This window comes from Camponotus vicinus, unplaced genomic scaffold, assembly GCF_025532165.1.
Source record: "Camponotus vicinus isolate PSW18456_S1 unplaced genomic scaffold, iyCamVici1.0 SCAF_6, whole genome shotgun sequence".
Taxonomy (NCBI): domain Eukaryota; kingdom Metazoa; phylum Arthropoda; class Insecta; order Hymenoptera; family Formicidae; genus Camponotus; species Camponotus vicinus.
Window position 1 is genome coordinate 12,962,696 of NW_028141978.1, and position 288,358 is coordinate 13,251,053.

Genomic DNA, 288,358 nt, shown 5'->3' on the forward strand with positions numbered 1-288,358 from the left:
TACCTGCGTCTTGTATTTCCATATTGCCTATCATTAGGGATAAAAATTGAAAATTGGATCACTGGATCAATACAAAAAATTAAAAGATGAAAGAATAAACTAATGAAAGTTAATAAAAGAAACTTGTTCACAAAGACAAAAGAAAAAGACAAAAATACAAATGAAAAACAAAAAATGTTATCTCCGTATATTTACCTATTCCCTCTTTTGTTAAATATTTTATTTCCTTCGCTTTTTACTCAACAAATTCGAACACGGCAGGTTCTTTTTACTAACCGAAAAGTTAAAACTGATTGCAGCGCCACGTGTACCACAGATGGTACACGATGTGATAACTACTCTATACAAGCTAATTACTTATGGATTGATGATGTAATGAAATATTGTGTGATAATATATCAATCTTTAGTCAAAACATCAAATGGCCTGAATGAAAAGTCGAGCAAAAACGGCTCGGCACGGAACGTGTTAAAAAAACGATAAGAGCAATTATTGAAATTGAAATAAAATTCAAAAATAGCAACTAGCGTCGTTCGTTAGCTTTGCTAAAGATAATTCGAGGTGATAAATTTCTAAATGATTTATCATCTAAAGCACGCCTATTTAAAAATTCATTTACTTAATTGAAAGTGTTAGGAAGATTGATGTGAAAATTTGTAAAAAAATAAAATTTTTTTCCTTATTTTTATTATCGATATTGATATCTTGATTTTGAAAACGATACATTTTAAACAGAAACAATCGCTATTTCTAATCAATGCTGGTAATCTTAAATCTAATTTTCAAATGGTTTTATAATCATTTTTTTATGTTCTCAGATAAAGATAAATAAAAATGTCATTTGTCATTAATTGAAATGAAATTATTCAATTGCCTGCTTCTTAAGAATTCTAATTAATATGCGCTTGAGTGGAAGAGCAGTATAAATACACGCTTCAGATTTTTATTATCAGTTTATACAGCTTTGTTAAACTTATGCATCTGTTTAACGAGATTTACAATTCTATCTTAATCATTTGAGTTATGTGTTTCCATTGATCGTTGTACCACATAAAATCTCTATCCGGTAATCTTTATAAAATTTGTATAAAATCAAATTTTATAATATTTTATTACAAAATCCTAATATTTAATATCACAATTAGTATAAAACGATATGTGATTTTAACACAAATTTTTTGAAATATCATGAGTTGTTAATTTTATTTGATTGCTATAATTTTATTAAATTATTATAATATGTTGCAATATATACTTTATGTTATTATGTTATAAAATGTACATTATATTAGTTTTGCGAAAATGTTTGACATAATTATTATTAGATATCATAATCGATGTACTATAATTAGATAAACAAAATGAACAAATAAAATAAATAAATAAGCTTTTAAGCAATAATTATATAGTTTATATAATTATATTATTTATTTTTCTTATCAAGATAATTACGAATTTTGTCGAAAATCGAATATCTATTTTTATATGTATTAAAAATTATTTATTTTATGACACATGCGAAGAATAAAAAACAATAAACGGACGCAGCTTAATCGAATAATCAAGAAACATCAGGACGGTTAAGAAACAATGTTCATTACTATATTGGTATTATCTATGTTTATTTTATTGATATATAATTATTATGTGTATCATAAAAAATACGGGCGACTTAATCTTATACCGGGACCATCGGGTTTTCCGATTATTGGCAATATGCTCCAATGCTATGTGTCAGCAGGTAAGTACAAAATTTCTAATTTATTTATATTAATTGACAAACGAAATCTGTGTCACGTATACAAGCAAAAATTCATAAATCATTTATTCTGAAACATATATTTATCAAGTTTATTACATGTAGATTACTTCTCTTTGCAATAACAATTTGCAATTCATTTCCTTTATTATTGTTTATCTATTTTCAACGTATTTGGATAGAAGTGCACATTAATATTGAAAATAAAATTAATCAAATCATTTGTGTGTATTGATATTTATAATATAATTTTCAGAGAAACAATGGAAGCTCTTCTGTAAATTATTTGATGAATATTATCCCATTTTTAAATTCGGAGGTGTTTTTATTTATGGAGTGGGTATCCGTCATCCAGACGATTTAGAGGTAATAAAAGAAATTTCATACTCTGTACACATTACGATTGAATTAGATTGAAGAATCTTACGATTCACAGAAAGATTTTTACTAATAAAAAATGTTTCTTAAAAACAATGAAAAGACAAATTGATACTCCATCGAGATTAGAATAAAATACAGAGATACAATTAATAAATTATTTGTGTATTTAAGATTAGTGATATAATAAGTGAATAATATATATTTCTTTCTGTTTTCGATGATTTCAGACGATATTAAGCAGCACTAAGCACATCGAAAAAAGTCGTGTGTATAACGTGTTCCATACTTGGTTAAATACAGGTCTCTTTACTAGCACAGGTAATAATATAATAATGTTAACGTATGTATAAGTATACATACTTTTCCATTACAATTTGTTGTCGATCTGTCCCCCTCACAGAAAATAAAATAAAATGTTAAAATTAGACTTGAATATTATCTTAAATGGTGAATGTATACAACCTCTTTGTTAAAAACTAATAATTTTAAAAGAAATTTGTAGATGAGATATTGAGAGATAATTTCGCCGTGATGCATGTTCATATTGTCATAAATAGAAGTAAGAGAGATAATTTAGTTAAATCAAAGATCACATCACTAATAGATTGTACTATCAGTAATAGATTTTTAATTAATATTAATTTGTATATTATATATTATACATTTTTATATATTATATATTTATATTATTATTATATATTATATATTTTTATTAATTTATTTCTATTTACTAATTTATAAAAAGTTAATTACAAAATAATAATTACATCTACTTAATAGTTGCAATTCCTCTTTTATAGCACAATGTTGCATTATTTTGTTTTTGTTTTAGCGATTAAGTGGAAGTCGCGGCGAAAGATGTTAACATCTGCATTCTGTTTCAATATATTGAATAAATTTGTTGATATCTTGATCAAGGATGGCGATTGCATGACAAAATCGTTGAAAGATGTCGGAGGGACAGTTGTAAAGGATTTATTACCATTTATTAGTGAACATACATTAAACGCGATATGCGGTAAGGAGTTCTTATTTTACATTATGTACAGGAATTTTATTCTAAGTGATATAGCTTAAAATAAAAATAGAATAATGTTTCTATACGAAGTATCAATAATCAACAAGGAAAGATAGATAATATTCAATATTTAAAAAAAAAACAATCCACAAAATATTTATCTGTAAATAATCTTCGACTGTTTTAATTAAATGCATTTGTAGAAACTGCCATGGGCGTCTCTTTGCAAGATCTTGGCGAGTTGCAACAAAAGTATCGAAATGCGATTCACGATATAACCGAATTAATTATTTATAGGTAATTTATATATAATATAATGATCTCTTAACTTATAATCCACATCTTTTAACTTATAATCTTATCTTCTTACTTTTAATCTATCTATGATCTTTTAATTGTGATACATTACATTATACATTTTGAAAAATAGATTAATTAATGAATAATTATGTAAAAGTGGACTTAGTGAAAATATCACTTCGTTTACAAGTCGACACTTTTCAATCAAACTCTATTGTATGTATATCATTAAATGTTTCATTACATAATTGTTTGTAATCTTTAAAATGGAAATTCAAGAACTGGAAATATCAGAACAATTAAGGGGAAAATAAATTGTGTCCAAAATTTATAAAGAAATTATCTTTGATCAGAAATCTACAGCTAACATAAAATAAAAATTTTTTAGAAAATTTTACTTTTTTGTAATATGTATATAGATTTAAATTTTTTATATATTCTTTACAACCTTTAATTATTAAAGATTAAACTGATTTCATGATGGCTTTAATTAAGGCTTTTATAAAATAACATTATTGGAATTATATCATCATTTGAAATTATGTAGTTGTATTGAATTTCGGTTTAGAGCATTAAAGCCTTGGTTGTATAATGATTTATTATTCTCATTGTCACCACAAGGAAGAAAGCAAAAGAAAGTCTTGAAAATATTGCACGGATTTACGGAAAAAGTACGTTATCACATTATTTTAAATCTTACAATACTTTTATGTGTAAAATAACAATAAATCTCGTAATCTTTGTAGGATTACATTATTTATTTTAAATATTAATATTATGTTATAAATATCTATGATATAATACAATACCATTGCTGTTTAATACAGAAAAATCTTGTCAAAAATTAAATATTATACTTGTATAGATCATCGCGGAAAGAAAGCTTTATCACGAACGTACCAATGGCCGATACTTAAAAAACCTTGAAAGTAACAAAGAGACAGAAAATGTCGACATATTTGGAAGTAAGAGATCTGAGCTTCTAATTTAAGTTTGGCTGTGCAATCTAATATTATAAATTATTCTTGCACTATTTATATTAAACACATAATCACACGTAATGATACAACATATGTTTGCTGTAAAATTAAATCATTATTATTTGTAATAGAGTTTGAATTTTAAACAAGAACTGTTATATAATTAAAGCGCGGCATGCAAAAGTGAAATCGTTACTAATATGCTTTTTCTTAGATAAAAAAAATGGGCTAGCCATGTTGGATCTTTTAATAGCGGCATCTCGAGAAAATTTTCTAACTGATTTGGATATCAGAGAAGAAGTCGACACTTTTATATTCGGAGTATGTATTTGTCACCTTTTCTTATTTTTTTGTACATGATATCTAAATATGTATAACAATATGATGATATGCATATGATGATGATTATAGGGTCATGATACTACAGCGACGAGTTTAATGTTTACTTTACTACTCCTAGCTGAACATAAAGATATCCAGGTATTATTTCTCATAATATATTGTGATATATTATTTAAATTTTTAAAGATTTTGTTCAAAGTAATAAAGATATCTTGAAAAGGTCTTGTTGCGATCTTGAGATATATTTTTCTTAGATATATTAGTATATACAGGGTGTCCTAGACCACCTGTACACTCCTTTTCTTTCAAAAACTAAGCATTTTAGAGAAAAACGTTTTCGACAAAAATTGTATGGTTTTGGGGGGAACATAAGATGGTGTCATTGGTTTGACCTTGGATGGCATCGTTAAGGTGAGGTCAAGGACACCTTTAATTTCTTAAATGGAACCACCTATTTTTTATTGCATATTCTTATAGCTTATGTCGAGAGCTTTCCAAAACACTATAATAAAGTATTTTTTCATCAAGTACTTTTCGAGTTATAAGGCTTGAAATAATTTCTTAATTTTACATAAACCATAAAATATCTAGTAAAATATTCATTTTTCGATTATCTTACCTTAATACTTTTATGTACAAAAAAATGAGAGGAATCGATTGGTGTAAAGAAAACACATAATTGTTTCGAAAAAAAAAATGTAATTGTTAATTGCAAATTACATTTTTTTTTTCGAAACAATTTTGTGTTTTCTTTACACCAATTGATTCCTCTCATTATTTTGTACATAAAAGTATTAAGGTAAGATAATCGAAAAATGAATATTTTACTAGATATTTTATGGTTTATGTAAAATTAAGAAATTATTTCAAGCCTTATAACTCGAAAAGTACTTAATGAAAAAATACTTTATTATAGTGTTTTGGAAAGCTCTCGACATGAGCTATAAGAATATGCAATAAAAAATAGGTGGTTCCATTTAAGAAATTAAAGGTGTCCTTGACCTCACCTTAACGATGCCATCCAAGGTCAAACCAATGACACCATCTTATGTTCCCCTCAAAACCATACAATTTTTGTCGAAAACGTTTTTCTCTAAAATGCTTAGTTTTTGAAAGAAAAGGGGTGTACGGGTGGTCTAGGACATCCTGTATATATATATACAGGGTGTCAGTGAAATTTTCGCCCTCACAAACTAAGGAGGTAGAGTGGCTCAAATTAAGAAGGAAGAATTTCTACTGTTTTGTGATATTCGCAATAATTAACGAAAAATTAAATAAAGAATATCGGCCAATCTGCGTAAGTAGAAGCGCGCGGCGACGAGAGTCGTCCCACTGTAATCTTATACTAGGCGCTCGGCGAAGCGGTGGGCGAATATACGGATATGATTGTGGCATACGGGCTAGTGGGAGAAAATACTTATCACGCGGCCGTAATTTACGTGGAATGATTTTCCGGGCGTGCAAGAAAACCAAGTGGACGTACAGTTTTACGTGTTGTGCAATAATTATGTGAAACTGGGTATCGTGCATAATATCGGGATAACCGATCCAGCAGTGCGTCTTCGTGTACGAGATGAAGAAAGGATTCTTGAAGCATTCTATGAAAATCCTAGAACTAGCGTGCGTCGTGTGGCACATGAATTTGGTTTTTCGCGATACGCGGTACATCACGCTTCACGTGTAACGGATTACGCCCGTATCATTACCAACGTGTGCAACACATTTTATCGAGGGATTTTTAACCTCAGATCAATTTTTGTGAAGGTACTGTCATCATCAATTTTTTACATTTACAATACATTCAGCGTACAGTAATTAACGGCATTTTGAACAATTTTCGCATTAAATTGAGAGTGGAATAGGTCTATGGGGGAAACCACTATAAAAAAAGCGCACCATGCTATCTACTGCAAGGTGGTATGGAAATTATAGCGCATCATTTTCTCGCCACTAAAAGGACGGATCATTTTTCGGCGCGGTATTGCGATATATCGCACGCCACCATCATGTCTCGGAGAGCGATCCGCCCACCGCTTCGCCGCGCGCCTAGTATAAGATTACAGTGGGACGACTTTCGTCGCCGCGCGCTTCTACTCACGCAGATTGGCCGATATTCTTTATTTAATTTTTCGTTAATTTATTGCGAATATCACAAAACAGTAGAAGTCCTTCCTTCTTAATTTGAGCCAATCTATCTCCTTACTTCGTAAAAGCAAAAATTTCACTGACACCCTGTATATATATATATATATATTCGGAAAAGAAAATCTATTTAAAATAAATGGAAATATGTTGATTTATTAAGAATTTATTTTTATCTGTGCACATAAAAATCGGAACTAAGAAATACACTTTCATTATATTATTGATAACACAGGAGCGTTTAAGAGCTGAAGTCGATACTGTGATGCAAGAGAATGGAGGAAAACTTAACATGAGATTATTACAAAATTTATCATATTTAGACAGATGTTTAAAGGAAGCGCTACGTTTGTATCCCAGCGCGATTTTTATATCACGCAAGGCTGGGAATGATGTAAAATTACGTAATTAGTCACTTTTTGCTGAATATATTTTTGAATATGTTACATAATATGAAGTATATATTAGTCACTGTAAAATAAGATTAATTAGTATTTTAAGAATACAATATTGTTATATAATATTTCTCTCAAAAAAGCTCTTATTTTCGTAAATTTTAATATTCTTCAATTTTATAATAATTTTCAGAATCATATATCGTACCCGCTGGAACGATCTTACTTCTTAATATCTATGGAGTTCACAGAGATCCTAATTTTTGGCCAAATCCAGAAGTATTTGATCCAGACAGATTCTTACCCGAAAAGATACAGAATCGTCATCCTTATTCATATATACCATTCAGCGCAGGACCGAGAAATTGCATAGGTAAATTGATTGCGATTTTCGTTTCTCTTCGTATCGATAATTTATCATAAACTTCGAATTGTAGGTCAACGTCTCGGTCAGCTGATGATGAAAGCTATGATAGCTCCTTTGATACATAATTTTTACTTGGAACCTGTTGAGTATTTAAAAAATATCCGATTACAATTAGATATAATAATACGGCCTGCTCATCCGGTTCATATAAGATTCATCCCGATCAAACGCAAACAGCCGGTTGAAACTAACGCAGATACTGCAAGAGTATAACAAATTGATGCATATTATATGTTCAACATTATGAAGGAAATATTATGTATGTAAACATTATATTTAATCATGAAAATATCTATATAGAATATCTTATACATTAGAACCCAATATACACTAAATTTAATGTATGTAAGGACTATGTGCAATCGCAATAAAAACGTTAATCCATAAAATATATGCATACAAAGCTAAAACAATTTTTTTTTGCGTCTTATTTATAGAATTAAAAGAAAATTCCGTCGGACTCCTTCCTATATATATATACAGGGTGTTCTAAAAAGGTATGTCAAAAATTTAAGAAGATATTCCTCACACCTGAAGGAAAAAAAATGTTATATGGACATAGGTGCGAAAATGGTTATTTCAGGAGTTATGTTAAAAATACTGTTAGCTGTATTACTTACACAAGGAAAAATTTAGGATTAATTATTGTAGACGACAGTCGTTTAATTAGGCTTATTTACATTTGGTTTTAATGTGACTTTGAGTCACACCCTGTATGTGTATATATATATATATATATATATATATATATATATATATATATATATATATATATATATACAGGGTGTTCTAAAAAGGTATGTCAAAAATTTAAGAAGATATTCCTCACACCTGAAGGAAAAAAAATGTTATATGGACATAGGTGCGAAAATGGTTATTTCAGGAGTTATGTTAAAAATACTGTTAGCTGTATTACTTACACAAGGAAAAATTTAGGATTAATTATTGTAGACGACAGTCGTTTAATTAGGCTTATTTACATTTGGTTTTCATGTGACTTTGAGTCACACCCTGTATGTATACATATATATATACATATATATATATATATATATATATATATATATATATATATATATACAGGGTGTTCTAAAAAGGTATGTCAAAAATTTAAGAAGATATTCCTCACACCTGAAGGAAAAAAAATATTATATGGACATAGGTGCGAAAATGGTTATTTCAGGAGTTATGTTAAAAATACTGTTAGCTGTATTACTTATACAAGGAAAAATTTAGGATTAATTATTGTAGACGACAGTCGTTTAATTAGGCTTATTTACATTTGGTTTTAATGTGACTTTGAGTCACACCCTGTACGTATATATATATATATATATATATATATATATATATATACAGGGTGTTCTAAAAAGGTATGTCAAAAATTTAAGAAGATATTCCTCACACCTGAAGGATAAAAAAATGTTATATGGACATAGGTGCGAAAATGGTTATTTCAGGAGTTATGTCTCATATATATATATATATATGTATCATATATATATATATATATATATATATATATATATATATATATACAGATTGGCCCATTTTAATCCATCCAGTCGAATATCTCGAAAACCAAGCCCGGGAGAGAAAAATGTTTCAGACAAAAGTTGTTTGGTTTCGAGGAGGCCATAAGATGGTACCATTGGTTTGACCTAAAAGAGTTATTTGAATGTCACATGAAGGTCACCTTCAATTTCTTAAATGGAACCTACTATTTGTCATTGTATATTCTTGTAGCTTATCTCGAGAGCTTTCCAAAACACTATAATTAAGTACCTTTTCGTTAAGTACTTTTTGAGTTATGAGGCTTGAAATAATTTCTTAATTTTACATAAACCGTAAAATATCTTGTAAAATATTCATTTTTCGATTATCCTACCTTAATACTTTTACGTACAAAATAATAAGAGGAATCAATTAGTGTAAAGAAAACACATAGTTGTTTTGAAGAAAAAATATGTAATTTGCAATTAACAATTCCATATTTTTTTTTAAAAACAACTATGTGTTTTCTTTACACCAATTGATTCCTCTCATTATTTTGTACATAAAAGTATTAAGGTAAGATAATCGAAAAATGAATATTTTACAAGATATTTTACGGTTTATGTAAAATTAAGAAATTATTTTAAGCTTCATAACTCAAAAAGTACTTAACGTAAAGGTACTTAATTATAGTGTTTTGGAAAGCTCTCGAGATGAGCTACAAGAATGTGCAAAAATATATAGGGTGTTCCGTTTAAAAAAATTGAAGTAACCTTTACGTGACCTTCAAATGACTCTTCAAGGTCAATCCAATGGTACCATCTTATGGCCCTCTCGAAACCAAACAACTTTTGTCTGAAACATTTTTCTCTCCCGGGCTTGGTTTTCGAGATATTCGACTGGATGGATTAAAATGAGCCACCCTGTATATATGAGATTGAGAACCTTCTTCTCTATTACGATTTACGACTCATTCTGTAGGTTCGAAATAACATATCATAATGAAATTTATTATTATTTTAACTTTGTGTGTGTGTTCTCAAAAAACGAGACGTACCACTCAAGCAATAAAAGCTTTAATTCTTTTCTTTAGTATTTTTTATTTTACTTTATGTATCATTCAAACTTATGGTTGGAATTACTCGCCTCCTAATAGGTCGGAATCAGAGGATAGAAACTGATTGGTACTGATTGTGGATCGTCTTTGATTGGTGACTCACAGATCATTGCATGTGATTAAATTTCATCGGGAATACGTACGCTAAGCTTTAACTCGAACAGAACACTCGCCAAGTTCTCTTACAACAAAATAACTAGCCGTGGAATTTCGAGCATATTCAATCGCGAGTTCGGAATTGAAATTTCGAATAAACTAATTTAAATTCTTAAAACATTGATTTCTTTTATTTCTGTTTTCACATCGGTGATCAAATAAATATCTTTAGTGTAGCTGTGATATCTTGAAGACGTGCCAACATTAAATGGTTCTTCTGGATTAAAAAGATATAGGTTACGCACAAGTATATCTTGTGTGTGATGTATGTGAATTTATGAAAATATGCCATGTGAGATTAAGATCAATATGTAATATATATATATATTTCAATTGTTGTAAAAGACAAAAAGACGTACAATATTGTTCATGACGAAAACAATTCGTAATCGTAGAACGATATCTCATCGAGTAGAACGACATTTGCCTGCGATCATGGCTTCCTGGTATTATGATCTGCAAGACGTTCTCATGCAATCTACTACAAAAGATTCGACAGAGAAAATACAACCTGAAATGACTCATCATTCTGCTGAGATCGAACACGTTTGGCGTGATGTGGTACGCGATATTTCTTTGCAACTAGCTTACATTTCGCTGATAAAGTTTTTCGGTAATTTTACGGAACGGACTTTCACAGAATATTCGAACTCGTGCCTCCAAGATTTTGAATATACTGTATAAAAATGTAATTAGATTTCTCGAAAATATCATATATTTTGAAATTCTCTTTCTCCTATAAAATTTGAAAATTTAAAAATTTGTCTTATAGCAAAACTTACTTAACATCAAATTAAAGAAAATATATATATATGTATATAATAAAATTATATTTCCAAAAACGCATTTTTCAAACTTAATAACTTTATTTTAACTAAGAGTCAAGTAATCAATCAAATTTGATTAATTATAATTTTTATAGTAATATACAGGGTGGACCATTTTAACCTTTAATGGAGAATAACTCGAAAACCAAGCCCGGGAGAGAAAAATGTTTCAGACAAAAGTTGTTTGGTTTCGAGGGGGCCATAAGATGGTATCATTGGTTTGACCTTGAAGAGTTATTTGAAGGTCACATGAAGGTCACCTTTAATTTCTTAAATGGAACCTACTATTTGTCATTGCACATTCTTGTAGCTTATCTCGAGAGCTTTCCAAAACACTATAATTAAGTACTTTTTTGTTAAGTACTTTTTGAGTTATGAGGATTGAAATAATTTCTTAATTTTACATAAACCGTAAAATATCTTGTAAAATATTCATTTTTCGATTATCTTACCTTAATACTTTTATGTACAAAATAATGAGAGGAATCAATTGGTGTAAAGAAAACACATAGTTGTTTTTAAGAAAAAATATGTAATTTGCAATTAACAATTCCATATTTTTTCTTAAAAACAACTATGTGTTTTCTTTACACCAATTGATTCCTCTCATTATTTTGTACATAAAAGTATTAAGGTAAGATAATCGAAAAATGAATATTTTACAAGATATTTTACGGTTTATGTAAAATTAAGAAATTATTTCAAGCCTCATAACTCAAAAAGTACTTAACAAAAAAGTACTTAATTATAGTGTTTTGGAAAGCTCTCGAGATAAGCTACAAGAATATGCAATGACAAATAGTAGGTTCCATTTAAGAAATTAAAGGTGACCTTCATGTGACCTTCAAATAACTCTTCAAGGTCAAACCAATGATACCATCTTATGGCCCCCTCGAAACCATAAAACTTTTGTCTGAATCATTTTTCCGTATCTGTCTTAGGTACAAAGAAATTTGGGTGCATAGATTAAAATGGCCCACCCTGTATATTATAAAAAAAATAAAGAAAGAAAAATACATCTTAGCAGTTGTAGGTATGCGTGAGTATGTATGTGTGTGTATGTATATATTCTCGCGGGTGTTACAATCATTCGGAGGTCATCAGTCAGAATATACAGGGAAGAATTTACGTTAAGAATTAAATTCTGACTGGTTAATACAATATACATATAATTAATATAATATAAGAAATGAAACAAAATAAAAAGTGAATGTGTAATAAATAAAAATATGAATAACGCTTACTCATTAAGGGAAGTATAGAATTCGTCGCTTGCGCATATGTGTTATAGTTAGAATTAAAATTTTCTAAATTCGCTGAAACACAGGTCTAAATTAAAATACAATAATAAAATTAAGATAAGAGATTCGCCAAGTCTAAGTTCGAAAATTATTCATCTATTTCAACGGTTTCTCCCAAAAGTAATGATAATTCAAAAGATAATAATAAAAATAATAATATAAGGATGGGAAATTAAAAGAAAACGAAAGGGAGTAAAGAAAAAGTAGAAATGAAAAGATATATATAAAGAAGGGCTGAAACGAGATATAAAGATAGAAAACAATATAAATTCTCGGTAAATAAATCAGAAAGAGCTAATAAAGAGAAATAAGGAAATGTTCGCGAATCGCCTTGCGGAGATTCCAGGCGAACGGGGAATCGTTCGTGAATCGCCTTGTGGAGATTCTAGACGAACGAGAAATCGTTCGTGAATCGCCTTGAGGAGATTCTAGATGAACAAGGAATCGTTCATGAATCGCCTTGTGGAGATTCTAGACGAACGAGAAATCGTTCGTGAATCGCCTTGAGGAGATTCTAGATGAACAAGGAATCGTTCATGAATCGCCTTGTGGAGATTCTAGACGAACGAGAAATCGCTCGTGAATCGCCTTGAGGAGATTCTAGATGAACAGGGAATCGTTCGTGAATCGCCTTGTGGAGATTCTAGACGAACGAGAAATCGTTCGTGAATCGCCTTGAGGAGATTCTAGATGAACAGGGAATCGTTCGTGAATCGCCTTGTGGAGATTCTAGACGAACGAGAAATCGTTCATGAATCGCCTTGAGGAGATTCTAGACGAACAGGGAATGATGAGGAAGATGATTAGGAAGAAGTGAGACAAGGATTGATTGATTGATAGTAAGTAGAAAAAAAAAATTTAATGGTTATTAAACCGTTTGAAATTATTTGTCAGACATAGGTTTTAAAATATGAGATAGTAAGATATGGGAAAGGGAGAAAATAAAAATTACTCAATTTTACTCACAACTCGTTGGGATCACAAAAATGAGTGCGTTGATAAAATTGCAATAGCTGAGGTCTGAGGCTTATAACATGAAGAGTTGGGTAATGGAGATGTTCATAAAAAAATTCACACGATGCACAATTAAATGTTAACAAAATCATTTTCACTGTGATAAGACAGATTAATAACTCAATTGCATAATGCAAGAAAAGAGGATCCCCGAGGCTATATAATTTTAAAATTGAATGACTGAATCTTGACTGGAACTGTGAACTGAACTGTCAATTGCACTGCTGCTCGTTGGAAGAATTAGCGTACTGAACTATCAAGTGGAGTGTTAATAGCGCGCGTCGCGCCTTGCGCTTGCATTTTTAAGTTATTACTGCTCCTCTTTTCTGGATATTGGGAATCCTTTTTGGGCGAATGAGATAATTTCGGTTGCCCCCTTCTTAAGAACAAGGAGGCTGATTTTGGAGGGAAAGGCGGTTCTAAGATTGTAATAGGCTGTCCCTTTGGTTCCAATGTTTGGCTCTACCCAGCAGAGAGTGGGAGCTTAGCGGACAGATTTTATGACTTGCGAGAGTCTTTTCGCGTTTCGGCTAGCGCTTAAGGGTAGCCAGGCGAATTGTTTAGTTTCCCCTTTCTTTTTGATTGCCCGCTTAAGATTCTGCAGCCCTGAAGAGTTTCTGTTTTCATAGCTCCACGTGTGGAGCGCTATAAAATTTTTATTGCGGCTCTGGTTCCGATTTTGTTTAAAATTTCTAAGTTCCAACGACTGACCATCCTTAGCTCTAGCTTTTCTTGTTTATTTTTTGCTTCGAGTCTCTCGGTCTCAGATATCCGCTGCAAGGGTTAGATATACATATGTTTATAGTTGATGCGATTCTTAAGAAGGATCGCTTTGTTACTAGAGTTCCAATGGTTCTAACGGACGTCCCAACTGTAAACATATGCGAGTTCAATTTTATTACAGTTCTTTATTTTAGTGGAATTTTTCTATTTATAATGACATGCTATCCGCGTAGTCTAAGCTCATTTATTATTTTTCGTTTCCTTGATTTGGATATCGCCGAGAATTACCCGCGCACATGGTTATCGTATAGTTTTTGTATAACTTCAAAGAAAGAAAAGAATCACTACGTCCATCGGACGTAACACCCCCCGCCTTAGACAAATGTTGGGGGTACACAACATTTGCAAATAATAGAAATATTCGATTCTTTTCTTTCTGAGAAAGAAGAATTACTATACGCATTGTTATATACTAGTAGATATGGGCCATTATGGTGCGTCAAAACAAACCCCCACCACTCGGCCCCTGGCGCCGTGGGCGTGGCCGGGTGAAGTGGAGGGAGGCGTTCTGATTGGTGGAAACAATACCCCACCTCCCGAAGTCTCGATTTTGATTGGCTTGCACCATAGTGGCCCAGCGTTTGATTGGCTTGCACCATAGTGACCCAGCGTTTGATTGGCTTGCACCATAGTGGTCCAGAGCTGTGATTGGTCGGCGCCACCTATGTCGGGGATTTATCAAATTTTTATTTCCCTACCTCCACGGTACTAGACTCGAAGAAGCAATCCTCCTCCCATTCCATCTCAGGTCCACCTGTATAGGGACCCTCCAACAACTCAAATTCCCGTTACCTAGCCCTTAGTCTCGCTACGTCTTGGCAGAACGAACCCCCCACCTACCGACTTACGGGGTAACCGGTATATATGTCTCGAGCAAACAATCCTTACCTCCCCACTCTGTCTCGGGGCCCACTATGGAATATCGAAATAAGCCTCTCCGCTCGAACGGTACATGACGCGCTTTATCGAAAAAGACAAAGTCTCAGCACGGGACAATAATTATAATTAGACTACATTGCACTACAGAGGATTCTGATAATGGAAAATTAAAAAGATGAACATGCGGATGATTGAACGCGAGGGGAGCTGTTATAAAGGAAGAAGGGAAAAGCTAAAAGTATTAAACATGAATTAAGATAAAAAATTTTCACATTTATTAATATTTTTTTCAAAACCAGACATTTTTTATAAAATATTTTGCTTATTATTATTATACAAAAATATATACAAAGAAGAATTATATTTATATTGTTATAAATTTTACATTTTTCTTATGCTACTTACAATATTTATAATTCTATTTTTCAAAATAAAATCAGAAAATGCACGACTTTTTAAAAAAAAAAAAGAAAAAGACACACAAGAAATAAGAATACTGTTATACCCTCGCATATCCATATGGTAGCGAATATTTGTTATTGATAAATCTACGCTTTACTAATACCGGCACGCATATTTTTGTTTCACTTCGCGTAACAATTTCGTGAAACGCCGTACGTCGAATTGCATTAAAGCGTAGATTTATCGAAGTTTCACTATTTTCTTCTTCGTTTTCTTGTGTTTCTTTTTCTCTCGCTAATAGTAACTTTTTTATAGCATTAAAATTAATTCGCCGCGAGTCCTCGTAATTGAGAGTAATACCCTTAACTTTACAAGTTTCGTGAGTATTACCCTCCGGTGTTCGCACGATGTATGCGTAAAATTTCGGGCCCCCGGACACGAATGCCTCTATATAGCTACCACGCCCGTAGCTTTCGAGTTCGTCCGTCATGTCGCCTAGAAAATTTCCCGTGGGCGGCACGTATTCATTCAAATCACCTGTGCTTATAAAAATACACGAATCTGTATCATAATATAGTACACGACGATCTAAACGTTCTAGGTACTCATACAATTTTAAACGCGCTAGAGCTGTCGTATACGCAGCTATCACGACGTTTGTTATCGGCGAGGGAACGAGAGCCTCTTGTCGCAGTCGCCACGAAACATACATCACCTCGTCATTCACGGGTAATATATCGGTTATCTCGTATTCGACGCTTGCTAATAATGTCGCGAAACGCTGTTGCGTTTTTACGATTTCCGTAGTCGGCAAATTGGATCGTTGGCCGAATTTTCCCCAGAATGAATTTAAGCACAGTTTCGCAACCGAGCGTAAACCAGGATTCCGCGCGATGTTTCGCTTATCAAGAACGATACCCTCAGTTTTTTCATATTCCCTCAAGTATCGCTCTTTTGCCTCATCGTCGTTTTCCCCGCATTCGCCCGGCCAACCACTGGCTTCCTGTTTAAGCTGTAAAAATGTATTAATATATTCGGCGAACAATCCACCTTGGCGCGACGTACGATCGTATAGGCTAACTTTATATTGCCAAATTTCGCTTACCGACGTTACGAGATAACCTTTTTCGACGGCTTTGCGTAATTCGCAGGTTACCCAGGTATCCTCGAATTCACGCTCGCTATCATTATGTGTGCACGGTGTCTGAGAAAATGTTTCGCAAACTACGACATAACGCGAAGAGTAATTTTCTTCGTACGCGATGCGGAAGTACGGGGTGAAATAAATCACGAGGAGGGAGTACTCTACAGCGTATGAGGCCTTCGAGCGAGTCGAAATTATAATTCGGTGACCTTCCGACTAACGCGCTACATTCATCGCCGACGTAAATTTCCGGATGACCGATCGGAAAAGCGCCCGTCTTCAATACAAACGGGTATAAAGAGCATACGTCGACGTAGCGTATTTTCTCCGTACCTGTGACTTCGTATTGAGTTGCGATATTTCCCGTACGCCCACCGAAAAACGCGTCGCGAGGATCGAGCGGTGGTGTTTCTCCCATCGGATGGTTCGCGAGAAAATAATACATTACGCGATTGTCGCGCATTTCTTGGTCGAAGGCGCACTCCCACTTTTCCGACACTATGTATCCCCGTTGACGAAGGCGCCATGAAACTGCGAGAGTTCGTTCATATCGCGAATTTAATGTATCTCCGCGATCCTCCCCCGACGAAAGCGCTTTATCGCGATTTACAGGGAAACAAGTTGGACATCCGTGCCAAAAGCAACCGTGAAATTGCAACACGTGACGCTGCGTCCTTCCCGCAACAGACGTTTCGAAATAAGCATCGACGAGCGTACCCTCGATCGTGCGATATTCCCGCGCACGCCCCGCGTGATTTATACGACGGTCGAGTTCGCGCTCCATTCATATCAGCCATTGTAAGGCTTTACGCGAATGATTGCTCGCGCATCTGTATCCCCCCGTAGGAATAATGCCTATTGTATCGGCTTGCAAAAAGTTTGCCCGGAAAACCGTCATGCAGGTCGAAGCAATAGTTGCACATTCCTCGAACGGGCATACATTTCCGCGATCTAGGAAAATTTTTCTAAACGCTACGCACGCTCGTCGAAGAATATCAACATCGTTACGACAATAGCGCACTATCTCGCGTTGGAAGTCGAACACGGTATCTTTTTCCCTCATTTCGGTATGCCATGTGAGAAAGCGTTCGCGCTCTTGCGATTTCATGTTATCCGGAGAATAATATTGTACATCGGGTAACGGTCCGACGTACGTTTGATTTCGTTTAATAGTATTAAATAAATGCGGAAAAATGCCCTTATCCTCAGTATCCTTTAGCCCGAAAGCCTTAGGTAATTCGGATAAGCGCATCGGCATATAATTAACGCTGTCGATGAATTTTGTATGTCCCGCGGTTAAAAGAATAATTTTCGTGCCGTTTAAAATTACTTTCGGTTCAATATCCCTACAATTTTCCACGATATATTTCAAAATAAATTGCGCGTCGAACGCTTTCGCATTATGCGCTATACAAATTATGTGTTTAAAATATTTTACCGGACGCGTAACGAAATCTACAAACTGTTTAACCGGATCGCGTTGAAATACGAACTCTCGCACTCCGCACCAACGACACCACACGGACATGTTATTTTCCCCCACGCATGCTTCACAAATCTGTTGCGCGATGCATAGCGTCGGAATATGTTTTTTTATATTTCCCGTTCCTTCGACCGTCTCGTTCTGCCGCGTTTCGAAATCGTAAAATACGAAAGCCACACGTCCCTTTCCGCGTTCATATGCACGTTCGTTCTTTTCCGCGTTATCACATATGTTCCGTGCTTCTTCTTCTCTCGTGCTAGATATATCTACCTCATCCGGTACCATCGCCGATGAAGATGGCCCGGCAGAGGAAATATCGACACGTTGTCGAAGAGGTTGCATATAACACATATGATTGCGCGGTTGTTGTGAACGGCATAATTTGCAATAAGAAACGCCGCATTCGTGTTTTAAATTCGATTTAACGATACGACCGCAACTGTCGCAAAATCGCACGGTGCTACAAACATTAACGCATGTTCTACCGTCGTACGATTTGTCGCTACGATGACGCTCGAAACACCCTACACCGTAAAATAACCGATTGCACGCGTCGCATTTTATTTCGGCGTAAGTGGAATCGCACGGCGGTACGGATAAACATCGCGGGCATTTATTTAAACACCGGTGACTATTAGGCCTATCATTTCGAAAGCCTACATTACACGCTACACAATAATCGCGAGTACCAGCGGCGGCTTTTAAATTTAAAATAGGATTATAATGTTGCGAATCCTCGCAATACGCGATATTTAATCGCCGTGAGGACTCGCGTCCGAGAGAAGTGAGTATTTCGGTTCCGTCATACAACGGTTTTTCGCCACGACCGAAAGTATTAAAATTATACACAACAATCGCGATATTGTCTGCGGCGAAATAACGTTGGAAACGTTCGATTTCGCGAATTCCACAACCCTCTTCCGGTATTACGACACCGGCATTTTTCGTTAATTGCAATGCACATTCGCGTTGTAACGAAGAATGCGGATATCTTATCGCGTTCCATTTCTCATGCAGCTCGCCTGTACGGATATTACCGCGCTCGCTATAAGTTTGAGCTACTACGAGGGCTCAAGGGAAGCACAGGTTATCCGAATTATTAATTTCGACTATCGAACGTTTCGCGACATCCCCGCGTGTTAACGCGACGCGACCGCGACCTGAAGGCATCGAGACATTATAAACCCGTATGTTAAATTGGTCGGCGATATCGAGACCACCGGCGCTCTGTGCTAACGAACTCACAAGTCTCCAAATATCCTCATAACTCAAATCGCGAGCCGGACGAAAAGATATCCCCGCAGGACCACGCGATAAATTCGGCGAATCAAACGATAATCCTACGTAATCGCCCGGTTCGCATGAATTTAACGCATACGCGTGAATTTCGCGAAACGCGTTTTCTAACGAGTGATATATATCGACGCCTTCAGTCAATGGTCGTATCGTAAAACTCGCTTCTCTGCCGATTACCCGGAATCTTCTAAATTGGCGCGCATTTTCCGATATTAAATATACAAAATTAAAATTATTATTTCCGTACTGATGGTGAAGTTGTTGCTGCTGTTGTTGCTGTTGTTGATGTTGTTGTTGCTGCTGGTACTCATGCTCCTCCTCCTCCGCGTCCTCTTCACCCTCCTCAGTCTCGGATGAAATATTTTCCGAGCGGGGTAACTCGGCTACCTCGCCCTCAGTCTCCTCCTCCACCGCTTCTTCTTCTTCTTCCTCATTGCTGCGGGAGAGCGCTGAATTTTGTTCGCCGTCAACACCACCTCCGTATTGCACTGTTAAAAATAAAAAACCGTATAAATTATAAAATACTATTTTTATTATTTTTACTATTTTAATATTTTTATACTCGAATGTAATCCGTACTATAAATATTATAATACAACGAAATAATCTCACCTTTTTAGCAATATTTGTTGTTTTTTATTCCGCTACTAATATTCTGGGGAATAGCTAATCCCCCAGCGACGAGTTTCTAAAGAAAAATTAAGAATTTGGATTAAATTCGAGCATAAAAATATATCGAGAAATAAATTATTAAAGTTACCTTCTCTGGAGGGAGCGTATATATTTTCCTCTTCTTCCTCTCTCGCAGTCTCTTCTTCTTCTTCTTCTTCTTCTTCCAGCACTATCACTTCTTCCTCTTCCTGCACTTCTTCTTCTTCTTCCCCACTCTCTTCTGGCTCTTCTTCGTTAATCTCCACTCTCTCGCGCTCCTCCATCTCTCGCGGAAATTCTAATAATATTTTAAGATTCGAATATTTAATATTATAGAAACAAAATTTAAAACAGTTCTAAAATTATTTTTATATTTGAATTTTCGTTTTAGCCTATTTTTTACATAATCATCATCTTTACTCGGCGAGAACACTTCGCTATCAGGGCTACTGATTGCATATGTGATGTCGTCAGCGTTCATGTTTTCCTCGTCGTCGTCGTCGTCAAGAACGACAACGGGAATCGCGGGATTTTCCTCGAGTAATCGCGGTCTTCCTGAAATGTAGAATATTTTTTATTAGTATTGATTATTTTTATTACTACCGAACATTCTATCCGAGAAAAATTAGCACTCGTTTTCATTACGTGCAAAACTTACGCGAAGGACCTGCCTCGGGTTCTTCCTCTGCGCGGCGTCTACGTGAAGGTCGCACTATCGCTATTCTCACGAGATTATTGTTTCCTGTGATTAATTAGTAATTAAATATTTAACTTTATAATCGCGATTTTTCGTATTTTTTCTTTGAAAGCAAAAATAAATAAAATAAGTAAAATAATTACCCGTCAACTGGATCCTACTGTAGTTTTGAAGTAGGTAGGTTATATGTCCACCTACATCTTCCTCTTCTTCATATTTTTCATCTTCGCTCAAGGCTCTTCGTGCACTAATTATTTCGCCGGCAATATTTAGTAATTTCGCGTCGCCGCCGAAATGCCCCAATTTATATAAAATTGCAAGCAATGTATTGGAGCAGGCACACGCGAAATTCGAAAATACGCTGTAATTATGTTCACTTGTTTCCGTTAATTTGGAAATGTAGCTCGCGGAATTTATCTTTGGAGATAAACTCGCAGCCAACTTTGCACAACTCGATATCAAATTTTTATTACACGCCATTTTTTTTCTTAAAGGAATAACACGCGAGTGAAAATCGTACAAGTTTCCTCGGGCAAAGAAAATCTCGAAAATGCTTATATTCGGTTAAGCGTTGTCCATTTTATATATTTTCCTCCCCACTCAAAAAGGAAAATCAAACAAACCTTTATCAGCGCACGGAGAAGTCCATAAAAAATGTAAAAGTTTGAAATTTCTTGTAGTCGTATATACCGTATTGTAATTATATTTTTTACCGTAGCGCGAATAATCTATTTCATTTCTTATTTTATTTTTCGAGAAAGCAACTGACGCTAAACATTTTGCTAATTACCTTAATTAAGTAATGGTTTACGCATATGATTTCTTAAAAACTAGGCGTAATAAAAAAAATTTGTAATTATTTTATTTGTCAAAGATTTTTATTTTGCGTCGACCATAGCTATTGCTCGAATATAATAAATTTTTAAAATTATTTGTTTCTTTATAAGAAAAAATACACGTTTAATGCTAATAATAATAATAATACACGACGTGTTGCTGCGTGTTCGCAGTAAAGGACAGAAGGAGATATCGGGAAATATGTTGAAAACGTAGTAAAAAGTACTCTGTGAATTTTTTTTTTAAGAAAAACTTGTTATGTTATTTATTATATTTTATCGATGTACATTTATTTATTGGTTTTCATAAAATTTTCGTTTTTGTAAAATCGCACGAGAAATTTCATTAAATTTAAGCGAAAGTATCTCTACAAATATAATGCTGAAATATACATCTAAAAATGTTAAATTATTAATTTGAGTTCGAACACTTTGTTCGATTTGTTCATAATTTCCTTTAATTGTGAGTTTTATAATTTCGCAATCTATGTACGATGAGGGAAGTTTTAATTCTATTTCGTTTATTATATAGTTAGCACATGTATTGACAGTATCAACGATATTAATTAATTGCGACAAATGCGTATCTATGCATTTTATAATATTTTCCAAGCCGAGGAAAGTAACTTTCTGCATCACGATAGCGGTGTTATAAGTTTTTCGTTTCTTCGACGGAGGTTGTTCTTCCTTCTCGACATTACTCGCGGAATATTCGTTGGTTTCCTTGTATGCCACTAGAATAGCCCTCGAGCCATAAGCGCTGGTAAAGTTGATGGTGATATTGTTAATAATAATCGGATTTATTCCTCCCGTTCTTTTTTGATCGTCGTTCAAATACTGTCTCATATGTTCCATGCAGGATTGAAATTGCTGCCACGTGTCGGAGTCGAGACAAATCCCATCGGCATTATTGCTCGTTAATTTAACAATTGGAACAAAACAGTCTTCCTTCGTCGATTGCAATCCCACTTGTATCTTCTTAGTGAAGGATGAATTAAGTCCGTATGTTGTTGATAGCAACAAATGTCGGTTTCTTCCACCGTTGCCGATTTTATTGTCTCCATTTCCCGGCTCCTTAATATCGCAAACATGCGAGGATTTCACAAAACTGGCTATTTCGGTCGTTCCAGCCATTACTATTAACCACTCGAAACAAACTCGAAAAATGTACTGTGCAAAAAATAATCACAACAACAACGTTAGCGTATTTGCGTAGAATTTTTCTTCTTCGCTCGAGACTTAACTTCTGTTAACGACGAAATTCGAATGAATACACGGTTTGTCCTCGCGCTTATATTACTGCTTCTCCCCTAAAAAAAAAATCTAAGCAAAAAGAGTGGGGGGAAATAATATGGGCAGAAGTGAGCATAAATGCGTATTCAAACAAAATATTTTACAATAATCAAAGAAAAATACCGAGAAACTTCTATAAACGTTTCTAGAAACTTCTAAAAATTTTCTCTAAGCTATATCTCTAGTGATTCACCACGGGAAAAATATTTAGGGGATGTTTTATTAAGGAAGATTCGAATGATAAATTTATAGATATTACGGGCGGGGGTATATCTGAATGTTTAATTTAAAAAAAAATGTGAAATCTTATCAGATTTCTTAGTCGATACGGTATATATGCTGTTTCAGCATGAGAATAAAATAGGTTGAGGATTTAGGATGAGGGTTTCGCTAGGGTAGATTCAAGGTGAGAAAGATTTTCCATATCTTCCTAAATTATTTGGAAACAGAATTGTTTTCTTAATCACTATTGCAAATATAGCGGGGTTATTTTAAAATGAAAACTATTGACGGTTATCTTAAGATGAGATTATTTTATTGAATGTCTCTAGTTTTTTAACGTGTGTTTAGGGTTTTAAGAATCTCTAGATATTATTATTATATCACGGGGGGATAGTGTTTGTCTGAGTCAGCTATCGGTTGATTCATAAAATACGAGTATGTACAGGTATTTTGTAATTTAGGCGATACATCGATTTAAAATATATTTTCCAGAATTTAAGCATTTTATTTTTACTATAAGCGTATATGGAGAATCAATTATAAGCTCATTAGCGTTGGTGCTCGCGAAAGTCGCCGATGCGAGCCTACCCTCGCGCGAATACGCTTACTCGCGGTCGCGCGTCGTGTATCATCTAATCAGCGGTGCTTTCCGCTCGCACGCGTAACAGAACGCTAGCGCGAGCACGTGGCCGGCGCGGATGGGGCCCCACGCGAATAAGCTTATTTTCTTCTTACATTCCTGCAAATAATATTCGAGGAGCATGCGCATTTTTTTCTTTCTTAGATTATTGTTGTTAAATATCGTCGTTTACTTTTTTATTTATGAGATTGTTCCTAAACGCGAAATCGATTATTTTGTGTAATGGACGTGCGCTGGAAACATCCTTGGACGTCGATCGTCTGCGGCCCTACGGGATGCGGGAAAACAATTTTCGTGAAAACATTTCTTCGACATTTATCCCGCATGTCCGATGTCCGATTCGAGAGAATTTTATTTTATTACGCCGAGTGGCAAGATGCGTATCAGTGCTTACATTGCGACACGGGAGAGAGAGAAGAAGAGAAAAGCGAGAGCAAATATAGCGATAATGCTTTAATAAAATCGAGGAAAAATATAATCGAATTTCGCGAAGGGTTACCGCGTCCGGAGGATTATTCTAACGATGCGCTTTCTCCGAAATTGGTGATAATCGACGATCTTATGAGGGAATCGTCTTCGTGCGACGCTATCGTGGATCTATTTACGAAAGGAAGTCATCATAAGAATCTCAGCGTTATACTCATTTCGCAAAATCTTTTCCATCAGGGACGTGGACAGCGCGACATATCTCTCAACGCGAATTATATAGTAGTTTTCAAAAATCCGTGCGATCGTGCGCAAATTCGTCATTTAGCGCGTCAGGTATATCCCGACGATCCAAAATTTATGGAAGAAGCGTACTACGACGCTACCTCGAAGCCGCATGGATATTTATTGCTCGATTTGAAACAATCGACTCCAGACGAATACCGATTTCGCACGTGTATCTTTCCGGAGGATACTCTACATTACGTCTACATACCACGTAAATCTGTCATTAGAGCCGGAAGCGTATAAAAGAAAGGTATTCGCAGCCGCGAGTTGTAGTTGTGCGATTACGACGCAATGGTGAAAAAAGCAGACCCTAACAAAACATCATCGACAGCGACAGCGAGGAATTTACCGAATAGCGCAATAAAGACTGCAAAACGTTGCATCGGAGAGAGGAACCTGTGTCTCTTAAAAACTCTATGCTATTTGAAAAAAAATCAAAGAGCGGCGTTCTTACGCGATGCCGACAATAAATTTGTAAAGTGTATTCAGGAGTGTATTTTCAATACGCTCGAAGGTAACGTACCGCTCGAATCTAGCGAAAAAAAGCGCTTGTCCAAGCATAAAACGACTTTACGGCGCATCGCGGCAAAGCGGGGTAATTTGAAGACTAAAAGAAAACTATTGGTACAACGCGGAGGATTTTTACCCTATATTATCGGTCCTATACTCGGAGCTTTATTATCACGGATTATCGGCGAGTGAAAAGAAATACAATTCTTTATATTCTTTGTGAGGAAAAATAATAATATTTGGAAAAGTATTAAAAATGGAAAAGGCTAAAAAAATGGTTTTAATTTCTACGGAAAATCTCGAAAAAATGCAACGAATGCAGCAGCAGCAGCAGCAAAATCAACAGTCGGAAAATGTTAATAATACGGAAAATGATAATAATAAATCTGTACGGACACCGGGAACCCCTTTATCGCGACTCGATGCGGAGATGTGTCGTATTCTCAATCTCTCGACTCCCGCCGACGAGGGTGAAAGATGGAAAATGTATAAAGAAGTACTTCAACGTTATCTTTACTTTGTTCGGGATGCAAAAAAGCGTTTTCGCAAAGATTCGCGTGGGGCTTTAAACGGCGACGCCGATGATAAAACTGAGCAAGACGAGGACATGTACTTGGAAGATGACGATACCGAAGAATTTACGCGTACTTTAATTAGTAGCGTTGAAGATGGAGGAGGAGGTGACGCTAATAGTTTCGGAAAAAAACGCGATCAATCGGCGGAAATGATTAAAAATATAATCGAAAGTGTGCCGAAAACTTATCGCTACAAAGCTCACACGCTATTGAAATATTTACTCGATGCTCCGTCGTCAAAGATCGGTTGGGATAGACAAGGACTCGTGACTATAAACGGTGCGGTTGTAACGGGTTCGAATATTAGCGATCTCATAAATGACGCGATACGCGAGAGAAAAACAGTAAAAGCAATCGGAAGAGTTCAATTTGCGCGATTACTGCAGGACATAAACACACCTTCCAGTCTCATAGGAAATCGTAGTTTTTTACACGTAGGCAAAATAGCTCGTCGTATTAAAAGCAGCGAATTAGCAGCTGTTACTTCCACTCCGAAAACTCGTCGTTCACGCAGCAGGTTAAACGAGACAGTTGTATCCGAAGGAGATACGGTATTTATATCTGCCGATGAGGATGAGGATGAGGCCGATAAAACATTAGCAAGTAAAGACGAGAATTCCCCGACGAAGAAAGCAAGAGGTTTATTCGGTTGGAGCAAATTCTAATAAGATGGAACTCGAAAAATTATATTACGATCCTTCGCACTACGCGGATTATTCAGCGACGGTCAATTTATCACGAGCGGCTAAGCCGAATTTCTCGCGTAACGAGGTTGTCGACTGGCTTAAATCGCAAGACGCGTACACGCTGCATCGTCCAGTACGACGAAAATTTCCGCGTTTACATTATAACGTGACAAATATCGATGATTTATGGGAGGCTGATTTAATCGATCTTCGTAATCTTAAGAGTTATAACGACGGATATTCCTATCTACTGGTGGTTATCGATGTACTTAGCAAATTTGCTTGGGTAGAACCTTTGCGCGATAAAACTTCGGCGTGCGTGATAAAGGCCTTTCAGAACATATTCTCGAGAAACAAAAAACGTTTACCCGTTTACCTACAAACCGACAAAGGTAAAGAATTTATCGCGAGCGCTGTACAAAAATTCTTAAAAGAAAAAAACATCCGATTTCGTGTAGCGCGAAATCCCGATATCAAAGCAGCTATAGTCAAACGTTTCAATAGAACACTTAAGGAGAGAATGTGGCGCTATTTTACACATAAAAATACTCGCCGTTATATCGATATTTTGCAGGATATTGTTCACGCTTACAATCATACTCGTCATTCTAGCATTAAAATGCAACCAGCGATCGTTACGTTGGAAAATGCGCGTATCGCGCGAGAAAATATGAATCGACGTTGGAATATCAATGCCGAAGATGCTGAAGGAAGAAAAAATCGCGGGCGCAAACAAAAGTGTAAATACAGAGCGGGCGAGCTCGTACGCATTAGTAGAGCAAAAGCAGCGTTTGAGAAAGGATACGAGGCGGGATGGAGTGAAGAAATATTTCGAATTCATCGCGTTCTCGAATGGAGAAGACCTCCTGTATACGAACTAAGCGATTTACAGGGCGAGGTTATAGACGGGATTTTTTACGAGCAAGAATTAACGCAAGTTATTAAAGACTTACGAGAGGCAGAATTTATCGTAGACCACGTGATAAAAACCAAGGGACGGGGCGACAATAAACAATTACTAGTTAGTTGGCGGGGATATCCTTCTAAATTCGATTCTTGGATATCAGCCTCGAGTTTAATATCAAAATGAGAGGGGAAGAATTTCACATAATCCTCCCGAGTAATAGTAGCATGCGCTACTTTCCGGAAAATAAAACAACGTGTTTCACCACCGAATTACCTCAACGTATAGACTTAAGCGGTCGTTGGGAAGTAGCGCTCACGGAGATCCAGTTTCCGTGTAGCTTTTTACATATACGCCCTGGAGAAGGAACAATAAAATTTATCGATATTAATAAGAGCATCGATGCGTTTTCTCATGCGGATGTCGAAGTATCACCAGGCGTTTATTCGAGCGTACGCGATATTATAGAGACAATGAATGACGCGTGCAAACCCGTAAAAGCCCATGTCGTTTGGGAATTAAAAGCTGGTGGTAAAGTTGTTATGAGACTTTCCTGCAAAGAGAGGAAATGCGATATGGAACATCATGTGCATTTTTCCGACAAGCTTTGTCGTATGCTCGGTTTTGATTCACGCTGTGGAAGTTCGAACGATCTACTACCGATCTACTACAATCCTGACATTCCTCCTTCTTCGAGCATTGCTTTTCCAAAATTTCCTTTTGTACTCACGGGTGACGACTATATAATAGCCGACATACCAGCTAGTTTGTTGCGAGGTATTCCAGACAAACTTTTCGTCTACTGCGACATTTGCGAACCTTATATTACGGGCGATGTACAATCGCCTCTTCTTCGAATAGTCGCGCACGATGCACGAAACGATTATCCGTTTGCATCCACTCAGATAAAGCATTTTTCGCCCGCGCAATACATCGCGCTGCGGCGAACGAGTTTCCGTACGATCGAAATAGATATAAGAGATCAGCTGGGGAAGAGCATACCGAATTCGGAACGTTGACGGTAACTTTGCATTTTAGGTGTATCGATTAGATATTATAAAATACACGGAATCCGCGAAAGAGAAAAACGCATTTGACCGTTCATTATTATTATTATTATTAATGGACTATTACTCGGTATATCGCGACGAATTACAGAACGGAGGCGGTCGCGGCGGCGGAATCCCGCGAGTTTTCGTCGGATCGCCCTATCAGCGCGGTCACGGAATCGGCAGTTTTCTCGGGGGATTATTCAGACGCGTACTACCATATTTAGGTAAAGCCACGCGAGCTGTGGGAAAAGAAGCTTTACGGGCTGGCGTTAATGTAATCGAAGACGTCGAAAACAATACGCCATTTAAGGTAGCGGCCAAACACCGTTTTGAAGAATCGCGAGACAAACTCAAGAGAAAAGCCAAAGAAAAAATAAGTAGTCTAATGAAGGGTTCGGGATATAAGTCTGATGCGAAAATGCATGTAGCTCAGTTCCCTTTTGTCGGGCTTGATAATCACATCGCACGATCCGCAATAACATCGGCTCGCAAGCGACGACGGACGAGTAAGAAAATCAAAGCGGTTGGGAAAAAAAGAACGAGTACAAAAGCGCAGAGAAATAAAAAGAAGAAGAAAAGTCGTACGGTTGTGAAAAAAAGACTTAAGACGTCTGCGAAACGACGTAAAATCGGTAAAAAAAGTACCGTATCCGATATATTTTCTTAAGCGGTTATATTCGGAGCATTCTAATTTAACGACGGTGGCGAGCGACGGACGACAGCGAGCAATTTGCGATAAAGAAATATGTCTTTTCTTCACACGCATTCGAGCGAGTGTTTAAAGAGCGAACTAGATCTCTTCTCTCTACCACCTACGCAAACTAGCATCGAAAATTCGCAATGGATTCATTACAAACCCGTGACCTCTCTCTCGGACGACTCGCCGATAGAATTCGTCATCCCCGGACACGGAGAAGAATATTTAGATCTCACGCACACCATGCTGAGTCTTCGTCTACGTGTAGAAACAAACGCCGATTCCGCGAGACAGGCTTCAGGAACAAGCGCCGAAAGAATAGCCGTAGGCCCTGTAAATCATTTGCTTCATTCTATCTTCAATCAAATCGACGTGTATTTCAATCAAAAGCTCGTGTCGCCTCCAAACAACGCTTACGCGTACCGAGCGTACATAGAGGCGTTGTTAAATTATTCTTCACCCGCAAAAACTTCCCATCTAACTTCCTGTCTATGGGACATGGATGCACCCGGACACATGGACGATCTGTTGGAAACAAATCCCGGCAATCCCGCTCTCGCGAGACGCGCTCGTTACATTTCCGGAGGAAAGGCGTTAGATCTCGTAGGACATCTCTATTGCGACGTTTTCAATCAAGACAAATTTTTAATTAACGGTGTAGAAGTACGGTTGAGATTCGTTCGTTCGAAAGATTCGTTCTGTCTCATGGAAAGTAGCGGAACATCGAAAATTCACGTTCTCGACGCTACCTTGCTCGTTAGAAGGGCGAAAATAAGCTCGGGTTTGTTACTCGCGCATGCTAGAATGATGAGTAAAGTTACAGCCAAGTATCCGCTCACGAGAGTCGAGGTTAAAACATTCACGATTCATAGCGGCGTTATGGGTGAATCGTTAGATAATGTAATACTCGGTCAATTACCGAAGCGAGTAATAGTCGGTTTCGTTAGTAATAAAGCTTAACGGTGACAGAAAATTAAATCCGTTTAATTTCAAGAACTACGGAATAAATTTCTTCTCGCTGTACGTCGATGGCACGCAAATCCCCAGTAGGCCTTTGCAACCAGCTTTCTCCGAGGAGGAACCGCTTTACATCGAAGCTTATCAAACGCTTTTCTCGGGAACAGGTATTCATTTTTTGAACGAGGGAAATTCTATAAGCAGAGACGACTATTTCAAAGGGTATACTTTATTCGCTTTTGATCTTACTCCCGATCTATCCGCTAATTGCGCTGGACATTGGAATCTCGTCAAACATGGTAGTTTACGATTAGAAGTGCGATTCGTAAGAGCACTTTCCGAGACGATTAATTGTATTATCTATGCCGAATTCGATAATGTCATAGAAATCGACTCGTCTCGTCAGGTCATCGTCGATTTTTCGGGGTAAATTTTTTATAGACGCTTAAAATTGTTCCCCCTCTACTTCGCTCAAAACTCCGACATCAGTGCGCAACGTTTCGAAAAATATTCAGTTTCGTTGGAGACACGCTCGGCGTCGTTGTTTTACATAGAGCCTCGCGTCGAATCACATAAGTTTTTTTCGTAAGATGGATATAGTCGTCGATATTCAGGGTTTCCGCGATGCGAAGAAAAAGTTTATCCCTAAGGAGGTTGCTGTTGTAGCGATTAACGCTCCAATCGTCGATCATTGGATTATGATACCGACGCATTCGTTTGCCGAATTACCTGAAAAAATAAGACAAGAAAACAACTGGCTCACGCGAAATCATCACGGCATTGAATGGTTCGATGGCGAAACTAATCCGAAATATTTTACATCGCAACTGCGGCAAATTACAAGATGCGTGCGTCACATTTATGTTAGAGGAAACGAGAAAGCGAGTTATTTGAGGAATCTACTTTCTAGAAATATATATAATTTGGAAGGCATCTCACCGGCATTCAAAAATCTGACGGTAGAAGAAGAGTGCGGACATCACGGATTTCGAAAATTCGGAATTTTTCATTGTGCATTACGCAACGCTTACAAATTAAAAAGCTGGATTGTTGCGCAAAATAATTTCAACAACGACGGAGACAGCATTACTCAAACGACTTGCAGTTCTCCCGAAATTTTGATAGTAAGCGACGACGACGACGACGATGAAAATGAAAATATTAAAGCACAATCAAATAATAAAATAGAGAAGAAAAATCTGCAAAAAATCGAACGTGCGGCTATTAACCGCCCCGCGCAAACAGAAAATCCGTTAGCTGTACAACCCGAAAACAAGCCACCAAAAGAAATTATTCAAATAATACCGCTTGTTCGCTCGTCTTCGCTGCAAACAAATGGACTCTCGCGAAATTCTGCAAGCATTGCGTCAGCTAGATGTCAAACATGTGGGAGTCTATCCTGCCGACAGATTGCCGATGGCGTGGACGAGGTCGACGGCCATCGTCGCTAATACGGACAATCATAATCGCCCTGGAGAACACTGGATCGCTTTCTTCCTCGACGAAGACGGTACAGGGACATACTTCGATAGCTACGGAATACCGCCCTTGTATCCAGGTTTTTTCCTACGTCTCCGGCGAAATTCCAACATTTATCGATGGAATACCGAACAACTACAAGGGCTTTTCTCTCAAACCTGCGGACTCTACAGTTGTGTATTTTTATATTATATGTGCAGCGGTTACAATCTCGATGGATTTCTTAGTCTTTTTTCCGAAAATTGCAAATATAACGATCATTTAATCGTAGAATTATTTCATAAAATTTTTCTTCGCGAAAAAAAACATGAAAAATATAATGTTAATTAATAGCGAGTTTAATTGTAAGAAGATATAAAAAAAATTTTTGCGAAGTACTACGAATTGTATGCGGGTATATTAATAAATGTGAAAATTTTTTATCTTAATTCGTGTTTAATACTTTTAACTTTTCCCTTCTTCCTTTATAACACCCCCGCCTCGCGTTCAATCATCCGCATGTTCATCTTTTTACCTCTGTAGTGCAATGTAGTCTAATTATAATAATTATAATAATTATAATAATTATTGTCTCCTACTGAGATGCTTTGTCTCTTTTTCCGATAAAGTGCGTCATGAACCGTTCGAGCGGAGGGGGCTTGTTTCGATATTCCATAGCGGGCCCCGAGACGGAGTGGGGAGGTAAGGATTGTTTCCTCGAGACATATACCGCCGGCTACCCTCCGAAAATCGGTAGGTGGGGGGAGTTCGTTCTGCCAAGACGTAGCGAGAGCGACTAAGGGCTAGGTAACGGGAATTTGACTCGGAACCCTATACAGGTGGGCCAGGGCTGGAGTGGGAGGAGGATTGCTTCTTCGAGTCTAGTACCGCGGAGGTAGGGAAATAAAAATTTGATAAATCGGCGACACAGCCGGCGTCGACCAATCGCAGCTCTGGGCCACTATGGTGCGAGCCAATCAAACTCTGGGCCACTATGGTGCAAGCCAATCAAAATCGAGACTTCGGGAGGTGGGGCATTGTTTCCACCAATCAGAACGCCTCCCTCCACTTCACCTGGCCACGCCCACGGCGCCAGGGGCCGAGTGGTGGGGGTTTGTTTTGACGCACCATAGTGGCCCATATCTACTTAAAATCTTTTGTGACGAATTCGATTTCTATAATACTCGCGATATTCTTCACACGGCATTGCTCTATACATATTTATTTGTCGTATTCTCGGATTCGCGTATTGCTGTTGATTATTGTTTTTATATCCGTGCTCCTTTTCTCTTCAAATACTATCAAGATTGGCTAAAGTTTGATTAATTAAATTAGAATCAGCATAATTAATCGTCGCTAACGTTTCCTTAACCCAAGTAGGATATTGTTGAAAAATTTTATAATTTATTTTATAGTCCGACAATTTTGGGATAAAATATCTCGATTCTTTGATTTGCATATAATAATATGTTTGTAAAGAATCTTTATACAAATTATATCGTTTTTCCATCCAAGAATTTTTAAATTGTACGCGAGTTGGCACCGAATAAAATTCTTCGAGAAATCGTTCTTTAAATTCTTCATAGTTTTGAATATTATTTTGTAATTCAAACCACAAACTCGCCCTTCCTTCTAACGAATGCTCAACTATCAATATTTTTCTATCTTCCTTAACATTTTTTATTTTAAAATATTTTTCTAATTCCTCTAAAAATTCCATGGGATTCGAAGTTAAATCATCTTTCATTTTTGGCATCTTAATATCTAAGTTAAAATTTTGAACATTACTTATCATCGTCGCAACCTCCTCGATATTTACGTCGTTCTGCTCTTGTCCATTATCATGAACATTTCGATGAAGGACATTCTGATGTTGTTGTTGCTGTTGAATGTTTCCTATATGCATAGCTTCAAGGTCTCGCCGCATTTATTCCAATTCTTCGCGTAGTTTGTTTAGGTTCTCTCTCTCTTCCTTTCTCACGGGCACACTCGCTCCTTGTGTGTCGATCTCACGATCTTCCGGAATGATCGGCATTTTTCTTCTTTTTTTATTTTCTGTTAAATTGTAACTAATAAATTTTTGTCTCGCTTTTCTGCCAGATTTTGTCGTATAAATATTTTTTCTATTATCATCCATACACAATTAACATTCGCACTTCACATTCATACTCTAAAAACAAGAACCATCGGCTGGATCAGGCACCGATCTTGCCTTTATCGGCTGGATCAGCCACCGATCTTGCCATGGTTGGCTAGCTCATCTTCCAATCTGGGAATCGAATTTGTGTTTGGATCTCTTGCCTTCGTGGGCGAGACATCTTATGAAAAGCTCGATAACTTCGAAACGGTTTACTTAAAGTTGGTAAAATTAGTGCTTTGAAAAGGTCTCGAGAAGGGCTACAAGAATATGCAATAAAAAGGAGGGTTCCATTTCAAAAATTCAAGGTGGCCTTGTCGTGACCTTGGCGACGCCATCCAAGGTCAAACACATGGCGCCAGTAAATAGACCTTTTTACACCCTACAACTTTTGTTTTAAACAATTTTTTGTAAAACTTCTATTTTTTGTGATATTTCGAGGTCCCGACTCTTTCGAACACTCCGTATGCCGTAGCGATGTAATGACACGTTTCCGACCCCAGGTTCATTTGCAAAAAATGATTTTTATGGTGCCCCCAATAATCTCTGAAAATTTGTCGATTGAATTTCCGAACACCCTGTATATGATTGTGTATTTTATATGTTACATATACATATATATATATTCTGATAATTAAATCTTTTATCATCTTTATAATATCTGTTTCTCATATTGTATTAGTTTCGGATTTATACCTTCTTTGTATAACAGCTTTAATATTTCAAAAATATATTAAATCGAAAGAATATAATTCAGCAGTAGTAGTATTCGTATCTGTCTTTATTCTTAATAAAAGCAATTTTCAAAAGTAATAACATTATTTTTTGTCAAAAAATAAGACAAAAATACAAACTTAAGCAATAAAATACATTTCAACAATATTCTCTTGCGCAACAATTTTTTTTCAATTCCTTCGTGATCGTGAATTTTGTTTTATCATGTTGCTCTTTAAATGTTAATCGTTTTTAATGTCACAAAATAGTCGATTCATTAAATTAATGATATTTAATGATATTTAAATGCAAAATTTGTATTCAGCGAATTAAAATTTTTGAATGCACTTCTTTGAGATTCTCGTTTATATAATTTTTTTTTGTATTATAATTAAATGTGTTATAACATCGACATTTGACTCGTATTGCCATTAAAACCATTTTGTTTAATTTTATATTTCGAGTCTTATACTTTTTATTATTTGTAATTTTTTTTACATCTCATGTATAATATTATTTTATTGCAAATGTAAGATAAATATTATAGAGACTTATTCTAACTGAAATGGAGGTACGGAACGAGAATTTCATTCTGTTGATTAAAAGCTATATAAATCGAAATTTTATTATTTTCCTATATTATTTTCATATTATATCAAACTTTCATGTGCTTTAATAAGTAAAATACAATTTTTTAAAGAAATAGGGGGAGAGAAAAAGATGAGTTTTCCAAAAAAATTTACAAAAAACTGGCACAAATATTTTTTTTCGATTTTGATTAACTTTAGATATATAGATTAAGAGACACATATGTGTATTTTTTTTATTTATTCTCTTACATTGAAAAATTATTCACTTACATTGAAATACCCCATTAAAAAATTGACTTTTACAATATTAGGTCTCATCAAAATCAATGACTATCATACTTTTGTCATTTTGTTTTTTATAAATAAAATCTCTCTCGAAATATAATATGCGATTAACACGTTCCGTGCCACGTGTACCACCGATGGTACACGTTAAACTTTCCATTCAAGCCGCGTGTACCACTGGTGGTACACGCTGACATATTTATTTAATGCTCTAAAAACATATATTTTATAACAAGTTTAAGACTGTAGAATATATTTCCACCAAAAGAATGAGGCATTATAAAAAATGCAGTATAGAACAAAGCACATAAGTTTGTTTAATTGTTATATATACAATAATTAATAATTACATATAATGATTCACTTTGTTAAAGCAAGGAATGCATAAAAAGGGCTTGTTCGGACAATCGCTGCAAAACGTCACTACTCTTATAGTTTTTTGTCTTGCTACTTCAGTATCAAATTTTTTTACATTTTGTTTATAGCAAGAAGTGCAACGTTTTCTAACTATCGACGCTTTGCCCTCTTGCTTTTTAATTTCATGACGTTTTCTAGAGTTTGTCGTAATTTCAAGAGATAAGTTGTTGTTTTCATTCTGACAGTGACATAAATAAGCAACTAATCGTTTTCTGAATTCTACTATTGATATAGATCTATGTTGCTAAGTATTATATAATATCTAAGCATTTACAACTGATGTATTTAGTAAAAGTTCAAATCCTACTTTTTTATACCATTTTAAAGTTTTGCGTAATGGATTACTGTATGCTGCCATTTGGTCAGAAACATCAACGGAACTCTTGGCTTCATTATAATCAATAACAAGTTTCGGTTTAACAATATCATATCCTTTTTTTCTAACAACAGCCGTCTCTGCAGAATGTTTGGTAGACAATAGTAAAACATCTCGTTTATCCTTCCATTTCATCAATGTTATTCCAGCTTTATTTTCTTTTGCAAATATTTCTCCTCGTTGTAATTTTTTTTGTACCACTTCTTTGGAAATTCTACGACGATTTGATCGAATCGTTCCTATTACGTGTGTGTTTCTAGCAATAAATTCTTCTGCTAAATCTATGCTAGTATACCAATTATCAATACATAAAGTATGTCCCTTATCAAAAATATTTTTACAAAGTGAAGTAGCAACACCTTTAGGAGTAGTTTTCTCCTTGCCAAATTGTTTACCGCAGTATATTTCAAAGTTATAGGTATATCCTGGTTTGAAGCATAACTTGAATAGCTTTACACCATATTTGTGCCGTTTTTGTTTTATATATTGTCTAAAAACGACACGGCCGCGAAATGGTATTACAGATTCGTCAATACATACTACTTCCGGTGGATCATAATATTTTGCATAATTTTCCTTTAGTTTATTAATAATTGGTTTGATTTTATAGAGGCGGTTTTCAAAATTTGCATTTTCATTGTTCACGAAATGCAGCATTCGTAACAATATCTCAAGGCGATTTCTTGGCATTACTGATCGAGGAAAGCTTTGAGCGAATGTTGGATCTTTGGACCAGTATAAGTGTATTTCGGATAATTTTACTAATCCCATCCAGATGAGAAGGCCGAAAAGTTTTTTTATTTCACATTTGTTGGTGGGAATCCATTTGTTCAGACGACATGATCGTTTCTGAGCCAATGTTTGCATCGCGTATATGTTAGTCTGTTCTACTATGTCTTGAAACATTTCTTCGGTAACAAATAGTAGGTAAAAATCTTCTTCTTTATACAAATAATCTAATAATGTTATTCCAGGTGTACCTATGAATGGTATGAGTGAAGGTTGATTTCCACTTGGATTTATCCATTGGTCTGGTAAATTATCAGTAACATTTCGTGTTTCACCTTCACTTTCGGTGCTATATACAATTGGGCGGCATTTCGATATACAGCGCGCGCTAACCTCAATTGACGTATCTCTTGTCTCATCGGAAGATGATAATATAAATTTACGCGAGCGTTTCATCCTAAATGGAATTTCTATTTCGCTAGAAATACTACTAGAACTACCTGCGTCTTGTATTTCCACATTGCCTATCATTAGGGATAAAAATTGAAAATTGGATCACTGGATCAATACAAAAAATTAAAAGATGAAAGAATAAACTAATGAAAGTTAATAAAAGAAACTTGTTTTCCAACAAAGACAAAAGAAAAAGACAAAAATACAAATGAAAAACAAAAAATGTTATCTCCGTATATTTACCTATTCCCTCTTTTGTTAAATATTTTATTTCCCTCGCTTTTTACTCAACAAATTCGAACACGGCAGGTTCTTTTTACTAACCGAAAAGTTAAAACTGATTGCAGCGCCACGTGTACACGATGTGATAACTACTCTATACAAGCTAATTACTTATGGATTGATGATGTAATGAAATATTGTGTGATAATATATCAAGCTTTAGTCAAAACATCAAATAGCCTGAATGAAAAGTCGAGCAGAAACGGCTCGGCACGGAACGTGTTAAAAAAACGATAAGAGCAATTATTGAAATTGAAATAAAATTCAAAAATAGCAACTAGCGTCGTTCGTTAGCTTTGCTAAAGATAATTCGAGGTGATAAATTTCTAAATGATTTATCATCTAAAGCACGCCTATTTAAAAATTCATTTACTTAATTGAAAGTGTTGGGAAGATTGATGTGAAAATTTGTAAAAAAATAAAATTTTTTTCCTTATTTTTATTATCGATATTGATATCTTGATTTTGAAAACGATACATTTTAAACAGAAACAATCGCTATTTCTAATCAATGCTGGTAATCTTAAATCTAATTTTCAAATGGTTTTATAATCATTTTTTTATGTTCTCAGATAAAGATAAATAAAAATGTCATTTGTCATTAATTGAAATGAAATTATTTAATTGCCTGCTTCTTAAGAATTCTAATTAATATGCGCTTGAGTGGAAGAACAGTATAAATACACGCTTCAGATTTTTATTATCAGTTTATACAGCTTTGTTAAACTTATGCATCTGTTTAACGAGATTTACAATTCTATCTTAATCATTTGAGTTATGTGTTTCCATTGATCGTTGTACCACATAAAATCTCTATCCGGTAATCTTTATAAAATTTGTATAAAATCAAATTTTATAATATTTTATTACAAAATCCTAATATTTAATATCACAATTAGTATAAAACGATATGTGATTTTAACACAAATTTTTTGAAATATCATGAGTTGTTAATTTTATTTGATTGCTATAATTTTATTAAATTATTATAATATGTTGCAATATATACTTTATGTTATTATGTTATAAAATGTACATTATATTAGTTTTGCGAAAATGTTTGACATAATTATTATTAGATATCATAATCGATGTACTATAATTAGATAAACAAAATGAACAAATAAAATAAATAAATAAGCTTTTAAGCAATAATTATATAGTTTATATAATTATATTATTTATTTTTCTTATCAAGATAATTACGAATTTTGTCGAAAATCGAATATCTATTTTTATATGTATTAAAAATTATTTATTTTATGACACATGCGAAGAATAAAAAACAATAAACGGACGCAGCTTAATCGAATAATCAAGAAACATCAGGACGGTTAAGAAACAATGTTCATTACTATATTGGTATTATCTATGTTTATTTTATTGATATATAATTATTATGTGTATCATAAAAAATACGGGCGACTTAATCTTATACCGGGACCATCGGGTTTTCCGATTATTGGCAATATGCTCCAATGCTATGTGTCAGCAGGTAAGTACAAAATTTCTAATTTATTTATATTAATTGACAAACGAAATCTGTGTCACGTATACAAGCAAAAATTCATAAATCATTTATTCTGAAACATATATTTATCAAGTTTATTACATGTAGATTACTTCTCTTTGCAATAACAATTTGCAATTCATTTCCTTTATTATTGTTTATCTATTTTCAACGTATTTGGATAGAAGTGCACATTAATATTGAAAATAAAATTAATCAAATCATTTGTGTGTATTGATATTTATAATATAATTTTCAGAGAAACAATGGAAGCTCTTCTGTAAATTATTTGATGAATATTATCCCATTTTTAAATTCGGAGGTGTTTTTATTTATGGAGTGGGTATCCGTCATCCAGACGATTTAGAGGTAATAAAAGAAATTTCATACTCTGTACACATTACGATTGAATTAGATTGAAGAATCTTACGATTCACAGAAAGATTTTTACTAATAAAAAATGTTTCTTAAAAACAATGAAAAGACAAATTGATACTCCATCGAGATTAGAATAAAATACAGAGATACAATTAATAAATTATTTGTGTATTTAAGATTAGTGATATAATAAGTGAATAATATATATTTCTTTCTGTTTTCGATGATTTCAGACGATATTAAGCAGCACTAAGCACATCGAAAAAAGTCGTGTGTATAACGTGTTCCATACTTGGTTAAATACAGGTCTCTTTACTAGCACAGGTAATAATATAATAATGTTAACGTATGTATAAGTATACATACTTTTCCATTACAATTTGTTGTCGATCTGTCCCCCTCACAGAAAATAAAATAAAATGTTAAAATTAGACTTGAATATTATCTTAAATGGTGAATGTATACAACCTCTTTGTTAAAAACTAATAATTTTAAAAGAAATTTGTAGATGAGATATTGAGAGATAATTTCGCCGTGATGCATGTTCATATTGTCATAAATAGAAGTAAGAGAGATAATTTAGTTAAATCAAAGATCACATCACTAATAGATTGTACTATCAGTAATAGATTTTTAATTAATATTAATTTGTATATTATATATTATACATTTTTATATATTATATATTTATATTATTATTATATATTATATATTTTTATTAATTTATTTCTATTTACTAATTTATAAAAAGTTAATTACAAAATAATAATTACATCTACTTAATAGTTGCAATTCCTCTTTTATAGCACAATGTTGCATTATTTTGTTTTTGTTTTAGCGATTAAGTGGAAGTCGCGGCGAAAGATGTTAACATCTGCATTCTGTTTCAATATATTGAATAAATTTGTTGATATCTTGATCAAGGATGGCGATTGCATGACAAAATCGTTGAAAGATGTCGGAGGGACAGTTGTAAAGGATTTATTACCATTTATTAGTGAACATACATTAAACGCGATATGCGGTAAGGAGTTCTTATTTTACATTATGTACAGGAATTTTATTCTAAGTGATATAGCTTAAAATAAAAATAGAATAATGTTTCTATACGAAGTATCAATAATCAACAAGGAAAGATAGATAATATTCAATATTTAAAAAAAAAACAATCCACAAAATATTTATCTGTAAATAATCTTCGACTGTTTTAATTAAATGCATTTGTAGAAACTGCCATGGGCGTCTCTTTGCAAGATCTTGGCGAGTTGCAACAAAAGTATCGAAATGCGATTCACGATATAACCGAATTAATTATTTATAGGTAATTTATATATAATATAATGATCTCTTAACTTATAATCCACATCTTTTAACTTATAATCTTATCTTCTTACTTTTAATCTATCTATGATCTTTTAATTGTGATACATTACATTATACATTTTGAAAAATAGATTAATTAATGAATAATTATGTAAAAGTGGACTTAGTGAAAATATCACTTCGTTTACAAGTCGACACTTTTCAATCAAACTCTATTGTATGTATATCATTAAATGTTTCATTACATAATTGTTTGTAATCTTTAAAATGGAAATTCAAGAACTGGAAATATCAGAACAATTAAGGGGAAAATAAATTGTGTCCAAAATTTATAAAGAAATTATCTTTGATCAGAAATCTACAGCTAACATAAAATAAAAATTTTTTAGAAAATTTTACTTTTTTGTAATATGTATATAGATTTAAATTTTTTATATATTCTTTACAACCTTTAATTATTAAAGATTAAACTGATTTCATGATGGCTTTAATTAAGGCTTTTATAAAATAACATTATTGGAATTATATCATCATTTGAAATTATGTAGTTGTATTGAATTTCGGTTTAGAGCATTAAAGCCTTGGTTGTATAATGATTTATTATTCTCATTGTCACCACAAGGAAGAAAGCAAAAGAAAGTCTTGAAAATATTGCACGGATTTACGGAAAAAGTACGTTATCACATTATTTTAAATCTTACAATACTTTTATGTGTAAAATAACAATAAATCTCGTAATCTTTGTAGGATTACATTATTTATTTTAAATATTAATATTATGTTATAAATATCTATGATATAATACAATACCATTGCTGTTTAATACAGAAAAATCTTGTCAAAAATTAAATATTATACTTGTATAGATCATCGCGGAAAGAAAGCTTTATCACGAACGTACCAATGGCCGATACTTAAAAAACCTTGAAAGTAACAAAGAGACAGAAAATGTCGACATATTTGGAAGTAAGAGATCTGAGCTTCTAATTTAAGTTTGGCTGTGCAATCTAATATTATAAATTATTCTTGCACTATTTATATTAAACACATAATCACACGTAATGATACAACATATGTTTGCTGTAAAATTAAATCATTATTATTTGTAATAGAGTTTGAATTTTAAACAAGAACTGTTATATAATTAAAGCGCGGCATGCAAAAGTGAAATCGTTACTAATATGCTTTTTCTTAGATAAAAAAAATGGGCTAGCCATGTTGGATCTTTTAATAGCGGCATCTCGAGAAAATTTTCTAACTGATTTGGATATCAGAGAAGAAGTCGACACTTTTATATTCGGAGTATGTATTTGTCACCTTTTCTTATTTTTTTGTACATGATATCTAAATATGTATAACAATATGATGATATGCATATGATGATGATTATAGGGTCATGATACTACAGCGACGAGTTTAATGTTTACTTTACTACTCCTAGCTGAACATAAAGATATCCAGGTATTATTTCTCATAATATATTGTGATATATTATTTAAATTTTTAAAGATTTTGTTCAAAGTAATAAAGATATCTTGAAAAGGTCTTGTTGCGATCTTGAGATATATTTTTCTTAGATATATTAGTATATACAGGGTGTCCTAGACCACCTGTACACTCCTTTTCTTTCAAAAACTAAGCATTTTAGAGAAAAACGTTTTCGACAAAAATTGTATGGTTTTGGGGGGAACATAAGATGGTGTCATTGGTTTGACCTTGGATGGCATCGTTAAGGTGAGGTCAAGGACACCTTTAATTTCTTAAATGGAACCACCTATTTTTTATTGCATATTCTTATAGCTTATGTCGAGAGCTTTCCAAAACACTATAATAAAGTATTTTTTCATCAAGTACTTTTCGAGTTATAAGGCTTGAAATAATTTCTTAATTTTACATAAACCATAAAATATCTAGTAAAATATTCATTTTTCGATTATCTTACCTTAATACTTTTATGTACAAAAAAATGAGAGGAATCGATTGGTGTAAAGAAAACACATAATTGTTTCGAAAAAAAAAATGTAATTGTTAATTGCAAATTACATTTTTTTTTTCGAAACAATTTTGTGTTTTCTTTACACCAATTGATTCCTCTCATTATTTTGTACATAAAAGTATTAAGGTAAGATAATCGAAAAATGAATATTTTACTAGATATTTTATGGTTTATGTAAAATTAAGAAATTATTTCAAGCCTTATAACTCGAAAAGTACTTAATGAAAAAATACTTTATTATAGTGTTTTGGAAAGCTCTCGACATGAGCTATAAGAATATGCAATAAAAAATAGGTGGTTCCATTTAAGAAATTAAAGGTGTCCTTGACCTCACCTTAACGATGCCATCCAAGGTCAAACCAATGACACCATCTTATGTTCCCCTCAAAACCATACAATTTTTGTCGAAAACGTTTTTCTCTAAAATGCTTAGTTTTTGAAAGAAAAGGGGTGTACGGGTGGTCTAGGACATCCTGTATATATATATACAGGGTGTCAGTGAAATTTTCGCCCTCACAAACTAAGGAGGTAGAGTGGCTCAAATTAAGAAGGAAGAATTTCTACTGTTTTGTGATATTCGCAATAATTAACGAAAAATTAAATAAAGAATATCGGCCAATCTGCGTAAGTAGAAGCGCGCGGCGACGAGAGTCGTCCCACTGTAATCTTATACTAGGCGCTCGGCAAAGCGGTGGGCGAATATACGGATATGATTGTGGCATACGGGCTAGTGGGAGAAAATACTTATCACGCGGCCGTAATTTACGTGGAATGATTTTCCGGGCGTGCAAGAAAACCAAGTGGACGTACAGTTTTACGTGTTGTGCAATAATTATGTGAAACTGGGTATCGTGCATAATATCGGGATAACCGATCCAGCAGTGCGTCTTCGTGTACGAGATGAAGAAAGGATTCTTGAAGCATTCTATGAAAATCCTAGAACTAGCGTGCGTCGTGTGGCACATGAATTTGGTTTTTCGCGATACGCGGTACATCACGCTTCACGTGTAACGGATTACGCCCGTATCATTACCAACGTGTGCAACACATTTTATCGAGGGATTTTTAACCTCAGATCAATTTTTGTGAAGGTACTGTCATCATCAATTTTTTACATTTACAATACATTCAGCGTACAGTAATTAACGGCATTTTGAACAATTTTCGCATTAAATTGAGAGTGGAATAGGTCTATGGGGGAAACCACTATAAAAAAAGCGCACCATGCTATCTACTGCAAGGTGGTATGGAAATTATAGCGCATCATTTTCTCGCCACTAAAAGGACGGATCATTTTTCGGCGCGGTATTGCGATATATCGCACGCCACCATCATGTCTCGGAGAGCGATCCGCCCACCGCTTCGCCGCGCGCCTAGTATAAGATTACAGTGGGACGACTTTCGTCGCCGCGCGCTTCTACTCACGCAGATTGGCCGATATTCTTTATTTAATTTTTCGTTAATTTATTGCGAATATCACAAAACAGTAGAAGTCCTTCCTTCTTAATTTGAGCCAATCTATCTCCTTACTTCGTAAAAGCAAAAATTTCACTGACACCCTGTATATATATATATATATATATTCGGAAAAGAAAATCTATTTAAAATAAATGGAAATATGTTGATTTATTAAGAATTTATTTTTATCTGTGCACATAAAAATCGGAACTAAGAAATACACTTTCATTATATTATTGATAACACAGGAGCGTTTAAGAGCTGAAGTCGATACTGTGATGCAAGAGAATGGAGGAAAACTTAACATGAGATTATTACAAAATTTATCATATTTAGACAGATGTTTAAAGGAAGCGCTACGTTTGTATCCCAGCGCGATTTTTATATCACGCAAGGCTGGGAATGATGTAAAATTACGTAATTAGTCACTTTTTGCTGAATATATTTTTGAATATGTTACATAATATGAAGTATATATTAGTCACTGTAAAATAAGATTAATTAGTATTTTAAGAATACAATATTGTTATATAATATTTCTCTCAAAAAAGCTCTTATTTTCGTAAATTTTAATATTCTTCAATTTTATAATAATTTTCAGAATCATATATCGTACCCGCTGGAACGATCTTACTTCTTAATATCTATGGAGTTCACAGAGATCCTAATTTTTGGCCAAATCCAGAAGTATTTGATCCAGACAGATTCTTACCCGAAAAGATACAGAATCGTCATCCTTATTCATATATACCATTCAGCGCAGGACCGAGAAATTGCATAGGTAAATTGATTGCGATTTTCGTTTCTCTTCGTATCGATAATTTATCATAAACTTCGAATTGTAGGTCAACGTCTCGGTCAGCTGATGATGAAAGCTATGATAGCTCCTTTGATACATCATTTTTACTTGGAACCTGTTGAGTATTTAAAAAATATCCGATTACAATTAGATATAATAATACGGCCTGCTCATCCGGTTCATATAAGATTCATCCCGATCAAACGCAAACAGCCGGTTGAAACTAACGCAGATACTGCAAGAGTATAACAAATTGATGCATATTATATGTTCAACATTATGAAGGAAATATTATGTATGTAAACATTATATTTAATCATGAAAATATCTATATAGAATATCTTATACATTAGAACCCAATATACACTAAATTTAATGTATGTAAGGACTATGTGCAATCGCAATAAAAACGTTAATCCATAAAATATATGCATACAAAGCTAAAACAATTTTTTTTTGCGTCTTATTTATAGAATTAAAAGAAAATTCCGTCGGACTCCTTCCTATATATATATACAGGGTGTTCTAAAAAGGTATGTCAAAAATTTAAGAAGATATTCCTCACACCTGAAGGAAAAAAAATGTTATATGGACATAGGTGCGAAAATGGTTATTTCAGGAGTTATGTTAAAAATACTGTTAGCTGTATTACTTACACAAGGAAAAATTTAGGATTAATTATTGTAGATGACAGTCGTTTAATTAGGCTTATTTACATTTGGTTTTAATGTGACTTTGAGTCACACCCTGTATGTATATATATATATATATATATATATATATATATATATATATACAGGGTGTTCTAAAAAGGTATGTCAAAAATTTAAGAAGATATTCCTCACACCTGAAGGAAAAAAAATGTTATATGGACATAGGTGCGAAAATGGTTATTTCAGGAGTTATGTTAAAAATACTGTTAGCTGTATTACTTACACAAGGAAAAATTTAGGATTAATTATTGTAGACGACAGTCGTTTAATTAGGCTTATTTACATTTGGTTTTCATGTGACTTTGAGTCACACCCTGTATGTATACATATATATATACATATATATATATATATATATATATATATATATATATATACAGGGTGTTCTAAAAAGGTATGTCAAAAATTTAAGAAGATATTCCTCACACCTGAAGGAAAAAAAATATTATATGGACATAGGTGCGAAAATGGTTATTTCAGGAGTTATGTTAAAAATACTGTTAGCTGTATTACTTACACAAGGAAAAATTTAGGATTAATTATTGTAGACGACAGTCGTTTAATTAGGCTTATTTACATTTGGTTTTAATGTGACTTTGAGTCACACCCTGTATGTATATATATATATATATATATATATATATATATATATATATATATATACAGGGTGTTCTAAAAAGGTATGTCAAAAATTTAAGAAGATATTCCTCACACCTGAAGGATAAAAAAATGTTATATGGACATAGGTGCGAAAATGGTTATTTCAGGAGTTATGTCTCATATATATATATATATATGTATCATATATATATATATATATATATATATATATATATATATATATATACAGATTGGCCCATTTTAATCCATCCAGTCGAATATCTCGAAAACCAAGCCCGGGAGAGAAAAATGTTTCAGACAAAAGTTGTTTGGTTTCGAGGAGGCCATAAGATGGTACCATTGGTTTGACCTAAAAGAGTTATTTGAATGTCACATGAAGGTCACCTTCAATTTCTTAAATGGAACCTACTATTTGTCATTGTATATTCTTGTAGCTTATCTCGAGAGCTTTCCAAAACACTATAATTAAGTACCTTTTCGTTAAGTACTTTTTGAGTTATGAGGCTTGAAATAATTTCTTAATTTTACATAAACCGTAAAATATCTTGTAAAATATTCATTTTTCGATTATCCTACCTTAATACTTTTACGTACAAAATAATAAGAGGAATCAATTAGTGTAAAGAAAACACATAGTTGTTTTGAAGAAAAAATATGTAATTTGCAATTAACAATTCCATATTTTTTTTTAAAAACAACTATGTGTTTTCTTTACACCAATTGATTCCTCTCATTATTTTGTACATAAAAGTATTAAGGTAAGATAATCGAAAAATGAATATTTTACAAGATATTTTACGGTTTATGTAAAATTAAGAAATTATTTTAAGCTTCATAACTCAAAAAGTACTTAACGAAAAGGTACTTAATTATAGTGTTTTGGAAAGCTCTCGAGATGAGCTACAAGAATGTGCAAAAATATATAGGGTGTTCCGTTTAAAAAAATTGAAGTAACCTTTACGTGACCTTCAAATGACTCTTCAAGGTCAATCCAATGGTACCATCTTATGGCCCTCTCGAAACCAAACAACTTTTGTCTGAAACATTTTTCTCTCCCGGGCTTGGTTTTCGAGATATTCGACTGGATGGATTAAAATGAGCCACCCTGTATATATGAGATTGAGAACCTTCTTCTCTATTACGATTTACGACTCATTCTGTAGGTTCGAAATAACATATCATAATGAAATTTATTATTATTTTAACTTTGTGTGTGTGTTCTCAAAAAACGAGACGTACCACTCAAGCAATAAAAGCTTTAATTCTTTTCTTTAGTATTTTTTATTTTACTTTATGTATCATTCAAACTTATGGTTGGAATTACTCGCCTCCTAATAGGTCGGAATCAGAGGATAGAAACTGATTGGTACTGATTGTGGATCGTCTTTGATTGGTGACTCACAGATCATTGCATGTGATTAAATTTCATCGGGAATACGTACGCTAAGCTTTAACTCGAACAGAACACTCGCCAAGTTCTCTTACAACAAAATAACTAGCCGTGGAATTTCGAGCATATTCAATCGCGAGTTCGGAATTGAAATTTCGAATAAACTAATTTAAATTCTTAAAACATTGATTTCTTTTATTTCTGTTTTCACATCGGTGATCAAATAAATATCTTTAGTGTAGCTGTGATATCTTGAAGACGTGCCAACATTAAATGGTTCTTCTGGATTAAAAAGATATAGGTTACGCACAAGTATATCTTGTGTGTGATGTATGTGAATTTATGAAAATATGCCATGTGAGATTAAGATCAATATGTAATATATATATATATTTCAATTGTTGTAAAAGACAAAAAGACGTACAATATTGTTCATGACGAAAACAATTCGTAATCGTAGAACGATATCTCATCGAGTAGAACGACATTTGCCTGCGATCATGGCTTCCTGGTATTATGATCTGCAAGACGTTCTCATGCAATCTACTACAAAAGATTCGACAGAGAAAATACAACCTGAAATGACTCATCATTCTGCTGAGATCGAACACGTTTGGCGTGATGTGGTACGCGATATTTCTTTGCAACTAGCTTACATTTCGCTGATAAAGTTTTTCGGTAATTTTACGGAACGGACTTTCACAGAATATTCGAACTCGTGCCTCCAAGATTTTGAATATACTGTATAAAAATGTAATTAGATTTCTCGAAAATATCATATATTTTGAAATTCTCTTTCTCCTATAAAATTTGAAAATTTAAAAATTTGTCTTATAGCAAAACTTACTTAACATCAAATTAAAGAAAATATATATATATGTATATAATAAAATTATATTTCCAAAAACGCATTTTTCAAACTTAATAACTTTATTTTAACTAAGAGTCAAGTAATCAATCAAATTTGATTAATTATAATTTTTATAGTAATATACAGGGTGGACCATTTTAACCTTTAATGGAGAATAACTCGAAAACCAAGCCCGGGAGAGAAAAATGTTTCAGACAAAAGTTGTTTGGTTTCGAGGGGGCCATAAGATGGTATCATTGGTTTGACCTTGAAGAGTTATTTGAAGGTCACATGAAGGTCACCTTTAATTTCTTAAATGGAACCTACTATTTGTCATTGTATATTCTTGTAGCTTATCTCGAGAGCTTTCCAAAACACTATAATTAAGTACCTTTTCGTTAAGTACTTTTTGAGTTATGAGGATTGAAATAATTTCTTAATTTTACATAAACCGTAAAATATCTTGTAAAATATTCATTTTTCGATTATCTTACCTTAATACTTTTATGTACAAAATAATGAGAGGAATCAATTGGTGTAAAGAAAACACATAGTTGTTTTTAAGAAAAAATATGTAATTTGCAATTAACAATTCCATATTTTTTCTTAAAAACAACTATGTGTTTTCTTTACACCAATTGATTCCTCTCATTATTTTGTACATAAAAGTATTAAGGTAAGATAATCGAAAAATGAATATTTTACAAGATATTTTACGGTTTATGTAAAATTAAGAAATTATTTCAAGCCTCATAACTCAAAAAGTACTTAACAAAAAAGTACTTAATTATAGTGTTTTGGAAAGCTCTCGAGATAAGCTACAAGAATATGCAATGACAAATAGTAGGTTCCATTTAAGAAATTAAAGGTGACCTTCATGTGACCTTCAAATAACTCTTCAAGGTCAAACCAATGATACCATCTTATGGCCCCCTCGAAACCATAAAACTTTTGTCTGAATCATTTTTCCGTATCTGTCTTAGGTACAAAGAAATTTGGGTGCATAGATTAAAATGGCCCACCCTGTATATTATAAAAAAAATAAAGAAAGAAAAATACATCTTAGCAGTTGTAGGTATGCGTGAGTATGTATGTGTGTGTATGTATATATTCTCGCGGGTGTTACAATCATTCGGAGGTCATCAGTCAGAATATACAGGGAAGAATTTACGTTAAGAATTAAATTCTGACTGGTTAATACAATATACATATAATTAATATAATATAAGAAATGAAACAAAATAAAAAGTGAATGTGTAATAAATAAAAATATGAATAACGCTTACTCATTAAGGGAAGTATAGAATTCGTCGCTTGCGCATATGTGTTATAGTTAGAATTAAAATTTTCTAAATTCGCTGAAACACAGGTCTAAATTAAAATACAATAATAAAATTAAGATAAGTGATTCGCCAAGTCTAAGTTCGAAAATTATTCATCTATTTCAACGGTTTCTCCCAAAAGTAATGATAATTCAAAAGATAATAATAAAAATAATAATATAAGGATGGGAAATTAAAAGAAAACGAAAGGGAGTAAAGAAAAAGTAGAAATGAAAAGATATATATAAAGAAGGGCTGAAACGAGATATAAAGATAGAAAACAATATAAATTCTCGGTAAATAAATCAGAAAGAGCTAATAAAGAGAAATAAGGAAATGTTCGCGAATCGCCTTGCGGAGATTCCAGGCGAACGGGGAATCGTTCGTGAATCGCCTTGTGGAGATTCTAGACGAACGAGAAATCGTTCGTGAATCGCCTTGAGGAGATTCTAGATGAACAAGGAATCGTTCATGAATCGCCTTGTGGAGATTCTAGACGAACGAGAAATCGTTCGTGAATCGCCTTGAGGAGATTCTAGATGAACAGGGAATCGTTCGTGAATCGCCTTGTGGAGACTCTAGACGAACGAGAAATCGTTCGTGAATCGCCTTGAGGAGATTCTAGATGAACAGGGAATCGTTCGTGAATCGCCTTGTGGAGATTCTAGACGAACGAGAAATCGTTCGTGAATCGCCTTGAGGAGATTCTAGACGAACAGGGAATGATGAGGAAGATGATTAGGAAGAAGTGAGACAAGGATTGATTGATTGATAGTAAGTAGAAAAAAAAAATTTAATGGTTATTAAACCGTTTGAAATTATTTGTCAGACATAGGTTTTAAAATATGAGATAGTAAGATATGGGAAAGGGAGAAAATAAAAATTACTCAATTTTACTCACAACTCGTTGGGATCACAAAAATGAGTGTGTTGATAAAATTGCAATAGCTGAGGTCTGAGGCTTATAACATGAAGAGTTGGGTAATGGAAATGTTCATAAAAAAATTCACACGATGCACAATTAAATGTTAACAAAATCATTTTCACTGTGATAAGACAGATTAATAACTCAATTGCATAATGCAAGAAAAGAGGATCCCCGAGGCTATATAATTTTAAAATTGAATGACTGAATCTTGACTGGAACTGTGAACTGAACTGTCAATTGCACTGCTGCTCGTTGGAAGAATTAGCGTACTGAACTATCAAGTGGAGTGTTAATAGCGCGCGTCGCGCCTTGCGCTTGCATTTTTAAGTTATTACTGCTCCTCTTTTCTGGATATTGGGAATCCTTTTTGGGCGAATGAGATAATTTCGGTTGCCCCCTTCTTAAGAACAAGGAGGCTGATTTTGGAGGGAAAGGCGGTTCTAAGATTGTAATAGGCTGGCCCTTTGGTTCCAATGTTTGGCTCTACCCAGCAGAGAGTGGGAGCTTAGCGGACAGATTTTATGACTTGCGAGAGTCTTTTCGCGTTTCGGCTAGCGCTTAAGGGTGGCCAGGCGAATTGTTTAGTTTCCCCTTTCTTTTTGATTGCCCGCTTAAGATTCTGCAGCCCTGAAGAGTTTCTGTTTTCATAGCTCCACGTGTGGAGCGCTATAAAATTTTTATTGCGGCTCTGGTTCCGATTTTGTTTAAAATTTCTAAGTTCCAACGACTGACCATCCTTAGTTCTAGCTTTTCTTGTTTATTTTTTGCTTCGAGTTTCTCGGTCTCAGATATCCGCTGCAAGGGTTAGATATACATATGTTTATAGTTGATGCGATTCTTAAGAAGGATCGCTTTGTTACTAGAGTTCCAATGGTTCTAACGGACGTCCCAACTGTAAACATATGCGAGTTCAATTTTATTACAGTTCTTTATTTTAGTGGAATTTTTCTATTTATAATGACATGCTATCCGCGTAGTCTAAGCTCATTTATTATTTTTCGTTTCCTTGATTTGGATATCGCCGAGAATTACCCGCGCACATGGTTATCGTATAGTTTTTGTATAACTTCAAAGAAAGAAAAGAATCACTACGTCTATCGGACGTAACACCCCCCGCCTTAGACAAATGTTGGGGGTACACAACATTTGCAAATAATAGAAATATTCGATTCTTTTCTTTCTGAGAAAGAAGAATTACTATACGCATTGTTATATACTAGTAGATATGGGCCATTATGGTGCGTCAAAACAAACCCCCACCACTCGGCCCCTGGCGCCGTGGGCGTGGCCGGGTGAAGTGGAGGGAGGCGTTCTGATTGGTGGAAACAATACCCCACCTCCCGAAGTCTCGATTTTGATTGGCTTGCACCATAGTGGCCCAGCGTTTGATTGGCTTGCACCATAGTGACCCAGCGTTTGATTGGCTTGCACCATAGTGGTCCAGAGCTGTGATTGGTCGGCGCCACCTATGTCGGGGATTTATCAAATTTTTATTTCCCTACCTCCACGGTACTAGACTCGAAGAAGCAATCCTCCTCCCATTCCATCTCAGGTCCACCTGTATAGGGACCCTCCAACAACTCAAATTCCCGTTACCTAGCCCTTAGTCTCGCTACGTCTTGGCAGAACGAACCCCCCACCTACCGACTTACGGGGTAACCGGTATATATGTCTCGAGCAAACAATCCTTACCTCCCCACTCTGTCTCGGGGCCCACTATGGAATATCGAAATAAGCCTCTCCGCTCGAACGGTACATGACGCGCTTTATCGAAAAAGACAAAGTCTCAGCACGGGACAATAATTATAATTAGACTACATTGCACTACAGAGGATTCTGATAATGGAAAATTAAAAAGATGAACATGCGGATGATTGAACGCGAGGGGAGCTGTTATAAAGGAAGAAGGGAAAAGCTAAAAGTATTAAACATGAATTAAGATAAAAAATTTTCACATTTATTAATATTTTTTTCAAAACCAGACATTTTTTATAAAATATTTTGCTTATTATTATTATACAAAAATATATACAAAGAAGAATTATATTTATATTGTTATAAATTTTACATTTTTCTTATGCTACTTACAATATTTATAATTCTATTTTTCAAAATAAAATCAGAAAATGCACGACTTTTTAAAAAAAAAAAAAGAAAAAGACACACAAGAAATAAGAATACTGTTATACCCTCGCATATCCATATGGTAGCGAATATTTGTTATTGATAAATCTACGCTTTACTAATACCGGCACGCATATTTTTGTTTCATTTCGCGTAACAATTTCGTGAAACGCCGTACGTCGAATTGCATTAAAGCGTAGATTTATCGAAGTTTCACTATTTTCTTCTTCGTTTTCTTGTGTTTCTTTTTCTCTCGCTAATAGTAACTTTTTTATAGCATTAAAATTAATTCGCCGCGAGTTCTCGTAATTGAGAGTAATACCCTTAACTTTACAAGTTTCGTGAGTATTACCCTCCGGTGTTCGCACGATGTATGCGTAAAATTTCGGGCCCCCGGACACGAACGCCTCTATATAGCTACCACGCCCGTAGCTTTCGAGTTCGTCCGTCATGTCGCCTAGAAAATTTCCCGTGGGCGGCACGTATTCATTCAAATCACCTGTGCTTATAAAAATACACGAATCTGTATCATAATATAGTACACGACGATCTAAACGTTCTAGGTACTCATACAATTTTAAACGCGCTAGAGCTGTCGTATACGCAGCTATCACGACGTTTGTTATCGGCGAGGGAACGAGAGCCTCTTGTCGCAGTCGCCACGAAACATACATCACCTCGTCATTCACGGGTAATATATCGGTTATCTCGTATTCGACGCTTGCTAATAATGTCGCGAAACGCTGTTGCGTTTTTACGATTTCCGTAGTCGGCAAATTGGATCGTTGGCCGAATTTTCCCCAGAATGAATTTAAGCACAGTTTCGCAACCGAGCGTAAACCAGGATTCCGCGCGATGTTTCGCTTATCAAGAACGATACCCTCAGTTTTTTCATATTCCCTCAAGTATCGCTCTTTTGCCTCATCGTCGTTTTCCCCGCATTCGCCCGGCCAACCACTGGCTTCCTGTTTAAGCTGTAAAAATGTATTAATATATTCGGCGAACAATCCACCTTGGCGCGACGTACGATCGTATAGGCTAACTTTATATTGCCAAATTTCGCTTACCGACGTTACGAGATAACCTTTTTCGACGACTTTGCGTAATTCGCAGGTTACCCAGGTACCCTCGAATTCACGCTCGCTATCATTATGTGTGCACGGTGTCTGAGAAAATGTTTCGCAAACTACGACATAACGCGAAGAGTAATTTTCTTCGTACGCGATGCGGAAGTACGGGGTGAAATAAATCACGAGGAGGAAGTACTCTACAGCGTATGAGGCCTTCGAGCGAGTCGAAATTATAATTCGGTGACCTTCCGACTAACGCGCTACATTCATCGCCGACGTAAATTTCCGGATGACCGATCGGAAAAGCGCCCGTCTTCAATACAAACGGGTATAAAGAGCATACGTCGACGTAGCGTATTTTCTCCGTACCTGTGACTTCGTATTGAGTTGCGATATTTCCCGTACGCCCACCGAAAAACGCGTCGCGAGGATCGAGCGGTGGTGTTTCTCCCATCGGATGGTTCGCGAGAAAATAATACATTACGCGATTGTCGCGCATTTCTTGGTCGAAGGCGCACTCCCACTTTTCCGACACTATGTATCCCCGTTGACGAAGGCGCCATGAAACTGCGAGAGTTCGTTCATATCGCGAATTTAATGTATCTCCGCGATCCTCCCCCGACGAAAGCGCTTTATCGCGATTTACAGGGAAACAAGTTGGACATCCGTGCCAAAAGCAACCGTGAAATTGCAACACGTGACGCTGCGTCCTTCCCGCAACAGACGTTTCGAAATAAGCATCGACGAGCGTACCCTCGATCGTGCGATATTCCCGCGCACGCCCCGCGTGATTTATACGACGGTCGAGTTCGCGCTCCATCCATATCAGCCATTGTAAGGCTTTACGCGAATGATTGCTCGCGCATCTGTATCCCCCCGTAGGAATAATGCCTATTGTATCGGCTTGCAAAAAGTTTTCCTGGAAAACCGTCATGCAGGTCGAAGCAATAGTTGTACATTCCTCGAACGGGCATACATTTCCGCGATCTAGGAAAATTTTTCTAAACGCTACGCACGCTCGTCGAAGAATATCAACATCGTTACGACAATAGCGCACTATCTCGCGTTGGAAGTCGAACACGGTATCTTTTTCCCTCATTTCGGTATGCCATGTGAGAAAGCGTTCGCGCTCTTGCGATTTCATGTTATCCGGAGAATAATATTGTACATCGGGTAACGGTCCGACGTACGTTTGATTTTCGATAGTATTAAATAAATGCGGAAAAATGCCCTTATCCTCAGTATCCTTTAGCCCGAAAGCCTTAGGTAATTCGGATAAGCGCATCGGCATATAATTAACGCTATCGATGAATTTTGTATGTCCCGCGGTTAAAAGAATAATTTTTGTGCCGTTTAAAATTACTTTCGGTTCAATATCCCTACAATTTTCCACGATATATTTCAAAATAAATTGCGCGTCGAACGCTTTCGCATTATGCGCTATACAAATTATGTGTTTAAAATATTTTACCGGACGCGTAACGAAATCTACAAACTGTTTAACCGGATCGCGTTGAAATACGAACTCTCGCACTCCGCACCAACGACACCACACGGACATGTTATTTTCCCCCACGCATGCTTCACAAATCTGTTGCGCGATGCATAGCGTCGGAATATGTTTTTTTATATTTCCCGTTCCTTCGACCGTCTCGTTCTGCCGCGTTTCGAAATCGTAAAATACGAAAGCCACACGTCCCTTTCCGTGTTCATATGCACGTTCGTTCTTTTCCGCGTTATCACATATGTTCCGTGCTTCTTCTTCTCTCGTGCTAGATATATTTACCTTATCCGGTACCATCGCCGATGAAGATGGCCCGGCAGAGGAAATATCGACACGTTGTCGAAGAGGTTGCATATAACACATATGATTGCGCGGTTGTTGTGAACGGCATAATTTGCAATAAGAAACGCCGCATTCGTGTTTTAAATTCGATTTAACGATACGACCGCAACTGTCGCAAAATCGCACGGTGCTACAAACATTAACGCATGTTCTACCGTCGTACGATTTGTCGCTACGATGACGCTCGAAACACCCTACACCGTAAAATAACCGATTGCACGCGTCGCATTTTATTTCGGCGTAAGTGGAATCGCACGGCGGTACGGATAAACATCGCGGGCATTTATTTAAACACCGGTGACTATTAGGCCTATCATTTCGAAAGCCTACATTACACGCTACACAATAATCGCGAGTACCAGCGGCGGCTTTTAAATTTAAAATAGGATTATAATGTTGCGAATCCTCGCAATACGCGATATTTAATCGCCGTGAGGACTCGCGTCCGAGAGAAGTGAGTATTTCGGTTCCGTCATACAACGGTTTTTCGCCACGACCGAAAGTATTAAAATTATACACAACAATCGCGATATTGTCTGCGGCGAAATAACGTTGGAAACGTTCGATTTCGCGAATTCCACAACCCTCTTCCGGTATTACGACACCGGCATTTTTCGTTAATTGCAATGCACATTCGCGTTGTAACGAAGAATGCGGATATCTTATCGCGTTCCATTTCTCATGCAGCTCGCCTGTACGGATATTACCGCGCTCGCTATAAGTTTGAGCTACTACGAGGGCTCAAGGGAAGCACAGGTTATCCGAATTATTAATTTCGACTATCGAACGTTTCGCGACATCCCCGCGTGTTAACGCGACGCGACCGCGACCTGAAGGCATCGAGACATTATAAACCCGTATGTTAAATTGGTCGGCGATATCGAGACCACCGGCGCTCTGTGCTAACGAACTCACAAGTCTCCAAATATCCTCATAACTCAAATCGCGAGCCGGACGAAAAGATATCCCCGCAGGACCACGCGATAAATTCGGCGAATCAAACGATAATCCTACGTAATCGCCCGGTTCGCATGAATTTAACGCATACGCGTGAATTTCGCGAAACGCGTTTTCTAACGAGTGATATATATCGACGCCTTCAGTCAATGGTCGTATCGTAAAACTCGCTTCTCTGCCGATTACCCGGAATCTTCTAAATTGGCGCGCATTTTCCGATATTAAATATACAAAATTAAAATTATTATTTCCGTACTGATGGTGAAGTTGTTGCTGCTGTTGTTGCTGTTGTTGATGTTGTTGTTGCTGCTGGTACTCATGCTCCTCCTCCTCCGCGTCCTCTTCACCCTCCTCAGTCTCGGATGAAATATTTTCCGAGCGGGGTAACTCGGCTACCTCGCCCTCAGTCTCCTCCTCCACCGCTTCTTCTTCTTCTTCCTCATTGCTGCGGGAGAGCGCTGAATTTTGTTCGCCGTCAACACCACCTCCGTATTGCACTGTTAAAAATAAAAAACCGTATAAATTATAAAATACTATTTTTATTATTTTTACTATTTTAATATTTTTATACTTGAATGTAATCCGTACTATGAATGTTAATACAACGAAATAACTTACCTTTTTAGCACTATTCGTTGTTTTTTATTCCGTTACTAATATTCCGGGGAATAGCTAATCCCCCTGCGACGAGTTTCTAAAGAAAAATTAAGAATTTGTTAGATTAAATTCGAGCATAAAAATATACCGAGAAATAAATTAATAAAGTTACCTTCTCTGGAGGGAGCGTATACATTTTCCTCTTCTTCTTCATACCCCTTTTCTTCCTCTCTCTCTGTCTCTTCTTCTTCTTCTTCTCCTTCTTCTTCTACCATTATCACTTCTTCCTCTTCCTGCACTTCTTCTTCTTCTTCCCCGCTTTCCTCTGGCTCTTCTTCATTAATCTCCACTCTCTCGCGCTCCTCCATCTCTCGCAGAAATTCTAATAATATTTTAAGATTTGAATATTTAATATTATAGAAACAAAATTTAAAAAGTTTTAAAAATACTTTTAAATTCGGATTTTCGTTTTAGTATATATTTTACATCATTATCTTACGTGGCGAGAACACTTCGCTATCGGGGCTGCTGACTGCGTATGTGATGTCGGCAGCGTCATCGTCCATGTTTTCCTCGCTATCGTCGTCGTCGTCATCGTCGTCAAGAACGACAACGGGAATCGCCGGATTTTCCTCGAGTAATCGCGGTCTTCCTGAAATGTAGAATATTTTTTATTTGTATTAATTATTATTTTTATTACTACCGAACAATCTATCTGAGAAAAATTAGCACGTGTTTTTATTACGTGCAAACTTACATGAAGGACCTGCCTCGGGTTCTTCCTCAGCGCGGCGTCTACGCGAAGGTCGCACCATCGCTGTTCTCGTGGGATTATTGTTTCCTGTGATTAATTAGTAATTAAATATTTAACTTTATAATCGCGATTTTTCGTATTTTTTTGATCGAAAGTAAAAATAAATAAAATATGTAAAATAATTACCCGTCGACTGGATCCTGCTGTAGTTTTGGAGTAGGTAGGTTACATGTCCACCTACATCTTCCTCTTCTTCATATTTCTCATTTTCTCTCAAGGCTCTTCGTGCACTAATTATTTCGCCGGCGAGATTTAACAATTTCGCGTCGGCGCCGAAATGCCCCAATTTATACAAAACTCCAAGCATTGTATCGGAGCAGGCACACACGAAACTTGAAAATACACTATAATTATGTTCATTCGTTTCCGTTAATTTGGAAATGTAGCTCACGGAATTTATCTTTGGAGATAAATTCGCTACCAACTTTATATATCTCGATATCAAATTCTTATTACACGCCATTTTTCCTCAAAGGAATAACACGCGACCGAAATCGTACAAGTTTCTTCGGGCGAAGAAAATCTCGAAAATGCTTATATTCGGTTAAAGGTTGTCCATTTTATATATTTTGCTCCCCACTCGAAAAAGGAAAACCAAACAAACCTTTATCGCCGCTCGGAGAAGTTCGAAAAAAATGTAGAAGTTTGAAATTTCTTGTAGTCATACCGTATTGTAATTATATTTTTCATCGTAGCGCGAATAATCTATTAGATTTCTTATTTTGTTTTTCGAGAAAGCAACTGACGCCAAGCATTTTTCTAATTACCTTAATTAACTATTGATATACGCATATGATTTCTTAAAAATTAAGCGTAATAAAAAAATTTGTAATTATTTCATTTGTCAAAGATTTTTATTTTGCGTCGACTGTAGCTATTACACAAGTAGAATAAATTTTTAAAATTATTTGTTTCTTTATGAGAAAAAAATACTCATTTAATGCTAATAATAATACATGACGTGTTGCTGCATGCTCGCAGTAAAGGACAGAAGGAGATATTGGGAAATATATTGAAAACGTAGTAAAAAGTACTCTGTGAATTTCTTTAAGAAAAACTTGATATTTATTATTACATTTTATCGATGTACATTTATTTATTGGTTTTCATAAAATTTTCGTTTCTGTAAAATCGTACGAGAAATTTCATTAAATTTAAGCGAAAGTATCTCTACAAATACAATGCTGAAATATACATCTAAAAATGTTAAATTATTAATTTGAGTTCGGACACTTTTCGATTTCTTCATAATTTCCTTTAATTGTGAGTTTTATAATTTCACAATCTATATACGATGAGGGAAGTTTTAATTCTATTTCGTTTATTATATAGTTAGCACATGTATTGACAGTATCAACGATATTAAATAATTGCGACAAATGCGTATCTACGCATTTTATAATATTTTCCAAGCCGAGGAAAGTAACTTTCTGCATCACGATAGCGGTGTTATAAGTTTTTCGTTTCTTCAACGGAGGTTGTTCTTCCTTCTCGACATTAGTCGCGGAATATTCGGTGATTTTCTTGTATGCCACTAGAATAGCCCTCGCGCCATAAGCGCTGGTAAAGTTGATGGTAATATTGTTAATAATAATCGGATTTAATCCGGTTCTTTTTTTTCCTCGTTCAAATACTGCCTCATATGATCCATGCAGGCTTGAAATTGCTGCCACGTATCGGAGTCGAGACAAATCCCATCAGCATTATTGCTCGTTAATTTAACAATTGGAACGAAGCAGTCTTCCTTCGTCGATTGCAATCCCACTTGTATCTTCTTAGTGAAGAATGAATTAAGTCCATATGTTGTTGATAGCAACAAATATCGGTTTCTTCCATCGTTGCCGATTTTACTGTCTCCATTTCCCGGCTCCTTAAGGGGGGAAGACCCTCCAGACAACAGGTTTTTCAATAATTTTTTACAAAAAACTGAGAGTATTTATTACATTGAATGAAATTACATATTGACATTGATGTTCAAATACACACAAATTTTTTTATAAGAAAAAAAAACAAAATGGCGACGCTACAGCTGCTCAAACTTGGCTCCTTCAATTTGCGCTGTGGAATGCCCAGCCCCTTGTAGTCAACTGAAATCAACCAATCAAAAGTTTTTCATTAAAATAAGTTATTTCGCTTTGTATGTACCTATTTTTAACGAAAAAAAAAAAATGAAAATTTGAACACAAAAAGAAAAAAATTAAATTGTTAAAAACAATATTTTTAGTAATAATTATTACTAAAAATATTGTTTTTAACAATTTGTTTATAAAAAAAAAGTGTAATTTTTTTCTTTTTGTGTTCAAATTTTAATTTTTTTTTTTCGTTAAAAATAGGTACATACAAAGCGAAATAACTTATTTTAATGAAAAACTTTTGATTGATTGATTTCAGTTGACTACAAGGGGCTGGGCATTCCACAGCGCAAATTGAAGGAGCCAAGTTTGAGCAGCTGTAGCGCCGCCATTTTGTTTTTTTTTCTTATAAAAAAATTTGTGTGTATACATTTGAACATCAATGTCAATATGTAATTTCATTCAATGTAATAAATACTCTCAGTTTTTTGTAAAAAATTATTGAAAAACCTGTTGTCTGGAGGGTCTTCCCCCCTTAATATCGCAAACGTGTGCGGATTTCACAAAACTAGCTATTTCCGTCGTTCCAGCCATTACTATTAACTTTCGAGTATACTATGTAAAAAATAAAGTCACAACAACGATAGCGTATTTGCGTAGAATTTTTCTTCTTCGCTCGAGGCTTAACTTCTGTTAACGACGGAATTCGAATGAATACGCAGTTTGTCCTCGCGCTTATATTACTGCTTCTCCCCCCTAAAAAAATCTAAAAAAGAGGGGGGGAAATAATATGCACAGAAGTGAGCATAAATGCGTGTTCAAACAAAATATTTTACAATAATCAAAGAAAAAATACCGAGAAACTTCTATAAACGTTTCTAGAAACTTCTAAAAATTTTCTCTAAGCTATATCTCGGTGATTATTAGGGAAGATTTTTTCATCATGAAAATATTTTTCTTAGTCTTCTAAAATAATTAGAAAGAGACTTGTAAATCTAAATGATAAAGGCCGTAGCCGGGTAAGCACGGCCAATCTGCCCCTGCAGGTATAGGGCTGAAATTTGTTCTGTAAGTTACTATCGATGAAACTTACAATTCCCTAAAATATTAGCCTCGAAACTGCACGTGCTTAAGAGTAAAAAATAATTTTTTTTGTTTGAAATTAATTTTTTTCTCCTAAACGATTCAATGAATCGTTTTGAAAAAAATATGTAATTTGGGGATAATTGCGCCGCATTAAAAAAAAAATTGGGGTCTAAATTCGAGAATAACAACATTGGAAAAAAAAATATTTCAACTTTCAAAATTTTTTTTCGACATCATAGGCGCTTGGTACACTTACCATTTTACTTTTGTAATATTTTTGAGCATTAATCTACATCATATATTTTCTATAAATCGATCAAAGGGGTAGACGATAGTTAAATAAATTAAATAAATTTTTAATATTTTTTTTCTCATAAAGATTTGATGGATCATTATAAAAAAAAATATGTTTTAGATACTATTAAGTCACATTCATGAAAAAATTGAGATGAATGTTGAATAATAATTACATTGAAAAAAAAAATATTTTAGATTTTCACAATTTTTTTTCGATATCATAGACTGCTGTAACACCTATTCGATTTTTTTTAAATATCTTTAGATAGCAATGTACAACATAGATTTTTTTATAAATTGATCTAAGGGGTAGATGGTTGTTAAAAAAATAAAGCAAGATATACAGGGGAGCGTAAAAGTTCCGGAACGGCTAAATATCTCAGAAAATATTATTTTTTTGAAAAAATGGTTCAAACAAAAAAATTGCTTAAAAAAATCTATTAGCTAATGGTATTTATTTGATCTTGGGATGACCTTGAAAAGCGCGGTCAAAGTCACCATAAAAATCTTAAATGGCAACCCCTACTTTTTATTACATATATATTATTTCTTATAGCTGAAGTCGAGAGTTTTCCAAAACACTATAATTAAGTTAGTTTTTATTAAGTATTTTTCGAGTTATGAGGCTTGAAATCATTTCTTAATACATAAACCATAAAATTTCTTGTAAAATATTCATTTTTCGATTATCTTACCTTAATACTTTTTTGTACAAAATAATGAGAGGAATTAATTGGTGTAAAGAAAACACATAGTTGTTTCGAAAAAAAAATATGTAATTGTTAATTGCAAATTACGTGCAGTTTCGAGGCTAATATTTTAGGGAATTGTAAGTTCCATCGATAGTAACTTACAGAAAAAATTTCAGCCCTATACCTGCGGGGGCAGATTGGCCGTGCTTACCCGGCTACAAGGCTACCAGATTGCATGCGCTGCGTCCAGCGGCGGCACGATTTGTATCCCCACCACTTTCGCGCACTAAGGCATGAGCTCTCATCCGTGTACGCTCGACGTTCGGTTATCTTCGGTTTACAGAGGAAGACGGATAGATTAGCTTCTGTCCCCTTCTCTCCTGAGAGGTCTATTGTATCTTACCTATCTCTCTGAATACAATAGCTATGTGATCCTCGAAATCTCGAGCTGGCGAGTTGGCGATGCAAGTTGCATCGTTGCAAGTATCGCAGCGATACTTATTATCACACATAATATTTTCCTATTGATTTTTTTTTTATAAAAGTTTATATGTTGTTTAAAAAAGAGAATATAACATATACAAAAACAAATTTTACATATTTTTATCTAAATTTTTATCTAACATATTTTTATCTCAATTTTTATCTAAATTTTTCCACTCTTGGCCAATATGTACGCTTTTTTATTAAAAAAAATTTCTTTAAAAAAATAATTGTAATAAAATAATATTTAAATTTATTTTAATAGAATTGTATTTTGTTATTATTATTTTGTGTAATAATAACAAAATACAATTAATGTATGACGTACATCTTGTTGCTCAACGGAAACCGCGAGAAGGTGGTGGTCTCTTCCGTTAAAAAGGAAATGTAAAAAATTTAATAAATGAATAATAATAAAAATAAAATAAAAATAAAATAATAAAATAATGATAAATAATAAATAAAAATAAAAAATAAAATTATAATAAAATAATAAAATATAATCAATTTTTCTAATTGATAAAAGGTAAAAATATTATTTACACATTTCCTTACATACATATATATATATATATATATATATATATATATATATATATATATATATCTTTACACACTTATTTTTTAAGTGATGTATATAAAAATTTATTTTAAAATTATTTATCGCAGGAAGGGCCTGCTATACGTCAGCATCCGCATGGACTTTTAAATTGTTTTTATTAGCGGCATATAATTTATCTGCCGACACAAGAGATAAATGCTCTTCATTAATGAGCATATTTAAAGCTGTTTCTCCTGTAGTTTTTAATGCGGACTTAAACACACAAATGGCATTAACAGAAACCGTTGAAAAGCTATTACGTGTTTTCGTTTTTAAATTGTTCAAAAGAGAAAACATTCTCTCAGGATCGGCATTAGAATTCGGAAGCGTTCAAATAGTATTTATAATATTCGTTAAATTGGAATATTTAGGAACATTATTCGTGTGCCGACGTAAAATTGCTTTCCACATATTGTCAAAATTTAATTTAGAAAAATTTTGTTTTTCTTCCACTGTTAGGTCTGATGCTAATGCAATCCATTCTTTTTTTAAAGCATCTTCATCAAAACCGCCGAAAGTTTTAGCTACGAGAGAAACATCATCAAATGATGTTTGTCTATTATTATCGAATAAACTTACAGGTGGTTGAAAAACTTGTAACTTTAATAAAAATTCATTATTTATAGGTAACCTTATACAAATTTCTTCTGCAGGAGTCACATAAAATGTTAAACAGTTCTCTCGAACAATTTTAACTATGTTTATGTGATCTTTCAACGTTAATTCGTTCAGATATTCCTCACATTCTGATCCCAAAATAATTTCATTATTAGGTTTTTGATTTTCTTTTAATGAGAATATAATATTTGAAGAAAATGGTTTTTAATATTCTTCTTTTATAACAGTGCTGGGATTTACTTGCAACTTTCGGCCAGATTTCTTAGTTTACGCCTACTGTTCCCCTCTTACCGCTCGCGCCACTCGTAACTAAGGAGCGCTCAGGAACGTGCGCGTCACAAATGTAATGTGGCAATCTATCTATCTAAGTTCTCTTTATTGTAATTACGTTTCAAAACACAAATATTTTAAATTGTTACAGAACATATACGTAATTAATAATAGAATAATTATTTTTATTATTAATAAACAATAAAGAGAACTTAGATAGATTGCCACATTACATTTGTGACGCGCACGTTCCTGAGCGCTCCTTAGTTACGAGCGTTCGGTGGCGCGGTCGCTAAGGCGCGAGCGGTAAGAGGGGAACAGTAGGCGTAAGCTAAGAAATCTGGCCGAAAGTTGCAAGTAAATCCCAGCACTGTTTTATAAAATTTCGACAGATTTGGAAAAGAAAGTTTTTAGATTTTGGCTGCAATAAATGGATTCTCGTTTCTGACGCTTGAAAGAATGCATTAAATGCGTTAAAAAAAATTTAAAACATATTTTAAAAAAAGAAAATACGTTTCAGAAAAAACGTTGGATACAAAAGTTTTTTATTTTTTTATGTACAATTCGAATCTGTAATAAAAAGTACCATGTTCCTTTAAAAAAATTCAACTTCCGAATAGAAGAATAGATAACCAAAATGTGTAATCAATTAACTAAAAAACGTAAGCGAAATTTTTTAGAAGCTTGGCTTAGTGATGATCGATATAAATCTTGGATACGCAAAGTACCATCTGACGATAGTCTTTATTATTGTAGTATATGCAATAATAATTATTCGTGCAATTCAACACTATCAAGACATGCGGATTCTGCGTGTCACAAAAATAATATTAAGATAAATATGCTAACTGATAATAATAATAATGTTGATTCGCCAATAAAAAAAAATATATATATAAAATATATTAAAAGGTATTCTCTCTGGAAAAAAACCATAAATTTAAAAAGAATATTTATAATATTAATATTTTTCTTTTTTACAATTGCTATTAATTTATTACCTTAAAAAGATACATTTTAATATAATTCAAAAAATAAAAAGTTTTATATATATATATAAGTAAAAATACTTTCGATGTTTTAAAAATTATTCTTAAATTTACAAAAAATGTAATATTTTTTAAATGAAACATTACACAAAAAAACTGCTAACGTGCATGGATTCGAACTTGAGTCTATAGGATGATAGACTGAACATCTTGCACCTCACCATTATACGTGTTACTCACTTGCGATTTTATATTACTAATATTTTTATGTACCAGTATATATGTTTATATATCGATATAATTGAAAAAATATCATTATTGATTTATAAAACTATGGTTACGGTTGCTAAAAAATAATATCAAATAAAGATTGACATCACGCTACCTCTTTATACCATTAGCATGATGTACGAAGTATCGATAATATGAGAAAGCAATGAATTGCGAAGTCTAGACACCCGTATCTTACATATTATATATTTGTTCACCCTATTATCTATAATTCTACTGTTATTATTCATCAACATATAATATCTAATCGCATATATAATTTTAACTATAATTTAAACATATATATACACATATGTATATATGCAAATATAAAATTTACAAAAAGTGGGCGCCCGTTAGTCTTGTTACATTACTGCTTTCTGCCACGAAAGGCCAGAAAGCATTTTCAGGCCATATCTCGACTGTAAAACGATATGTTAGAGGAACAAGGATAGCATGATTGTTGATCCTTTTCTCTCTTTCTTCTCTGCGGTGCGTCCGCGCGAGCAATGCAATGGTGTTTGTACGTATACGGACATACACCTCTACATAGAGAACGAGAATTTATTTCTCAGATTGGTAACCCTGAAACCAGTTTCGCTTTGTCACCGCGTGAGGTCTCCAATATCAATTCGGAGTTTGCCCGTCACTTCAGCCGACCCTTAAATGACATGAATAAATAAATTATTTTCAGAATGGCTGATGCCTATCTTGCCACACGAAGAGCCGCACATCACCCTAGTTTGGGTTCCTTCCCATGTGGGGATTCTTGGTAATGAAACGGCGGATTTCCTGGCGGGGGAGGCTGCTCAAAACGGTGAAACGATTGATTATCTCCCTCCCCACACTGACTTTTACTCTATTGCTCGGGAAAAATATCACACTACGGTTGAGAGATACTTGCGTGCACAATCAGAACTTCGCGGCGCGCAGTATTTTAGCCTTTACCCGGCCTTCGCGAAGCGTCCTTGGTTCGATAGACTTAATCTTACTCGCATTGAAATAGTAACTGTCTGTAGAATCCGATCTAACCATTATAATTCGAATTACAGCCTTCATAGGTGTGGCATTGTCAGACGACCGGACTGTCCTTGTGACTATCCCAGACAAGATATTCAGCACATATTGTGGTCCTGTCCACTGTTGAGGAATCACCGGACGCAACTGACGAGCTCGCTCGGGAAAGCCCTGGGCGCGCCTCCCCCTTATGACATTTTTGAAATCCTAAAAGATCCTATTGTCAAGATCATAAATCCTCTTTTATCCTTCCTTCACAAGACTGAAGTGCATATATAATTGGACCACTCAAACGCTGGTTGAACAAATTTAATTTCGAAAATAACGAAGATATCTGGCAGCATGGACGAAAAATAATATTGCCTAGTGCCACAACGGAGAAAGAAAAAGGAGAGCCGCACGAGCGGAGAGCAGATTGACAGATATTACGAGAAATAGAAGAACCATTCGATTTAACCGATGTTGGATTCAAGGAATTATATCATTTAACTCCAGAATTGACATTTGATCTCATTGATGTACTTGCACCTCATTTGATGCATACAAGGATTACTGGGCTGTCTGTAGAGAAACAAGTAATGTCCTTCTTAATATTAACATTAAGTCATGTTCATGTGATTGGATTGTTTATTTCTAATATATGTATCACATAGGTATTGTCTACAATAAGTGATGCCCATGATTCCGGAAGTTAGACAGTTAACAAGAGAGCAATTTCGGAATGCTCGTCAATGATTGGTAATAAATTTCCCCAATACTTGTATTACTTTCTCCATTAATCGTATTCTAAACGCATCGTTTACAGCCTGCATTATTCGCCAATTTTTTAACAGCCTTGCTCACTTCTGTCATGGCATGGGAATTCATTGTAGCTGCTTCTGCATAAGCTTTCGAGGCCTCAGCAAGTATCTGCATAATATTTGAGAAGGTTACAACATAGTCATGTTGTAAGTCTTACAATTAGTAAAATTATACCGACTCCAATTCTAGGTTTTCCAGATTTTTCTCTTACCATCATAGCATCAGCTTGCTTTTGAGTAATATATTCAAACTGCTCCCTCGATGAATAAAGCTGCTCAGCTGATCTTCTTACACAATTTGCTACAATTTTGTAAAAAAATATTATTATAAACATAAATAATAAAAGTACTATAAAAAAACGTTTTATAATGTCATTGTACGAAAATTTAAAAAAATTCTGTCTTCAATTTTCGTACATAATAAAAATATTTACTTCTATCTCCATTTGAAGTTTGCGGGTCGTCTTGCAAATTTTGTTGTAGAAGAGTGTTGCAAGCATTTAGTACTCGTGGAGTGTCCGTCAATATTAACGAATTTCCACGAATTAGTTCATTTTGTAAAGACTATAAACATGAAAACAGGCATGTATTATGTATTAGACATTAGACAATTATACTTCATTCTATAGATAGATAGATAGATACATATTATAGTAGCTCATTATACAACATTCGTTATTGCCAAATTAAATGTTTAAATTGTTTTAATTAATTATAAATACTCCATATATAATAATTCTACAATGAACAATTATAAAACAAATATATATGTATATATATTTGCGTGTATAAATATATATACACACACATATATATGTTTTGTAAATGTCCATTGTAAATTATTATATATGGAGTATTTATAATTAATTAAAACAATTAAAACAATCAGTTTGACAATAACAAATATACAATAATGTATATACCTCTTTCGAAATATTTTCAGCACAATCTTCAATAAATTCTGCGCCGACTATCCCAATAACCCACAATTCTATTTCGGATAATTCTGCAGATTGCTTAATTATTTTATTATTTCCCATCGCTTTAGCTTTTCTCAAGTTACGTGCTTTCACTAAAGTGCGACTTTTCAAATCTCTCCAAACCTATTAGCACATAAAATTACTTTTTATTTTTTTTCCTGTTCGTAAAAAAATATATATTCAAATCCAAATTGAAATTAAATGCACAACTTTTAATATATATTATACACGCATATAACATGTACGTATATTATTCGCGCCAAGCATGTATATAATATGTATACGTACTACTCGCCATTGTTCTGCAGTTTTTGTCGGTCCTTCAATATTATTTAATTCTAAAGCTAGCTCTGCCCACTTTTTTTGAGTCTTTTTTTTTCCATGTAAGACATTAAATTTTCCTTCAGCCAGACCCTTGTTCAAGTAAAAAAAATCCAACATTTTTGTATATTGTAGTAAAGTTGTACGAGCACTTCTTGTTTTTTCGCTATAAAAGTATAAAATAATTATTTGGTTCTTCTTGTGGAAAAATACTATTGGATTAGTGAAAAAACTATTGGAATGAATAATGTACAATATTAGATTAGAATGGTTTTCCAATTATTTCTTTGTAAATCTAATAGTATTTTTTCATAAGGTATATGTCGTTTTCATTTTCTGTATAAAACATCTTGAATAAATACTTACATTGCATTTTGCGCCATGTTGTTTCTTTTTTTCAACATCTCTCTTGAAACAGAGTTCCGAGTGCGATTTTGGTTATGTTCTCTTGCGTTCATAAATTCTGCTGAAAGTTACTAGATTTTTACTAGCGAAAAACTGCAACGTTGTCAGATTTACCAAATCGTTATCGAATTTTGTAGATACGCTGATAACGAATCTTGCATCGACAGATATCGTTAAGGCTAAGTTACAAAATCACGCCGCGTTGACATCGTCGATCGCGCAAGCGATAAACATCGACAACTAGCGATAGCGACAATCATCGTTAAGACGTTAAAGAATCCCGCTACAGCAGAGATTTAACAAAGGTGGGGCAAAATTATAATACTACGGAAAAAGAATTATTAGCAATTGGGTCGTTAAACACTTTAGACCATATGTATATGGAACGAAATTTAAAATTGTAACTGACTACAAACCTCTATAATATGATTATTTAACGTAAATGATTCCGGATCCGGAAGATTAATTCAATAGAGATTAAAATTAAAAGAATACAACTATAAAATAGTACATAAAGCTGGACAGGTACGAACAAACGCGAATGCCGACGCATTAAGTCACAACGTGATACCAGGACCCTCAAGCGAAATAAATAACAAAGAAGTCCTAATAATAGAAGAAAAAAAAGAAGACGAAGAAGAAGAAAAAGAAGACAAAACAAGCAGCGAACATGCAAAAACATATACAGAGGAGAAGAGAAAACAAATACTTTCCGAATATTATGATGCACCTACAGGAGGGCATCAAGGAATTGAACGGACAATAAAACGAATCCGACTTCAACACAATTAGAAAGGTTTAACCAAAGACGTCGAACGATATATTGCAAAATGCGAATCTTGTTAAAAAAATAAATTATCGCGAAAAAATAAAGTATCATTAATAAGTACAGATACGCCTAGTAAACCGTTTGAAAAATGCGCGTTAGATATTATCGGACCGCTAACGATTACCACTATATATATATAACGGAAATAAATATTTACTAACTTTCCAAGATAATTTAACTTAGCATTAGCAATTAAATTTAGCAAAGCAATACCGATATCGAATCAGGAAGCAAATACAGTTAGTAAAAAGTTTGCCACAAAAATAATACTCGAACATGGAATACCGGAAAAAATTCTAACTGATCAAGGAACTAATTTTCTGAGCGAGATCTTTAAAAATACTGCAAATTATTAAAAATAAATAAAATACAAACAACCGCACAGTGAACGAAATCCGGAAAAAGTGTCCAGAAATCGATAACTCATTCAATTATGAAAGAAATCGTTTGAAACTTGGTATCTACAGATTATTTGAGTCAGTGATTTTGAATCTGAATATAGTCACACACACACACACACACACAAATATATTTTTTTATGTAAATGCAATATGATGTTTATGTTTTTGGAGTCACTGAAGTTTTTATATTTTTCTTATTTTGTTTTTGTTAATTAATTTATATAGTTTTTAAATGTATAAAAGCATTAATTTAGCAAAAAAAGTCATTTTTATTATTTTTTTTTATTTTTTATTATTTTTTTTTATTATTTATATGGAGCAACATAAAGAACAAAAATAAATGGTTAGAACTAATTGAACTAATCGAACAAGAAAAATTATAAAACTAATTGAAGAAGTAAAATTATCTACAGATCTATTAAACTTTCATCACTGTCTAATTCTATTGAGCAATTATTTTCGTTTATTTCCATATTTTGAATGTTATAATGTTGGTCATCCACTAACAAATTGTTTGCTTCCATTGTTAAATCTTGTACTTTTTTATTTTTCGAAACTCTTAATTTACTAATTACTAGGTCGGATGATATTAAAAGATAATGCATAATATCTTCGTTATTAGCTTTGCGTGAACATTTCCTACTGTTATGGGTTCCCGCAGCTTTGAATATTTCATTTCCAGCCTCTTGTGCCTCTTCAGAAAGCCATCCCACAGGAAAAATCATTTTTTTCATAATTGCGCCACCATGAATTAATATTTTATGTACGGAGGGAGGCATGTTATACCAAGAATACAAATGAACAAATAGTTCTACGGCTTCATCAAGCATATCTTTCAAATTTATCACAGTCAATTTTAGAACCACTTGCCATCACATGTAAAATATTGGCAAACCTTTCTATTAATTTCTTATCGACTTCAATTATATTTGAAACAGGATGAGCAAAAAATGGCCTAGCTGTATTGCCATCATTTGTCATTCCATAACCTTGTTTGACAATATCAACCATTATGATCAGTTGCGATTTCAAATCATCTTGAACTTGTTTTTTTTTACTCTGCTTAAAAATTTTATTTTTCCCCCCAGCAAAACTCTCCTTAAAATCGATATTATACGAAATATGTAAAATGCACTCCATGAAACGAATCCAGCAGTGCAGAGTAGACAAACCAAATTTATTTGTCTTCATCCCAGGTAGCACACGGTCGTTTTATATATGTTTCTTAAACGTATCCAATATTTTTTAACCGTAAAGCATTAATAAGAAACGTTCCTAGAAACGCTTTTAAAACCATAGTTAAGGAAATGTATTTTTCACGTTTTCACGCAATGACGTTCGCTATCGTCAGAAATGGAAAGACGAGCCGGGATGTAACGTCGTAAACATCGGATAATTATAATCCCCTTATAAAGCGATCCTAACAGCGATGCTGGGAAAGAGTCCAATTGAGGAGCAGCCGCAGAGCAGAGTCCCGTAATTGACAGTATGACAGCACATGAACAGTAGGCTAATGAAACGTCAGTATGCGCACACAATACCAACCTGGTTAGAAACCGATGCTCGTTATATCTCTGTTGCTAAGAACAGACTGACTCCACGTGAGTGGGTGGTGACGAATGTTGCGGGCGCTGCATCGGACAGATCGTTGCCTTTTGCCATGACTACGAGGGCAGTCTGGAAGAAACAAAAGATGTTTCCCCTTCCTTCATCTCCTTTGTCCGGTGCGCGTTGCCTCATGTCGCTTGGATATGAAAAGCACTTGCATATGAAAAGCATACGGACATTGTTTCGTCCACGTGATTCTTTCATCCCGAGAAGTAGTTTCATTCGCTCGACGGAATGCCTGTGCTCTCGCGGTTTGCTACGATGTGGCTTCGTACAATTATAGCTTCGCTAAAACTCAGAATCCACGATGATATTAATGGTATATAACAGCATATTTTACCGTCAATATCGGAATTGCTAGATTCTGGTCCGATAGCGATGGAAATAGACTAACGTGGTAACCATCGTATAATGAAGAAAATTCTCATTATTGTGCAAGCCATCATCAATTATTGATGCTGACGCATGTCTCCCTTCCCTGCCACCTCCATTTAGTTTCCACAAATCATTTCTTGATCCTAAATATTAATCGCGTACTAATAATTTTAGAGAGATGAAACGCTTTGTACGTGAATAACAAAAAATAATCTCGTCAATTATATTTTTCGAGTAATCAAATGTTTCTTTTTCTTTGAATTTAAAAACCGTCAAACTTACCAAACGTTGAATGATTCGTTTCGCAACAAACATTCTTTTTCCGAAATCACTGCAATGGAATTTGAAGAATGATCGATCGCGCAAAGCAGTGAGATTTCCGGAATTATTATTATTATTATCATATATATTGGTTTTACGCCGAGTATAGCCGTGCATGGCGCTAACGCATTTGATTTAGCGTTAATAAATATTAACTATTATTGTATCGAGAGAACACGGTAATCCACCGCGGTCTCGCATAGTGATAGTACCGGGAACGGTGGAGGCGGTCCGGTTCCCTAGGGAGAAAAAATAGAATCGACGACAAAGTTTCTATTATTGCGCCCAATAAAGCGACGGGGGAGAGCTGCATGAAAATGTGCGCACTTACGCGCGGATAGAGTTGATTGCGCCACCCATATTAAGCTACCCCACCCCCCACCAACGCCAAATAAAATCGCATCTATTAATTTAGTGCTAATTATGTGCTAATTGCCGTAGTCCGAATTTTGTTTTGCTCAAACCGTTTAGTATAAAATTACGTTTGAAGTGGGAGCGGAGCAGCTTGACATTAAACTAACCCCCCTCATAATGAAAAAATATATAAAATGCTCCTATTAAAAAATTAATTAGAATTTGTTGCTTCAAAATCATGTGAAAACATTTTGAAAACATTATATTATTTAATTAAAACCATTATACTATAAGTATCGCTAAGTGATGCTATTCATTTATACAGGGAAAAGTAACTAAAAGAATTTGTTACTCGTATGTTTTTGGTATTAAAATAATCTGTAGACAATGCTATCGAAATATAAAAGAGACTGAATTTGTTGCTCGTTTTAAACTATTAAAAATCGATTCTTTCTCGCCGCGGATCCTAACGGCGCGCATTTTGGCGTACCGTTTACATTACAAAGAAATATATCGCCAATAAAATGTAAAATATTAAACATTATGTAATTAAATGTTTAGTCTGTGTTTGATTACGAGTCGGGCATATTCAGTTTTGATAACTTATTTCAATTTGAAAACTGTGCGATTTAAAACTTGCGTAAAACTTTTTTTCTTTATTTGTATACATTATATAAAAAATGTTTTAGGAATTATAATTCTTATTCAGTGACGATTCTAAATATTTTAGAAATTAAGTTTCTTTGAATAAAAATAAAATGTTTTAATTTCTTAGGGTAAACCTATGTATATAATTTCTACGATATGAGATTGATTTTATGGCAAATATTATTTCAAATTTACAAATTGCTCACAAATTGTTTCTTGTACTTGGATAGTTGTAATTATTGATTTTATATTTAGTTTTGATGTCTTATTTTATGTCTTATTTTTTTAGAAAAATTATTTTTTGCGTTTTTTTTAAAAAAATTATTTTTTAAGGAAAAATTTTTGTAAATTATTTGTAGAAATATTTTTTGATGAAACGTTTTGTTGCATACAAGGTGGAATATTTTTTATGTACAATGTTTGGCGTATTTTTTTCTTACTTTTGTAAGTTTTTTTAGAAGATATTTCTTTCTTTAACTTATATTTATTAGATCAATTTCTATTCATATTCTATTAAATCGTGTTAGCTAATTTTTATAAATTAGACTTTTAATAATTAATGATTATTTTATATATGTATCTGTGTGTGAAATAAACATATCTGTTTCCTTTGATTCTCTAATTATTTCCCTCATTAAATAATAGTTAAAATAATATTTGAAAAAATATAGAAAATAGAATGTATAAATGTGTTTAAAAACTTAAATATTATTTCAATTAAGAGAATTTTTTTTAAATTATTATTTTTCAATTAATAAATTCAACTATATTGCATTTTAAATAAATGTTTTCTATGTATCTTTATCTTTATTAAATCTCATTGAAAAATTTAAGAAAATCTTCGAACAATAATTTATTTAAAGAAAACAGTATATTTTACTATATTTTATTTGTGATATTTCTCAAGATTCTTTTTTTCTCTAAAAACTAAAAATCTTAGGAATTTAAATTTTTATTCTGTCCTAAATCGACATCTATTTCGTCAAGAGATGACCAATTCGTTCTATTATCCAGAGATTGAATCTAAATTTTTAATTTTCTCCCATACATCCTTGCGAGACAAAGAGGACTTGGAGACTCGGAAGAGCGGCGCTTGCATACTAATTAAGCAACCGTGCATAACTCCACCATGGTCCATTATTTATCGCTCGTCATCTCGAGCGATTAGCAACCGAGACCGCCACGAGGATCTCGGAGCTCGGAGCTCGTTAATTAGGTGATCCGAAGAATATTCAGCGTTCTCATGGCCGGCGCGCTCAAGATGGACATCTTGAAATACACTATATGCGTTTGGTCTCTACGGATCGCAAACTTCCGACGAGCAATTTTTAATATAAAAAGCCTATATGTCTCTTATTAAAAGTTCGAGCACGATTTTTATTTACTAATCATAGGTGTAGAAATATTTACGCTTTCTGTTACGTGATCACTGTGTGAATAATTGTTACAATTTTCCCTGCAAATTATTACATTTTCAATGTCATTTACCTAGATCGTTTTAGAGATATAAAGGCAAGATCTCGATAATTGCGTGTCGCGACAAATTCGCTTTATCCAACGGTAGAACGATATTCATTCAAGTATTCAGATTTATGTGATAAGATATACAATCTTGCGGAATCTAACGAGCACGTTTTGCTTGACACTCTCCGAAAAGCTGATACCATTAAGGGAACGATCGCTCGATGCTGGGAGGCGTACCGGAAGTTTCTGGGAAGGTTGGTCGCGTCAAAGGCAACGAGTTGGTCTCACTGTAATCCTCGCCGGAGTTACAACGTCGTCGGAAAGAACGACGGAATCACAAGCCAAGATTGAATTTTACGTTGACGAAACTGCCAAGATCCCACATCTTTTCAAGTTGCGCTATCAATCAACGAGTTTCGAGTGCTTTAAACTTTGACGTCAAGCTAAATTTAGAAGGAATTTTGTAACTCTTAGTTGTGTCTCGGTATTGCTCGGTATAAGTTTTATTCAAATCTTATCTTGCGGAATTTTAATGCGAAAACTAATTTAATAAAGAATAATTAATAAGTAATATATTTTATAAAGAATAAAGAACGAAAGATCGTTTTCTTCGATAAAAATATTGCGATTCATTTCTGCAAGATTTTGCTTCATCGAGTTCCAAATTTATTTGAATAAAATTTGTTAATATTGAAATATTTATAGAATTTCTTATGTGTAAAAAATATGAAATACCAAATGTTAAGTAAAATAACGTTATAATTCTAGAGAAATAACCATAAATGTGAACGATATTTATATAACTGCAGCTATTAATTTATCTGATAACATTTAACGCGTTATATTCGAATTCGAAAGGAAGAAGGCGAGAGAAAGAGAATAAGAGAAAAGTGTGTGATAAATAGTGGGAGTTTGCGTGTGCATGTATGTGCAGTTCTCGTCGCACGTGCCACCTGCAATTGCGACCGACGGCCCCAGACGCTGCCGAGGATCCACTGTCCGCCCACGCGAACCCGACGAAGGAGGAGACGGATCCGAGACCGTCGACCAGCGCCGAGCAGCACCTGTGAACAAAAGCAAAGAACACTGTGTAAATATGTAGATAGGAAATAATTAGGTATAGAAAAATCCACGTAGCTTGTAGAGGACTACACAATAGGATATAGCGGACGCGTCCACGAGCGAGTCGGCGAAAGGATCGACTCGACGGTTCGCGACAACCGGCGAGTACCGTCGTACGCGGATTTTATACAACGGAGTATATCCCGACCGCGGATGCGCAGGATAACGATCCGCATACCGATGGGACTTGAGCGCGAAAACGCCGAGAGTCAGAACATCAACGTCACGAAATGATAAGCTTAAAAACGATGAGTCGCGACGCGCGCGGAATCCGCGCACACGATACCGACCCACATTGTATAATTCCGTTATACTCGTGCGAGACGAACTCGGGAGAACCGAGGCGAACAAAGTTGGATTAGTTTATGTTAACGTACCGTTGTTATCCACCGATAATTTATTTTACATTTATGCATTTATAGATACCTCGGTAAGACATTTGATGATGAGAATTTTCTTCATTATCGTTGATTATACGATGGTTACCACGTTAGTCTATTTCCATCGCTATCGGACCAGAATCTAGCAATTCCGATATTGGCGGTAAAATATGCTGTTATATACCATTAATATCATCGTGGATTCTGAGTTTTAGCGAAGCTATAATTGTACGAAGCCACATCGTAGAGCCAAACCGCGAGAGCACAGGCATTCCATCGAGCGAATGAAACTACTTCTCGGGATGAAAGAATCACGTGGACGAAACAATGTCCGTATGCTTTTCATATGCAAGTGCTTTTCATATCCAAGCGACATGAGGCAACGCGCACCGGACAAAGGAGATGAAGGAAGGGGAAACATCTTTTGTTTCTTCCAGACTGCCCTCGTAGTCATGGCAAAAGGCAACGATCTGTCCGATGCAGCGCCCGCAACATTCGTCACCACCCACTCACGTGGAGTCAGTCTGTTCTTAGCAACAGAGATATAACGAGCATCGGTTTCTAACCAGGTTGGTATTGTGTGCGCATACTGACGTTTCATTAGCCTACTGTTCATGTGCTGTCATACTGTCAATTACGGGGCTCTGCTCTGCGGCTGCTCCTCAATTGGACTCTTTCCCAGCATCGCTGTTAGGATCGCTTTATAAGGGGATTATAATTATCCGATGTTTACGACGTTACATCCCGGCTCGTCTTTTCATTCCTGACGACAGCGAACGTCATTGCGTGAAAACGTGAAAAATACATTTCCTTAACTATGGTTTTAAAAGCGTTTCTAGGAACGTTTCTTATTAATGCTTTACGGTTAAAAAATATTGGATACGTTTAAGAAACATATATAAAACGACCGTGTGCTACCTGGGATGAAGACAAATAAATTTGGTTTGTCTACTCTGCACTGCTGGATTCGTTTCATGGAGTGCATTTTACATATTTCGTATAATATCGATTTTAAGGAGAGTTTTGCTGGGGGGAAAAATAAAATTTTTAAGCAGAGTAAAAAAAAACAAGTTCAAGATGATTTGAAATCGCAACTGATCATAATGGTTGATATTGTCAAACAAGGTTATGGAATGACAAATGATGGCAATACAGCTAGGCCATTTTTTGCTCATCCTGTTTCAAATATAATTGAAGTCGATAAGAAATTAATAGAAAGGTTTGCCAATATTTTACATGTGATGGCAAGTGGTTCTAAAATTGACTGTGATAAATTTTAAAGATATGCTTGATGAAACCGTAGAACTATTTGTTCATTTGTATTCTTGGTATAACATGCCTCCCTCCGTACATAAAATATTAATTCATGGTGGCGCAATTATGAAAAAAATGATTTTTCCTGTCGGATGGCTTTCTGAAGAGGCACAAGAGGCTGGAAATGAAATATTCAAAGCTGCGGGAACCCATAACAGTAGGAAATGTTCACGCAAAGCTAATAACGAAGATATTATGCATTATCTTTTAATATCATCCGACCTAGTAATTAGTAAATTAAGAGTTTCGAAAAATAAAAAAGTACAAGATTTAACAATGGAAGCAAACAATTTGTTAGTGGATGACCAACATTATAACATTCAAAATATGGAAATAAACGAAAATAATTGCTCAATAGAATTAGACAGTGATGAAAGTTTAATAGATCTGTAGATAATTTTACTTCTTCAATTAGTTTTATAATTTTTCTTGTTCGATTAGTTCAATTAGTTCTAACCATTTATTTTTGTTCTTTATGTTGCTCCATATAAATAATAAAAAAAAAATAATAAAAAATAAAAAAAATAATAAAAATGACTTTTTTTGCTAAATTAATGCTTTTATACATTTAAAAACTATATAAATTAATTAACAAAAACAAAATAAGAAAAATATAAAAACTTCAGTGACTCCAAAAACATAAACATCATATTGCATTTACATAAAAAAATATATTTGTGTGTGTGTGTGTGTGTGTCTATATTCAGATTCAAAATCACCGATCATCAAATAATCTGTAGATACCAAGTTTCAAACGATTTCTTTCATAATTGAATGAGTTATCGATTTCTGGACACTTTTTCCGGATTTCGTTCACTGTGCGGTTGTTTGTATTTTATTTATTTTTAATAATTTGCAGTATTTTTAAAGATCTCGCTCAGAAAATTAGTTCCTTGATCAGTTAGAATTTTTTCCGGTATTCCGTGTTCGAGTATTATTTTTGTGGCAAACTTTTTACTAACTGTATTTGCTTCCTGATTCGATATCGGTATTGCTTTGCTAAATTTAATTGCTAATGCTAAGTTAAATTATCTTGGAAAGTTAGTAAATATTTATTTCCGTTATATATATATAGTGGTAATCGTTAGCGGTCCGATAATATCTAACGCGCATTTTTCAAACGGTTTACTAGGCGTATCTGTACTTATTAATGATACTTTATTTTTTCGCGATAATTTATTTTTTTAACAAGATTCGCATTTTGCAATATATCGTTCGACGTCTTTGGTTAAACCTTTCTAATTGTGTTGAAGTCGGATTCGTTTTATTGTCCGTTCAATTCCTTGATGCCCTCCTGTAGGTGCATCATAATATTCGGAAAGTATTTGTTTTCTCTCCTCCTCTGTATATGTTTTTGCATGTTCGCTGCTTGTTTTGTCTTCTTTTTCTTCTTCTTCGTCTTCTTTTTTTTCTTCTATTATTAGGACTTCTTTGTTATTTATTTCGCTTGAGGGTCCTGGTATCACGTTGTGACTTAATGCGTCGGCATTCGCGTTTGTTCGTACCTGTCCAGCTTTATGTATTATTTTATAGTTGTATTCTTTTAATTTTAATCTCTATTGAATTAATCTTCCGGATCCGGAATCATTTACGTTAAATAACCATATTATAGAGGTTTGTAGTCAGTTACAATTTTAAATTTCGTTCCATATACATATGGTCTAAAGTGTTTAACGACCCAATTGCTAATAATTCTTTTTCCGTAGTATTATAATTTTGCCCCACCTTTGTTAAATCTCTGCTGTAGCGGGATTCTTTAACGTCTTAACGATGATTGTCGCTATCGCTAGTTGTCGATGTTTATCGCTTGCGCGATCGACGATGTCAACGCGGCGTGATTTTGTAACTTAGCCTTAACGATATCTGTCGATGCAAGATTCGTTATCAGCGTATCTACAAAATTCGATAACGATTTGGTAAATCTGACAACGTTGCAGTTTTTCGCTAGTAAAAATCTAGTAACTTTCAGCAGAATTTATGAACGCAAGAGAACATAACCAAAATCGCACTCGGAACTCTGTTTCAAGAGAGATGTTGAAAAAAAGAAACAGCATGGCGCAAAATGCAATGTAAGTATTTATTCAAGATGTTTTATACAGAAAATGAAAACGACATATACTTTATGAAAAAATACTATTAGATTTACAAAGAAATAATTGGAAAACCATTCTAATCTAATATTGTACACTATTCATTCCAATAGTTTTTTCACTAATCCAATAGTATTTTTCCACAAGAGAAACAAAATAATTATTTTATACTTTTATAGCAAGAAAGCACGAAGTTCCCGGACAACTTTATTACAATATACGAAAATGTTGGATTTCTTTTACTTAAACAAGGGTCTTGCTGAAGGAAAATTTAATGTGTTACATGGAAAAGAAATGACACAAAGAAAGTCGACAGAGTTAGCTGTAGAATTAAATAATATTGAAGGACCGACAAAAACTGCAGAACAATGGCGAGTAGTACGTATACATATAATATACATGCTTGGCGCGAATAATATACGTACATGTTATATGCGTGTATAATATATATTAAAAGTTGTGCATTAACTTCAATTTGGATTTGAATATATATTTTTTTACGAACAGGAAAAAAAATAAAAAGTAATTTTATGTGCTAATAGGTATGGAGAGACCTGAAAAGTCGCACTTTAGTGAAAGCACGTAATTTGAGAAAAGCTAAGGCGATGGGAAATAATAAAATAATTAAGCAATCTGCAGAATTATCCGAAATAGAATTGTGGGTTATTGGGATAGTCGGCGCAGAATTTATTGAAGATTGTGCTGAAAATATTTCGAAAGAGGTATATACATTATTGTATATTTGTTATTGTCAAACTGATTGTTTTAATTGTTTTAATTAATTATAAATACTCCATATATAATAATTTACAATGGACATTTACAAAACATATATATTTGTGTGTATATATATTTATACACGCAAATATATATACATATATATTTGTTTTATAATTGTTCATTGTAGAATTATTATATATAGAGTATTTATAATTAATTAAAACAATTTAAACATTTAATTTGGCAATAACGAATGTTGTATAATGAGCTACTGTAATATGTATCTATCTATCTATCTATACAATGAAGTATAATTGTCTAATGTCTAATACATAATACATGCCTGTTTTCATGTTTATAGTCTTTACAAAATGAACTAATTCGTGGAAATTCGTTAGTATTGACGGACACTCCACGAATACTAAATGTTTGCAACACTCTTCTACAACAAAATTTGCAAGACGACCCGCAAACTTCAAATGGAGATTGAAGTAAACATTTTTATTATTATAATTAATGTTAAAATAAAAATGAATATATCGAACAAAATTTTCATAAAATTATTTTTTTTTATTTAAAAGTAATTATCGATTATATACAAGTTAAGGAAATTTTCGAAGACTTAACAACAAGTAAGTTAGGTATTTCGATGGACATGTATATCATAGAAAAAGTGAATTGTTTTAATAAATAATTAATGACATTACTTATTTACATTAATTCTAATATATTTTTTATTCACAGTTATTTTTTATTCACAGTTATTTTTTATTCACAGTATTTTTTATTCACAGTTACTTTCTTGGATACTGACATCGATATCGACATCGCTACGATTAACAATGTTGTAAATGATGAAAATGCATCTAACAACATTCCCGCGCAAAAAAATTTTAATAATGTCAATGATAGACAGATGAAGAGAAAGATTTTAAGTATACTTTCTGCTGAGAAGCCATCGAAAGTATCAAATACTAATCGCAACATCAGTTCATCGGTCTTTTCAAGAAAATGTAATAAGGGCATAATATTCTATAATGTTATTGTACGAAAATTGAAAACAGAATTTTTTCAAATTTTCGTACAATGACATTATAAAATGTTTTTTTATAGTACTTTTATTATTTATGTTTATAATAATATTTTTTTACAAAATTGTAGCAAATTGTGAAAGAAGATCAGCTGAGCAGCTTCATTCATCGAGAGAGCAGTCTGAATATATTGCTCAAAAGCAAGGTGATGCTATGATGGTAAGAGAAAAATCTGGGAAACCTAGAATTGGAGTCGGTATAATTTTACTAATTGTAAGATTTACAACATGACTATATTGTAACCTTCTCAAATATTGCAGATACTTGCTGAGGCCTCGAAAGCTCATGCAGAAGTAGCTACAATGAATTCCTATGCCATGACAGAAGTGGCCAAGGCTGTTACAAAATTGGCGAATAATGCAGAAGTACAGGCTGTAAACGATGCGGATAGAATACGATTAATGGAGAAAGTAATACAAGTATTGGGGAAATTTATTACCAATCATTGATGAGCACTCCGAAATTACTCTCTTGCTAACTGTCTAGCTTCCGGAATCATGGGCATCACTTATTGTAGACAATACCTATATGATACATATATTAGAAATAAACAATCCAATTACATGAACATGACTTAATGTTAATATTAAGAAGGACATTACCTGTTTCTCTACAGACAGCCCAGTAATCCTTGTATGCATCAAATGAGGTGCAAGTACATCAATGAGATCAAATGTCAATTCTGGAGTTAAATGATATAATTCCTTGAATCCAACATCGGTTAAATCGAATGGTTCTTGTATTTCTCGTAATATCTGTCGATCTGCTCTCCGCTCGTGCGGCTCTCCGTGTTGCAAGATAGGCAGCCAGGCCCGAATTCATAGTCGTTTCTCAAATCTTAGATCTCGTTTCCAATCTCAAATTTTAGCTTTCAGGTTTCGAATCTTCGACATAAAATTTCAGTGCTAGTAGCTAATCATCCAATTTGGTTCTTCATGACTAAACGAGAGACAGGAGACAGGAGACTGAAATAAATAATAGTGAAAAAAATCAAAAAGCTTTAAAAGTGTAATTTGTGATAAATAACTTTTAATTATTTTGACTGCCGATTGGTATAAATTTATATTTTATATTACATATAATTTACGAACTATAATAATATTAATCTTTCAATATTGAAAAAGTAATTGCAAATTATTCTTTTTAAATTTATTATTTTGATTAAAACTAGTTCTTAATCAAAAATTTTATGCATATTATATGCATATATAAATATATTTTTAAAGATAATTAAAAACAAATTTAACAATTGTAGTAACAATAATGACTGCATACGAAAATTATTTAATAAGAACTTTAATTACTAAATTTTTTATTTTCATATTAGATTAATATGGAAGATTTAGATGACTTTTTGGAATTTATGAATATAGCAGAAGCTGCACATATAAAAATACCTAAACGTTACATCCGAGATCACTCAAATCCTTTTGAATTTTTCTATGAAGAAGCTTTCAAAAAACGTTTCAAATTTACTAAAGAAACAATTATGTATTATATATTGCCAATTATTGAAGACAACTTAGCAAAGACTAGTAACAGAGGTTTACCAGTACCACCTGTGTTGCAACTTCTTATGGCTCTTCGATTTTATGCCACTGGCAACTATCAAGTTAATAAAATAATTACTAAAATAAGCACTAATTAAATTGTAATTAAAATGATGTTTAATGAAATTATAAATATCAGGCTGTTACAGGTGACTTAAGAGGTTTCTCGCAACCAACTGTATGCAGATGTATTGCAGCAGTGTCGATAGCATTTGCAGAAAAACTTCATGAATATGTACAATTTCCTAAAACTCTAAAGGATCGACAAAAGAATATCAGAAAATTTTATGAAATAGCTAAATTCCCAAATGTTGCTGCTTGCATTGACGGAACTCTGATCAAAATTATCAATCCTGACAAAAAAATTGGAGAAATTTTCCTCAGTAGAAAAGGCTCATTTTCTTTAAATATTTTGGTAATTTTATATAACTACTTAAATTGTAACAAAAAATATTATTATGTACTGTACATATATGTATTTTTTTTATATATTTAGGCTGCTACAGGACCAAGAGGAGAAATTTTATATATAGATGTTCGACACCCGGGAATATATTGATTAAACTTTCATCCGATATAGATAAAATTTCATCCGAGATGGGTAAAATCCGAGATAGATATGATCAAAGATAAACTCGACGATATAGAAGACAAGGTCGAATTATCGAATATTCTTATTAGTACAGTCATATAACTTTGAGAATCTTCCGGATTAATGCAAGAGTATAGATGATGCATTCTACCGTTAGCCAGTTTGCAATCGCTTTGATAATATATCCGATGATTATCGTTTTGTATCTGCAAAATTTTCTAATCTTGTATGTCAGTACGTAATCATCAGCATAATCTTTTTTCTTAAGAAAAAACGTCTGACTATACTTTCAATTTATCGATTACCTAATTCTTTTCTCTCTAAATTATACGCTATTAAGCTTTGTTTACATAATATTACACAGTTACGATTGGCTTTATTATATGTATGTTTGGGGGATTAAAATAAACATATGAAACACAATAATGTGGACATATTTGTCGTTGTATTCGTAATATTATATTATTTACCCTTCTTGCGTAGATAATTAACACGCCAACTTACATTAGTAGTAACAGCGAATCTCTTATTGATCTTGTTCTATTATCATTAAATTTGATGTATACAACGCTATTGATATTAATGAATTGTACCATCTGCGCATGCTCAAACATAGTGGGATTGTGTCATCGAGCAAATTTATCTCTCACACGAAATCTTAAATTTAATGCAATACCTGACATCTTTTCGTAGAAAATTAGCCAGATAAACTGTCTACAAATATAAAATCTCTAATCTCGATGGCAAGGTCTCTCTTTTCGTTTCATCTTGATATTTAATAGACTTGCTCCGTTCGTTTAAAAATATGTCAATAAACCATCTTCGTCTTAATAACTGTCGTACGCGAATTTACTTACTTGTCACAAAAATTACGCCTTAAATATAAGAATTTTTCGCTTTTTATATCCGGTTGATAAAAAAATTTACAGAATCCATTATAAAAATTTACAGAATATGATTACCATTGCAATTCGGCGCGAGAAGCCATCAATTAATCAATTTTTCTTCACATTTTTTTTGATAATTTTCGAAGAACACGTCTTTTTTGGTGGCCTGCTTGTGCTCCATTTTTTTATTCCTCCATTTTTTCAACATATATATATATATATATATATATATATATATATAATTTTGTCTTGTATAATAACTTCGTATTTTTTTCTTTGTATTTATTTTTTCCTTTTAATTATCATTCTTGTTGTTACGTCCAGGGGACTTCACGATTCTATTCTTTTCCATGACCGGCGCACACGTGCACGACTCTCAAAAAATTGTTAATGTCAATCAAATTGGAATAGGATTCTCAGTAAGTGCTCCAGAAACGACAGCCAGGTATTAGCGGGCTATAAAATCATAAGAATTTGCATCCGGTCACAGTCAAGGCGCCAGCCAGTCAGCCGAAATTGATATTCTCCTATCACTTAGAACCTCGTAAAATCTCAAGAGGCTATAAAAAATAAAAGAAGCTATTCATGAAAACGCGAGTGACCGGATGTCGCGACGTGACACATGAATCTATCTTAATTTCAAGAGGACAGTAAGAGTCATCCCTTGCCTTTAGCAGATACACTCTGCACTTAGAAAGACATAAATTACTATCACCTCCGATACTGAGAATCCTAGGCCTTCCCGTTTTGGAAGACGCTCTCCTATTCGCGAACGAATGTAATAAAATTCTGATTTGTTACATTTGTTCTAACCGCCCATAAGAAGGGGAAGAGACGATGGAAATGTAACGTGAGTTTCTATTCGTTAACTTCTCCAGCTCCTCACCCTAGAAGAGGGTAATCCAAAAACGATATATAAGCACGCACTTCGAACGAATTAGGATCGATCAATCAATCAGTCAGTCAGTATTTTTTCGGAAATTTCACAGTCACTATTTTTCTGAAACAATCAGCATTATCAGAAGACCTTTAGAATCAGTGACTCAATAAGTCAACATAGTCAGTCAGTCGGTAAAATCAGTAAGTCAATATAGAGATATACAGTGATCATTACGCGTTTCCGTGATGCGAGCATACACTTTCGATCATCATCTAACCGCCACAAGTATCCTGTCATCCTCAACGCCAAAGATCAGGAGCTCAGTGAGAATCGCAACTCAATCGCCACTAACGTTTTTTCTTTATGGAAAATTGTAACTTAATCTGATCTTTAAATTATTCTTTTCCTCTTCTTGTTGACAACTTTTTATATTTTAAGTCTTGCATTGACTCTTAATGGAAATTGCGTCTCCTCTTTCCGACTCCATACTCACCCCACAATAAGTACACATTACAATTTATTTTTATTTTTTTTTACTACTTATTACTCTAAGATTAATGTAACTACCGGCCGAGCATAAAAAATAACGTTAGATTCAGCCCGCTTTGCCTCGACCGATGACCTCCGCACTTATGTAACACCCGCGAGATTAAGTTCCTTTACCAAAAAGGGGACCGTCGAGCGATTATGGACCGAGAATAGAGTAAGATCGACCCTTCTGGTCGTTGACTTATTTTCGGCCCTCCCGCAGGCTCGCTCGACCCGAGACATCTGCCCTTAAGGCACCTGCTCTCGGGATACAAGTGTTACGTCCTTCCTTCGGCCCACCCTTCCTCGGGCCCAGACGTAACACTTGTCATTAATCATGTAATTATCCACTTGTTATACCAAAGAGATTTTCCTCATTTTTAATAAATAAATAAATAATAAATATCCGTGTATGCGCCCCTACTCGACAGATTTTTAAATACATTTTTCTCGATAAATGAGAGAGCTTCAATCAAATAAGAAAAGTTATTGAATCATTTCGGTTTATTATGAGATGGAGAACCTTCTTCTCAATTTTCTACGATTTATGGCTCATTCTTTAGATTCGAAATAACGTATCATAATGAAATTTATTATTATTTTAACTTTGTGTGTGTGTGTTTTCAAAAACGAGACGTTCCATTCAAGTAATAAAAGCTTTAATTTTTTTCCTCAGTACTTTTTATTTTACTTTATGTATCAGTCAAACTCATGGTTGAAATTACTCGGCTAATAGGTCGGAATCAGAGGATAGAAACTTTGATTGGTACTGATTAGGGATCGTCTTTGATTGGTGAGATCATTGCATGTGATTAAATTTCATCGGGAATATATACGCGAAGTTTTGACTTGAGCAGAACACTCGCCAAGTTCTCTCAAAATAGCTAGCTGTGAAATTTCGGATATACTCGAGCAGATATTGCGAGTTCGGAATTTAAATTTCGAATAAATTAATTTAAATTCTTAAAACATTGATTTCTTTTATTTCTGTATTCACATCGGTGGTCTAATAAATATCTTTAGTGTAGCTGTGATATCTCGAAGACGTGCCAACATTAAATGGATTCTTCTGGATTAAAAAGATACAAGTTTACGCACAAGTATATCTTGTGTGTGATGTATGTGAATTTATGAAAATATACCATGTGAGATTGAGATCGATATATAATATATATATTTCAATTTTTGTGAAAGAGAAAAGAGCCGTACAATATTGTTCGCGACAAAAACAATTCATAATCGTAGAACGATATCGCATCGAATAGAACGACACTTGCCTGCAATTATGGCTTCCTGGCATCATGATTTGCAAAACGTTCTCATGCAATCTACTACAGAAGATTCGACAGAGGAAATACAACCTGAAGTGATTAATCATCTTGCTGACATCAGTGAACACTTTCGACGTGAATATTATATGGTATTCGATATTTCTTTACAATTAACTTACATCTCGCTGACAAAGTTTTTCGGTAATTTCACGGAATGGACTTTCGCAGAATATTTGAACTTATGCCTCCAAGATTTTGAATATACTTTATAACAATGTAATTAGATTTCTCGAAAATATCATATATTTTGAAATTCTCTTTCTCCTATAAATTTTGAAAATTTAAAAATTTGTCGTATAGAAAACTTATTTAACATCAAATTAAAGAAAAAAAAAAGAATATATATATATATATATATATTAAAATTATATTTCCAAAAACGCATTTTTCAAATTTAATAACTTTATTTTAACTAAGAGCCAAGTAATCAATCAAATTTGATTAATTAAAATTTTTATAGTAATATATAATTTATGATAAAATAAAATTAATGTAGTATTTATCATTTATTATTATAATGTTATTTATATTCATATTGTCACAAAAAAATCAGATAATTTATTTCATTCATCATTAATATAATAAACAGATTAATGATACAATTTTATAAATTTTGAAAAAATTCTACTAATAATTGTTTATTCTACTAATAATTCTATAAAAAATTATGAAAATAGAAACTTCTACAAGATTACAGTTTTTCCAAAAATGTTTTCTAATCTTTCTGTTCAAATTATATAAATAAAGAATCAAATTACGTGATTAATTACTTAATTCATATCGCATTTGAAATGAACAAAAGAAAAAGAAAAATATTAGAAGTAATATAAATGATGAAGAATAATTTATGTAAATTACTAATCGTATATATCTCATTGAATCGTACATATTTGTTTGTTGCACAAATTTCTCTCTCGCTCTCTCTATGATATTCCTCGTGGCACTTGCACTCACTCGAATTTCTCTCTCTTTTTAAAAGAGAGAGAGAGAGAAAGACAGAGATGGAGACATTACAGTCTTGACAGAAAATTTCCTAATTATTCTTTATAAATACAAATGCCAACAACAAATAAAGTGCACTATGCAATGTATATCAAATAATATTTTTACAGATCTATTTTATATAACGTAAAGTGTCTAAAATAATTAATTTTGAAAAACTAATTACGTGCAACCGATATTTGATCTGTTCTTTAAACAGATGTGTATTTAATATTATAAACTACATAATTGAAAAAGTTTCTTCTTGGATTTAAACTTTTTAAATTTTTTGAATTTTTCGAAAAATATAATTAATATAAAGAATCTAATCCTTATACATAAAATATCTCAACAATTATATTATTATGAACAATTTTAGATGTCAAAGAAAATCAAGATGTTAAATATTTATATATATATATATATATATATATATATATATATATATATATATGGTGGGGCATTTATAGTGACACAAGCAATTTCTATAATATATTTTATTTATTCTATTTATTCTATTGATATATATATATATATATATATATATATATATATATAATTATATTCTATTTATTCTCTTTCCTTTTTTACGTAAACATTTAAAGAATAATATCAAAGATTATTATTTATAATGATATAATCTATCGATAGGAATTGCCGGTTGTACTACGTTCGCAAGATAGAATTGAGTACCGGAAAAAGATTTATAAGAAAGTTGTGCGAGATCTCATTCACGACGAACTGCATTACATTCGTGATCTGCACATGATTATCAAAGTAATATATTAAATATACTTCATTATTTTGAAAAAGTTAATTAATTTACGATAATTAAATTAATTTACATTTTAGGTATTTCGTGAAGAAATTATGAAGGTGGCGCAAGATAATAATGAACTTGAGACGCTCTTTAGTAATATTACACATATTTATAAAATTACTATGACATTACTCGGCAATTTAAAAGACAATGGAAAATTAATGGAAATTGCAGAAAAGGAACAAATGTATATAATTGGTTCATGCTTTGAAATATTAGCAGAAACGGTAGAATTCGATGTTTATATAAAGTATGTTCCGCATATATTACACGATATACTTCATGTGTATAAATTTTTTATTAATTATATTTTGTTAGATACGCAAGAGATATTAATAGCCCAGCTAATCGGGAACTTTTAACAAATATAATATCAAGACTAAAAGCAAATGTAGTCTTCCGAACAGGCTATAGTATTAGAGAAGCTGTTAAATGTTATTTGCCAGACCTTTTATTGCAGCCTATATGGCATTGCTTCCTATATTTCAATTACATAAAGGTATTATTTATTATATTTCACTCATGGCATATATATGTATAAAAGGTATATCGCATATATGTATACAAAATTGTTTATACTTATTTCGAAATAATTTTTTACTTTCCATTTTTTTTAATAAATCCTAGGTTTTATGTACGCTTACCCCTAATATGGAGGAGCGCGAAGCTCTGAGAGAAGTACACGATTTCCTAAGACCGTTTCAAATGGAACTGACGAAATCTGTGACGATTCTTCCGAAAAAAGATACAAGATTGTTAATACAGTGTAGAGCGAGAAGACAAACGGCATTAAAAAAGATTAGCGAAATACAAGAAATTGTAGACGGCTGGGATCAAAAAGATATTGGGCAGTGCTGTTACGGCGAATTTATTAGAGGTAATGAAAAATAAAACATATTATCTTCAGTCTTGTTAACGTTTATATATCAATTACGTTTATTAATAACGTTTATTTATCAATAATTTTTGTTTACAGAGGATACATTGAAGAAAGTGGCTAATAATGGACAAGGATTAACCGACAGAAAAGTCTTATTATTCGATGAGTTATTAATATTGTGTAAACCAAATACAAGAGATAATGTTGCAACGGATATTGTTGCATTTGATGAACATCCTACTCACCAACGTGAATTCCGATTGAAAGAGAAATTTTTTATTAGAAAAGTTGATGTTATTGATAGAAAAGATACCGAAGGTAAAAAAATGTTTATTTAAATTTTACTGCCATATCGTGTTAAATTTTCGTGCAATGCAAATACATAATATGTATTTACAGAGTTGAAAAATGCTTTTGAGATTGCATCGAGAGAACATCCTAGTGTTATTCTTATTGCTAAATCTGTTGAGGATAAAAACAATTGGATGGCGGATTTAATGATGTTAAATACAAGAAGTATGTTAGAAAGGACTTTGGATAGTATTCTTTTAGAAGAAGAAAAGAAATATCCATTAAGGCTGCCTCCTGCTCACTTGTATAAATTTGTTGAACAAGATAGCGAGGAGAACATTATTCTAAAGACCAGAGAAAATGGTGTTCCATTGATTAAGGGTGCAACTTTGATAAAATTAGTAGAGAGATTGACTTACCATGTATATAGTGATCCAACTTTTATAAAAACATTCCTTACTACTTATAGGTAAGTAACAGCATTGCATATTGTAATAATTCTTTATAAATACACACACACACATATATATATATATATATATATATATATATATATATATATATATTTATATATATAAAACAAATTTTTAACAATTTATTTTATAGAAGTTTTTGCTCACCTCAAGAATTATTGACATTATTGATAGAAAGATTTAACATACCAGATCCTTCGTTGTTTTATGGTAAGAAAGAAATATCTGTATGTAAAACGACGGAGAGAGAAGATTGGAAAAGATACAAAATAGAGTTCTGTCATCCGGTGCAGTGTAGAGTTTTAAATGTTTTAAGATATTGGGTTAGTAATGCATATATATTTTTTCCACTTTCCATGAATTCTACGCAATTTCTAAAACATTTTTTTTTCTAAAATTCTTACTGTTTTTCATTAGGTGAATCATCATTTTTACGATTTTGAACGTGACGGAAATCTTTCAGAAACATTGCAATCGTTTTTAGAAATGATTAATGGCACATCTGTACAGAATTGGGTTAATTTAGTATTAAAAATTGTAGAAAGAAAGCGCGAATCATCAAAACCTATCCCATTATATTTTAAAGAATGTCCTCCACCGATTGAATCGCATCTTGAAATTCCAGAAAATTATGAAGACTATGGAATACTTACGGTATATAATATTTTTTAACGTTGTGATTTCTTTAAGGAAACATTAGTCACCAAATCATTCACTGAAAAATAAATTGTCGATTACAGATACATCCTATTGAATTAGCAAGACAATTAACATTATTGGAGTTTGAATTGTACAGTGCAGTAAAGTCTTCTGAGTTAGTTGGATGTGTATGGACAAAGGAAGACAGATACGAAAAGTCACCGAATTTAATGAAAATGATAAGACACACGACAAATGTAAGCTTTTGTGTTTCAAATCATCACGAAAGTATACCAAATATTGCAATAACTGGGACTTTTATACTGCGTTTTGATAGTTTACAAGATGGCTGGAGAAAATAATAGTGGAGGCTCAAAATTTTGAAGAGAGAGTAGCCATTGTATCACGTGCAATTGAAATAATGTTGGCGCTACAAGATCTCAATAATTTTAATGGCGTTCTGGCGATTGTCGGAGCTATGGATTCGGCTTCAGTTTTTAGGCTAAAATTTACGTTTCAAGTATGTATAATAGGCAAAAAAAGTTTCACAAATTTTGCGAAATTTGCAAAATTTGAGAAACACTTAAGAATCAAGTATGTATAATTCATATATATGTATATTCACGCTTATATATTTTTCAAAATTTTTTTACGTCAAACCATTCTCCCTTTAACATGTGTTCATTTTCATAGCAATTATCAATAGAATTACTAAATTCTTTAAAAGAAGCGCGACAGCTTAATAGCATTTACGTTCGGAAATATAAAGAAATGTTACAATTTATCAATCCACCTTGTGTACCATTCTTAGGTAAGTATTCTTAGGTAAGTGACAATGATATTTTATGATTATGAAAAGATTTAAATTTTTTTTTCATGCATTCTCAGGTATATATTTGACTAATATTCTGCATATTGAAGAAGGAAATCCAGATTATTTACCAGAAAACCCGAACCTTATCAATTTTAATAAATGGCGAAAAGTGGTAGAAATAATTGGTGAAATACAGCTGTACCAAAATGATCCTTATTGTCTTTCTGTGGAGTCTAAAATAAGACAATATATTGAAAATATATTGTCTTATCCTTTTGATCCTAATATGTCAGATGAAAATATAGACATTTATCTATATAACGAAAGTTTAAAGATAGAGCCAAGGGGATGTGAACCACCTATACAATTCGTAAATGTTCTATATATTAAATTCGTTATAAGTAATTATTCTCTTTTAATTCTTTTTTCAAATAATATTGTTCCAACAGCCGCGGAAATGGCCTGAGATAAACTTAACATCACCGTATCTTCGTACTAGATCTCATAATTTGTTGCCTTGTGCAGCATTGAGCTCAGATTATAGTGAAAATTCGTATTCTCCTCTGGAAGCATCTCCAGCTTTCAAATTATTGGAAACATCGCCACAAACATCGCAATTCGCAAATATTCCAAACATTAGCTACCACAACATATCCAGTTTGTTAAGTATGCATCAATGCTTACTGCGATTTAACAATTATTACGACTGTAAACCTTTTCTCACGCATTGTAGAATCTTCTGAGATTGTATCTCCAAGATCATCTAGTCCGTCTAGTATGTCGAGACATTCGAAGAGTAAACTTCGAAGATTTTTCATGCAGAAAAGTTATGGTTATCCCTTTGTTCAAATGGATGATGATTTTAATACACCGTTGTCATATGAAAGTTCCAGTAAAATGCCAACGCCGCCAGTTAACATACTTCCTACACAACTTTCAACATCTCCATCATCAAGAAAAGGAAAAAGAGCACGTTCATTGGATGAATCATTGCAACAAGTAAGATTCCAAGATTAACTAAAATTTTCTCATTTAATCGAATGAGTTTCCGCATTAATATCTATCATTAATTCAATATTGAAGTATCTTTATAATGCACATTTAAACTTTTTTTCTATAATAACATATTTTTAACTATAAACATATTTTTAAACATAATCAAGTTATTATTTTTATTTAGCATTTGTCAAACATGATTTGATTAATATCATTTTACAATATATATTACATGGTAATGTATTACATAGTATTAAAGTCTTTGATAAATATATATATTAACTCTGCATCCAATTTATCAAAGATATTTTGATATTGTATTAAAGATAGATATTTCTGCATCGATATATGTATTAAAGGTAATCATTATACATACGTACAATAGAGAAAATCTAAGAAATGTATTTTCAAATATATAGGCAAGACAAACATACGCAATTCTTTCACCGAGAGATGATACATCATTCTTTCAAAATACTCAGGACGAGTATTTACACTTACAACAGGACGATGTTGCCAGCTCAATACAATCTGTCTCCACTGACTCATCTGATATCAAGGAGTTATTGATTAAAATTTCATCCGATATGGGTAAAATTTTATCCGAGATGGATAAAATGTCATCCGAGATAGATATGATCAAGAATAAAATCGACGATATAGAAGACAAGGTCGAATTATCGAATATACTTATTAGTACAGTCATATGACTTTGAGAATCTTCCGGATTAATGCAAGAGTATAGATGATGCATTCTACCGTTAGCCAGTTTGCAATCGCTTTGATAATATATCCGATGATTATCGTTTTGTATCTGCAAAATTTTCTAATCTTGAATGCCAGTACGTAATCATCAGCATAATCTTTTATCTTAGGAAAAACGTCTGACTATACTTTCAATTTATCGATTACCTAATTCTTTTCTCTCTAAATTATACGCTATTAAGCTTTGTTTACATAATATTACATACTTAGGGTTGGTTTTATTATATGTATGTTTCAGAGATTAAAATAAACATGTGAAACAGAATAATGTGGACATATTCGTCGTTATATTAGTAATATCATATCATTCATCCTTCTTGCGCAGATAATTAACACGCTAACTCACATTAGTAACAGCGGATCTCTTATTGATTTTCTATTATCATTAAATATTTACATCATTAAATTTGAAATATACAACGCTATTGATATTAATGAATTGTACCATCTACGCATACTTAACATAGTGAGATCGTGTCATCGAGCACACAAATTTATCTCTCAAACGAAATCTTAAAATTGATGCAATACCCGACATCTTTTCGTAGAAAATTAGCCAGATGAACTATCTATAAATATAGAATCCCTAATCTCGATGGCAAGGTCGCTTCGTTTCATTTTGATATTTCATAGACTTGCTCCGTTCGTTTATAAACGTGTCAATAAACCACCTCCGTCTTAATAACTGACGTACGCGAATTTACTTACTTGTCATAAAAATTGCGCCTTAAATATAAGAATTTTTAAATATAAGAATTTTTCGCTTTTTATTCGATTGATATAAAAATTTATAGGATCGGTGATAAAAATTTGCAGAATATGATCACTATTATTGCAGAACGGCGCGAGAAGCGATCAATTAATCAATTTTTCTTCACATTTTTTTGATAATTTTCGGAGAACACGTTTTTTTTTGGCGGCCTGCTTTTTGCGGTGTACTCCACTTTCTTATTCCTCCATTTTTTCAGTATATATATGTATATATATATATATATATATATATTACATGCATACATATTTATTCATATAACATTATAAATATATTCTCTATATAATAACAATTGTAATGATTTCTAAAATAGTATACGGTAATTTTTTCTAAAATAAAAAAATATATTGTGTAAAATATTTTGTGATAATCTTATTCTTACGTGTGGAGAAATGCGCGCCGCAATAACTAAAAAGTAGAATGTTGGAAACATGTCAGTTTATTATATGGAATTTGAATTATAAACTATTTGGGAATAAGAGGAATATAGCACATTTGGCTTTATTTTTTTCCTTTCTATTTTCACACATAATCGAGCATTATGAAAATGGAATGTATATTATATACAGTCAACGCTCCTCTCCTCTTTTCCTGATTATCACTAAGGGACTTCCCATACCGTAGAGCTATCGCTGCGCTTGCTATGCCTAACATCACCGTGAACATCTAAAACGTCGCTCAGTTTGCTGAATCGTCTGGCCCAGCTTCCTCTACCGATGCTACCGGCTTCTCTCAAAACCGAAATCAAATCATCCTCGTCCTCCTTTCCCTTTATCTCTTTCTCGTATTTTTCTTCCTGCGCGATCAACCGTTCGCGTTGTAACTGAGTCGACAAAGAATGCGGTACAGCCGGAATAACGTAGCTCATAATACCAGTGAGTGCGAAAACCTGTAAAATAATAATTTTTGCATCGCTTCGTCATCGAAAGAAATATCTATCGCGTACTTACAACGTGCTCGAAGACAACGACGAAGGCCAAGCGTGCGGCGAAGACGTGCCAATATTGCGGACTGAGACCGTAAGGTTCGTTGGGATCATCCGGGCCGTTTCTGTAACCTCTGTATTGACATGTCTCCGGATGTTCGTCCTCCACGTCGCTCTTCATATCCTCGCGATAATCGGAAGTATTGAATTCTGATAGAGAACTATCGATGTAACCCACTAGATCTTCAGTGGGCGAGTAAACGAACGCGTACACACTTCGTGGAATAAAATCGGAGGTATACGCGATTACAAAGGCCTAAAAATATATTTATATACATTCGTTACATATAATTAATAAATTATTATGTGTTATGTAGATTATATATATCCCAGCAAACACTAAGTAACATTTATATAACTGTTAGTTGTAATTTCCCACTCAATAATATAACTGTTACATGTTATGTAACTGTTACAATAACATGTAACAGTTATATTGTTATATTAAGTGGAATATTATAACTAATAGTTATATCTGTTATTTGGTGTTTGCTGGGATATATATATTTAAATATGGAAGGTTTTTCAAAGTTGAAACGTTTTAACTTATAATATAAATTCGAATCTTTAAAATGAAAAAAAACCACATATTTGAAGAGATTTTAAATATATGTAAAGAATGTACTATGAAATAATTATCATGTTACGGTAAATAAATTAATAGCGTTTCTTTATTTCTTATATTTTATTATTAAAATATGTGAAAATTCAAACAAAATTATAAATTATAAATTGAAAATGATTGCAAATAAATATAATTAATGAATAAAATAACAGATAAGTGGATGAAATAATTATAAATTTTATTCGAAATAATGGCAAATGGATATAAATAATGGATGAATAAATAATAGAAAATGATTATAAATTTTGTACAAAATTTCGTTCAAATTGCAGGCAATTAAAGACAAGTGATGAGTTTGTCTGTGTGTGTATATATTTTGCAATTTTGGAAACTTGATAAATTTGAAAGCTCTCTTTTGCATGATTTATATACAATTCCAGGAATTTTTCTACGTACATTCGATACGACTGCTACATAAGTAACACCTCTGAGGATGCCGAACCAGGCGCCGATATGCTCTACTCGTTCGGCCAACGGTCGTCGAGCCTCCTTTACCATTTTGTATGCATCCAGTCTTATCTCGGCGATATTATTTAATAAAGCGAATAGTGGTGCCAACGGAAATGCTGCCACGAATAACGTTACAAAGCCATATTGTAAAACTATAAATAGAAAGCAGGACGAAATATTTAGAAAAAAATTTTTCTCCGTAAAATATACGTGTATAGAATATTTCAAAACAATCAGATTTTCTTTTAATTGCACAGACGGATTTTTTGATCAAAGTTTAAAGAGTTAGTTTTTTCTCAGTGAAAAAGCAAATCATTTTTTTATTTTTTTTTAATTTTCAATTTTTTCCATCATAATTAAGCTACAAATTAGAGATTCTACTTGAAATCAACTAAAAAATGTAGTTTTGTATACTTTTTGATTTCGTAAAATTTAATTTATGAATAATTTTTTTTTCGCGATCAACTTATTTTGAAATTATTAATGACACTTGTCATCTTCAAATAGAAGAAAAGTCTGTGTCCCAGAGAAAACTGTTATTAAAAGAACATTTAGTAGTTTTAGGACATCTTGTAGCATGTGTGAGTAGTAAGACTATGAGGTTTCTAACGCAGGGGCTCCGAGGGGGGGTGAGGGGCGAGGGGGAACCGCGGGGGGGGGGTGACGTCACGGGGGGGGTGACGTCACGCGGGGTGACGTCACGCGGGGGGGGGTGACGTCACGTGCGGGGGATGATGACGTCACGCGGGGGGGGGGTGACGTCACGTGCGGGGGATGATGACGTCACGCGGGGGATGATGACGTCACGTGCGGGGGATGATGATGTCACGCGGAGATGATGACGTCACGCGGGGGATGATGACGTCACGCGGAGATGATGACGTCACGCGGGGGATGATGACATCACGCGGGGGATGATGACGTCACGCGATGGATGAGGGGGTCCGCGCGGGTAGGGGGGATCCGCGGCGCGAGCGATGGACGAGGGGGTCCGCGCGGGTAGGGGGGATCCGCGGCGCGAGCGATGGACGAGGGGGTCCGCGCGGGTAGGGGGGATCCGCGGCGCGAGCGATGGACGAGGGGGTCCGCGCGGGTAGGGGGGATCCGCGGCGCGAGCGATGGACGAGGGGGTCCGCGCGGGTAGGGGGGATCCGCGGCGCGAGCGATGGACGAGGGGGTCCGCGCGGGTGGGGGGGACGGGTGTGAGAAGAATAGCGCTACGTGTGGGAAAAGGATAGCGTAAAGTGTGTGAAGAGGACAGTGCGACAAGGATGACACGTGACATCATCAACATGTGACAAGGATGGCGTCAACGTGGGACAAGGACGACGCATTATAAGATGCCACATAGGTGGGAGCAGGACGACGCAAAGGTAAGTGAGTGATAGCGACGAGCTTGTGAATGAGAGAGAACGATAATAGCGCGAAGAGAACGCATACGAAAGAGAACTATAATATCGCGAGAACAACGTGTGCGAGAGAGAACGATAATAGCTAAGATAACGCGTGCGAGCGAGAACGAAGATATCGCGAGACTTACAACTAACGCGAGACTTATTGTTAGAACGATAGCGCGTACGAAAGAGAGAGAGAGAGAACGATATTGCTATACTTACAACTAGCGCAAGAGAGACGCAAGGGATGGGAACGCAAGGAGAGGCGCGTAAATAAATACATTTCTTTTCAATACTAAATATAACATTTATTTTAAAATGTGTGCGTGTATTATACAATTTGTGTGTGTGTGTGTGTGTGTGTGTGTGTGTGTGTGTGTGTGTGTGTGTGTGTGTGTCTAATAAAATAATAATATAATAATATAAAATTTAAAATTTAAAAAAAAATAATAATAATATAATAATAAAATAATAAGAATAATATATTTGGGGGGAGTGCGCCGGGCTAAGGAGGAGGCCGCTCCTAGAATGCTAAGGGGTCGATGTGCCGGGCTGAGTGGAGCCGCTCCTGGAACAGAAAAAGACATTTGAATAGTTTTTAATAATTTATTTTAGAACTTTTGATATATTATAAATTGAAAGTTACTTACAAATTATGTTTCTTGAAAGAAGAGTTCGTTACGCGTCGCCGAATTTTCGCTCTGAGTAGGCAGCATGTAATAAGGTTCCAGCAACTCCTCTCGTTGCTCTTCTATACTAGGAGGTTCAGATGGTAAAAAATGTATCTTCCATATTTCCATTCGGTCAGTATTATATACTATGATGGACATATTATCTACATCATATCCTTGTCTCTTGAGGGTACGGAACGTATGACAATATTCCTGGTAACAATCCTTGCAGTCTAGGACAGATCTTATCACCGTTACCTCCGTGCCGCAGTGACAGCACCTAAACGGTGTAAACGGTCCCTCGAAGAACCCGTGGAAATAATTATGTTTTAATGCATAATTTCGATAAAATCCGTACCGACAATCCTTGCAGTAGTGTCGGTTTCGACGTTGGTAGGATTCGGTCCAGAAACATTTTGCAATGTGTATTCTCGGGAGATCAGAGTAAAAGCGAGGATCGGACCTCGGTTTGTATGGTTTAGGAATACACATAATTTTGTTCACTTTTCTTCCTCACACACTCTCCACAACTTTGTGACAAGCACAGAACAACGAAAGAAATAATATTCTAATGTCGCAGGCTCCTCTTCATTATATATCTTTTAATATCTTTTGTCTCATTCCAACTAGAGCATCACGTCTCATCTACCTCAGCATTTCTCTACATCTTTAGCGGAGCGTGTTGAGAAAAGTATAACTATTCTTATTCGTATGGAAGGAAAGAATTAAAATCATAGATGGAATAAAAATAATTATTTATTGCACGCATCGTAAAGAATATCATTTACAGCACATGTTAATAATTCGCAATCGATTAATGATTCGCTGTTAAAGACGTCACTATCACGTATCGTTTTTACAGCATCGCATACAGTAGTAATATTGTTACGTCGTAAAACAGTTTCAAATTGTTTAAATTTTTCATTTACGAGATACGTATTCTCGCATAACCAATTATGCATATGATCGATACAATTTTCAAAATTAAATAAATGTAATAATGTCGGTGGTTTCATGTACAAAGAATTGTCACATAATGTGAGTTTTACAATTTTCGATTGATACATTTCGATCGATAAATCTCCAATCCTTAATGCGAGAGCAGTCGATTGTAGAAATTGTTCAATGTCTGCTTGCTTCTGCATCAACAAATTCCACGTTGAAAAAGGCAACACTATTTGATTGCCTCGATTATCACCGAGAATCAGTTCCACGTACGACACAGCTCCAACGCTTATTCCAATGTCCAAATACTTGTACGACGTTGGGGTTAGAGCGTATCTTCTTCCAAGTATGCGAGTCGCACGACGAGGCTGAATGCTATAAAAATATATAAATTAGATCAATATTTAAAAAAATTAAATAATTAAATATTTAAAGATCGAAACTTACGTGTCACATTTTTGCTTCTTACACGGTGGAGTTTCACCGTTTCGAATCGGAACGTAAAAATTCATGTTGATTTCTTCAGTGAACCTTTCACACGCGCGATTGATGCAATACTGATCGTATTAGAATTAATATCAATTCAAATAGTATCGCAAATTGCAATGTAGAGGGGATTATTGCTGACACGACATTTTAATTTCCTCTAAAATTTTGTCGCGCCGATATACGGCTGCGATGACATCATCATCCCTAGAACAAAGATTTAGCTGAATTCGCTAAAATCGAGCGCCGGTGTACGGCTGCTCCCGACGCAACCACGTTAGATTTTTCAAATGTATGTGACAAAACGCGAAATTATCAAGGTTAAATTGCAAACGTTACTCCGGGAATTTTTTAAGATGAAATCATTCTAGAATGTTCGATGATATGCATGAGACAGTATATAAATCATGCCGTCAAGGTTAAAACACACATCACCCCTAGACAAAGATTTAGCTGAATGTGCTAAAATCGTGCGCCGATGTACGGCTGCTCCCGACGCAACCACGTCAGATTTTTTCAAATGTACGTGACAAAACGTAAAATTTTCAAGGTTAAATTGCGCATCAGAACAAAGATTTAGCTGAATGCGCTAAAATCGAGCGTCGATGTACGGCTGCTCCTGATGCAATCACGTCAGATTTTTCAAATGTACGTGACAAAACGCGAAATTTTCAAGGTTAAGATGTGCATCGGAACAAAGATTAACCGCCAAGGTTAAAACGCACATCACCCCTAGACAAAGATTTAGCTAAATGTGCTAAAATCAAGCGCCGTTTTACGGCTGCTCCCGATGCAACCACATCAGATTTTTCAAATGTACGTGACAAAACATGAAATTATCAAGGTTAAATTGCACACGCTATTCCGGGGAATTTTTTAAGATGAAATCATTCTAGAATGTTCGATGATATGCACGAGACAGTATATAAATCATGATCAAGAGGCACGCCCCGCCAGTAATTTTGCTAAAGTACATCCGGAACTATCATTGGGAAGCGCATTTCGCAAGTGTGTTACAATATGGAGGAACAAAATTTGCGAGAGCAATCCACATTGATTGATTCGCTGGAAGATTACATTGTGTGGGAACAACGATGCGACCAATACATCGAGTCGTTGGAAGAGCAAAGTCGCATCAAGCGACCGCGATTATCGATCGGAAATCGACAATCGCTGATTGCTCGGATCGCGCGCCTCGAAGGGTTGAAAAATTCGGTACGTGGACGTTTCGTACACGCGGGTGCCGGATGTAGCGCGCGTCAAAATAGACTTGTGTGGCGCGAGATTGATACGGCGTTCGAGAGTCGCGTATCGACTGGTGCGGTGATAAACTATAATCACATTGAACCTCGCCAATTTCTCGATGACGCCAAAGACATAGTGATAGAACATGTGCAGGACGTTATGAAAAAACACTGTAATGTGAAAGTGAACACTATATTTAACGGTGAATTCGTGGCTGGGGATAAACACGCCAACAAAAGTATCAATACGCGAAACTATGAACTCTTTCGCACATCCGATTTACGCGAGTGGTACGAACGGCGTGTTATCGAACCCACCCTAGCGTCTCTGGAAGAGTTTCAGGAACGCGATAGCGGGTGGGCTTTGTCGCGAATACTAAATTTAACTGTAAATATAAATAAGTATAATCCTATGCGTGCGGGGTGTCACATCAAATTATCGCGGGAGATTATGTTGAAAAGAGCGGTGATTAATGTACAATCTAAAGACAATGCGTGTTTCGCGTGGACAGTGGTCGCCGCCCTATACCCCGCCGAAAGAGACACGAATCGGGAATCATCGTACCCGCATTACACGACAGTGCTGAATCTCCAGAACATTGAGTTTCCAGTGACTGTGAACCAAATAAAAAATTTTGAACTTGCCAATGACATTTCTATAAATGTGTACAGCATCGAAGACAAGAACAGCATTGTCCCGATGCGTCTTACGGAGCAGAAGCGGGATAAGCATATCAACTTGCTGTACATTGAAGACGACAACAGCGTCGGACATTTCACTTGGATTAAGAATTTATCCCGGCTCGTGAGCTCACAATTGAGCAAACACAAGAATCCAAAATATATCTGCGATCGGTAAGTTTAATTTGAATAATTATAAGTTATGTAGCAAATTGTATATAAATCTAAAAAAAATTTTTCTTTTACAGATGCCTGCATTATTTTAATTCGGACACCAAGTTGCAGTCGCATACGGTCGACTGTGGAAAGATGAATGATTGCGCTGTCCGATTGCCGAGCGATAAGGACAAGTGGTTATCGTTCAACAACTTTAATCGGAAGGAGCGGCTTCCATTTGTGGTCTACGCCGACCTGGAATGCGTTCTGGCCAAGACGGAAGAAGAGAAAAACGCATATCAACATCACCAAGTATTTAGTTTAGCTTATTATGTACATTGTTCATACGACGAATCTTTATCGGCATATCATTCGCGTCGTAGCGCCGATTGTATAGCATGGTTCGCCGCAGACCTCAAAAATTTAGCGTTACGTGTAAAAAATATTTTAAAAACAAATGTCCCCATGGTAAATTTGACGTCCGAAGAGTGGGAGAAATTCCATAGCGCCACTCAATGTCATATATGCGAAAAACCGTTCGTGCAAGACGATACACGCGTTCGCGATCATTGCCATCTGACCGGGCGGTACAGAGGTCCAGCACACTCAAATTGCAATTTAAATTATAAAGAATCTTTTTGTATTCCCATAGTTTTTCACAATTTATCCGGTTATGATTCACATTTCATTATCGAGGAAATAGCCACATCGTTCGAAGGGAAAATCGAGTTACTTCCGATAACAAAAGAGAAATATATTTCGTTTACAAAAGATGTTTGTATGGATGAAGAATCAAAAAATCATGTAAAATTACGTTTCATCGATTCATTCAAATTTCTCGCATCGAGTCTCGACAAATTGGCATCGTTTTTGGACAAAGATAAACTCAAAATTTTAAAATCAGAATTTCAAAATTTATCAACAGAAAATTTCAATTTGTTAACGCGAAAAGGTGTATTTCCGTACGAATACATCGACTCTGTAGAGAGGTTGCAAGATACGTGTTTACCACCGCGCGAATCGTTTTACAGTTCCTTGACCGGTGACACTGTATCCGAGAGCGATTACGCGCACGCCGAGAACATCTGGACGCGATTCTCCATTCGAACGCTAGGAGAATATAGCGATTTATATCTTAAAATTGATGTCTTGTTATTAGCCGACATTTTCGAAAACTTTCGAGATAAATGTATCGAAAGTTACGGACTCGACCCCGCGTATTACTATACTCTCCCCGGATACACGTGGGACGCCATGTTGAAACATACCAAGATCACGTTCGAGCTGCTTACTGACATCGACATGGTTATGTTCATCGAACGTGGTATACGCGGCGGTCTGAGTCAATGTTCGGGTAGATACGCTCGCGCTAATAACAAGTACATGGAGTCGTACGATCCATCGAAACCATCATCGTACTTGATGTACTTTGATGTAAATAATTTGTACGGATGGGCAATGTGTCAACCGTTGCCTTACGCCAATTTTCAATGGGTCGACGATGTGACCAATTTTGATGTATCATCCATCACGCTAGATTCGCCTACAGGCTATGTCCTCGAAGTGGACCTCGAGTACCCGCAACATCTTCACGATGCGCACACTGACCTGCCGTTTTGCCCGACACGCGACAAACCACCTGGCAAGCGGGAATTTAAACTGCTTGCAACGCTATACGATAAGAAGCGTTACGTGATACACTATCGCAACCTGCAGCAGTGTACGCGTCACGGTCTTCGCGTAACAAAAATACATCGAATTTTACAGTTTTCACAATCTCCGTGGCTTCGAAATTACATAGAATTAAATACACATTTTAGAACATTGGCTAAAAATGATTTCGAAAAAAATTTATATAAATTAATGAACAATGCAGTGTTTGGTAAAACGATGGAAAATGTGCGCAATCGTGTCGATGTTAAATTGTTAACAAAGTGGGATGGTCGGTATGGCGCAGAGGCAATGATCGCGAAACCAAATTTCCACAGCAGAAGCGTTTTTTCAGAAAACTTAATCGCTGTGGAATTGCGCAAACTCGAGGTGAAATTCTACAAACCGATTTACGTGGGTATGTGCATACTCGACATATCCAAGACATGTTTGTACGAGTTTCATCACGAGTATATGACGCCAATGTATCGCGACAAATGCCAGGTAATGTACACCGATACGGATAGTCTCATATATCACATTGAGTGCGCGGATGTGTATGAGAATATGAAGCGCGATATCATCAGATTCGACACGAGCGATTATGCAGTGGATAATGCGTATGGTATACCGCTTGTAAATAAAAAGGTACCGGGCCTGATGAAGGACGAAAACAACGGTACCATAATGACCGAATTCGTCGGGCTCAGAGCAAAGATGTACGCGTTACGAGTGAATGGAAAAAAGGACACGAAGAAAGTTAAAGGTGTCAAGAGTAACGTTGTTGCGAGAACGATAACGTTTGACGACTACATGCGGTGTTTGAAAGAAGAAATTGAAATGACGCGTCAGCAGTCGTGTATACGATCTAAACTGCACCAAGTATACACGATCTGCGAGACGAAAATTGCTCTGAGTCCGTACGACGATAAGCGGTATATCGTACCCGAAACCACCGATACGTTACCGTGGGGACATTATAGAATACCATTGTAAATAAATGTATATTTTATTTATTATTAATTGTATATTTTGTACATAACCATGTATATATTTTTATATTTAATACACTTTATATATTTTTATATTATTAAATATTTATATATTAAATTATTTATATAGTTTATATGTATATTATTTTAATAAATATTTATAATACACTATTTTTATGTATCCAAGAGTTGTATGATTTATCCATTCCCAACCATTTCACGTATACGTCATCACCCTTTTCCCGCAAAATTTTTTCCACGAGATATACGTCGGGATTAGCGACGCGTTGTAATTCGTATTCGTAGAATCCTCCAGCGACGGGATCTCCACGCGAATCTTGGAGTATGAATGTCGCGGGATTAGTTTTCTGCACCTCGACAATCTTAAAAACTTCGGTCGTCCAATTAGGTGTGAAACCTTTTTCAAAGATGGTCTTGTATTTGCTTACGCGTACCGAATCGCCTACTTTAAATTTTGTCGGAGCCGCAATTTTTACGTTGCTATACACCGTATTTAAAAGTTTTTCGGCGATCGCTGGAGTGACGTCGGCAGGTCTCATACCGATGGTGCGATGTTTTCGCGTATTGTACTCTGCAACGAGTCGAGATAGCTCGTCGATCCATTTGTAATTTCCGTTGAGCGTAAACATTTTCCACATATTGTTTTTCAAAGTACGATTGAATCGTTCCACGACCGAGGCTTTCATAATGGAATACGTCGAGTAATGATTAATGTTGTGTTTCTTCATGAGTTTCTGCACACTCGCGTTGTAAAATTCTTTTCCTCTGTCGGTTTGAAAATTTTTCGGACACCTTTTATCGTCTCTAATAATCTTTGCGATCGTTTCGGACATTTCGTTTCCGCTCTTGCTCTTGAGCGGTACGGCCCACGCATACTTGCTCAACACATCGATAACTGTGAGTATGTATTTATGACCCTTGTTGAGTCGAGAATACGAACGCATGTCGACCACGTCCGCCTGCCACAGATCGTCGTATCCGCATACAATGACGCGTCTTCGTGGAAAATTTCTTCTCGCCGGAGCATGTAGTTCCTCGACAAGTTGTCGCTTTTCGGAGGTGTTTATCTTCTTTCGCACGTTTGATCGAGGCATAATTAATATTGCGATATTAGTATGTCTCGTTTACTGTGTCGAGTCAGATGTTGCATATCTCAGCACATTCTTTATCTCATCCATCATTATTCGTAGCGCCTGCACGTGTGTTTCAAGCGTGATAATTTTTTGCTCAATTTCTCCCTGTCGATCTCTCAAAAGTTTATCCACATATCGTTTGTTGACGGCGTCAGTATCAGTTTCCGGTTGCGCTACACGTTGAATCTTGCGCGACCTTGCGTCAAAGCCGGTAGTAGTCTGGCAGAGAGCATTATCGCGAACGTAATTTCTCAATAATCCATTCCATTGATAGTACAAATTATTCGACGTTCCGAGCGATAATCCAAATTTATTAATCGACATTTCGGTACCGAGAACTTTGACGGAATGACATGTATCGTTGACGCATAGTTTAATTTATAATAATGCCAGCCTCGCGAAGTTCTTCGATAATTGACAAGATTTCATTGTCGTGAGCATTGTTGCCGGCTCGACGCGAGGCGTCCAGCAATCGCAAACGATCTACCAATTCGTTGGGATCGTTCCAATGCACGTAATCGATCATGTTGTCGCTTAGCGTCATGGTGTGCGGCGCGTCTATACCTCTTCCCACCTTTCTATCGGGGAATAATGGTGCAATTATATATTTGTACTTGTATCCTTTGTTACTTTTAATAGGATTATTAACTTTGTTGTCACGTTTATGCGCATTTGTTGCTTTTAATATACTTTGATATTTATACAAATCGTCTTGAGTGTATTTTTTATGATTGGGAAATTTTCTAAAAATCAAATCGTAGATACCTTCGGATCCCGTATATTTTATTCCATCGATAATTATATTATCTTCCATGTCCACATCGAAACGTTTATCACCGAGCATCATTCCTTCGCTGGTAAATTTAACACCGTAGACGTAATCCATACTCTTATTTTTATCAACACTCATGATAGCTCCTATATATTTTTGCGCTAGTGGACCAAAATGATCTCGGAACGTTTTCTGACCTTCGGACGTTTCTAATTCATGTCGGACCGATGTTACAAACGAATCGGGCGTGGTCTCATAAATTTCTTCGACGGACGGGGATGGTATTGTTTGACGCGGTTGTACTTTTATCGGAGTAGAAACAGTAGCCATATTAGAAAATTGTTTCCTTCGTTTCGATCGATTCGGTGTCGAATATATCGGCGAATCGTTTATCGGCATATTTATCCGTGCTCGCTTTATTCCTTGCTTCGACTCTTTTATTTTTTCCTCGTGCTTCTCTCCAAACGTTAAACTCAATGGTTCAATTTTCGGCGCATCAGATTCCACAGTATTTTCGATAAGCTGTTTTAAAGGTTCGGTAATTGGCTTAAATTGTCTTTCCAATGCAACGTCTTCCTCCATTTTACCAGTTTTCAAAGCGCGATATTTTTTGCGAATTGATTCGCTCATTTTTGCAATCTCTATCGCAATCTTTTCACGATCGTCGTTCATGATGCTTGATCAATGTGTCGATGACGACTGATCGCTTTACGGTATCGCGAAATCATTAAATCCTCTTCTATATCGTCCATTGATCAACGTGCTGTCTTTATCAATGACTACGAAGCCATATTTGCGTTGCCAACATTTCTGACACAATGCGCGGAAATCGTCGTAAGACATGTCGGTATTTACATGATCGTTGTATACATGTTTCAAGTTTGTGCCGTCTTGTTTAAATAAAATCAAAAGATTCGCATTATCGCGTATAAGATGCTTAGGTATCTTGGCATACGTTTGACAAAGATAGAAACAGTCGACGCTCGAGTGTCGACCCATTGCAAAGTATTCTCTTATCGTATCTTGCTTGTCACATGCCACGTCATCAAAGATAAAGATGGAATTCGGAAGCGCCTCGCTCGGTGGAATGACATCGCTGTTATTAGAGAATGTGAAATAGCCAATTTCGTCTATAGGTGCTAATAAATTTTCCAAGTATCTATATTTCGGTTGTTGAAGCGATTTCGAGTATACGTACGCGTTCTCGAAACGTACACCGTACGGACTTTCTATCAAACTAATCAACACGTTTGTCTTACCGCAGTTTGAAGGGCCGCAAACGATACCGCGTATAGTAGTCGGTAGCATGTTTCCATGCTTGCGTACTTTTTTCTCCGATATTAGTCTATCGTCGAAATTTGATACTTTGATTATCCGCGCTTGTCGCACGAACCGCATGTTTTCTCTTTCGAATCAATTTTGCGAATGATCACGAGGGGGGAGACCTATTTATAGAGGTGTCTCAACTCGAAACCGTTCAGTATCAAAATGTTTCTCCTTCTGTCGGATGAAAGAGACATTTTCCGGCTTACCGCCGAACAACTGCAGTATATCCCAAAGATTGTTTTACTACAAAATTTTGGTGATTACGTGGAACGATTGTGGGACAAGCTTCCAGAATATATAAAGGCTGATTCGGAGGTTCGACAATATCGTTCGTGCATGCGACATTACAATCAGCCGTGGATGCGAACACACATCGACGGTCCGCCACCATTAATAAAAAATTGCTACGAATGTCAGCGAGAATCGTAAGAGGTAGCGGTCTCTTAAATCGTGCGATAAACGCTCTTCCCATCGAATTACATATTCCCGGTTATCAGTTTTGCGGCCCGGGAACTCGATTAGAGAAACGATTGGCTAGAGGCGATCGAGGCATCAATCCATTGGACACCGCTTGTCGCGAGCACGACATTGCTTACTCGCGAAGCAACGACCTCGGTCAACGACACGTCGCGGATCGCATACTAGCTGCAAGAGCGCGAGAACGCATTACCGCGAGGGATTCGACTCTTGGTGAAAGAGCAGCCGCTACGACTGTTTGGGCGACAATGAAGGCAAAGACAAAACTCGGCATGGGGATGAAAAAGTCATCGACGACAAAGAGGAGGAAAAAACGAATACTTCCAGTAGCGAAACGCGGTGGTATTTTACCACTTTTACCGTTGTTGGGAGTTGTCGGTTCTTTGGCCGGCGGTGCGGCGGGAATCGCAAAGGCGGTAAACGATAGCAAGGCGGCGCAACGTCAGCTGGAAGAGTTGCAGCGTCACAATCGCGCTATGGAAGGTCGCGGACTTTATCTTGCTCCGTACAAGCGTGGACAGGGATTCTCAACAAAGTCTAAGAGAAAAAAAAAAACGTCGAAAAAACATTAAAAATGCCTACGGGTGCGACAACTAACGTGCAATTGGAACAATTGGCGAAACGTATGCACATACCGTTCTTTAGAGGTGTTTTCATGCGCAATAATTTACCAATAAGCAGTGTACGACGAAACGAGAGCGGTATCGTCAATTTGGATGACGTTGATGGTCCCGGTACTCATTGGGTAGCGTACGCAAAGAGGGGAGATCGTATCGTATATTTCGACAGTTTTGGAAACCTTCGACCACCCAAGGAACTTGTGCGATATTTCGGACGAGTGAAAATTGAATACAATTATGCATCTTATCAAAGTTACAATCAGAGCATCTGTGGACAGTTGTGTTTAAAATTTCTTCAAACAGTCGACGATCAATTTAAAGCCTGACAATCCATCGTCATGACTCAGTATTCGTTCGACATGTCACTGACACTTACGTTGACTGGCAGAAGCAGCGTTCTCGCTGTAAGCTATTTTCCCGCTATAGATTTGACTGATGCCGATTACGAGCTTGGATTAACGGATTTTGAAACTTATCATACGATTCCAAACGTAAATTTTTTGAATAATAAATTTTACTTTGGCAACGACGACAAGGAAATTACGATTCCCGAAGGATCGTACGAATTGCACGCTATAAATGACTATCTCAAACGTGCAATTTTGCAAGATGAACACCTTTCCAGAGATGTTGAAAACGATTATGATGAGGAATATCCAATAGCGCTCCGCGCCAATCATAGCACGCTAAAGAGCGAAATCAAATGTGCCTACAGAATAAACTTTACCAAACCCAACAATGTAGGATCCTTGCTTGGATTCTCATCGAATCGTATATTGCAACCTCGCGAGTGGTACGAATCGGACGAACCAGTTAATATTATAAACGTAAATATTATTCGTATAGAATGTAACATGACTACTGGTGCGTACAGCAATGGCATGCGCGTACACACAATACATGAATTTTCACCGAGCGTACCACCAGGATATAAGATATCGGAAACGCCGGCACAGATCATTTACCTGCCGATCATCGTACGGAGCATTACGGATTTAACAATACGTATTGTGGATCAAAGAGGTCGATTGCTCGATTTTCGAGGAGAGGAAATTACCGTAAGATTGCATATACGGCGGCGACAAACATAGTATGCTCGTGCTGAACGAAACGGAGCACGCGAGAGACAATACTTTTACGAGGGACAATACTATTGCGGTATCGGGTGACAATAATAAGATAGCCATTAAGAAGAAGCTGAGCGCGTTGAATCGTGAATTTTTAAAATCATTGGGATTCATCGTACGAAAAGAATGATTGATATTTTGAATATCGGAGGTGAACCAGTCTTTGACGATCGCATCGTCAAGATTGAGACTCATACATACAATCCGTACGCCAATACGATGCTTGGATACAGCGACGAGATACGAATACCTATACAACATCAGGATTTGTACACGTTACCGTGCGAAAGCTTTCTTTACATCGAGGGAAGGTTTAATGTGCGTAAAGCGAATGACGAAATGAAGGTTGTATTGGGAAACAATTGCGTCGCATTCATGTTTGATGAGCTTCGATACGAACTCGACGGAGTAGAGATTGATCGCAACAGAAATGTTGGAATAACTTCGACGCTCAAAAATTATGTCTCTCTAACGCACCAGAAAAGTATAAACTTGAAGAACGCTGCGTGGGATTTGACGTACAATGGTGACAAAAATTATTTCAACTATTGTGTACCGCTCAACATGCTGCTGGGATTTTGCGAAGATTATAAACGCGTTGTGATTAACGCTCGTCACGAATTGATTTTGATACGTTCGCGCAACGATAATAATTGTCTATTCGGACACCCATCGTCGGAGGCAGAGATTGAATTACTCAAGATACAGTGGCGTATGCCTCATGTAATATTGAACGAGATTAATAAATTGTCGATGTTGCGAATGTTGGAAAGCGGACGATACTTGAATATGAGTTTCAGATCTTGGGATCTATACGAATTTCCTCTGCTGCATAGCACGACTAAGCATTCATGGACCGTGAAAGCCGCCTCCCAGCTAGAGAAACCACGATACGTGATCTTTGCATTGCAAACTGGTAAAAAGAATTCAGTGTCACAAGATGTTACATTATTCGATGACTGCAAATTAACCAACGTTAAACTCTATTTAAACTCGGAATTTTATCCCTATGATGATTTAAATTTAGATTTTGAAAAAAATAGATTCGCCGTTCTATTCAACATGTACTCTCGTTTTCGCAAATCTTATTATGGATGCGATGATAATGCAACGCTATTAACCATTTCAAAGTTTCTACATTGCGGTCCTCTCGCGGTCATTGATTGCTCGCGACAAAACGAGTCTGTCAAAACTGCTACCGTGGACGTGAGAATAGAGTTTGAATGCAGGGAAAATATACCGGCGAATACTACCGCCTACTGCCTCATCTTGCACGATCGGGTTGTCGAATATAATCCATTGACCAATGTAGTCCGCAAAATTACATAAGTCAGCAAATATCCCCTCCATTGCATATGAAAAAATATAAAAGATTGAGATGTTTGACGATCGACATCAGTCTGCGATCGGATCTTGTCATCATGGCTGTGCCAACGTTTGTGGATCTACAAGGATTTATCGTTGGGAAAAATTTTGTCGTGAAGGAAGCTGCTGTTCTGAGAAAGGGATCCGTACTTTCTCATTATATTTTTACATGTCCCGAACCATGGCACATGCTCACAAAATCTGAGAGATGTCAGGTTTTATGGTTGATGAAAAATCACCATGGATTATCGTGGAATGATGGACACGTTTCATATTGGAAATCGAAACGTTTAATTACGACAGCGGTGATGGGTGCAACGGGGGAGGATGATGATGCGTCACCTCTCGTGTACGTTAAAGGGCATGAAAAACGGCAATGGCTAGCCGATATACTGGACAATGATGCAAGAAACGATGTGATTATCGAAACTTTGGATGCAGATTATGAGGATGTAGCTTCTTTAAATAAGTTAGATGTTAAGAATACTGTACGTTGTGAAAATCATGTAAAAAATTGTGCTTTAGAAAATGTATTTAAGATTTATAATTGGTGGTTGAAACATCATGATTCATCGAATCCATATTTATAATAAATTGATGATGCAATATATTTTTATCGTCTTTCTTATTCTCTCCTTTCTTTCCTCATCTCTATCTATGTACGTGTGCAGTATCGTGTTTCCGTACGCGACACAGCTGCCACAGATATTGTATTTCGATACTACATTGTGGTACATGATAAAACATTTAAATATTTGATAATTGAATATAGTTTTACGTTCGATGACCGTTCGACGAGCGTTCATTCCCGTTCAACGAGCGTTTGTTTCCGTTCGACGGGCGTTCGTTTCCGTTCGATTACCGTTCAATTACCGTTCGACGAGCGTTTGTTTCCGTTCGATTACTGTTCAATTACCGTTCGATGACCGTTCAACGGGTGTTCGTTTCCGTTCGATTACCGTTCAACGGGCATTCGTTTCCGTTCGACGGGCGTTCAATTACCGTTCAATTCCGTTCGATTACCGTTCGTTTCCGTTCGATTACCGTTCGACGGGCGTTCGTTTCCGTTCGACGGGTGTTCAATTACCGTTCAATTCCGTTCGATGACTGTTCATTTCCGTTCGATGATCGTTCAATTACCGTTCAACGAGCGTTCGTTTCCGTTCGATGACCGTTCGACGAGCGTTCGTTTGCGTTCGATGACCGTTCGAGCAGGGTTGACACATTATAATGTTATATTATATCATGCATACTTTTGTCTTACGACGCGTTTTTGGTAAAGCGATAATGATATGTCCCTATTCTAAAGTTTCGTGTCGAGACCTCGTTGTCTCCTCACAAAGTAGCGATATGATAATATTAATATTATATTATATACCACGCTGAGAGTTGCATGGGACCGCGTATACTTTTGTCTTACGACGCGTTTTTGATATGGTGATAATGTCGCATCTCTGCTATAAAATCTCGTGCCGAGACCTCGTTCTCTCATCAGAAAGAGTTTAGAAGTGCGCGAGTAAGAAGTGTGTAAAAGTTTAAAAAACAATGGATCATCTTGCATCATTGTACAAGGACTGGAAGACGAAATTGATGGACATATTATGTATCGTAGCACTCAACATGACTTTCACGTGGAACGTAAGTAGTGTTTTGTGATTATTTTGTGAAAAAGTGTAAAAAATTTTGTATTTATATTAATTATACTTTTTATGTAGTTCCAGGATGAAGTCCGCATACCGGGCTTCATGAACATAGAGCACCGCCAGTGGGTGCGGGCGGTGCGCCGGGCCGAGAGGGAGAATTTTGGAGACGTGTGGGGCGACACCCCGGAGGGCCTAGATGGAGATATATTTGATCTGCGGCGGCTCTTCGGGGAAGAGCCCTACGAAGAAATAGAAGAAGAGATATGGGTCCAAGAAGAGGAAGATTGGGAAGAAGAGGAGGAGTGGGAGGACTTAGTAGCCCCAGGGGGCTAAGGTATATCTATTTTTTATAATTTTTATTATTAATTATTAAAATAAAGCTAATGAAATGTCTCTTTTTCTGTTGCAGGAGCGGCCTCCCCATGTATTTTATATTTTTATATTTTTATTTTATTATTATATTACTATTCTTATTATTATTATATTTTTTAAATTTTAAATTTTATATTATTATATTACTATTCTTATTATTATTATATTTTTTAAATTTTAAATTTTATATTATTATATTATTATTTTATTAGACACACACACACACACACACACACACACACACACACACACACACACACACACACACACACACACACACAAATTGTATAATACACACACACACATTTTAAAATAAATGTTATATTTAGTATTGAAAAGAAATGTATTTATTTACGCGCCTCTCCTTGCGTTCCCATCCCTTGCGTCTCTCTTGCGCTAGTTGTAAGTATAGCAATATCGTTCTCTCTCTCTCTCTTTCGTACGCGCTATCGTTCTAACAATAAGTCTCGCGTTAGTTGTAAGTCTCGCGATATCTTCGTTCTCGCTCGCACGCGTTATCTTAGCTATTATCGTTCTCTCTCGCACACGTTGTTCTCGCGATATTATAGTTCTCTTTCGTATGCGTTCTCTTCGCGCTATTATCGTTCTCTCTCATTCACAAGCTCGTCGCTATCACTCACTTACCTTTGCGTCGTCCTGCTCCCACCTATGTGGCATCTTATAATGCGTCGTCCTTGTCCCACGTTGACGCCATCCTTGTCACATGTTGATGATGTCACGTGTCATCCTTGTCGCACTGTCCTCTTCACACACTTTACGCTATCCTTTTCCCACACGTAGCGCTATTCTTCTCACACCCGTCCCCCCCACCCGCGCGGACCCCCTCGTCCATCGCTCGCGCCGCGGATCCCCCCTACCCGCGCGGACCCCCTCGTCCATCGCTCGCGCCGCGGATCCCCCCTACCCGCGCGGACCCCCTCGTCCATCGCTCGCGCCGCGGATCCCCCCTACCCGCGCGGACCCCCTCGTCCATCGCTCGCGCCGCGGATCCCCCCTACCCGCGCGGACCCCCTCGTCCATCGCTCGCGCCGCGGATCCCCCCTACCCGCGCGGACCCCCTCATCCATCGCGTGACGTCATCATCCCCCGCGTGATGTCATCATCCCCCGCGTGACGTCATCATCTCCGCGTGACGTCATCATCCCCCGCGTGACGTCATCATCTCCGCGTGACGTCATCATCCCCCGCACGTGACGTCATCATCCCCCGCGTGACGTCATCATCCCCCGCACGTGACGTCACCCCCCCCCCCCCCGCGTGACGTCATCATCCCCCGCACGTGACGTCACCCCCCCCCCGCGTGACGTCACCCCGCGTGACGTCACCCCCCCCGTGACGTCACCCCCCCCCGCGGTTCCCCCTCGCCCCTCACCCCCCCTCGGAGCCCCTGCGTTAGAAACCTCATAGTCTTACTACTTGTGTGCGCGCAAGAATAATTATACTTACTCATTTCTAAATATTCCTCGAACAAGGCTAACCTTCCCGGATCTTGAAGCTGATAATCCTTCTCCCAACAAGTGTATCTTCTGTCGTGATTCTTTGTCGCCGCCACTTGTGTCCTTTTGCGCCACCAGTTCCATAATTTCGGTGACAGGATCTCGACAAAATTATTGAAGCACTGCTTGCCGACCATTATAATCGCAAGTTGGATACAGACCTCCGAGAGGCAACCAGCGGGATCGCATACGTCTGTCTTGATGCGATAAAATTCCGAGGATCTCGCGTCCGCGTCGCCAGGATGAACGAAAAATCTTCCCTGAAAATTGAGATCAATGGATATAAATTTTGAGAAGTGTTCAGCGCATGTATCAACATTATTGTATTTATATATATTTTACTTTGAAAAAAGCGATGTAAATCAGGGAGGAATAAAAATTGACGAATTCGAATAAAAAGATTTTGAACGTATAGCTGGCTTCGTATTCCGTCTGCGTTCTCGGATTCTCCATATTGACCATCCACCGTGCCAATCGATGATATATTCGCGTGAGTATCATTATTATCACCAGATTAATAAGCGCGGCAGTCATGGAGGTGAATATTTTTGCGTGTCTCTTTAGGAAAGAACCACCGCCGCCGTAAAAGACGGCGACCAGCGAAATGCGGTATACGATTGTCCCTAAGACCGCTCCAAGAACTACGCATATCTGTAATAAAGGCAAAGGAAGGATAGTGTACAATCCTTCAATTATTTAATAATACAGCGAGGAAAACGCGCTGAAATACATGTAATATAATTACCATGAAGAATACTATCGAGCCTGTGGCCAAAAATCGTACGGCTTTAGACCAAGCAGGTAAATATGGTTCTCTTTCCTTCGTCACGGGATTTATTCGGAACGTTTTAACGGACGCCTCGAATTCGGGTCTGGGCTCTTCATCGTAATCGGCGTTCTGAAGATCCCATTCCCAAACAATCACAGCTTGTCGTCGTTTCCAAAGCTCGAGAAACGTAGTAGCTGCGTTGTGTCAAGAAAAGATATATATATATATAGGGTGTCCCAGATTTAACGAATCAGCCGTTAATGGTAGATTCCTGAGATCATTTGGAAACGAAAATCTTAATACCAAAATGTTGAGAAAGATGTAGTTTCGGCGCTACAAAAGATTAAAGATTACCAATCGGCGCGTTTCGTTCTCCTATGCTCAGGAACATAGTGCAACGGACCCGCGTACAACGCAATAATATCGATATCAATAGAGGGACATAAAATATCAATATAAAATAAAAAATAGGATTCTGCAGTGAGCGCGGTTGTGTCTTCAATGCGACAGTAGTCAGTAGTTTGAATATTTTTATGAAGTCTTCCTCAACATTTTGGTATTAGAATTTTCGTCTCCAAATGATCTCAGGAATCTATTATTAACGGCTGATTCATTAAGTCTGGGACACCCTGTATATATATATTCTCTAAGGATGTACTTTTCTTTAAAAATGAAAAAAGGCCCAACGTAGGAATAATATATTCTTGCGCTATTATAATATTATTTTTATCATTTTTTTTTGGCAAACTATGGACAAAACGTATAAAAAAGAAGATTATATTTAATTGAGACATTTTTACATAAGGCCCGAAAAAAGTACCTTTTTCAATATTTTTACAAAATCTAATCTAAGAGTTAAAAGTAATTAAAATATTTCAATTAATAAAAAATTGATAGAATTATTAATTGTTTAATAAATTAGTAAATATTTGTAAATTTCTTAATTAAATAAAATCTAATAAAATCTGTTCATCATAGGTATATTTGATATTGATTTAAGCTGGTTTCACCTTATATTAAAACATTAATAAAACACACAGATACATATGTTAGAATAGAGAAGAGAAAATGTTTTCTCCTCTTTCTCGAATCTTACCCCAAAAGGACATAAAAATGGCGAAGAAGACAGTGGCAGGATTATCGAATAAATAAGTCAGCTTCGAAAATATACAGGAATCGCCGAGCTTCTGATAGGTACACGCTTTATCACAAAGAGGACATAGAGTGATATTTCCTGAAAAATTGCGATTGCATAAAATTACAAGTATTGTTTAAGATGTTAAAATATCATGATGAAATGTGATTTTTTTTTCTATCATTCTATTGCGAGACTCGAGGCAAATAATGTACATGAAGAAATTTACCAGCTAAATTAGAGTCGCATATCTCCTTGCTGGGTACATTGTCCTCGCCTTCCATGCTCCCAAGGCCATAAAAGAAACACAAAAGTCCCACCACTGCCGGCGGATATAAGCATTTCGTGTAAAATCCTAACCACGCGAAGTAAAGAGCAACTTTCTCGCCGAAATACCGCCTTATCAACCATAACGGTTGTTTCTTATACCTGGGATTATATTAAAAATAAACATAATTAATTTCAATGCTATGTCGAATACTCGAAGTAATATAATCATGTATATAAATTACCATGTGTGTGTATAATATTACCATTGCGAGGGTCTTGCCCATATTAAATACAACAGATATCTATCGAGAATTTCTCCATTGCACGTAGGTTTATTGTAAGGGCCCTCGTGCAATGAGAAGCAATCGAGATACGTTCCATCCGCTAGAAGCCTACGAATACCAGATTTCTCGTGGTTCTCGTCATATCTCGTTCGCAACAATATTTGCATCACTATCAATGATCTCTGAGCAGGCGTATAAGCATTGTCTCTCTCCTTTACGATAAATCTTCAAAATTATATTAAATTCAAAAATTATATTAAAAAATTATATTAAATTTAAAAATTTAATAACAATAATATTTTTAATAATATTTTTTATTTCGCGCAATATTTATACAGGATGTTCCAAAATCGGATGTCATTTTAATAACAGATTCTTTGGTCAATTTGAAGACGATTTTTTTTTCAGCCAAAATGTCGAAGACAAAATCATTTTTTGTAATTTTATTTTTTACCAATAATAAAATTTAATCAACTTAATTAATTAATTAAATTAATTTTAATTAATTAATTAAATTAATTAATTAAACTTTAATTATAATTTAATTAATTTTAAATAACTCCATTTTTACCATCATATATATTTGTAACTAATTGTAAGCTTTTAAATTAAAATTCTATTAAAATAAATTAAAGAGCAAAAATTAAAGAAAGAAGAAAAATTGTTCTCAAATTGGCCAAAGATTCTGTTATTGAAAGGACATTCGATAATTTTAGAACACCTTATATATGTATATTACCTTTCCTCGAGATCGCCGGAATCTATATAATCGTAAAAGTTCGGTTCCTCGGGATACTTTGAGGTGTCCCAAGTATGTATTTTACGTGCCCACTGAACGCATCGCCTCCATCTCTCCACAAATTTTGATGTTTCTTTGGCACCGTCTGTATCCTATTTTCAAAAAATTCGGGCATCACATTTATAATACGAAATATAATACAGATGCCTAGCTTTAAAAGAGACGTACCCAAGTTTTCACAGGGATGGTTTTAAATCTCTTTGTGGGTAGTTTCAAGCTCATTACTTCCGCATATTGCACCTTTATTTTCCAAGGTATGTGTAATTTTAGAAAATATGTTTTTCCATCAAACGAATTCTCCTTCGGCTCCAGCTCCAGTTGCAGACCCTCCTTCAAAAGATTCTGTTGAAATACTCGTCTGTGTTCTCGACGACGAGCTTCTATTTCGGTCATGACTCCTTCATTTTCTTCCTGGTAGACCAATACCATATCGATTCTTCGATGACCATCGCTAAAATTATCATATTGAGTTCGATCAGCAAATAATGCCGACATACTCAATGAGAAACATGGTAAAAATATATAGAAAAGTACACTACAATAAATTTTTTAATTATACAAGGTTCTTGAATTTGTAGAACAAAGTTGTTTATTTTTTCATTTATAAAAATAAAATAATTTTAAAAGAGACATTCTCTTTATTTTTCAATGTTTACATTTTTAATGCGAGATATTTTCGTGCACGTGCGTACAGGATATTTTCATTAAAAAAAAAAGGTAAACTGTGAAAAAAACCAGTATTCATAATATATAAAATTTATTTAAAAATCTCTACAAACGCATTTAGAATAAATTATTACAAAAGCTATTTATCGCTATTTATAGATTATGTAATTTGTCAAAAAAATACAGAAAAAAGATTTTGCAAAACTGCAAGGATCTCAAATTATTACAAAAACTATTTATCGCTATTTATAGATTATGTAAATTGTCAAAAAAATACAGAAAAAAGATTTTGCAAAACTGCAAGAATCTTTATGGAAGTCGATTTAATACATAAGTAACAAATGAATGAATAGATTTCTGATGAGTAAACTAAATAAACACAGATAAATTCTGATATTTAATTGTTGAAAAATACAGATATAACGTTTTAGAGGAAGAAAAAGAAAGGAAATCTTATTAATAAAATAATAATAAATATTATTAAATTAATAATATTAATAAATTAATAATTAATAATATTAATAAATTAATAATAAATATTAATTTATATTAACCTTGATACCCCTCTTTCCTCTAAGAAATCGTTTCGAAAAATGACTCAATCTAATAATAACTCTTTTTCGCGTCCGCGTATGCTTTTAAATTAAGGACACCTAAAAATAAAAGAGACTCAGAAATAAATGACTTTCCACATTCTCTACGCTTGTGTTATTCGCTTATATGTTCGCACAACGATAGAAGAATGATAAGACAATGGCTGATGTTCCTCCGGAGAATCGTATTAGCTTGTTATAATGGAAAAAGATGCCTATATGTCCGTCTCTATATGTATTTATACGATGTTATATGTTTTTATTCGAGAGCTTTACAAAGAAAATCTAAAATAACTCGTGACATTTGTGATCACGAAAGATAATTACTTACCGAAAATAAAGTGTTTCGGAATCGATTCCCGCGTCCGTTTCTTTCGGCAATGAATTCCCGATGGCCTCGGCGAAATCCGGCGAAACTGGCGTATCCGGTAACGAGGGGTTGATTTCCGGAGTAGCAGGTGCCGTGAGTTTAGGACCTTGTCCAATTTAAACAGAATTATCATAATCTTGTGCACAATTCTTTTTAAATTAATTTAATTATTATCATCTTCTTTATTACGCTAATAAAAATGTAACAAATTAACTGACTAATAACTTAACAAATTAATTAAATGTAAAAATTTAATAAATTATTACAAAGAGGTATTCGTGTAGCCTCTTAATCGTCCATTTCGTATGTTTCGTATTTTTTAAAATAGAAGTTACAAGATTCTTTTTACTTTTAATTTTATTTCTATTTCTAATTTCTCTACTTTCATTATGCCAAATTTATTGTTCCTCAATAAAGTTTATATCAATTGAAAAAGCTTAACACAATTCAATATACATTTTTGTTTTACGTAATGTGTGTATGTGTGACAAAAGATTTCAATAATAATTTTTTCTAAAATAGTATCAATATTTAAAATCAACAAATTTGAAAAAAATATAAATTCGTAAAAATATGAATTTTTGAAAAAAATATAAATTTAAATCTAAAATTCGAAAGAAATATAAATTCGACAAAATATAAATTTTATTCATATATAATTGCGGAATTACAAGAAATATAAATTTCTTGTAATTCCGCAATTATATATGAATAAAAATGTTATAATTTTATTTATTGACAACAATCGATATTTATCATTATTAAATACGGATTAGAACCTGTTGTATTAATCGTAAATTTTTTTATAAATTTTTCATGTTATTTCTCGTATTATATCTAAAAAAAAAATATGAATAAAATTATTTGTCAGAGACAATTAAAAGGTATATATGGAAGAATTAGGTTATTCTTCGATAATTAAAGGTCTTTCTCACTAATATATAATATTGTAAAAACCTTTTCTTTAAAGCTTTTCATTTTGAAATTGTTAGTATTTGCAAATACGGAGTGTATTTTTCAAAAGTGGAAAAAAATTAAAAGCACGAAGTTAAAGTGCTTACATAGGACGCTTTCCTATAATACCACGAGCCAAGTCTTAAACGTTGCATTATTAATATCCGATATTCGTGACACGCTGACATTCGTACGCATATTGATCGTGGTTTACTGACATAGCTTTATTGCTGTTATGGACATTAGTTGCGCGTTTCTACGAGTATTTCATTTTTTTTATTCTTTTTATATATTCGGAGATCGTATCGCGCTACATTTAGCAAATTCTATAGCTATTAAAGCGCGAAACAAATGGATACCGGGGCTAAAATTAGTTTGCATTACCGTATGGATTTTTAAAGGACGCGTGGAAACTGGAAAATGTCATGATAACCGATATGTGTGTGCTAAACCGAGTATAGACATGTGTTGACCTTACATAAAGGACCTTGATATAAGGTTTTACACAGAGTGGTTCTTAAATACGTTCCAAAAATTAAAGAAGTCATTTCGTAGATGATTTTATGAAGAAAATTTATTCTTTTGTCAGAAATTTTTCTAGTCAAAAATCAGTCAAATCTGTCAATAATCAACTTGTATATCACTAACAGAAATCAGAATATGCCAGAATTTTTTATCCTTAAAAGTTAGCACATTACTAACACACAATAAATTACAAGAAAATAATTGAAATCTTTGATATTTAAAAAAAATGTATTTTTTTTGTCGAACATCCTGTATCTCCGGAAGTCGTTTATGAAAAAAATGTACATAAGCTTTTCTTTATAATCAATTTTTCTTTCTTAATCATCTAAGGACTTACTTCTTTAATTTTCGGAACCATTTACGATCCTCTATAATTAATAAAATCACTGTAATCAATTTAATATTAATATATATTTATATAATAATTATAAAAAAATTATTCAATTAAAATATGTAGATCCTCTAATAAATGTTAAATTTAATAAAAATATTTAATAAATTATCTGAAATAAATCTATGATAAAATATTTATAATAAATTATAGATAAATTTATAATATATTCTCTTTGTAAAAATTTATAATGTATTCTTTTTGTAAAAATTAAATCTTCTAATTTTCATTTGTTTTGAGTTTCAGTTTATCGTTGAATTCAATTCTCACCGAAAGCATCCTGCGCAATCAGAGTCGTTCCAGACGGATGAACCACGCTGGCTCTCGACAATTTTCTCTTGATACTTGCCGGCGTCTCTCCGCATGGCAGACCGTTTTTATCGAGCTCGTAAATGATTTCCCTATTCGAGGTGGAGCAGTTATATTCCAGCGATTTTGACTCGTTCTTGATCGATGATGATTTCGCCGAAGACGCACGAGAGGTATTTCCCGAACCGCTTGATTTTTCGTCGTTGAACTGATATTCGACGGGGCTATTGTCGTCCGGATGAAGAAAGGCGCCCCAGCTACTGGGCCTTCGGCTGTGGTTATGCTGAAATTATTCAGACGTTTATGATTTCTCGCGGTGATCACGTTATCCTGTTCATATTCTCGTTTGTAATCGAAAAGGACAATAAATCATTGTCAGAGAATCCTATAATAAACGATAGTAAAAGATAAAAATGAGTTTGCAATAAACAAAATGGTCGGACGATCGATAGCTTTATCATCTTCAAAGATCAAAATTCAATATACATTCTCGTTAGCGTTACGTGGCGAAAAAAGGACGCTATTATAATGAATAATTGTAGCTTAGATGATATATATAAAAATTTGGAATAAGGAGCATTTTCATTCTGAGAGATATCGCGATAAATACGTTATTTAGATATATTAATAAAATGTGTTTTTTGCATTTTTAAAAATTTTTATTTTATGTATATGTACATTTATTTTAATATTTATTTATTTTATGGTTTATTTTATGATATTTATTTTAATGCTTCGCTTTATTTTAGAGACACACTCACACTGCGATTAAAAAACTAACTAAAAGAAAAAAACAAAATCTCTTGATTCCATGCAAATTCCGTACAATAAGTAATTATAATAAAATTTTTTGTTAAAAAAATAAATATAAAATAATAATAAAATAATAAAAAATTAAAATTAAGATTACTTTGAAAGTTTCTAAAATAGATTTGATATGATTTTCTTTCTATAGTATTTTATTTGTGTATGCGTGTGTGTACAAAATACATATATGGATATGTGAAACATTAAACTCACTATGAGAAATATTCTCACATGCGCGGGATGCAAAACCGATTTTTCGAACGGTGTTAAGTATACCTGGCTGTCATCGTCTACTTGCAGCTTGTTATCATCCATGTCGGCCTCTTCGAGTCCCTTTTAAAATACGCAAGGCCAGATCGGAGGACTTTCGGCTGATAGGGTTTGAAGTTTCGCCATATCGGATAACATTTTTGCTTTTTTTATCGGGAACAATGACTTTTCGAGGCGATTATTCGAATGATTACTTAATTTGCACGCGACACTGTCGAGAGGAGTATTTTGTAAACTTCAAGTAAACCATCTTGGAATGTGATCCGATACTTTTGCGAAGTCTCCCTCGGAATATTCGTCCACCCGCCACCAGAACACACTTTAAGCTTTCTCGATCTGATAGTTGATCACGTAAAAATGAACATTGATCGAGTGTCGATAGCTCGGGACTAGTTACGGTGATGGCCTCGCGTCGGTTAATCGTTTAATTATGAATGAATCACGACCTCACTCGAAGAAATACGATCGGTGGTCAGGGTCACGTAGTCCGAGGATGAAGAAAGGCGTTAATCAGCTACTGGATTATGGGGGTACGAGAGAAGTACCGAAGATTTCGAAGGAGCCCTGCCAATTTAATCGCCATGAGTATGCTTTCACGCAGCGGAGCATGGTGTTAGATCTCTGACGCCCTTTAATTCCACATTTAAATTTTCCTGACCACCTGGATTCACGTTTAGATTGACCAATTACACACGATTGATTCACTTGCTGTCATTTCTTCAATTTGGATTTATTTAGTGTCTCTGAATGATATTTTTGGATATATCTTTTCCAAAACTTTTCTCAATTCATAATTCAATAAATTGTTACAAATTGATAGGCACAGAAGGATCCTGGATCTTAGTAAAGCGATCAAGTGGTACGCCCAAGTAGCTCCTTATAGCCTTTATTAGACTGCGTCTAAGAACACGTTTGTATAGACGAATCCTCGATCGAACTAATACCGTTCTTCTGCGACGATAGTGAAACATATACTGGCTAATGGATAGTGGAGCAATACTTATATATTACACACATGTATCGTCCCATCAGTGTCCTTTATTTATGTGCTTGTACACATTTCGCGAAGCTATATATGTGTGTGTGCACATTCCCCTTTTGCCGGAAGGGGGAGGAAGATTTCACCCCCCTCGCACGAGGGTGGAAGCAGCCGAACGGAATGTCGAGGCTTTCGAAATTGCTATGGTTACCCGATGGACACAACATGTGTTACATACGTCACGTCGAACGCATTACTGGTACTTCTTTTAAGTTTGAACTTGAAGAACGTGTCGGCGGTATATAAGCACGCATGATCTATATAAGTTTTTTCATCACGCGTTAAACCGTTGATAAACTAAGCTAGAGCTGAAAACGTCTTATTATAGGAGATTATTTCTTTTTATCGAAATAATTACTGCACTTTGATGAAACGATTGCAGTATTGGTTTCGGCATCGAGTTTATTTGAACAAACTTGTACGTTGTTGCTTCCACGTCGTGATTATCATATAGTATTTTTTAGTGATATTGAATATTATAATAAATATAAATAGAGAAGGATTTTATTAAATCCCTTATGTGTGTGTATATATAATTTTACTGAAAGTGCATTCGATGAGCAAATACGACACATTGAGAGAGTTTAAATAAAATATGTTGTGTATATATATGTATGTGTGTGTGTGTGTGTTAACTATTATAAAAATATAGCATATACATATTTTATATTTGATCATCCTTCTTATCATTTGATATATTATAATTTCTGGAAGGAAAAATAATTATACATATTGTGAAATATTGAATTATGTTATTATTATGTTTCAATATATATTAAAAATATATTTTATTAAATAAAATACTTGAATATGAAATGTAAATCATACTGCACTTTATATACATAAACATATATAATATATTTTGATGAGAAATTTCCTGTGACGTTATATATCAAGAAACACAATACAATTAAAATAATTAAAAGTAATAAAATGCAAAAGCTAGGCGTTTCTACAAGAATCATTTTAATTGATTTTTATAAAGAATAATTAAAGAATTATGAATTAAAATATTTTAATTATTAATTATAATATTTTTATTATTCTAAAATTAGTCTAAAATATTAAAATACAAGTACAATGTCTTCTGTTATTGTTTAAAATATTAACATACAAATGAGTAAAAATAATTCCACATAGTAATACTAAGTTTTTTAGAATAATTTAAAATAATTAAATCTTTATTATACTTGAAGTAACTATATGCTACATACAATAAAAATGTAATGTGCAATAATATCATAAATTGAGTAACTTTATTCTTTTATATTCTTTTTTATATTAGTTCAGTATTGCTAAATCATATGCTAAAATAAAAGATTTAATTTCTATAATATATGAAAAAAAAGAAATATATATATATATATATATATATATATATATATAATTTTTTATATAACAATATTATCTCTTTATTATGATTATGCTCTCTCTTACCGTGCTTCTACAATTCAAATTATTACAATTTTATCATCGTGTAGAATATATGACTGTAAAATAAGATACTGAGGTCTTCACTAGCTAGAATAAAAACTACCTTATATTTATGATTTATGCTGAATTAGATATATTTGATTTTCTTTTCTCTCATACCGTAGCAAAGCACTCTATAGATGCAACGAACAGTCCACCGACGCTTAAAGTAAAATTTTTCGAGTTTCTTTGTAACAGAAATAATATTATTCTCTGTATATGCAATGGAGCTATATACCACTGAACGTTATACCTAGAAAATGAATTATAAGAGATAAATTTTTCAATAAAATCTCTGAAACACATCGGGAATGATTTTTTATCGGTAAATTTCATCATTGTGCTTGTGCTTTGTGGCAGAATTATTAATTTCTATATTGTAACAGTATAAATTAACATGCGTACTGTTTTACAGGTACGTTTCTTACGCAGTAGTAAATACATGGTGATTATGGTTCGTTATAATTTGACCAATATAATTGGCTAAAAACATATATAAAATGGCGATAACTGTATATAAAAAAGGTAATATCAATCCCTCTTCAAGTGATGCAATCTAAAAGATCTAAAATTAATCGGACGTTTCACGCTGATAATACAATTTAAAAAAATAACTCCTAAACACAAAAAGAAAGAATAATAAACTTTTAACGTTTTGAACGCTAAATATATTTTTGGTCCTCAAATTACATCACGTCACAACTTAAAGAAATTTGCGGTTGAAATTGCAAAAGAAGCATGTTATTGATTTTTATTTCTTTTTATTTTTAAGTTTAATGTATTTTACAGCGTTATAACTATCCTATTTAATGTTATAAAATTTTATATTTTAATTAATTAAATATGTTAGACTAAAATTATTAATCTTTACAAAAAATTATTTGATTATAATTATGATTATAATTATTAATTGATTATAAATCAATATTTTATTATATTGAACATAAATAAATTAGGATTTGAAAATATATCAAATATCTTTTTCCTTTTTTTTCATATAAAAGTTTTCTAGATTGCTAAAAACGAATCTCATATCAAAATTAATAAATTCAAGATAGCGAAATAAAAAAGTTAGGATATTTTATTTTAAAATTCCCTGCATTGATAAAGAGTATTATTATGTAATAATGAAATTTATAATAGAAATAATAATTTAACAATGAAACAAAGAAAACTTACTCGAAACAGATTGAGGCTCACCGAGCCTACTCCAAATGCTATTAAATAGAACATCATTGTTTCGCAACTGTATTGTAAGTGTTTAGACAATCTTTAAAAATAAAAATTTGTTAATATTTTTGCATAATGCACGCATATTATCTGGTTTATACAAACTTTATAGCTTGTCGATGAATATTCACAGCGTAAATTAAACTCTTCAATATCAAAATATCTTTTTGATTTCGTAGCATGTCAACGTTCATTGCTTGTTTGATACGGTAGCTATAAATAATGTTTGTGTTTTAGTTGCAAGAATTATTTTTATCAAATACATAGATTTTGCAGATAAGTTTAAAAACTATTTTGTTTAGTTTGCAAATAATAAATTTTCCAAATCTTTATAACGCTTATAACAATACCTGGCAATTTTAAACATCCCACAAACGTATTGAAGATACGTAAAAAACATTGTTCCTATCGCTAATGATGCGGTTAGTCCGATGCAAAATGATATACTGTTATACAGCAGTAACAAATAAAAATACTTCTCTTGATTGATTAAATGCTTCGTTATGATCAAGTTATATGATCTTGATGTGTTTGTCGTTAAAAAAACGTTCAAAATATCCGACCAAAATGACACAACGATAAAAGTCGATATAGTGAAAACGACAAGTACTAGAAAAGTTTTAGAAAATTGTCATTTATATTTTTACCACACATAAGATTTCTAAATTAGTTTACACATTATGTTACATTGATGCGTGTATACATATCCGGGAAAAAATCCGTGTATAAATGAAATACGAACATATATATATAATTACAAACATATAAAATTACATTTAACATATGTCCACATGTTTTCTTCTTGTATCATTTTTGTCCGTATGCATAAAAAAATAAGAAAAATAATAAGAAGAAAATAATTGAAAAGTAATTAGAATATTTTTCGAATTATTTGTTTTAGAAAAATCAAAATTTGAAGAAATAAGTAGAAATTGCTTACATATAATCATATATAAATTTATATATAATTACGTATGAATATCATTTCACTTCTTTAAATTGCATTACTTCTAAGATTTCAAAAATTATTTGTCCAATTATTTTTTAATTACTCTTTTTATTATTTGTATATATGGGCAGAGGTTATGCAAAAGAGAAAATTTTATATACAGGGTGTCGGGACATTTTTCGCAATCCCGAAGTGTGAAGGTAGATTGGCTCAAATTAAAAAGAAAGGTCCTATACTATTTTGCGATATTCGCAATAATTAATGAAAAGTTAATTAAAAAAGATCGGTCAATGCGCGTGGCTAAAAGTGCGTGGTGGTGAAGGCGGTCTCACTGTAACATAACGGCGGCGCGCGACAAAGCGGTGATTGGGGAGGGGAGAAGCGATGAGTGCGTAGGCGCGCAGCGAAGGCTCTTCCTCTCCCCAATCACCGCTTCGCCATTATGTTACAGTGAGACCGCCTTCACCGCCACGCACTTTCTAGCCACGCGCATTGGCCGATCTTCTTTAATTAATTTTTCATTAATTATTGCGAAAATCCTAAGATAGTATAGGACCATCCTTTTAAATTTGAGCCAATCTACCTTCACACTTTGGGACTGCGAAAAATTTCCTGACACCCCATATAAATATATGTATTTATATTTAATTGTACTAATATTTTATTTCAAGTAATCATTTAAAATTTAATTTTTTTAGTTAATGTATTTTTAATAGACTTTTATGGTGCAATTAATTGCTACGTTGCTTTTCTATCATTTGAGATTTAAAAACATTTGTCATTGATTATCATTTACGTAGATTACACGAGACGTTGTTAGAAGGTAAAGAGGAGAGTGGTGAAGAAAGAAAGAGAGAGTGCAAAAAAGAAAATGAAAGATGAATGATATATTTAATAAAAATTGTAAACGGAGAACAACTGTAATTACAACTTACAATTTCGAAATCAATTTTTCGTTTTTCCGAAAGTAATATCTTAAAAGCTCTTGCGTGTCAAGAAGAAAACGTAACATGCAAATCTAAATTATTATCTTACTTGTAATTGCAATAGTATAACGTTTGCCATTACATCCATATGCGTCTATAATAGCAATTTCTCTTTCATCTTTTAATTCATTACACACATGCAGTAGTTGTTCCAGTAAATCCTTCGCCTATTGTTTTAATAACCATATATCAATTCTTATAACTTTTCTATAAATCAATTCTACATAATAATGTCAGAAAACATAGTGTACTTATTCGTCAAGAATATTTGTCTCGTCAACAAGTAAATTATCAATTTATAAAGTTTCGGCTGTACGAACTTTCAACTTTCCAAGTTAACTTACAGCTTTAACAGAGAACATGTTGTATTTTATCATAAAGAGAGTAAACATAAATATGGAAGCTAGATCTTTGGTGAAGTTTGGAGTCCATCTTTGTAAGAGAAATATTATATACTGTAAATAGTAATTTTATATTTACATACAAGTTTGCATTGTAAAATTATTCCTCTAAAGTCACTCGCGCACATACATACGCAGACATATGGACAAATAAATTGTGAATTCTATAATATTAAATCTTTTCTAAAAAAATTGATAATATTTATAACAAATAATATATTAATATAATATAACAATATTTGAGGAAATATAGAATATATATATATATATATATATATATATATATACAAAATTATACAAGTGTATAAGTGCGTGCGTTTAATATTTATTCTGTATGTATTCGTGTTTTAATTCTCATATATATGTTTATATTCATATGTGTATATATGTACGAATTATAATATTGACATAATATAATTTCATGTTGACTTAATTGATTTTTAAATTTTATATGGGAAAAGTTTATTTAGCAATAATTCATCATATAAAAATATTATTATATTATTTATTTTTAAAATTTATTAAATTTATTTTAAAATTTACCTGAAATATAACATTTGTCGTCAGAATACCAGATAGAAGAATAAATTGAAATCGTGCGAAATTTGATTGTTGATAGGGCCACAAACCAATAACGAGCAAAAGAATCTTATTTAGACTGAAATAATTACCTTTAATGTTGTTCATTTCTTTGCGAAGTCTGAAATGTATATGACGAAATGCCGACAAGAATTACTCTTATCCCCACCATTTTCCACCGATCGATCAACTATTATTTACTTCTCTCCTCTAGTATAAATTTTAGCACAAATTACTTAATTTTACATAATGATGATATAAGATACTACCTTGAGATCAGAATATTCGTATTTTTTAACAGTGTCTTTCATATAGTCTCTAATTTTGCGATCAATTTGGTAAGGGTGGAAATTGAGCGAGTGTCTTTTTTTCCATAGGATAAGAAGGAAAAATATTTATTGAGGAAATTATTTATGCGAAAGTCGCGCACGCGTAATGATCATTTTTTTGTTGCTACAATTTCATATTCTTCAGTTTAGTACACGCATTCATAACATATGCTTGCTCCTCGAGAAGCATTTAGTTTTAAGTTTTGTAGTATCGGGTTTATTTGTATACTAAAGCTCGTATTATTTTTAAAGATGAATTAATCAAAACTGCATACATTTTTAAATCTTAAATTAGCGCAATTAACATTTTGATATTCTAGAAGTTAATGGTAACCATATCTATCATGAGAAAATACATTTATATACAACCGTAATTATGTATACAAATTAAATAATTTTTATTATTATTTAAAATTATTAACTTATTTTTCTCGAAACTTACTAAAATCTTAATTATCATCTATGAAAATGAAAAAATTGATAAATAAATTAATATTTTTAAAAGTTTAAATTTTTTTCTTAAGGAAGTGTCAATTACGGAAATGTCATTTTGACTTCACTGGCAAATGAATTTTTAATAGTGGATAACATGATGAAAGACTAAGGTAAGTTATAAATAGATTTTTCTATGGATACCAAATTTGTGTAACATTTTTTGTATTCTTTTTATATTATAATATTCGAACGCACCAATAAGGGAAAAATAAAAATAAAACATAAATATTTATACGACCTGAAGAAAAATATTAAAATATTAAAAGAAATAATTACTTATAAATATACAACTTAAAATTGAATTAAATCAAAAATATAATAATTAAATTAGAAATGTAATAACAAAGTTATTAATTATTTAGGACATTTAAAATGAAATTAAATCAAATCAAATATCACACGCAACTCAATAAATTTCTTCGTGAAATATGCACGATTAAGCGATCGATATAACGCTTAAAATATTATTCCGTAAATGTTCTTTCCCCCTTTTCATTTTAATGGAAACACGCATAGATGCACTCCTGTATAGTCTTTGAAAAAAATATTCTCCTCACTTCGAACATTTTGAAACCGAATATAATCGGTAAAGTACAAAGTTATTTTCGAATTAGTCGAGCATGCAATATAATTTAGCAAGATTTCGAATTAAAAAAATAAAAATAGACGAACGGCACAGTAAAATTTCCGTTGCTGCTATACTAATATTATTTTTTATTAAATATAGGTTTTACGTAATTATATTTTTGGTAATTATGCACTTTACGGATGATCTCACCGATTTCAATGATCTTGACATATGTTGTCAAGCTCACTCTCCTGAGTAAGTATTAAAAGGTTTTAAGTGTCGCTCACTATTTATTAAAAAGTTATTAACGATAAAATTTTAATCAATATAATATGATTTTGCGACAGCATGTACGTTTAAGAAGATACATTTGATGGAATATATGTTTAATATATAGCGAATGTCATCATTAAATGTAAAGTAAACTTTGTTTTGTGTTGCAAAGTACATGCTTGGAGACAATGGGCTCCGCCTCCCCTTCGGAAGATATAACCTAACCCAAACATATTTCTGATTTAAAACTAAAATTCGGTTTGAGATGAACCTTGCTTCGCGTGAAAAGTTGCAAACCCATGTGAACTTCGTTTTATCTTGCAAAGTATATGCTTGGAGACAGTAGGTTCCGCCCCCTCTACGGGGGCTCCACTTTCGAAAGATATAACCTAACCCAAACCTATTTCTGATTTAAAATTAAAATTTGGTTTAAATCAGAATAGGTTTGGGTTAGATTATATCTTCCGGAAGTGGAGCCCCCCCTATAGGGGGTTGTAGCCACGCATGTACTTTGCAAGATAAAACGAAGTTCACATGGGTTTCCAACTTTTCACGCAAAGCAAGGTTCATCTCAAACCAAATTTTAGTTTTAAATCAGAAATAGGTTTAGATTAGGTTATATCTTCCGAAAGTGGAGCCCCCCCGTAGGAGGGAGCGGAACATACTGTATCCACGCATGTATATTTCACCTTGACTCTTAAAACATACATAATGTCTAAAAATTGCACATAATTCGTAAAACTTTTTTGTTAATAACTTTTTAATAAATGACGAGCAACACTTAAAACCTTTTGATACTTACTCAGGAGAGTGAGCTTGACAACATATGTCAAGATAGTTGAAATCGGTCGTCCGTAAAGTGCATAATTATCATATGTTTTTTAAATTCAATATACATACATGTTATATGAAAACTTTAAACTCAAATAATTTACGAGTACTATTTATTTAAAAATGTGTCATATTAAATAAAAATAAAAATATTATGCATGTTTATGATATCACAATTAGAGGTAATATTAAATAATTAAATATTAAGTTTATTATACGTTATAGTACTTGATGTACATACACGTTATATACAATTCTAATTCGTTGCATACGCGCAATGAATATCTTGAAATTTTGTTCCCATACATTATGTTCCTAAACAAGGGAAATCTTCCAGCTCTAAACTATACGTTATAAGTAGATGTTTTTATTTTTCTAGTATATATAACAATTATACGAAAATAATGTTGTTTCTTTATTCTAACTATACTTTTTCTCTTACCGTGTTTTTATATAATTCGAACTATTACAATCTCGTTATCGTGTAGTGTAATGTATAACTGTAAAATAAGATACTGAGGTCTTCACTCTCTAAAATAAAAAATATCTTATATATTTATGATTATTATATACATTAAATATATTAGATATATTTTGTTATATTTAGATAAATTTAGATATATTTATAAATATATTTTAAATATCATATTGGATATATTTTATTATATCTTCTCTCTCATACCGTAGCGAAGCACTAAAATATTAAAATACAAGTACAATGTCTTCTGTTATTGTTTAAGATATTAACACACAAAATGAGTGTAAATAATTCCACATAGTAATAATAAGTTTTTTAAAACAATTTAAAATAATTAAATATTTATTATACTTCAAATAACTATATGCTACGTGCAATAAAAATGAAGTGTGCAATAATATTATGAATTGAGTAATTTTATTCTTCTATATTCTTCTTTATATTAGTTCAGTATTTCTAAACCATATGTTAAAATAAAAGTTTTAATTTCTATAATATATGAAAAAAAAATATATATATATATATATAATTTTTTATATAACAATATTATCTCTTTATTATGATTATGCTCTCTCTTACCGTGCTTTTACAATTCAAATTATTACAATTTTATCATCGTGTAGAATATATGACTGTAAAATATGATACTGAGGTCTTCACTAGCTAGAATAAAAACTACCTTATATTTATGATTTATGCTGAATTAGATATATTTGATTTTCTTTTCTGTCATACCGTAGCAAAGCACTCTATAGATGCAACGAACAGTCCACCGACGCTCAAAGTAAAATTTTTCGAGTTTCTTTGTAACAGAAATAATATTATTCTCTGTATATGCAATGGAGCTATATACCACTGAACGTTATACCTAGAAAATGAATTATAAGAAACAAATTTTTCAATAAAATCTCTGAAACGCATCGGGAATAATTTTTATCAGTAAATTTCATCATTGTGCTTGTTTTACAGAATTATTAATTTCTATATTTGATGTAACAGTATGAGTTATCATGCGTACTGTTTTACAGGTACATTTCTTACGCAGTAGTAAATACGTGGTGATTATGATTCGTTATAATTTGACCAATATAATTGGCTAAAAACATATATAAAATGGCGATAACTGTATATAAAAAAGGCAATATCAATCCCTCTTCAAGTGATGCAATCTAAAAGATCTAAGATTAATCGGACGTTTCACGCTGATAATACAATTAAAAAAAAACAATTCCTAAACACAAAAAGAAAGACTAATAAACTTTTAATGTTTTGAACGCTAAATATATTTTCGGCCCTCAAATTACATCACGTCACAACTTCGAGAAATTTACGGTTAAAATTGCAAAAGAAGCATGTTATTGATTTTTATTTCTTCTTATTTTTAAGTTTAATGTATTTTACAGCGTTATAACTATCCTATTTGATGTTATAAAATTTTATATTCTAATTAATTAAATATGTTAGATTAAAACGTTCAATCTTTACAAAAAATTACTTGATTATAATTATTAATTATAATTATGATTATAATTATTAATTGATTATAATTTCATATTTTATTATATTAGGAGTATAACTATTAACTAAGTTCCCGCCGCTCATAATTGAATGGCTCCAGCTGCAAATGTAGTGAAGTTAGGCATTTGTCAATAAAATTGAGTGCGCAAAGATTCATTTTTTGTGAAAGAGATATTTTTTGTATCGATTTAAAATTAAATGTAATAAGTTGTTTGTTCGACATGTACTTCTTCACTACTTTGATTTAAATAAAACTGCAGTTGAAGCTCATCGATTGATTTCTGAAACAGTCACTGCTGACCACTACCAACAACAATTATACCGATTGAATGATGAATTGATGCGAAAAAGGCCAGTGATCGACGTAAAGTGATTCTTTTGCATGACAACGCGCGACCTCATGTTGCAAGAATTGTAAAAGAACTATTGGAGCTCGAATGCGAAGTTCTCCCGCACCAGCCCCTATTCTCCAGACTTGGCCCCATCGGATTACTACCTTTTCCGGTCAATGTAACACGCGCTCGCCGATACACACTTCTCCAATTACGAAGAAGTCCAAGAATGCATCGATCAATGGATTGCTTCAAAAAACAAGTCGTTCTATCGTTGCAAAATCCAACTTTTGCAAAAAAGATTGGAAAAAGTCATAGAAAACAATGGATTATATTTTGATTAACATATTAATTCATTTTCTTATTAAAATAAATGCATTTTTCAAGTAAAAAAACGGCGGGAACTTAGTTATACATCTAATATTAAACATAAAGTAAATAAATTAGGATTTGAGAATATGTAAAATATTTTTTTCTTTTTTTTTCATAAAAGTTTTCTAGATCGCTAAAAACGAATCTCATATCAAAATCTTTAATTCAAGATAACGAAATAAAAAAGTTAGGATTTTTTATTTTAAACTTCCCTACATTGATTTTTTTTTGCTATTTTGAGTTCAATTTTGATACATCAAACTCGTGTGCAGCAATCTGGGATGTATTCAAATTTGATTAAATTGAAAATATTTGATAGAGCCTCAATGATCTAATTCATAATTTTATTTAATAGACCCTATATTACTCATAAATATCTCTTTAATCAATATAATAAATTTCTCTTATAAAATAATTTTTATTTAATGGTTCCAACAATATAATTATTGATTGCAGCAAAATTTCTACAATATATATATATATATATATATATATATATATATATATATATCGAAGTTATTACATGATAACATTTAAAATATATATACATTTAGAATATATAACAACAATCTTTTTTGAAAATTTAATCGCAAATTCTTCAAAATAATGACATGATAACAAATTATAAACTGGAATCAGTATCAAAAGTAATTATGGAAAATGATTAATGTTTTTCTTATATTTTTTTTTTATTTCGTTGAATCGTTGAAAGCGGCTCTTGCCGTATTTAATAAAGAGTATTATTATGTAATAATGAAAATTATAATAGAAATAATAATTTAACAATGAAACAAAAAAAACTTACTCGAAACAGATTGAGGCTCACCGAGCCTACTCCAAATGCTATTAAATAGAACATCATTGTTTCGCAACTGTATTGTAAGTGTTTAGACAATCTTTAAAAATAAAAATTTGTTAATATTCTTGCATAACGTACGCATATTATATGATTTATACAAACTTTATAGCTTGTCGATGAATATTCACAGCGCAAATTAAACCCTTCAATATCAATATGTCCTTTTGATTTCGTAGCATGTCAACATTCATTGCTTGTTTGATACGGTAGCTGTAAATGATGTTTGTGTTTTAGTTGCAAGAATTATTGGTAAATGTTTACTTTAGGTTACACAGCTCAAAAAAATTTTTATTTTCACATATGTTGTAGAGGATACATTCCTAAGTAATACACCGTTTGAATTTTGCGGCGGTCTCTTTTCGTTTCTGAGATATGCACTTTTGAAGTTTCATATATTTATGTCATCTTTTCGTTATATCCTATTTATGTGTTTACATTTTTTGTTTACATTTGCTCATCACAGTTTCATATTATATTTTACTTGTGTGTTTATATTTTTTTGTTTACGTTTGCTCGTTGTTCCTTCCATGTCGCTAAGCTATAGAATTATTGTTTAGTTTCGCTAAATAAAAATTGTACTTTTTATTTTACCTAAACTTTTAATAAGTGTTTGTATATAACTTCCTTCATTTTGCAAAGTACATGCGTGGACACCGCATGTTCCGCCCCCCCTACGGGGGGGGCTCCACTTTCGGAAAATATAACCTAACCCAACCCGTGTCTGAATTGTGGAATATATCTGGCTTCGCATAGAAAGTTGCAAACTTATATAAACTCATGAACCATATGAATTATGTGAAGCGAAATGTCATATATCAAGGTATTTCCTACACTTCAGACACAGGTTGGGTTAGGTTATATCTTCCGAAAGTGGAGCCCCCCCGTAGGGGGGCGGAACATGCAGTGTCCACGCATGTACTTTGCAAGACAAAGAAAAGTTTATAAATACATATATTCTATTAAATATGTATATTTCTTCTTGAATATACATGATGTGGTAAAATTATATTTTATTCATGAAACTTTTTTTGTTAATAACTATTTAATAAATAACAATAAGCGGCTAAAACCATCTGAAAGTTATTCAGAAAGATGACCTCGGGAAATGTAAACAGAAAAATATAAGCATATTTAGAACGAAAAGATGATACAAGTAAGTATAAAATTTCAAAATTGCATATCTCAGGAACGAAGAGAGAGCGCCACAAAATTCAAACGGTGTATTACTTAGAAATATATCCTCTACAACATATGTGAAAATAAAAATTTTTCGAGCTGTGTAACTTAAAGTAAACATTTACCGAATTATTTTTATCAAATACATAAATTTTGCAGTTAAGTTTAAACTATTTTGTTTAGTTTGCAAATAATAAATTCTCCGAATCTTTATAACGTTCATAACAATACCTGGAAATTTTAAACATCCCGCAAACGTATTGAAGATACGTAAAAAACATTGTTCCTATCGCTAATAATGCGGTTAGTCCGATGCAAAATGATATAATGTTATGCAGCAGTATTAAATAAAAATACTGTTCTTGATCGATTAAATGCTTCGTTATGATCAAGTTATATGATCTTGATGTGTTTGTCGATAAAAAAACGTTCAAAATATCCGACCAAAATGACACAACGATAAAAGTCGATATGGTGAAAACGACAAGTACTAGAAAAGTATTAAAAAGTTGTTATTTAAATTTTTGCCACACATAAGGTTTCTAAATTAGTTTACACATTATCTTACATTGATACATATCCGGGGAAAAATCCGTGTATAAATGAAATACAAACATATATAATTACAAAAATATAAAATTACATTTAAAGTATGTCCACATGTTTTTCTTTTTCTTGTATCATTTTTTTCTTGTATGCATAAAAAAATAAGAAAAATAATAAGAAGAAAATAATTGAAAAGTAATTAGAACATTTCTCGAATTATTTGTTTTAGAAAAATCAAAATTTGAAAAAATAAGTAGAAAATGCTTACATATAATTATATATAAATTTATATATAGTTATGTATGAATATTTATTTCACTTCTTTAATTGCATTGCTTCTAAGATTTCAAAAATTATTTGTCTAATTATTTTTTAATTACTCTTTTTATTATTTTTGTATATGGGCAGAAGTTATGCAAAAAAGAAAATTTTATATATAAATATATGTATTTATATTTAATTGTATTAATATTTTATCTCAAGTAATCATTTAAAATTTAATTTTTTTAGTTAATGTATTTTTAATAGATTTTTATGGTGCAATTAATTGCTACGTTGCTTTTCTATCATTTGAGATTTGAAAACATTTGTCATTGATTATCATTTACGTAGATTACACGAGACGATGTTAGAAGGTAAAGAAAAGAGTGGTGAAGAAAGAAAAAGAGAGTGCAAAAAAGAAAATGAAAGATGCATGATATATTGAATAAAAATTGTAAACGGAGAACAACTGTAATTACAACTTACAATTTCGAAATCAATTTTTCGTTTTTCCGAAAGTAATATCTTAAAAACTCTTGAGTGTGTTAAGAAGAAAACGTAACATGCAAATCTAAATTATTATCTTACCTGTAAGTGCAATAGTATAACGTTTGCCATTACATCCATATGCGTCTATAATAGCAATTTCTCTTTCATCTTTTAATTCATTACACACATGCAGTAGTTGTTCCAGTAAATCCTTCGCCTATTGTTTTAGTAACCATATATCAATTCTTATAACTTTTCTATATATCAATTCTACATAATAATGTCAGAAAACATAGTGTACTTATTCGTCAAGAATATTTGTCTCGTCAACAAGTAAATTATCAATTTATAAAGTTTCAGCTGTATAAACTTTCAACTTTCCAAGTTAACTTACAGCCTTAACAGAGAACATGTTGTATTTTATCGTAAAGAGAATAAAGACAAATATGGAAGCTAAATCTTTGGTGAAGTCCGGAGTCCATCTTTGTGAGAGAAATATTATACACTGTAAATAATAATTTCATATTTATATATAAGTTTGCGATGGAAAATTATTCCTCTAAAGTCATTCGCGCACATACACACGCAGCCATATGGACAAATAAATGGTGAATTCCATAATATTAAATCTTTTCTAAAAAAATTGATAATATTTGTAACGAATCTATTAATATCATAACAATATTTGAGGAAATATAGAATATATATATATATATATACAAAATTATACAAGTGTATAAGTGCGTGCGTTTAATATTTATTCTGTATGTATTTGTGTTTTAACTCTCATATATATGTTTATATTCATATGTGTATATATGTATGAATTATAATATTGACATAATATAATTTCATATTGACTTAATTGATTGAGTTTTAAATTTTATATGGGAAAAGTTTATTTAGCAATAATTCATCATATAAAAATATTATTGTATGATTTATTTTTAAAATTTATTAAATTTATTTTAAAATTTACCTGAAATATAACATTTGTCGTTAGAATACTAGATAGAAGAATAAATTGAAATCGAGTGAAATTTGATTGTTGATAAGGCCACAAACCAATAACGAGCAAAAGAATCTTATTTAGACTGAAATAATCACCTTTGATGTTGTTCATTTCTTTGCGAAGTCTGAGATGTATGTGACGAAGTGCCGACAAGAATTACTCTTATCCCCACTATTTTCCACCGATCGATCAACTATTATTTACTACTCTCCTCTAGTATAAATTTTACCACAAATTACTTAATTTTATATAATGATGATATAAGATACTACCTTGAGATCAGAATATTCGCATTTTTTAACAGTGTTTTTCATATAGCCTCCAATTTCGCGATCAATTTGGTAAGGGTGGAAATTGAGCGAGTGCCTTTTTTCCATAGGGTAAGAAGAAAAAATATTTATTGAGGAAATTATTTATGCGAAAGTCGCGCACGCGTAATGATCATTTTTTTTTTCGCCACAATTTCATACTCTTCAGTTTAGTGCACGCATTCATAACATATGCTTGCTCCTCGAGAAGCATTTAGTTTTAAGTTTTCTAGTATCGAGTTTATTTGTATACTAAAGCTCGTATTATTTTTTAAGATAAATTAATCAAAACTGCATACGACATTTTTTAATCTTAAATTAGCGCAATTAACGTTTTGATATTCGAGAAGCTAAAAACAACCAAATCTATTATGAGAGATTAACATTTATATACAACCGTAATTATATATACAAATTAACTAATTTTTATCATCTAAAATTATTAATCTATTTTTTTCTAAACTTACTAAAATCTTGATTATCATTTATGAAAATAAAAAATAAATTGATAAATAAATTAATATTTCTAAAAGTTTAAATTTTTTTCTTAAGGAAGTGTCAATTACGGAAATATCATTTTGACTTCACTGGCAAATAAATTTTTAATAATGGATAACATGATGAAAGACTAAGTTAAGATATAAATAGATTCTTCTATGGATACCAAATTTGTGTAACATTTTTTGTATTCTTTTTATATTATAATATTCGAACGCACCAATAAGGGAAAAATAAAAATAAAACATAAATATTTATACGACTTGAAGAAAAATATTAAAATATTAAAAGAAATAATTACTTATAAATATACAACTTAAAATTGAATTAAATCAAAAATATAATAATTAAATTAGAAATATAATAATAAAATTATTAATTATTTAGGACATTTAAAATGAAATTCACACGCAACTCAATAAATTTTTTCGTGAAATGTGTACGATTAAACGATCGATATAACGCTAAAAATATTATTCCGTAAATGTTCTTTCCCCCTTTTCATTCTAATGGAAACACGCATGGATGCACTCCTGTATAGTCATCGAAAAAAATATTCTCCTCACTTCGAACATTTTGAAACCAAATATAATCGGTAAAGTACAAAGTTATTTTCGAATTAGTCGAGCATGCAATATAAATTAACAAGATTTCGAATTAAAAAAAATAAAAATAGACGAACGGCACAGTAAAATTTCCGTTGCCGCTATACTAATATTATTTCTTATTAAATATAATTTTTACGTAATTATATTTCTTTTAAATTTAATATACATACATGTTATTGAAAACTTTAAACTCAAATAATTTACGAGTACTATTTATTTAAAAATGTATCATATTAAATAAGAATTAATAAGAAATATTATGATATCACAATTGGAAGTAATATTAAATAATGAAATATTAAATTTATTATACGTTATTGTACTTGATGTACCCGTTATATTTAATTCCAATTCGTTGCATACGTGCAATGAATATCTTGAAATTTTGTTCCCATATATTATGTTCCTATACATGGGAAAACTTCCCGCTCTAAACTATACGTTATAAGTAAATGTTTTTATTTTTGTACTATATATAACAATTATACGAAAATAATGTTTCTTTATTCTAACTATACTCTTTCTTATCGTGCTTTTATATATTATAATTCAAACTATTACAATCTCATTATCGTGTAGAATATATAACTGTAAAATAAGATACTGAAGTTTTCACTAGCTGAAATAAAAAATATCTTATATATTTATGATTATCATTTACATTAAATATATTACATATATTTTGCTATGTTTAGATATATTTAGATATATTCATAAATATATTTTAAATATCATATTGGATATATTTTATTATATCTTGTCTCTCATACCGTAGCGAAGCACTCTATAGACGCGTCAAACAGTCCACCAATATTCAAAGTAAAGTTTCGAGAATTTCTTTGTAACAAAAATAGGATCATTCTTTGTATATACAAGGGAGCTACGTACCATCGAACATTATACCTAGAAAATGAATTGTAAAATCGATGATAAAATATCTGAAATATACCGCAAAATGATTTTTGATTAGTAAACTTCAGCATCATGCTTGATATGCACATGTATTGATTTCTTCATCTAATGTAACGGTTTGTGTCTTCATGCATACTGTTTTGCAGATACATTTCTTACGCAGTAACAAATACTTGTTGATTGTGATTCGTTATAGTTTGTCCGACATAGTTGGCTAGAAACATATACAAGATAGAGACACTTGCAGATAGAAAGGGGATTATCAATTCCTTCACATTCTCTGTAGATGATGCAATCTGAAAAATCTAAGACGAATTTATTGATGTTTTATGTTATTTATATAATTTCACAAAAAAAAGAATTTATTTAAACATAAGAAAGAGGATAATACTAATTCTTAATATTTGTAACGCTGAAGGCGTTTTTCAAATTGTTGTATCACTTCATAATTTTGAAAAATTTACTATTAGATTAGGAAAGAAAGATTTTTATTTATCTATATTTTTCGTTATCTATTTTTAATTTTATCTATCTTACTCTATTACTTACTGAAGTTTTTTCAACTTTTAAAAGTAATTATGCGTGCTGATTATAATTAACATGATATTTATGATTAAATTATGGAAAAATTATTATGGAAAAATTGTAAGTTTGGATTTGAAAATATATGTATGTAAAAATGTGTGTGTGTGTGTGTGTCAAATAATTTTCGACATTTTTATTCAAACTTAAGGATTTTCTTTTGGTCATTAAAAGTAAATCTCATAACAAAATCAATAAATAAAATAGACAAAATTGGATTTTTTTAATTTTGAAAACTATTGCATTGATTCTGCTAGGTGAATTTACTAATTATAATGTTGATCTCATTTAGCAATTTTGAAAATCTTGAAATTCGAATATACATTGAAAAATATTTGGTAGATCCTCATTTGAAAATTATATTAAAATTATATTAAAATAATATCAATTAAATAGACGATTTTGATAACCGTACTTAATAAATATTGTATAACGTTATAACGAAATCACTTAATATAAATGAAACACGATATATTTTCATATGAAAGTATAGAGCACTTACTTAAAGAATAGATTTTGAAAAATAGAAAACTTACTCGAAACAAATTAAGGCTCACCGAGGCTACCCCAGCTACTATTAAACAAAACATCATTGCTTCAATCCTGGATAGGAAGTATTTGGACAATCTTTAAAAATAATAATTTGTTACTCTCTCTCTCTCTCTCTCCCTCTCCCTCCCTTTCTCTCTCTCTCTCTCTCTCTCGCTCTCTCTCTACACACACACACCCGCCCACACTATATATATATATATATATATATATATATATATATATATATATATGTATATATCAACCTCATAGCTTGTCGGTGAATATCCACAGCACAAATTAAACCCTTGAATATCAAAATATCTTTTTGATTAATATTTTGTAACATATCAATGTTCATTGCACGTTCGATACGGTAACTATAAATAATATTTTAATTATATATATGAAAATTTACCAAATAGAAGCATTTTTTCAGTTAAGTCTAAGTTAATTTTGATTATATATTGGTTTGAAAATAATAAATTATATGAATTATTGTAGCATATTTATGTTTATACCTTGCAATTTTAAACATTCCACTAGTGTGTTGAAAATACATAATAAGCATTGTTCCTGTCGCTAACATTGCAATTAGCCCGATGCAAAATGATGCAATATTATGCAACAGAATAAAATAAAAATATTTTTTTTGATCGATAAAATATTCTGTCATAATCAACAAGTGATGTGATCTTGATGTATTTGTCGATGAAATAATGTTCAAAATATTCGACCAAAATGACACAATGATGAAAGCCATTACGCTGATAATGGCAATTACTAAAAAAATTAGAGAGAAACAGAATTATTATTTAATTTCTTCTCATATATATATATATATATATATATATATATATATATATATATATAAATTCTTTAAATTGACTTATATATTATGTCATACTCATGTATATAACATATATACATGAGTACAATAGTAACAATAATTGAAACATTAATATTTTTAGTTAATCAATCTGTGATCGATTTTTATCTCGCATTTAATTGTTTCTTTTCTATTATTTCCGAGATTTAAAAACATGTGCCTTGGATTATTATGTGCACAGGGAAATTCTTGTAATTTCTCGAAATTTTTCAAAAGTGAAATCTTAATAATTTTTGCGTATTAAGAAAAAAGTATAACAAGTAAATTTTAAAAGATTTTCTTACCTGTAAGTGCCATTGTATAACATTTGCTACTACATCCATATTCGTTTATAATAGCAATTTCATTTTCGTCTTTTAATTTATTACATGCATACAATAGCTGTTCTAATAAATTCTTTACCTATTTTGGTAATTTCATATTATTTTTTGCATAATATGTAATGTCAAAAAACATTGCGGAAGAATTTATTCACCAACTTCATTCAGTAATTATAAAGTTATCAACTGTATAAAACTTTTCAATTCTGTAAGTTATTAACTTACAGTTCTAATATTAATATAGAACATGTTGTACTTTATTATAAAGACGGTAAAGAAAAATACGGAAGCTAAAACTTTGATGATGAGATCCGAAGTACATTTTTGTGACAGAAATATTGTACACTGCAAATAGTAATTTTACTTACAAATTTGCATTAAAAAAGTTATTAATGCCATGTGAGCACACATACTTATACATGCATATGGATATACAAATTTTATATGACTGCTTTTGTTGTAAGAAGTTGTTACTATCATGACAAAATTCCATTTATAATGGAAATATTTAGAATTAGAATGTACTTGTATACATAATTATATATACATATGTATGTTTTAATTATATTAATTGTTCATTCTTTATTTTTTTGTTCATGTGTATACGTTTTAATTTTTTCTCAAATATATATATATATATATATATATAATTTCATGTTAATCTAAATTGATTTTTAAGTTTCATAGGAAATTATTTAGCAATAATTTATTATTGCAATAATATTTAGCAATAATTTATTATTGCTAAATAATTTGAAAATATTATTATAAAATTATTGTGTAAAATTTACCTGAAATATAACGTTAGTCGTCAGAATATTAGACAGAAGAATAAATTGAAATCGGGTGAAGTTTGATTGTTGATAAGGCCACAGGCCAATAGCAAGTAGAAGAATTTTATTCAGATTAAAGTACTCAGCTTTGATGTTGTTCATTTCTTTGCGTAGTCTGATATGTATGTGACGAAGTGCCGACAAGAATTACTCTTACCCCTTCCTTTTTCCATCGATCGATCAACTATTATTTACTTCTCTCCTCTAGTATAAATTTTAGCACAAATTATGTAATTTTATATAATACAAGACGGCATAAGATATTACCCTTAGATTAGAATATTCGCATTTTCTTAACAGTGTTTCTGGGAATAAAGACTCTAATTGTGCAATCGATTTAAGAAGGGAGAAAATTAAGCAAATGTCTCTTTCTCATAAAATAAGAATAAAAATATTTATTGAGGAAATTATTTATGCGAAAGTCGCGCACGCGTAATGATTATTTTTTTTGTCGCCACAATTTCATACTCTTCAGTTTAGTGCACGCATTCATAACATATGCTTGCTCCTCGAGAAGCATTTAGTTTTAAGTTTTCTAGTATCGGGTTTATTTGTATACTAAAGTTCGTATTATTTTTTAAGATGAATTAATCAAAACTGCATACGACATTTTTAAATCTTAAATTAGCGCAATTAACGTTTTGATATTCGAAAAGCTAAAGGCAACCAAACCTATGAGAGATTAACATTTATATACAACCGTAATTACATATACAAATTTAACTAATTTTTATCATCTAAAATTAATAATCTATTTTTTTCTAAACTTACTAAAATCTTGATTATCATTTATGAAAATAAAAAATAAATTGATAAATAAATTAATATTTCTAAATGTTTAAATTTTTTTCTTAAGGATGTGTCAATTACGGAAATATCATTTCGACTTCACTGGCAAATAAATTTTTAATAATGGATAACATGATGAAAGACTAAGTTAAGTTATAAATAGATTTTTCTATGGATACCAAATTTGTGTAACCAAATTTCTTGTATTCTTTTTATATTATAATATTCGAACGCACCAATAAGGGACAAATAAAAATAAAACATAAATATTTATACGACTTGAAGAAAAATATTAAAATATTAAAAGAAATAATTACTTATAAATATACAACTTAAAATTGAATTAAATCAAAAATATAATAATTAAATTAGAAATATAATAATAAAATTATTAATTATTTAGGACATTTAAAATGAAATTAAATAACATCAAATATCACACGCAACTCAATAAATTTATTCGTGAAATGTGTACGATTAAACGATCGATATAACGCTAAAAATATTATTCCGTAAATGTTCTTTCCCCCTTTTCATTCTAATGGAAACACGCATGGATGCACTCTTGTATAGTCTTCGAAAAGAATATTCTTCTCACTTCGAACATTTTGAAACCGAATATAATCGGTAAAGTACAAAGTTATTTTCGAATTAGTCGAGCATGCAATATAAATTAACAAGATTTCGAATTAAAAAAATAAAAATAGACGAACGGCACAGTAAAATTTCCGTTGCCGCTATACTAATATTATTTCTTATTAAATATAATTTTTACGTAATTATATTTTTTTTTAATTTTATATACATACATGTTATTGAAAACTTTAAACTCAAATAATTTACGAGTACTATTTATTTAAAAATGTATCATATTAAATAAAAATAGAGGTATTATGATATCACAATTGGAAGTAATATTAAATAATGAAATATTAAATTTATTATACGTTATTGTACTTGATGTACTCGTTATATTTAATTCCAATTCGTTGCATACGTGCAATGAATATCTTGAAATTTTGTTCCCATATATTATGTTCCTATACATGGGAAAACTTCCCGCTCTAAACTATACGTTATAAGTAAATGTTTTTATTTTTCTAGTATATATAACAATTATACGAAAATAATGTTTCTTTATTCTAACTATACTCTTTCTTATCGTGCTTTTATATAATTCAAACTATTACAATCTCATTATCGTGTAGAATATATAACTGTAAAATAAGATACTGAAGTTTTCACTAGCTGAAATAAAAAATATCTTATATATTTATGATTATCATTTACATTAAATATATTACATATATTTTGCTATGTTTAGATATATTTAGATATATTCATAAATATATTTTAAATATCATATTGTATATATTTTATTATATCTTGTCTCTCATACCGTAGCGAAGCACTCTATAGACGCGTCAAACAGTCCACCAATATTCAAAGTAAAGTTTCGAGAATTTCTTTGTAACAAAAATAGGATCATTCTTTGTATATACAAGGGAGCTACGTACCATCGAACATTATACCTAGAAAATGAATTGTAAAATCGATGATAAAATATACTGCAAAATGATTTTTTATTAGTAAACTTCAGCATCATGCTTGATATGCACATGTATTGATTTCTACATTTAATGTAACGGTTTGAGTCTTCATGCATGTTTTGCAGATACATTTCTTACGCAGTAACAAATACTTGTTGATTGTGATTCGTTATAGTTTGTCCGACATAATTGGCTAGAAACATATACAAGATAGTGACACTTGCAGATAGAAAGGGGATTATCAATTCCTTCACATTCTCTGTAGATGATGCAACCTGAAAAATCTAAGACGAATTTATTGATGTTTTATGTTATTTATATAATTTCACAAAGAAAAGACTTTATTTAAACATACTCTCTAAAAGTGAATCAGTGTATTATCACTGTAATCAGTGCTCTAAAAGTGAATCAGTGTATTATCAATGTAATCAGTGCTGTACTTATAACTGCTTGTAATCAGTGAGTATTTACTGTTTTTCAGTGATAATACACTGATTCACGCTAGTGAAAGTAGTATATATACTACTTTCACTAGACTGAATCAGTGTATTATCACTGAAAAACAGTAAATACTCACTGATTACAAGCAGTTATAAGTACAGCACTGATTACATTGATAATACACTGATTCACTTTTAGAGAGTAAGAAAGAGGATAATACTAATTCTTAATATTTGTAACGCTGAAGGCGTTTTTCAAATTGTTATATCATTTCATAATTTTGAAAAATTTACTATTAGATTAGGAAAGAAAGATTTTTATTTATCTATATTTTTCGTTATCTATTTTTAATTTTATCTATCTTACTCTATTACTTACTAAAGTTTTTTCAACTTTTAAAAGTAATTATGCGTGCTGATTATAATTAACATGATATTTATGATTAAATTATGGAAAAATTATTATGGAAAAATTGTAAGTTTGGATTTGAAAATATATGTATGTAAAAATGTGTGTGTGTGTGTGTGTCAAATAATTTTCGACATTTTTATTCAAACTTAAGGATTTTCTTTTGGTCATTAAAAGTAAATCTCATAACAAAATCAATAAATAAAATAGACAAAATTGGATTTTTTTAATTTTGAAAACTATTGCATTGATTCTGCTAGGTGAATTTACTAATTTTAATGTTGATCTCATTTAGCAATTTTGAAAATCTTGAAATTCGAATATACATTGAAAAATATTTGGTAGATCCTCATTTGAAAATTATATTAAAATTATATTAAAATAATATCAATTAAATAGACGATTTTGATAACCGTACTTAATAAATATTGTATAACGTTATAACGAAATCACTTAATATAAATGAAACACGATATATTTTCATATGAAAGTATAGAGCACTTACTTAAAGAATAGATTTTGAAAAATAGAAAACTTACTCGAAACAAATTAAGGCTCACCGAGGCTACTCCAGCTACTATTAAACAAAACATCATTGCTTCAATCCTGGATAGGAAGTATTTGGACAATCTTTAAAAATAATAATTTGTTACTCTCTCTCTCTCTCTCTCCCTCTCCCTCCCTTTCTCTCTCTCTCTCTCTCTCTCGCTCTCGCTCTCTCTCTCTACACATATACCCGCCCACACTATATATATATATATATATATGGGGCATTCCATACCAAATCGGCTATTTTTTTAGGTTACCCCTTTCGATTTTTTTCAAAATTTTATGTTTTTGAGACCGATGAAAAACGCGTTTATGAATTTTTTTCAAATTTTTTTGACCATCCGTTTTTGAAATATGATTTTTTTTCACAATTTGAGGTTTTTTTTTTCAAATGCTCATAACTTTGCGAAAAATGCACCAATCGGATCGTTCTTTTTTTGAAAATTTTCGTTTTTGAATGCTCTTTCAAGAAAAAAATATTATTCTAATCTAAATTATTGCCTTCATCGTTTATTTTTAGTTTAATGCAAAAAAAGTTTTTTTTCGAGATGTAAGCCCCCTTCGATTTTTTTGAAAAAATTCTCAAAAGAACTTAGATGGATGTAAGTATTTTTAAAATTAGTCCGATCGTGGCTAAACGTTTAGTTCTATTTTTTTTCTTAATTCGAAAATTTTTATTTTTTTAAATTGTATGTTCTGACTTAATTTAACCATTAATTATTCTTAAATTTATCTATTTAATAATCTTGAAAATTTTTGAACACTTTGCCATTTGGGTTATTCTATTTTTCTACGATTTTTTTCAATATAGTAATTGAATTTAAAAAAAAAAGTAAGAACTACCTATAACTTAACTGTAAAACTAAAAGAAGGATAATAATTAAAGTTTTTACGTATTCAAACAATAAAGTAATGGAAAATATTTATTTTCTTTGACGCTTGAACAATTTATGGATTTTAAAGTCGATTGAATTTGAATAATGTTTTAAAATTAAACTACCGTTATCATTAGGTATTATACAATGAAGTTTCTGAGTTCCTTTTATAGTTGTCGTTCTATTAAATCGATCATTCAATGCTTCAGTAGCATCATTATAATCTTTTAACGATGAAAATTTCGCTGTAATATTTGGAAGAGTATTTGGTTGTGATGCCCATTGATATAATTCGTATGATGTGGTTATTTGTTGATCCACTGGTAACTGTAAACTAGCCCTTGCAGCCATCCTTTTCACTGTTCCACCAATGCCATCGCAAGGTCTTTTGCCATGTGCGGTAGCAAAGAAATGCCATTCTGCTCTAATTCCAAAATCATCTTTATGGTAATAAAGATTGACGAAATTTTTAAAGTTTTTGAACTGCTGCGGTGCACCGTCAGAAAAATAATAAATATTATCAGGATTGTCATTAATACTTTTTATAAAATCAGTTATAATTTTGGAAAAAACATACACGGCAACGGAATCGTGATTATTACAATCTGATATTATGACTAGACTTCTATGGACTAATTCGTTGTTCTCTTTGAAGTATATTACCACTGGATAAATAGTAGATGTATTGTTATTCCAATGAAAGCCTGAAGCAGCATTTTGCACGACAAATGCATAATTCTCCGCGAAATCACAGACAACGAGAAATTCTCTGTCTTTTAATGACATCTTTAAGGACTTCATAAAACTCGCTTGTTCTTTAGCAATAAATGCATGCGGTAGAAGTGTCAACAAATCTTCACTAAATTTTTCAATGAAATCATCAGAGGAACTGCTCATTGTTTCAAGACTTGTACGTGGTTTTGATATCCTATATTTGTAAATTATGGTGTCGATTTCATTTTGATCAAAAATGTCACGCAGAATATCAGTTAGTGCATTTACTCCCGGACAAGCCTTGCATGTTCCAAGATAACATTCTGATGATTGATTATCACACATAACTGAATTAAAACAATCAGTGTAGTGATTTAACGGCCTTTTGAGATGAGAAGTTAACGAACTTAAATTTGAACCTTTAGGACGAAAAAACAATTCATCATTTGACATATAACAATTAAAATGTGAATAAAATCAATTTATAATTACCAAGCATTAATAGTTTCATATTTTGGTGCATTATGCAAACACAAACTGTGTGCGTCCCATTGCTTCCTGCTAAAACACAATTTTTTGGACGTAACGAAGCGAATTTAGAAAATCCAATTTTATCTTCAGGATAATTTTCGCGATACTTTTGATATAATTCTTTCAAATTCGAAAGAATCAAACGTTTTTGTAAATGTTCCCGTTTACCATCATCATTGCGAACTGAAATATAATCTTTTATACCGGGCATATTAACGCTGACTTCGTCATCAATATAGAAGTTAAAAATTTTCGACTTTAATTCATCTGAGAGTAGACGGCCTATTGAAAAAAAAAATTTTAGATAAATAAAAAGAAAATTATACAAGAAACCTGAAATAATCTGAAAAAACTACCTAATCTAGATTCAGGTTTCGAAAGCAAACCTTTGGTTTCAACCAGATTTTTTGCTACATTTACCATATGCCTTGACGCATTCATAAATTCAGAGACTTTCCTCACACTCCATTCTGTAGGAAACAATGTCAAAATTTGTATTTTCTCTGATCTTGTTGTGTCATCGTGGTCAAATTTACATTTCAATCGCTCTAGTAAGTTCAAAAAATCTCTTTCACAGTCCTCTAAATTTGTCGGTGCATTACTCTCGAGGTGAAATGTATTTTTAAGATTTTGACAGATTTGATTAACTTTATAATATAAATAACGTTCATTATTTAATTTTCGGGGAGCTATTGGAGATTCATTAAGTAATTGTAATGCTTTGTTAATCAGAGGTAGCTGGATTTCAGCGCTAACCTCTGAAGCAGAAGCAGTTGATTGTGACGGTGTTGGTTCACTATGAAATGATAAACTTCCTAAACGAAATAAAAAAATTAATTAATAATTAAAAGGAACGAATTTTATTCTGTAACTGAGAAAAAATAAAAACTGTATTTTTACCTAACGATTTTTCAAGTTCGTAACGATCATTATTATCAGCTATAGTATTATTTGAATCTTTACTGTTGTCATGCTCACTATCGTTAGAATCATTATTATGATTACCATTATCAATACTAATATTATCATTATTATTATCACTATCATCACTAGAATCATTGTTATTATCAGTACCACTACGATTTTGAGAACTATTTTCGCTTGACTCTTTGATCTCTTTTAAAATTCTATACCGACAATTAATGCACAGGTAATGAAAACGACTCAACCCGAATTTGGTCTGAATATCTTCAGAGGCTAATCGTAGACTTTTTTTAATTTTATGTCTATCTAAATTGAACGGGTTACAGCAACGATCGAAATGTACAGTCTTTTCCATCTTGGTAAGATGAAAGATACACAAGACGGATGATAAATTATTAATACTAAGGCAAGAGCCTACACATTATAAAATGAGTAACCTCGAAGTTACTTGACACTTTGAATTATCAACAGTCAATTAAAAAAAAAAAGGTTATAGATAAATTTAACCATAGAATAAATAAATTAACTTTCTGTGACAATTTTGTATAAAAAAGTCTATAATCACTAAAACTTCAATTTAAAAACGCTTAAAAAAGAATTTTACAATGTAAACAACAGGTAGTTAAAATAGCATAACATTTACTGGTTATCAAAATAGTACTACGAAGATGGCGATGACGATACCAACATAAAAACATATAACCAAATAATATGGCTGAATGAAAATTAAATTTAGTTCATCATGTGATCAAAAGATGGCTGTTTAGATGTTTATGATAAAACAGAAATGGCGCGATTATTGAAAAAAAAACGAATAAATTCCAACTCGATTAAATTATAAAATAATAAATTAATAAGTACATAATAAATTAATGAGAATATTGATTTAACAATTTTTCTTATGGAAAAGAATAATTATCCAAGTATACGCTTAAGAAAAATTGAGTCAGAACATACAATTTAAAAAAATAAAAATTTTCGAATTAAGAAAAAAAATAGAACTAAACGTTTAGCCACGATCGGACTAATTTTAAAAATACTTATATCCATCTAAGTTTTTTTGAGAATTTTTTCAAAAAAATCGAAGGGGGCATACATCCCGAAAAAAAACTTTTTTTGCATTAAACTAAAAATAAACGATGAAGGCAATAATTTAGATTAGAATAATATTTTTTTCATGAAAGAGCATTCAAAAACGAAAATTTTCAAAAAAAGAATGATCCGATTGGTGCATTTTTCGCAAAGTTATGAGCATTTGAAAAAAAAACCTCAAATTGTGAAAAAAAATCATATTTCAAAAACGGATGGTCAAAAAAATTTGAAAAATTCATAAACGCGTTTTTCATCGGTCTCAAAAACATATGAAATTTTGAAAAAAATCGAAAGGGGTAACCTAAAAAAGTGGCCGATTTGGTATGGAATGCCCCATATATACAGGGTGTTCAAAAAGTCCCGGACCGGTTGAATATTTCATAAATTATGCACTTTAGAAAGAAATGTTTCAGACAAAAGTTGTATGGCTTGAAGGGGACCATAAGATGGCGTCATTGGTTTGACCTTGAAAAGTCGTTTGAAGGTCACGTGAAGGTCACCTTCAATTTCTTAAATGGAACTCCCTATTTTTTGTTACTTATTCTTGTAGCTTATCTCGAGAGCTTTCCAAAACACTATAATAAAGTATTTCTTCATTGAGTACTTTTCGAGTTATGAGGCTTGAAATAATTTCGTAATTTTACATAAACCATAAAATATCTAGTAAAATATTCATTTTTCGATTATCTTACCTTAATACTTTTATGTACAAAATAATGAGAGGAATCAATTGGTGTAAAGAAAAAACATAGTTGTTTCGAAGAAAAAATATGTAATTTGCAATTAACAATTACATATTTTTTCTTAAAAATAACTATGTATTTTCTTTACACCAATTGATTCCTCTCATTATTTTGTACATAAAAGTATTAAGGTAAGATAATCGAAAAATGAATATTTTACTAGATATTTTATGGTTTATGTAAAATTATGAAATTATTTCAAGCCTCATAACTCGAAAAGTACAATGAAGAAATACTTTATTATAGTGTTTTGGAAAGCTCTCGAGATAAGCTACAAGAATAAGTAACAAAAAATAGAGAGTTCCATTTAAGAAATTGAAGGTGACCTTCACGTGACCTTCAAACGACTTTTTAAGGTCAAACCAATGACGCCATCTTATGGCCCCCTTCAAGCCATACAACTTTTGTCTGAAATATTTCTTTCTAAAGTGCATAGTTTATGAAATATTCAACCGGTCCGAGACTTTTTGAACACCCTGTATATATATATATATATATATATATATATATATATATATGTATATATCAACCTCATAGCTTGTCGGTGAATATCCACAGCACAAATTAAACCCTTGAATATCAAAATATCTTTTTGATTAATATTTTGTAACATATCAATGTTCATTGCACGTTCGATACGGTAACTATAAATAATATTTTAATTACATATATGAAAATTTACCAAATGGAAGCATTTCTTCAGTTAAGTCTAAGTTAATTTTGATTATATATTGGTTTGAAAATAATAAATTATATGAATTATTGTAGCATATTTATGTTTATACCTTGCAATTTTAAACATTCCACTAGTGTGTTGAAAATACATAATAAGCATTGTTCCTGTCGCTAACATTGCAATTAGCCCGATGCAAAATGATGCAATATTATGCAACAAAATAAAATAAAAATACTTTTTTTGATCGATAAAATATTCTGTCATAATCAACAAGTGATGTGATCTTGATGTATTTGTCGATAAAATAATGTTCAAAATATTCGACCAAAATGACACAATGATAAAAGCCTTTACGCTGATAATGGCAATTACTAAAAAAATGAGAGAGAAACAGAATTATTATTTAATTTTTTCTTATATATATATAAATTCTTTAAATTGACTTATATATTATGTCATTCTCATGTATATAACATATATACATTAGTACAATAGTAACAATAATTGAAACATTAATATTTTCAGTTAATCAATCTGTGATCAATTTTTATCTCGCATTTAATTGTTAACTTTTCTATTATTTCCGAGATTTAAAAACATGTGCCTTGGATTATTATGTGCACAGAGAAACTATTGTAATGTGTCGAAATTTTTCAAAGTGAAATCTTAATAATTTTTGCGTATTAAGAAAAAAGTATAACAAGTAAATTTTAAAAGATTTTCTTACCTGTAAGTGCCATTGTATAACATTTGCCACTACATCCATATTCATTTATAATAGCAATTTCATTTTCGTCTTTTAATTTATTACATGCATACAATAGTTGTTCTAATAAATTCTTTACCTATTTTAGTAATTTTATATTATTTTTTGCATAATATATAATGTCAAAAGCATTGCGGAAAAACTTATTCACCAACTTTATTCAGTAATTATAAAGTTATCAACTGTATAAAACTTTTCAATTCTGTAAGTTATTAACTTACAGTTCTAATATTAATATAGAACATGTTGTACTTTACTATAAAGAGGGTAAAGAAAAATACGGAAGCTAAAACTTTGATGATGACATCCGGAGTACATTTTTGTGACAGAAATATTGTACACTGCAAATAGTAATTTTACTTACAAATTTGCATTAAAAAAGTTATTAATGTGAGCACACATACTTATACATGCATATGGATATACAAATTTTATATGACTGCTTTTGTAAGAAGTTGTTACTATCATGACAAAATTCCATTTATAATGGAAATATTTAGAATTAGAATGTACTTGTATACATAATTATATATACATATGTATGTTTTAATATTAATTGTTTATGTGTGTACGTTTTAATTTTTTCTCAAATATACATATATATATAATTTCATGTTAATCTAAATTGATTTTTAAGTTTCATAGGAAATTATTTAGCAATAATTTATTATTGCAAAAATATTTAGCAATAATTTATTATTGCTAAATAATTTGAAAATATTATTATAACTTATTGTGTAAAATTTACCTGAAATATAACGTTTGTCGTCAGAATATTAGACAGAAGAATAAATTGAAACCGGGTGAAGTTTGATTGGTGATAAGGCCACAGGCCAATAGCAAGCAGAAGAATTTTATTCAGACTAAAGTACTCAGCTTTGATGTTGTTCATTTCTTTGTGAAGCCTGAGATGTATGTGACGAAGTGCCAACAAGAATTACTCTTACCCCTTCCTTTTTCCATCGATCAATCAACTATTATTTACTTCTCTCCTCTGGTATAAATTTTAGCACAAATTACGTAATTTTATATAATACAAGACGGCATAAGATATTACCCTTAGATTAGAATATTCGCATTTTCTTAACAGTGTTTCTGGGAATAAAGACTCTAATTGTGCAATCGATTTAATAAGGAAGAAAATTAAGCAAATGTCTTTTTCTCATAAAATAAGAATAAAAAATATTTGTTGAGATGATTATTTATGCGAAAGTCGCGCACGCGTAATCGTCATTTTTTTTATAGTCCATAATTTCATATGTTTCAGTTTATATTGCTCACTCATAACATACGCTTACGTTTGGAGAGGAATGTTCAATTTTGAGCTTTTCGAATCTCTTTATTAAAGCTCGTGTTATTTTTTAAAACGAATAAATAATAGATTTTTCTACGGAATTTTAATTCTAAGTTGATAATTGGCACGAATAAAATATTGATAAGATTCTGATTAAGATATTCCAGAAACTAAATATATCAATCTCGTAAAGTGGTCATTTGCAATATCATTTTGCAGATGTACTCTTGCTTTTTTATAAACTTCCTAATTTTACAACATAAATGTTAATATATGTCAAAGTTCTTTTTAATATATTTTGTTTCAAATTAAAAATTATTTTAATGAGTGTTCGTCTGTACATTTTATTAAAGTGATAAGAGCCACGATGAAATATTATAAAATATTATATTATACTTATTTTAATGAGATATCATGATTGAAGGTAATATAAACTAATTAAATATTTATTATACTATATTGTACTTGATATACACGTTATATTCAATTTCAATTTGTTGTATATAATGCACAATGATATCTGGAATTAAATAATTTTATTGCTTTATTTGCTATGCATGAGAAAACCTTCCATTCTACACTTCATGTTAAAAATAGAAGTTTGTATCTTTTTAATACTTGATATATGAACTATATAATTTCTTTATTACAATTGCATTCCCTCTTACCGATTGCATTTAATTCAAATCATTATAGTTTCGTCATCGTGTAGAATATATAACTGTAAAATAAGATACTGAGGTCTTCGCTAGCTAGAATCAAATATATAAGTATCAGTTTTATAACCATTTACTATTTAATGTATTTATCATTTTTATCATATATGTAAACTTTAAATATATTTTATTATCTTCTTTCTCATACCGTAGCAAAACACTCTATAGATGCAACAAACAGTCCACCGACGCTCAAAGTAAAGTTTTTCGAGTCTCTTTGTAACAGGAATAATATGATTTTCTGTATATGCAATGGAGCTATATACCATTGAACATTATACCTAGAAAATGAATTATAAGTGACAAGGCTCTCGATAAAATCTCTCAAATGTATCGCGAAATGGGTTTTTATTAATAAATTTCAGCATTATGCGTGTTGTTCAGAGTAGGTAAGTACATTTCTTACGCAGTAACAAATACGTGATGATTGTGATTCGTTATAAGTTGACCAATATAATTGGCTAAAAACATGTACATGATAGAAAGAGTTGTATATAGGAAGGGCAATATAAGTTCCTCTTCAGATGAAGCAATCTGAAAAGTTTACAATTAATTTCACGTTTCACACTGAAAACAGATTAAAAATTAATTTTTATAAACAAAAGACAGAGGATTTTTCAATTTTTAACGTTTTTAACATTAACTACGCTTATGGTTTTGTGCTGTATCACGTTATAATTTCGAAAAATTTGAACAAAAAGTTGCAAAAGAGATGTGATTATTTACATAATAAAGAAAAGGTAATATACTGGAGTTATTCAGTATCAAAAATAATTGAGGAAAATTAAGGATGACTGTTATTTTCGTGTCTTTTTTATTTCGTCGATTCTTGCCGTATTTAATGAGGAATATTGAATTAAATACTAATAAAATTATGTAATATAGTGAAATAACCATTTCGTACATTTTATGTATCGAGAGAGAGAGAGAGAGAGAGAGAGAGAGAGAGAGAGAGAGAGAGCTCGTTCAAATAGTACATTTAACAATAAAATAAAAAACTTACTCGAAACAGATTGAGGCTCACCGAGATTACTCCAAATGCTATTAAACAGCTCATCATTTTTTCACAACTATATTGCACGTGTTTTGATAATCTTCAAAATGAAAATTTAATATAATATGCCTATATAATACACACACGTGTATTATCAAGTTTATACAAACTTCATAGCTTGTCGATGAATATCCACAGCACAAATTAAACCCTTGGATATTAAAATGTGTTTTCTAAGATTAATATTTTGTAACATGTTGATGCTCATTGCACGTTCGATACGATAACTATAAATAATGTTTCTGTACTAATACTGTTATTATACCCAAGCATTTATAAAACTGAACATCATTTCCGGCTAAATTTAAATTGCTTTGTTTGAAAATAACAAATTACCCGAATCTTTATTGTCAAAATAAAATATAAAATTAAAGGCTCTCAGAAATGACAAATTAAACTAGAAAATCTGGTAAGAAGGCTATAAAGAGCCAACGCAGTTGTAAGGCGTGAAATTTTTTTGAGGACGTTCACTTCAAATCAACAATCCATTCTTCTTCAGTATAAATGATCTTAGCGTCTTTATTATCAAACGTTTACTCAATTCGAGTCTTCTTCAGTGATTCTAATAACAAAAATTATAACAGGAATCAAATGCAATAATACTAAAAACGCAATAATAGTGACAAATGCGAAAAGAGAAGTTACATAGTCACATACATACAAAGTCGCGGAGAGTTCCACAAGCTCATCAAGGCTGGTCCAACACAAAAGAGTCCAATGCAAGCAACACTCTGAGCGGTGCAAATCGTAAAGAGCGATGCACTACCAAAATAATGCAAAATGTAATTATAAGGCAAAGTAATAAGTTCAGCAAGTCAGAGGCAACTTACTCAGCAGTGAAAAGACCAACAAAGATGACACGGACACTCAACAAGCACATGATCGACTGTGCCCGAACATTCAAACACTAACGACAAAAAGGCATCGGAACGTATTCGATAAAAACAAACCAATAAAAGCAGAGGGCAAAAACAAATTAGATCTCAGATAGGTTTTCAATTATCGACAAGCACGATGTGTTCAATTTTAATGTGTCGAACTGGAGGTTCAATCCATTCTTTTGGCGTTTAATATAGATCATCTCTGATATTAATCTTTTCCCTAAAAATGTTTCTTCATCCAAAACCTCCACACCCTCAAAATCAAAAGTATGGTTCAACGCTCTATGTTCCGTAATGACGGACGTAAGATTTCTTTTATGTTCTTTAATCCTTGTTCTTAATAAGCGTCCCGTTTGTCCCACGTAAGACGCATCGCAATCTTTACAGTTGATCTTATAAATTATATTGTTACGTGAATCTTTCCGTAAACAATCCTTACCGACTTTAATAAACCGGCGCAAATTGTTTATTCCAGTGTAGGAAAGCTTAACATCAAGATCTCTGACGCAAGGCCGAAAGCGCTCAGATATGTTCTTAACATACGGAACATTGATAATAAAGACGCTAAGATCATTTATACTGAAGAAGAATGGATTGTTGATTTGAAGTGAACGTCCTCAAAAAAATTTCACGCCTTACAACTGCGTTGGCTCTTTATAGCCTTCTTACCAGATTTTCTAGTTTAATTTGTCTTTATTGTCATTTTTGCATTTATACCAATACCTGGCAATTTTAAACATTCCACAAACGTGTTGAAGATACGTAAACAACATTGTTCCTATCGCTAATGTAGCAATTCCTCCGATGCAAACTGATACAATGGCGTGCAGTAGTATCAAATAAAAGTACTTTTCTTGGTCGATCAAATACTCTGTCTTGATAAGCAAGTGATGTGCTCTTGATGTGTTTGTCGGTAAAATAATGTTTAAAATATCCGACCAAAATGATGCAACGATAAAAGCCATTGTACTGATAGCGGCAAGTACTAAGAAAGTATTCAAAAGAGAATTGTTATTTAAATTTCTACGACAGTTTCTGTAATTCCAAGGAGAATCAGTAATAAATTCATAAATGTAGTAAAAAAATTGGAATTTTGAAATCAATTGGTATGTCGAAATCAATTTTCCGATATTTTGAAATATTAACGGTTCTTGTTAAGGAGAAAATGTAAAATATTTGCAAATAAAAAAGGATAATCTTACCTGTAAGTGCAATGGTAAAACGTTTGCCATTATATCCATATTCGTGTATAATAGCAATTTCATTTTCATCTTTTAATTCATTATATACATGCAGTAGTTGCTCCAATAGATCCTTCATCTGTTGTTTTAATAACTTTATATATTGGTTCTTGTACATAACAACGCCACAGAAAACAGCGTAAAAATTTATTCGATAAGAATGTTTATCGGAGGAATAAATTATCAATTTATGAAGTTACCAAATGCATAAGTCTCCAACTCTGTAAGTTATCAACTTACAGCTTTAACACGAAACATGTTGTATTTTATCACAAAAATCGCAAAGACGAATACGGAAGCTAGAACTTTTATGATGAAATCCGGAGTACATCTTTGTGAAAGAAATATCGTACACTGCAAACAATAATTTTATTTACAAGTTTACATTAAAAAATTATTTCTCTAAATCTCTTATTTTTCTAAATGCGTGCATGTATATACAGACACGTAGGTGATGTCACAAATGCATGATGTATTTTATATTATAAAATCTTTCTTAAAAAATTGATAATATAATATGTAATAGAATTCTATTAATAAGAATTCTATTATAATAAAAATATTTGAGGAAATGAATTTAAACTATAAGCAAAAAGTTATAATTTATATACAATTATAATATAATTACATAATATAACAATTCCATGCTAATTTAAATTGTCATATTGAAATTTTATAAATATGAGAAAAAATATATTGTTTTGTAATAATTCATCATGTGATAAAATTATTATGATTTATTATTAGAACTTACCTGAAATATAACATTTGTCGTCAAAATACTAGACAGGAAAATAAATTGAAGTCGAGTGAGGTTCGATTGTTTATAAGGCCACAAACCAATAGCGAGCAGAAGAATTTTATGCAGATTAAAATACTCAGTCTCCAAGTTGATCATTTCTTTGCGAGGACTAAGACGTATATGACTGATAAAGTAACTGAGGAGAGTTACGCTTATCCCTTCTTCTTCCCATTGATCGATCAACTATTATTTATTTTTCTCCTCTAGTGTAAATTTTAGAACAAATTACTTAATTTCGTATAATACAAGACAATGGCATAAGATACTACCTTGAGATCAGAATAGTCGCATTTTCTGAACAGTGTTTTTCATATAGTCTTTAATTACGCGATCGATAAGAGAGGATATTTGAAGGGACAAAATTAAGCGAATGTCTTTTTACCATAAGAAAAGAATAAAAAATATTCGTTGAGATGATTATTGATGCAAAAGTCGCGCACGCGTAATCGTCACTTTTTTATATATCACAATTTTATATGTTTTAGTTTATATTGCGCATTCATAACATACGCTTACTTGGAGAGGAATGTTCAATTTTGAGCTTTTCCGATCTCTCTATTAAAGCCAGTGTTATTTTTTAAAATTAATTGATAATAGATTTGTACATACGGAATCTTTTAATTCTAAGATAATAATTGGCACGATTAAGATATTGATAAGATTCTGATTGAGATATTTTAGAAGCTAAATAGATCAATCTCATGAAGAAGTCATTCGCAATATCATTTTTCAGATATACTCTTGCTTTTTTTAAACTTTCTAGTTTTAGAACATATATGTTAATTATTAAAATTTAAGAAATTTTAAATATACAAATTACATAAAATCGATGATAAAATATACTATATATTATAGAGTTCTTACTATTTTCTTTATTTAATTGATAAAATTTTTTGTTTATATAATTTCAATATCTTGAAATATAACATGATCTACCGTAATTGAGTACCAATACGATGGCAATTTAACAAATACGGTAACAAGACTTATCATGAAAATCATCTGTTAATAACGAAACATCTGTTAATAATTCACATAAAATATAAATTTGCGTACGTGTATATGTCAAAATTCTTTTTAATATATTTTGTTTCAAATTAAAAATTATTTTAATGGGTGTTAGTCTGTACATTTTATTAAAATGATAAGCCACGATGAAATATTATAAAATATTATATTATATTTATTTTAATGAGATATCATGATTGAAGGTAATATAAACTAATCAAATATTTATTATATACTTTATTGTACTTGATATACACGTCATATTAAATTCCAATTTGTTGTACATAATGCACAATGATATCTGGAATTAAATAATTTTATTGCTTTATTTGTTATGCATGAGAAATCCTTCAATTCTAAATTGCATGTTAAAAATAAAAGTTTATGTCTTTTCAGTACATGATACACTCATTTGCAAAAAAAATCACGCACCATGAAGGAATTGTCAGAATCGAAGAAAACTTTGTATGTGTGATTGCAACGTTAATGTAAGTAAATGATTACAACATCGGAGCAAAAGGATAGTTTATTGCGAAAAAATGAACACATGAAAGGAGGCTCTAGTACCCTGTTGGGCCACCTCTACATTGGATACAAGATGTAATACGGGCCGGCATAGAGGCATACAGGTCTCTTATGGTGTCCTGCGGCATATCTGTCCACAGTTGCTGTAATTGGATCTCTAGATTGTGCAAACTGGTAGGTTGTCGAAGTTGGCGTCCAATATGGTCCCATACATGTTCTATTGGCGATAAATCTGGCGACCGTGCAGGCCAAGGTAGTGTAGCAACTTGGCGGAGACATGCCTGTGACATCCTTGCTGTGTGCGGCCGAGCATTATCCTGCTGGAAAATGGCTCCAGGGAGCCCTGCCATGAGAGGCAACACATGTGGCTGCAGGATGTCCTGAACGTATCGCTGCGCTGTTATTATCCCTCGAATCACTACTAGGGGAGACCGGCTGTCGTATGCGATGGCTCCCCAGACCATAACACCAGCTGTGGGGGACGTGTGGCGCTCGACAAAAAAGGCAGGATTGAGGCGCTGACCAGGAAGCCTCCAGACACGAACACGGCCGTCGTTACTGGCCATACTGTATTTGGATTCGTCGCTGAAGACAACTCGGTTCCATTCCGTAGCAGTCCAGTTCCTTCGTGAACGACACCACTGCAAACGGACGCGACAGTGCGTGGGTGTCAATGGTAGCACATGTAATGGGCGCCGTGAAACCAAATGTCCTTCAGCAAGGCGCCTTGAAATGGTACTGGCAGAGACTGGGACTTGTAACGATGGTGCCACCTGCCTCTGGATGGTTGACAACGAAGAAGTTGGAAGTATTCGTGCTTGTCGGAGGATTAGACGGTCTTGTCTACTAGTGGTTTGTCGAGGGCGTCCTGAGCCCGGTCGCCGTGTGTGAGTACCCTCACTCACCCACTGATCCCAACACCTCCTAACAGTTTGGTCAGAACGGCCTAGGTGCCGGGCAATTCGTCGATGCGACCATCCAGCTTCTCGCATTCCAATAATGCGGCCCCTCTCAAATTCTGTTAACTGAGCGAATTCCCTTCGATTGCGTCTTAAAGGCATGTCCAGTGATCAAAGATCTCTCCACAACAGGAAAACTACAGACAAGTAGCCTCCGAGAGCCTTTTTGAATTGCAACACACGAAGTACTGTTTCGCTCTCTGGCGGCAAGCCCGCTCATCTAATCGCGTCACAACTCTAATCATTCGCATATCTGCTTCAAACATACCTGCAGGCCGAGTTTTGCAGCAAAGCGACACCTTCTTCATGGTGCGTGATTTTTTTTGCAAATGAGTGTATATGAGAACAATATAATTTCTTTATTACAACTGTATTCCCTCTTACCGATTTCATTTACTTCAAATCATTATAGTTTCGTCATCGTGTAGAATATATGACTGTAAAATAAGATACTGAGGTCTTCGCTAGCTAAAATAAAATATATATATAATTTTTATAATCATTTATTATTTAATGTATTTATCATTTTTATCATATATGTAAACTTTAAATATATTTTATTATCTTTTTTCCCATACCGTAGCAAAACACTCTATAGATGCAACAAACAATCCACCGATGCTCAAAGTAAAGTTTTTCGAGTTTCTTTGCAACAGAAATAATATTATTTTCTGTATATGCAATGGAGCTATGTACCATTGAACATTATACCTAGAAAATGAATTATAAGTGACATGGCCATCGATAAAATCTCTCATATGCATCGAAATGGGTTTTTATTAATAAATTTTAGCATTATGCGTGTTGTGCAGAGTAGATAGGTACATTTCTTACGCAGTAACAAATACATGATCATTGTGATTCGTTATAAGTTGACCAATATAATTGGCTAAAAACATGTACATGATAGAGAGAGTTGCACATAGGAAGGGCATTATAAGTTTTTCTTCACATGAAGCAAGCTGTAAAGTTTAGAATCAATTTAACGTTTCAGGCTGATAACACAGTTTAAATTTTTACAAACAAAGGTTAGAGGATTTTACAATTTTTAACGTTCTTAACGCTAACTACGCTTATGGTTTTGTGCTGTACCACGTTATAATTTCGAAAAATTTGAACAAAAAATTACAAAAGAGATGTGTTATTGATGTAATAAAAAAAAAATAATAGACTCGAGTCGTTCCATATCAAAAATAATTGAGGAAAATAATGACTGTTTTTTTCGTGTTTTTTTATTTCATCGATACTTGCCGTAGTTAATGAAGAAATAAATAATAATAAATAATAATAAAATCACATAATATAGTGAAATAGCCGTATTTTGTACATTTTAAGTATCGAAAGATCGTTCAAATAGTACATTTAACAATAAAATAAAAAACTTACTCGAAACAGATTGAGGCTCACCGATGTTACTCCAAATGCTATTAAACAGTACATCATTCTTTCACAACTATATTGCACATGTTTCGATAATCTTCAAAATGAAAATTTAATATAATATGCCTATATAACACACACGTGTATTATCAAGTTTATACAAACTTCATAGCTTGTCGATGAATATCCACAGCACAAATTAAACCCTTGATTATTAAAATTTGTTTTCTAAGATTAATATTTTGTAACATATCGATGCTCATTGCACGTTCGATACGATAACTATAAATAATGTTTCTGTTGTAATTATACACGAGCATTTATAAAACGGAATATTATTTTCGACTAAATTTAAATTGCTTTGTGTGAAAGTAACAAATTATCCGAATTTTTACGATCATTTTTACATTTATATCAATACCTGGCAATTTCAAACATTCCACAAACGTGTTGAAGATACGTAAACAATATTGTTCCTATGGCTAATACAGCAATTTTTCCGATGCAAACTGATACAATGGTATGTAGTACTATGAAATAATAGTATTTTTCTTGATCGATCAAATACTCTGTCATGATAAGTAAGTGATGTGCTCTTGATGTGTTTGTTGGTAAAATAATGTTCAAAATATCTGACCAAAATGATGCAACGATAAGAATCATTGTAGTTATAGCGATTAGTACTAAGAAAGTGTTAGAAAGTAGAATTGTTATTTAAATTTCTGCCATACAAATTTTCTAAATTGATTTATACATTATCTTACATCTAAATGCATATGTATACTGGAGAAAGTATCTATATACAGGGTGTCCCAAAAGTCCCGGAACGGTCGAATATTTCATAAACTATGCACTTTAGAAAAAAATGTTTCAGACAAAAGTTGTATGGCTTGAAGGGGGCCATAAGAAGGTGGCAATGGTTTGACCTTGGCGAGTCATTTGATGGTCACGTGAAGGTCACCGTCAATTTCTTAAATAAAACCTTCTATTTTTATTGCACATTCTTGTAGCTTATCTCGAGGGCTTTCCAAAACACTATAATAAAATATTTTTCCCTCAAGTTCCCCCCCCACTTTTTGAGTTATAATTCTTGAAATCATTTCTTAATTTTACATAAACCGTAAAATATCTTGTAAAATATTCATTTTTCGATTATCTTACCTTAATACTTTTATGTACAAAATAATGAGGGGAATCAATTAATATAAAGAAAACACATAGTTATTTTTAAGAAAAAATATGTAACTGTTAATTGCAAATTATATATTTTTTCTTAAAAATAACTATGTGTTTTCTTTACACTAATTGATTCCTCTCATTATTTTGTACATAAAAGTATTAAGGTAAGATAATCGAGAAATGAATATTTTACAAGATATTTTACGGTTCATGTAAAATTAAGAAATGATTTCAAGCCTTATAACTCACAAAGTACTTAAGAAAAAAATATTTTATTATAGTGCTTTGGAAAGCCCTCGACAAAAGCTACAAGAATATGCAATAAAAAATAAGGGGTTCCATTTAAGAAATTGACGGTGACCTTCACGTGACCTTCAAATGACTCTCCAAGGTCAAGTCATTGCCACCATCTTATGGCCCCCTTTAAGCCATACAACTTTTGTCCGAAACATTTTTTCTAAAGTGAATAGTTTATGAAATATTCGACCGTCCCGGGACTTTTGGGACACTGTATAATCGAATATAAATACATGTATATTATTATATATAAAATATATCCATGTATATTATCTTTTTTTTGGGAAAACTTTAGAAAAAGACATCAGGGTCGAATCGTCTTGACTTTGCCATATGTTGTCTAGGTCACTGTTCTGAATAACATTCAAAGGAATTTAGCCGTCGCTCGTTGTTTATTAAATAGTTATTAACGAAAGAATTTCCACGAATAATATGCAACATGCGACTATATGAATTTCTAAGCAATGTTGATTTGATTTCTAAAAAGGTCAAGGTTATTTTAACTTTCCATGCGAAACGAGATCTACCCTACACCACCTCTGAGTCAGCGCAAAACGAGGTCTATTATTGTATGGTTCCACATGGGTTTGCAACTTTCCATGCGAAACGAAGTCTACCCCACACCTCTGAGTCAGTGCGAAATCTATGGTTCCTCGCTTCGTATGGAAAGTACGCAAAGCCATGTGGAATTATATAATATAGACCTCGTTTCGCGCTGACTCAGGGATGATGTGGGGTGGACCTCGCTTTGCTCTTAGAAGTCAAATTAACATTGATTAGTAATTCGTATAGTCGCATATTGTATATACGCTTTTGTTAATAACTTTTTAATAATCAACGAGCGACGGCTAAAATCTCTTAAATGTTACTCAGGACAGTGACCTTGACAACATATGTCAAGGTCAAGACAATTCGACCCTGATATCTTTTTTAAAGTTTTTCCTCTTATTTTTGTGTAATCTATGTTTATATTTTATTGAAAGCCATTTATTACTGATTATATACATATAGAGATTGGCAAAAGATGAAGGGATGACAAAGGTAGACAAAGAATGAACGATAAAATGAGGAAGAGTGAGGATGAAGAATGGAGATACAATAAGAATTGTAAACAATAATGAAAATCTTTAAAGGATGAAAAAGGGGAAATAAGATATAGAAATGAAAGATGTTTTATATGTAAGAGAAAGTTGCATACGCGAAGAAATTAGTAAGGTATAAATTAAATGTAATAATAGTTATAAGATAAGAGTTAAAATAAAATATATTAAGATAAAATAAAATAAGATAAATTAAGTAAAATAAGTTAGTATAAATGCGCACACGAGAAGAAGAAAATTGAAAGACAAATTTACAGTTTCTGTAATTCCAAGGAGAATCAATAATAAATTAATAAATGTAATCAAAAAATTGGAATTTCGAAATCTATTGGAATGTCGAAATCAATTTTCCGGTATTTTGAAATAAAATATTAACAGTTCTTGTTAAGGAGAAAATGTAAAATATTTGCAAATGAAAAAGGATATTCTTACCTGTAAGTGCAATGGTAAAACGTTTGCCATTACATCCATATTCGTGCATAATAGCAATTTCATTTTTATCTTTTAATTCATTATATACATGCAGTAGTTGCTCCCATAGATCCTTCATCTGTTGTTTTAATAACTTTATATATCGGTTTTTGTACATAACAACGCCAGAAAACAGCGTAAAAATTTATTCGATAAGAAGGTTTATCCCGTCAGAGGAATAAATTATCAATTTATAAAGTTACCAAATGCATAAGTCTTCAACTCTGTAAGTTATCAACTTACAGCTTCAACAGAGAACATGTTGTACTTTATAACAAAGAGAGCAAAGACGAATACGGAAGCTAGAACTTTTATGATGAGATCCGGAGTACATCTTTGTGAAAGAAATATCGTACACTGCAAACAATAATTTTATTTACAAGTTTACATTGAAAAATTATTTATTTATATCTCATACGCGCATATACAAAAACATAGATAATGTCACAAATACATGATGTATTTTATATTATAATCTTTCTTAAAAAATTGATAACATGATTTGTAATAGAATTCTATTAATAATAACAATATTTGAGGAAATGTATTTGAACTATAAGCAAAAAATTATAATTTATATTCAATTATAATATAATTACATAACATAACAATTTCATGCTAATTTAAATTGTCATATTGAAATTTTATAAATATGAGAAAAAATATATTGCTTTGTAATAATTCATTATGTGATAAAATTATTATGATTTATTATTGGAACTTACCTGAAATATAACATTTGTCGTCAAAATACTAGACAGGAAAATAAATTGAAGTCGAGTGAGGTTCGATTGTTTATAAGGCCACAAACCAATAGCGAGCAAAAGAATTTTATTCAGATTAAAATACTCAGTCTCCAAGTTGATCATTTCTTTGCGAGGACTGAGACGTATATGACTGATAAAGTAACTGAGAAGAATTACGCTTATCCCTTCTTCTTCCCATTGATCGATCAACTATTATTTATTTTTCTCCTCTAGTGTAAATTTTAGCACAAATTACTTAATTTCGTATAATACAAGACGATGGCATAAGATACTACCTTGAGATCAGAATAGTCGCATTTTCTGAACAGTGTTTTTCATATAGTCTTTAATTACGCGATCGATAAGGGAGGATATTTGAAGGGACAAAATTAAGCGAATGTCTTTTTCCCATAAGAAAAGAATAAAAAATATTCGTTGAGATGATTATTGATGCGAAAGTCGCGCACGCGTAATCGTCACTTTTTTATATATCACAATTTTATGTTTCAGTTTATATTGCACATTCATAACATACGCTTACTTGGAGAGGAATGTTCAATTTTGAGCTTTTCGGATCTCTATTAAAGCCAGTGTTATTTTTTGAAATTAATTGATAATAGATTTGTACATACGGAATCATTTAATTCTAAGATAATACTTGGCACGATTAAGATATTGATAAGATTCTGATTGAGATATTCTAGAAGCTAAATAGATCAATCTCGTGAAGTAGTCATTGGCAATATCATTTTACGAATATACTCTCGCTTTTCCAAAATTTTCTAATTTTACAACATATATGTTAATTATTGAAATTTAAAAAATTTTAAATATACAAATTACATAAAATCGATGATAAAATATACTATATATTATAGAGTTCTTACTATTTTCTTTATTTAATTGATAAAATTTTTTGTTTATATAATTTCAATATCTTGAAATATAACATGATCTACCATAATTGAGTACCAATATACGATGGCAATTTAACAAATACGATAACAAGATAACACGATAACAAGACTTATCATGAAAATCATCTGTTAATAACGAAACATCTGTTAATAATTCACATAAAATATAAATTTGCGTACGTGTATATGTCAAAGTTCTTTTTAATATATTTTGTTTCAAATTAAAAATTATTTTAATGGGTGTTAGTCTGTACATTTTATTAAAATGATAAGTCACGAAGAAATATTATGAAATATTATATTATACTTATTTTAATGAGATATCATGATTGAAGGTAATATAAACTAATTAAATATTTATTATACTATATTGTACTTGATATACACGTTATATTCAATTTCAATTTGTTGTATATAATGCACAATGATATCTGGAATTAAATAATTTTATTGCTTTATTTGTTATGCATGAGAAATCCTTCAATTCTAAATTGCATGTTAAAAATAAAAGTTTATGTCTTTTTAGTACATGATATATGAGAACAATATAATTTCTGTATTACAACTGTATTCCCTCTTACCGATTTCATTTACTTCAAATCATTATAGTTTCGTCATCGTGTAGAATATATGACTGTAAAATAAGATACTGAGGTCTTCGCTAGCTAAAATAAAATATATATATAATTTTTATAATCATTTATTATTTAATGTATTTATCATTTTTATCATATATGTAAACTTTAAATATATTTTATTATCTTTTTTCCCATACCGTAGCAAAACACTCTATAGATGCAACAAACAATCCACCGATGCTCAAAGTAAAGTTTTTCGAGTTTCTTTGCAACAGAAATAATATTATTTTCTGTATATGCAATGGAGCTATGTACCATTGAACATTATACCTAGAAAATGAATTATAAGTGACATGGCCATCGATAAAATCTCTCAAATGCATCAAAATGGGTTTTTATTAATAAATTTTAGCATTATGCGTGTTGTGCAGAGTAGGTAGGTACATTTCTTACGCAGTAACAAATACATGATGATTGTGATTAGTTATAAGTTCACCAATATAATTGGCTAAAAAATTGTATATGATAGCAAAAGTTGCATATATGAAAGGCAATATAAGCTTCTCTTCAGATGAAGCAATCTGAAAAGTTTACAATCAATTTGATGTTTCACGCTGATAACGCAGATTAAACATTAATTTTTACAAACAATGGTTAGAGGATTTTTCAATTTTAACGTTTTTAATGCTATGCTTATGGTTTTGTGCCTTACCACGTTATAATTTTGAAAAATTTGTGTAAATAGTTGCAAAAGAGATGTGCTATTGATGTAATAAAGAAATGTATAATAGACTGGAGTCGTTTAGTATCAAAAATAATGTAGGAAAATGATGACTGTTTTTTCGTGTTCTTTTATTTCGTCGATTCTTGTCGTACTTAATAAAGAATATTGAATTAAATAATAATAAAAACACGTAATATAGTGAAATAGCCGTATTTTGTACATTTTATGTGTCGAGCACGTTCGAATTGTACATTTAACAATAAAATAAAAAACTTACTTGAAACAGATTGAGGCTCAGCGAGGTTACTCCTAATGCTATTATACAGAACATCATTCTTTCACAACTATATTGCAAGCGTTTCGCTAATCTTCAAAATGAAAATTTATTGTAATATGTCTATATAACGCACGTATATTATCAAGTTTATACAAACTTCATAGCTTGTCGATGAATATCCACAGCACAAATTAAACCCTTGGATATTAAAATGTGTTTTCTAAGATTAATATTTTGTAACATGTTGATGCTCATTGCACGTTCGATACGATAACTATAAATAATGTTTCTGTTGTAATACTGTTATTATACCCAAGCATTTATAAAACTGAACATCATTTTTGGCTAAATTTAAATTGCTTTGTTTGAAAATAACAAATTATCCGAATCTTTATTGTCATTTTTGCATTTATACCAATACCTGGCAATTTTAAACATTCCACAAACATGCTGCAGATACGTAAACAACATTGTTCCTATTGCTAATATAACGATTTCTCCGATGCAAACTGATACAATGGTATGTAGTAGTATCAAATAAAAGTATTTTTCCTGATCGAAAAAATACTCTGTCATGATAAGTAAGTGATGTGCTCTTGATGTGTTTGTCGGTAAAATAATGTTCAAAATATCCGACCAAAATGATGCAATGATAAGAACCATTGTAATTATAGCGACAAGTACTAAGAATGTGTTAGAAAATAGAATTGTTATTTAAATTTCTGCCATACAAATTTTCTAAATTGATTTATACATTATCTTACATCTAAATACATATGTATACTCGAAAAAATATATACAGGGTAGACCATTTTAATAAATACACGCGAATATCTCAAAAACACTGCATTAAATCAAAAAATGTTTCAGATATAAGTTGTATGGCTTGAAGGGGGACATAAGACTGTACCATTGGTTTGACCTTGGGTGGCGTTGTCGAGGTCAAGACAAGGTCACTTTGGATTTTTTAAATGGAACTCCCTATTTTTTATTACATATTCTTGTAGCCCATCTAGAGAGCTTTCCAAAACACTATAATTAAGTTAGTTTTCATTAAGTACTTTCCGAGTTATGAGGCTTGAAATCATTTCTTAATTTTACATAAACCGTAAAATATCTTGTAAAATATTCATTTTTCGATTATCTTACCTTAATTCTTTTATGTACAAAATAATGAGAGGAATCAATTGGTGTAAAGAAAACACATAATTGTTTCGAAAAAAGAAATGTAATTTGCAATTAACAATTACATTTTTTTTCTTAAAAATAACTGTGTTTTCTTTACCAATTGATTCCTCTCATTATTTTGTACATAAAAGTGTTAAGGTAAGATAATCGAAAAATGAATATTTTACAAGATATTTTACGGTTTATGTAAAATTAAGAAATGATTTCAAGCCTCATTACTCGGAAAGTACTTAATGAAAACTAACTTAATTATAGTGTTTTGGAAAGCTCTCGAGATGAGCTACAAGAATATGTAATAAAAAATGGGGAGTTCCATTTAAAAAATCCAAAGTGACCTTGCCCTGACCTTGACAACGCCACCCAAGGTCAAACCAATGGTACTATCTTATGTCCCCCTTCAAGCCATACTTATATTTGAAACATTTTTCGATTTAATGCAGTGTTTCTGAGATATTCGCGTGTATTGATTAAAATGGTCTACCCTGTATATAAGGGTGACGGGGGACAAAAGTAACAACGTCATGAAAGTAACAAGCCTCGTAAACTACACGTAATAAACTACACAATATGTCGAATAATTTGTACTATATAGTCAAACGCGTACGCCTCGATTCTCTTCTTTTTCAGCTAGTTGTTGTAGAACAATCGCGCCGGTTGCACATGCAGGAGTGAAATTAGTGTATTTGCATTATTCACCTAAGTATTACTTGTTTTAGTTTTTTGTATCTATGCCTAATTAAAGCGTATATATTGACATAATTATTTGCCGGTGTATTCTTCTAAAATGTATTCATAAGTTTTTATAGTTGATTTGGCTAAGTCTTGCATCATATTTAGGATATAATGCTTTTATTCTAAAAAATGTGTGAGGACAAAAGTAACACGACACTCTGTGGAAAGTAACATGTTTCAATGCTTAAAGTATAAGGGCTGGTCCCATAATAACTGTACCAAAGGCGATTCTTATTACGTATGCCATAATTGTGATTCGGAATAGATACTAGTCTCTTTTGTATAAGTAGTTATCATGCAATTTTTACACTATTATTTAGAATTAAACTATTATTTAGACTTAAAAAAGTACAAGACTGGTGTGATATTAAGTATAATTATTTTATGATATTACTTATAATTATTTTGCTTAACGAAGATTATTTCTTTTAAGTTTTTCAAAGATGATAAAAATAAATATTTATTTTATTTTTTATTTTAATATAATATAATACAAAAAAATATAATATAATACAAAAAAATATAATATAATACAAAAAAAATTTATAATAAAAATTATCTTGCTTAATAAAAGATTATAATAAAAGTTGATGGTGAGGAAAAGTTGCCTTAAATTGAAAAAAGGCATATTTATTTTATTTTCCCGAAAATAAGAACTGGTACTTTTATCCCCAGACTATGTTACTTTCGTCCCAGGCCCCCAGGACAAAAGTAATAATCAACGTACTTGCGAAAAACTATAGTGGCTCTTTAAATATCTATCATTTGAGATTGAAACATAGCTATAATAATAGAGCAATAAATGGAGTTTTTTAATATATAATCTTTTTTTATATCTCTAACGATAATTAATTAGTGACCTATAATAGAAAAAATGTTACTTTTGTCCTCGGTCTCCCCTATATATAATAAAACTTTAGAAAAAGACGCCAGGGTCGAATCGTCTTGGGCTTGCAATATGTTGTCAAGGTCACTGTCCTGAGCAACATTCAAAAGATTTTAGCCGTCGCTCTTTGTTTATTAAAAAGTTATTAACAAAAGAATTTCCACGAAACGAAGTCTACTCCACACTTCTGAGTCAGTGCGAAATCTATGGTTCCTCGCTTCGCATGGAAAGTTGCAAACTCATGTGGAACCATACAATAATAGTCTTCGTTTTGCGCTGACTCAGGGGTGGTGTAAGGTAGATCTCGTTTCGCATGGAAAGTTAAAATAACCTTGACCTTCTTAGAAGTCAAATCAACATTGCTTAGGAATTCGTATAGTCGCATATTGTATATATGCTTTTGTTAATAACTTTTTAATAATCAACGAGCGACGGCTATAATCATTTGAATGTTACTCAGGACAGTGACCTTAACAACATATGTCAAAGTCAAGACGATTCGACCCTGATGTCTTATTTTTAAATTTTACCTCTTTTTTTGTGTAATCTCTGTTTATATTTTATTGAAAGCCATTTATTACTGATTATATACATATAGAGATTGGTAAAAGATAAAGAGGTGACAAAGGTAGATAAAGAATGAACGATGAAATGAGGAAGAGTGAGGATGAAGAATGGAGATACAATAAGAATTGTAAACAATAATGAAAATCTTTTAGGGATGAAAAAGGGGAAATAGAATATAGAAATGAAAGATGTTTTGTAAGAGAAAGTTGCATACGCGAAGAAATTAGTAAGTTATAAATTAAATGTAATAATAGTTATAATATAAGAGTTAAAATAAGATATATTAAGATAAAATAAAATAAGATAAGTTAAGTAAAATAAGTTAGTGTAAACGCGCACACGAGAAGAAGAAATTGAAAGAAAAATTTACAGTTTCTGTAATTCCAAGGAGAATCAGTAATAAATTCATAAATGTAGTAAAAAAATTGGAATTTCGAAATCTATTGGAATGTCGAAATCAATTTTCCGATATTTTGAAATGAAATATTAACAGTTCTTGTTAAGGAGAAAATGTAAAATATTTGCAAATGAAAAAGGATAATCTTACCTGTAAGTGCAATGGTAAAACGTTTACCATTATATCCATATTCGTGTATAATAGCAATTTCATTTTCATCTTTTAATTCATTATATACATGCAGTAGTTGCTCCAATAGATCTTTCATCTGTTGTTTTAATAACTTTATATATCGGTTCTTGTACATAACAACGTCAGAAAACAGCGTAAAAATTTGTTTGATATAAATGTTTATTAGAGGAATAAATTATCAATTTATAAAGTTACCAAATGCATAAGTCTCCAACTCTGTAAGTTATCAACTTACAGTTTCAACAGAGAACATGTTGTATTTTATCACAAGGAGAGCAAAGACAAATACCGAAGCTAGAACTTTTATAATGAGATCCGGAGTACATCTTTGTGAAATAAATATCGTACACTGCAAACAATAATTTTATTTACAAGTTTACATTAAAAAATTATTTTTCTAAATCTCATGCGCACATGTTTATACAAACACATAGCTGATGTCACGAATACATGATATATTTTATATTACAAAATTTTTCTTAAAAAATTGATAATATGATTTATAATAGAATTCTATTAATAATAAGAATATTTGAGGAAATGAATTTGAACTATAAGCAAAAAGTTATAATTTATATACAATTATAATATAGTTATATAACATAACAATTTCATGCTAATTTTAATTGTGATATTGAAATTTTATAAATATGAGAAAAAATATATTGTTTTGCAATATAATTCATCATGTGATAAAATTATTATGATTTTTTATTGGAACTTACCTGAAATATAACATTTGTCGTCAAAATACTAGACAGGAAAATAAATTGAAGTCGAGTGAGGTTCGATTGTTTACAAGGCCACAAACCAATAGCGAGCAAAAGAATTTTATTCAGATTAAAATACTCAGTCTCGAAGTTGATCATTTCTTTGCGAGGACTGAGACGTATATGACTGATAAAGTAACTGAGGAGAGTTACGCTTATCCCTTCTTCTTCCCATTGATCGATCAACTATTATTTATTTTTTTCCTCTAGTGTAAATTTTAGCACAAATTACTTAATTTTATATAATGATGATATAAGATACTACCTTGAGATCAGAATATTCGCATTTTTTTAACAGTGTTTTTTATCATATAGTATCTAATTTCGCGATCAATTTGATAAGGGTGGAAATTGAGCGATTGTCTTCTTTTCATAGGATAAGAAGAAAAAATATATATTGAGGAAATTAGTTATGCGAAAGTCGCGCATGCGTAGTCGTCACTTTTTTTGACGCCACAATTTCATACTGTTCAGTTTAGTGCACGCATTCATAACATATGCTTGCTCCTCGAGAAGCATTTAGTTTTAAGTTTTCTAGTATCGGGTTTATTTGTACTAAAGCTCGTATTATTTTTGAAGATGAATTAATCAAAACTGCATACGACATTTTTTAATCTTAAATTAGCGCAATTAACATGATATTTTGATATTCTAGAAGCTAAGGGCAACCAAACTTGTCATGAGGGAATAACATTTATATACAACCGTAATTATATATACAAATTAATTAATTTTTATCACCTAAAATTAATAATCTATTTTTTTCGAAACTTACTAAAATCTTGATTATCATCTATGAAAATAGAAAAATTGAAAAATAAATTAATATTTTTAAAAGTTTAGTTTTTTTCTTAAGGAAGTTTATTTTTTTTCTTAAGGAAGTGTGTCAATTACGGAAATATCACTTTGACTTCACTTTTTTATGGATACCAAATTTGTGTAACATACATTTTTTGTATTCTTTTTATATTATAATATTTGAACGCACCAATAAAGGAAAAATAAAAATAGACCATGAAATATTTATACAATCTGAAGAAAAATATTAAAATATTAAAAGAAATAATTACTTATAAATATACAACTTAAAATTGAATTAAATCAAAAATAAAATAATTAAATTAGAAATTTAATAATAAAATTATTAATTATTTAGGACATTTAAAATGAAATTAAATCAAATCAAATATCACACGCAACTCAATAAATTTCTTCGTGAAATGTGTACGATTAAACGATCGATATAACGCTAAAAATATTATTCCGTAAATGTTCTTTCCCCCTTTTCATTCTAATGGAAACACGCATGGATGCACTCCTGTATAGTCTTCGAAAAAAATATTCTCCTCACTTCGAACATTTTGGAGCCGAATATAATCGGTAAAGTACAAAGTTATATTCGAACTAGTCGAGCATACAATGTAAATTAACAAAATTTCGAATTATGATATCATAATTGAAGGTAATATTAAATAATTAATTTAAATAATTAAATATTAAATATATAATAATTAAATAATTAATTTAAATAATTAAATATTAAGTTTATCATACGTTATTGTACTTGATTTACACGTTATATATATTCAATTTCAATTCGTTGTATATAACGCACAATGAATATCTTGAAATAAAGTTTGTTCAACCATGTTTTTATACATTGGAAAGCCTCCAACTCTAACCTATACGTTATAAGTAAATTTTTTTTATTTTTCTAATATATAACAATTATATACGAAAATAATATTACTTCTTATTGCTTATAACTATACTCTTTCTTACCATGTTTTTATTTAATTCTAAAACTATTACAATCTCGTTACCGTGTAGAATGTATAACGGTAAAATACGATACTGAAGTCTTCACTAGCTAAAATGAAAAATATCTTATATATTTATGATTATCATATACATTAAATATATTAGATATATTTTGCTATATTTAGATATATTTAGATATATTTATAAATATATTTTAAATATTATATTGGATATGTTTTAATATATCTTCTCTCTCATACCGTAGCGAAACATTCTATAGACGCAACAAACAGTCCACCGACGTTCAAAGTAAAGTTTCGAGAATTTCTTTGCAACAAAAATAGGATCAATCTTTGTATGTACAAAGGAGCTACGTACCATCGGACATTATACCTAGAAAATGAATTGTAAAATCGATGATAAAATATCTGAAATATACCGCGAAATGGTTCTTTATTAGTAAACTTCAGCATCATGTGCTTGATATGCACATATATTGATTTCTACATTTAATGTAACGGATTGAGTCTTCATGCATGCTGTTTTGCAGACACACTTCTTACGCGGTAATAAATACTTGTTGATTGTGATTCGTTATAGTTTGTCCGACATAGTTGGCTAGGAACATGTACAAGATAGAGACAATTGCAGATAGAATGGGGGTTATCAATTCCTTTACGTTCTCTGTAGATGATGCAACCTGAAAAATCTAAGACGAATTTATTGATGTTTTATGTTATTTATCCATATAATTTCACAAAAAAAGATTTTATTTAAATGTAAGGAAGAGGATAATTAATTCTTAATGTTTTTAATGCTAAGTGCTTTTCTTAAATTGTTGTATCATTTCATAATTGTGAAACATTTATTGTTAGATCAGGAAAAAAATGTTTTATTTATTTTTATTTTTCGGTATCTATTTTTAATTTTATGTATCTTACTGTTTTACTTTATGTGTTGTATTGGAAAAATTTTGTTGCAGTTAAAATTGAGTATATTGTTAAGACTTTCAACCTTTGAAAGAAATTATGTATGTTGATTATAATAATATGATATTTATGATTAAATATATGATTTATTATGGAAAAATTTGTAAGTTTGAATTTGAAAATATACGTATGTGTTTGTGTGTGCGTGTGTGTGTCAAATAATTTTCGACATTTTTATTCAAATTTGAGGATTTTCTTTAGATCATTAAAAATAAATCTCGGAAAACTAATAAATTCAAGTGAATAAAATAAAAAATAGGATTTTTAAAATTTTGAAATCTTCTGCATTGATTCTACTAATTGAATTTGAAATTTTCAAATTTGAATAAACGTTGAAAAACATTTGGTAGATCCTCAGTTTGAAAATTATATTATCAATTAAATAGACGATTTTGACCGTACTTAGTAAATATTTTGTCACGTAATAATGAAGCCACTTAATATAAATATACTGCCGTATATTTTCATATGAAAGTTAAAGAGCACTTGCTTAAAGAATAGATTTTGAGAAATAGAAAACTTACTCGAAACAAATTAAGGCTCACCGAGATTACTCCAACTACTATTAAACAAAACATCATTGCTTCAAAACTGGAGAGGAAGTGTTGGGACAATCTTTAAAAATAATAATTTGTTACTGTCTCTCTCTCTCTCTCTCTACACATACACACACATGCGCACGCACACATTTATATATATAAATATATCAACCTCATAGCTTGTCGATGAATATCCACAGTGCAAATTAAATCCTTATATATCAAAATGTTTTTTTGATTAATATTTTGTAACATATCAACGTTCATTGCACGTTCGATACGGTAACTATAAATAATATTTTAATATATTTATGAAAATTTACCAAATAAAAGCATTTATTCTGTTAAGTCTAACAGTTAATTTTGTTTAAATATTGAAAATAACAAATTATATGAATTATTATAGCATATTAATGTTTATACCTGGCAATTTTAAACATTCCACTAGTGTGTTGAAAATACATAATAAGCATTGTTCCTGTCGCTAACATTGCAATTGCCCCGATGCAAAATGATGCAATATTATGAAACAGAATAAAATAAAAATATTTCTCTTGATCAATAAAATATTCTGTCATAATCAACAAGTGATGTGATCTTGATGCGTTTGTCGATAAAATAATGTTTAAAATATTCGACCAAAATGATGCAGTGATAAAAGCCATTGTGGTGATAACGGCAAGTACTAAAATTAGAGAAAAATAGAATTATTATTTAATTTTTTCTCACACACATATATATATATATATATATATATAAGTTTTTTAAATTTACTTATATATTATGTCATACTCATGTATATAAATATACAGGGTGATTCAAAATAACCCCATTGTCCTTGAAATGACACATTCTTGAATCAATTCTAAGACGATTTTTCCTTTGGCAAAATTTCGTCCGAAGCTTAGTTTTTGAATTATTAAAGGAAGTAGTTAACGTACGACGGGTCGGATACAAGAGGCAGGCAAGGGTGGCGCGATTTACCGTCAGACGCGGGTGCTTACGCGGGGCGCCTGCTGCGATCAGCTGGTCGCTATACACATACAGACACACATGCGAACACATACATTCTCTGTCTGTCTGTCTGTCTGTCTGTCTGTCTGTCTGTCTGTCTCTCTTTCTCTCTCTCTCTCTCTCTCTCTCTCTCTCTCTCTCTCTCTCTCTCTCTCTCTCTCTCTCTCTCTCTCTCTCTGTCTCTGTCTGTCTGTCTGTCTGTCTGTCTGTCTGTCTCTCTCTCTCTCTCTCTCTCTCTCTCTCTCTCTCTCTCTCTCTCTCTCTCTCTCTCTCTCTCTCTCTCACTCGCTCCCTCACCTGTATTTCCTTTTTTTTTTTTTTTTTTTACGAAAGAGTGGAAAATGCATCGATTTTCGATCATTCATAATAAATGGTTAAGAATAAATAGGTGAAATAGATAAATAAATAAATAAATAAATAGATAAAATAGTTAAATAAATATTTAATATTAATATTTCATATGATAATAGTAAAAGTAATAAATATTTTAAAAACACTTATTTAATCTAATTAATTTTTAAATAGATATCATACGATGTATGGATATCACACACATTCATGATAATAATAATATTAATATGTTAAATGTTTATTATGTTTACCGCATTCTTCAATCGAGCACATGATCGCGTTCGATAGCGCCAGTAGTACCTTAACCTACCGCAACCTACCATGACAAAAAACTGCTTGCAATCGCCGAGTAATTATCGTCGCATTGTCGCGTCGTCGCGTCGTGTAGTAACGTGTCCGCGCGTGTTTCTTTCATCGAGTGATTTTTAATCGCCAACAGTTATTATTCGACAGTGATTAATAGTGATTAGTGATAGAGTCATTAGTAAATTTCTCGTCTCATCGAGTGAGTAAATAAATGTGATTACGTTAAAGTTTATAAAAGAATACAGTTCATGAAAGAAGGAAAACTTTCAGTTAATAATTTAGTGTGGATTTCTTGTCTTTTGCAACGTGATATCTACGTTAAATTTGAGAACGTACGATCTATCGGAAAATTCATTTCTCTTTCAAGTAATTACAGCAATACATCAAAAGTCATCGAACAAGGTAATAATAACTATTTTTTGACGTTATGTGAAAACAGATCTCGGGAAGTCAGAGGGACAGTGTGTCAAAGGAAATTCGTGAAAAGAGAGGGGTTTTTAGTGGGTAGGGAGTACCGAGTTGGTAATTCGACTTGGTACTCGAGTCCCACATAACTCACTGAATCGACCGGTGGGTATGCATAAAATGCATTTTCCCCTCTCTCGTAAAAAGAAAAAAAAAAGAAATACAGGTGAGCGAGCGAATGAAAGAGAGAGAAAGAGAGAGAGAGAGAGAGAGAGAGAGAGAGAGAGAGAGAGAGAGAGAGAGAGAGAGAGAGAGAGAGAGAGAGAGAAAGACAGAGAGACAGAGAGACAGACAGACAGACAGACAGACAGACAGACAGAGAATGTATGTGTTCGCATGTGTGTCTGTATGTGTATAGCGACCAGCTGATCGCAGCAGGCGCCTCGCGTAAGCACCCGCGTCTGACGGTGAATCGCGCCACCCTTGCCTGCCTCTTGTATCCGACCCGTCGTACGTTAACTACTTCCTTTAATAATTCAAAAACTAAGCTTCGGACGAAATTTTGCCAAAGGAAAAATTGTCTTAGAATTGATTCAAGAATGTGTCATTTCAAGAACAATGGGGTTATTTTGAATCACCCTGTATATACATGAGTACAATAGTAACAATAATTGAAACTTTAATATTTTCAGTTAATCAATCTGTGATCGATTTTTATCTTGCATTTAATTGTTAATTTTTCTATTATTTCCAAGATTTAAAAACATGTGCCTTAGATTATTATGTGCACAGAGAAACTATTGTAATTTGTTGAAATCTTTCAAAAGTGAAATCTTGATCATTTTTTGCGTATTAAGAAAAAAGTGTTACCGTACATATAAATTAAAAAAAAATGTTCTTACCTGTAAGTGCCACTGTATAACATTTGCCATTATATCTATATTCGTTTATAATAGCAATTTCATTTTCGTCTTTTAATTCATTACATACATACAATAGTTGTTCTAATAAATTCTTTACCTATTTTAGCAATTTTATATTATTTTTTGTACAATATATAATGTCAAAAAACATTGCGGAAAAATATATTCACCAACTTTGTTCAGTAATTATAAAGTTATCAACTGTATAAAACATTTCAATGCTGTAAGTTATTGACTTACAGTTCTAATATTAATATAAAATATGTTGTACTTTATTATAAAGACGGTAAAGAAAAATACGGAAGCTAAAACTTTGGTGATGAGATCCGAAGTACATTTTTGTGACAGAAATATTGTACACTGCAAATAGTAGTTTTGCTTACAAATTTGCATTAAAAATTTTGTTAATGCCATGTGCGCATACATATACTTATACATATGCATATGGATATACAAATTTTATACGATTGCTTTTATTTCAAGAAGTTATTACTATTGTGATAGAATTCCATTTATAATGGAAATATTTAGAATTAGAATGTACTTGTATACATAATTATATATACATATGCATGTTTTAATATTAATTGTTTATGTGTGTACGTTTTAATTTTTTCTCAAATATATATCTATACATACATATACGCATATATATATATATATATATATATATATATATATATATAAATACATATGTAAGAATTATAATATGATATACTTGACATAATAATTTTATGTTAATCTAAATTGAGTTTTTAAGTTATATAGGAAAAGATTATTTAGCAATAATTTTTCATATGAAAAAAAATATTATTATAATTTTAATATACAAAACTTACCTGAAATATAACGTTTGTCGTTAGAATATTAGATAGAAGAATAAATTGAAAACGGGTGAAGTTGGATTGTTGATAAGGCCACAGGCCAATAGCAAGCAGAAGAATTTTATTCAGACTAAAGTACTCAGCTTTGATGTTGTTCATTTCTTTGCGAAGCCTGAGATGTATGTGACGAAGTGCCGACAAGAATTACTCTTACCCCTTCCTTTTTCCATTGATCCTATTATTTACTTTTCCCCTCTGGTATAAATTTTAGCACAAATTACATAATTTCATATAATATAAGGCGGCATAAGATACTTACCCTTAAATTAGAATATTCGCATTTTCTTAACAGTGTTTCTCGAAGTAAAAACTCTAATTGTGCAATCGATTTGATAAGGAAGAAAATTAAGCGAATGTCTTTTTCCCATAAGAAAAGAATAAAATATATTCGATGAGATGATTATTTATGCGAAAGTCGCGCACGCGTAATCGCCATTTTTTTATAGACCACAATTTCATATGTTTCAGTTTGTATTGCGCATTCATAACATACGCTTGCTTTTGGAGAGGAATGTTCAATTTTGAGCTTTCCGGATCTCTCCATTAAAGCGCTCGTGTTATTTTTTAAAATTAATTGATAATAGATCTGTATACGGAATTTTTTAACTCTAAGTTAATAATTGACGCAATTAAGATATTGATAAGATTCTGATTGAGTTATTTTAGAAGCTAAATAGATCAATCTCTTGAAGTAATCATTGACAATATCATTTTTCAGATATGCTCTTGCTTTTTTTAAACTTTCTAGTTTTACAACATATGTATTAATTATTAAAATTTAAAAATTTTAGATATACAAATTACATAAAATATCGATAATAAGATATACTATATATTATAGAGTTCTTAACATTTACTTTATTTAATTGATAAAATTTTTTGTTCATATAATTTCCATATCTTGAAATATACACAACTTGATTCACAGTAATCGAGTATTAATATACAACGGCAATTTAATAAATATGGTAAGAAGACTTATCATGAGAGTACATCCATTAATAATTCACATAAAATATAAATTTGTGTACGTCTACATGTCAAAGTTCTTTTTAATATATTTTGTTTCGAATTAAAAATTATTTTAATGAGTGTTCGTCTGTACATTTTATTAAAGTGATAAGACACGATGAAATATTATAAAATATTATATTATACTTACTTTAATGGGATATCATGATTGAAGGTAATATAAATTAATTAAATATCTACCTATACTTTATTCTAATTGATAAACATTTTATATTCAATTTCAATTTGTTGTATATAACGCAATGACATTTAAAATTAAATAATTTTATTGCTTTATTTGCTTTGCATGAGACAACCTCCAATTCTAAACTGCATGTTAAAAATAGAATTTATGTCTTTTTAATCAATGATAAATGAACAATATTATTTTCTCATTAGAATTTTATTCCTTCTTACCGATTTTATTTACATCATTATAATTTCGTCATCGTGTAGAATATATGACTGTAAAATAAGATACTGAGGTCTTCACTAGCTAGAATCAAATATACATATAACATTTTTATAACCATTTACTATTTAATGTATTTATCATTTTTATCATATATGTAAACTTTAAATATATTTTACTATATCTTCTTTCTTATACCGTAGCAAAACACTCTATAGATGCAATAAATAGTCCACCGACACTCAAAGTAAAGCTTATCGAGTTTCTTTGTAACAGAAATAATATTATTTTCTGTATATGCAATGGAGCTACATACCACTGAACATTATACCTAGAAAATGAATTACAAGTGACAAGGCTCTCGATAAAATCTCTCGAATGCATCCCGAAATGGGTTTCTATTAGTAAATTTAGCATTATGCTTGTTGCAGAGTAGGTAAGTACATTTCTTACGCAGTAACAAATACATGATGATTATGATTCGTTATAAGTTGACCAATATAATTAGCTAAAAACATGTATATGATAGCGAGAGTTGTATATAGGAAAGGCAATATAAGCTCCTCTTTAGATGAAGCAATCTGAAAAGTTTACAATTAATTTGACGTTTTACACTGATAGCACAGATTAAATATTAATTTTCATAAATAAAAGACAGAAAATTTTTCAAGTTTTAACGTTATTAACGCTAACTATGCTTTTGGTTTTGTGCTGTATCACGTTATAATTTCGAAAAATTTGTGTAAAAAGCTGCAAAAGAGTGTTATTAACATAATAAAGAAAAGTAATAGACTGGAGTTGTTCAGTATCAAAAATAATTGAAGAAAATGATGTCTTTTTCCTGTTTGTTTTTTCGTCGATTCTTGCTGTACTTAATGCGGAATGAATTAAATAATAATAAAATCACGTAATATAGTAAAATAGCCGTATTTTGTACACTTTATGTATCGAGCTTGTTCGAACAGTACATTTAACAATAAAATAAAAAACTTACTCGAAACAGATTAAGGCTCACCGAGATTACTCCAAACAGTATTAAACACCACATCATTTTTTCACAACTATATTGCAAGTGCTTCGATAATCTTCAAAATGAAAATTTATCATAATGCCTATATAACACACACGTGTATTATCAAATTTATACAAACTTCATCGCTCGTCGATGAATATCCACAGCACAAATTAAACCATTGAATATTAAAATGTGTTTTCTTAGATTGATATTTCGTAACATGTCGATGCTCATTGCACGTTCGATACGATAACTATAAATAATGTTTCTGTTGTAATTATACACAAGCATTTATAAAACAGAATATTATTTTCGATTAAATTTAAATTGCTTTGTGTGAAAGTAATAAATTATCCGAATTTTTACGGTCATTTTTACATTTATACCAATACCTGGCAACTTTAAACATTCCACAAACGTGTTGAAGATACGTAAACAATATTGTTCCTGTCGCTAACATTGCAATTGCCCCGATGCAAAATGATGCAATATTATGTAACAGAATAAAATAAAAATATTTCTCTTGATCAATCAAATACTCTGTCTTGATAAGCAAGTGATGTGCTCTTGATGTGTTTGTCGGTAAAATAATGTTCAAAATATCTGACCAAAATGATGCAACGATAAGAACCATTGCAGTTATAGCGACTAGTACTAAGAAAGTGTTAGAAAGTAGAATTGTTATTTAAATATCTGCCATACAAATTTTCTAAATTGATTTATACATTATCTTACATTTAAATGCATATTCATACTCGAGAAAATATCTATATATAATCGAAAATAAATACATGTATATAATTATATATAAAATATATTCATGTATATTATCTTTTTTTTGGGAAAATTTTAGAAAAAGGCATCAGGGTCGAATCGTTTTGACTTTGCCATATGTTGTCAAGGTCACTGTCCTGAGTAACATTCAAAAGATTTTAGCCGTCGCTCGTTGTTTATTCAAAAGTTATTAACAAAAGAATTTCCACGAATAATATGCAACATGCGACTATATAAATTTCTAAGCAATGTTGATTTGACTTCTAAAAAAGTCAAGGTTATTTTAACTTTCTATGCCAAGCGAGGTCCACCCCACATCACCTGAGTCAGCGCGAAACGAGGTCTATATTATATAATTCCACATGGCTTTGCAACTTTCCATGCGAAGCGAAGAACCATAGATTTCGCACTGACTCAGAGGTGTGGGGTAGACTTCGTTTCGCATGGAAAGTTGCAAACCCATATAGAACCATATAATAATACACTTCGTTTTGCGCTGACTCAGAGGTGGTGTAGGGTAGATCTCGTTTCGCATGGAAAGTTAAAATAACCTTGACCTTCTTAGAAGTCAAATTAACATTGCTTAGTAATTCGTATAGTCGCATATTGTATATACGCTTTTGTTAATAACTTTTTCATAATCAACGAGCGACGGCTAAAATCTTTTGAATGTTACTCAGGACAGTGACCTTCACAACATATGTCAAGGTCAAGATGATTCGACCCTGATGTCTTTTTTAAAGTTTTACCTCTTTTTTTGTGTAATCTCTGTTTATATTTTATTGAAAGCCATTTATTACTGATTATATACATATAGAGATTGGCAAAAGATAAAGGGGTGACAAAGGTAGACAAAGAATGAACGATGAAATAAGGAAGAGTGAGGATAAAGAATGGAGATACAATAAGAATTGTAAACAATAATGAAAATCTTTTAGGGATGAAAAAGGGGAAATAAAATATAGAAATGAAAGATGTTTTATTTGTAAGAGAAAGTTGCATACGCGAAGAAATTAGTAAGTTATAAATTAAATGTAATAATAGTTATAAGATAAGAGTTAAAATAAAATATATTAAGATAAAATAAAATAAGATAAGTTAAGTAAAATAAGTTAGTGTAAACGCGCACACGAGAAGAAGAAATTGAAAGAAAAATTTACAGTTTCTGTAATTCCAAGGAGAATCAGTAATAAATTTATAAATGTAGTAAAATAATTTGAATTTCGAAATCTATTGGAATGTCGAAATCAATTTTCCGATATTTTGAAATATTAACAGTTCTTGTTAAGGAGAAAATGTAAAATATTTGCAAATGAAAAAGGATAATCTTACCTGTAAGTGCAATGGTAAAACGTTTGCCATTATATCCATATTCGTGTATAATAGCAATTTCATTTTCATCTTTTAATTCATTATACACATGCAGTAGTTGTTCCAATAGATCCTTCATCTATTGTTTTAGTAAATTTATATATCGGTTTTTGTACATAACAACGCCAGAAAACGGCGTAAAAATTTATTCGATAAGAATGTTTATCCCGTCAGAGGAATTAATTATCAATTTATAAAGTTACCAAATGCATAAGTCTCCAACTCTGTAAGTTATCAACTTACAGCTTCAACAGAGAACATGTTGTATTTTATAACAAAGAGAGCAAAGACGAATACGGAAGCTAGAACTTTTATGATGAGATCCGGAGTACATATTTGTGAAAGAAATATCGTACACTGCAAACAATAATTTTATTTACAAGTTTACATTAAAAAATTATTTTTCTAAATCTCATGCGCACATGTTTATACAAACACATAGCTGATGTCACGAATACATGATATATTTTATATTACAAAATTTTTCTTAAAAAATTGATAATATGATTTATAATAGAATTCTATTAATAATAAGAATATTTGAGGAAATGAATTTGAACTATAAGCAAAAAGTTATAATTTATATACAATTATAATATAGTTATATAACATAACAATTTCATGCTAATTTTAATTGTGATATTGAATTTTTATAAATATGAGAAAAAATATATTGTTTTGCAATATAATTCATCATGTGATAAAATTATTATGATTTTTTATTGGAACTTACCTGAAATATAACATTTGTCGTCAAAATACTAGACAGGAAAATAAATTGAAGTCGAGTGAGGTTCGATTGTTTACAAGGCCACAAACCAATAGCGAGCAAAAGAATTTTATTCAGATTAAAATACTCAGTCTCGAAGTTGATCATTTCTTTGCGAGGACTGAGACGTATATGACTGATAAAGTAACTGAGGAGAGTTACGCTTATCTCTTCTTCTTCCCATTGATCGATCAACTATTATTTATTTTTTTCCTCTAGTGTAAATTTTAGCACAAATTACTTAATTTTATATAATGATGATATAAGATACTACCTTGAGATCAGAATATTCGCATTTTTTTAACAGTGTTTTTTATCATATAGTATCTAATTTCGCGATCAATTTGATAAGGGTGGAAATTGAGCGATTGTCTTCTTTTCATAGGATAAGAAGAAAAAATATATATTGAGGAAATTAGTTATGCGAAAGTCGCGCATGCGTAGTCGTCACTTTTTTTGACGCCACAATTTCATACTGTTCAGTTTAGTGCACGCATTCATAACATATGCTTGCTCCTCGAGAAGCATTTAGTTTTAAGTTTTCTAGTATCGGGTTTATTTGTACTAAAGCTCGTATTATTTTTGAAGATGAATTAATCAAAACTGCATACGACATTTTTTAATCTTAAATTAGCGCAATTAACATGATATTTTGATATTCTAGAAGCTAAGGGCAACCAAACTTGTCATGAGGGAATAACATTTATATACAACCGTAATTATATATACAAATTAATTAATTTTTATCACCTAAAATTAATAATCTATTTTTTTCGAAACTTACTAAAATCTTGATTATCATCTATGAAAATAGAAAAATTGAAAAATAAATTAATATTTTTAAAAGTTTAGTTTTTTTCTTAAGGAAGTTTATTTTTTTTCTTAAGGAAGTGTGTCAATTACGGAAATATCACTTTGACTTCACTTTTCTATGGATACCAAATTTGTGTAACATACATTTTTTGTATTCTTTTTATATTATAATATTTGAACGCACCAATAAAGGAAAAATAAAAATAGACCATGAAATATTTATACAATCTGAAGAAAAATATTAAAATATTAAAAGAAATAATTACTTATAAATATACAACTTAAAATTGAATTAAATCAAAAATAAAATAATTAAATTAGAAATTTAATAATAAAATTATTAATTATTTAGGACATTTAAAATGAAATTAAATCAAATCAAATATCACACGCAACTCAATAAATTTCTTCGTGAAATGTGTACGATTAAACGATCGATATAACGCTAAAAATATTATTCCGTAAATGTTCTTTCCCCCTTTTCATTCTAATGGAAACACGCATGGATGCACTCCTGTATAGTCTTCGAAAAAAATATTCTCCTCACTTCGAACATTTTGGAGCCGAATATAATCGGTAAAGTACAAAGTTATATTCGAACTAGTCGAGCATACAATGTAAATTAACAAAATTTCGAATTATGATATCATAATTGAAGGTAATATTAAATAATTAATTTAAATAATTAAATATTAAATATATAATAATTAAATAATTAATTTAAATAATTAAATATTAAGTTTATCATACGTTATTGTACTTGATTTACACGTTATATATATTCAATTTCAATTCGTTGTATATAACGCACAATGAATATCTTGAAATAAAGTTTGTTCAACCATGTTTTTATACATTGGAAAGCCTCCAACTCTAACCTATACGTTATAAGTAAATTTTTTTTATTTTTCTAATATATAACAATTATATACGAAAATAATATTACTTCTTATTGCTTATAACTATACTCTTTCTTACCATGTTTTTATTTAATTCTAAAACTATTACAATCTCGTTACCGTGTAGAATGTATAACGGTAAAATACGATACTGAAGTCTTCACTAGCTAAAATGAAAAATATCTTATATATTTATGATTATCATATACATTAAATATATTAGATATATTTTGCTATATTTAGATATATTTAGATATATTTATAAATATATTTTAAATATTATATTGGATATATTTTATTATATCTTCTCTCTCATACCGTAGCGAAACATTCTATAGACGCAACAAACAGTCCACCGACGTTCAAAGTAAAGTTTCGAGAATTTCTTTGCAACAAAAATAGGATCAATCTTTGTATGTACAAGGGAGCTACGTACCATCGGACATTATACCTAGAAAATGAATTGTAAAATCGATGATAAAATATCTGAAATATACCGCGAAATGGTTCTTTATTAGTAAACTTCAGCATCATGTGCTTGATATGCACATATATTGATTTCTACATTTAATGTAACGGATTGAGTCTTCATGCATGCTGTTTTGCAGACACACTTCTTACGCGGTAATAAATACTTGTTGATTGTGATTCGTTATAGTTTGTCCGACATAGTTGGCTAGGAACATGTACAAGATAGAGACAATTGCAGATAGAATGGGGGTTATCAATTCCTTTACGTTCTCTGTAGATGATGCAACCTGAAAAATCTAAGACGAATTTATTGATGTTTTATGTTATTTATCCATATAATTTCACAAAAAAAGATTTTATTTAAATGTAAGGAAGAGGATAATTAATTCTTAATGTTTTTAATGCTAAGTGCTTTTCTTAAATTGTTGTATCATTTCATAATTGTGAAACATTTATTGTTAGATCAGGAAAAAAATGTTTTATTTATTTTTATTTTTCGGTATCTATTTTTAATTTTATGTATCTTACTGTTTTACTTTATGTGTTGTATTGGAAAAATTTTGTTGCAGTTAAAATTGAGTATATTGTTAAGACTTTCAACCTTTGAAAGAAATTATGTATGTTGATTATAATAATATGATATTTATGATTAAATATATGATTTATTATGGAAAAATTTGTAAGTTTGAATTTGAAAATATACGTATGTGTTTGTGTGTGTGTCAAATAATTTTGGACATTTTTATTCAAATTTGAGGATTTTCTTTAGATCATTAAAAATAAATCTCAGAAAACCAATAAATTCAAATGAATAAGATAAAAAATAGGATTTTTTAAGTTTTAAAATCTTCTGCATTGATTCTACTAGTTGAATTTGAAATTTTCAAATTTGAATAAACCTTGAAAAACATTTGGTAGATCCTCAGTTTGAAAATTATATTATCAATGAAATAGACGATTTTGACCGTACTTAATAAATATTTTGTCACGTAATAATGAAGCCACTTAATATAAATATACTGCCGTATATTTTCATATGAAAGTTAAAGAGCACTTGCTTAAAAAATAGATTTTGAGAAATGAAAAACTTACTCGAAACAAATTAAGGCTCACCGAGATTACAAAAACTACTATTAGACAAAACATCATTGCTTCAAAACTGGAGAGGAAGTGTTGGGACAATCTTTAAAAATAATAATTTGTTACTGTCTCTCTCTCTCTCTCTCTCTCTCTCTCTCTCTCTCTCTCTCTCTACACATACACACACATGCGCACGCGTGCGCACGCACACATTTATATATATAAATGTATCAACCTCATAGCTTGTCGATGAATATCCACAGCGCAAATTAAATCCTTATATATCAAAATGTTTTTTTGATTAATATTTTGTAACATATCAACGTTCATTGCACGTTCGATACGGTAACTATAAATAATATTTTAATAAATTTATGAAAATTTACCAAATAAAAGCATTTATTCTGTTAAGTCTAACAGTTAATTTTGTTTAAATATTGAAAATAACAAATTATATGAATTATTATAGCATATTAATGTTTATACCTGGCAATTTTAAACATTCCACTAGTGTGTTGAAAATACATAATAAGCATTGTTCCTGTCGCTAACATTGCAATTAGCCCGATGCAAAATGATGCAATATTATGAAACAGAATAAAATAAAAATATTTCTCTTGATCAATAAAATATTCTGTCATAATCAACAAGTGATGTGATCTTGATGCGTTTGTCGACAAAATAATGTTTAAAATATTCGACCAAAATGACGTAGTGATAAAAGCCATTGTGCTGATAACGGCAAGTACTAAAAATTAGAGAAAAATAGAATTATTATTTAATTTTTTCTCACACATATATATATATATATATATATATATATGTGTGTGAGAAAAAATTAAATAATAATTCTATTTTATATATATATATATATATATATATATATATAAGTTTTTTAAATTGACTTATATATTATGTCATACTCATGTACATAAATATAACATACATGAGTACAATAGTAACAATAATTGAAACTTTAATATTTTCAGTTAATCAATCTGTGATCGATTTTTATTTTGCATTTAATTGTTAATTTTTCTATTATTTCCAAGATTTAAAAACATGTGCCTTAGATTATTATGTGCACAGAGAAACTATGGTAATTTGTTGAAATCTTTCAAAAGTGAAATCTTGATCATTTTTTGCGTATTAAGAAAAAAGTGTAACCGCACATATAAATTTAAAAAAAAAGTTCTTACCTGTAAGTGCCATTGTATAACATTTGCCATTATATCTATATTCGTTTATAATAGCAATTTCATTTTCGTCTTTTAATTCATTACATACATACAATAGTTGTTCTAATAAATTCTTTACCTATTTTAGCAATTTTATATTATTTTTTGTACAATATATAATGTCAAAAAACATTGCGGAAAAATATATTCACCAACTTTGTTCAGTAATTATAAAGTTATCAACTGTATAAAACATTTCAATGCTGTAAGTTATTAACTTACAGTTCTAATATTAATATAGAACATGTTGTACTTTATTATAAAGACGGTAAAGAAAAATACGGAAGCTAAAACTTTGGTGATGAGATCCGGAGTACATTTTTGCGACAGAAATATTGTACACTGCAAATAGTAGTTTTGCTTACAAATTTGCATTAAAAAAATTGTTAATGTCATGTGCGCATACATATACTTATACACATGCATATGGATATACAAATATACGATTGCTCTTATTTCAAGAAGTTATTACTATTGTGACAGAATTCCATTTATAATGGAAATATTTAGAATTAGAATGTACTTGTATACATAATTATATATACACATGCATGTTTTAATATTAATTGTTTATGTGTGTACGTTTTAATTTTTTCTCAAATATATATCTATATATACATATACGCATATATATATATATATATATATATATATATATATATATATATATATACATATATATACATATATATATATGTATATAAATATATATGTAAAATTATAATATAATATACTAGACATAATAATTTCATGTTAATCTAAATTGAGTTTTTAAGTTTTATAGAAAAAGATTATTTAGCAATAATTTTTCATATAAAGAAAAATATTATTATAATTTGCACTGTACAAAACTCACCTGAAATATAACGTTTGTCGTTAGAATATTAGATAGAAGAATAAATTGAAAACGGGTGAAGTTTGATTGTTGATAAGGCCACAGGCCAATAGCAAGCAGAAGAATTTTATTCAGACTAAAGTACTCAGCTTTGATGTTATTCATTTCTTTGCGAAGCCTGAGATGTATGTGACGAAGTGCCGACAAGAATTACTCTTACCCCTTCCTTTTTCCATCGATCCTGTTATTTACTTTTCCCCTCTGGTATAAATTTTAGCACAAATTACATAATTTCATATAATATAAGGCGGCATAAGATACTTACCCTTAAATTAGAATATTCGCATTTTCTTAACAGTATTTCTCGAAGTAAAAACTCTAATTGTGCAATCGATTTGATAAGGAAGAAAATTAAGCAAATGTCTTTTTCCCATAAGAAAAGAATAAAATATATTCGATGAGATGATTATTTATGCGAAAGTCGCGCACGCGTAATCGCCATTTTTTTATAGACCACAATTTCATATGTTTCAGTTTGTATTGCGCATTCATAACGTACGCTTGCTTTTGGAGAGGAATGTTCAATTTTGAGCTTTCCGGATCTCTCTATTAAAGCGCTCGTGTTATTTTTTAAAATTAATTGATAATAGATCTGTATACGGAATTTATTAATTCTAAGTTAATAATTGGCGCAATTAAGATATTGATAAGATTCTGATTAAGATATTCTAGAAGCTAAATAGATCAATCTCATGAAGAAGTCATTGACAATATCATTTCTCAGATATACTCTTGCATTTTTTAAACTTTCTAGTTTTACAACATATATATTAATTATTAAAATTTAAAAATTTTAAATATACAAATTATATAAAATATCGATAATAAGATATACTATATATAATAGAGTTCTTAACATTTTCTTTATTTAAATTATTATCTTATTTCTTGATAAAATTTTTTGTTTATATAATTTCCATATCTTGAAATATACGCAACTTGATTCACAGTAATCGAGTATTAATATACAACGGCAATTAAATAAATGTGATAAGAAGACTTATCATGAGAGTACATCCATTAATAATTCACATAAAGTAAATTTGAGTACGTCTACATGTCAAAGTTCTTTTTAATATATTTTGTTTCGAATTAAAAATTATTTTAATGAGTTCGTCTGTACATTTTGTTAAAGAAATAAGACACGATGAAATATTATAAAATATTATATTATACTTATTTCAATGAGATAACATAAATGAAAATAATATAAACTAATTAAATATCTATTACACTTTATTCTACTTGGATACACGTTATATTCAATTCCAATTCGTTGTACATAACGCAATGATATTTAAAATTAAATGATTTTATTGCTTTATTTGCTTTGCATGAGAAAACCTCCAGTTCTAAACTGCATATCAAAAATAGAATTTATGTCTTTTTAATCAATGATAAATGAACAATATTATTTTCTCATTAGAATTTTATTCCTTCTTACCGATTTTATTTACATCATTATAATTTCGTCATCGTGTAGAATATATGACTGTAAAATAAGATACTGAGGTCTTCACTAGCTAGAATCAAATATACATATAACATTTTTATAACCATTTACTATTTAATGTATTTATCATTTTTATCATATATGTAAACTTTAAATATATTTTACTATATCTTCTTTCTCATACCGTAGCAAAACACTCTATAGATGCAACAAACAGTCTACCGACGCTCAAAGTAAAGCTTTTCGAGTCTCTTTGTAACAGAAATAATATTATTTTCTGTATATGCAATGGAGCTATATACCATTGAACATTATACCTAGAAAATGAATTACAAGTGACAAGGCTCTCGATAAAATCTCTCGAATGCATCGCGAAATGGGTTTTTATTAGTAAATTTAGCATTATGCGTGTTGTGCAGAGTAGATAAGTACATTTCTTACGCAGTAACTAATACGTGATGATTGTGATTCGTTATAAGTTGACCAATATAATTGGCTAAAAACATGTACATGATAGCGAGAATTGTATATAGGAAAGGCAATATAAGCTCCTCTTTAGATGAAGCAATCTGAAAAATTAATCTGAACAATTAATTTGACGTTTCACACTGATAACATAGATTAAAAATTAATTTTTATAAATAAAAGACAGAAAAGTTTTTAATTTTTAATGTTATTAACGCTAACTACGCATATGGTTTTGTGTTGTACCACGTTATAATTTCGAAAAATTTGTGGAAAAAGATGCAGAAGTGTGTGTTATTAACATAATAAAGAAAAGTAATAGACTGGAGTTGTTCAGTATCAAAAATAATTGAAGAAAATGTTGTCTTTTTCCTGTTTGTTTTTTCGTCGATTCTTACTTAATGACGAATATTGAATTAAATATTAGTAAAATCATATAATATAGTAAAATAACCATTTTGTACATTTTATGTATCGAGAGAGAGAGAGAGGGGGGAGAGAGAGAGAGAGAGAGAGAGAGAGAGAGAGAGAGAGAGAGAGCTCGTTCAAATAGTACATTTAACAATAAAATGAAAAACTTACTCGAAACAGATTAAGGCTCACCGAGATTACTCCAAATAGTATTAAACAGCACATCATTTTTTCACAACTATATTGCAAGTGCTTCGATAATCTTCAAAATGAAAATTTATTATAATATGCCTATATAACGCACGTATATTATCAAATTTATACAAACTTCATTGCTCGTCGATGAATATCCACAGCACAAATTAAATCCTTGAATATTAAAATGTGTTTCCTAAGATTAATATTTTGTAACATGTCGATGCTCATTGCACGTTCGATACGATAACTATAAATAATGTTTCTGTTGTAATTATACACAAACATTTATAAAACAGAATATTATTTTCGACTAAATTTAAATTACTTTGTGTGAAAGTAACAAATTATCCGAATTTTTACGGCCATTTTTGCATATATGCCAATACCTGGCAATTTTAAACATTCCACAAACATGTTGCAGATACGTAAACAACATTGTTCCTATCGCTAATGAAGCAATTCCTCCGATGCAAAATGATACAATGGCGTGTAGTAGTATCAAATAAAAATATTTTTCTTGATCAATCAAATACTCCGTCTTGATAAGCAAGTGATGTGTTCTTGATGTGTTCGTCGGTAAAATAATGTTTAAAATATCCGACCAAAATGACGCAACGATAAAAGCCATTGTGCCGATAGCAGCGAATACTAAGAAAGTGTTAAAAATAGAATTGTTATTTAAATTTCTGCCATATAAATTTTCTAAACTGATTTATACAATATCTTACATTTAGATGCATATGTATATTCGAGAAAAAAATCCATATATAATTGAATATAAATACATATATATATAATTATCTAAAATATATCCATGCATATTATTATTCTTTTATGTAATCTTTGGTCATATGTTATTTTAAATTTGAAAGCCACTTATTGCTGATTATTATATACATAGAGATTGGTAAAAGATGAAAAGGTGAGAGGTAAACAAAAAATGAATGATGGAAAGAGGAAGAGTGAGGATGAAGAATGGAGATGTAATAAGATTTATAAACAACAATGAAAATTTTTTAGAGATATAAAAGGAAAATAGGATGTAGAAATGAAAGATATTTTGTATGTAAGAGAAAGTTGCATGCGCAAAGAAATTAGAAAGTTATAAATTTATTGTAATAATAATTATAAGATAAGAGGTAATAATAAGATTATAAAATAAGGTTATAAAATAAGATAAAATAAAATAAAATAAATTAAGTTAAGTAAAATAAATTAGTGTAAAAGCGCACGTAAAAAGAAGAAAACTGAAAGAAAGATTTACAGTTTCTGTAATCCCAAGGAAAATCAATAATTCATGTAGACGAAAAGTTGGAATTTGGAAATCTATTGGAATTTCGAAATCAATTTTCCGATTTTTCGAAATGAAATATTAACAGTTCTTGTTAAGAAGAAAATGTAAAATATTTGCAAATGCAAAAGGATTATCTTACCTGTAAGTGCAATGGTAAAACGTTTGCCATTATATCCATATTCGTGTATAATAGCAATTTCATTTTCATCTTTTAATTCATTATATACATGCAGTAGTTGCTCCAATAGATCCTTCATCTATTGTTTTAATTATTTTATATATCGGTTCTTGTATATAAACAATAACGCCAGAAAACGGCGTAAAAATTTATTCGATAAGATTGTTGATCAAAGGAATAAATTATCAACTTATAAAGTTACCAAATGCATAAGCCTCCAATTCTGTAAGTTATCAACTTACAGCTTTAACAGAGAACATGTTGTATTTTATCACAAAGAGAGCAAAGACAAATACAGAAGCTAGAATTTTCATGATGAAATCCGGAGTACATCTTTGTGAAATAAATATCATACACTGCAAACAATAAATTTATTTACGAGTATACATTAAAAAATTATTTTTCTAAATCTCATACGCGCATATATATACAAACACATAGATGCGGTCACAAATACATGATGTATTTTATATTATAAAATCTTAAAAAATTGATAACATGATTTGTATTAGAATTCTATTAATAATAAAAATATTTAAGGAAGTGAATTCGAACTGTAAGCAAAAAGTTATAATTTATATATAATTATAATATAATTATAAAACATAACAACTTTATCCTAATTTAAATTGTGATGTTGAAATTTTATAAATATGAGAAAAAAATTGCTTTGCAATAATTTATCATGTGATAAAATTATTATTATTTATTATTAGAACTTACCTGAAATATAAGGTTTGTCGTCAAAATACTAGACAGGAAAATAAATTGAAGTCGAGTGAGGTTCGATTGTTTACTAGGCCACAAACCAATAGCGAGTAGAAGAATTTTATTCAGTTTAAAATATTCAGTCTCGAAGTTGATCATTTCTTTGCGAGAACCGAGACGTATATGACTGATAAAGTAACTCCGGAGAATTACGTTTATCCCTTCTTTTTCCCATTGATCGATTAACTATTATTTATTTTTCTCCTCTAGTAAATTTTAGCACAAATTATTTAATTTCGTATAATACAAGACAACGGCATAGGGTACTACCTTGAGGTCAGTATAGTCGCTTTTTCTTAATAGTATTTTTCATATAGTCTCTAATTACGCGATCAATAAGGGAGGATATTTGAAGGGAGGGAATTGAGCGAACGACTTTTTCCCATAACAAAAGGGGGAAAAAAATATTCGTGGAGAAGATTATTTACGCGAAAGTCGCGCACGCGTAATCATCAGTATTTTTTGTACCAGAATTTCGTACGTTCAGTTTATTGCGCGCATTTGTAACATACGTTTGCTCCTCGAGAGGATCGCACAACTTTGAACTTTTTGGATCTCTCCATTAAAGCTCGTGTTATTTTTTAAAACTAATTGATAATAGATCTGTACATACGGAATCTTTTAATTCTAAGATAATAATTGTCACGATTAAGATATTTATAAAATATTGATAAAATTCTGATATTTGAATTAAGATATTCTAGAAGCTAAATATATCAATCTCGTGAAGTGGTCATTGGCAATATCATTTTTCAGATGTTTCTATTTTTTTTTAAACTTCTAATTTTATAATATGTATGTTATTTTACAATATATTAGGTGTATAACTAAGTCTTGCCGCTCATAATTAAATGGCTCCAGCTGCAAATGTAGTGAAGTTTATGTGTATGAAGTGTATGAAGTTTATAGGCATTTGTCAATAAAATTGAGTGCGCAAAGATTCATTTTTTGTGAAAGAGATATTTTTTGAATCGATTTAAAATTAAATGTGATAAGTTGTTTTTTCGACATATACTTCTTCACTGCTTTGATTTAAATAAAACTACAGCTGAAGCTCATCGATTGATTTCTGAAACAGTCACGGCTGACCGCTACCAACAACAATTATACTGATTGAATGATGAATTGATGCGGAAAAGGTCAGTGATCGACGTAAAGTGATTCTTTTGCATGACAACGCGCAACCTCATGTTGCAAGAATCGTAAAAGAAACACTATTGGAGCTCGAATGCGAGGTTCTCCCGCACCTGCCTATTCTCCAGACTTGGCCCCATCGGATTATCACCTTTTCCTATCAATGCAACACGTGCTCGCCGACACACACCTCTCCAATTACGAAGAAGTCCAAAAATGCATCGATCAATGAATTGCTTAAAAAAACAAGTCGTTCTATCATCGCGGAATCCAACTTTTGCAAAAAAGATGGGAAAAAGTCAGAAAACAAAGGATTATATTTTGATTAATATATTAATTCATTATCTTATTGAAATAAATGCATTTTTCAAGTAAAAAAACGGCGGGAACTTAGTTATACACCTAATATATATGTTAATTATTAAAATTTTAAAATTTTAAATATAAAAGTTACATAAAAGATCGATTATAAGATATGCTATATATGATAAAATATATATTATAGTGTTCTTACCATTTTCTTTATTTAATTAGTAAAATTTTTTATTTATAATTTCAATACTTTGAAATATACATAACTTGGTCTACAATAATCGAATATTAATATACGAGGGCAATTCAATAAATACGGTAATAAGACTTATCATGAGAATACATTCGTTAATAATTCATATAAAATATAAATTTGTGTACGTGTATATGTTCGTGTCAAAGTTCTTTTTAATATATTTTGTTTCGAATTAAAAATTATTTTAATGAGTGTTCGTCTGTACATTTTATTAAAGTTATAAGCCACGATAAAATATTATAAAATATTATATTATACTTATTGTAATGAGAGATATTATAACGGAAGGTAATATAAATACTAATTAAATATCTGTTATACTTTATTCTACTTGATATTCACTTTATATTCAATTCCAATTTGTTGTATATAGCACAATGATATCTGAAATTAAACAATTTTATTGCTTTATTTATTATGCATGAGAAAATCTTCAATTCTAAATTATATATTAAAAATGGAAGTTTATATATTTTTAATACATGATATATTATTGAACAATATTATTTCTTTATTATAACAGTATTCCTTCTTACCGATTTTTACTCCCGACTGCTGCCAACCTACGGTTGGCAAAAAGACGGAGGGAGTATGCGTTTCACCGAGCTCGGATTGTTTGCCAGACGTATTCTCGATAATTATAACGTAGTTCGATACCATCTTTTACATATTAGTTTCTTTTTAACCAAAAAAGGTTTCTAGTATATAATTATCATTATTTATTCTATTAATAAAAAACGGAAAAATAATATTATTCCGTCTATTCGTTCTCTCATTGGCTGCGAGTGAATCTAAGAAGCAAAATGATTCACCAATAAGATTCGTTCTAAGCATCCGTATAGGGAAATATAGGCTACGGTCGGGGAGACGCTCTGGATGCTTTGAAGCGTTTGATTTACCAATCAAGTTAAAGAAATTTTTACTGCTCTTGTCTTGATTGGTTAATCAAACGCTTCAAAGCATCCAAGAGCATCTTCCCGACCGTAGCCATAGTAACTTGAGTTGGAGTTAAGACATCTCGAAGTAGTGGCGGGAAATAATCGACATAACCCTATATGTCAAAATAATAAAATTATTGATGATAAATTGTCAATAAATTGTGAATAATTGGTTATTTATCAAAGAAAACATGGATATATCTGAAGAAAATGTTCCTAAACCGGTAAGCTTTTCTCTCTTTCTATTATTAATAATTATTATTTGCAGCATAGTCATAATAATAAATAATATAACATAATAACATGTGATTTATTATTATATATGAATATATATTGTTAGAGAATGATTACACACAGAAATACTATATATTCATAATTATGTGACTTTCTCACATTATATTATGTTGCTGCGGAGCTCTAATAATAAATATATATTTCTGTAGAAGTTTATATATTGACTACGTAGCCATAAATTCTCTCTCACATTATATCATGTTGCTGCGAAGCTCTAATAACAAATATATATATTCTGTAGAAGTTTATATATTGACTACATAGCCATAAATAATAAATAATAATGTGAGAAAGAATAATCTTCTGTGTAGAGAGTCATAGTTAAGGATATGCAGAAATTTATATATTTGAATATATTTAAATTGATCATTATATCCCAGTAAGCAAAATGTTAACAAATTGCGTGCAAATTGGCAGCAAATTTAATCAAAATTCTACACCAAATCCATAGCCATCTGTGTCCGCATTAAGCTCGTGTTTTGCTAGCAAACCTTGCTGACATAACCTGACAGCAAATTGGTGACAAAACCCGAGCATAGCTTGCTGACATGTTGACGTCAAATTGTCGGCAGAAACCGAGCAAAATCTGCGCGCGCGCAATCTGACAGCATATTGACGGTAGAAACCGAGCATGATCTGCTTTTGACCAAAGTGCAATAAAATTTAATATTACAGAATAAGTTTTATTGGTAAATTATAATTTTCTTTTCATAAATAACTATGAAATGTAATGTTATATCGTAGTTATATCTCACGTAGCAAATTCTCTTTCAACTTAATTAAATTAATAATAAAGTAAATTGTGAAAATAATTAAATTTAATTTATCAAATGAAGACATAATTTATATGATAATTAAACTCTTGCTTTATGCTTCAAATAGGATAATTTTCCATTTATCCTGTTGATTCTAATCAGTTTAATATTCTCATATTAGGCTTGTATGAGATATCAAAAATTAAACCAATAGAAATATACTTTTGATATTTTATTAATAGCCACTAGCAGGCTTTATATCTACTTCTAACAGAAATTTGATTGCGAGAAAGCGTGCATCGCGTAGCGGAAAGCGAAAGAACTATTGAATCAAGGCATCTAAATACCGATTATGCAGGTTCTGCTCGGTTTCTGCCACCAATCTGCCGTCAAATTATGCGCGCAGATCTTGCTCGGTTTTTGCTGCCAATTTTACGTCAAGTCATGCAGTAAGCTTTGCTTGCTTTTTGCTGACAATTTGTCATCAGACTTTCCTGCACAGATTTTGCTCGGGTTTTGCCGCCAACTTGACGTCAAATTTTGTGCGAGCTTCGCTTGCTTTTTGCCGCCAATTTGTTGTCGGATTTTGTCAGCAAGCTTTGCTCGGTTTTTGCCGCCAGCTTAATCAGGTAATAACAACTCTTGTAGCAAAATTGTAGCCTTTTTGCTGACAACAATTTTTAGCAAGCACTTGGCGAAATCTGTTCGAGCAGACTTGGCTAACTGGGTAACTGGGATATATTGGCTGCATGGTTGCGCCGCACTCAATGTGCATACTGGCAGCATGGTTGCGTCGCACTCAATGTGCATACTGGCAGCATGATTGCGCCTTATTATAAGACAGGAAAAGAGGAATCAACTGAAGACAGGAGAACAGGAATTAACTGAATCAATCAACTGGCCATCATTGAATTTAATAAATAATATATCAAGAATAGTCATAATCTTATAGAATAAAATCTGAAAGGACCTCATGAGGAAAAAATTGTAAAAGCAATAAAAGTAAATGTGTAATAAAGTAATAATAAATAAGTAATAACAAATAAAAGTAATAATAAATATAATAAAAAACAAATAAAATAAATATAAAATAAAAAACAGAAATAAACAAAAAATCTGAAATAAAAAATAAATTTAATGAAATAAGTTAAATAAAAATAATAACAAAATAAAAAAGTAAATAAAAAAAGATAAATTAAGTAATTGTTCTGCTGAAAGCGGGTATTATTAGCTCTTGTATATTATACATATTTTATTATATTTTATACATATTTTATTTTATTATACATTAAAACTCTTATACGTACAATGCATTAACGCGTTGTATTTTTGACTCTACATTCTTTTAAAAGAATGAAACAAGAAAGTATTTTAGAAAAAAAAGTACTTCTGACTGCTGCCAACAAAAAGTATAAGATAAAAAAACAAAAATAAACAAAAAATCTAAAATAAAAAATAAAAAATTAAATAAATTAAAAGAATTAAATAGAAAAATAAAGACAGAACGAAAAAGTGAATAAAAAGGAATAAAATAAAATCAAAAACAAAAAAGTAAATAATAAAAAACAAGAATTTAACAAATATTTAATAATAAAAAATGTAAGATTAAAAAAGTTTGAAATAACATTTATATCTATTTGTAAGTACTAATAATTAATAATTAACTTCAAATTAATATTAAATATTACATTTAAAAAATTATACATGAGGGAAGTAATAATTATTATTATTTCAATTTATTCATATTTGAATTTACTCTTTCCACATATAATTTATTATTATTAATTCCACATTTTACAAGAGCAGTCGGGAGACGCCGCGTTAAAGCTCTAATAACATATTTAAAGTTCGTCAAAATTGGTGATCGCACTACTTGATACTCCTCTTGTAAGTGTGTTCCGTATGTGTACATGAGTATATGCATGAATGTGCGTATGTTTTAAATCTAGCGCGGCGTCTTCCGACTGCTCTTGTAAAGTGTGGAATTAATAATAATAAATTATATGTGGAAAGAGTAAATTCAAACATGAATAAATTGAAATAATAATAATTATTACTTCCTTCATATATAATTTTTTAAATGTAATATTTAATATTAATTTGAAGTTAATTATTAATTATTAGTACTTACAAATAGATATAAATGTTGTTTCAAACTTTTTTAATCTTACATTTTTTATTATTAAATATTTGTTAAATTCTTGTATTTTATTATTTACTTTTTTGTTTTTGTTTTTATTTTATTCCTTTTTATTTACTTTTTCGTTCTGTCTTTATTTTTCTATTTAATTCTATTAATTTATTTTATTTTTTATTTTTTATTTTAAAATTTTTTGTTTATTTTTGTTTTTTTATCTTATACTTTTATTTACTTTAAATCAATATAGTTTCGTCATTGTGTAGAATATATGACTGTAAAATAAGATACTGAGGTCTTCACTAGCTAGAATCAAATATACATATATCATTTTTATAACCATTTACTATTTAATGTATTTATTATTTTACATTTTTATCATATATGTAAACTTTAAATATATTTTACTATCTCTATTTCTCATACCGTAGCAAAACATTCTATAGATGCAACAAACAGTCCGCCGACGCTCAAAGTAAAGCTTTTCGAGTCTCTTTGTAACAGAAATAATATTATTTTCTGTATATGCAATGGAGCTATATACTACTGAACATTATACCTAGAAAATGAATTACAAGTGACAAGGCTCTCGATAAAATCTCTCGAATGCATCGCGAAATGGGTTTCTATTAGTAAATTTAGCATTATGCTTGTTGCAGAGTAGGTAAGTACATTTCTTACGCAGTAACAAATACATGATGATTATGATTCGTTATAAGTTGACTAACGTAATTGGCTAAAAACATGTATAGGATAGTGAGAGTTGTATATAGGAAAGGCAATATAAGCTCCTCTTTAGATGAAGCAATCTGAAAAGTTTACAATTAATTTGACGTTTTACACTGATAACACAGATTAAATATTAATTTTTATAAATAAAAGACAAAAAATTTTTCAAATTTTAACGTTATTAATGCTAACTATGCTTTCGGTTTTGTGCTGTACCACGTTATAATTTCGAAAAATTTGTGGAAAAAGGTGCAGAAGAGTGTTATTAACATAATAAAGAAAAGTAATAGACTGGAGTTGTTCAGTATAAAAAATAATTGAAGAAAATGATGTCTTTTTCGTGTTTGTTTTTTCGTCGATTCTTGCTGTACTTAATGCGGAATGAATTAAATAATAATAAAATCACGTAATATAGTAAAATAGCCGTATTTTGCACATTTTATGTATCGACCTTGTTCGAACAGTACATTTAACAATGAAATAAAAAACTTACTCGAAACAGATTGAGGCTCACCGAGATTACTCCAAATGCTATTAAACAGCTCATCATTTTTTCACAACTATATTGCACGTGTTTTGATAATCTTCAAAATGAAAATTTAATATAATATGTCTATATAACACACACGTGTATTATCAAGTTTATACAAACTTCATAGCTTGTCGATGAATATCCACAGCACAAATTAAACCCTTGGATATTAAAATGTGTTTTCTAAGATTAATATTTTGTAACATGTTGATGCTCATTGCACGTTCGATACGATAACTATAAATAATGTTTCTGTTGTAATACTGTTATACCCAAGCATTTATAAAACTGAACATCATTTCCGGCTAAATTTAAATTGCTTTGTTTGAAAATAACAAATTACCCGAATCTTTATTGTCATTTTTGCATTTATACCAATACCTGGCAATTTTAAACATTCCACAAACGTGTTGAAGATACGTAAACAACATTGTTCCTATCGCTAATGTAGCAATTCCTCCGATGCAAACTGATACAATGGCGTGCAGTAGTATCAAATAAAAGTACTTTTCTTGGTCGATCAAATACTCTGTCTTGATAAGCAAGTGATGTGCTCTTGATGTGTTCGTCGGTAAAATAATGTTCAAAATATCCGACCAAAATAACGCAACAAAAGCTATTGTGCCGATAGCAGTAAATACTAAGAAAGTGTTAAAAATAGTATTGTTAATTAAATTTTTGCCATATAAATTTTCTAAACTGATTAATACATTATCTTACATTTAGATGCATATGTATATTCGAGAAAAAAATCCATATATAATTGAATATAAATACATATATATAATTATATATAAAATTTATCCATATACATTATCACTTTTTTGTGTTATCTCTGTTTACATTTTATTCCAAATTTGAATGCCATTTATTAGTGATTATATACATATTGAGATTGGTAAAAGATGAAGGGATGACAAAGGTAGACAGAGAATGAACGATGAAATGAGAAAGAGTGAGGATGAAGAATGGAGATACAATAAGAATTGTAAACAATAATGAAAATCTTTTAGGAATAAAAAAGAAAAATAGGATATAAAAATGCAGGATATTTTGTATGTAAAAGATAGAAAGTTGCATACGCGAAGAAATTAGAAAGTTATAAATTTATTGTAATAATAGTTATAAGACAAGAGATAAAATAAGATAAAATAAAATAAAATAAAATAAGTTAAGTAAAATAAATTAGTGTAAAAGCGCACGTAAAAAGAAGAAAACTGAAAGAAAGATTTACAGTTTCTGTAATCCCAAGGAAAATCAATAATTCATGTAGTCGAAAAGTTGGAATTTGGAAATCTATTGGAATTTCGAAATCAATTTTCCGATTTTTCGAAATGAAATATTAACAGTTCTTGTTAAGAAGAAAATGTAAAATATTTGCAAATGCAAAAGGATTATCTTACCTGTAAGTGTAATGGTAAAACGTTTGCCATTATATCCATATTCGTGTATAATAGCAATTTCATTTTCATCTTTTAATTCATTATATACATGCAGTAGTTGCTCCAATAGATCCTTCATCTATTGTTTTAATTACTTTATATATCGGTTCTTATACATAAACAATAACGCCAGAAAACGGCGTAAAAATTTATTCGATAAGATTGTTGATCAAAGGAATAAATTATTAACTTATAAAGTTACCAAATGCATAAGCCTCCAATTCGGTAAGTTATCAACTTACAGCTTTAACAGAGAACATGTTGTATTTTATCACAAAGAGAGCAAAGACAAATATAGAAGCTAGAATTTTGATGATGAAATCCGGAGTACATCTTTGTGAAATAAATATCATACACTGCAAACAATAAATTTATTTACGAGTATACATTAAAAAATTATTTTTTAAATCTCATACGCGCATATATATACAAACACATAGATGCTGTCACAAATACATGATGTATTTTATATTATATAATCTTAAAAAATTGATAACATGATTGGTAATAGAGTTCTATTAATAATAAAAATATTTTTGAGAAAATGAATTTGAACTATAAGCAAAGAATTATAATTTATATACAATTATAATATAGTTCCATAACATAACAACTTTATGCTAATTTAAATTGTGACCTTGAAATTTTATAAATATGAGAAAAAATTACTTTGCAATAATTCATCATATGATAAAATTATTATGATTTATTATTGGAACTTACCTGAAATATAACATTTGTCGTCAAAATACTAGACAGGAAAATAAATTGAAGTCGAGTGAGGTTCGATTGTTTATAAGGCCACAGACCAATAGCGAGCAGAAGAATTTTATTCAGATTAAAATATTCAGTCTCGAAGTTGATCATTTCTTTGCGAGAACTGAGACGTATATGACTGATAAAGCAACTGAGGAGAATTACGCTTATCCCTTCTTTTTCCCTTTGATCGATCAACTATTATTTATTTTTCTCCTTTAGTGTAAATTTTAGCACAATTTACTTAATTTCGTATAATACAATACAACGGCATAAGATACTACCTTGAGATTAGAATAGTCGCATTTTCTTTACAGTATTTTTCATATAGTCTCTAATTACGCGATCGATAAGGGAGGATATTTGAAGGAACGACTTTTTCCCATAATAAAATGGGAAAAAAAATATTCGTTGAGAAGATTATTTACGCGAAAGTCGCGCACGCGTAATCATCACTATTTTTTGTACCAGAATTTTATACGTTCAGTTTATTGCGCGCATTCGTAACATACGTTTGCTCCTCGAGAGAAACGCACAACTTTGAGCTTTTTAACAAAGTCAAGCTTGCTATAGCTCGTATTATTTTGAAAACAAATTTATTAGATCTGCATACGGCATTTTTAAATCTTGCATTAGATATTAATATAATAAGGATTTTGATATTCTAGAAGTTCAATATGTCACTTCTCTCTTATGAAATTGGTAGCAGCAATATCATTTTTCACTCTCAGATTTTCAGATTTTTGTATTATTTCTTTTATTCTAGACTTTCTAATCTTACAAATATATTAATAATTAAAATTAAAAAAACTGAAGATGTGAATTATACATATAACAGATTTAGAGATGATATTCTATATATATTTTATGGAGCTCTTATTATTATTTCTTTATTTTTTATTTAATTGATAAAATTTTTTATTTATAAATTCAATATTTCGAAGTGTGCATATAACTTGATCTACAATAATCGACTATTTGTAACATAGGAAAACAATTCACAAAGAAATATGGTAATAAAACCTATCATGAGACTTGTATATTTGTTAATAATTCACATAAAATATAAATTTGTGTATGTATATATGTCAAAAATCTCTTTCATAAATTTTATTTTTAATGAAAAATTATTTTAATGAATGTTCGTCTGTACATTTTATTGAAGTGATAAGCTATCCTATAATATTATATATTTTGGTAATATCGTGTAAAATTGAACATAAAATAATTAAATATTTACTATATTTTATTTACTTGACATGCACGTTACATTCAATTTCAATGGGTTATATATATATATATATATATATATATATATATATATATATATATATATATGTAACAATATATATTCAATTAAACAATTTTTGCAGCTTCTATATAGGAAAATCTCTTATTCTAAATTATATTCTAACCTGTATGTTAAAAATAGAGGTTTTATTTTTCTAATATATCAAAAATATATTAATAAAATATTGTTTCTTTATTATAACTATATTCTCTCTTATAGGTAAACTCAAATACTTATACATACCATACTATATTTATTTTAAAATGTAACATTTGTGTGTGTGTGTGTGTGTGTGTGTGAGAGAGAGAGAGAGAGAAATATTATGTAGTGTCTAATGATATCGAAATTGAAGGCAATTAAAATAATTAAATATTTATTACTTATTAACTTATACTTTTCTATTTATTTTATTTGTTCTTTATTGTACTTGATATAATCATTGTATTCAATTTTATTACATTGCATTTAACGTTGATATTTTGAATTATATTTTCAATTATATTAAAAATAATTTTAATTTCTTTTTACTTTTTTTTACTTTTCTAGGAAAAATCTTCAGCTCTAAACTATACGTTAAAAATAGAAGTTTATATTTTTCTAATATATGAACAATATATGAGAACAATTACATGAAAAATATATAAATTGTTTCTCTATTATAACTCTCCATACTCTCTCTTGGACTGGATTTATTTAATTCAAGTTATTATAGTCTCATCATCGTGTAGAATATATAACTGTAAAATAAGATACTGAAGTCTTCACTAGCTGGAATGAAAGATATCTCATTATTATATATTATTTATTATTATTATACAGAGTGTCAGGCATATCATGTATCAAAAAAAAAACTATAAGTAGATCTCGTTAAACTAAACTAAAAAGTCTTTTATCATTTTGCAAAAATTACGTAAAATTTCGAGATATTAATTAAAAAAGATCGGTCCAATGCCCGTGGATAGAAGCGCGCGGCGGCGAAGCGGTGATTGGGAAGGGGAGGAGCCTTCGCCGCGCGCCAGCATACTCATCGCTCCTCCCCTCCCCAATCATCGCTTATAATATCTCGAAATTTTATGTAGTTTTTGCAAAATGATAAAAGACCTTTTAGTTCAGTTTAACGAGATCTACTTATGGTTTTTTTTAATACATGATACGCCTGACACTGCATATACAAGGTGTCTGAAAACTTTTCGCGGTCCCGAAGTGTGAAGGTAGATTGGCTCAAATTAAGAAGGAAGGTCCTCTACTGTTTGGCGATATTTGCAATAATTAACGAAAAATTAATTAAAGAAGATCGGCCAATGCGCGTGGCTAGAAGTGTGCGGCGGTGAAGGCGGTCTCACTGTAACATAATGGCGGCCCGCAGCGAAGTGATGATTGGGGAAGGGAGGAGCCTTCGTCGCGCGCCTACACACTCGTCGCTCCTCCTCTCCCCAATCACCGCTTCACCGCGCGCCACTATTATGTTACAGTGAGACCGCCTTCGCCGCCGTGTGCTTCTAGCCACGCGCATTGGCCGATCTTCTTCAACTAATTTTTCGTTAATTATTGCGAATATCGCAAAATAGTATAGGACTTTCCTTCTTAATTTGAGCCAATCTACCTTCACACTTCGGGATTGCAAAAAATTTCCAGACACCCTGTATATATTATTGTCTTTTCTCTTATACCGTAGCAAAACATTCTATAGACGCAACAAAGAATCCACCGACGTTTAAAGTGAAGTTTCTCGTATTTCTTTGTAACAGGAACAATATCGTTCTTTGTATGTACAATGGTGCTATATACCATTGAACGTTATACCTAGAAAAGAAATATAAGCGATAAATATTTATATAAAATCTTTGAAATGCATCGCGAAATGTCCTTATTAGTGAACTTCAACATCTTGTTTGCTGTATAGAGAGTTGTTTGTGTGTGTGATCTCTACATTTAATATAATATTCTAAATCTTCATGCATGCTATTTTGCAATTACGTTTCTTACGCGGTAACAAATACGTGATGATTGTGATTTGTTATAGTTTGACCGATATAGTTGGCTAGGAACATATATAAGACAGCGACAGTTATATAAAGAAGGGGCATTACCAATTCTTTTATATTCTCTTTAGATGATGAAACCTGAAAAATCTAAGACAAATAACAAAACTAAGATATAATCTAAGATATTTCGCGGTAATTATACAATTCGACAAAATAATTCCTTTTCTCAAAGGAAAGAGATGATCAATTCCTGTAGTATTTTGAATGCCAAACATGATTCTTATATTGCTATATCGCTTCATAATTTTGAGAAGTTTGTGATTAAAGTTGAAAAAAAATATTTCATTTATATTTATTTTCAGTCATTTATTTTTATTTCTATGTATTTTATTATATTATAGCTATTTTATGTGACATATTGGAGAAATTTTGTTGCAAATAAAATTGCAAATAAAATATATTGTTAAGACTTTCAACCTTTAAAAGAAAGAAAAGAAATGCTAAAAAATTAGAAATTGAAACCATATTCAGTGTAAAAAAAGAAGCTTTAAAAATTAATATTCTTTTTCTTAAATTTTTTTTAATGAAAATTATGGATCGGTTACTTAAAGCATATATTTGAGATAAAAAGCGAAAAACTTACTCGAAACAAATTAAGGCTCACCGAGGCTACTCCAAATGCTATTAAACAGAACATCATCATCTCAAAACTGGATAGCAAGTGTTTGGATAATCTTTAAAAGTAATAATTTGTTATTATGTGTACATAAGCATATGCATATTATCGGGTATATCAACCTCATAGCTTGTCGGTGAATATCCACAGCGCAAATTAAACCCTTGAGTATTAAAATATCTTTTTGATTAATATTTTGTAACGTATTGATGTTTATTGAACGTTCGATGCGATAGCTATAAATAATGTTTGCGTTATAATTATAAACAGGGATCAAATAAAATATTTTTGCTGTCAAGTTTAAATTATTTTGTTTAAATAGTCATGTGATAATGATGAATTACATGAATCTGTATTTTTGCGTCCACACCTGGCAATTTTAAACATTCCACTAGTATGTTGAAGATACGTAATGAGCATTGTTCCTACCGCTAATGTTACAATCGTTCCGATACAACTCGATACAATGAAGTGAAATTGTATCAAATAAAAGTATTTCTCTTGATCGATAAAATGTTCCGTTACGATTAGCAAATGATGTGATCTTGATGCGTTTATCGGTAAAATCATATTGAAAATATCCGACCAAAATGACGCAATAATAATAGTAAATGTACTGCAAACAGCAAGAACTAAAAAATTTTTTTAAATACAATTGCCATTTAAATTTTTGTCATATGTTTCAATTATAACATATATATATATATATATATGTTATAATTGAAACTTTATAATATTCTTTCGTTAAATTATTTGTTAATTTTTATCTTGTCAATTAATTGTAAACTTTTTTTTATTATCGAGATTTAAAAACATTTGTTATTGATTATTACATACATAGAAAAATTATGATAATTTGTCGAATATAATTTTTCAATTTTTCAAAAGAGAAATCTTGCATAGTTCTTACATATTAAAAAAATATATGTATATAATCGTGTTTACTAAAAAGATCTTTTTACCTGTAAGTACAATGGTATAATGTTTGCCATTGCATCCATATTCGTTTATAATAGCAATTTCATTTTCGTCACTTAATTCATTGCATGTATGCAACAGTTGCTCCAATAAATTCTTCACCTATTTTACCAACTTTAAATAACTTTTTATACATAATACATATTGTAATGTCAGAAAAGATTGCATAAAAAAAATTCGCCAACTTTATTCTGTCTGATAAGTAAAGCTATTAATTTATGAAGCTATCAACTGTTTAAGTAATCAATTGTCTATGAGATTGCTTTCATGGTAGCAACAGTTACATTATTGTTGGAAACACACATGATAGCAATTTACGTAATCATATTACTCAACATAACATTAATATTATTAATTATTATAATATGGTTTATTATATTTGGTTATCTGGATGTATAAGCCTTATTTAATTCTGTAAACTATTAACTTACAATTTTGATATTAACGTAGAACATGTCGTACATTATCACAAAGAGAGTAAAGAAAAATATGGAAGGTAAGACTTTGATGATGAGGGCCAGGGTACATCTCTGTGAGACAAATATTGTATACTGCAAATAGTAATTTTACGTACAAGCTTGCATTAAAAAATTACTATTTTAATGTACACCTACTTATGCATACGCATATGAACATATAAATTATGTATTTTATATTATTTAAAAAGAATGATAATGTTTTGACAGAATTCTATTTCTAATCTAAAATAAAGCTATTCATTCTGTATATGTGTGCATAGTTAACAATTCTACACTAAATATAAATTGCAATATTTAAATTTTATGGGAAAAGATATTACTTTGCAATAATTAATTGATATCATAATATTATTATAATTTATTACTAGAACTTACCTGAAATATAACGTATGTCGTCAAAATACTAGATAGTAAAATAAATTGAAATCGAGTAAAATTCGATTGTTTATAAGGCCATAGGCCAAGAGTAAGCAGAAGAATTCTATTCAGACTAAAGTATTCAATCTCGATGTTGATCATTTCTTTGTAAGGTCTAGAATGTGACTTGTGAAAAAAATCAACAAGAGTTATGTTTATCCCCTCCTTTCTCCATTAATCGATCAACTATTATTTACTTCTCTTCTTTAGTGTAAATTTTAGCACAAATTACTTAATTTCGTATAATATAAGGACATAAGATAAAACCTTAGATTAGAATATTTGCATTTTCTCAATAATGTTTCTCGAAATAAAGACTCGAATTATGCGATCAATTTGATAAAAGAGGCAATTGAGCAAATGTCTCTTTCTCATAAGAAAAGAAGAAAAAAATATTCGTTGAGAAAATTATTTAGCCCAAAGTTGCGCAAGCGTATTCGCACTATTTTTACACCACAGTTTCATCATGTTTCATTCTATTGTGCGCATTCATAATATACATTTGCTTCTCGAGAGGAATATACAGCTTTGAGCTTTTTAATATCGAGCCTATCTATAGTAGAACTTGTATTGTTTTTGTAGAAGAATTGATTATAGATTTGTATATGATATTTTTTAATAATTAAAATTCTGTTATCATAATTTGATTTTGTTGTAAACTTCAAAAATTGTTTATTATGTGATATTATTGTATTTTAAATTAATAATACTTTAGTCATATTTTTAATAATTATTAAATGAAAATTTAATAGAATTATAATAATGTTACTAAATTTTCAGCACTAATGCGTCATTGTCATTGATCAGCATCATCGAAGTAACTGCTGAAGATCAACAACGTCACTAAAGAGGTTTGATCATTTTTTCGATGACGATGACACTTCTATTATTACATCATCGAAAAGATTTGTTTCGTAGAACATGGTCAAATGTTGAATGAATCAAGAAATTAATTGTTTGACCTACTATAAAGAATATCTATTCCACATCAAAATTATGAACAATATGAGAGAGTCTGATTTGTTCTAAACCACTAAAAAATCGCGAAGAATGAATTTAATGAGATGGTTTTTTTGAACATATTAAATAATAGTAACATATACAAATACATATGTATATACATTATAGAATTTCAATTTTAAGCGATATAAATTAAGATATAAAATATATTATATATAAATTTAAATATATTAATATATTATTTTTATATATTTAAATATATTATTATAATTATAAAGAAAAATAATGATGTAATTTACTTTTCCGATAATCGTCCAAGTAATGATTTACTCTGTGACTTTCAGATGAATTAATAGATGTGCCTAGCAAACCGTCGATTAGAGGCTGGAATAAGGACTAAGATTTGCAATGGGTAATATAAATGAAGAGCGAATTGTCCATCACAGTATATCATCCAGAAAAAGAAGAAAAATAGCCTTTACTGCAGTTTTTCAAAATTACTTTTTTACATACTTCAATTATTGGCAATTATATATTTCAATTATTGACAACAGCAACTTCATAAACAGGTGACTGCTGAGTGTAAATATTATATATGTGTATGTGTGTGCGTTCATGCATGCATGTGTGCATGTGTACATGTATCAATATAATGCGAGTGATCTGGCTCGCGTCGTACTGCACAGTGGTCTGGAAAGTATTTCATGGCCAAAATTTGAAACATCTTCTTTTCAACTAAAATTTATTTTTTATGACACAATTCGATTAAATACGTGTCTGGTGACATGTTTGCACGATTATTTTATGTAATGATAACAAAAGATTCTTTAAATATATTATTTTTATTAATACATTATATATAATACATATAAAATATATAATATATAATGAAACAGACATTGGAAAACGTAAATTTATAATTAACAAAAATCCTCTGTATTTAATTCTATATCCTGTAAATGCTTAAGCATGTGTAGTGTATCCTCGTTATCTTCATCATAATCATCTACATCATCATTCGTGATTTCAACCTCTGCTATAGACGTAGATGTTGATGGTTCTGGCTCTATAGATGGAGGACATAATAAAGCTAAAACCTCAGGAGGTAATTTTAATTTCCTTAATTTTTGATTCTGTAGTCTGCCTTTTAAACTAATGGATGAGATAACAGGATCCGAAGTGTCGGTAGCCCTATGAAATGTATCTTCAAGATTATTTTTTCGGGAATTTTTTCGTGCATGGAACTCTCTATCGTGTTTGTAGAATTTATTTTTGGATTCAGCTGCATCTTCTCCTAAATATCCTGGGGATAGAATGCATTGTTGCAATATTTGTTTTCCGTGTATTAACACTTTGTGTAAAATTGGCGTCATGGGATACCATGGATATTTTTTCATGAATATATGAGCTGTCTTAAAACAAAATTTTTCAAATTCCTCCAAATTTATTGGGAATTGGCAGGAAATTGTAATTAAAATCATTTTTAAATTTTTCAGAAGATTGATATCTATGTCGGTTATTTCAGCAAATACTTCAACTTTTTGGAATGCTCGGCGAGCTGTATTGCCGTCAATAGTGTTGCCACTACCTCCTGGCTTGGGTCTACAATTAATCCCAATCGTTCTCAAAATAATTTTTGAATTTGTTTTTTTCGAGCATTAAGCTTTTCTTTATCTTCTCCCCTCACCTGCCATTTTTTTATGTCAATTCTGTATGATATATGTAGAATGCATTCAAAAAAACGTATCCAGGCGTGGAGGGGACTAATTCCATATCGTAAATTTTCTTGTTCTTTTGGTTCAAATTCTGGTGCTCTAAAATTATTTATTTTTAAAATTTGTGAAGATGTTGCCCCACAAATAAGGCAACGTTGAAACGAGGTTTTTGTCAATGTATGTAAAACTTTCCCATCAACTAGCGTCATAATTAAGTTAAATTTAATTTTCAAAATTTTGTATTTATATGGGAAATTTAAACATGATAAATTTTTTATTTCATCGCGCTGGACGCAGCGTATGCAATCTGGTAGCCTTGCTTTCAGAGCATATTCTCGAGAAACAAAAAACAATTACCTGTATATCTACAAACCGACAAAGGTAAAGAATTTATCGCGAGTGCTGTAAATTCTTAAAAGAAAAAAACATCTGTTTTCATATAGCTCGTAATCCTGATATTAAAGTAACTATAGTAGAGCGTTTCAATAGAACACTTAAGAAGAGGATGTGGTATTTTACGCATAAAAATACTCATTGTTTAATATTGTTAACGCTTACAATCATACTCGTCATTGATAATGACGAGTATGTTGACGCTTACAATCATACTCGTCATTCTAGCAACCCTTTCGTTAAAATGAAATCCGCGTCCGTTACGTTGGAAAATGCGCGTATCGCGCGAGAAAATATCAATCGACAGTGGAATATCAATGTTGATGATGCTGAAGGGAGAAAAAATCGCGGACGCAAACAAAAGTCTAAATACAAAGCGGGTGAACTCGTACGCATCAAAGCAAAAGCAGCGTTTGAGAAAGGATACGAGGGTAGGAGTGAAGAAATGTTTTCGATTCATCGCGTTCTCTGGAAACCGGTATATATACTAAGTGATTTACAGGGCGAGGTTATAGACGGGATTTTTGATGAGCAACAATTGACGCATTTTAAAGACTTGCGAGAGCGGAAATTTATCATAGACCGTGTCTTAAAAATCAAGGAACGGAATAACAAGACAGAATTATTAGTTAGCTGGCGGGGATACTCTTCTGAATTCGATTCTTGGATTCCAGCCTCGAGTTTAATATCAAAATGAGAGGGGACGAATTTTACATAATCCTCCCGAGCAATAGTAGCATGCGATACGATCTCCGACCTGGTTTATCTGAAACAAAAAATTCCAAAAGGGTATTAAAAATTGTAGTCTCTATCGGGTGGGATTTTAATTTTTTTTATTTTTAACAAAATGGCGGACTTTCAAACTTAAAACATCGATTTTCGGCAAAAATTTTTATATTTTTTTCTTGAAAAAATATAAAAAATAAAAAAATCGAAAAAAGCATCCGATAGGGACTAGAGAATTTTATAAGCTTTTATTTAAAAAAAAAAACAAGTAAATCGGTCGATCCATGCTTGAGTTATCCATGGTACCGATTTTGAAAGTGTAGTTTCGAGAAAATCGCGTTTAAAATTTTGCAACAAGTTTACACAAAGATAAAACTGATTTTCTTCAACTTACATGAAGTCATCTATACCAGGCACATAAAATAAACCCTCCTCAGTGATATTATCTTCCTCCTTTTGATTTTTGGCAATTCTGCGCTGAATTCTTGCCTCCCGAGTCGCATGCTGCGCACGGATGTCGGCCTGGCTGCAACGGCGTATGTCGTTGGACAAAGCGAATTGCGCTGCATTTCTCCCAACTGTGACCCCCATTGTTGCCATTACTTTCAATAATGAAGATGCCCCTTCGTTGAAAATAGAAACTGCTAAATAAGCCGCAGTTTCCACGATTGTAGAACTGCTGTTGGTATTTTTGGGGGCTATTCTCCATAGTATGTTATTAAAACTTTCGTTGCTGTTTTGGGTATACCCGCCGAGACAACGTTGTAGCAACGTTTCATTAGAAAGGTCAGCATAAATAGGACGAATCGCATCCTAATACTTCTGTAGGTAAGGCGTGAAAACTTTGCTCGTATCTGTCCAACGTGCCCTTGGCTTTAGCTTGATGCCATTCACACCACGATTCGGAGCCTTCGGGACAAAGGTGATGTTGTGGATTTCCTGTTGTCGAACTATAGTGATAAAATGTAGCCCAGATCGCTTCTCGCATTTTTTTCACAGAATCAAAATTCCGATGAATCGCAAGACCATAATACACAGTCAGCTTATCAATCATCTTCGCCATTAACTTGTTTCTACCACCGATACCTTTATTGTCTTTCTTACATTTTCTGAGTCGCGCGCCCATTCGTTTTTGTATGTGTCCGATACACTCTTTTTTTATTGTCACTTTTTCACTATATGGTTTTGATTCAATAACACCTTTAAAAGTTTTCGAACCATCATCGCCAATATAATTCACGTATCTTACTCCGTACTGCTTTTCGGATCTGTGGAACATCTTATTTTTTATATTTTTTCAAGAAAAAAATATAAAAATTTTTGCCGAAAATCGATGTTTTAAGTTTGAAAGTCCGCCATTTTGTTAAAAATAAAAAAAATTAAAATCCCACCCGATAGAGACTACAATTTTTAATACCCTTTTGGAATTTTTTGTTTCAGATAAACCAGGTCGGAGATCGTATCGCATGCTACTATTGCTCGGGAGGATTATGTAAAATTCTTCCCCTCTCATTTTGATATTAAACTCGAGGCTGGAATCCAAGAATCGAATTCAGAAGAGTATCCCCGCCAGCTAACTAGTAATTTTGTATTGTTATTCCGTCCCTTGATTTTTAAGACACGGTCTATGATAAATTTCCTCTCTCGCAAGTCTTTAAAATCCGTTAATTCTTGCTCATCAAAAGTCCCGTCTATAATCCCCTCGCTCTGTAAATCACTTAGTATATAAACCGGTTTCCAGATAACGTGATGAATCGAAAATATTTTTTCACTCCTACCCTCGTATCCTTTCTCAAACGCTGCTTTTGCTCTGATGCGTACGAGTTCACCCGCTTTATATTTAGACTTTTGTTGTTTGATACGCGCATTTTCCAACGTAACGGACGCGGATTTCATTTTAATGAAAGGGTTGCTAGATTGACGAGTATGATTGTAAGCGTAAACATTATCAATGACGAGTATGATTGTAAGCGTTAACAATATTGAACAATGAGTATTTTTATGCGTAAAATACCACATCCTCTTCTTAAGTGTTCTATTGAAACGCTCTACTATAGCTGCTTTAATATCAGGATTACGAGCTATATGAAAACAGATGTTTTTTTCTTTTAAGAATTTACAGCACTCGCGATAAATTCTTCACCTCTGTCGGTTTGTAGGTATACAGGTAATCGTTTTTTGTTTCTCGAGAATATGCTCTGAAAGCAAGGCTACCAGATTGCATACGCTCTACTATAGCTGCTTTAATGTCAGGATTACGAGCTATATGAAAACAGATGTTTTTTTCTTTTAAGAATTTACAGCACTCGCGATAAATTCTTTACCTCTGTCGATTTGTAGGTATACAGGTAATCGTTTTTTGTTTCTCGAGAATATGCTCTGAAAGCAAGGCTACCAGATTGCATACGCTCTACTATAGCTGCTTTAATGTCAGGATTACGAGCTATATGAAAACAGATGTTTTTTTCTTTTAAGAATTTACAGCACTCGTGATAAATTCTTTACCTTTGTCAGTTTGTAGCTATACAGGTAATCGTTTTTTGTTTCTCGAGAATATGCTCTGAAAGGAAGGCTACCAGATTGTATACGCTGCGTCCAACGGCGCATAGTAGTCTGGAAAGTATTTCATGGCCAAAATTAGAAACATCTTCTTTTCAACTAAAATTTATTTTTTATGACACAATTCGATTAAATACGTGTCTGGTGACATGTTTGCACGATTATTTTATGTAATGATAACAAAAGATTCTTTAAATATATTATTTTTATTAATACATTATATATAATACATATAAAATATATAATATATAATGAAACAGACATTGGAAAACGTAAATATATAATTATCAAAATTCCTCTGTATTTAATTCTATATCCTGTAAATGCCTAAACATGTGTAGTGTATCCTCGTTATCTTCATCATAATCATCTACATCATCATTCGTGATTTCAACCTCAGCTAGACGTAGATGTTGATGGTTCTGGCTCTATAGATGGAGGACATAATAAAGCTATAACCTCAGGAGGTAATTTTAATTTCCTTAATTTTTGATTCTGTAGTCTGCCTTTTAAACTAATGGATGAGATAACAGGATCCGAAGTGTCGGTAGCCCTATGAAATATATCTTCAAGATTATTTTTTCGGGAATTTTTTCGTGCATGGAACTCTCTATCGTGTTTGTAGAATTTATTTTTGGATTCAGCTGCATCTTCTCCTAGATATCCTGGGGGTAGAATGCATTGTTGCAATATTTGTTTTCCGTGTATTAACACTTTGTGTAAAGTTGGCGTCATGGGATACCATGGATATTTTTTCATGAATATATGAGCTGTCTTAAAACAAAATTTTTCAAATTCCTCCAAATTTATTGGGAATTGGCAGGAAATTGTAATTAAAATCATTTTTAAATTTTTCAGAAGATTGATATCTATGTCGGTTATTTCAGCAAATACTTCAACTTTTTGGAATGCTCGGCGAGCTGTATTGCCGTCAATAGTGTTGCCACTACCTCCTGGCTTGGGTTTATCTACAATTAACCCCAGTCGTTCCCAAAATAATTTTTGAATTTGTTTTTTTCGAGCATTAAGCTTTTCTTTATCTTCTCCCCTCACCTGCCATTTTTTTATGTCAATTCTATATGATATATGTAGAATGCATTCAAAAAAACGTATCCAGGCGTGGAGGGGACTAATTCCATATCCTAAATTTTCTTGTTCTTTTGGTTCAAATTCTGGTGCTCTAAAATTATTTATTTTTAAAATTTGTGAAGATGTTGCCCCACAAATAGGGCAACGTTGAAACGAGGTGTTTGTCAATGTATGTAAAACTTTCCCAACTAGCGTCATAATTAAGTTAAATTTAATTTTCAAAATTTTGTCTTTATATGGGAAATTTAAACATGATAAATTTTTTATTTCATTGTCAATATCTTCCTTTTCCTTTAGAAGTAGTTCTTTAGTTTCTTTAATATATTGCAACTTTAAGGGCCTGCAAAATCTAACTGAATAAGGTGTGTTATTATTCCATAAAATTGTACTATTGCACGTTAAAAATCTCAGTGGAATTAATGTAGTTGCAAATAATGAAGAATCGGATTCTGCTAAATTTGCGGAATTTTCAAATCTTTGCTTGTATATCGAATGGCCACTACTGCCATCAAAACCATAGCTAAATATCATTTCTGTTTCAATAATATCATTGTCACTCTTTAAAATAACATTATCGATGACTTCCATTTGTAACAATATGATTCTTTTAGCGGTATGTTCTAATAAATTTTGTAGCGGTACTCGTGCAGTTGTCTCTGTTACGGTAATACCACACGGTCTACAATTTTTTTTGGCTATAATAAGAGCATCATACTTGGGATATATATCGCAATTTCTGTTTTTACTTTCTAGCCGAATATTTATATACTGTCTTTTACTAAAATTATTGTCAAATAACAAAGCTAGAGCTTCATTTTCAGAAAATGGTATAGGTTCTTTCTTATCAGAGCTAGAGAAGATTAGTTTCCTAATTTTGCTTGGCCGATTAGGGGTTTTCATTGTTTCATTTATAACAATAGCCAAATCTCTGCTTCCTCTCTTACGTGCTGCTATGGTTGTCGCGTGCATTACTAAATCTAAATCTTTTTCCATTATTTCCTTCGTTAGTTCGGATGCTTCTCGTCTCTGCGAGCGTATCGATTTTTCTTGATATGGCAAACAAGGCCGTCCGCACCGTTTAGATGTCGAAGATTCTATATTTGCTTTATATTTTTGCAGAACGAAATTTTCTCCTAGCCATTTATTATATTTTGATTTAAATTGTTTCTGTATACGATGGGAATTATTCCATTTTATGGATAAATTACAGCAGAAGATACGCACTCTTTCTTCGACTGATTTTATGTAGTCTTCAGAAATATCTGTTTCTGTCATTATACTAAAAATAAATGTGGAAACAGCAATTGTTTTCCTTTTTACATTACGTTCATTACACCACACGTTGAACAAATCTTCATTTTTGAAGTGATACTCGTCTAAAAGAAATAACAATTGCTAACTATTTGCAGACAAAACTGTTTAATTATTAGACTTTAATACGATGGATGAAGAAATGAGATACATACTTAGAGATCTTTCTGCCATTACGCACTATAGTTGCAGATTATAATAAACCACGCGCGCGATATATAAAATATAATAAATTATGAAGTATAATAATTACTGTAATAACTAATACTTCATGCAATTAATACTTAACTAAAATTTAATATATAAAATTCACATTTTTATGTATAAAACCGAATAAAACCTTCTTCGAGATATTTCGTTCAGTACATTCAGTAAAAAACTGAATGCGATGAGACAGAAGTACACATTTTGAAGAAAAATTGCTATCTAGTGTTTATGAAATTGTATTGGTTGAGCAATTGATAAGGTTTACGCAGTGCGGTCTCTGTCACTTGTCTTGAAGCGGCTATTAAGGTGATACGCGTCCGGAAAACGTCTGATGCTGAGCGTCTATTTAAATCCACACAGAATTAAAACTTGCAGGAACTAGCACTTGCAATTTATAACTTTGTTTAACAATTGTGTAACCTTGTTTAACAATTGTGTAACCTTTCATATAAAAAGAGTCCGAAATCTAACACTTTTAAACATTTTTTTGAAATCTTTTGCAAAGTTAAAATTGTTATTAACTATGCATATTTGTATAAGTACTAAAAAAAACGCTTATACCATAATTTAATAACTAAAATATAGATGCTTATATGCATGAAAATATATCACACATTTGCATTTTAATCTAGCATAATGAATAATTAAAATAATTAGTTTTACTTTCAATTTCATAATTTTATGTTTAAAATGCTATCTCAGAGATCACAGAGTTATTTAAGAGAAATAATATTTTGGATTTCGAAGCTTCGAAGGGTTGTTAATTCATAAGAAAAAACATTTTTTTCAAATATGAATGTTGAAAAATTGAATTTTGGCCACAAAATACCGTTTTCCAGACCACTGTGTACTGTAACGTTTCGACCGATAGGAATATTTTTGTACCAGGAAAGAATGAAATTTAGTTTTTACTTTTACGACAACTTATAAGACATGTATTTGCAGAAGAACGATATCGATAAATAAGTTCCTCAAATCTTTGATTTGCCGAGAACAATACCATTATTGACAAAAAAGTTAATTTTTTAAGTTTCATAATATGACAACATTTTTAGGATTTTTAACTGCATTTTTTTATATTTTTTTATAATAATTTTTAATATTAATATTAACAATATGTTTAGGATCATCAAGTAGTAACGAGATTAAAAAGAATGGAATACTGATACGTGACAGAAAGAGTTAAAATAATTTACATAATTATGATATAAAATAATTTTATTACGTTTATCACTATTTCTCCTGCTTCCGCTAACAAGTTATATCTGTTTACCTTGTAGCGTTCGTAGCGATAAATACTTTATCTCCAGAAATTATTATAAAACAAGACTGCAATTTTATCGCACGATATCCTGTACGTTATATTGCATTTTAGCAAAGTACAATATAATACATGAAAGAGAAAAATATGAATATATTTGTTTTATTCAAAATCTACTGTATTCCACAGTCTGTTATTTATTAGCTTGTCACTAATATATTTATTTCAATTTTTTATTTTATTCAAAGTTAAATTATTTTTTTTTTTCAAACCTGTTTGTACGTATATTTCTGGTAGTTATACGTTTCTAAATTTGAAAAAATGTTCTTTATAAGTTATTATATATATTATCTATAATATCACTCTCTCTCTCTTTCTCTCTCTCTCTCTCTCTCTCTCTCTCTCTCTCTCGCTCCCTGTTGTTCTCGTTCTTCTTTATACATTAAGTTTGCCAGAAATGTTAATTTCTTCTATAAATCGATTAGGATATTTTTGAAATTTTTTTTTCAAAAAAAGTAATGTGTAAAAATTTCATAATATTGCATAAAATTTGTTTTTTATAAAAAATAATAATTTTTAAATTGCTCAAGCTGCAAAACAATTTTTATCACATTTAAATATGTACAAATTAAAATTAAAAGATGAGATATACACATCTCCTGGAATTAGAGATATATCAGAGATACGTAAATGTACACACTTATGCAGCATATATCAAATTAGACATCGTAATTTTGACAAGGATAAATATATATAAGATTATATATTCTCATCAGACAAACTTTTTGTGTGACGATTTGCTTTCCCATAATTAATGTTTTTCCATTAAAAAATTGTTCTTGACATGGTACAGTTATTCAAACCTGTAACCGCTTCATGTCGAAGTTTTGGAAAAAGACTTGCAATTCTGACAGAAACGCTTTAATAGCAGTCGCATGATTGTCTTTTTACACACGAATATGATGAACATACCGATATCTTGCATGGTGTCCATCACAAAAATACTACGTAAGATGTACAACATTGTAATATCATCAAACAGCCAAAATTCGTACGCTGTTGATATAATCCAATCTATGGCTATTATGATAAACAACATGATAAACAGTCTCAGGTACAGACTGAACCTGGAAATGAATATATCTCTTTTATATTTTCTGAAGTTATGATATATTTGATTCTAAAAGTATATTATGAGCGGACGCATTTTAATTAATTTGTTTCATAAAGATAAATATTTTCTTCGAAAAAATCATAGTTATTTCATATTATTGAATATATTTAAATAACTATATAATAAATAATACTAACTTAAATTAAAATTGAGAACAACGATGTGTTTGTAGAAGAGAGTTCGTATTTATGAAAATATATTGTGGCGAATAAAGAAGTCTCAAAATGATTATCTCTCTCTTTCTCTTGTGTTGGAAATGATCAAAAAAGCAATTGATTTTATCAAAAACAATACCGTTGACAAGTAAACACAGCGACACATATCTTATTGTTAAACAAGACTGATTATACATTGATAGAAAAATGTTTGTGTACAAACCATCGTTTGTTGTCATTGTAAAATCGGCTCTCTGAATCTCTCAGATGGCGGGCTGTGTCCTTTTCATAACGCACAATTTTCAATGCAGTGTAAATAGATAAGCAAATGCTACTAATAACACAGACACTTTTCGGCCCGTAAAAAAACAATTGAGACGCCGCATCCTCTAAAATAAATAATAAACTTCTTTAATCACGTGTTGCAAATAAAACACAAGAACATACTTTTATTTTTAAGATGAATTCTCAAAAGATTAATTAAATGTTTTGTTAATAGAGTTGTGTTAATAGTGACATACACTCACCATAAAACCAACAACTATCGACACAAAATTCCGGTCGGATTAAGTTTTTCGGCACGTTGGGAACGAAATCCATGATAATACAAATGATAGTAAAAATGAAGGGACCTCCCCAAGCAAAGATAGAATATACTAATTTTTTTCTCTCTTGTTTCACATTTCTTTGTAACAAGCGAAAATCTCTGCGAAATGCAGAGTTTACTTTACAATTAATTAGTAACAAATAAAACAAATTGCAATGCAAATATAAAAATAAATATGCCTTCCATCAAATATCTTAAATATATATTGGCTTAAGATTTAAGAAAATGAAAAATTACAAAAAGGATAGTAATATTATATTATGAATTTTTTATAATTTAATATAATTTTATTAATAATTTAAAATATCTTATTTTAATAATACTTATAAAATACACATCAAATCTTTTGTTTTAAAAAGAGTAGGTCTAATAGAAATTTCTAATAGAAAAAATGTATATGTTTCTGAAATGCAACCTGTCATATCTATATTAAAATTATCGTTTCTCAAACCAAATAATTATTTTTATACTACCAATTAACAAGACACGATATATTCTTTCTAATCAATGCAAATCATTATTTTTTTTATCTTTATGGATTGTTATAGACATAATCTGAATGTATTATTCATACATATCACACATGGATATTTTATCATATCATGTTCGCGTTGTATAAAAAATATCACAATCTTATAAAAATAAATTTATATTATAGATAAAGTATGGCATATATATATAATAAATAATTTACCTAAATGTCCACCAAATGTCGAAACTCATTGCACTTAACCAGAAAAAGCTTGACAAAAAACAAAAATAGCTGACTAAAGCTGCAACAATAAAATAAACAATTTTAAAATGTCACTAATTGACAAGTATTTGTATATCATTAAGAACTGTTATATTATAAAAAGTTTTCCTTCAACTTTAACAGTAAGAATTTATCACAGAAAACAATATAATTAATTAATACACGCTAATATTAAATTAAATAATGTTTTGATTTAAGAAATATATAATTACAATATTTGAATAGTATTATCAAAAAATATTAGGCAAAGTAATTTAAATTGTATTTTACGTTAAAGTAAAATAAAATATTATTTTAATTTTTTTCACTATTAATTCTTGTTTATAAAATTTTAGTATATCGTACAGTCAAGTTTTATCGTAAAAAAATTAATAAAAATTAAGTACCAATGTACTATTTTTTACTAATGTAAAGTGAAAAAAATTAAAATAATATTTTATTTTATTTTAACGTACAATAAAATTTAAATTACTTCGCCTAAATATTTTTTTGTTATAAAAATTAATAAAGAAACTAATGTACACACTGCATTATTACATGATTTGGCTGTACTATACCAATTATAACACAGATGAAATATGAAAAATCTACTATGTTGATTGGATACAATGCTTGGAAACTTATAGTGTCAATTATGTATCCGAAAAATAACAAACTGCAGTATTTGCGTAGCATGAAACTATGTATGTTACGAAGCTCCGGCAGTATAGAATACACCACAAATATTGTCAGCAAACACAACACAGACACTATGCGGCAACTCACAAATAAAAATCTCAATTCGTTTGAGATTTCATTTATCAGATCGTTTATTATGTTGTCCTTTTTTTTATCGATGGTTTCGTTCACAGCTTCCAAGCAGATAATAGCATCGAATTGATTATGATCCATGACGGCCAAACAATAAGATGTTGATTCGACAAATATATCGAAATAAGGAAGATACAGAGAGCTGTTTGCGAAAAACATATACTTGAAGTACTTGAGATAATAGTCCGGATAAAGATGAAAACGTATAGTTTCCTGGCACGGATTTTGAACGATTAGTGGAAAAAGCTCGTCCACCTTCTTATTTCCGCTCTGTATCGAATTGTTCGAGTAGCTATATATGTTTGGGAAAACATATTCATTTTCACTAGCAATGCAATTCTCGTCAACCAAGTGATCACCGAGCGGACAACAGAGCTGAATACAAGTAATATTGTCATATATCTCATGTGGAACGATATAATTTTTACTATTATTTCCTTTATTGGAATTATTCTTGTTGTCATTTATATAATTTTCATGCGAGTTATACCGCATTAATTCTGCTTTTTTGCCACAGTTTCTCTTGATATCCTCCTCAAATTTGTATCGCTCTGTCGAATTATTGTCTTCGTTATCGTCACTCATAGAACTTGATTGAAATATTAAAAACGAAAGGATGAGTAGAAGTGTATAGTAGTAAAACGTTAAATTTTCTCCACACATCGTTGATTTTTTAACGAGTCAAATTTATTGGAAAAAGTTAACTTATTATTCAGCAGTCACTGCGATATGTGAAGTACGAAAGTTCAAACGCGAATGATCTCATCAGACTGTGACGTTTTGACCGATAGAAATACTCTTGCCCCAGCAAAGAAGTTATTATTATGAAACTTACGGAGGATATGTATTTGCAGAAAAACAATATTAATAAATAAGCAACTCAAATTAATAGATAAGGCAATATTCCTTGATTTGTCGAAAAAAATATCATTAGCTTGATAAGATTATTTTTGTTTTAATTCCATAATTTAATTTTTAAAGCTTACAGCTTAAATAATATGAGACATAATAAAACTGTTCGCTTATTTGATTTTATCAAGTTTATAAATCTTTTTAAATTATTAACATATACATGTTTAGATTTGTTTAGTAGTAACGAGATTAATCAAGCGTAATTTTTATAGAAAATTTATTTTAAATTTTTATCGTAAACATTATTAATAGAAAAGAATTTATAAATCTATTTCAAAGTTAAATAATCAAATTAATCAAGTTTAATACCAGATATTAATGTTTTATCTAGGTATCGAAATTTGAATATTCGAAAAATTTTATATTAAATTTCCATTCTACGTTAAATTAAGTTCAGATATATAATGTAATAAAATAAAGCTTTTTTAATTAAAAATTTATTAATAAAAGTTTTTCCTTCCTTGTTAATGTGAATATCTAGAAACATTAAAGGATTGAAAGAGCTAATGTAATCCGTTTTGGTAAAAAATCTATCTTTATCTCTCCTTAATTTACTTTATGATTGCTACTTTTAATGAACAAAAGACATAAAGTGTAGTGTCGTTTTATTTGCAATATCCTTTATTTTATTTTTGTTACAAATCTTAAACTATTAATGTCACAAATTATTTTAACAAGTATTTAAAGAGAACAGAAAATTACTACGGGATATAAGGGGAGTGTTAAATAATTTATAATATATTTAAATATAATAAAAAATATGATTCTTTCTTTCTCTTATATAACATCTATTACTATCTTTATCATTTCCGCTGACAGATATATCTGTTTGTTCATAGAGATAAATATCTTAATTAAATTTTATATTAAAAATAAATATATTTATTTTATTCAAAGTCTATTCTATTAAAAAATCTGTTATTTATATTTTTACTTAATTTGACATAATTTTACACAAATTATAAAATATCGTAAAATATTCAGCATTCGATTATCTTATCTCTACATTTTTCTACAAAATAATGAAAGAAATCAATTGGTATAAAGAAAATACGCAATTGTTTTTAAGAAAATATATGTGCGGATACACATTGCAAATTCATATTTTTTTTTTAAATTAAGAGAAAGGAACAAATACATATAATATTGGTCTTATTAGATAAACTCTTTCTGCAATAGTTCGCTTTCCTAATTAATATTTCCTATAGTTGATATTTTTCTGTCGAAAAATTATGATGATATACTTGTTCAAGAACTTGTTTATGGTGATGTACATGTTCAAGACTATAACAATCGTTGCTCATCGAAATTGTAAAAACAGATCTGCGATTCTGACAGAATCGTTTTAACAGCAGTCGTATGATCGTCTTCTTACACACAAATATGATGAAACCGATATCTTGAATGGTGTCCATTACATAAATACTATGCCCAAGATACGATACTGGAACAATATCAGACAGCCAAAATTTCCACAGTGTTAATGAAATCGATTTTAAGGCCATTAAGAGAAACAATATGATAAACAGTTTCAGATATAGCTTGAGCCTGTAAGTAAATATATCTTAAAATTATGATATTTCTTAAAATTACGATATAATTGATTATTAAAATTGCTATGAATGAACATATTCCAAGTAACTAATACGTCATAAAAATAAATATTTGCTGCAGAAAAAATTAGTTATTTTATTTTTAAAAAAATTTTAAGGAAATCTTCATGCTAAGTGTTTTTCATTTTTTATTTTTTTCTTCGTGCTTCTCTCAACTAGCAACCAGTTAGTCAATGCTGTATCATAAAACGAGGGCGTTGTAGTAGGAAGTGGGAAGCGATTAGCGGCGCGATTAGTGCGCGATATAGTGCGATGGAAGACAGTCAGAGGACATGTTGCGTGCAAGTTTCGTTCTTTAATTTACCATAACATCGCAAAAAATAATTTGTGTTCAATTATTAACAACAGAGTAAAGTGTAGAGTAAAATTATTCATTGTGGAGTGACATTTATTGGAACACTTTCACAAATCTTCTACACAAAATTTGGTCCTTCGAGCCAGATATCTCGGCTATGAACAAATAACAAAAAGCTGCAAATAACAAAGAGGGCAATAGTGCGTAACACAATCCGCAACGGGACAATTGCGCTATTTGTGAGAAATCTGATATTTCCCATTACGCAGTCCAAAACAAAGGAAGGTAAGAGAGAACATATTAATAAACACCATTTTTATTTACGAATATATCATTGGAAACAACGTTAAAAATATCTGTTTCAGGATTTTTTTGAGCTTAATTTATACTAGCCATAATCTTTCGAGACGACTCCTCGGGTCAACGAAACAAAGAGCGGGTCATTGGATGTCTAACGTGTATCCTCACACACACATTTCATCGGGAGCTGCAAACATCTCTCTTAATTCAATAAACACACCAACCGAAAAGGAAAACTTTATCGCACCAACCCTTTGACGGAATAATTATACATTATAAATCGGTAACGTATAATTATCATGGCGAATATGGAAGCGATAACTAGGCTTAAGCGAGCGCGCGGTGCAACAAAGGGTCAATTGACGCGTGCGTATAATTGGATTCGAGCCTTCAACGAACGAGATCAAGCAATCGAAGGAGTCGAGATTAGATTATTCCTAATTGAAAAAGCTTGGATGGATTTTCGCAAAAAGCAAGACGAGCTCATAAATCTCGATCCCACATTTGAGAACGATGGTGAATTAGAGGCGGTTGAGGTTGACTATTATGCAGCAACCGCGGCCGCGATGGCAATTATCGCCACAAAACAACAACAAGCCAATCAACTTCAAAATACTGCCCTGGATCACCAAAACGTAAGTAATCGAGTCAATCCGATAAATGAAATAAAGCTCCCACCGATAAATTTACCATCGTTCAATGGATCTTACGATCAATGGCCTAATTTTCGTGATACATTTAAAACTATAGTCGACGAGAATGAAAATCTCTCGGATATCAAAAAACTGTATTATCTGAGGTTAGCACTGAAAGGTGTAGCTGCCGAAATCATAGCGTCAATAGAGGTGTCTGCCAAAAATTATCAAGTCGCGTGGAAGCTTCTTGAAGGACGTTTCGAAAACAAACGTGTACTTGTTCATCATCACTTACAAGCATTGATCAAATTCCCTGCGATCCAAAAGGAATCTCATTCGTCGTTGCGTCAACTACTGATTACAACGGAAAAGCACGTTCGCGCTCTTAAAAAACTCGGTCAACCCACAGACCAGTGGAGCACTATTCTCGTTCATTTAATGACTGCAAAATTTGATAATATCACGAAGCGTGATTGGGAAAGCAAGACTTCTTCGAAGGAGATCGCAACATATGATCAATTTATTGAGTTTACAACGAGTAGATGTGTCATGCTAGAAACAATGCACCTCACTAAGCCTCAAAGAAAGAAATCGTCAAACAATATCGTCAACAAGACTAATACATCGAACAAGAAAACAATTGCTGCAGTTTCTATTGAGTCCAAACCGGACATATGCGTAATTTGTAAGAAAGGAAATCACAAAATTTATCAGTGCCCAATATTCCTTAATTCAACTCCTCAAGCTAGAAGCAAGATAGTGAAAAGGTTGAAAATCCGTTTAAATTGCTTGAAAGCCGGGCACAGAAATATGCAGATCCAGCACCTGTCGTTTATGCCATAAAAAACACAATACGCTCTTACACTTCAATAAGAACTAGTACAAGATCAGGTAAAGTCGGTTATACAATAGCTGTCGTAAGTCGGGTGTCGTAAGAGTTGACCAATCGTATTCGATTATTCTTCTCTAAAATCAACTGTGATTGGTCAACTCTTACGACACCCGACTTACGATAGCTATTGTATAACCGGCTTAAGGGATAATACGACATCAGTTTATATCAATGAATCGGAAAATTTATCAGAATCTTTTCCATCCGCCACCGAATCTCAAGCTGCTGCATAACACATTTACGACCTAATTAATAAGGACTGCTATGGCAATGTAATAATTATAGTTATTCTTTAACAGATCTGGAAATTAAACTTAGGATGGGACGAATCTCTTCCACTTGATCTTTATAACAAGTGGACTCAATATCTGGAAAGAATGGACAATATTAATCTAATTTCAATCCCACGCTATGTTATATGTTCAGAACCATACAGCATCGAGATCCACAGTTTTTGTGATGCATCAGAGGCAACGTATAGCGCTTGTATCTACATACGAGCATAAACAACGAAAGAAAAATCTTTGTTCATCTCTTTTGCACCAAATCTAAGATAGCGCTACCAAAACGTATTAAGCTACGTCCAGACTTGTGTCGTATCATCGTATCATATCATGATCGCCTCTTATCACTATACGGATATGCTGATTGTGATGATACGCCATGACCTTGTTTTCAATCCGTATCCGTATCCCGTATCTGTATCTTTATTTTAGTTTTCCACCTAGCACGTCCGTATCGTTAATTCCACGTTGCTTGCTGTGGAGACAATGTCTCTCTCTGTACAGTTAGCGTCCACACTGACTGTATCCTTATCACGTATCATTTCTTTCATGTTTCGGCGAAATACCGATTCCAAGTGGATCATGGTCGTATCGTATCTGCGTATCACCTTGATACGCAGATACGATACGCAGACTCGATACGGTGCCCCGTCCACACTTGGCTGATCATGACACGCGATCATGATACGATACGGTGATACGACATAAGTCTGGACGCGCCTTAACACTACCAAGACTTGAACTGTGCGGGGCTCTACTGCTTACAAAGCTCGGACTTGCAAACTTTTGTAGCCAATAGGGTTACTGATATTCAAAGGGTCGCACCCGAAGCACAGTAGTCACACATCTGATCAAAGGACAATCTGGCTGACATTCTATTCTATCCAGAGACACGCAGAAAGTCTCAAGAATTTTCAACTATGATGGACCAAGCTTAGTTAACTTTAGATCACCAAGAATCACCTAAGAAACTTGCTTCGATATTGAATGAACAAATCCCGGAAATCAAAAGCCACACCAATATCTTTCACTCCACTTCCTCAAGCCTTGAGTTATTCATCAAGCTTTCTTTTTCCTGTTTTAAGTGTGTCACCGCGTATTGTCTACAATTCAAAAACAACTTAACAAATCAGCGAAAAAGACTGGATCCTTATCAGTGGAAGAATTAAACGAAACCACAACATTACTCATACAAGTTATTCAATCCAAAGAATTTGTAGCAGAAAAATCTAATCTACAAAAGAAGCAAGAAGTGCATAATAGAAGTAAACTTGTTGCTTTAACTCCGTTTCTCGATTCAAAAGGTATAATTTGCATAAGTGGTAAACTTCATCATGCCGATATAGAATTTTCGCAACGCTATCCTATAATATTACCCACAAAACACCCATTCACAGAATTAATTATTTGAGATGCGCATCTTTGGCAGTTATACCTTGGACCACAAGGTCTTTTAGCTCACTTGTGTCAAACATTGGATCATTTCAGGACGACAGGCTGTTCGCGTTTTCCGAAATTGACATTTATTCCTCCGTATTCTTCACATATGGGAGGGCTCTGGGAAGCCACAGTTAGGTTAAGACTCATCTAAAAAAGATTGTAGGCAATACATTGCTAACCTTTGAAGAACTTAGCACGATTTTCGCCCAAATTGAGGCAATATTGAATTTACTATGTCTAATTTCAGATGATTCTCAAGACTATTCCGTGCTTATATCTGGACATTTCATTATCGGCGAACCATTAAATTCATTCTCAGAGCCCGACCTAAGCGATGTATCAACGAATAGACTGACTAAATTTCAATTATTATCACAAATGCGGCAAGATTTTTAAAATCGTTGGTCCAAAGAATATCTTATTTAACCGCAAAATCGATACAAATGGCAGAAACCTACACAGAAAAAAATAAGTGTCAAATCAAAACTTATATACTTAAAGTAACGCGTTTATTGTTTCGTATATACGCAACAATTTATAATCTTCTCAGAAGAATTTAATAATTTTAAATTTTAACAATATTACAGTCTTATTTTAATATTAAGTAATTGTCACCTCAAGAATATGTAATTATTTAATTCTACTTTAAGAAAATTATAATCTTTGATTTAAAAATGTTATTCTATTTAACATTGTTTCTTTCCCATTCAAGAAAATTAAATCTTAAATTATAAGAATATATTTTTCTTGACTGAACTATATAAAATGGTTTCATTCAAGGAAGCAATTATTCCAGCTATTATATTTTTCTTTAATTAATGCAATATAATCTCATTTCAAGATTTCCATGTTAAAACTAAATATATTTTCAGAACAAGAATGTCCTTTTTTTCTGTGTAATTATGAAGCGATCAAAGTCAATGCATTGGTTCTACTGTAAGATAATGATTTGCCACCGTTGAAATGGTGTTTAGTGCGGATGGTTGAAACGCATGCAGGAGACAATTATACGCGTTGTGAGTGTTAAAACGTCCAGCGAAAAAAGCTATACATAATATTTGCGTTCTCCTAATTGAATCTAATTTTAATTTTTTATCTTATTTACGCATCGAAAAGTCAAACCTTTCACTAAGAGAATCAATAGATTTAAAGCTTTCATATTAACTTTATCCTTATTGTTTATTGGAAATAACAGACATTATTGAAAAAATCTGCGCTCAATTAAACATGGTAGAAATGTATAGAAATCTCTTACACATGAAAATACATTGCCACAAGTGAAAAAATCTAAAAATGATCATCTTTTTCTTGTGTCAAAAAATGATAAAAAATACTTATTTTACAATATTGTTGACAAATGAATACAGCAGTATATATCTGATTAACAAAGCATACTATGCATCGATATAAAAATGTTTTTATACAAACCATTGTTTCCTATTATTATAAGATCGGCTTTCTACATTTTTCAGATGATTAGCTGCGTCCTTCTCGTAATGTGCAATCTTCAATGCTGTATAAATTGATAAGCAACTGCTACTAATAGTACAGATACTTTGAGGTCCATAATAATACAACTTATTTTCTGAAATAAAAAATATAATTTAACATATTATGTGTTGCAAATATACAAAAAAATATACTTTTACTTATAATCTTCACAAATGAATTAATAATGTCATTAATAATTATGTTAATGATGATATATACTCACTACTAAATCAACGTGTTGGATCAAATTTCAGTCGGTACAAATTATTCAGTATGTTAGGAATGATATCCGTGACAATATAGAAGATACTGAGAATGGTAGGACTTCCTCAAGCAAAAATAGAATATATAAGCTTCTTTGTCCTTTGCGGTTTCATATTTTTTTGTAACGCACGAAAATCTCTGCAAAATAAAATTTACATTTTACATTTAGACAGTTAACAAGTAAAAAAAATTAAGATATACAAATATTAAAATTTAAATTTAAAAAAAATATGCTTTTGGTTTAGGTTATTAAAAATCTATTCCATATAATTAAAAAATGATTTATATATACAACCTTTCGACACATAAATTACCATATATATGTTCAACATATATTGACATGTATTTAACTAATATGATATCAATTTTGATTTAGCAAAAGGTTTGATTAAAAAATTAAGAATCCGCTTTTGATAAAGAACTTGGATGTTTCGTATAAATTGTATTATATAAAAAAAATTAAAATTAAAATAATATTAAGTTTAAAATTGAAAGATGTTACAAAAAAGAAAAATTGCAAGAGTGTTTTATTATATCACAAATTATTTTACAATCTCTAATACAATTTTATTAATAATTCAAAATGTTGTTTTAATAATATTTATCTTTTAATTAGTTTAATGCAGTTTTATAAAATAAAAAACAATTTTCTGTTTTAAAAACAGAAGATTTAAGAAATCTTTAATAAAAATATATATGTCTAACAATAAGTATGAATAAGTTAGAGAATTATTACAATTTTTGTTTTTTAAGTCAAGTAATTATTTTTGTACATACTATCGATCAATATGACACGACATGACGAAATATTTGTTTATATCAGTGCAAAATATCATGACATTATTAGTCATTAGTTATTATTTTTATGTATTGTCCTAGATATTATGCGAATGTGTATTTTTACTTATCACAAGTGAATATTTTATCTCGCGTTCGATTGTATAATATAATCCTATGTAAAACTTAATTCATATTATATGAATAAAATATATTAGTTATATAGATAAAGTATAATATGAAAAATATATTTGACAATTTACCTAAAAGTCCACCACATATCGAAACTTATTACATCTAATCAGAAGTAACTCGCCAAGAAGCAGAAATAGCTGAAAAAAGCTGAAACAATAAAATATCAATGTTTTATGTAGAAAATTTACTTTAAAATGTCGCTAACTGATAAATCGCTATCTCTATCTATGATAAAACACATTTACTTCTTTTTATACTATGAATTTATAATATTATAAATAATATGATAATATATAAATAATTATATAAATAAATAATATATAAATAATTTATAATATTATAAATAATAAATATTTACATCTTTTTATACTATGAATTTATAACATAATAAGCAATATAAATATAAAGAGTGTACATTAACAAATTCAAATAGGGAGTGTATATTAAAATGTCGCTAATCTGAATAAATGTTACTTTATCTCTGTATATAAAAAAAATGTTAACTTTTTATGCTAAAAATAACAGAAAATAATATAATTAATAAGTACATGTTAATATTAAATTAAATAATGATTTAAGAGACACATAATTCTACAGAATTTTAATACTATTAGAAAAATATTTATTCAAATAAATTCAAATAAATTATATGATAAGGTACACACCAAAAATTCCCTTTTTATTCACTACTAGTTTTTATCTTTTTAAAGTTTTAACAAATTATACAATTTTATCGTTAGAAAATAATTAACAATATACACCAATCACAGTTTAATCTATATATTGCATTGCATGCATTATTATATGTTTTGCCTATACTGTACCGCTTATAATATATAGATGAAATATAGTTTATCTGTTATGTTGATTTGCTTCATAATGTCGGCCGTATATGCGATAAACAACAAACTGCTGTATCTACGCAGCATGAAATTATGTATATTACGAAGCTCTGGCAATATAGAGTATACTAAGAATATCATCAGCATACATAGCATAGATACTATACGGCAACTCAAATATGTAATATCTTTCTATAATAATTTCAAGTTCTGAAATGTGAGAAATTCTAAAATGAAATACGCTCTTTCACTAATTTTCTTGAAAATTTCCAAGCAGATAGTCGCATTAAACTGGATCACCCACAGTAGCCAAACAATAGAATGTTGGGTGGACGAATATGTTGAAATCAGGAAGATACAGAGATCCGTTTTCAAAAAGCTTGTACTCGTAAAGGTATCCATAGTCCGGATAAAACAGTAAGTATATAGTTTCTTGACACAGTTTCTTGATGGTCAGTTGAAAATATTTATTCACTCTCTTATTTTCGTTGTGCAATATAATATCGTTTGAGTAATTCGAGTAATTCGAGTATATGCTTGGGAAAATATATTCATTTTTTTCAGGAATGCAATCGCCGTCCACCAAGCGATTGCCGAGAGGACAACAGAGCTGAATGCAAGTAATATTGTCGCAATTTTCGTGTGGAACGATATGATTTTCATTATTATTATTCGTTTTGTTTCTAATAAATTATGATTATATGTTTCCTCCCATATGCTGTCCTCCCATATGTTGTCCTCTTTGTTGTCACTTGTGAAGTTTCGCGGAGTCTTTGAAGATGAAGTGAAAAGTAAAACTATGCAAGGCCAAAATGCAAAACTTTCACCGCACATCGTCAACAATTTGAGAACTTAATTTAATTATTTTAATCTGCAATTTCTTAATCTACTATGTTACGACCACAGCAAATTTTTCAAAATACGCATGATATTGTTCGTCTGCGATGGTTAAGTCACGACAATAACACTCTCCTTCTAAAGACAAAACTTGTAAAACTACTTATTATAAAATAAAAGACACATTTGCGCGAATAATAAGACGCGATCATCACCGACTTGCTAGTGAAATAACTTATCTATTGTAAAATATACTGTATGTACAGGATACTTCGCAGAAATAACTTTATTGCTAAGCTACAGTTTCAAAAATACTATGATATTTAAGAATTTTATGAAGCAACGGATAAATAATGAAAACTTTTTTACTTATATTAAATATATCATATGATTGAAAAATTTATCTCGAAAAACAATTAAAATCACAATTAAAAAATTTTATTCATTTTTTTATCTCACATTATAGAAGGTAATATATCTATTTAAATGGAAATAGTGGAATTTTATGCAAAATCCGGTTTGCAGTTATTTATATCTCACGTACAATCGGAAGATTTACAACCGGAAACAATTAATTAAGTATATTTTTAAGTATATTTTTAAGATATTGTGTGTGGAGATAGAATGATGGTTCAAATGATGCTGACTATTTTTGATTGATATTTTGTAATTTTTCTTTAAGAAAAACTTTTTCATTTGCATAGAATTCTTCAAAATAATACAATTATAGGAAATGTAATGTACAAATTGTGTATCGTTCTAGATATAAAAATCGTGCATCAGAAAAATATAAGTCAATTGCAAATACCATCTAATACCATTTATTTATATTCGATATTATGGTAGATTAAGTGATTTATGTATTTAACAACTCATTTATACATTATGATGTATTTATATGTGATATATGATAGATTATAAATTTGATATTTTTATAAATTCATATAAAAAATATTTATATGTAAATATACATATAGATATTAAGAGACATGTAAAAGAAGAATAAAATGAAATGATGACAGTTGTGTGTGCTTACAGTAAAATAGTCAATAGACTCATAGAAAAGAAATAATAATAAATTTCGAGATTTTCGAGAAAAATTTGATTCAAATATCAATTTAACATGCCTTTTTTAATGATTAATTTGTAGAGAATTAATTTTTCATACATATCATACACTTATAAATATTATATTATTTAGTGCAATTTACAAAAATATTTAAATACAAATCGCCCTCAAGTGCATAATATTATATGATAAACATTCATGGCGTTGACGGCGCACGTAAAATATAATTATATGAAAATAAATTGAAATCAAACATATAGAGAATTTTAAACAACGGATACATTTAAAAGAGTCGTGTTCAAATATTTTTGTAATTGATTTGAATCATATCAATTTGAAAGTTAGGATTTTATTCTCTCTTTGTATATTATTTATTTTTGTGAGAGGAAATTTATCAACATTATACAATACTCTATACAGTTCTTTACAAGATCAAAATTTTTATGGGACTACAATCATTAATTTGACTCAAATGTATTAATAATGAATTGACAAAAGATTCATTGTTAGTATGAAATTAAAAATTAAAAATAAAATTTTAAATTCTATTATGACAATATTATATTTGATATAATAACACTAGTTAACATTGATTTTATTACAAAAGAAATGACAGGTCATTTTGATAGGATTTTTCCCGTAGTTACGAATCTGAAACTCAAAATGTTCCGTCACGTTTTTGAGAAACAAGAAGCCAAACGGTAAAAAAATTCGTTGCGGTACTTTTTGAAGATTTGTCACAAAATAATGGGAATCCAGAAAAAGATAGGGATGTATGTGGGAGGAGGTCGGACGTGTCTTTACACCCATTTGATCAACGAGCGACAGAATCCATCCGTGGCAACGGCATTGACGCATATCCTGTGGAGAGAGCATTCACACATTTTGGGACGTGATAGAATTCTTTACGTGGGCTCAAATTAAAGCTTGAACCTTAAATTTTAAAGTTATGGAGCAATCGTCCATAAGTTATAGAGCAAACGGGTTTTTTATCCTTTGACGTCAAAAACGTAACGTGATGGAACATTTTGGGTTTCAGATTCATAATCTACAAGAAAAATTCTGTCGGAATGACCTATCATTCCTTTTGTGACATAAAAGTGTTGAAAAATGTTGACAGTGTAATAAATAATCACATTAAAACTATAATAAGTACTCTCTAAAAGTGAATCAGTGTATTATCACTGAAAAACAGTAAATAGTCACTAATTACAGCAGTTATAAGTACAGCACTGTAAATCAGTGATATTTTATTGAAAGAATTAGTTAATAATTTTGACTGTTTCAATCAGTAATAATATTTCTTTCGTTATTGTCAGTAATATTAAACTACAATTCATCTCTCTATCTATTTCATATAAAATTAAAAATTTTATTTATATTTACTAAATATTTAATATATTAAAAATTTTATTTTATTTATATATATATATTACATGCATATTGAACTTGCTATTTTAAATAGATAACGAACGAATAATTTTCATTAAGTCGCCAGACATTTATTTGTCCGACTCATAAGATCGATTTAATATGTGAAATTAAATCGAAGTAATATTTTTAATTTTATCTGTCGCTCTTTGCAAACTTTATATAATTCTTATGACTAAAACTAAATACGAGAGAGATAGCGATCGTAGCGGTAAACAAACGAACTAGCGATTACTGGTTTTACAGTGAAATTTACTGGTTTTACAGTGAATTTTATTTTAACTGACCATAATCAGTGAGATATAAGATAAAATAACAAAAAAATAAGCGTTTCCACTGAAAATCAGTAAAATACTCACTGATTCTCAGTGAAATCTTATTTTACTGTTTAAATTAGTGATATTTTCACTGATTCACTTTTAGAGAGTATGTATTTTACATTTAAGCTAGCGCCAGACTATGCGCGTTTTCGCGAATCGTGATGCGTGATTCGTTTAACGTTCGCGAATGATGTGGAGGGAAAATTCGTTGATTCGTCATGCCAGAGAGAAGACTGAGAGATGTCATGGCCCGCTTTTAGGTGATCCCTGGAAGCGATACTCCCTCTGTGGACATTAAAAACGTGAACATGAACTACAAAGCCAATGTCCACGAATGTTCTCAGAGGGTAACATATATGTCTCTCTGATAATATAAATAATATAAATAAAAATATAAATAATTGAATTAATAATAATTTATTATATTATAAAAATATTAGTATGTTATTTATTATATTATAAAAATATTAGTATGTTCTCTTTTTCCACGATATTATTTATTTATGTGTGTTCTTTTTCTTCTCAACATCATTTATTTATTTTTTATTTATTTATTTATTTATTTATTTAGCTCGCTCTAAGTTAGTCTTCTAAAATGCAAAACTAAATATTATAGAATTTGACTTTGAAAATAAAATATTCGAATAAATTCAAATAATTAGCATAACGAAAGGTTCCGTGATAAGTTATTTAATAAATAATCAATTTTAATTAATTAATGAAAATACTTCTATAATTTAATATTCCGCGTTAGCGTATATTTTATAATATATAAAATATTTCGGCAACGAATTATCGATAACACGGTGTTCGACTTTGGCAATACAAAAAATAAACAGTAGCGCGCTATGTTAAAGCTTTAATATTAAAATTAACTATATTTCGACCAATGCTTTAAATTTTCTCAATCCTTGTTATTAAACAATATACAATTTAATCGAAAACCGATTAAATGATAGAAATCCAAAATATTAAATAATTACTTCGATCGTTGCGATTTTTACGGACAATAATAATTATTATAATATTTAGAGTCACAAATATATTTCATCCGTGTTACTTTATCGTTCTACTTGACAATCTAAATGTAATTTGGATTGTGAGAGAACACGAAGTAAATCAATCGAATTATAGATGCAAATAATTAGCATAATGAAAGGATAAATTGTTTAATAAATAATCAATTTTAATCAATAAATTAAAATACTTCATTAATTTAATATTCCGCGTTAATGTACATTTTATAATATATAAAATATTTTGGCAACAAATTATTGATAACACGGTGTTCGACTTTGGCAATATAAAATATAAACAGTAGCGCGCTATGTTTCGGCTTTGTCTTTGACTCTCGAGTAATAAGGTAGTGGTAAGAAACGTTTCGTATTGTATTGTAATTTTTTTACTAAACACGATTACGATTAGTATCGAAACATAATTTGCTTTAAATATTAATATAAATTAATTAATTAAAAATTAATTCACGACATGAAACTGTATCGCAACTATAAATCTTTATCGAATCGCAATCATTCATTACCGTGATTAAAAATTGAAACAAAATATACATAAAAGGAGATAAGAGACTTAATTATGTTATGAACTTTCGATCATTGATGCTTATTATATTTCATTAACAATATTAGAATTAATTATATTTCGACCAATACCTTAAATTTTAACAATCCTTGTTAATTAAACAATGTACAATTTAATCGAGAATCGATTAAATGATAGGAATCCAAAATGTTAAATAATTGCTTCGATCGTTGCGATCTTTACGGACAATAATTATTATTTCAATACCTAGAGTCACAAATATATTTCATCCGTGTTACTTTATCGTTCTACTTGAAAATCTAAAAATAATTTGGATTATGAGAGAATACAAAGTATATAAAACAATCGAATTATAGATGCAAATAAATAGCATAACGAAAGGCTCCATGATAAATTGTTAAAAAAAATCAATTTAAATCAATAAATTAAAATACTTCTATAATTTAATATTCCGCGCGCGAATATTTTATATTACAGAGAATATTTCGGCACGAGAGAATTATCAATAACACCGTGTTCGACTTTGATAAACAGTATCGCGCTATTGTTAATACGTTACACGGCTTTATTATCATTCGCACAGTACCTTGAGCAATAAAGTAGTGACGTTTCATATATTATCAAATTCTTTCTTTACATAGTCGACCCTGGCGATATAAACAGTACCGCGGTAATATTCTTGACTTACGATCATTCGCTCAGTGGCTCTTGAGCAGTGAAGTAGTGATGTGAGACGTTTCATATATTATCAAATTCTTTCTCTAAACACAATTGCAAGTGCAACGAGGAACTTTTCGTGAATAAGTGTAAGTGCAACGAGGATTAAAGTGCCACGAGAAAAGAGCGAAGGAAGCAAAAGAAAAAAGGAGGTTTTGGAACTTGCACACGATTAAATATTAGCTTCACAAAATTTAACGATCACCTTCGATATTATAGAATTACGAGTTAATTATTATGAATTTATTAATTTGTTTCTTCAGTTATATTTGTATTTACGAATTTCGTATAGGAAAATATTCATAAATAAATTAATAAATTACGGTTGCGAAATCACCGTGTTTTTCCCGCGTTCTTTTCGCATTCTTAGACGAAATTATCGTTTTAATAAAAGAGTTATCGTTGTTCCTTCCGTTAAATAAACGTTAATAAAAGTTGCGTGGCTCGTACCGCCGAGGAGTCGAAACGATTTTCATCATGGAGAATTATTTCTCACCGGTTCTTGTGAGATCCATTCGCGACGTCTAGTTCGGTGCCTTGTTAAAAATTGGGAATTTTTACTGTAAGATTGGAACTAATCCCAGGTTTTCCTGACAATTTCCGAAAGCAATGATTTCGATAGTAATTCAACGACGATACGCTTCTTTAACGTCGAATTAATTTAAATAATATATATTTAGATGAGAGAAATGTATCTTTTCTTTTCTTCGTTAAAAAATGTTCTTCATTATTAGAATTGGTATTATTATTGTCTATATAATGCCAGAAAGATTTAGTAGTAGATTAAATATGGATATAGCGTTGTGTATGAACTTTAATTTTTCAAGAAATTTCATATTGTAATTAATTTTTATTAATTTTTTGATAAAAATGCTTACGAACGAATATATTTTATTAATTATTATTTAATTATCTCATTTGAAAAATTATTTCTATGTACTGGGGATAGTAGTTAATAGTAGTTTTTAGTTTCTTTTAAGAAACTATTTGCAAGTATTTGACATCCATCGCCAATTTAGAATATTAGTTTTCAGATATATATATCATTTTATATATATGTATAATAAAATACATGAACAAATTAACGTATCCAAAATATTTTTATAATTTTTGTTAATATGATATATTATATATACGCGAAATTATACATGAATGTTACATAAAATGTGCGAATACTTAAAAATTTAGAGACGAATCGAATGGGTACCCTTATATCAGTAAGATATTGATTAAAAGAAAAAAAAATTATTAATTTAAACGTTACAAGAATAAGAATCTAGATAATTAATCTAGAATTAATTATATATTTAAAATTATTTCATTTATTTTATTTTGAACACTATTCGAATTGAAATTTTTTAAATCTTGCTGTTATCGGGTTCGATTCGTCTCGCGCGCGCAGACGGTACCCCAAATTATGTGTTCGCACATTTAACACAAACTCCAATAATGCATGTATTTTATTATTTATAAATATAATCGTTCGTAATCACATTTCAATGACAAAGGTTATATCCATTTAATTTTCAATAAAGAAATATATTTCTTAGTAATGGAAGAACATGTTTTCTGACGTGAATATCAAATTCGTGAATTGAAAATAATGACGAGGGATAATTGTCTTTGATTTAATACTGAAATCATTGCTATCGGGAATAGTCCGGAAGATCCAGGATTCGTTCCCTCCTACGATGGAATTTCCGACGTTCAATGGATCACTTAACTTTTCTTTGCAGATTGATCTTGCGAAATCTGATGTAGAAACAAGATGTTAATCGTTTTCCATTTTTAAGATCGCTCTTCTTTTTATCGGATATTACCGGTATGTCACTCGCAATCGTATCTGCAATTGAATATTTTGAATATTATCGATTTATTTATTCGTCGCGTTTTATCGCGAATTTTAAATCGCGATTTATCTTATAAAAATTCGCAAGTACATCGGTCGGTGAATTGTATATTCACAAACATTACAGACCTCAAATGATTGTTGAAATATTTTTGATTTTTTATACTTACGTGATAATAATTATATCGCGCTCGTGTCTATTGAGAGCTTCAATCATTATATTTATTCGTCGCGTTTTCTCGGGAATTTTAAATCGCGATTTATCTTATAATTTAATCGTTGACTTATACGTCGAAACTTTGTCTATCTTTCCACGTCTTTGAATATTGTCTTTTATAGTCTTCGCTAGTAGTGCAAATATTTCTTTTTTATTATTTAAGATGATCGATAATTTTATTAATGATTAATTATATCGCGCGTGTTTATTAGGTGCTCCGATATTATTAAAATTATACATATCGCAATTAAATATTCCGAATATTGTTGATTTATTTATTTGTCGCGTCTTCTCGCGAATTGTAAATCGCGATTTATCTTATAACTTAATATTATCTTATAATTTAATCGTTGACTTATACGTCGAAACTTTGTCTACCTTTCCACGTCTTTGAATATTGTCTTTTATAGTCTGCGCTAATAGTGCAAATATTTTTTTTACTATTTAAGAAGATGATCGATAATTTTATTAATGATTAAAATCGCGATTATTTAAATCATTATATAAATCTTATTAAACTTTACTAATACATCGATAGTTAAAGATATAGTTAGATAGTTAAATTATAAGAGAGAGACTTTGATAAAATTATTCGTTCCGTTATTCTCTATTAAACCCGTTATTCTCTATTAATTATATCACGCGTGTCTATTAGGGGCTCCGATTATATTATAAAAATTATACATATCGCAATCAAATATTCCGAATATTGTCGATTTATTTATTTGTCGCGTCTTCTCGCGAATTGTAAATCACGATTTATCTTCTAAAAATTTGTAATAAATTCTATATTCGCAAATATTATAAATCTCAAATGTCTCGAAATATCTTCGCATTTGTTTGATAATAATTATATCGCGCGCTGTCTATTAGCGGTTTCGATTATCATATTACAAAAATTATGCATATCGTAATCAACTATTCCTAATAATCGACTTATTTATTCGTTATCGCTCTCTCGCGAATTTTAAATTGTTATTTATCTTGTATTTTAATCATTGATTTACTTCGAAGCTTGATCTTTTCGCGTTTTGAATATTAATAATCTACATAAAATGCGCCAGTAATGCAAATACTTTCTTTTACAATCGGAAAAACTATCAATAATTTTATTAATGACCCTTTTGATCATGATTATTTATGTTTAAGCGTTATTTATATAAAACTAATTTCTATTCTTAAATTCTATTATTGTATGTCGATTATTAATAATAAATATCGCGTAATTCATCATCGCTAATCAGCCTTGTTTGGACTATGTAGAAATTTTTAATAAATTTTATATTATACGTATATTTTGGATACTTTTGTAATTCTTCATAATAATTTAAAATTATTTTTAAAAAATTAAATTGAATTCATTTTTAAAAATGTTTTAAAAATGAAATTTAAATTATCAAAATTATTTTCAAGAAGATTAAACAAATTGCATAATTATAAAGGTTCAAGATATATTTTAGCATGTTATATTTGATTTTAAAAATTAAAAATATATCATATAAATGTGTAAATTAATATATAGCTATAATATTAAGTCCAAATGTTAATGTTATCAATATCAAATTATTTATGTTATTAAACATTTGAATAAATCGAATACATTTATTTGATATTGATAACATCATAAATTATATTTTGTAAATAGTACTTTGTAATAATGAATTGTGTTTTGTAAATTGTAAATAGTTATAATTGTATATTAATTATAATCTAATATTGATATTTTTAATTATTGACATAGTTGTATAAAATACAATTATAACTATAATTATATTACATGAAATTGTATTTACGATTGTAAATCATATTGTGTCTATTTACGATGTAAATTGTAAATAGTTATAATTGTATATTAATTATAATCTAATATTGATATTTTTAATTATTGACATAGTTGTAAAATACAATTATAACTATAATTATATTACATGAAATTGTATTTACGATTGTAAATTACGTGAATACATTCTTATGTAAATTACACGAAAAATTATCGAAAGTATACGTATAATGATTATACGTATATATTATATGTATATATATGATTATACGTAAGTATACGTATAATATTAATTCGTTAAATTAACATATTTGTTTCTATAGTATATATTTTTGAAATATTCGTAAAAGAATAACTGTTTATATTTTCATATCAAAGAGTCATTAATAAATTCGGAAAATTTTTATATAAAATGTAAAATCGTGAGTCAATTATTATAAATTTAATTATATGTTTTCCGTTAGATTTATCTATTTATGAATTCCATATCGCGCGGAACTGAATATACTTAAAATAAATTATTAAATTATGATTGCGAAAATACCGTGTTCTTTCCGCGTTCTCTTCGCATCTCCTTTGATATTATAGAATCGCGAGTTAATTATTATGAATTTAATAATTTGTTTTTCAGTTACATTTGTACTTACGAATTTCGTATCGGAAAATATTCATAAATAAATTAATAAATTACGGTTAGGTTGCGAAATCACCGTGTTTTTCCCGCGTTCTTTTCGCGTTCTTAGACAAGATTGTCGTTTTTATAAAAGAGTTATCGTTGTTCCTTCCGTTAAATAAGCGTTAATAAAAGTTGCGTGGCTCGTACCGCCGAGGAGTCGAAACGATTTTCATCATGGAGAATTATTTCTCATCGGTTCTTGTGAGATCCATTCGCGACGTCTAGTTCGGTGTCCTGTTAAAAATTGGGAATTTTTATTGTAAGATTGGAATTAATCCCAGGTGTTCCTGGCAATTTCCGAAAGCAATGATTTCGGTAGTAATTCGAGGACTTCTTTAACGTCGAATTAATTTAAATAGTATATATTTAGATGAGAGAAATGTATCTTTTTTTTTCTTCATTTAAAATGTTCTATCATTATTAGAATTGGTATTATTATTGTCTATATATATAATGCCAGAAAAATTTAATAGTAGATTAAATATGGATATAGCGTTGTGTATAAACTTTAATTTTTCAAGAAATTTTATATTGTAATTAATTTTTATTAATTTTTTGATAAAAATGCTTACGAACAAATATATTTTATTAATTATTAATTAATTATCTTATTTAAAAAATTATTTCTATGTACTGGGGATATTAATAGTAGTTTTTAGTTTCTTTTAAGAAACTATTTGCAAGTATTGGACATCCATCGCCAATTTAGAATATTAGTTTTCAGATATATATATCATTTTATATATATGTATAATAAAATACATGAACAAATTAACGTATCCAAAATATTTTTATAATTTTTGTTAATCTGATATATTATATATACGCGAAATTATACATGAATGTTACATAAAATGTGCGAATACTTAAAAATTTAGAGACGAATCGAATGGGTACCCTTATATCAGTAAGATATTGATTAAAAGAAAAAAAAATTATTAATTTAAGCGTTACAAGAATAAGAATCTAGATAATTAATCTAGAAATAATTATATATTTAAAATTATTTCATTTATTTTATTTTGAACACTATTCGAATTGAAATTTTTTAAATCTTGCTGTTATCGGGTTCGATTCGTCTCGCGCGCGCAGATGGTACCCCAAATTATGTGTTCGCACATTTAACACAAACTCCAATAATGCATGTATTTTATTATTTATAAATATAATCGTTCGTAATCACATTTCAATGACAAAGGTTATATCCATTTAATTTTCAATAAAGAAATATATTTTTTAGTAATGGAAGAACATGTTTTCTGACGTGAATATCAAATTCGTGAATTGAAAATAATGACGAGGGATAATTGTCTTTGATTTAATACTGAAATCATTGCTATCGGGAATAGTCCGGAAGATCCAGGATTCGTTCCCTCCTACGATGAAATTCCCGACGTTCAATGGATCACTTAACTTTTCTTCGCAGATTGATCTTGCGAAATCTGATGTAGAAACAAGATGTTAATCGTTCTCCATTTTTAAGATCGTTCCTCTTTTTATCGGATTACCGGTATGTCACTCGCGTATCTGCAATTGAATATTTTGAATATTATCGATTTATTTATCGTCGCGTTTTATCGCGAATTTTAAATCGCGATATAGCTTATAAAAATTCGCAGTAATTCGGTCGCTGAATTGCATATTCACAAACATTACAGACCTCTAATGATTGTTGAAATATTTTCGATTTTCTATATTTGCGTGATAATAATTATATCGCGCACGTGTCTATTGAGAGCTTCGATTATTATATTATAAAAATTATACGTATCGTGATCAAATATTCCGCATATTATTGCTTATTTATTCGTCGCGTTTTCTCGTGAATTTTAAATCACAGTTTATCTTATAATTTAATCGTTGACTTATACATTGAAGCTTTGTTTATCTTTCCACATCTTTGAATATTGTTTTTAATAGTTTGTGCAAAATGCTGGTAGTGCAAATATTTTCTTCTATAATTTAAAAGACGATCAATAACTATATTAATGAAAATCATTCGTTCCGTTATTTTCTATTAAACGTGGGCACAACGCGATTTTTAGTTATATTTTAAAGCTTATAGAGCTCATTTCTTCTTATTCAGCTAATCACGCGCGAAATAGGATATGTATTTTATTCTCAATCGTGAAATTCATATAAAGTCGCGTATATATTAATCGCAAATACATCGGACAGAAATTTGAATTTTATGTTCATAAACAATACGGATCACAAATGTTTGCTAAAATATCTTTGTCTGTCAACATTTGTGTGATAATAATTATATCGCACGCGTGTTTATTGATTCGATTATTATATTATAAAAATTATGCGTATCTCGCAATTGTGTGTGTGAATATTCGATTATTGTCGATTTATTTATTCGTCGCATTTTCTCGCGAATTTTAAATCGCAATTTATTTTGTAATTTAATCTTTGATTTACATCAAAGCTTGTTCTATCTTTACACGTTTTAAATATTTCTTTTCATGGTCTGCACGAAATGCGTCAATAATGCAAATACTTTGTTCTACAATCGAAGAAATGATCAACAATTTTATTAATGACTCCTTTGATCATGATTATTTACGTTTATACGTTATTTATATAAAACTAATTAAATTCTATTATTCTATGTTGATTATTAATAATAAATATCGCGTAATCAATCATCACTAATCAGTCTTGTCTGGTCTATGTAAAAATTTTTAGTAAATTTTATATTATACGTATACTTTGGACACTTTCGTGTAATAAATTTTATTTTGTATTAAGTTTAAAATTATAGTTTATATTATATTTGTATTATATTTTGTAATACATATTTCTAATGCATTGTATTTTATATATTCTGCATTAAATTTTGTAATATATATATTTGTAATGTAATTATTTTTATATTACATAATGTAATAATTTGTAATGTGTTTTTTATGTAATTACAAATTAATTATAATTTACGTTGTATATATTATAATTATGTAATATATATTTTTTATATGTATTATATTCTCTGTTTAAAAACTCTATTAAAAAAAATAAAAAAAAATAAAAAAATTTTTCCTCCTCAATTTTTCCTCCTCAATTTTTCCTCCCCTGTATCTCCGCCTTAACGAAGGCATTTGCCAGGTGAGGAGGTTTCAGTACTCTCATGAACCTGAGAGCTATGCCGGCGGTAACATACGCCGATATTCATATGGTCTATTCTTATATTTAAAATCATTTAGACAACGTATGGGCGCACATACATACACATATAGGTAAGTAATTTATAAAAATTAGTAATTTAATTTTTTAATTAGTAATTTATAAAAATTATTTTTATAAAAATTATTATTTATCATATTTATATATTATTTTCACAATAGTGATTGTTATATTTATATATTATTTTCAAAATAATGATTGTTATACTCTGGTGCTACCGGCATTTCGTGCACATAGCACGGAACAAAACCAGAAATTGTGCACATTATATATTACCCTCTGAGAACATTCATGGACATTGGCTTTGTAGTTCATGTCCACGTTTTCAATGTCCATAGAGGGAGTATCGCTTTCAGGGATCACCTAAAAACAGGCCATGACATCTCTCAGTCTTCTCTCTGGTCATGCGCGATTCGTCATTCGCACTGATTCGCTAACCGAGCGGTTTTTTGACAAATCTCATTCATCCTTATTATCACCAGTTACTATTATAACGGAACCAACAATCAATGAATCCAATGAAATGCAAATATTAGCAACTTTTTCCGACAGCAATAGAAATATCTCTTAAATTCATTATACCTACTTTTCATATTTGATAATATACATAGTTAGATAAATGATAATTATTTGACAGCCTCACGAAGAATCTAAACTAGAAGTAAAAACATTTTTTAAATATATAATTTTTGCATTGTATTTATATTAGATATAGGCTAATGATATAGTATAAATCCCTTCATTTTATTTCGTTTGGTAAGAATATATGAGAAGTCCGTGTAGTAATATATTGTTTTTTTTTTTAAGGGAATAAAAATATATTCAATTTATATTGTAATTACACATTACTTTATAATATGTATGTATATGTATGCTTTAATCATAAATAAATAATAATATAAAATATTAATATAATGTTACCTTAACTTAATCATGAAGAATATTCTTTAGAGCACCATATACTTCATAAACAATGCAGGATATAAGTTGCGGGGAAATTCGAAATAAATAACTCAAACTTTTATAACTATCGCCTGATGCTAAGAATCGTAATGTGAGTGCTAATCTTTCTTTAGCTGATACACATGTTCGTAAGTGAGTATTTTGTTTAGCAATTTTGGGTTCTATTGCATTCAGGAGAAAATTGAAATCCTTCGCTGACATTCGACAAAAATTTTCAAATTGTCCACTGTTAAGTTCCAGTGCCAAATCACTCAACAGTATATTAGCATTATGTCTAAAATAAAAAGTTAAATTGGTAAAACAATTTGTGAAATAGTTTTATTACACTAAACGTCTTTTTATAGTATAATTATATAGAAAAAGTTCTGATTTTAATAACTTACCTGTTGAAGAATGGTGTTGTCCACCATCTTCGTTTCTTTTTCTTTTTCGTTTTTTTAACTATACTATTTTCTTACTAATAGAATATATATTGCACTCGCTATTGCGAGTTCGTCCTCGCTTTCTGACATTTTTACAATAAAATATAATAAAGATTAAGTAACTAAATATCTGTCATACTGCCGAATATTACCGAAACTAGTCGAAGTAACACGAACTACGAAACGACGAATTACGAATTACGAATAATATAGAGCGAATCGCGAATAGTGTGAAAGGTTTACACTGACGAATAACGAATCTCCCTGAATGTCCAACGAATCTCTATGAATCACGAATTACGAATCGCGAATTACGAATCGCGCATAGTCTGGCGCTAGCTTTACAAAGCAAATAATAAAACTTGATTATAACTTTTGAAGTAATACTGATAATGCTCAAAAAATTTAAAAAATTTACATATAATATCTTTTAGATTGTAAAATATATTTAAAAAAGCTTATAAATAAATTTTTTAAAGCACAAATTATTAAATAATAAGAGAGATCGAAAAATTTTCTACGTGAAATGTTGGGTTGAGCTTTGAAGATCAAGACAAAACATTAACACATGTAATATCGTAAAATTAATTCTCGATTGAAAAATTATGAAATATATTTCATTACTGATTAACCGTTAATTACTGATCTGTATCTGATAAATTTTTTGGGGACATTAGTGTTCAGTCTGATCGGATAAACCTTTTGTATGACAGTTCCCTTGTTTGCAAGAATTCATCTTTTCCTACATAGGTATCTCTCCTGATGTGAAGATGCTCGACAATGTTGCATTTGTTACGCATTGAGCTTCTGGAAACAGACTGCTGCCGAATCGCTTCAGTAACATCCATTTGATTTTCTTCTTCCACAGGAATATAATAAAAATACAGAAACTCTGTACAATGTTCATCAAATTAATAGCATACGAGTAATTTGATGTACTATTTCCAGACAACCATAGCACTGCCTTCATGAACCATTTTTGTGCTCATCACGATAAACAATACGATAAACAGCTTCAGATATGGATTAAACCTGCAAACAAGTATATATACATATACATACATGAAATTCTTTAAAAAATTGTACAACTTTGAATTGTGTATTTAAACGTCCTTGTGTGAAAATAACAAATAAGTACTATTAATCAAGTTCTTCAAAAAATAATGAAACAAATTATATTTCTAAAGAGAAGATACAATTGTACAACTTTTTAAATAATTTTTTAAAAAGTTTTCTTCATGTGAAATAAATGCATTCATTAACTCTTTATTTCATTCCATTAACTTTTATACTCTCACTATTTGTCACATTCGGAAAATTGCAAACTTTCCCAAAAAAGTACGCGTTTGATTGAAGTGGTAGCAAGGTATGTTTATGTAAAAAATTGTAAGTAATTAAAAGAAAAATGAAAGAAAAGGAATGAAAAATAATATTTCTTCTATCATTTTTTCTTTTTTATTAGGAACGCAAATTTTTGGATTATGTGAAACTGTTGGCAGAGACGTTAGTAAAAATATATCGGCATAAATTTCATTAACAAGATAAATTATCACACATTGATACAAAAATGTTTGAATACAAGCCATTTCTTATCGTCACTATACTGCTTGCTTTCCGAAACTGTCAGACGTATCTGGTCTGTATCTTTTTCGTAGCGAGCGATTTTCTATGGTGTAAAGATGGATACGCAAATGATCCTAATGATGCAAGTACCTTTGAACGTGTGTAATAATATACTACGTGTGTAATAATACACCACAAACATTCCCTTCTCTATAAATATAATATGTAAGAAATTTTCATATTATTTTCAGTGTATTAAAATGCAATGTCATTAATAGAGTTATCTATCAGAGACGTTCACTTACCAGCAATCTCCTGTGCGAAATATCGGTCGTAAAATCTTTGGTTCACCGGAAGTAAAATTTATAGTGATACAGAAAAGAGCCAAGACAAGGGGCAAACTCCACGAATAGATCGCATAAATAATTGTTTTTTTCCTCGTTGTCTGATTTTTCTTTGGAACGAATGAAATTCTCTACAATTTAGACATCATATTTAGCAAAAAATATATTATAAAACTTCTCTTTCCGAAACGAACGAAAGAAGAATACGCATGTGTTCATTCGAGTACGGAGAAAATTAGACTACCAAGAATGACGAGTCATCAAGGAAACTTTCTGATTTGAAGAAGTGGTTTGGAATCTATGTATATAGAAGTATATATATATATATATATATATATATATATATATATATATATATAACTATTACATAAATAGATAAACAGAAAGTTTCATTGACAGGTGATACTGACTAATTCAGCAACAAAATAAATTAAACTTTTAATTATTTTTTCAAATATTTAATGCTTGAATAGGAAACCATGATATTTTTAAGAATACTAAAGTAGAAAATAGAGTGATATGCAACAACTGATAGTGATCAACATAAGTTTTTTAATTATACTATAACTGAAAGAATTTTTTAATTTTAAATTTATGTTAATAGACACTACTAGCGCACTGTGCGCGTCATTTATTTTATGTATATATATATATATATATATATATATATATATATTTAAAATATGTAAATATATTAACTATAATTTTTCGTTTCTCTTAATAATTATCAAACTGTTAATCTTTTAAATTGTCAAATTATTAACAAATTATTAATGTTCCAAATATAATGCAAAACGCAAATCGAGACAACCAATTAGCATCGCAGAAAGAAGTAATAATTGATATATTCGATTGATATATTCGAGATTCTACTTTGCACGCCTTTCTTTAGAGAGGAATATTAAATTTTTTAAATTTGTGATAGATCAAATTTATATATTATATGAAATTTTTTAATTATTAAAATATTTGTACATGATTAAAATGAAGATTTATGAATTTATGAAGATACGAAAACTCGTTAAAAAAAATATTGAAGTTTAATCATTATTTCTCATACAATTTTAATAAAAATGTAAATATTTTAGCTGTTTTTATAAAAAAAGCCATTTGCTATTTATTGGCGTTAATATTGTTCAGTAAAATCGATCGGCTTCCTTGTGCATATGATATTAAAGATATTAAATGATGCAGTAGCGCTAATGCATCAATTCAATTAATATACCATCATTCTAATTGCTTTATAATTGATTCCATCATTTCAATAAGTGAACCATGGACCGATAAAAAGGAATTTGTACAAACTTGTAATGTCAGTTTGTTTCAAAAACCGAAGAGGTAATGTAATTATGGCGACCACTATAGAAGAAGCTTTATATCCTTTGCTGCTGACTTCGTCGCTTCTCGGTTTTGGTGCTTACTTGCCAAAGAAAATTTATTTAAATATTTCTTATAATCTGAGTAGTTTGGATTATTTATCCTTGTCTATTTTATTACCTAATAATCCAGTTTAAAGTAGAAGAATGGTTTTATAAAACTTCTCATGTAACCGCTGTACTGATTTCCTATTTAATCCTCATCATATCTGTTATTACGAATATTTATTATAACAAGGTACGTATACACACACACACACACACACACACACACACACACACACACGTGTGTGTGTGTGTTTACATATTCTCAATATTGAAATTAATTCATAATGGAAATAATTAAATTATTATATTTTGTGTAAAATGGATGCAGCTTTTATGCAAAGTTATATATTGTACATTATAAATAGAAAATTAAATATATTCTGAATACAGCTTAATATTGTTCTCGTTTAATATTGTTTACAGATTTTGGATATTTATAAAAAGACTTGCTGCTGTAGACAACACGTTAGAAAAATTAGGCACTCCAAAGTTATATCACAAATTGAACGTATATGCAAAACGGTTGTTAATTGGATGGTTAGTGTCTACAAATATAATCAATATGAATGATATGATATGGTGGAAAACGTTAGAAAAACAATATGTCTTAATTTTCATTTGTATTATAAACCACCATATCCACGTTAACACATTTATGGATATATTATTTGTAACTCTTCTATGGTTAGTATTGTATCCAAAATATATCTATTTTACTAGATTTTAATAATAAAAATAATTAATGCTTTAAATATATATTACAAATTAAATATATATGTGTGTGTGTCTGTGTGTATGAGCGCATAATACTGATAAAAAGTATAAAATATTTTATATGACAAAAATATAATATTTTTTAAAATGTTTTCACAAATACCAAATATAATGTTTTTAAAATAAAAATGTTTTTAAGACAGCTATTATTCATGTATATTTCGCAATTTTTTCTCATAGATCATTTTTATAATTTTTAATATCAACATAATATAGAAATTATATAAAAATTACATTATATAAAAATTTTCTCTTAATAGGTAAACATAATAATTTATATTTGATATATTTTAGACTACATATAAGTGCTTTTATTTTAATACATTTTACGTAACACAGGTATATTGGTATCAGATTTGACGAAGTAAACAAGCACATGAGATGTCTGCTAATAAAACAGGAATATGGGTTGCGATGCACGTGGAAAAACACTGCATTGACTCATAGATATATCATACGTACTAACTATTACAAACATATACTATGGACATTAATGTAAATCGATACACATATCTGTTCAAATATATCTGTAATTTCTGGATATTATATAAAACTAATAAAATTAATAACTTAGATTTAAAACATTTAGTACATTTGAAAATCGGTGGAGAAATTCGATTTATGCAAATATCACATAACAGTTCTTTTCTTTATATAAATGTGTTTTTTCTATGTTTCTTCATTAATAAATCTTGATTTTTTAAAGGCATCTCCATTTGGAATTGTGTCGAATTTCTCGCGAATTAAACGAAATATTTGGCATACAGATGACTATGCAAATGATAACTTATATGATATGTTTCGCAACATTTTGTTTTTTATCAGCAGTTTTTTATCTACTTGGACAAACGAAATTTCTCTTACAATTACCATTATTATATTGGCTTGATATCCAATTATGGTTATTCTTATATGGGATTAGGATCTTCTGTTTAAATTATGTTTGCGAACATGTCAGCGCTAAGGTAAATTTTTAATACAAAGTAATTCACATAACTCATAAAATTGTTTGTTTTCAGACACAGATTACGAAAAATATTTATTTTATATTCATTTGAGATTTTAAAGTTGCGCTTTGTGTTTGGAAGAAGATCTTAACGTAGATTTAAAGGCTCAGTGATTTATAACCCAGGTAGCAAGCACACGTCATTTTGACGTTTCGAATTAGTCATTCATTGACGTCACGATATATACCGCATTTTGACGTCATAAAATGTACCATATTTTGACGTCTTTTTCTTAGCATAATAATGTATTTAATAGCGTTGTCCAATAAAACAGATTAACCGATTCGAGAGCATCATTGAACAATTACAGCCATTCTATTCTTCAGAAGAATCTCGGATTGATTAAACTGCTTTATTCGAAAACGCTGTTAAACGCAAATATGGTAAGAAAATGGAATCAACGCTCGTGCTATAAATAGTTATATCATGACTACTTCATTCTGACTTTGGACGAGAAAGACATTTTTCGCAAAGATTGCTCGAAATAACATAAAACTAATATTAAAAATTAAAATCATATTAAGAAAAGTAGTATAATTTTTGCAGTATCATTAATCTCAAAGATAATTACACGTGCAGAAAAATCACCCGCACATATGATTGATTTATATGATATTTATGTTAGTTATAAAAAAATATAGATATGATGGTATTTATTTTAAAATATAATATACACTCGTCAACAAAATTATCGCATAGGTAATTTCATGTCAAATTTTCCCATAACTTCAAATAAGTATAACTCCGTCAAAAATGGTCGTATTTGAAAAATCTTTTTCATTCTCAAGCTTAAAGCCTCTATTTTAAAAATCATTTGTCAGATTTAGAATTTATCCTTTCCCTCTCTCGTCATCTCCTTAAAAGTAAGGACGTGTTTCTTCTCCAAAAATTTACATAATTAGACGCATTCCACGGGGTGAAATAAATTTTTTTCGTAAATTTATGATATGAATTTATGATAATCATCATAAAATATGGACTTTTATGTGTGAATTTAAAAAGAATGAAGTTTGTATGATTTTTTTTCGTGGAATTACGACACATCAAAGTTATCTATACATTTTTGTTCATTTACCGCCAACATTAGCATTACCTGATGTTCACCACAAGGAGGTTACTGGTCGGATTTGGCGTATCGTGTGTGTGTGTGTATGTGTGTGTGTGTGTGTGTGTGTGTGTGTGTGTTGGAAGACGGGAATATGGAAATGATCACAGCGCTAAATCAAATATGGAATGAAAGTCCTCAGGGAATAATTAGAGCCTGCAACAATATGCATGAGCATCTGCAAGAGATTATCCGAAGAAGAGGCGGCAATACACATTTTTAAATGTGAACATTTCCGCATTGTCGTCCTCCAATACACACACAGACACACAACGTCAGAAAATAGCATTCATAGTCTATATACGGTGTCATATAATTACATAATATTCATTAGACATTTTTTGTTTATAACTTTTTAATAAATAATGACCGCCGATTAAAACCTCCACAACATTACTCAGAGTGATGATCTTGATAACATATGTGAGAATTATTGAAATCGGGAAGTGGTCCATATAAGTAAATAATTACCATATATTATTATAATTAAAAAGAAAAAGAATGATGTAATTTTGCTTTTTCGATAATCGTCCAAGTAATGATTTATTCTGTGACTTTCAGATGAACTAATAAATGTGCCTAACAAACCGTCGATTAGAAGCTGGAATAAGAACCAAAATTTGCAATGGCCAATATAAATGAAGAGCGAATTGTTCATCACAGTATATCATCCAGAAAAAGAGGAAAAATAGTCTTTACTGCAGTTTTTCAAAATTATTATTTACATACTTTAATTATTGGCAATTATATGTTTCAATTATTGACAACAACAACTTCATAAACAGGTGACTGCTGAGTGTAGATATTATGTGTGTATGTGTGTGCGTGCATGCAAGCATGTGTGCATGTGTGCATGTATCAATATAGTGCGAGTGATCTGACTCGCGTCGTACTGTAACGTTTCAACCGATAAAAATATTTTTGTACCAGCAAAGAATAAAATTTAATTTTTACTTTTATGACAACTTATAAGGCATGTATTAGCAGAAGAACGATATCGATAAATAAATATCTCAAATTCTTGATTTGCCGAGAACAATACCATCATTGACTTGACAAAAGGTTAATTTTTTAAGTTTCATAATTTAACAGCATTTTCAGCATTTTTAACTGCATTCTTTTATATTTTTTATAATAATTTTTAATATTGATATTAACAATATGTTTAGGATCGTCAAGTAGTAACGAGATTAATTATTATGTATAATTTTTGAAGAAAAGGGGACCCCGCACATTTCATATGAAAAAAGTGGCTTCGGTCAAATTGGCTGAAATTGAAATATGTTGTAGTTTAGGTGGTGCTGATCATAAGTTTCCTGAGACAAAAATCAAAAAATCAAAAGTATAAAAGATACGATGATTTTTAAAGTATAGTATTGAAGTTAATGTGTGTCATTTCTATAACATTTAATGATTCCAAGTCATTTCTGTTATATATGTGTGCATGCGTACGTGCCATGTGTGCGCACGCGCGCGGGCGAGCTGTATGTACCTGATCTCTGCGTAACAGACACGTATGACAAAAAGAGTTTAGAATCATTAAATATTGTAGAAGTGACACACATTATATATAATACATTATATATATTTGACTCACATTATATATATATTTTTCAAACATTTATATATTAATTTAATCTATGTATTCAAAAACAGACGTTTTTTTAAACTTCAATACCTACTTTAAATCATCGTATTTCTTATAATTTTGATTTTTGGACTTTTTGTCTCAGAAAACTTTTGATCAGCATCACTTAAACTACAACATATTTCAATTCCAGTCAATTTGACCGAAGCCACTTCTTTCATATAAAATGTGCGGGGTCCTTTATTTTACATGTTTATTGTCAACGTTATATGTGAAAAATCTACAAATCTATTTCAAAATAATTAGCTAATCAATCGAGTTTAATGTTAGATATTACTATTTTACGTAAGCATCAAATTTTGAATACTTGAAAAATTCTAATATTAAATTTTAGTATTAAATTTTTATTTTATATTATAAGTTCAGGTGTATAAATAATCTTTTTAATAAAAAATTTAATAATAAAAAATAAAAAAATTTCTCTTTCTTTTAATATGAATCTTAGAAATGACATCAAAAACTAAAAGAGATAGAGAGTGTAATCTATCTTAATACGAAATCTATTTTTAATTCTTTATTTATGATCGCTATTTTTAATGAGCAAGAGATAAATTGATAAAATTGTAGTATCATCTCATTTACACAGAACGCTATCTTTTGCTTTAATTTTGTTATCTTGATACATTACTAATGTTGCAGATCACTTTAACGAATTAAAAAAAATGGAATACTAATACGTGACAGAAAGAGTTAAAATAATTTATATAATTATGATATAAAATAATATTTTATTACGTTTATCACTATTTCTCATGCTTCCACTAACAAGTTATATCTGTTTACCTTGTACCAATAAATATTTTATGTCCAGAAATTATTATAAAACAAGACTGCAATTTTATGCACGATATCTTGTACGTTATATTGCATTTTAGCAAAATACAATATAATACATGAAGGAGAATAGTATGAATATATTTGTTATATTTCAAAATCTACTGTATTCCAAAGTCTGTTATTTATTACCTTGTCACTCATATATCTATTTCAATTTTTTATTTTTTTTAAAGTTAAATTATTTTCTTTTTCAAACCTGTTTATGTATATATTTCTGGTAGTTATGTTTTTAAATTTGGAAAAATGTTCTTTATAAGTTATTTATATACAGGGTGTCAGGGAAATTTTGACCCACACGAAGTGAGGAGGTAGATTGGCTCAAATTAAGAAGGAAGGACTTGTACTGTTTTGTTATTCGCAATAATTAACGAAAAATTAAATAAAGAATATCGGCCAATCTGCATGAGTAGAAGCGCGCGGCGACGAGAGTCCCATTGTAATCTTATACTAGGCGCGCGGCGAAGCGATGGGCGGATCGCTCTCCGAGACATGATGGTGGCGTGCGATATATCGCAATACCGCGCCGAAAAATGACCCGTCCTTTTAGTGGCGAGAAAATGATGCGCTATCATTTCCACACCACCTTGCGGTAAATAGCATGGTGCGCTTTTTTTATAGTGGTTTCCCCCATAGGCCTATTCCACTCTCAATTTAAATATTTGTGAAAATTGTTCAAAATGCCGTTACTGTACGCTGAATGTATCGTAAATGTAAAAAATTGATGATGACAGTACCTTCACAAAAATTGATCCGTGGTTGAAAATCCCTCGATAAAATGTGTTACACACGTTGGTAATGATACGAGCGTAATCCGTTACACGTAAAGCGTGATGTACCGCGTATCGCGAAAAACAGTACAAGTCCTTCCTTTTTAATTTGAGCCAATCTACCTCCTCACTTCGTGTGGGTCAAAATTTCCCTGACACCCTGTATATTATCTGTAATATCACTTTCTCTCTCTCTCTCTCTCTCTCTCTCTCTCTCTCTCTCTCTCTCTCGCTCCCTGTTGCTCTCGTTCTTTTTTATACATTAAGTTTGCCAAAAATGTTAATTTCTATAAATCGATTAGGGTATTTTTGAAGAATTCTTTTTTTCTCAAAAAAAGTAATACGTAAAAATTTTATAATAATTCATAAAATTTATTTTTTATAAAAAATAATGATTTTTAAATTGCTGCAAAACAACTGAAATCACATTTAAATATGTACAAATTAAAATAAAAATATGAAATACACACATCTAATGGAATTAGAGATATATGAGCGATACATAAATGTACACACTTATGCATCACATATCAAATTAGATATTCTAATCTTGACAAGAATAAATATATATAACATTATATTCTTATCAGACAAACTTTTTGTGTGACGGTTCGCTTTTTCATAATTAATGTTTTTCCATTAAAAAATTGTTCTTGACATGGTACAGTTATTCAAACCTGTAACCGTTTCATGTCGAAGTTTTGGAAAAACATTTGCAATTCTGACAGAAACGCTTCAATAGCTGTCGCATGATTGTCTTCTTACACACGAATATGATGAACATACCGATATCTTCTATGGTGTCCATCACAAAACTACTACGTAAGATGTACAACATTGTAATATTATCAAACGGCCAAAATTCGAACGTTGTTGATATAATCCAATTTATGGCCATTATGATAAACAGCATGATAAACAGTCTCAGATACAGATTTAACCTGCAAATGAATATATCTTTTATATTTTTTGAAGTTATGATATATTTGATTCTAAATGTATGTTATGAGCGGACGCATTTTAAGTAATTTGTTTCATAAAGATAAATATTTCCTTCGAAAAAATCATAAGTATTTTACATTATTAAATATATTTAAATAACTATATAATAAATACTACTAACTTAAATTAAAATTGAAAACAACGATGTGTTTGTACAAGTGAGCTCGTATTTATGAAAATATATTGTCGCCAATAAAGAAGTCTTAAAATGATTATCCCTCTCTTTCTCTTGTATCGGAAATGATCAAAAAAGCAATTGATTTTATTAAAAGCAATACCGTTGACAAGTGAATACAGCGGGACATGTCTTATTGTTAAACAAGACTGATTATACATTGATATAAAAATGTTTGTGTACAAACCATCGCTTGTTGTCATTAGAAAATCTGCTCTCTGAGTTTCTCAGATGACGCTGTGTCCTTTTCATAACGCCCAATTTTCAATGCTGTGTAAATAGATAAGCAACTGCTACTAATAACACAGACACTTTGCGGCCCGTAAAAATACAATAGAATTGCCGCTTTCTCTAAAATTAATAATAAACTTCTTTACATCGCGTGTTGCAAATAAAACAGAAGAACATACTTCTATTTTTAAAATGAATTCTCAAAGGGTTAATTAATAAGATGTTTTGTTAATAGAGTTATGTTAATAGTGACATACACTCACCATAAGACCAAAAGCTATCGACGCAAAATTCCGGTCGGAAGTTTTTCGGCACGTTGGGAACGAAATCCATGATAATACAAATAATAATAAAAATGAAGGGACCTCCCCAAGCAAAGATAGAATATATTAATTTTTTTCTCTCTTGTTTTGCTCTTTTGCTTTTTGGTAACAAGCGAAAATCTCTGCGAAATGCAGAGTTTATTTTACAATTAATTAGTAACAAATAAAACAAATTGCGATGCAAATATTAAAATAAATATGCCTTCCATCAAATATCTTGAATGTCTGCTTTATATAAACGATAAAAAATTATTCATGCTAAATAATTTCTCAAAATAATAAATATTACCATATATTGAAATATATCGATATTTTACTAACATTAGCTTAATTTTGATTTAGCAAAGTGTTTAATAAAAAAATGAGAAATCAATTTCCGTTAAAAAGCTTGAGTATTTTGTATTATTATATAAAAAAAAAGAAAGAAAATTTTAAATGATATTGGCTTAGGAATTATAAAATTTAAAGAAATGAAAAATTACAAACAGGTTAGTAATATTATATTATGAATTTTGAAATTATATTATGAATTTATTTTAAAATTTAATATAACTTTATTAATAATTTAAAATATGTTATTTTAATAATATATTATTTTTCTTTTAACAATTGAATGCTTATAAAATACACATTAATTTTTTGTTTTAAAAAAAGCAGATTAGAAATTTCCAACAAAAAAAAATATATATTTCTGAAATGCAATTTGTGTCATATCTGCACTAAAATTATCGTTTCTCAAGCCAAATAATTATTTTTATAGTACCAATTAACAAGACACGATATATTCTTTCTGATCAATGCAAATCATTATTCTTTTTTATCTTTATGGATTGTTATAGACATAATCTGAATGTATTATTTATACATATCACACATGAATATTTTATCATATCGTGTTCGCGTCGTATAAAAAATATCACAATCTTATATAAATAAATTTATATTATAGATAAAGTATAGCATACACACACACACACACACACACATATATATATATATATATATATATATATATATATATATATATAATAAACAATTTACCTAAATGTCCACCAAATGTCGAAACTCATTGCACTTAACCAGAAAGAACTTGACAAAACACAGTAATAGCGGACTAAAGCTGCAAAAATAAAATAAACAATTTTAAATTGTCACTAATTGACAAGTATTTTATATATTATTAAGAACTGTATTATATTATAAAAAGTTTTCTTCTAACTTTAAGTAAGAATTTATCACAGAAAGCAATATAATTAATTAATATTATCAAAAAAATATTAGGCGAATTAATTTAAATTGTGTTTTACGTTAAAGTAACATAAAATATTATTTTAATTCTTTTCACTATTAATTCTTGTTTATAATATTTTAATGTATCGTACATTCTAGTATTATCGTAAAAAAAATTAATAAAAATTAAATACCAATGTACTTTTATTAATGTACGATACACTAAAATTTTATAAACACAAGAATTAATAGTGAAAAAGATTAAAATAATATTTTATTTTATTTTAACGTACAATAAAATTTAAATTACTTCGCCTAAATGTTTTTTACAAAAATTAACAAAGAAACTTGTACACACTGCATTGACTGCATTATTACATTTGGCTGTACTGTACCAATTATAAGACAGATGAAATATGAAAAATCTACTATGTCGATCGGATATAATGGTTGAAAACTTATAGTTTCAGTTATGTATGCGAAAAATAACAAACTGCAGTATTTGCGCAGCATGAAACTATGTATGTTACGAAGCTCCGGCAATATAGAATACACCACAAATATTGTCAGCAAAATCAACATAGACACTATACGGCAAATCACAAATAAAAAACTTGTTTCGTATAAGGTTTCATTTACGAGATCATTCACCATGTCCACTTTTTTATAGATGGTTTCGTACACAGCCTCCAAACAGATAAATGCATCAAATTGATTATGATCCACAACGGCCAAACAATAAAATGTTGATTCGACAAATATGTCCAAATAAGGAAGATACAGAGAGCTGTTTGCGAAGAACATATACTTCAAGTACTTGAGATAAAAGTCCGGATAAAGATAAAAACGTATATCTTCCTGGCACGGATTTTGAACGATTAGTGGAAAAAGCTCGTCCACCTTTTTATTTCCGCTCTGTATTGAATTGTTCGAGTAGCTATATATGTTTGGGAAAACATATTCATTTTCACTAGCAATGCAATTCGTGCCAACCAAGCGATCACCGAGCGGACAACAGAGCTGAATGCAAGTTGTATTGCCGCATTTTTCGTATGGAACGATGTAATTTTTATTATTATCATTATTCGTTTTGTTTCTAATAAAGTTCGTATGATTATATGTCTCCTTCGATATGTTATCCTCTTCGTTGTCACTTGTGAAGTTTCGCGGAGTGTTTGAAGATGAATTGAAAAGTAAAACTACGCAAAACCAAAATGCAAAACTTCCACCGCACATCGTCAACAATTTGTGAACTCAATTTAATTTCTTTTTAATCTGCAATTTCTTAATCTGCTATTTTTCAAAATACGTATGATATTGTTCGTCTGCGATGGTTAAATCACGACAACAACACTCTCCTTCTAAAGACAAAACTTGTAAAACTACTTATTATAAAATAATAGACACATTCGTGCCAATAATAAGACGCAATCATCATCGACAACAAACTTGCTAATGAAACAACTTAGTTAATTGTCATAGAAGAACTTATTAATCTAAATGACGTCAGGGACCGACCTAGCTCTACCCGCTTATTTTATTATTATTTCTAAACTTATAATTGCAAGTAGCTGCTTACACTGTCACGCAATAACACATGAGAAAAAATTTTTTTACAATTAGGTTAATTTAAAATATTGTATCATGTTCTGTCCTTGTCGTTACCAATTATACATATGATATAAAATACGTTTGTATATTACAGAAAATTTTATTTCGTCATGTTATATGTTACGTCCGGGGGACTCCACGATTCTTTTCTTTCCTCGAAACGATTTCGTGGAAGAAAGAAATCAAGGATCGACTTGCATTTGGAATGTAAAGCGATTATTCTTAGGAGACGCAATCATCATCGACTTGCTAATGAAACAACTTATCTATTATAAAATATACTGTATGTACAGGATACTTCGCAGAAAAAACTTTATTGCTAAGCTATAGTTTTAAAAATACTATGATATTTAAGAATTTTATGAAGCAACGGATAAATAATGAAGACTTTTTTATTTATATTAAATATATCATACGATTGAAAAATTTATCTCGAAAAACAATTAAAAAATCATTTACGGATGTAAAAAAAAATTTTATTCATTTTTTTTATCTCACATTATAGATGATGATATATCTATTTAATTGGAAATTGTGGAATTTTATGCAAAATCCGGTTTGCAGTTATTTACATCTCATGTACAATCGGAGGATTTACATTCGGAAACGATTAATTAAGTATATTTTTAGGATATTGGAGATAGAATGCCCATATAGGAATAGCCAGACTTGAAAACAGGGCCAATGCTTGGCCCGATATATGGTAACCTATGATTAGTCGATACTTGATATTCTATGTTGGCCCATGCTTGGGGAATAATTGGGTGCCATTTACATAAGAAAACGCTACACTTTGCTACAACGCCAATGCTTGGCCCGATATACGGTGACCAATGATTGACCAATACTTGGCTTACTGTATTCGCCCATGCCTGGCATTTTCAAATTTGCCAGAAAATTCTAGAAACTTGGCGGGTATAAATAGCCAACGAAAGAAATCCTCTGCGCAGTCCGTAACCGCTCTAAATTCGTTGTTGCACAGCATTTCTTTTTTTTCGCAGCAATTTTGCAGCAATCGCTCGAGTCCGAGTAAACGTTTTTTATTGTTTTGTTGCAGAAATAAATTATTATAAATATATACTTATAAAATAGTTTATAGGATGTTTTTCGATTTTTTATTAAAAATACATTAACGTATAATAATTATATATAAAGTATTCTTAATAAAAAGGGAAAAAATTTTTAGTAAAATATATTTTGATAAATGTATATTTGTAAAAATGTATTAACGCGATAAAGCAATAAAAAAAATAATTTGGCTAAGTCGAGCATCGTAAGAACGATATTATTAGCCAAGTATTGGCATAATAGATTAACCATTAATGGCGAAATATTGGCAAGATATATTGACTATTAATGGCCCATCATTGGTTACCATGTTTGGCCGTACATTGTTACCTATTGCTGGACCGAAGTTATCATTCCAGAGAAGTTCCATTGCTAGGCCAGTCATAGGCACCATTATCGCGCCAAAATTGGTGACTTGGCAACCAATTTTGGGCCAGAATAGGACTGTTAGTAAAACCCTATATGGGTATTTACATCTCACGTACAATCGGAGGATTTACACCCGGAAACAATTAATTAAGTATATTTTTAAGATATTATGTGTGAAGATAGAATGATAGTTCAAATGATGCTAACTGTTTTCGATTGATATTTTTTAATTTTTCTTTAAGAAAAAACTTTTTCATTCGCATAGAATTCTTCAAAATAATACAATTATACAGGAAATGTAATGTACAAATTGTGTACAAATTGTGTATTGTTTTAGATATAAAAATCGTGCATCAGAAAAATATAAGTCAATTGCAAATACCATTTAATACCATTTATTTGTATTCGATATTATGGTAGATTAAGTGATTTATGTATTTAACAACTCATTTATACATTATGATGTATTTATATGTGATATATGTGATAGATTATAAATTTGATATTTTTATAAATTCATATAAAAAATATTTATATGTAAATATACATATAGATATTAATGAGACATGTAAAAGGCTTAAAAAGAAGAATAAAATTAAATGATGACAGTTGTGTGTGCTCACAGTAAAATAGTCAATAGACTCATAGAAAAGAAGTAATAATAAATTTCGAGATTTTCGAGAAGAATTTGATTCAAATATCAATTTAACATGCTTTTTTTAATGATTAATTTGTGGAGAATTAATTTTTCATACATATCATACACTTATAAAAATTATATTATTTAGTGCAATTTACAAAAATATTTAAATACAAATCGCCCTCAAGTGCATAATATTATATGATAAACATTCATGGCGTTGACGGCGCAGGTGAAATATAATTATATGAAAATAAATTGAAATCAAACATATAGAGAATTTTAAACAACGGATACATTTAAAAGAGTCGTGTTCAAATATTTTTGTAATTGATTTGAATCGTATCAATTTGAAAGTTAGGATTTTATTCTCTCTTTGTATATTATTTATTTTTGTGAGAGGAAATTTATCAACATTATACAATACTCTATACAGTTCTTTACAAGATCAAAATTTTTATGGGACTACAATCATTAATTTGACTCAAATGTATTAATAATGAATTGACAAAAGATTCATTGTTAGTATGAAATTAAAAATTAAAAATAAAATTTTAATTTCTATTATGACAATATTATATTTAACTGTAATAAAACTGTCTAATACATACCTCGACAACAATTTCAGATTAGTTTCGCTGGATGTAATTTCTCTTTTTACCAACATGCCAACAGATCTGATTATTGACAGCGTTTCTTCCAGATGGAGTAATATCTCGCCAAATTGTGACATACCATGCAATGAATTCTTTTTAGCAGTTAAGTTTGTATTGGATTCATCCTTTTTCACCTTTAACGACATCACTTACAAGCAATCCTTTGGCACGCCGATGGGCTCCCCCTTGTCTCCTATTGTAGTTGACATAGTGTTGCAGGATTTGGAAAACAAAGCGCTCCTTTCCTTAAAATTTACTCCCCCCTTTTATTTAAGGTATGTTGATGATGTTCTGTTAGCCATTCCTCCTTCTTTTTTTAAAGACACTCTTGACACTTTCAATTCTTTCCATCCTCGTCTACAATTCACAATGGAAATTGCTGTAGACAATAAAATTAACTTTTTAGATGTGACTTTAATTTCCGACAATAATTTTATAATTTTTGACTGGTACCGTAAAAATACCTTTTCCGGTAGATACCTACACTTCTTATCTCAACATCCTCTTTGCCAAAAAAGAGGCACAGTAATTGGTTTAATAGACAAGGTTTTCCGCTTGTCTCACCCTGTTTTCCATTATAAGAATATTAAATTGGCTATCAACATCCTTTTAAGCAATGGATACCCTTTCAATTTTATTTTCCACACATGTGTTGACCGCCTTAAGAAACACCTTTTCAAATCAAATTCCTTAGTGAATAATACCCAGGTCATAAACACAAATGATGATCACATTACTTATTTCACGATATCATACGTTCCTTCAATTTCCGAGCGTTTTAAACATATCGTTAAGGATTTGGATGTTCGACTCTCATATTATAGTATCAATAAAATGAAAAACTTCATCAGGGCTCATAAGAATCCTCTTCCTATCTCCAATTCTATGAATGTCATATACAAATTGTACTGCATGGATTGCGATGCGTCCTACGTTGGACAAACTTGCAGACAACTGCATACCAGAATCAACGAACATCGCAGTCACATTAGACATAACACTAATTCTCAATCAGTCATCACGAGTCACAGGGTTGGTTTTGATCATACTTTTGATTGGGATGGCGTTCAGGTTTTGGATCGGGAACCATATTTGAGTAAAAGATTGATCTCCGAAATGCTATATATCAAAAGGCAAAAAAATGGTCTCAATTTACAAACGGATACTGAACGTTTACCAGAAATTTATTTAAACATTGTCAACAACTTGCCAAAAATTTAACACAATTTCTATCATAACAAATAGGTCTGCGACTTTGCGTATGTGTACATTTATACATTACTTGACTCTCTTTACCGTTTATATATAAGTCACATTTATCCGTTAAAGACGAGTCGATCTTTGTCTTCGGAGATGTTAAGTTGTCTCTATTCGTCTCCTCGGCGCGTCATTATCTTCGATGCCTGGAAGTAAGTTTTATTTCCGTAGTTTTAACTTCTTATCCCTTTAATCTTTTTAATTTTTATTTCTTTGACTATATGTTCAGTTTATATTTATTTAGATCATTTTTAATAAATTGACATTAAAATAACTTCAATCTCGTAATTTTCATGGTTAATTCTTAGTACTCTTTTCTTTCTTTATAACTTAATTTTTTTTCTTTTTTTTTTTTTGACTTTATGTTCAGTTTATATTTATTTAGATCATTTTTAATAAATCTACATTTCAATCTCGTAATTTCATGTTTAATTCTTACTTTTTTCTTTCTTTGTTCATATTATTTACATTATTTATTTAACTTATTTTACTTTTTGTCCTTTGTTTTTACATAGGCATCGTCAAGATAATGAGATACCGAGACATTTATTATCGCTTTAGACAGCACCCTTTGTAACAGACTCCGATATAAAACACTTTGTTAATTTTTCATTATATTATCTCTTATTATATACTTTCGCGCTGAAGATGACCCAAAAATAGGGTCGAAACGTTCGCTATCCTCTCTTTGTATTCTTTTAATATCAATATTTATTTGATTGTATTATAAATAAATATGTTATAACATCGACACTCGACTCGTATTGCCATTATAACTGTTTTGTTTAATTTTATATTTCGAGTCTTATATTTATTAATTTTTGTAATATTATATTTGATATAATAACACTAGTTAACATTGATTTTATCACAAAAGAAATGACAGGTCATTTCGATAGGATTTTTCGATAGGATTAGTTACGAATCTGAAACACAAAATGTTCCATCACGTTTTTGAGAAACAAGAAGTCAAACGGTAAAAAAATCCGTTGGGGTACTTTTTGAAGATTTGTCACAAAATAATGGGACGTGATAGAATTCTTTACGTGGGCTCAAATTAAAGCTTGAACCTTAAATTTTAATGTTATGGAACAATCGTCCATAAGTTATAGAGCAAACGGGCTTTTATTTTTTGACGTCAAAAACGTAACGTGATAGAACATTTTGGGTTTCAGATTCGTAATCTACAAGAAAAATCCTATCGGAATGACCTATCATTCCTTTTATGACATAAAAGTGTTGAAAAATGTTGACAGTGTAATAAATAATCACATCACTATAATAAGTATGTATTTTACATTTACAAAACAAATAATAAAATTTCATTATAACTTTTGAAGTAATAGTAGATAATGCCCAAAAAATTTAAAAAGTACATATAATATCTCTTAGATTGTAAAATATATTTAAAAAAGCTTATAAATAAATTTTTTAAAGCACAAATTATTAAATAATAAGAGAGATCGAAAAATTTTCTACGTGAAATGTGGGGTTGAGCTTTGAAGATCAAGACAAAACATTAACACATGTAATATCGTAAAGTTAATCCTCGATTAAAAAATTATGAGATATATTCCATTACTGATTAACCGTTGATTACCGATCTATATCTGATAACATTTTTTTTGCGACATTAGAGTTTAGTCTGATCGGATAAACTGTTTGTATGACAATTCCGTTGTTTGCAAGAATTCATCTTTTCCTACATGGATTTCTCTCCTGATGTGAAGGTGCTCGACGTTGCATTTATTACGCATTGAGCTTCTGGAAACAAACTGCTGCCGAATCGTTCAGTAACATCCATTTAGCTTTCTTCTTCCATAGGAATATGATAAAAATGCAGAAACTCTGTACAATGTTCATCAAATTAATAGCATACGAGCAAATTTGATGTACTATTTCCAGACAATCAGCACTGCCTTCATGAACCATTTTTGTGTTTATCACGATAAACAATACGATAAATAGCTTCAGATATGAATTAAATCTGTAAACAAGTATATATACATATACATACATACATGAAATTCTTTAAAAAGTTGTACAACTTTGAATTGTGCATTTAAATGTCTTTGTGTGAAAATAACAAATAAATGCTATTAATCAAGTTTAATTTATTTTTTAGAAACAAATTTTCGAAAAGAAAATTAAAAATCTATTTTGCTAAAAAGTTATGGTGTAACTTGGTGAAATGCTTACTGTCTTCGTTTTGTGTCAATTTGCACTTGTCAACTATCAGGAATAAAAAGAAATAAAATGGGAAAGATGTTCAAGGAAAATTTGTTATATTATATCGCGAAATATTAGTTATTTTTGCTTCCAAAAATTGACTTAACAAAATAGAAATTAACCGTTTGAAAATTTTCATGCAATAATTTCAAATTTCCAAAAAACTATTTAATTCAAATCGTAATAAAATTTCTATATTTTAAACTTATAATTGTTATAGAAGAACTTATCGATTTAAATGACGTCAGGGACTGATCTAGCCCTACCCGCTTATTTTACTATTATTACAAAACTTATAATTGCGAGTAGCTGTTTACACTGTCACACAATAACACATGAGAAAAAATTTTCTTACAATTAGGTTAATTTAAAATATTATATCATGTTCTGTCCTTGTCTTTACCAATTATACATAGGATATAAAATACGTTTGTATATTACAGAAAATTTTATTTCGTCATGCTATATAATATAATTCAATTCTATAAAGATAATTTAAGATAAAACAAATTTTAAAAAATAAAGATATTAATATGAAACTTGACAACTTACTTGAACGTCCACATCATATCAAAGGTTACTATAATTAGCCAAACCAAACTTGATAAAAAACAGAAGTACTTAAAGAAGTTGCAAAAATGGAATAAACAACATTTTATAATTATTGAGTGTTAAAATGTAGATGAACTCACCACTACGTTTCCGTTAAAAAATAGATTTATTCTATCTTTTTGTACTAAAATTTTATGGGACTGTACTAATATATTTAATAAATACATACTGATATGAAATTAAATAATATTTGGATTCAAGACATAACTCTGTAAAATTCTAAAACATAAAAAAGATATTTATTGAAGGAAATTTCAGTTAGTTGTATATTAAAGTGCATCTAAAATTGAACTTTTATTTATCATTATTTCCTATGTTTCTAAGATTTTAACAAATCATATTCAAATTATTAAAGAAATTAATATCCGAATATATTCTGTATGCATGACAAATATATTTATTGCATTGCAGTTATGTAATTTAAATATACTGTATTGTAATACAAACGGGATTTTGTATAATATCCGTTTTGATTCGAATATTCGCAATATCATTTGCGTATGCAAGGGATAAGACGCCGCAGTAGTTGCATAATTTGAAGTTATATATGTTTCGATGTTTTAATAATATGGAATACATCAGAATTACCGTTACCAAAAATAATATAAACATTATATGGAAACTCACATATATGATTATTATGTCATCGATCGAGGTATCATTATCAGTTATCGTATTGAAGATCTCGTTAGAAGCCTCTGAGCAGATGGTCACTTCGAACTTATCCCCATTCACACGGCGACAGAATATGATGTTGATTTGGCAAATATTTTATAATAAGATAAATAGAGAAAACCATTGGCAAAAATCCTGTAATCGTACTGGTAATCCTCGGGTAACAAGAAGCGGTTTTCCTGGCGGATCGTGAACAACCAGTTGAAACACTTCATCTACTCTCTTATTTTCGCTCTGCAACGAATCGTTCGTATATCCGTACACATTCGGCAAAAGATATTTTCCTCCACGGATGCAATATTTATTATCAAGTAGACGATTATCGAGAGGACAATATAACTGATAATGTAGATTGTATTGTTGCATATGTCGTATGGAACAATATTATTTTTACTGGAATTTTGAAAGAACTCGTGCGACATAAAATCGTTCCAGTCTTCGAGTCTCATGAAATTTTCATAAATTTCTCGTGATGTGAAGTTTTTCTTATTGATAATCTTCGTTGAACTCCTACGAGATTGCACAGATTTGCTTATGATCCTCATGATTCTGTATGCATGCCAAGTTCATAATGCACTGAGTTATCATTGTCATCATTATACTTAAAGTTAATATGATATTTGTACTGCGTATCGATATATTGAATATTTTTAATAGAACTTTCATACAAATAATATCGTGGCTTTTCAGTTTTCGACCATAATTTGTGGTAGAGTTTGCGTTCAGCGCCGTCAAATTGTCATCTTTCTTTTCGTTGTTCGTAAAATTTTGCTGATATTTTAACGACGAAACAACAAGGAGAAAAAACAAACAATACCAAAACATAAAATTATTTTTACACATTGTCGTACTATTTTATTTTTTTTTAGAACGTACAGTTTAAAAAAACAAATGAGATGCATAAACGTTTGATTTATATATTTGCTTTCAAAAACTTTTGATTATTTTTTAAAACATGTACTTTGATTTTGTCTTGTGACAATCAAGATTAGTCATTACATTTGAAATCTTCGAGGAGAATCGTTTTTCATGTTTATACGTGTCCATTTTTGTATACATGTCTATTCTAATATATAAATTATAATTTAAAAATTTCTGAGAACATAGAAAATATGTAAAATAATTAAATTTTCAAAACAAACGAACTTAATGTCCATTATATCTTATGTATTTTAAGTTCCGAATTTTGAATAATTAAAAAATTCCATATTACGTTTATATAACTTTAATAACTTTGAATGACTTGAATAACTTTGTCTTTACATTAATTGAAAGAATATGCGTTACACAAGTATATAATGCAAGTATGTAATCAGCTGGAATTATTATTTTTTTCTCGGCGAAATCTCGAAAGAACAGTTTTATTCTAACACTGTTATCTCTTGTAGTTACAGTTTTCAATTATATCCACTTTTAATTATATCACTAGATTTAATAGAACTAATATACTGTATATGATTTTAACTTCTCTTTCCGAAACGAACGAAAGAAGAATATGCATGTGTTCATTCAAGTCGGAGGAAATGAGATTACCGGACGTAAGGACGTAAGGACGACGAGCCATCAAGGAAATTTTCTGATTTGAAGGAGTCGTTTGGAATCTATGTATATAAAAGTATATATATATATATATATATATATATATATATATAATTATTATACAAATAGTTAAACAGAAAGTTTCATTGACAATTGGTACTGACTAATTCAGCAACAAAATTAATTAAACTTTTAATTATTTTTTTAAATATTTAATGCTTGAATAGAAAACCATGATATTTTTAAGATTACTAACGTAAAAAATAGAGTGATATGCAACAACTGATAGTGATCAACATAAGTTTTTTAATTATACTATAACTGAAAGAATTTTTTAATTTTAAATTTATGTTAATAGACACTACTAGCGCACTGTGCGCGTCATTTATTTTATGTATATATATATATATATATATATATATATATATATATATATTTAAAATATGTAAATATATTAACTATAATTTTTCGTTTCTCTTATTAATTATCAAACTGTTAATCTTTTAAATTGTCAAATTATTAACAAATTATTAATGTTCCAAATATAATGCAAAACGCAAATCGAGACAACCAATCAGCATCGCAGAAAGAAGTAATAATTGATATATTCGATTGATATATTCGAGATTCTACTTTGCACGCCTTTCTTTAGAGAGGAATATTAAATTTTTTAAATTTGTGATAGATTAAATTTATATATTATATGAAATTTTTTAATTATTAAAATATGTGTACATGATTAAAATGAAGATTTATGAATTTATGAAGATACGAAAGCTCGTTAAAAAAAATATTGAAATTTAATCATTATTTCTCATACAATTTTAATAAAAATGTAAATATTTTAGCTGTTTTTATAAAAAAAGCCATTTGCTAATTATTGGCGTTAATATTGTTCAGTAAAATCGATCGGCTTCCTTGTGCATATAATATTAAAGGTATTAAATGATGCAGTAGCGCTAATGCATCAATTCAATTAATATACCATTATTCTAATTGCTTTATAATTGATTCCATCATTTTAATAAGTGAACCATGGACCGATAAAAAGGAATTTGTACAAACTTGTAATGTCAGTTCGTTTCAAAAACCGCGGAGGTAATGTAATTATGGCGACCACTATAGAAGAAGCTTTATATCCTTTGCTGCTGACTTCGTCGCTTCTCGGTTTTGGTGCTTACTTGCCAAAGAAAATTTATTTAAATATTTTTTATAATCTGATAGTTTGGATTATTTATCCTTGTCTATTTTATTACCTAATAATCCAGTTTAAAGTAGAAGAGTGGTTTTATAAAACTTCTCATGTAACCGCTGTACTGATTTCCTATTTGATCCTCATCATATCTGTTATTACGAATATTTATTATAACAAGGTACGTATACACACACACACACACACACACACGCGCGCACACACGTGTATACATATTCTCAATATTGAAATTAATAATGGAAATATTTAAATTATTATATTTTGTGTAAAATGGATGCAGTTTTTATGCAAAGTTATATATTGTACATTATAAATAGAAAATTAAATATATTCTGAATACTGCTTAATATTGTTCTCGTTTAATATTGTTTAGAGATTTTGGATATTTATAAAAAGACTTGCTGCTGTAGACAACACGTTAGAAAAATTAGGCACTCCAAAATTATATCACAAATTGCACGTATATGCAAAACGGTTGTTAATTGGATGGTTAGTGTCTACAAATATAATCAATATGAATGATATGATATGGTGGAAAACGTTAGAAAAACAATACGTCTTAATTTTCATTTGTATTATAAACCATCATATCCACGTTAACACATTTATGGATATATTATTTGTAACTCTTCTATGGTTAGTATTGTATCCAAAATATATCTATTTTACTAGATTTTAATAATAAAAATAATTAATGCTTTAAATATATATTTCAAATTAAATATATATGTGTGTGTCTGTGTGTATGAGCGCATAATACTGATAAAAAGTATAAAATATTTTATATGACAAAAATATAATATTTTTTTAAATGTTTTCCCAAATACAATATATAATGTTTTCAAAATAAAAATGTTTTCAAGACAGCTATTATTCATGTATATTTCGCAATTTTTTCTCATAGATCATTTTTATAATTTTTAATATCAAAATAATATAGAAAATTTATATAAAAATTTTCTCTTAATAGGTAGACATAATAATTTATGTTTGATATATTTTAGACTATATATAAGTGCTTTTATTTTAATACATTTTACATTAACACAGGTATATTGGTATCAGATTTGACGAAGTAAACAAGCACATGAGATGTCTGCTAATAAAACAGGAATATGGGTTGCGATGCACGTGGAAAAACACTGCATTGACTCATAGATATATCATACGTACTAACTATTACAAACATATACTATGGACATTAATGTAAATCGACACACATATCTGTTCAAATATATCTGTAATTTCTGGATATTATGTAAAACTAATAAAATTAATAACTTTGATTTAAAACATTTAGTACATTTGAAAATCGGTGGAGGAATTCGATTTATCCAAATATCACATAACAGTTCTTTTCTTTATATAAATGTGTTTTTTCTATGTTTCTTCATTAATAAATCTTGTTTTTTTAAAGGCATCTCCATTTGGAATTGTGTCGAATTTCTCGCGAATTAAACGAAATATTTGGCATACAGATGACTATGCAAATGATAACTTATATGATATGTTTCGCAACATTTTGTGCAGTTTTTTATCTACTTGGACAAACGAAATTTCTCTCACAATTACCACTATTATATTGGCTTGATATCCAATTATGGTTATTCTTATATGGGATTAGGATCTTCTGTTTAAATTATGTTTGCGAACATGTCAGCGCTAAGGTAAATTTTTAATACAAAGTGATTCACATAACTCATAAAATTGTTTGTTTTCAGACACAGATTACGAAAAATATTTATTTTATATTCATTTGAGATTTTAAAGTTGCGCTTTGTGTTTGGAAGAAGATCTTAACGTAGATTTAAAGGCTCAGTGATTTATAACTCAGGTAGCAAGCACACATCATTTTGACGTTTCAAAGTAGTCATTCATTGACTATTCTTGACGTCACGAGTTGACGTTTTTATGATGTAAAAGTGACGGTCTAATGTCACAGATTCTTGACGTCATGATATAACCGCATTTTGACGTCATAAAATGTACCATATTTTGACGTCTTTTTCTTAGCATAATAATGTATTTAATAGCGTTGTCCAATAAAACAGATTAACCGATTCGAGAGCAACATTGAACAATTACAGCCATTCTATTCTTCAGAAGAATCTCGGATTGATTAAACTGCTTTATTCGAAAACGTTGTTAAACGCAAATATGGTAAGAAAATAGATCACAAGTTTTATATTTGTTATTATTATTTTATTTAAACGTAAATAAACTTACTTCTAATATCATATAATATTTTAACAAATAATGTCTTTCGTTGCCTGCGTTTTATAAAAATATATTTTGCCAATCAACTGTATTATAAAAAAAATGTGTATATTTTTTGGGACTTTAATTACACTCGATTGATATAGCTAATATTTTCACTGTGCACTAATTTAATGAGTACTTGAGTGGTTAAGCAACATGAGTCGTACACAGATAAACGCATGCCTCGAAAGAAAAATTGTTAAAGTCTGATCGCGAAAGTTATTTTATATAAAAAATTTTAAAAGATTTTTTTATCGGATCGATGTACTATCTAATCATATTAATAATAAAATAATCGTTAGTTTATAACTGAAATATGACGTCAAAATAATGTTATATCAAGACGTCAATATAAAGTCATGTAGCAAATTATTTATTTTGACGACATATGACCAAAAATGACCAGTTTGGAACGTCAAAATGACGTGTGCTTGCTATCTGGAAAAATTCAAGATCAAATCATTAAAATTGATCTCATAGTTCTTGAAAGTGTTAAAATGTTAACAGTTATGTGAACCGCTATAAATATATATACATATATATATATATATATATATATATATATATATATGTATATATATATATATATTTACATATTAATAATTACATATGTAATTGATTATTATTATTAATAAAATATTGATTATTTCTTTAGGCTAATGAAATGGAAAGAATTATTCATCAACTAACAGATTTTCTCCGATATGCTGATATTCGTGACGAAGTAAAATAAAATTTTTATAATACAAAAAAATATTTTACATAAATTGCTTAAATAATAATAATTCTGTATATGTGTATATGTGCATAAGAATTCTATTCGTACAGATTTATCAGTTTACATTGTATATGATATACCATCCACTAAAATTCACTGGATTGGGTTTCTTCTATTTTGGCAGTGATCTTCTGAGAAAAGTTAGTTTTTCTATATAATTATCTTCTTACTATACTTTATCATACTATAAATTATTATCAATAATTATATTATTTTATCATACTATAAATTATTATGTTATAAATTATTATTTATATACTTTTTTATCGTATTTTACATGTTTATTATTATATTCAATTATGTAATGAAAATTTATATTTTATAAATTAATCATACAGAAATGTTATTCTTTTTTTCCGTGTCTGTCCTTTTTTATGAAATAGTTTTAGATGCAATTAATTTATAATCTTTATTATAAATTCATTGTCTGCAAGATAATTTAATCTACATATTTTTGTTTAGTTTATCATGGTGTTAATAACAGTTATGGTCATCATAATACAGATGTTTCCAATATCAATATATGACAATGTTGGGCATTATTTAGATAAAATTTTATTTAGATAAGGATAAGATTTTATGCGATAAAATTTTATTCGTTACTTGTAAATTAATATCTATTCAAATAAACATTTATTTACAAATCAGAAAAAAAATGAATATTTTACTAGATATATTATGGTTTATGTAAAATTAAGATATTATTTTAAGCCTCATAACTCGAAAAGTACTCAATGAAAAAAATACTTAATTATACTGTTTTGGAAAGCTCTCGAGATGAGCTGCAAGAATATGCAATAAAAAGTAGGCAGTTCCGTTTAAAAAATTGAAGGTGACCTTCAAGTAACTATTCAAGATCAAATTAATGATACCATCTTATGGCCCCCTTTAAGCCATACAACTATTGTCTGAAACATTTTTTTTCTAACTCTAAGTAATTTCGAGATATTTGACTGACAAAAATAAAATGGGACACCCTGTATATATGAAACTGTCTCCAAGATATGATGAGTCAGGTACAAAAGTAGCAAAATTAAAGAAACCGATTTATGGATTAAAACAATCCGGTCGAAATTGGAATAATACTATTGATATATTTCTAACTAAAAACGGATTCCAAAGATTGAAAAACAATAATTGCGTATACATGTATGAGAATGATCTTATATTAACTATATATGTAGATGATATCGTGTTATTTACTAAGAACATAGATAAGTTAGAGAGAGTTAAGTTATTGTTGATGTCACAATATGAAATAAGAGACTTAGGAACAGTATCATATTTATTAGGCGTAAGAATAGATTACAGCGAACAAAACATAAAATTATCTTAAGAGTTAAACATAGAAAAATTATTAAATGAGTACAACATAAATGAATGTAGAACAACGAAAACACCCGTTGAATTAGGTATAAAGTTATCAAGACATGATAGTCCTTCAAATGAATATGAAAAAGAAGAAATGAGAAATGTACCATATAGGCAACTCATTGGTTCTTTAATGTACGTAGCATTAGACATATTACGACGCGTCCAGACATATTATATACAGGGTGTCCCATTTTAAATAATACGCTCAAATATCTCCGAAACGGTGCGTTAAATAAAAAAATGTTTCAAACAAAAGTTATATGGCTTGAAAGGGGCCATCAGATAGTGGCAATTATTAGACCTTGGAGAGTCATTTGAAGGTCACGTGAAGATCACCGTCAATTTCTTAAACGGAACCCCCTATTTTTTATTGCATATTCTTATAGCTTATTTCGAGGGCTTTCCAAAACACTATAATAAAATATTTTTCCGTCAAGTAATTTTTGACCAATGACACCATCTTATAGCCCTCTTCAAGCCATACAACTTTTGTTTGAAACATTTTTTTATTTAAAGCACCGTTTCGGAGATATTTGAGCGTATTATTTAAAATGGGACACCCTGTATACTCAAAATACAACAAAATTATCACAATTTATTTCAAATCCCGGAAAGATACATTCGATGCAGGCTAAAAGAGTTTTGAAGTATTTAGCTACGACAAAAGATAAAGTTTTAACATATAGCATAGATAATAATGAAATAGAGATATTTAGTGACGCAGATTGGACATCAGACCTGGACGATAGGCATTCCTACAGCGGAATGGTAGTATTTTTAGGAGGAAACGCTATTTCATGGAAATCGAATAAACAAAAGTCTATATCTACTTCCACAATGGAAGCTAAATACACAGAAAAAAAGGACATTCTTGTTTTGAAAATATATTTAGTTTTAACATGGAAATCTTGAAATGAGATTATATTGCGTTAATTAAAGAAAAATATAATTGCTTGAATAATTGCCTACTTGAATGAAGTTATTTTATATAGTTCAATCAAGAAAAATATATTCTTATGATTTAAGATTTAATTTCCTTGAATGGAAAAGGAACAATGTTAGATAGAAAATAACATTTTTAAATCAAAGATTATAATTTTCTTAAAGTAGAATTAAATAATTATATATTCTTGAAGTGACAATTACAATATTAAAATAAGACTATAATATTGTTAAAATTTAAAATTATTAAATTCTTCTAAGAAAATTATAAATTGTTGTGTATATACGAAACAACCCAATAAACACTGTTTTGTAACTTTTACAGAACATTCACAAAACAGCTGTTCGCTGTTGTGGTAACTGTTATGTCCACGATTAAGTAACGTTTAGATGGAAATGTCAGCAACATTATGCTTGTATATAATACATAATAAATACATAAAATTTAAACGTAATAGACACAAAATTAAAACGTAATAGATATATAAAATTTATATATGAAATTACGTAACTGTAACAGAACATAGTAAACACTGTTCTGTAACATTTACAGAATAAATATGGTAACCGATAAAACGTAATAAATACATAAAATTTATATATAAAATTACGTCACTGTAACAGAACATAGTAAACACTGTTCTGTTACAAATTATTTACTAAGTGTTACATCGCATTTTTATTGTCTTACATTTAACTAGATACAGTACAATATCCTTTGTAATCACGTGTGTATATATATATATATATATATTGATTTCCGACATTGATTTCCGACATTCACCCGACATAAAAAAAAATTATATTCGTATATTTATCTCGAAATTTTATTACTTTTTTTAACTACGTTTGTTTTTTAAGATGCAGCCTAGGTATATGATGATTCTATCTGAAAATTAGCGTTTTTTGTACTGGATTAAATGTTTCCTCGTATTTGGCAAACACACTTACCTTGGTGGGACTCGAACTCGGGACCTCTGGATTGTGAGCCAACTGCCTTACGTGGTAGACTACTTCTTCATTTAATTTAAGTGTTATATATTATCTACATATGTCATAACTAGCGCAAATATATAATTTTCCATAAATTATTTTAAGAACCAAATTTATCATTAAGAAACAAATTCAGTTTTAAGAAAGTAATAAAATTTCGACATAAATATACGAATATAATTTTTTTTTAAATGTCAGGTCAATGTCGGACACCAGTTGTCGCGGTATTGCCAACGTTGACCCGTGAGTCGGCATCTGGCAAGAGTCGGCTAACCTCGCTTGGGCCGACGCCGCGACGTCGCGTCGCAATCGAATAATGACAGTCGGTATATATATATATATATATATACCTGAAAGCAATAGCGAAACGGTTATAGAAAGCATAATATTAGAAGAAAATTTATTTTACATTTATTTATATCAACAGTGAGATAATTTTATGATTATTTATTTATTGACATCGTATCTAGATCTTTTGCAATGTGTATACATATAAGTATATCCCAATCACAGTTATTAAGCACAAAACAAAATGTTTCACCTATCTGTTGTTCATGAGTGCATTGAGGAAAAGATACATATACATTTCGATCAAAATTTCTCGTTTATATAGAATCGTATACAATTATGCATGATTGTATCTGAACTATATTTGTTACTTATAGGGATATATGTTGATATATGACGCAAGACTTATATATATAATTATATATTAAACTAACAGAAATCCATATATAATTATACATAAAACATTGTGAACATTATATATAAGTATGCAAAATGCGCACTTATATATAATTATATGTAACAGTTATTGCATTTATATATAAATATATATAATGTCCTGTACTCTATCATTTATAATTATACATATTTTTGCACAATTATATATAGTTTTGTACAATTATATTCAATTCTGCATGAATATACATGAAAAATTTTTTACCGGGTTATCGCTTTTAAATTATATATAAATATATCGCAACTTTTCTTTCTCAAAATCTTTCATTTTCTTGTTTCTGCATATTTCTCCTCTTTTTACGAATTCTTTTTACAAGATTTAAACAAAAATGTATACATTCACATCAATAAAATACTGTTAATGTTACATGTTTAAAATAACGTTACAATTATGTCGTTAAAGTTGCATAGCATTCATGAAGTTTTTAAAGTGTACCCATTTACATTCACCAAAATACATAAATATTACGTATTTAACATAACGTTTCAATTATATCATTAGAGATACGTAGCATTTATGAAGTTTTTAGAGTCTACACATTTACATTCACCAAAACACATAAATATTACGTATTTAACATAACGTTACAATTATATCGTTAGAGTTACGTAGCATTTACAAAACTTTTAGAGTATACACATTTACGTTCAACAAAATACATAAATGTTACGTATTTAACATTACGTTTCAATTATACTGTTAGAGTTACGTAGCATTTACGAAACTTTCAGAGTATACACATTTACGTTCACCAAAAAATACATAAATGTTACGTATTTAACATTACGTTTCAATCATATCGTTAGAGTTACGTAGCATTTACGAAACTTTTAGAGTATACACATTTACGTTCACCAAAATACATAAATGTTACATATTTAACATAACGTTACAACTGTGTCGTTAGAGTTACGTAGCATTTACGAAACTTTTAGAGTGTACACATTTACGTTCACCAAATTGCATACATATTACATAACAAAGTAACGACAAAATTACATAACAATTTTATGTAAGAATTATAGATTCATTATGTTATTGACATAACTGATACGTTATAGTTTTATTTTAATGATCTGTAATATATACATATAGAACATTATGTAATTGTTACGGAAATGAGTCCTGCGTGTTTACTGGGAATGAACGCGTTAGTTTAAGTATATAAGTTTTGATTTGACACTTATTTTCTTTCTGTGTATGTAGCGTTGGCGAATGCTGTTAAAGAAATCATAAGTATGCATATGATGTTTGATGAATTACGAAATTCACTCAATATTGATGTATCATGTAAGCCATGTTATCAGATGTGACAATAGATCAGCAATTGATTTTACATTAAATAGAGTAGAAAGATAAAAATCCAAACATATAGATATCGCTTATCATATAACTAGAGAAAATACGAAGAAAGCTTAATAAAGTTAAAATATGTCTCATCTGTTGACAACGTGGCAGATGTATTTACAAAAGGATTACCGTATAATATAATGAAAACGCATGTGAAAAAGTTAAAACTGTATGAATTTAATAGTTTGTAAGGATAAACTGTGTGTCAAAAGTGGGGGAATTGATGGACATTTGACACACATTCGTATTTGTATCTCGCGCCCACGCATGGTGGTGCTACACTGCAAATCTCAATGTGTTAATGTAACTCATTTCATTTGTATAATTTCCAGAAAACACGTTTATCCATGTTATTTGAAAACATATAATTATGTAATGTATTAATTTTATACGAATCTTACGTGTTATAATGAGAATATATATGGAAACGTATAAAAAAATAACACACTTCTTTATTCAACGTTTGGGACGCGTTATAAAGAGGCGTTTGTTCTTGATTTACACGTATCAGCAGCTTAACACATTTAATGACTTACACAGATATCAAAATTATATAAGTTGAAACTACATATACGTAAAATTTTGTATGTGTATATTAATATTTCTAATAATATTATTATATAATATTATTATATAAATTTCTAATAATATTAATATTATAAATTATATTGTTTTGATTTTTTAAAGTAATGTTTACTTATAATAAATTTACAAATAATTTATTAAATATTATATTCTTGTCATGTATGATAACAATAAACCCAGGTAGCACACGGTCGTTTTATATACGTTTCTTAAATGTATTCAATATTTTTTAACCGTAAAGCATTAATAAGAAACGTTCCTATAAAAACGCTTTTAAGACCATAGTTAAGGAAATGTATTTTTCACGTTTCTATAGACAAAATAAAAACTAATTTTTATTAATTTAAAATTAATTTTAAACTATATATACATATGTACATACATATACATATACATACATACATACATATTATATATATATATATATATATATATATATATATATATATATATATTGTGACGTGACACTTGGCGGTCCGTCACAAGGATCGCGAGATCCGACCGAGAATGAATTTGGGCCCTCGTTCTCCCCTAATTTAGGGAGAGAGCGGCTATTGGAGGCGAGATTATACTCGCCTCCCGTGCGTACAAATTTATTTGTTAGCGTTAAGATTAGGCTTAAGAGCGGGCACGATGGGAAACGCTGACGGGATCTCATCTGGTGGCTCAAAATTGAGGAAGAAGTACAGGATACAAGGAAACGGACGAGCGGAGGCGCCGACTAAAAGGAACACGCCAAGCTAAGTATTATTATTTAATTGCGTCAATAATAAAGTCCACTTAAGACTACCGCTGCCGCCCCTGTAAACATGCCCAGCAGGTACGGGGAACAATTGAGGGGAAGGCCAACCAGCGGACGAAAACTGACACTGAGACCCCGAGTCGGAATCATCTCGGCCGGAACAGCGCTAAAGAAGAACATTCTAAATAACGGCGAGTGGCTGCCGAAAGTATCCCTCCTGACGGGCCTCGACGAGAGGAATTATGGAAAATAAAAGAGGAAACGGGGTGCGACAAGCACATGTACAGCCCTGAAGGCCGCAGGATTAAATGGGCCACACGACGATCCTGAGGGTTGCGGAAGCGCCACAGGTGGCCTAGTTACGCATTAATTTGCTGGCGTGATTCCGACGGGCCTTCCGCTCGCCACTGTTCGGCGGACCGGCGAAGGGAACGACGGCCCAAAATTATCGATCCGACACGTGGATGCCGAGAGCACGGAGAACCGCAAGGAGTCACCGGTGAGACAAGCGTCGACCCCATCTGGCCGTCTTTGTTAAATAATTCAGGTAGAATTAGCTCGAACAATGTCGGTGCCGTATAGCTGCCGTCATTAAATTTATTGTGAAATTCCTTTTCTGCGTTCTCGATATTTGCGTCTTAGAGTACGACGGCCGGCCGAAAGACTTTGTTCGAGCTTTCGTAAAATTAAGTGCCCTCTCTCCCAGTTGCGCGCCGACAGTCACTGTAAATGTTTATTTGTACAATTATTACTGTTAGCTGTAAAACTTTGTCTGTTAAAAGTACTGTAACCGAGCTCACGCACAAAGGCGATTGCGATACTCGATAACCGGCAACTACGTCGCGGCGTCGGCTCGCATATTTCCGAGGCTCAAATCGTTTGATACTTTATTGTTATTTATAATTTTTCATGTCTAGATTCAACCGTCTATGTTAGACGGTTGATACGTTAGTAGTCGCTCAATTCTTTCGTTAAAGCAGTAGATCTGAATAATCGACTCGCATCTATAATCGATTCTGCTAACTGTGCGTGTGGCGAGTAGATCTACTATTGTAATTAACTATTTTATTTGCGACAGACGGACGTCATTAAAGGAGCCAAAACCGCGGTGTTCATTATTAAAAATTATTTGGGAATTCGTAGCTGCCGAAACTCTAACAAGTTTCGTTTAGCGCGGAATTCCGGGACTTTTCTTTTACGCTTTCTTCCTGCCGCGTGACACGTGATACTGCGGTGATCGCGCTCGAATGCCGGCCCGTCGCGGCCGGCTAATAATCTGATAATCAATATTATCAAATCGTTCTACATCTACGCGAGTCTGTCCGCCGTTGAAATTTATTCATATGTTAAATATATTAATTCTTGTTACTAAA

General features: G+C 31.0%; 27 protein-coding genes, 1 long non-coding RNA gene and 4 pseudogenes across 40 annotated transcripts; 11 read left to right on the forward strand and 21 right to left on the reverse strand.

Moving 5' to 3' along the window:
* Positions 1-325: 325 nt before the first annotated feature.
* Positions 326-8,067, forward strand: LOC145972639 (cytochrome P450 4C1-like). The gene is made up of 13 exons (XM_083101381.1): positions 326-1,066; positions 1,524-1,741; positions 2,016-2,125; positions 2,368-2,458; positions 2,973-3,158; positions 3,362-3,455; positions 4,006-4,129; positions 4,324-4,423; positions 4,653-4,759; positions 4,850-4,918; positions 7,158-7,326; positions 7,511-7,690; positions 7,755-8,067. The coding sequence occupies exons 2-13, from the start codon at positions 1,591-1,593 to the stop codon at positions 7,955-7,957; spliced, it is 1,584 nt and encodes a 527-aa protein (XP_082957507.1). The 5' UTR covers positions 326-1,066; positions 1,524-1,590; the 3' UTR covers positions 7,958-8,067.
* Positions 8,068-14,491: 6,424 nt separating this feature from the next.
* On the reverse strand, positions 14,492-17,279 carry LOC145973224 (uncharacterized). Its single transcript, XM_083102467.1, has 5 exons — positions 17,027-17,279; positions 16,823-16,941; positions 16,078-16,729; positions 15,135-15,190; positions 14,492-14,524 (listed from the first exon to the last, which is right to left on the reverse strand). Exons 1-5 carry the CDS (start codon positions 17,277-17,279, stop codon positions 14,492-14,494), a joined length of 1,113 nt encoding a protein of 370 aa, XP_082958593.1.
* Positions 17,280-26,447: 9,168 nt separating this feature from the next.
* LOC145973225 (uncharacterized) lies at positions 26,448-27,554 on the forward strand. Its single transcript, XM_083102468.1, has 2 exons — positions 26,448-26,856; positions 26,923-27,554. Exons 1-2 carry the CDS (start codon positions 26,448-26,450, stop codon positions 27,552-27,554), a joined length of 1,041 nt encoding a protein of 346 aa, XP_082958594.1.
* Positions 27,555-29,165: 1,611 nt separating this feature from the next.
* On the forward strand, positions 29,166-30,077 carry LOC145973226 (uncharacterized protein F54H12.2-like). The gene has a single exon (XM_083102469.1). The coding sequence runs from the start codon at positions 29,166-29,168 to the stop codon at positions 30,075-30,077; it is 912 nt and encodes a 303-aa protein (XP_082958595.1).
* A 7,496-nt stretch (positions 30,078-37,573) lies between these two features.
* LOC145972640 (protein son of sevenless-like) lies at positions 37,574-95,455 on the forward strand. Of its 6 annotated transcripts, none has more exons than XM_083101382.1 (21): positions 37,574-38,335; positions 38,793-39,010; positions 39,285-39,394; positions 39,637-39,727; positions 40,242-40,427; positions 41,922-42,028; positions 42,119-42,187; positions 89,431-89,648; positions 89,717-89,897; positions 90,026-90,275; positions 90,375-90,596; positions 90,678-91,038; positions 91,176-91,365; positions 91,460-91,696; positions 91,783-91,938; positions 92,019-92,201; positions 92,375-92,492; positions 92,570-92,865; positions 92,945-93,161; positions 93,229-93,494; positions 93,911-95,452. In XM_083101382.1, exons 2-21 carry the CDS (start codon positions 38,860-38,862, stop codon positions 94,199-94,201), a joined length of 3,900 nt encoding a protein of 1,299 aa, XP_082957508.1. In that variant the 5' UTR covers positions 37,574-38,335; positions 38,793-38,859; the 3' UTR covers positions 94,202-95,452. The 6 variants fall into 6 exon arrangements, with proteins under 6 accessions (XP_082957508.1, XP_082957509.1, XP_082957513.1 ...); XM_083101383.1 differs by having other exon boundaries at positions 93,383-93,494; positions 93,911-94,195; XM_083101384.1 differs by lacking the exons at positions 37,574-38,335; positions 38,793-39,010; positions 39,285-39,394; positions 39,637-39,727 and adding exons at positions 41,296-41,398; positions 41,593-41,692 and having other exon boundaries at positions 40,350-40,427; positions 93,911-95,328.
* Positions 66,245-67,979, forward strand: LOC145972648 (uncharacterized). 3 transcript variants are annotated; one of them, XR_014439242.1, is made up of 4 exons: positions 66,245-66,560; positions 66,642-67,181; positions 67,260-67,344; positions 67,412-67,979. It is a non-coding gene; the product is annotated as an uncharacterized LOC145972648 (long non-coding RNA). The 3 variants fall into 3 exon arrangements; XR_014439241.1 differs by having other exon boundaries at positions 67,440-67,979; XR_014439240.1 differs by having other exon boundaries at positions 66,245-66,406; positions 67,440-67,979.
* Positions 67,233-72,114, reverse strand: LOC145972644 (uncharacterized). Of its 2 annotated transcripts, none has more exons than XM_083101392.1 (7): positions 71,888-72,114; positions 69,074-69,170; positions 68,675-68,873; positions 68,330-68,509; positions 67,841-67,970; positions 67,619-67,707; positions 67,233-67,515 (listed from the first exon to the last, which is right to left on the reverse strand). In XM_083101392.1, the coding sequence occupies exons 2-7, from the start codon at positions 69,163-69,165 to the stop codon at positions 67,393-67,395; spliced, it is 813 nt and encodes a 270-aa protein (XP_082957518.1). In that variant the 5' UTR covers positions 69,166-69,170; positions 71,888-72,114; the 3' UTR covers positions 67,233-67,392. The 2 variants fall into 2 exon arrangements, with proteins under 2 accessions (XP_082957518.1, XP_082957519.1); XM_083101393.1 differs by having other exon boundaries at positions 69,074-69,173.
* Positions 76,705-81,626, forward strand: LOC145972645 (uncharacterized). 2 transcript variants are annotated; one of them, XM_083101395.1, is made up of 6 exons: positions 76,705-77,183; positions 79,898-79,997; positions 80,198-80,396; positions 80,561-80,740; positions 81,100-81,229; positions 81,533-81,626. In XM_083101395.1, the coding sequence occupies exons 2-5, from the start codon at positions 79,906-79,908 to the stop codon at positions 81,226-81,228; spliced, it is 600 nt and encodes a 199-aa protein (XP_082957521.1). In that variant the 5' UTR covers positions 76,705-77,183; positions 79,898-79,905; the 3' UTR covers position 81,229; positions 81,533-81,626. The 2 variants fall into 2 exon arrangements, with proteins under 2 accessions (XP_082957521.1, XP_082957520.1); XM_083101394.1 differs by having other exon boundaries at positions 76,708-77,183; positions 79,901-79,997.
* Positions 81,539-84,231, forward strand: LOC145972646 (uncharacterized). Its single transcript, XM_083101396.1, has 6 exons — positions 81,539-81,751; positions 81,900-81,988; positions 82,090-82,952; positions 83,203-83,441; positions 83,519-83,794; positions 83,876-84,231. The coding sequence occupies exons 1-3, from the start codon at positions 81,655-81,657 to the stop codon at positions 82,276-82,278; spliced, it is 375 nt and encodes a 124-aa protein (XP_082957522.1). The 5' UTR covers positions 81,539-81,654; the 3' UTR covers positions 82,279-82,952; positions 83,203-83,441; positions 83,519-83,794; positions 83,876-84,231.
* LOC145972643 (anoctamin-4) lies at positions 93,883-124,755 on the reverse strand. 2 transcript variants are annotated; one of them, XM_083101391.1, is made up of 14 exons: positions 123,826-124,755; positions 122,704-123,025; positions 120,525-120,669; positions 119,103-119,385; positions 118,875-119,026; positions 118,115-118,360; positions 117,811-118,010; positions 117,543-117,680; positions 116,423-116,640; positions 116,020-116,328; positions 115,628-115,937; positions 97,032-97,237; positions 95,976-96,266; positions 93,883-95,914 (listed from the first exon to the last, which is right to left on the reverse strand). In XM_083101391.1, the coding sequence occupies exons 1-14, from the start codon at positions 123,862-123,864 to the stop codon at positions 95,627-95,629; spliced, it is 3,147 nt and encodes a 1,048-aa protein (XP_082957517.1). In that variant the 5' UTR covers positions 123,865-124,755; the 3' UTR covers positions 93,883-95,626. The 2 variants fall into 2 exon arrangements, with proteins under 2 accessions (XP_082957517.1, XP_082957516.1); XM_083101390.1 differs by having other exon boundaries at positions 123,763-124,755.
* On the forward strand, positions 100,948-105,485 carry LOC145972642 (uncharacterized). Its single transcript, XM_083101389.1, has 2 exons — positions 100,948-102,680; positions 102,755-105,485. The coding sequence occupies exons 1-2, from the start codon at positions 101,602-101,604 to the stop codon at positions 105,306-105,308; spliced, it is 3,633 nt and encodes a 1,210-aa protein (XP_082957515.1). The 5' UTR covers positions 100,948-101,601; the 3' UTR covers positions 105,309-105,485.
* On the forward strand, positions 112,857-114,213 carry LOC145972647 (uncharacterized). Its single transcript, XM_083101397.1, has 2 exons — positions 112,857-113,783; positions 113,861-114,213. Exons 1-2 carry the CDS (start codon positions 113,691-113,693, stop codon positions 114,119-114,121), a joined length of 354 nt encoding a protein of 117 aa, XP_082957523.1. The 5' UTR covers positions 112,857-113,690; the 3' UTR covers positions 114,122-114,213.
* Positions 124,756-126,328: 1,573 nt separating the features above from the next.
* Positions 126,329-130,584, reverse strand: LOC145973078 (uncharacterized). The gene is made up of 9 exons (XM_083102255.1): positions 130,441-130,584; positions 129,841-129,951; positions 129,546-129,663; positions 127,912-128,170; positions 127,667-127,774; positions 127,511-127,601; positions 126,760-126,887; positions 126,452-126,584; positions 126,329-126,379 (listed from the first exon to the last, which is right to left on the reverse strand). The coding sequence occupies exons 1-9, from the start codon at positions 130,582-130,584 to the stop codon at positions 126,329-126,331; spliced, it is 1,143 nt and encodes a 380-aa protein (XP_082958381.1).
* A 3,419-nt stretch (positions 130,585-134,003) lies between these two features.
* On the reverse strand, positions 134,004-140,126 carry LOC145973936 (uncharacterized). Its single transcript, XM_083103631.1, has 9 exons — positions 139,983-140,126; positions 139,398-139,508; positions 139,103-139,220; positions 137,939-138,197; positions 136,634-136,741; positions 136,478-136,568; positions 134,492-134,619; positions 134,186-134,318; positions 134,004-134,113 (listed from the first exon to the last, which is right to left on the reverse strand). Exons 1-9 carry the CDS (start codon positions 140,124-140,126, stop codon positions 134,063-134,065), a joined length of 1,143 nt encoding a protein of 380 aa, XP_082959757.1. The 3' UTR covers positions 134,004-134,062.
* Positions 140,127-141,997: 1,871 nt separating this feature from the next.
* On the reverse strand, positions 141,998-145,595 carry LOC145973934 (uncharacterized). Its single transcript, XM_083103629.1, has 9 exons — positions 145,452-145,595; positions 144,886-145,005; positions 144,625-144,742; positions 143,973-144,234; positions 143,718-143,831; positions 143,460-143,550; positions 142,501-142,637; positions 142,200-142,332; positions 141,998-142,048 (listed from the first exon to the last, which is right to left on the reverse strand). Exons 1-9 carry the CDS (start codon positions 145,593-145,595, stop codon positions 141,998-142,000), a joined length of 1,170 nt encoding a protein of 389 aa, XP_082959755.1.
* A 1,884-nt stretch (positions 145,596-147,479) lies between these two features.
* Positions 147,480-156,443, reverse strand: LOC145973935 (uncharacterized). The gene is made up of 9 exons (XM_083103630.1): positions 156,300-156,443; positions 155,773-155,892; positions 155,513-155,630; positions 154,895-155,156; positions 154,640-154,753; positions 149,221-149,311; positions 147,971-148,107; positions 147,682-147,814; positions 147,480-147,530 (listed from the first exon to the last, which is right to left on the reverse strand). Exons 1-9 carry the CDS (start codon positions 156,441-156,443, stop codon positions 147,480-147,482), a joined length of 1,170 nt encoding a protein of 389 aa, XP_082959756.1.
* A 1,103-nt stretch (positions 156,444-157,546) lies between these two features.
* On the reverse strand, positions 157,547-161,635 carry LOC145973937 (uncharacterized). The gene is made up of 9 exons (XM_083103633.1): positions 161,492-161,635; positions 160,978-161,091; positions 160,699-160,816; positions 160,220-160,481; positions 158,726-158,842; positions 158,565-158,655; positions 157,968-158,095; positions 157,710-157,842; positions 157,547-157,597 (listed from the first exon to the last, which is right to left on the reverse strand). Exons 1-9 carry the CDS (start codon positions 161,633-161,635, stop codon positions 157,547-157,549), a joined length of 1,158 nt encoding a protein of 385 aa, XP_082959759.1.
* Positions 161,636-164,448: 2,813 nt separating this feature from the next.
* LOC145973938 (uncharacterized) lies at positions 164,449-169,327 on the reverse strand. Its single transcript, XM_083103634.1, has 9 exons — positions 169,184-169,327; positions 168,702-168,815; positions 168,420-168,537; positions 165,833-166,094; positions 165,577-165,693; positions 165,418-165,508; positions 164,866-164,993; positions 164,610-164,742; positions 164,449-164,499 (listed from the first exon to the last, which is right to left on the reverse strand). Exons 1-9 carry the CDS (start codon positions 169,325-169,327, stop codon positions 164,449-164,451), a joined length of 1,158 nt encoding a protein of 385 aa, XP_082959760.1.
* Positions 169,328-170,735: 1,408 nt separating this feature from the next.
* LOC145973888 (uncharacterized) lies at positions 170,736-176,531 on the reverse strand. Its single transcript, XM_083103530.1, has 9 exons — positions 176,388-176,531; positions 175,898-176,011; positions 175,621-175,738; positions 172,122-172,383; positions 171,858-171,974; positions 171,701-171,791; positions 171,153-171,280; positions 170,897-171,029; positions 170,736-170,786 (listed from the first exon to the last, which is right to left on the reverse strand). Exons 1-9 carry the CDS (start codon positions 176,529-176,531, stop codon positions 170,736-170,738), a joined length of 1,158 nt encoding a protein of 385 aa, XP_082959656.1.
* A 1,540-nt stretch (positions 176,532-178,071) lies between these two features.
* LOC145973886 (uncharacterized) lies at positions 178,072-183,703 on the reverse strand. The gene is made up of 10 exons (XM_083103528.1): positions 183,560-183,703; positions 182,961-183,080; positions 182,700-182,817; positions 180,145-180,406; positions 179,894-180,007; positions 179,707-179,797; positions 178,757-178,893; positions 178,454-178,586; positions 178,215-178,302; positions 178,072-178,114 (listed from the first exon to the last, which is right to left on the reverse strand). The coding sequence occupies exons 1-9, from the start codon at positions 183,701-183,703 to the stop codon at positions 178,252-178,254; spliced, it is 1,170 nt and encodes a 389-aa protein (XP_082959654.1). The 3' UTR covers positions 178,072-178,114; positions 178,215-178,251.
* Positions 183,704-185,060: 1,357 nt separating this feature from the next.
* On the reverse strand, positions 185,061-189,064 carry LOC145973889 (uncharacterized). The gene is made up of 9 exons (XM_083103531.1): positions 188,921-189,064; positions 188,431-188,544; positions 188,149-188,266; positions 186,435-186,696; positions 186,179-186,295; positions 186,022-186,112; positions 185,481-185,608; positions 185,226-185,358; positions 185,061-185,111 (listed from the first exon to the last, which is right to left on the reverse strand). The coding sequence occupies exons 1-9, from the start codon at positions 189,062-189,064 to the stop codon at positions 185,061-185,063; spliced, it is 1,158 nt and encodes a 385-aa protein (XP_082959657.1).
* A 1,528-nt stretch (positions 189,065-190,592) lies between these two features.
* On the reverse strand, positions 190,593-194,457 carry LOC145973887 (uncharacterized). The gene is made up of 10 exons (XM_083103529.1): positions 194,314-194,457; positions 193,680-193,799; positions 193,419-193,536; positions 192,706-192,967; positions 192,455-192,568; positions 192,232-192,322; positions 191,290-191,426; positions 190,987-191,119; positions 190,748-190,835; positions 190,593-190,647 (listed from the first exon to the last, which is right to left on the reverse strand). Exons 1-9 carry the CDS (start codon positions 194,455-194,457, stop codon positions 190,785-190,787), a joined length of 1,170 nt encoding a protein of 389 aa, XP_082959655.1. The 3' UTR covers positions 190,593-190,647; positions 190,748-190,784.
* Positions 194,458-195,824: 1,367 nt separating this feature from the next.
* Positions 195,825-199,218, reverse strand: LOC145973890 (uncharacterized). The gene is made up of 9 exons (XM_083103532.1): positions 199,075-199,218; positions 198,594-198,707; positions 198,313-198,430; positions 197,266-197,527; positions 197,010-197,126; positions 196,853-196,943; positions 196,247-196,374; positions 195,990-196,122; positions 195,825-195,875 (listed from the first exon to the last, which is right to left on the reverse strand). Exons 1-9 carry the CDS (start codon positions 199,216-199,218, stop codon positions 195,825-195,827), a joined length of 1,158 nt encoding a protein of 385 aa, XP_082959658.1.
* A 5,982-nt stretch (positions 199,219-205,200) lies between these two features.
* Positions 205,201-208,515, reverse strand: LOC145972743 (uncharacterized; annotated as a pseudogene).
* A 1,843-nt stretch (positions 208,516-210,358) lies between these two features.
* Positions 210,359-214,332, reverse strand: LOC145972742 (uncharacterized). The gene is made up of 9 exons (XM_083101619.1): positions 214,189-214,332; positions 213,766-213,885; positions 213,319-213,436; positions 212,727-212,988; positions 212,479-212,592; positions 212,324-212,414; positions 211,682-211,818; positions 211,366-211,498; positions 210,359-210,463 (listed from the first exon to the last, which is right to left on the reverse strand). Exons 1-9 carry the CDS (start codon positions 214,330-214,332, stop codon positions 210,413-210,415), a joined length of 1,170 nt encoding a protein of 389 aa, XP_082957745.1. The 3' UTR covers positions 210,359-210,412.
* A 3,922-nt stretch (positions 214,333-218,254) lies between these two features.
* LOC145973407 (uncharacterized) lies at positions 218,255-219,343 on the reverse strand (annotated as a pseudogene).
* Positions 219,344-220,979: 1,636 nt separating this feature from the next.
* LOC145973228 (uncharacterized) lies at positions 220,980-223,001 on the reverse strand. The gene has a single exon (XM_083102473.1). The coding sequence runs from the start codon at positions 222,945-222,947 to the stop codon at positions 220,980-220,982; it is 1,968 nt and encodes a 655-aa protein (XP_082958599.1). The 5' UTR covers positions 222,948-223,001.
* A 1,389-nt stretch (positions 223,002-224,390) lies between these two features.
* LOC145973595 (putative G-protein coupled receptor Mth-like 10) lies at positions 224,391-228,703 on the reverse strand. The gene is made up of 5 exons (XM_083103118.1): positions 227,699-228,703; positions 227,082-227,160; positions 226,308-226,486; positions 226,004-226,169; positions 224,391-225,578 (listed from the first exon to the last, which is right to left on the reverse strand). Exons 1-5 carry the CDS (start codon positions 228,612-228,614, stop codon positions 225,326-225,328), a joined length of 1,593 nt encoding a protein of 530 aa, XP_082959244.1. The 5' UTR covers positions 228,615-228,703; the 3' UTR covers positions 224,391-225,325.
* Positions 228,704-230,722: 2,019 nt separating this feature from the next.
* LOC145973597 (uncharacterized) lies at positions 230,723-235,182 on the forward strand. Of its 3 annotated transcripts, none has more exons than XR_014439508.1 (3): positions 230,723-231,056; positions 231,137-234,481; positions 234,570-235,182. XR_014439508.1 is itself a non-coding variant. In XM_083103120.1 (3 exons), the coding sequence occupies exon 2, from the start codon at positions 231,371-231,373 to the stop codon at positions 232,547-232,549; it is 1,179 nt and encodes a 392-aa protein (XP_082959246.1). In that variant the 5' UTR covers positions 230,723-231,056; positions 231,137-231,370; the 3' UTR covers positions 232,550-232,597; positions 232,898-235,182. The 3 variants fall into 3 exon arrangements, 2 of the variants coding, with proteins under 2 accessions (XP_082959246.1, XP_082959245.1); XM_083103120.1 differs by having other exon boundaries at positions 231,137-232,597; positions 232,898-235,182; XM_083103119.1 differs by having other exon boundaries at positions 231,137-235,182.
* Positions 235,183-237,876: 2,694 nt separating this feature from the next.
* On the reverse strand, positions 237,877-238,725 carry LOC145973229 (uncharacterized; annotated as a pseudogene).
* A 24,268-nt stretch (positions 238,726-262,993) lies between these two features.
* Positions 262,994-266,615, reverse strand: LOC145973596 (putative G-protein coupled receptor Mth-like 10; annotated as a pseudogene).
* An 11,119-nt stretch (positions 266,616-277,734) lies between these two features.
* On the forward strand, positions 277,735-280,212 carry LOC145973231 (uncharacterized). Its single transcript, XM_083102475.1, has 4 exons — positions 277,735-277,856; positions 278,271-278,426; positions 278,638-278,887; positions 280,135-280,212. The coding sequence occupies exons 1-4, from the start codon at positions 277,735-277,737 to the stop codon at positions 280,210-280,212; spliced, it is 606 nt and encodes a 201-aa protein (XP_082958601.1).
* The last annotated feature ends 8,146 nt before the right edge of the window (positions 280,213-288,358 follow it).

Coding starts and splice junctions, on each gene's coding strand:
- LOC145972639 (XM_083101381.1), top strand. CDS start 1,591: ATGTTCATTACTATATTGGTATTATCTATGTTTATTTTATTGATATAT. Junction 1,742..2,015: donor CCAATGCTATGTGTCAGCAG/GTAAGTACAAAA, acceptor TATAATTTTCAG/AGAAACAATGGAAGCTCTTC. Junction 4,424..4,652: donor AAATGTCGACATATTTGGAA/GTAAGAGATCTG, acceptor GCTTTTTCTTAG/ATAAAAAAAATGGGCTAGCC.
- LOC145973224 (XM_083102467.1), bottom strand. CDS start 17,279: ATGGGAGAAACACCACCGCTCGATCCTCGCGACGCGTTTTTCGGTGGG. Junction 16,942..17,026: donor GCTCGAAGGCCTCATACGCT/GTAGAGTACTCC, acceptor GTTATGTCGTAG/TTTGCGAAACATTTTCTCAG. Junction 15,191..16,077: donor CGAAACTTGTAAAGTTAAGG/GTATTACTCTCA, acceptor GTCCCTATACAG/GTGGACCTGAGATGGAATGG.
- LOC145973225 (XM_083102468.1), top strand. CDS start 26,448: ATGGAACTCGAAAAATTATATTACGATCCTTCGCACTACGCGGATTAT. Junction 26,857..26,922: donor TTACCTACAAACCGACAAAG/GTAAAGAATTTA, acceptor GATTTCGTGTAG/CGCGAAATCCCGATATCAAA.
- LOC145973226 (XM_083102469.1), top strand. CDS start 29,166: ATGTCTTTTCTTCACACGCATTCGAGCGAGTGTTTAAAGAGCGAACTA.
- LOC145972640 (XM_083101382.1), top strand. CDS start 38,860: ATGTTCATTACTATATTGGTATTATCTATGTTTATTTTATTGATATAT. Junction 40,428..41,921: donor TACATTAAACGCGATATGCG/GTAAGGAGTTCT, acceptor GCTTTTTCTTAG/ATAAAAAAAATGGGCTAGCC. Junction 91,039..91,175: donor ACATTCCTTACTACTTATAG/GTAAGTAACAGC, acceptor TTTATTTTATAG/AAGTTTTTGCTCACCTCAAG.
- LOC145972644 (XM_083101392.1), bottom strand. CDS start 69,165: ATGAACGCAAGAGAACATAACCAAAATCGCACTCGGAACTCTGTTTCA. Junction 68,874..69,073: donor AACATGGCGCAAAATGCAAT/GTAAGTATTTAT, acceptor ATACTTTTATAG/CGAAAAAACAAGAAGTGCTC. Junction 67,971..68,329: donor CTGAAAATATTTCGAAAGAG/GTATATACATTA, acceptor TCATGTTTATAG/TCTTTACAAAATGAACTAAT.
- LOC145972645 (XM_083101395.1), top strand. CDS start 79,906: ATGAACGCAAGAGAACATAACCAAAATCGCACTCGGAACTCTGTTTCA. Junction 79,998..80,197: donor AGCATGGCGCAAAATGCAAT/GTAAGTATTTAT, acceptor ATACTTTTATAG/CAAGAAAGCACGAAGTTCCC. Junction 80,397..80,560: donor CTGCAGAACAATGGCGAGTA/GTACGTATACAT, acceptor ATGTGCTAATAG/GTATGGAGAGACCTGAAAAG.
- LOC145972646 (XM_083101396.1), top strand. CDS start 81,655: ATGAAGAGAAAGATTTTAAGTATACTTTCTGCTGAGAAGCCATCGAAA. Junction 81,752..81,899: donor ATCGGTCTTTTCAAGAAAAT/GTAATAAGGGCA, acceptor ACAAAATTGTAG/CAAATTGTGAAAGAAGATCA. Junction 81,989..82,089: donor AGCAAGGTGATGCTATGATG/GTAAGAGAAAAA, acceptor CAAATATTGCAG/ATACTTGCTGAGGCCTCGAA.
- LOC145972642 (XM_083101389.1), top strand. CDS start 101,602: ATGGAGGAACAAAATTTGCGAGAGCAATCCACATTGATTGATTCGCTG. Junction 102,681..102,754: donor CCAAAATATATCTGCGATCG/GTAAGTTTAATT, acceptor TTTCTTTTACAG/ATGCCTGCATTATTTTAATT.
- LOC145972647 (XM_083101397.1), top strand. CDS start 113,691: ATGGATCATCTTGCATCATTGTACAAGGACTGGAAGACGAAATTGATG. Junction 113,784..113,860: donor ACATGACTTTCACGTGGAAC/GTAAGTAGTGTT, acceptor CTTTTTATGTAG/TTCCAGGATGAAGTCCGCAT.
- LOC145972643 (XM_083101390.1), bottom strand. CDS start 123,864: ATGGATGATAACAAGCTGCAAGTAGACGATGACAGCCAGGTATACTTA. Junction 118,361..118,874: donor TCCGGCGATCTCGAGGAAAG/GTAATATACATA, acceptor ATAATTTTGAAG/ATTTATCGTAAAGGAGAGAG. Junction 96,267..97,031: donor ATGTAGCAGTCGTATCGAAT/GTACGTAGAAAA, acceptor ATATATTTTTAG/GCCTTTGTAATCGCGTATAC.
- LOC145973078 (XM_083102255.1), bottom strand. CDS start 130,584: ATGAACAACATTAAAGGTAATTATTTCAGTCTAAATAAGATTCTTTTG. Junction 129,664..129,840: donor ACATGTTCTCTGTTAAAGCT/GTAAGTTAACTT, acceptor TTAAAACAATAG/GCGAAGGATTTACTGGAACA. Junction 127,775..127,911: donor GGGATGTTTAAAATTGCCAG/GTATTGTTATAA, acceptor CATTATTTATAG/CTACCGTATCAAACAAGCAA.
- LOC145973936 (XM_083103631.1), bottom strand. CDS start 140,126: ATGAACAACATCAAAGGTGATTATTTCAGTCTAAATAAGATTCTTTTG. Junction 139,221..139,397: donor ACATGTTCTCTGTTAAGGCT/GTAAGTTAACTT, acceptor CTAAAACAATAG/GCGAAGGATTTACTGGAACA. Junction 138,198..139,102: donor TTATACTATTGCACTTACAG/GTAAGATAATAA, acceptor ATACTTTTCTAG/TACTTGTCGTTTTCACCATA.
- LOC145973934 (XM_083103629.1), bottom strand. CDS start 145,595: ATGAACAACATCAAAGCTGAGTACTTTAATCTGAATAAAATTCTTCTA. Junction 143,551..143,717: donor ATTCACCGACAAGCTATGAG/GTTGATATATAC, acceptor TTATTTTTAAAG/ATTGTCCAAATACTTCCTAT. Junction 142,638..143,459: donor TGAGCCTTAATTTGTTTCGA/GTAAGTTTTCTA, acceptor TAGATTTTTCAG/ATTGCATCATCTACAGAGAA.
- LOC145973935 (XM_083103630.1), bottom strand. CDS start 156,443: ATGAACAACATCAAAGCTGAGTACTTTAGTCTGAATAAAATTCTTCTG. Junction 155,157..155,512: donor TTATACAATGGCACTTACAG/GTAAGAAAATCT, acceptor TCATTTTTTTAG/TAATTGCCATTATCAGCGTA. Junction 149,312..154,639: donor ATTCACCGACAAGCTATGAG/GTTGATATATAC, acceptor TTATTTTTAAAG/ATTGTCCAAATACTTCCTAT.
- LOC145973937 (XM_083103633.1), bottom strand. CDS start 161,635: ATGATCAACTTGGAGACTGAGTATTTTAATCTGCATAAAATTCTTCTG. Junction 158,096..158,564: donor TGAGCCTCAATCTGTTTCGA/GTAAGTTTTTTA, acceptor TAAACTTTTCAG/ATTGCTTCATCTGAAGAGGA. Junction 157,598..157,709: donor CTATAGAGTGTTTTGCTACG/GTATGAGAAAGA, acceptor ATTTGATTCTAG/CTAGCGAAGACCTCAGTATC.
- LOC145973938 (XM_083103634.1), bottom strand. CDS start 169,327: ATGATCAACTTGGAGACTGAGTATTTTAATCTGAATAAAATTCTTTTG. Junction 166,095..168,419: donor TTTTACCATTGCACTTACAG/GTAAGAATATCC, acceptor ACACTTTCTTAG/TACTAATCGCTATAACTACA. Junction 164,500..164,609: donor CTATAGAGTGTTTTGCTACG/GTATGGGAAAAA, acceptor ATTTTATTTTAG/CTAGCGAAGACCTCAGTATC.
- LOC145973888 (XM_083103530.1), bottom strand. CDS start 176,531: ATGATCAACTTCGAGACTGAGTATTTTAATCTGAATAAAATTCTTTTG. Junction 171,792..171,857: donor ATTCATCGACAAGCTATGAA/GTTTGTATAAAC, acceptor TTCATTTTGAAG/ATTAGCGAAACGCTTGCAAT. Junction 171,030..171,152: donor CATCATGTATTTGTTACTGC/GTAAGAAATGTA, acceptor TTCATTTTCTAG/GTATAATGTTCAATGGTACA.
- LOC145973886 (XM_083103528.1), bottom strand. CDS start 183,703: ATGAACAACATCAAAGCTGAGTACTTTAGTCTGAATAAAATTCTTCTG. Junction 180,407..182,699: donor TTATACAGTGGCACTTACAG/GTAAGAACATTT, acceptor CTCTAATTTTAG/TACTTGCCGTTATCACCACA. Junction 178,303..178,453: donor CTATAGAATGTTTCGCTACG/GTATGAGAGAGA, acceptor TTTTCATTTTAG/CTAGTGAAGACTTCAGTATC.
- LOC145973889 (XM_083103531.1), bottom strand. CDS start 189,064: ATGATCAACTTCGAGACTGAGTATTTTAATCTGAATAAAATTCTTTTG. Junction 186,113..186,178: donor ATTCATCGACGAGCGATGAA/GTTTGTATAAAT, acceptor TTCATTTTGAAG/ATTATCGAAGCACTTGCAAT. Junction 185,359..185,480: donor CATCATGTATTTGTTACTGC/GTAAGAAATGTA, acceptor TTCATTTTCTAG/GTATAATGTTCAGTGGTATG.
- LOC145973887 (XM_083103529.1), bottom strand. CDS start 194,457: ATGAATAACATCAAAGCTGAGTACTTTAGTCTGAATAAAATTCTTCTG. Junction 192,323..192,454: donor ATTCATCGACAAGCTATGAG/GTTGATACATTT, acceptor TTATTTTTAAAG/ATTGTCCCAACACTTCCTCT. Junction 191,120..191,289: donor CAACAAGTATTTATTACCGC/GTAAGAAGTGTG, acceptor TTCATTTTCTAG/GTATAATGTCCGATGGTACG.
- LOC145973890 (XM_083103532.1), bottom strand. CDS start 199,218: ATGATCAACTTCGAGACTGAATATTTTAAACTGAATAAAATTCTTCTA. Junction 198,708..199,074: donor CGACAAACCTTATATTTCAG/GTAAGTTCTAAT, acceptor TATTGTTTGCAG/TGTATGATATTTATTTCACA. Junction 196,944..197,009: donor ATTCATCGACGAGCAATGAA/GTTTGTATAAAT, acceptor TTCATTTTGAAG/ATTATCGAAGCACTTGCAAT.
- LOC145972742 (XM_083101619.1), bottom strand. CDS start 214,332: ATGATCAACATCGAGATTGAATACTTTAGTCTGAATAGAATTCTTCTG. Junction 213,437..213,765: donor TCTACGTTAATATCAAAATT/GTAAGTTAATAG, acceptor TTGGTAAAATAG/GTGAAGAATTTATTGGAGCA. Junction 210,464..211,365: donor CTATAGAATGTTTTGCTACG/GTATAAGAGAAA, acceptor CTTTCATTCCAG/CTAGTGAAGACTTCAGTATC.
- LOC145973228 (XM_083102473.1), bottom strand. CDS start 222,947: ATGACAGAAACAGATATTTCTGAAGACTACATAAAATCAGTCGAAGAA.
- LOC145973595 (XM_083103118.1), bottom strand. CDS start 228,614: ATGTGTGGAGAAAATTTAACGTTTTACTACTATACACTTCTACTCATC. Junction 227,161..227,698: donor TTTCATCTGTGTTATAATTG/GTATAGTACAGC, acceptor TTATTGTTGCAG/CTTTAGTCAGCTATTTTTGT. Junction 226,487..227,081: donor GACATTTGGTGGACATTTAG/GTAAATTATTTA, acceptor TGCATTTCGCAG/AGATTTTCGCTTGTTACAAA.
- LOC145973597 (XM_083103119.1), top strand. CDS start 231,371: ATGGCGAATATGGAAGCGATAACTAGGCTTAAGCGAGCGCGCGGTGCA.
- LOC145973231 (XM_083102475.1), top strand. CDS start 277,735: ATGAATGATATGATATGGTGGAAAACGTTAGAAAAACAATACGTCTTA. Junction 277,857..278,270: donor TTATTTGTAACTCTTCTATG/GTTAGTATTGTA, acceptor ACATTAACACAG/GTATATTGGTATCAGATTTG. Junction 278,427..278,637: donor CATATACTATGGACATTAAT/GTAAATCGACAC, acceptor GTTTTTTTAAAG/GCATCTCCATTTGGAATTGT.